The sequence below is a fragment of the Salarias fasciatus genome, chromosome 2 (assembly GCF_902148845.1).
Source record: "Salarias fasciatus chromosome 2, fSalaFa1.1, whole genome shotgun sequence".
Lineage (NCBI taxonomy): Eukaryota > Metazoa > Chordata > Actinopteri > Blenniiformes > Blenniidae > Salarias > Salarias fasciatus.
This window is the reverse complement of record NC_043746.1, coordinates 18536072-18817217: the sequence shown is the minus strand read 5'-3', so window position 1 is coordinate 18817217 and position 281146 is coordinate 18536072. Positions and strand designations below refer to the sequence as shown.

Here is a 281146-nt window from a genome sequence, read left to right as displayed (position 1 = left end):
CCCTGGAAGCCCTCCGGTCCCCGCCGGCGGCGCTCCCCGCACACGACCCGACACGCCACCGGCTAAACAGAACACGTCTCTGTTGGAGGAGAAGTCGGATGTTTTGTTTACACGTCCGTCCACCCGAACTTCCTTCCTTGTGCAAACTTTGTAATAACATGACCTTGACTTCCACCTTCATCACCATGTCTTGGGAAAAGAAAAAAAAAAAGTGGATTTTGAAAGCGTACGCTAAAAAGACCAAGGGTGTAATTCCCTGGTGGCGTGCATGTTACCGAGGTCCGCTGCCTGTGTGCAGGTTCATGCATGTCCCACCGCAGAGGAAGAGGAGCAGGAGCAATAATGCCAAATCCCAGCATGATAAACTTTAAAGGAGGGAAGATTTCAACTGAAATATAAAATAACAATTCTGCTCGCGCGCATGAGTGTGTGTGTGTGTGTTTAAAAACTGTTGTATTTTTATCCCAAGCATTGTCTGCATTTCAAATGACAATAATTACAGGGTCCAAATCACACAATTTGTCAGCAGGACAAGAGTAGCTGTCTGCCTTCGTGATGTTTTATTCAGCTGGTAATTCTTTAAGAGGGAGCTGGTTATTGGATTTATGCAGCTTCGCCATTTCATGCATGAATTCAGAGAAACGCTTTGGAATAACACCCCAGTGTCCTCTCCGGTTCTTCTGATATGAAGTTCTACTATTTGCAATAACAGGTCCAGTGAACACGCACTGTCCGCTGCACACTAACGTCGCCACAGAAAGTCTCAGGATGCTTGTTGCGGCGGTTTTTACCTGCCGTCACCTCTGTGCTCCAAGACGGCTGCACTTTGAAGGCAGATTTATATTCATAATTCGTAATCAGCGCAATACGGTCCATTCAGCTGCTCAATCTTACATCCGTCACCACAGTCACAATGAAGATTTTGCAGGTTTTAATACCAGATACTCTTCCCGATGCAACAGGGATTTGACATACACATTCAGAAATTGAAAAATGCACCACTAGAGGAGACAATTCGTAAACAGTGCAATAAATTAGTCCAACAAAACTGTAGTGTTGAAGACAAGCTGCTGAAAGAGCTTCGAGTCGGTAATTAATTCAGACAATGTGAAGATGTATAAAACCCCAAACCTGCTTTTAACGATTTGCAAATTCACTTTCCTCATAATTTTCCTTGAGTACAATTTTCCCGTACTCTCTTCTGATACTGTCAATAAACCCACGAGAAGTTTCAGCCAGAACAACCATCTTTAAGTCCCTGTTTGAAATAATTGCTGCTTTGCATTGCTTTAAAGTTGCCATTATAAATACGATCAGTGGCACCTGTACTTTTTCCGGCGTTGACAAGTCAGAAAATATCTGGTTTGAAAAAGATGTATGAATTCGATTTACTTTGGAGGGATAGAGAGAGAGAAAAAAAAAGGCAGTGGTCTGATGTTAGTGAGGATATCCACAGATTTATTCATAAACCAAAATGACATGTAAAGTACGAGATGAGCAGATCTTTGACAGTGGAGAAAAGGGAGGAAAAAAAAACCTGGTGAAGCTCATTAAGCGAGCATGTCAGTCAAATCCGGAGGATGAAGAAGCCTTTTTCTTAAGTTCACTGTCAGTATACAGTCAGTGTACTGTCTTTTGTGTCTAAAAACTCTGGCAGTTTGGGCAAAGTTTAACATGCATTTTTCATTCGTACAATAGAAAATAATGAGAAAAATGCATGAAAGGAAGCAGTTCGTGACCTTCATATATCGTTTTAACAAATTCATTGTTGCCGCAGTTGTAACTGCTCTGTATTTGTTAGTAAGAGAAAATAGAAAACTGGGTGTATTTACATGAGGGGGCAGGAAGTCTGTTCTGCTTTCAGAAGAGGCCGTCGCATAGAGTGTGTTGCTTTACCGTTGATGCTAAAGCCTAATTACCGATGGTGGTGTGTTGCAGTGCAGCGTGCACAGTGTTTTCCAGTATTTTCTTATGGATCCATTGTACGATCTGCAAATACAACTTTCAGTTATTTATAAATTCTGTGATCTAGGGAGGCCATCGTACAGGATGTGAAAGGGGAAATCTGCGATCAGAGAATTTAACACAAATCTGTGATTACACAGATTTCAGCTTTGGTTTATCTTGTAATCATGCTTATAACGAGTAATTATTTTTTCAAGTAAATGGTAATTGAAAGAATCACTCAGTTTTCATCCTTTAGTCATACACCGTTTCAGATATATCTCAAAGGGCTTCACAAGTAACACACACACACACACACACACACAAAGGTAAGTGATTAGACCTTTTCCTTCCTTGTGGCAAAGCAGCTACAAACATTCTCAATCAATCTGATGCGAGGATCAAACAGAAGAAGGAAGGAACTTAAAAGATGACAGAGAACTACCAGGTCTGTTGAATTAAACCGTTTGTGTCTGGTAGCAGGGTGTGAATAGAACATGTGGGGCCTGGTGTCTGAACTTCACCAAACTGCAGCTGTTTGACAACATGCAGGCGTTTTATTGCAATAAAAGAAAGATTTGACATATTTTAACTTCCAAGTTACCAGATACGCTGTTTCAATCAGGAAATTTATCAGCTAAATGTGTTCTGGAAATGACTATTTTATAAGATTGTGTTTGATTTGTCATGCTGTTTACGGTATTTTGCTTTGATTCATTTCCTGGACATACAGCCTGTAGTTACTACTGAAGGCTCAACTGCCCAAACAGACACGAACATTTTTTAACCTACATTATATTTAGAAGCTTTTAGGACTCTGAAGAACGTGCTATTTTTTTCCCCCTGCTGGATGTATCCAGCAATCATCACTGCGACGATGACGGATGACAGCTGCTGCTTGGCTGCTGTGTCTCATTTGCCCAGAAAATGTACTTCACTTTGTCAAGTGATGATGATAAAGCTTGTCAAGATCTACTTCCTGGTGGCAGCAGCGCTGACCCACTGACCTGCATGAGCCGCTCCGGCGCGAGCCCATGAAATGGAAGGTGACTAATTCATGTTAAATAGTGGACAGGGATGAGGGCTGCTGGGTGTTTTCCTGACCTGCCTCTGCGGCGCGAGCGCAGACGTGTTATTTCGCGAGCACAGCTTCCTTCTAACTGGTTCCACCGGGGGTCTGAGACTCCTTAAAGTACAGTGTGTCCTCTGGGCTTTTGTCTCTTGCTGAGATAATGTGGGGCTCATTAGCTGTCTGGCAGGAACAAATAATAGCCTGGGTGAAATGTTGCAGGGTTTAATTAACAACAACGCTGTCATACACTAAATATTAATATCAAACTTTAGTCCTGCTGTGAAACAGATTTTATTCTGTCTATCATGACTAGAGCAACACCGAAAGTCACAGAGTGCGACTTTTTGATTCGCCACCTCTAAAGTGACATTGCTCTACGGGCAACTTCTGATAGTTACAGGATGGTTTTCAGTTTGGTAATTAAAAAAAAAATGAAACATTACTCATGTATAACATTGTGCATGTGATCAAAATGTGTGATTTTCAGTAGAGCTCCCCATTGTATTTAGGTTTAAGGGAGAGAATTTTTGTCTTTCTTCAAACGTTTACATGGACCATCCAGTGAATAAGATCTCAAAGTGCTTCATAAGAATGATACAGTGCGAGAAGCAGGCCAAGACCTGCTGAGACTTCAGTCATCCAGAAAGAAGGGAGTTAAATCTGTTAACGAATCAATCAAGAAGGCAAAACTGCAATATTGAAACCATCTATTCAGAACATGCGCAGAGAGAACACGTAAACTCCACATGAAAATGACGCCAGACAAGAACTGTGGACCTTCTTGCTATGAGTTCTGACGGTGTGTTTCCACCGGACGCAACGCTAATTTTTCGCGCAATGAGATTACATACAAAGTCAATGTGATTACGCAATTGTCGCTCAATCTTGAGCGGCGAGCGATGAAGCGGTAAGCGTTTTCAAGCGAAAATTTCGCTGGTTGACGCGCCAGGACAGCCTGTCAGCGTGGAGGTCGTCAGGGACGTGCTGCCGTAGCGCTTGGCCTTCTTTGTCTAAGATTGGGTGATCAAACCATCAACCCTGGGACTGGAGGCCGACCGGCTCCACCACCTGATCCGCAGCTGCCCCTCACATAAACACCTGGACATCTAATATCGCGTCTGTGCTAAAAAAACAAGTCCTCAATCAGGACGAATTTAATCATAAGGGCAGAAAAGTGTCCGTGTAGCCGCAGCTGTTTACACCTGTGCATGGAAGATTAATCTAAAGGTCACTGCTGCTCTTCTCAGTAATCCTCTGCACTCGCTCCCTGTGTACTGACCTGCTTTTATTTAATCTCATTTGAGGCTTATTCTTTCACACAAATTATCCCTGTCTTCCTCTGTCATCTTCAAAAATGTTACAGGCAGATGAGTGAAAGTGTGGCGAACGTCGAACAGGGACTGTGAGGCTGTACGACACACAGCCACACTGTGGCTCATGAATATATTGTTTTCCTGCCATTTCTTCATGCATTTTGTTCAGAAAATAGTATTCAAATGCACTGAAAATGTAAAAAAAACTATACATGACTTTAATGCTCTTCAGTGTTTTTGCAACACATTGCTTTATTTTCTCTTTATCGGTTTGAGGCACGAATAAATGCTTCATACCACAACAGTCAGACTCGGTGATAGATTTATTTCCAGAGTTTATTTTCATATAGAGAGAAAAAAAAAGGATTTTTTTTTTTTTTGGCTCTGAACTCCTCTAAGCTCAGCAATCTGGATGTTTCTCTGTTATTTGCTACTGCGCTCTCACAATCATATAGTTAAATGCCTCTCAGCTTCCTCACACCTAATACCAATGAATGGATCTCCGTAACATCAAACAAGCGCGTGTGTGTGCTTTAAAACAAGAAAAACAAAAAGACATTCAAAAGTGACGATTGTTTGATTTCCACATGAGAAATGATGGGGAAGAAAAAGCCCTTTTTTTTTTACCAGGGAGAAACCACAGACAGAACTCGACTCAGACGTGGGCGGTTTCTTCTTCTTCGTCTTCAGTCAGTGTTCAGTGTGTGAAAAGAGATTGGTGAATTGGATTTTATTCTATTTATGAATTACACTGCGGGAGCCAAACTCAAAAATGTACAAATGTGAATATCTATTAATCTAAATCCCAAGTAATTAAGGGTCCCTGCGACACCCACACTAATACATAATTACCATAAATCTCTTTCAAATTAATTCATTGTCAGCTCTAATCACAGCAATAACTATTAAATCATGCTTTAAGTAGGAAATAGTTCTGGAATGTGTTTTGTTTTGCAGCATTTCGTCTGAGCTGGACACAGATTTGTGTTGAATGGAGGCAACGTGGGCTTGCAGTCAAGGAGAGCCATTTGAGGTTGATGTTACTTAAAAGCAGGGCAGGCTTCTTTTCTTACCCCACACGACCCTGAGAGACGACCTGTTCATTCACTCCAATCAGCAAAGAAAAAAAAAAAAAGAAAGAAAGAAGGAAGCACATCAAAATCTTCCCCCGTAAACAGAACAAGCTCCACTAATTCTCAACTCTCGGCCAGCGGTGAAAAATACTGAAATGCATTAATTTGCTCCCTCAGTCTGCTTCATTTGCATGTGTTTCATCAGTTTATGATCATGACGGACTACACGGGTCTGATAATAAATCACGCTGAAAAACTGAGTCCAATCACAAGAGCTTTTACCCTCTTCCTTTCTTTCTTTCTTTTAATCGTAGGAGACAATGTTAAGTTGTAAAATCACAGTCCCGCACCATTGGGAACATAATGTGTTGTTGTTCCTCCAGTGGGTCATCAAAGTGTTTTTTTCAACGTTATCAAAACGCAGGGCAGAGCAGCAGTGACACGCAACCCACACAGGGGCCATGGCAACCGACCAAGAGCTTCTCATCAGTACCCACAGCCCCAGTGTGAGATCCCAGTGTCTCTGCATAGGACGAGCACTCCCTCTTTTATTGTGTCTTCAAGGCAGAGGCATGGTGTAAACAATGTTTGAGCAATTACGAGCCTGTGTGTCTTTCAGCGGCTCTGTTAGGAATTGTCTTAACGCGTCTACCTTGTTACAGGCTTGTTCTATATGTTGTAAGGTACAGGCAGTGGAGTGGTGACGGGGGGGGGACTGGGAGTAAATCAGCTGTGCTGTGATCATAAAAAAAAGGAGAGGTGGCCGCGCTCATGTAGTGGCAATTTCATCTCTGATCATCCCGACTGAACCATCGACGTCTGCCGAAGCTAATGTTGTTGGCATTCTCAGCAGAAACAGTAACTTGACATTTCTGCAGAGAGCTGGATGTACTCGGGCTTTTATTGCTTTCTATGCACTATTTTTTATGCATTAGTTGGCACACAGATAAATGCACTACATGCACTACTGATAAATAGCGAGGCAACTATCTATTGTCATCAGCTGGTGAACTGCCAGCGAATTTAAATGTGTCGCAACCTCAATACTGAGCGAACCTGTGCAAATGAAAAGCTTCTTTTTTTTCTTTTTTCTTTTTTTTTTTTTTTTTGCCCTTCTGAACAACAGGGAGCTCAGCCTTCACTGACTTTTAATAAAAAGCTATTTGGACTTTTCTTAAATGGCTTAAAAACTTTCCGGTTCCTGTTAATGCCGTTCATCTGGCCAAATTATTGCCTTGCGTCTAAATGGTCCAAATTGCAGCCCCACAGCTCTCACAAGCTGTTTCTTAAATGCCACTTAGCTGCCGGATCCCGGAGTGGGCTCTCGTTGATTTATTAGGAGGCGCAACGGCTGAAAAACCGGCGGAGCGACAAGGGGAACGTATCCACCGCAGAGGTCACTCCCCTGCGACTGTCTGCATCGTGGCTCAGACGCTTCCAGTCGCAGCTCGCAATCTTTTGTCTGTTTCAGATTCTGAGATATGCATCTGAATGCATGGCGGTCTCCAGGGGATACCTTTGATGAATATTTCATAAACCACAACAGCTCTTTTATTGCGGGAGATTGGTCGTATTCAAATAACGTGTTCAACCTCAACAATAAGCAACAGGATTCATTCGGCGCCGCTGACAAGGAGCAGATTGTTCTTCAGCTCGGCACAGTGGTTACTTGGCAGGGAAAGGCATGACGGAAAGACGCAACGTTGAACAATGACTGGGGGGAAAAAAGAAACGGCACGTCAAGGCCCAGGCCTTTGTGTTGTTGTTGTTTTTTTTTTTGCCTTATTTCATTTTGAAAGTTTTCCCTGGTTGTTGACACGGTGGAAGCCGTATCTATCCGACGGTGGCTCGCGGAATTTGGGAAATGTTAAATCGTTGGTTTAAGTCCATTTGGATTTTCTCTGTTCTCTCCTCTGGTTGGCAGGTGCAGATTAAAATAGTACACTCTTGGACATTTTGGAAGCATTTTTTTTTTTTTTTTTTTTTTTCCCTGGTATGTTATTGAGGTGAAGAAAAAAGCCAGTATTTCCTCTTTCTACTTTATCTGAGGTTTTGGCTAAAACTTGAAAAAAAAAAAAAAAAAAGAAAAAACATGTTCAGAGGAGATCAAACACTGGTTAAATGTAAGTTAGCAGCATTTTTCCCCCTGTCTGGGCAGAGTCTTTGTCACATTGGTTTAAACACATAACTTTGTGTTCTGAAAACCCTCACTGGCATATTTACAGAGCATCCAGTGTGTGCTGTGCTTTTTATCATCGCTGTGACTGCAAATAAGACTTTCAAAAAGGAAGGAAAATATGTACATTTTAAGCAAAAGAGGGGGAAAAAAAGGAGAAACAATATGTTCCCTGTGCTTTGGCTCCCAAGGAGAGAGAAAGAAAAACCCTCTTTGTTGTTTTCACCTTGATTTTTTTATTGCGATCATAGAAACAAACAATACATCGAACAACAATATGTCCCCAGTCCCTGAGTTTGTTTCACGATTGTGTGCTGACCAATAGCACTGAATGGCTCCCAGTCCCTCCGCCCCCCTGAACGCAGCTCTATTATGGGCACAGTAACTCGCATCACAGTGATTTATTGCCAGAGAGAGTTCAAGTTGTTTAAAATGACTGGTGTGATTAGTCATATATGCTTCAGAGCTGAAAAGTGGCGCACATTGCTCCTGTAAATTAACAGCAGCTGCAGACGGTGCTCGACCACAGCAAGGTGGTCAAACGTGGAAAAGCGTCAGAGTCGCCGGGGGACGAGGAGAGAAAGTGGGTCATTACGCCCCTCTCGGGTACGAGTAGGTAGACAGAAGAGAGAGAGAGAGAGAGAGAGAGAGAGAGAGGTAGGCTCCGTTCAAGACTCAGATTCTCTGCAATGAGAAAATAAAGGCAGGAGCGGTATGATAGTCCGCAACTTCTGCCAAGATTCCTCAGGAGTCGCAACACAAATATGCTTGATGTGTTTCAGCCGAGCTCAGAAATCTGCATGCTCCATTACTCCTGACATAAAGGTTCTCCTGGAACTGCCTCTTAGACTATAAACTGTTTTAAATTCTTTTTAGAAAAGTATGATTTCCTGTTTTCTTTGTTCGTTTTCTTTTTTTTTGCCGCCTCTCAAGAAATTGCATCTTCATGCCAACCTGAGCAGAAAACTGCTTGTGTTTTTTTTTTTTTCCTCTCTCTCTCTGGGGCTCATTTAAGGAGTCGTTCACCGAGTTAGGAGAAATTTACCACATTAGATTGCGCTAAATGACAACACTGATATGTATATTAAAGACACAGCCATAAGGTGGTATTGGCCTGTCTCAGCTTAAAAGCTAAAGGCTCCAGTAGCCTTTTAGAAACATTAAAGACAATAACCCTGTTGACTAATCTGTCAACTAAAACAACCCTCCGCTTAAAACAAAGAGGGAACTATGATGTACAATACCACAGACCTCTTCAGCTGTGCACGGGTAAAACACAAACACTTTCTGGCACCAGGTAATAAGGGGATAGACTCATTGAGGTTAATAATCTCATGCATTCTCCGCTGCAGAGACCATATGCTGCAATAAAACATTAAAACATCACACGTTTCCACACTGATCCAAAAAAAGATTGCTGCCATTTTCCACCGAACCACAGGTGTTGCATTTACTTTCAACGCTGAGGCGATTGTTTCCCACTTTTAAACATATACTGAAAGTGTCCTGTGGAGTTTCTGAACATTAGCCGTGTCTCTATGAGCAGGCCGTGGGCAGTGCGACTCGCCTGCTACTGGCTTTATATTGTCACACTGATTTACAGGTGGCAGCTTGAAAGCACTGGGGAACATGATAATGCACCGCTAAATGGTTTCTCAAGCATTTTATGAGGAAGGAAATGGATTACACCTGTTATATGCATTGAACTTTGGCGAGTAACATCGAACCTAAATACGAACTTTACAAGAAAGATCATTGTCCGTCTTTTTGGAGACAGGGTGCCGATTTGGACATCCATTGCTAACTGTTGTGTGCACAATACATAAGATATATAGAGAATTTGTATCTAAAATACCTCAGGAAGGGGATTGATTGATAAAATGTCAATAATTTGATTAACACATATTTAGGCTTATTTATATAGAAAAGAATTAAAGTAAAAACAAAAAAACTTTGTGTTTTTGGTGTTCGTTTGCAATACAATGGTGCTCGTAGCCACTAAAGGCACTTTTCGGACACTTTTACATTTGCACGTAAACATCCCAGTCCTATGCGATCTAATTGGTGGCTGTAACCTGAATGCTGCTGTGTGTATCTGTGAATCGGCTCCACTCTGCCTGCGCTGGATGAAGCAGTATAGAAGATGGAAATGTGAAACTACGAGTGTGTTTAGTGATAAGCAAAGGAAAAGAAGATAAAAATAGACCCCATAAACTGCATAGCGTATACTGTAAATGGAAATAACTGCAGCGGCGGCTGAGTAATGTGGACTCAGCGAAGAGGCATACAAACATCAAAAAGCAGCAATAGCGATGCACAGAAAGAGCAGCGAGCAGAATTCAAATGTTCAATTTTCAAAGGCAGGTGACTCGCTGTGAATAACATTGTGTAAACAGGCAGGAAATAACAATCACCTCAACTTACATTAAGGTTAAATATAAACACTGGAATTATATAACATCCACATAAGCAACAGTCAATATGGTCACAATTTCAATGAAATACACACTGATTAGATGTTTTTTTTTTTTTCAATGTTGAGAAAATCCTGTAGTCGTGTGCATCTCTCACTGAATTCATTCCTTGCTGGTTCCCCCTCTGCATTGTGTGAACCGGCTGTTACAACCTCTCAATATACTGCGGTCCGTCTCAACACCGCTGTGAAATAAAACCCAAGAATTGAACATATAATTAAGTTAAAGCCGACCTCATGAATCAGACCGAGCCGGATATCTGCTGGAGCTGCTGTGATAGATTACATTAGATTGTAAAAGTGTACTAATGAAGCGGCTGTTGACTGTTTCTTGTTGCTGATTGGCCAGCGCGGTGTTATGCTTCTTGGCCCGGACCGCTTTATTTTCCCATTTGCAGGAGTAAAGCTGTGCACAAACAAACAGAACTGGCAGTTATCAAACCGTGTAGAGATATTTGTTAAATCTGGCAAAAACTGAACTGGAACCTAATCACACACTCTACCTTTAATACACTTACATGAAACTGATATTGAACCTCGTCCACGTCTTGCCAGGCAAGCAAATACGCACGTTTTCCGAAATGCTGGAGCGCTCCTTCAAACACTGCGCGGATACGGTTTGACGAATGACTACATAACCTGCTGTGTGTCTGTGAGGAACTAAAAAAGAAAGTACTCACCTATTTCACTCTGGAGCTTTACCAGACCGGCTGCCATCTGTGCTATTTCTATCTGATTAAGGACATATTTTGTGACACTTGAGCCTTTCCAGTATCGGTATGACGATAAAAATTACCGTTATGGGGGGGTTCGTCGAAGTCCCGCCGCCGCGGCTCGTGCTCTGCAGAGTGTCATCAGCCGCTGATGTTTAATGCACTTCAGAGGTGCTTTGTGATGAAATGCCATTCTTCACTTCTCGGTAAATGCACTTTCTACTCACCCCCGGCTACGCTGCACTCCGGTCTATTGAGATTTCTATCAGCGAGCTATTTTACACAGTTTTTCCTTCTGCCGGTGGACCTGGTGTGATTATCGAACATCAGTGCAAAGCGGTGCAACTCCAAAGAAGCTTTTGCTCTTTGCTGCCATGAGACCGAATCCAAAATCTGACCTTCATCACTCATGTTTTAGGTGGTTATACATGTTGCTGTGATTAAACTTCAAAGGAGCTCTGCTGGAATTATTGGAGAGCGGCATCGCGCTGCCTGTGTTGGCAAGTTATCTCCTAAAATGAGAAAAATACCCTATCAGACGACAGAATTGGCCCAGACGGGAGGTACGGTGCCAGTAGCTGTTTGTTTTAACAGTGTTATTGTGCTTTAGGAAGAAGGCTCCATTAAGCTTTTGCATCTTGACACGTTGTAGCTTATTCTTTGAAAGGCTAATGACCTTAGCATTTTGCTTAAGTGGCCTTTGGCACCGGCAGCTGTAAAGCATTTTAACATTAAATTGACGCTTAAAGTAATTGCTTGGGTGAATTCCCAAAAGCACTTTAACCTCACGCCGGCCAAGTTTCAGCTTTTCCTTTAATGCTAACATACAGCACAAGCTCCGTTTGGGATTCCTGCACGACTCCCGAACCCATATGGAGATACGGGTTCGACCTCAGCGACACAAAAAACATCAGACAACAAGATCAAAATAGGCTGTAAGCGGCGCTCAGAGTTCAGCAGGTCCTGGTTCAACATGCGTCGGCGTTTGTTGGCGCTATTGATAGAACTTCCTGAAGTTAAAAAGGAACCAAACTCAGGCACCGTTTTCTTAACGACTCACATCCAGCTATTCACCCCGGCAATTAAAGAAACCACAGAAGGGCCCGGGCTAATTACAATGCAGAAATGTTTCAGTGAGTTACAAATGTTTATATTTAGAGCCAGACTCTAATTCTGTGTCCTTTCATTACACACTGACTGGGCTCGTGCGTTACAGCTTCCAGACAAAAGTCCAAACTGCACGCTGCGGTTTCATAATTGGCGGATGACATTCCTCCGAATTCGCTTCCAGCAAACTTAGTGCGGTGCTTGTTTTGAATGTTAAACATATTTTACTGACTTATTATAAAAGAATTTACTCAGAAATACACTTGTTATAGTGGAAAAATGCGGAAAACTCCGGGAGCCTTTGGTGTTTTGTTTTGTTTTTTTTTTTTCCTGGTGTTTTACAGGATTCTTCGCTGGACTCGGCAGCAACACAGACTGCCGCTGACACATTTCCATGGAGTTTAATTGACTTTAGGTCTTCCTCATTACAGAGAACGCCTGGACCAGACTCACATTTTGGCAGTAGAAAAGCTCCAACTGGGGCAGCGGCAGCAGCACCGACACGAGCTGAGAGCCGCTGTGGTGAAATGACCACGCTGTCTGCCTCGACCCCAACTAAATAAATCCCATTCAAAACTCTGAAACATCTCTTTGCATTAGAGAAAAAAAGCCTATTTTCACAGGAACATGCAGGCAAAAAGCATGGGTCTGTTTTCAAGTCACGCCACACTAAATAAATAAATCACTTGTTAACACTGACCTTCCATTTTCATTTGTACATATTGATTATTTCCTGACATGGAACTGGACGAACATGTGAGGAAAGACTCCACGGTGCGGCCGTACAACACCGAATGTCAAATAAAAAGCACGAGCATCGCCTTCGCGCACTCACACACTCTCTGATATGGCAGTAACAAATATTAAATTTCATCTCCGAGATCAAAATTTATCTTCCAAAAGGAATTACATCATAGATCAAATGTTAGGGAGACAGCGAGAGCCGGGGGTAAATTACCAAAAGGCATTTCCAAAATGAGACTCTTCTCCCCCGGATGACGACAGATATTGACATCGAAGGAGGCGGGCTGCCGGCCGCCGAGACCACCAGGAGGCTTCGGCCAGGCCTTGCAGGTCCTTACATCTGAGGAAATGTCAGCGATACATCAACCGCGCATTCAAAGTCTAAGTGGTTCCTTTACAACCTGGGGGAGGGAAAGAAAAAAAAAAAAAATACTTCTGAAAAGTAGAGTAGATGCTACTGATGCTGCCTCACAGCAGCTCGACGCTTCACTGGGGGAATATCTGGAAACATTTCTCCACATTTCTTACAAGCTGTCTGAAACAAGAGGAATAAGAGAACACACGATTAAATGATTGTATCGAACAACGCTCATGCACGACAGTTTGTAGAAAATTAGATTATGCACAACACTGATGTGCATGATCATAGACAATAAATACTCTTATAGTATGAAAGAGTTTTATTTTTGTTCTTTACATCTTTTACTCCCACCCGGACTGATTCAATTAAATGGAAAACATGAAAAAATTTTAAAAAAATTCGCCATATGTGGCGACGTTTACATGTACGAGACCGAGCTTGTAAAAGCAGTGTTTTTCTGTTTTAAAACATATGGTCGATTTATCAAGAAAGTCATTTGACTCACAAACAGCACATTATATGACAGCAGTCCTATAATAGCGTGTATGATGTGACAGAGTTGAGTGAATCCTGTTATATTTGGTCATGTTTGTATTTCCAATAGATTTTACTTTAAATACATGCAATCTTCTACAAATGTTTAGTTTTAATGTCTTCAAATGGGGAGGAAATATGATATGATATGAAATATCATTTCATGATTTTTCAATATTCCAATAATTGCTGCACAATTTATGCACAAACAAGACAAGTGTGAGGAGCACAAACGAGGTTGTCAGAAAGCACACAGAATGCTTCCATGATCGCGACATCCAAATTCTCCTTTTTGTAAAGGAAACACATTGACTCCTGATTGCACAAGTTCCCGAGTCAGCATCTTTGGAAGGTTTAAGGCTCTTCTTCACCAACACGTCGCTGTAAATCACACGCTGCGGTCACGGGTCACCACCACCTGCGGTCCGAGTAAAGCCATACTCTAATTACTCCCCGTCATATTTCCTGCTTTTGGCTTTTATCCCTTTGATTCTTTCTCTGCTGTCTGTTTTCCTCGGTGTCAGCATCTTGGGATGTTTCGCTCCCTCCAATTAGAAAGCACACTGTGTCTCTGCACCCCGGCTGCATGTTGTCAGAGCTCCTTTCAGCGGCGTTCAGACGATTTCTCTAGAAATGGGCAATATGTGATACAGAAGGGTGGATTCAAAAATCCTTTTTTGCAGGGACAAAGTTGACGGGAATGCCAATTGAGTCGGTGCTTGATGTTGCAACAGATACTTTGAAGTAGAAGTTTGCAAAGGCGGCAGCAAATGAAATCTGGAAATCGATGAGAATCCCAAATACTGAGCAAGAGAGATTGAGAAAAAACACTTACATCAACCTACACGTGTGAGGTTCTTCTTTTCACGGCAATTTCAAAATCACCAATTCTCCCAATGTCTGCCACAACACTGAATTCCCAGGTTGGAGGAAAGTGTGAGAGATGTTGAAGGAGCAAAATCCAGCTTTTCATAATGTGAAGGAATAAAACAAATGAAAGAATTAACTATGATATACAAAGCAGCACTAATTAGATCAGTTCATCTGCTCAGCTCGGACATCAGCTCGTCAACTCATTACTCGTGAGTTAGTTCCAAACAATGATAAAGTTGTTTGAAAGACATCAGACACCTGCTTATGTATCACAGGTTGGTTTGAAATTGCCATAAAATTGTTGTCTATTATCTTTAGTCATTGCTTGTGTCTTCACTCCTTCATGTGTTTCCATCAGTCCAGTCAAATCATTGCACAAAAGTTCTGTACAATCATAAAGACCACAAAACAGAGACAGACAAAGAACAAACCACACAGCTTTCTCAATCAGTTTTAGGCCAACAGATAAAAACAAGTCTTCAGCTGAGAATTAAGAACAGGCAGTGTTGAGGAGAGCCAAACACACAGAGGCAACTCGGTCCACAGCTGAGGGGATTCTACCACAAAAAGATGGAAATGCAAAAGCCTGGCTAACACAGCACACTTGGTGAGGCAAAAAAAAATACTTTAATTTCCTTGTAGCTGCAGAAAGGAGCTGAGCAAAATCCAAAAGGTGCTTGGTCACAAACAGAAACGGAGATAATTGGTGAAAAATTGATGTAATTGATTCTCATTGAACAGTGACGGTAAACATTGGAAAAGAACGTATTTGCAAGATAGACATTAAATATAGAGGAGTATGTTCATCTTGCTGAAACAAGTCATTGTGGTTCCTAAATGAAACTAAACAACCACTGGCTAAGATTTGTGAGATGTTTCAGCGTTACCATGGCAACAAACAGAAAACACATATTTGCAAATTAAAAATTAAAAAAGCAAATATGACAAAGAGAAGCAAAAAAAAACTCACATTCACTCATATAGTCCATCCAGATTAGCTCGTTAGCTTCAAATGCCTTCTTTTTTTTTTGTTTTTGTGTTTTTTAAAAGTGTTATTAAACCAGACTAGCCACACCCACCGGGAGAACACGCAAATTCCACTTGTAGAAAATCTACTGATGAGAGAACAGCAGCAATTTAAAAGCACTCATATTTAAAAAGAAAAGAAGCCTTCATGTTGCACATTATTTTGGATGTTGTAAAATGTGATAGTTTAATAATTTGGATTTTGCAGTATTTGGTCTGTGGAAAGCTACTACATTTTTTTTTTTATCTTTTTTGTTGCTTGCTTGCTTCTATTGTGCATAGCTGCACTGTTCTCCTGCAAACATTTTACTTTGTGTTCTGAGTAATCAATTACAGCCTTAAACCATTTCAGTTTTCAAGATCAACGAATGTAAATATATTCAGTGACAAGCTTCCCACAGAAGCACAGACACAGTGTGATCAGGAAATGGCTGCTGCACTGCCTCGCGCCGTATTTCCACTGTTTGCAACATGTTGCACCGTGTTGTATTGTGCTCATTGTCAGGTTGTCTTTAGTGAGATTAATGTCATGCACTGCCAATGGGCTCATTTTACCCTGTACCAACTAAGTTGATGATGCATTAGTGACTGACCAGTATTTTCTAAATTGAATTTTCCGTGCTGGCGCCTGTCCAGAACCAGCTGCCTGCATTCAGCCGGCATCACCAAACAGCAGCCTGTGTGTGTTTGGCAGCTGCAGAGCATTCCTACTTCATTTATCCAAATTCTCCAGACCTTGGGAGTTGACAGGCTTGGTAATCAGTGTCCACAAGCATAATCCCCATGGTCTCAAGACGCCACACAATCAAATCCCTCCCGCTCTCATCCCCTCTCCTCCCTCCATCCCCTCTCCTCCATCCTTCCTCACGTTTATATATAAATTTTGCTAAAATCACCTACCAGGAGAAAACACGTCCATAAATATGCATACCGCACGCTCTCTGAAAGCATGTGTTCACATGTGTGAAGGCCATCTGCACTGCTGTTTCTGGATAGGGAACTCTGTACCAGCCGTAATTACTTCCTTTGCAGATCCTCATTTTCAAGTAATATTTCCCCAGGAACCTGCTCCCGCTTTCCCCCTCAGTGCCAGACTTCTACGAATTATCCCAGGTTTATTTTTAATACCTGTAATTTTCTTCTGTCACTGGTTGAACTGCTGTTTAATTGTCATTATTCTAGGGGAGGATTAATTATTCTGGCAGCGAGTGTGTTTGCTGTTATTTGTAAAAGGTTACACCTCTGCAGTGGCAATTTCCAATGTGCCTAACTGAGATGTTCCATTTTTACTCCTGAGAAAATGAGAAACTCGAGAAGAGAGTGAGGAAAGAAGAAGAAGGAAGAAAAAAAAAATCCCACAACAACATTGCCAACCAGAGTGCAACCAGAGTACTTGGGAGACATTAGTAGTTCTCATGTGACTGCCCATGTGAGCAGACTTGAGCTCTGAAAAATAAGTCTGGTGCAGGCTGCTGGAAGACAAAGAGCCGGCAGCAGAGACGAGGGGAACAGTGAGGGGAGGAAAGCTTCCTCTGCAGCACTGGAAAGAAAGCCGGGGTGATCCGGACTCCGGCTTCCCTTGGCCAGCTGTTTTAACTTTAAGCTCTGTAGTGGAAAGAAAAGAGAAGTCCGATGATTCCTTTCACACCTGAGAGACAAATGTTGTTGCGGTGGAGTTTTTCCACACCTTTGCAGTTCGTGATGCGAAGAAAATGTGTGTTTTGTCGATAGTTTCTTGGTAATTAATCTTAAACTAGTCGTAAAACATGCATGATTCATTTTAAAATGAGAATACAGCTGTGAGACGTGCATTTGTGGGATGAGCGGCAGAGTGTATTCTCAAACAATTGGTGGATTGTTGTGAGTGAAGTCTGAAGAAACAAGAAAACACTGGCAGCTTTACACACAGCTTTACTCCTCAGTAGTGCCTGGCAGCTCCTCGTCAAGGTGGTCTGCTCCACATTCCCCTCACAGCTCAATGTGCGGTTGAGCTAAAACAAAAGAAATTTCTCATATAATTACAAATCTATTCTGAAAGGTGAAGCTTGGTCATGCGAAACTGGTTGATAAACAAATGGCAGTGTGAAAAAATGTCAATAAAAGCAGCTGATATAAGCGGAAATGCAAATACATCAATGATCCTGCAGACGAAAAAGAGTTTTGGCTGTGATAGAGAGCTCTGCCAAAAGTAGTTTTACAGTAATTTTACAGTTAGTAGATCGCACATAGCTACCAACTACCAAAAGGAAAGGAAAAAGCTTTCCAGTGGTTTAAAAATAAACATAAATTCAATATATTTTGTGCTTAGTTTGATGTGTAAGGCAGATGACACAGCAGGATTGTTCTGAAAAAAATGTCTGGTCAGAGGAGGAAAAAAAGACAAATAAAAGCTCTATAAAAAATGACTTTTTAGTACTTCCACAATGTACCAATAATACAACTACTTCAACAGCGAGATGAATGTGTGACGGAGCAGCCATGAGATTATCTGCTGTTTCACTCTGAGCACAATTCAAGACTTTCCTTGAAATACTTTTTTTTTTTTTTTTTTTTTTTAAGTCAGCTCCTGACTGAATGTGATTAAGTGTTGCTTTCACAGCCTGCAAAAAGCGTCTCTTGAAGTGGGCATTATTCAGGAGGCAAAGGCTCCCGTGGTGGTTCAAATGTGAATGGATACTGTAGGACACTCGCCAGGTTTCAACTGCCTTTCATAACCAAATCCGTCATTTACAGGTGACATGGTGACCAGACTGAGTCACAAGTGTCACCAGTGCTCAAGATTTATTTGAGTGACTGTACATGTTTTACTATATAAAACTGTTATCCGTCATCAATTAGCAGTCACATTTTATGCCATCGGATGCAGAGAATAACTTTTTTGAACTGAAGAAAAAAAGAATCTTTTTTTTTACATTTAACAGAGAAATTCAATCGTTTAAGTAAAAAATATCAATTAAATATCCAAAGGTGTACAAACTGTCTTTGAAGCTACAGTGAAGTAACAGAAGAGTTCAGTTTGCACCATATGAGCAGACGTTGGGAGACGCTTTACAACCACATAGAGGCCGGAACAAAATAAATGTTTTAAAATGAAACTCCACACACATACGCACATGGAGAACGACATGCAAAGCCGTCCGTAGTGCACATACACAGTTTCAGCATTTCAGAAAAGATATATTTTCCCCCGTTTCCAATGGGATGGAGTCTGAGCGTTTGGAAAAAGTTGTGTTTTCAGAGGCTCCGAGGACTGTTGTCGTGTAAACACACCCAAAACGGAACAAATGCTTTTCAGTTTTCACATGAAAACACTGTCATGTAAACAGTCCCTCAAAAAAACAGTAAACGTGTTGAAAAATACTGTGGTACATTACCTGTTAATTGATTTTATAAAGAAATATCAACAGAAATCACCACTGATGAGCAGAAACTTATGAGTTTGCAAGTACAAAAATACATAAAGTGTGAATTTCACTGAACTGAAAGGATACTTTCAGTAAAACCACCCCAAAATGCTATTTAATTGCTTTAATGACCATGTGTGTAATGTGTTAATTTTTGCTCGGAGTCATAATTGTGTTGACAGTTTGCTATCATTAACATGCAATTCAGCCTGAGCGAACAGGTCTTGTGATTAATATGTGACTAATGGTTTTGTATCATTTCAAACAGCACAGTTACATCCTCTGAAATCAAGCTTCAGCCCTTTTTTATTATCGTCCTGTCACGGCTGTCAGGATTTGACGTGCACACTTTTCAAAAACACTTCACAAAAAAAGGGAAACAAAGTTATAGAGCTTTGAGGCTCTATATCAGTAATTATATTGCTCATTCAAGACTTTCCCAGTAGGATTGAACAATCACACACAAGATCAAACTTTTTTTTTTATTTTCAATCTTTATTGCCTGGTATATTCAGCATATGAGGAAGTGGTTTCAGGGTATTTGAGCTGTGTTAAAAGTCATTTGGCTTATTGATGAGGCATATTCCACCAGTGTGTCACAAGAGTCTTCAGTCTTCAAACAAAAAAATAACACTGAAGAACTGTCAGATAGCATAAGCTAAGGTTACCTGAGAACAGGGACAGCAGCTCACACGCAGCTCATATTTTGCGAGAATTCCAGATGGAAAAGTGTTAACAACACGGTGGGAATGCAGATCAGGGAATCCGCCTCCTTGATCTGCAAGCTGTGGTCATGTTATATTATTTCCCGCTGTGGATTCAGGTTGCTGGATACCGAAGGACCCTCAGGGTTGGAGGCACTGCCTCATGGTTCTAATATCTGGTGGATGAGCTCTGTGCTCACCCGGTTAATAACTATCAGGGCACCCGGCAGGTGGTGCAGGAAGAGAGCCGCACCGTCTCACTGCTCCCACGCATGACCCTGACCTTAAAGTTACTGGACATACTTTGTAAAGGATTAGTGTGGCAAACAGGGGGAAAAAAAACAACTTTAGACCATAAACAGTGGTACTTATCTACAAAAATATTCACAATTCGATTATGTTGTCGGTTTCTGATACAGGGCGAGAAGAGAAAAAAAACCCTCAAGGAGAAAAAAAAAACAAAATACAGATACAATCAATTTGTTTCTTGCGAACATAAATGCAAAGCAATATGTAAACATTGATTGATTTATCTTTTTTAATGGGGGTGGAGGCATTGGCTGCATGTATCAATGCAAGAAGTTAAGCTCCCAATATTTCAGCACCACGGTCAGCTCAGTAGAGTCTCACATGCACAAACCTCAGTCAGATAAAGGTTCAATAGGAATAGATTGACATATTCAACTAAACAACAGTCCCCCAGAACTCAGCCGCTACGAGAAGCAGAGGAAGTGTGAGACTTTAACAAGAGCAGCGCATTTGATCATTTTGCTAACAAGGGGACTGGCAGCCCCACTCATCCTCCCTCAAATCGCCCGCTGAATGGAAGTCTCAGAACTTCGCTCAGCTCTCTGGCCTTAATGGACTCGTTAGGGATTGCGGGGCAGGTCAAGAATCACGCGAAGACAATCCAGCGCTGATAAGTTCCCCGACTCGTCAAACCTCAACATTTAACAGCCACGGACTCCTCTCGAGCAGGCCGACTGAAAAATGAAGCTTAATTGATGCCTGCAAAGCAGCGACACACTACGAAGCGATATCACAGCTTCCAATTTCCGGGGTATGAAACATCATTAAGGAATGGCATTTAAGAGTAGCTGTGGAAGTCATGACGAGATCTGGAGGAGCGGGGGAGAGTGGCGGATGAAAGGGCGCGTCTGAATGGCAGAGCAACACCCTGGCGTGACTGCGGAGGCGCCCCGTGTCAGGAGGCGTCAGCTGGCGAAGGATCTGCAACGGAGGAGCCGTCAGATGTAAACCTTACCTGTGACCCCGTCACACAAGTGAACATCTGCAGTATGAAAAGCACCATCTGGAAACGCGGCAGTAGATTGAGTTAGAAGATTCATCAACAGACGTACGGAGGTTGAAGCTCGACGGCGATGATCATCAAAGACCATGTTGGGGTTTTTAAAAAAACACCAGCTTTTGTAGAAAAAAAATCAACACGGTGAGTCGAGGAAATGTACAGTCTCTATCGTGAGCACAGTCAAGACTGCGCAGAGAGAAAGAAGGAAGAATGATCGAGTTTGCAGAGCCAGGGCTCAAATATTATGCATTGTATTGTTTTCTTACGGTAATTTGTGACTCGGGTGCATTCATACAAATCAACGTACCAGACAGGATCAATCACTTTGACCCATTCGTCAAACACTCCCTCACTGACACAGAAAAGATGATTTCTTACATGCAAAGTTCTCAGATACCAGTGAATGCAACTCGAAGTTCAGAATTTTGCATCAGGAGAGTTTGAAATGTGGGCAGAGCGAGATGAGGGCTCAGTCCATTTTAAGAATTGGTAGATGAGACTTTTCATTTCAGTTGAAAATGTTGTGTAAGTGGGGCCTGATTCACACCCACTCAGGTTAATATTGAAGATAATCTTTATCCAGTCTGCTCTGAGTAAATTTTAGCTGGTATGTCCCATTGTTTAAGTTAAAGGTCAAATCACTCAGAGTGCCTTTACAAAGATAAATGCTGAATTAATTATGTTCTGGAGGTAAATGTGAATGCTCAGTTATCGAGGCCTCATATCCTCATTTGTAGTTTCAAAGTTGACTTTTTTCCCCTCAATTTAAGCAAAACTGGGATCTTTCACGAGTCTCAACCAAGTGAACAAGCATAGCGTCCTTCCCCATGCTGCCCTGAGCCTGCTCACTTTTTGCAAGTGCAATCCACCGAAACACAAAGTCCAATATGTACATCTGTGTCACAGTGTCTTAATGTGTACTTTTGACTTTTCGTATTGGAACTTACTGGGAGTTAGAAATGCATTTTCAATGGAAGGGGACAAAACCAAGCAAGCAGTGCTGTACGACCAATTCACAAATTCCAGAAAACCAGTACAAGCAGCACATAATGAGATGTTTTGAAACCGCTTACCTGAGATTTTTTTTTCATTAATTTTTTTCGGCGTGTAAAAAGAAAATCTGCATAGAATCCCACATTATTCATCAAACTTAAAAAATGTATTCAAAATTTGATATTAATAACCAATCATAATATTTTACAATTATAATACAAATGATATAAGGAAGAATTTTAGGGGGAAAAACTGAACAAAGAAATGTGTAAGTAACCAAATGTTTGCCAACTGAAGGGTTAAAACCAATAGTCTGTCTCTGTTTCAAAATCCAGCAAGGACTTTATAAGCATTAAAACCAAACAGGACAGGATGTTGCTGGTTTGACCGTCGGAGCCGCTGCCCACCTCGATCTATCACAGGGCTGCCGATGGCTCCCAGGAGGCCCACTGTGCACCGTGCAGCCTCCACACCACCTTTACCCACTCGACGCCTCTCAACCTTTCACCCCCCCCCCCCCCCCCCCCCCCCCCCCCCGCCCCCGCCCCCGCCTCCCCCGCCATCACCGCCCCACCATGAGTGACGGGCATCAGGTTCCAGCCGAATGGAGCCGCTATCTACGGGCCCTCAAGGACAGCTAAGAGGACATATTGTCGTCGGCTCATCTCTCTCATTCCCACAGCTGCCTCCTCAATAGATGCACAGACGCGCACGCACGCGACCAACCGCGACCCGCTCACCTGTAACAACATCTACGTGACCTTTGCTTAACGTCCTCGGGTGCGACACCAGAACCCATTCGCCCAAACGGCGCCGCGGGTCTGGCCGCGCCTGCCGCTTCTCATTCACTCCTTTCACCGCGAGTCTGCGTTTGAAACCGTCTAGGAGGCGGCTGTTGAGAACCACTTCACACGGAAACCTTGAACACAGGAAATAAACAAGCCATTGTCTGTGCAGTCTTCTGCGCAGATCGCCTCTCTCTCCGGAGCTCCGGTGTTTTCCTGGCCGTGGAGACCTGAATCCTTCGGCTCGTGGTGAACGGGCCATCTGAGGCGTCTTGATGTGAGGGAAGACCGGCTGTTCTGGACGACCATCACACATAGTCGGAGGCAGTTTTTCAGATAAATAACAGCGGTTCAGCTCACGGTGATGCTCTTTTTGCAATCAGTGTGCGTTTCAACACAGCGCCATGGGTTGTTGGTTGTGTAAAGTTTAAGTGTTCAGATGCAGCTTTTGAACAGAGACATCCAAAGACGTCATTGTATTGTTGTCTTTGCTTTGCTTCGTATGAACTAAGTCCGCCAGCTGTTTGCGCTTTCAGAAGTCGCAGCGCTGGTGAGACAACAGGGAGCCGACGCTGAACTCCGCATTAGAGGCCACTGCTTATACCCGCAGCAGGAAACCTCACATGTTGGCAGGAAAATCTTTGGAAAATGAAAATGTCAAATCCCAGAAATCATCAGATGCGAGTTCAGAGAGCTCTGCAGATCCATTAACAAAGACAATTCCCTCTTCCAGAGGCAGGCTAGGAGCAGATGTACTATACACTGTATTTATACTTTTTACAGTTGCATTATTAAATTATATATATGTGATATATTGACATGTTTGTCTCGTGCTTCTTTTGAGTGACAGCAACTGGAAATGTTTCTTTGCAAAGCAAAGAAAAGGAATAAATTGATTTCAAATTTTCTGAAAGCATTTAACTTCATTGTCACGTTAGCGTGAATCTAATTCTTACTTCTTAATGCTGACAAGAAAATCTGAGCTAAATTTTTTTTAAAAAAAGGAAGGAAGTGACAAAGTCACAGATGTCGATCATCAAAAGCGTTTGAAGCTAAATGTTTTGATGACCGTCGACTGTTCCAGGTCTGATCTCATTTATCTCTGGTTTAACAAAACAGGTGCGTTCAGTTGGGGGGGAAAAAAATCAAGTTTGATCACTGTATTGTTTATCAAACTGAGGAATTCATAAGATGGAGGCTCTCATTAGCTCTAACTACCTAAAGTTGCCAAACAATTGAAAATTGGACCACACACTTGTGTTGTGACTGACTTGGCATTATTCGTTCTCCTAAGAAAGCGTATCATCTCGTATGGTTTCAGAATGACTACGCCGTGATCTCGCACATTTCTGACTCCTGCTGCACGTTGCGGATTGATGTCGGACTCTTCACGTATAACCCAGCAACAGCCAGTCCGCCGGCAAAACTGAAACAGTCAATATCACTCTAACCAGCAGTACGCAGTCCGGTGTGAAAGGAGGTTTAGATTAATGAATGTATTCATTGAAGAGACGGGTAAAAGACGGTCAGTAAAGGAGGCGAGTGACTGAGTAAGCTGTCTGTAGCTAATTTACACATATTCATAAATACAAGTAAATTTAACACCGACTGGTCTCAGATTTAGTCGATAAATGTTTGAATTTTAAAATGTTGAGTTTTTAATTGTCTACTCATTTCAGGATGATGAAAGTTTGATGATGAATAAGTCTGATATTAATTTATGGGGTGAAAATAAACAGCTCCTTCTGTAATTACTGGCATCAGATCTGCACCAACGTATCAGCAGAGAAACTGCAAAGACTAGCTCCAGTTTAACGTCAGCCTTATGAAGTGCGACGTACGGGTCATATGAAAACACGATGACTAATGCTTTAATTCTCTGAAAAGGCTCTCGAGGAACACAGCAACTAAGTTTGTTTGGGGCCACTTCTAGCTGATTGGAGAGACGTGAGCGCCGTGTGTCACATCTGTGGAGGAGCTGGTGAAAACATGAATGGAGCAGCTGATCTCCATCTCCTGACGCACGAGCGCCCGACTTAATGTCGTCCTCCAGTTCCTCTCGTCCTTCATCTCGCAGTCCTTTTCATCTCCGCCGGCTCCGCCTGACACGCTTTAGAAAACAATGAAAGCAGAGAGTCGTTGGGCCTCGAGCTGAGCTTCCCTCACTTAATATGGTCAACTTTAATGTGTGCGGCTCACATCGGTGTTTCATCTGCTGATAATTCACTCTGCAATTAATTCCACATCTATAGGTTAAATAAGATGCAATCGCTGAGTGTGGCTTTAGCCTCATTTTGTGTAATTTTCTTTGGGGGGCACATGGAGGGCGGATGCTCAAATACAATAAAAAAAATATCTCCATCGTCCATCTTCCAAAGCGCTGTTAGACAAAATGGGATTTTAGAGTGAAACCACCTCAGACTGTCCTTCAAAACGGGTTTGGAGGGGCAAAACCTCCACTTAGTGGGAGATCTTAGCATTTCTGTGGCAATATAATGACACGACTTTCATTTCTTCCCATACCTCTTTGTTGATGCTGCCTAGTTTGACTCCGTCGTTTTTACATTGTCCTGCACGTTTGGAGCTGTAGATTTTATTTCATCCAGCTTCCTGCCTGGTGTGCTCTCAAACAAAGATCTCGCAGAGTGCCACATGAATGTCACAGTGGTGAAGCCGCTGAAAGCCCGACGAACGTCTCTGTGACCGAATTAGCTCTGTATGGAGACTGAACATAAATTGGAGCTTTTCCTTTGCGGTTGGCCTTTTATCTGCCTGTTCGGTGTCATAAGGGAAGCTAATTAACTTTCACAGTCCCTTTTTTTTTTTTAATTCTTGGAATAGTTTAACAGCCAAGTGACAGACTCAGTGAATTCTTATTTATAAATGAAACAAAAAAATAGTAACAAAAAAAACAAGCCCTCTTTAAATCTCCCTCTGCGTGTTTTTAAATATAAATAAATGACGAACATAATGAGAGTCGGCTCGAAAATCTTGTAAAACTGATCACCATTGTTACGCTGAGGTTTAACACTGTGAAGTCTTCGCCTTATTGCAACATAACTCACGCCGCATGTTTCCCAATGTACCGAGAATCAAAAGAAGCCATACAGAGGCGATTCATTTCTATTTTCAGAATGCCAATTATTGTGCACAGCAGCAGCTTTGGCTATTGAACCAGTTGAAGTCAAAGTGTTGTAATACATTATTATCTATTTCAACCTGGTGCGGCGGGGAGATTCTCACTGCTGGATTTTCATCAAAAGAGATAGCCTGCTGAAAATGTAATTCACTGTTTTAGTATAAATCAATAACCCTCCAGAATCTATTCCCCCATTCCACCTTTATGTTAATATAAAAGAAATGCTCAAATAGAAGTTTAATTCACCACACGGACTTGCAGACTGTTTAATAGCCCCAATTTTATCCATAACTGCTCAATTGACACTTAAATTTCAAGCCCATCTTAATTTGGCTTCTCCTGACAATTTTAACTTCTACTTCTCTTTGGCGCCAAGGCTACTGTGACCCACGTTAATGGAGATTTATAGGCCACTGCCATTCTAACAGTGATCCTCTATTAGGAATTATATCCTATTTGATCATTATTACACCGTTCCCCTTACAAATAAAAAAAAAGAGAGAGAGAGAGAGGAAAAGAGAGCAGCCGTCGCTGTATATTCAAATTTCCTGGAAGATGAGCATTAGCAGGCAGATACACAACATGTGTGAGAGTTCAGAAGTGAAAGTTAATTTTGTGTCAGCCCGTTAGAGGACATTCAGATGGCTGTGATGGGGTGGGGGGGGCGGGGGGGTATAAATCCTGATGGACTCCCATGTGAGTGTATTCATTAATCATGCGTCTCATTGGCGAGGCTCTGATTTGCCACAGAGACAGATGAAGATGAACTCAGCAATATATTTCTCATCATAACACAACCCTCACATAAATATTAATAGCATATTTTCAGCTGGTGGGCATGAATCATTTTTCAGACAGGGAATTTTAAGCGCCATCCATGCGTGTCGGCGAACAGTACATAAGCAAGCCGTTGTGATAAACAACACCGCTTTAAGGCAACACTGAGGAGAAAGCTTTAACTGTACAGGAGATTTAAAACGACTTTGTTTAACTTCCTTCAGGCGAACTTCCATCAGCGCATTTTCATATTTGACCTCTGAGCTTTTCAAACATTTTGATATCTAGAATCACAGCTTTTTTAGATCTTACTTCATGGAAGCAGCATTAGCAGCTGTTACTTACTGACAGTTTTTTTTTTCTTTTTTTTTTTTCCCCCAAATATTGAAAATACTGAGGCTGCAGTCACGGACAAACACGAGGAGTTAACTGAAACATCAAAGCTTTGACAGTTCAACACTGATACAATGAGCACGGTCATATTGGAGATACATATTTGTCAAGTAAAACATTGGGACCTGATCCCAGAAGGGTCAACTCTGCAGAGAACCATTACCAGATTGTTACATTTCCCTGCAGCTCCACTGTGTGACTTTTGTTTTTGTTTTTTGTGTTTTTTTTTCCCACTTCTTTCAGTTTATTGTTTCGGTTTTATGATCTGCACAATTTCCTGCTGTTTTGGTTGACTCGCGCTGCTCCAATCAACCTCATTCTGTGATGCAGCAGGAAAATTATTTACTGCAACAAAGCGCATGAGAAAGCCCTCATTCTGCTGTCTGTGCTCGAGGTGCCGATGATCTGTGATCAGTGCACTTTCTGCCGGGGGCTCCGGCACACATGCGAACCGCAGGATAGATGCACACCATTAATTTGTTGGATTTTGTTTTACAGCCTTTTATTAAAATCGTAATTTAGCGAAGCGTCTTCTTTATTTCTTGACACACACAGTTGCAGACAAAACATTCAGCTGCACAAGCTGATAATTCTTCTATCTTATTCTATTTTATTTTAATCCACCCTTGTACGACTCCACTTCATCTTATTTAGATTGGCACAAATGACCTGCATAAGACAAACACCGAGAAACAAACTGTCACACACTTTCACATTCAGATCTATGGACTGCAGAAGGAAATCGGCGAACACTCAGGAGAACATGGCAGCTCCACATGCTTTTAACTGGACAGCTTCCTTTTTTATATTTACTGATTACTAAAAACATTCAATCTGTGTCCAAAAACTGCGATCTGACCATGATCCACTCAATTTTTTTCAACATAAAATGTTAAGATATCATGTGAAAAAATGTTGCCCTGCTCACAAATGGAAAAAAAAAAAAAAAATCAAGTAATTGCAGCTTTGACAGATTACTAATTTGTGAATTTTTTGTGGATTTAGCATATGAATAGATGATTGTCTGCTCCAAGTTGCCCTCATTCCCATCAAGATAAACACAAGACCTTCGCCGTCATGATACTAGGATGAAAAAAGTTGCTGGATTTAGATATCAAAACCACTTCATGGAAAGCAAATCCTTTTTATTTATGCAGTTTAATTATTAAACTTTAATCCACGTTTGTGATACTATCAGCAGGTTTTGAGTATGAACTTGATTCCAAACACTGCTTCACACAAACTACATGAATGAAAACCTTTGTGTGTGACAGTAAAGTTGTCATACAGATTCATGTGTAATGTCTAGCTGTGTTATAATATCCCATAATTTAGAATATAGCCTATAGAATGTATCACTAAACTCAGATTTCTTTAAATATTCTCGTCTCGTCTCATATGGACTGGGATTTAATTGCACTTCATCATCTTCTCTGAGTCTGAGGTCGCATCAGATGTTTTCTTATTACTTAACGCATAAAAAGCAAAGCAGAACAGAAAACATTTACAGTTTATTCGACAGTTGTGACTCCCGACTTTCAACAACCTGTAAAAACATGTTGATCTCATTCACATGTCCTCTGATGCCTTTTTGTGTGTGTCTGCATGAAGTTGTTTTTTACTGGTAATCATTCATTTCCAGACCCTGCGTGCAGCGCCCTCATTGACTTCTTTGTTTTTCCATTCAGGCAAGAAGCTTTCAGTGAGAGCAACACCAGGCCAGTCAGGACTGAAGGAGTGTGAGATGTGCTCTTGAGAAATACTGTTTTAGGTGGTTAGACAGATATGCAGGAATGTTCTTTAATTCTGTGTGTATACCAGCTTATATAAGCAGCACTCAACTTTTCTTCCTCGTACCAGCCCCAGATTGGCTCAAGGAAAAGCTGTGGACTCTTATTAGCGTAGAAAAAGCCAAAAAAAGCATCCATCCTCAGACCTGCAGTGGATTCTTATGATGGTTTTCTTTGACAAGTGCAAATCTAATTTGTGTGTAAATTTGTGTCGCCGCAGGTGTACGATCATCAGTACAAAGCCGTGCTGGACGGCGTGGAGACAGACAGTACAATGGAGATTGACCCGGGCCAGCGTGTGGAGATCTTCAGGATGGGGAACGGAAGCCACGAGGTTCTGGAGGTGCACGACTTCAAGAACGTGAGTCGAGGTTAAACATGGCCGCCTCAGCTGTCCTGTGTGCGGCTGAGAAGTGATGCCATAAACTGTGTCTTTTCCGCAGCAGAAGGAAGGATTGCAGCGTTCCCACTCTGCCCTTTTCACAAAGACGTTTATCTGCTCTAGAAATCATATTTCCCTCTTCCACAGTCTGTTCTCATCCTATTGTCACTCCCAATAAAAGCAGGTGTGACAAACCTTGTAAATGTGAGAAACACAGCAATACAAATCATACACACTGAGATGTTTAAAGAATGAAGAAACGCTGTTTTTTTAATGCTCTATCCACAGATAGCATCAGTAATTGATACTAAAGTGGAGATTTGTTATGTTTAAGCACGCACAGCAGCTCAGACAAGACTGATTCTTTCAAACATTAAAAAAAAAAGGAAACGCTTTCTTCCATTTATCTCTGTACAGCAACTTCTTTACAACACAAACACCATTAAGAAGCCAATCTCAGTTTGTTCCTCGCACCTTTCTCAGCTGCAATTTTGTCTCCGGCAGAACTCATTAACTTACCTTTCATTCCCAAAATCCCGCTCAAGTGTGCAGGAGGTTACGCGCGCCGCACCTCAAAGAGGCGGCTGTGCAGCCCGACTGCGTTCCGAACGCTCCCGCTCGCACCTTGTTATTCACTGGGAACGTGTTGAGATGCCAGGCTGAATGTTACAGGATACAACTTATCCTGAGCGAGCAAACACACACACACACTCCCAATGGTTTCGTGAAACAGCTTTAGGGAGGAAAACATCACAACTAATGCATGTGTGTGTGAAGTGCTCTGCTTGAGATGCACATTACTTACTTAGACTTGTCAAGTGCCCATTAAAAAAAATAAAAAAAAAAATCTGAAAACTATTTGAAGATTTTAAGTTCAGTGCTGTAAATGTAAATCAATGCAAATATAAACCATGTGAGCAAAACAAGTGTGTGTGCCGGTGAAAATAAGAGCACGCACAATCGTCTGTCGTTTGTTCCCATAAGTGAAGCACATCCCCTGAGAGCGAGCTATATTTGTTTCAGTGCTTCGACATGGAGTAATTCAAAGCTCCTTGTGGCAAGTAAGTGGAAGCTTGAGCGCTACGAAAGAATTGTCAATTGTTTTTTCACACAGATGAGAATTATAGCAAATATACTGTAGAGCAGAGGCGCGTTTAACAGCAGAAAAAGAGAAAAGAATTAGAAATAGAGGGCGTTTGCGAAGTGTTAACTTTTTTGTTAAAGGAAATTGAACAAAGCTCATTGAAGAAAATCAAATTTAAAAGTTTCAGAAATTTTGGAATTCATACTTTTTTAAAGGAAATCTGGAAGCAAATCAGAATGGAATTAAAGCAGAATATAACAACTGAACGCTGTGGGAGAGCGTTGACCCCATCTCGCCCTCCCACACGACCTCACAGGGTCACTGATGGCAGAAACCCACCGAGCGCGGATCCCTCCAGCGACCGCGATGCACACGGTCAACCTCACCAGCGCCCTCGAACCCTCTGGGTCTTTTTTTTTTTTTTTTTTTCTGTTCTTCAAGCCGGTTGGACGTCCACACGTGGCTGCAGAACCGGAGCTGTCAGTCACCGAGAGAACCGGAGGTCTTTTCCATTTCCACCTCTCGCAGTCTTTCAACAAGATATAGGAGTGTTTTTGTTTCTTCTCTCTATAAGACCAAGAGTGACTGACACCTCAAAAACATACAAAAGAAACTCATAAGAATCTGAGCTGTATCTTTGGCTTATATCTGTTTAAGTTTCTGTCAATATTAGGAGAACGTCCTTCACGTGATTTTTGTTCCTCATTAGGTTAATGGTTCAAATGAAGCTGCTGCACCATGTTTGTATGAATTCAAGTGACGCTACTGCTTTGGCTGTTGTTTCTGTGGTTGACAGGAATGATCATTTTGATTCACACTGGAGGATTAAAACCAAAGCTGAAGGCCACCACTGTCATGTATACGTTAAAACAAAGGAAGCTGTAACTTGTGTTCTGGCCGCAGCGCTCCCCAGAGTGAGGATCGTGTGTCTGAAGCCATGAAGCCTTTCTGTTTCTTTAAAAACTCAATTAAACTGATTTTATTCTGCTGCTCTCATTAGAATTGCCACAAAGTGGCTATCTACGCTTAAAGCACAAATGGTTCCCACTCCTGATTGTTACACTTTCAGATTCCATATTCAGGACTATTCTTGCAGAATCTTGACATTGGAAAATTTATATTTTTAGGATTAAAAGCAAATATAATTTCTGGCGGTCTTGTTTAATTATCTCTTTTTTAACTTCTCCTGCACAAAAAGTTCCTGTGAACGTCTCACGGGACGACGACTTTAAACAGAACTCCCTCAAAGATCATTTTCATTTAAAGGACTGGACTAAATTTCACCTGAGTCACTCTTTCCAGTTTTTTTTTTTTTTTTTTTTTTTTTTTTAAACTTGGCCTTCTTCCCTTGTTATCTCTTCATTTTAATCATATGTAAAGTGAGAATATTAGGTAATTCCCTCGAGCCGTGCCTGCAGCTCTGCAGACCTTCTGACTGTTTAAGTGGTTCAACAAGCCAGCATGAAAGGAATCCAGCTCCTGGAGTCTGTGGCGTCCTCCAGGAGACGCCGCGGCGGGACGACCCCAAGGCTGAAAGATTTATCCAGACTGTGTGGCCCAAAGCCAGTCTTCACACTGAAGAATACTTTCATCTAATTTCCAGATGTTGGTATTATTATGTCTCTCATGGATTGTCCTGCCAGCGAGCTGCTGGAACCTGCTGCAGCCGGCGTCCGGGAGGAGAGGCGCAGCTCCGGACGGATCCAGTCCAGACACTCAGGAAGACACAGCCGGACAGAGGAGCCGCCGCATGTGAAACAAAGCATGGCCGTGTTTCTTCTCAATCCGCTCCCTGACCTTCTTGATGAGACATAACCATCAGACGTCTCTGCCGCCGGCCTCTCCACTCAGCCAGATTTGGCTCCGCTCAAGTTGAGGCAGCATAAGCTGTCAGTCATCACTTTTAGCTTCTCGCTTTCAAATGGCATCTCGCCTGAAGCCTGAGGTAGCCAGCATCCATAAATCACCGCAGATGCTGGAAGAAACAGCTGGTGAATGCAGCCATTCTGTAATAACTGATATTTGTGTTTATGATGTTGTTTTTCAGAGGATTTAATTCATTCTTCCCTCTCACTTCTCATCTCGTGAGCATTATCTCGCTGAAAAACCGCCCGTCGTTAACATGCATCACTTCCACACGTCTCACTTTAGAGACATTCGGTTCGTTTCCACGGTCATGAGAGGAAATCCGGTCTGATGTGGGGAGGGTTGAGTCCTGATTACTGACAGAATGGATGCTGGTGACAGGAGAAAGACACAGGATATACTTTTGCATTACTCAGTACACAAATTCATCCTCAAAAACAAGAAAAAATAAAAGACATTAATGTGGTTTTTCAGTTCAATCACCTTTAAAACTCTTAATGTGTTGAAGATTGAACGGAAAATCCGGTGAGCACAACAATACGAAATTACCTCAAGCACTTTTTCTTCTTTCAAATTTAAAAAGGGAGAATTTTAAGATATATTACACAAACACCTTTTTTTAATGGTGATAAATTTAGCTGCTACCTTTCCTGTGCTGTGACACATAATTTTCTCAATCACAACATAGGATGTCTGGAAAGATTTTAATTTACATGGAATAAATTTAGAATTAACACATTTGTCACTTTCTCATGTAATTCAAACATTGTTCTTTTTTTTTTTTTCCTGATACTGCTTTAACATGCAGTTGTTCTTGAAGCACAGCTTCCACTGCAAATCACACAGGCCATCGATCCCCAAAAGATCTTTTCCTTTTCCTGTCTGCTCTTATATTTTCACACCTTCTCAGGGTTTTTTTTTTCTTGCAGCAGTTGCCCGATATCAGTCTAACACAATTAAATCAGCAACGAAAGCTCTCTCACTGAAGTTTTCTCCCCGTACGCCTTTCCAGCATCGATATTCTCCCTTTGTTCCATCACTCATATTTTATCTCCAGTATCCAAATGGTAAAATAATGTTTGTGGGTGACGACACCAGAGGAACAGTAATTATGTGGAGGAACTTTTCTCATTAAGACTCAAACGATCTTAGATAACTTAGTTAATATATGAAGGCTTTAGTGAGTTCCATATATCATGTTTTGTGACGACGCAGCTCGTTATTCCTTCATGAACGTCAGTGAGACCAGTCCAGATGAAAACCCCTCCAGATGAGGATTTAACTTCATAATATCTGGACAGAGGACTACTGAATAATGCAGTAAGAGGGCGCATTGACCTTGACTTTGTGCCACTTAAAATCAATGGGATCATTTCTGGTGAGCCAGTTTTTTTTTTCCCCCAAAATCAACCTTGAGAAGTGACAAAAACACCTGAAATCACAGTGACGTTCAAGTTTTCTTTCAAGAACCCCGTCCACTTCATCCTTGAGCCCGCAGAGCAATTTGTGCCAAATTGTAGGTTCCCTTGAAGCTTTTCCTGAGGTTTTACAACCACAAAAGGTCTGGCCACTGTGATCCTCCGCCCCAACGTTAGACCAATAAAACTCAAAGGTTTCATGTCTGAGTGAAGGTGAACATGTGCGTCAGGTTTGAGGGATTTCTCCCCGAAGGCGTTTCTGAGATATGGCAATAACGAGAACGGGGCTGACAACCTGGAAACATCATGCCTCTGGCCCACGGCTGTTGCCGACACAGAAGCATAATAACTAAAAGTTGAACGGTGCGCTAACTAAAGTGAGAAAGTTCCCGCAACCGGCCGGTTTATTTAATCGGTTCAGTAAATAAGACGAGAATGCTTCCCTGACATGGCTGAAACCTTCTCTTTCTTTAAGTTTTTTTTTTTGAGGTTTATGCCTGTTTTGTGGTTGATGCAGTCATTGCTGCCTACCTTTCAGATAGCCTTTAGCCATGAGAATGTGTCGGTCAGACGGGAATTTAAAGAAGAAGAAAAAAAAAAATCTAACCTATCTTCTACTCTACGCTCCGCTGCCTCCTCCTCTCACAGCAAATAAAACGGAAGCATCAAAAATTGCCTCGAGCGTTTCATCTGTCCAAAATTTTCTTTGGAGCCTTTCTGAAATTCATGACTGCAGGAAAGCTACTGATAATGTTGCGGTTCGCCCTCGGTAACATAACGTCCTGCTCGGGGTTCGTCTGATTGACTGTGATGTCCAGCTGCTCTGAGAGCGGCCATCACCGACAACAAAAGATGGACAATCTGAAGGAATGCGAACAAGATCATTACTTATTTAAACTCGCGCACGAGCAGCAGAGGTGCCCGAGAGCGTTTGTTATGTCATATACACCATGTTTAATCCGGAGATAAAAGTTACAGAACACTAAAAGTTTAATGTGCTTCCATATTTCTTTAACGCTGTGTGAAGAAATGGGATTAGGACTGTAGGTTGGTCTGGAAGTTGTTATGAAATCCACAAACAAGTCTTGGAAAATAAATATTTAATACCATAATCATCATTTTTACCTTGATTTTCACAGCATCATTGTAATAAAATACTAAAGAAACAACGGTAAAGAGCTCGGTTGCTTATAATCACCACTTAAACACAAATACATGTTTGATAGTATTGGAAATATTATCAATATTTAATACACTTTCACAATATTAATGATATTGATAATATTAAAGTTGCTATTGTAGAAAATCATGGAGAACTTTGTGCTACAGTACCTCAGGTGAAACAAATTTCCAACAACCACCAAGCTTTTATTTTACTGTTCGATCATTGATTTAGAGGAAACAATTAACAGGTTTCTGTAAACTGTTTCACACCAACTGCTGTAAAGCAGCTTTATAGAGAGTTCCTTGTCAGTTGCTGGTCGTGTGCTTGTGTGAATTTCACAGTGCTAATTTGTATGTATTGCATGTAATGAATGAGCAACCGTTTTTAAATACAATCATTTTCTCCCATAATATCAAGGCAGCAGATAAAGTAATACCTGCTGACACGACTTCAGCTATGAATAAACTGATTGATGCAGGCATTTACATCCCGCCTGCTCTGGTGAAAAGGCTCAGATGAGCATCTTGCGCATGGATATTTCAGCATTGTCTGTTCAAACGACATCGCTTTTCCATTTCTCATCCCCGTGTTAATGTGTCTTTCTTCATTTTCTGGTTGACCAAGCCCAGCAATCACTGTATCTCATCACGGCATCGCCCTCTCCTCTCCTGCCGCAGCTCGCCAAACACAGAGGACCCAAATTAAACAGAGACTCATCTCAATAAAGCCCGGCATAAACATCATGCTTTTGTGCTCGGGACCATTATTGCCCCATCCTTTCTCCACACAGATGAAATTACATGCGGTAGATTATGACAGCCATCACTTTGTATCATGTCTTTCGCGGCCGATATCTGGTTCTCGGAGTGACAGCGCCACAGAAAAATTCGAAACGGCGCCCACATGGTCAAGTTAACCGATTCAAAGGAGATGTCATAGCAATCACCGTGTTACTGTAATTAAATTTAGATTGAATCAAGTCCATCTTCATGGTGCCGCTCATACAATTTTCACTTGATGCAATTTTAAAGCAGCCGTGGCAGATGTAGATCCCGCCGTCTGTTCTAATACGCTGTGCTGAATGAGCAGCTCTACTCGGCAGAAAATAAATTGGATACAATCTGATCTACTGAAAGTCTTTCAGACTTATTCCGGCTGAATATCTTAGATTAACAGAGAATGGCGGCGGGAGAGAATTAACAGATCTCTCTTGGCTATTGAGGCTGTGTGTGTGTGTGTGTGTGTGTGTGTGTGTGTGTGTGTGTGTGTGTCAGAGTGAATAGAGCCACAGTCCACACGCTGGAGGATCATCAGTGGAGCTGAAGAGAGTGACTCCACACTTGACTGCGCAGATTAAGAGAGTGACAGGGACCTATGACTGGCTAATTCAATGAGGGCACTCTCTGTAGAAAACACTTCATTCTCAACAATGTTACTTGGCTCTCCTGAGCGATAGATCCTGCTATGAAGCATTATACCGCCGTGGTGGAACATCCTCACCTTTTCTCTCTCTTTTTTTGTTTTTTTTTTTTTCTTTTCCTGTCTTTCTCTTGCTTCACCCGGCTTGAAAGCTGTGTTGCATGAGGCAGGCAGTCATCAATATTATGCCGCGATAAAGGGAAAAAAGAAAAAAAAAAAAAGATCAAAACACACCTCTTCTCACTCATTAGATTCTAACTTTCTTTAACAGCTTTGATTATCAGCAAAAAGTCGAGCGATTTAAAACGATCGGCCCAGTTCTTCTGGGATATACACATCACAGAAAGCTAATGAATGATACATACATCTGAATTTCTGAGTAACCCCGTCGCTTCTTCTGCCTTTTTCAAAGGGAATCACTGGGATCCGGTTTGCCGAACATCAGAGGTGCTACATCAGGACCCAAACCAAGAAGCTACCCACAGTGGCAGAGGTGGAGGCTGAGGACACAGAGCTACTGGTATGGCTCCTCTCCCTCCGCCGTCTGTAGCCCGGACTCTCTGTAGTCCTGCTGAGGCTGTCATGCATATTGTAGGGAGATAACCAGAGAGGAGCACTGTGAGCTCCACACAAATCCTCAGCCTGTCCATCTTATCCCACCTCCCCCCCCCACCCTTCACGCTGAAGAATAAACCTGGGTTTGCGGCGCCTGTGAAACCTCCAGAAAACTGCCCACAAGCCCGTAGCCTCTTTGTGGCTCACATCAAATGGTGTTTGCTGTCAATCTTGAGCCAATATTAATTTTTAATCATCTCCTCCAAAGGCTCTACCCAAATAGCCTAAAGGAGGAAGGGTGCAGGAGAAGGCTGAGTGAGAGGTAAACCATTAAAATGGTATTTTTTAAAGATGTTTTCTTTGTAAAATTCACGAGGCTCCCTCTCCAACTTTAGAGTGATTCATTTCACTTCTCTGGATTCTTCTAGTTGTGAGCGAACTCCGGCAAAAGGAATGGAAGGAAAAAAAAATTCAGTCAATCAAAATTCCCATTTTTTTCAGTGTCACAGTGCAATTCACTGAGTGGGCCGCATGTTCAAAGAGAAAATCCTCCTCTCAAATGTCTCCGCTGCACGCATGCTCTCATTTACATTTCACATTGTGGCTGAGAAGAAGTAGTTGGCAAATATCTGACGCTCCCGACTCGCTGCTTCATTTTAAAAGCAGAATAAGCCAATTGTCAGCCCAGTCTCAGTTTCAACTTTAAGAACACAAGCTGCTACACCCTAAAAACCAAACACTATTCTGTTTTTTCTGTTTTTTTCCCCCTCATGTTTATAATGTTTGATCCACGTTTACAGATACTAATTGCCTAGGCAGCACCATATGTCTGCGCCATCTCTCTCCTCTTTGTGTGCACTGTGAAGTCTAATTGGCTTGATTCACAGCTCCAAAGGGAATTATCCCGGGCCGGAGTGGGTAGGACTCATACCTATAGCCACATTAGCTCTTATGTTTAATGTGATGATAATCTAAGGTATTTTCAGGAAGTGGTTGACGTTAAGCTGTTCTAACGGAAGTGAATATAAACACTGGCAGAACATTTACCCAATCAAATGACACATTAAAAGACTTTGAGGAGCTGTGATCAACTGCAAAGGTATGAAGTAATAATCAGAAGAGCCACCTATTGCCTTCCAATTATTTTTATGAACTGCTGTGACGACCTTGTTTTACAAAGTGAAGACCCGACTTACTAAGATCCCACATCAAGCACGCCAAATTTCAAGCAAATAGATAGCACTTTTGGGTTGCATGTGATTTGTGAGTGACATTACATGCAGACGGGAGTTTAGAAATGAGAGTTTTGTGTGCATCAATCCCTGTTTACATGAGAATGATCCACCAGAAACTATCGCTGGTGATAGCACCAGCGATAAGTTGGTGTGTTGCTGCCCGACGGGCTAAAAAATAAACTACGAAACCGTGAAGTTATCATGTTGGTGAAGAAAGTGTCACAGGGTGGGACAGGAATGAAGGGAGCCGGGAATGCTGGCTGCAAAGGTGGTCAGACTGGAAGCAGAGAAGACCGGAGTCAAACAACAGCTGAAACAAACAGCCGAACTGTTGTCACATCACAGCTCAGCGTCAGAGTGGCGTCTAAAGTCCTTTTAAGTAGAGTTGCTCCTCATCAGGGGACTGAGCTCCACCTCGGCACCACGGGTGAAACAAATCTGCAATCAGCAGCCAGCTCCCCGCTTCTGCACACAGCCTGGCACCGCCCACCTGAAACTGAAGTAGAAAAACAGGACCACAGACCCCACTGTGGCAGAACATGACAGAAAGTAAACATCTGAATCCAACCAATAAAAATAACGTAAGATGATCAGTCACTGAGTCAAATCTGTGAGAAAAACAAGAGCATTTTAAAATACGGCAAGGCCTGAAAAGCTCTATAACTCATGGAATAAAGTTTACAAGAACAAGTCGTGGGGAAGCAGTTGAGAAAACGGCTCTCAACCTAATGACAGAACCGTCTCCACTCACGTCTGAGACAATCTGCACATAGAAACACAAGACCCAGATTGAAACAGCACAAACAATTTTCAAACAGAAAATCAGATCATGTTTTTAACACTGAAAGAAATTGTTGGTTTTAAACACAGAGGAAACCATCTGCAGCAACAAGCCATTGTGTTTGTGCTGCAACTGGTTGAGATAGATGGTGAACAACGTTCAGCACTTTCTCCAGAGATTTGATCCCACATGATGTCAGAATAATGTAACAAAGGCTCACTGGTATTAATAGTTCTGCTGCCCCAAGCAGAATTGCTCTATACTCAGGACAGCCAATTAAACACATCCATCCATCTCCTACTCCCACCTCACCCAACTGAGGTTCAAGGGGGCTGCAACTGCTCGCAATCCACTGGGCGAAGGGCAGGGTAGATCTTGAACGGGGTGCCAGTCCGTCTTACAGCCAATTAAATAAGAGTGACAATATTTTGTTGTTGTATCCTGGGAAGGTGTAACTCTCACCTGGGGATGGAGAGGCATTCACGTAAAGTGACATAAAAAAATAAAACTGCAGTGCATTATCTCAGAAGGTTTGCAATGTTTAAAAGTAAAATTACTGTGATTACAAGTTAGTTGAGGGCAATGTCACCAAACGCCTTGCTGTAAATCTGATGCCTCATTCAGCTGCAGTGTCTCGACACAAAGAGAGGAAACAGGAAACTCCTCCCATCATCCCTTTGTCTTTTCAGTACAAATGGTGCAAAACTCCAAGTACGCCGTCATTTTCTCAATTTCTGGTGTCCTGTGGTTGGGAAAAGCCCTTCGCTTCTCAGGCTGTGAGATTTCTGCACCTCTCAGTGTGCATGTTATCACAAACCCTCATAGCGTGGCTTTGATGCTAATGTAATTCACTGTGGAAAAACGGTAGCAAGCTTCCACGGCTGCATTATGCAATCGCTGGTACAGCTCTCGGTCTCGCTGTTGTGTTGTGTTATGCTAAGCTAACCAAAGCTTACCGGGCTTGCTGAAACAGAGCGATGCCCAGTTATTATGAATAGCAGTTATTTTTACAGAAGAACTGTACGTATTTCCTCCAATGTACTCTTTAGACTGCAAAGTCAAAATATTGTATCATTTTAAATACAGAATCTTTAATCCATTTCTCTTGAGACATAGCCCTATATCTTACTGGTATTGGTGATACCAGCTAATGTGATGGTATTCTGTCCAGGACACAAACATTTTATCTAAATGTCACCAAACACAAACAGCCACCCAGATCATGGTTGTTTTCCTGAGTAACTTCACCTCATGCCCCCAATAAACAACCCGTGGGACACATTACTACCAAAAAAGTGGCATAATTACTGTAAAATATTAAAAAAAAAAAAAAAAATGGAAATGCAGGAGAAGTACCAGAAACCATCCAACATGTCTCATCCACCACCAGCCTTTCCTTCTCATCCCCTCTTTTTTTAACCACATTTGCACACTCTTCTCATCTAAAATTCTTATTTACTTGGTTCATATATCAGCATATTAATTATTAAATGTTAGACCAATGCCATTCATCACTAATCTATTCCATATTTATGTCATTACTGCCGTCCTCATTGTGGTTAAATGACTAAATACAGAGGCAGAACAGGATTATTCACAACAACAACAAAAATACTGGATTACACAACAGGAACACAGCAAATACCAACGGGGCACATTTGGGTAATAAACAGTGATCTTGTCTTGACCCCAAAGTCTGTCCTCACATTAGACGGTGGCCTGTGATCCATCTTCTGTGCAAATCCACCCACGTGTGACCCTGGAAAAGATCAGCACAAGTTCCTCCTCAGGTGGTGAAACACATGAAGCTCACAGGGGTTAAAGCCAAGCACTAATGGTTCCTAGCCTAACCCCGCCACAGGCTTTTAGGAAAAAGGACTCAGAGCTGCCATGGCAGGCTTTGGAGCAGAGGTGAAAAACAATGCAAAAAAAAAAAAAAAAATTGCAGCAAAACTGCAAGCTGCTGATAAGGAAATGCAGCTCCTGCGAGGAAAAACCAGGTGACAAACATGAATTGTTTGCCAGGATTTTTCTTTCCTTTTCAATTTGCCTTCTTTATAAAATGTCTGAGGGAGTAATCCCTGAGCTTCACTCCAGTTCCCCCAGTCTGACATGGCAACCACCATCCACCTCCCTCACACACACACACACACACACACACCTTAACATTGTCAGTGGATGCTGCTTGCTCCATTAAACAGACACTTAATATGGATGACCGAAGCTCACCCGGCAACCCAAAACCTCCCACTCAGACAACTGCAAACAGAGAAACAGTGTGCAGAAAAACAACACCACTGCAGAGGATGTGAATACACCGAAGCCCCATGAGTACACAGCGCAGATTGTTTTCTATCATTCAGAGTTCAGTGAATGACAGGGTGGCCAGAGAGACTGCAAACAAAAAGTTCACTTCCTGTTCTGATGAATTCAGTTATAGGAGCGATTCACACCAGCAGATGTTCCTATGCATGCTTGATAAAATGATTTGTGACACATTGGGCCTGATTTTCTAAGATCCTGCATAAATCACACATTCACACAAATAGAAAGTGCTTTCATGTTTTGTGCTTTTTGCAGGTGATTCTCAAAGCCATGAAGGACAATATATAAACACCAAAGCTATATATATATATATATATATATATATATATATATATATATATATATATATATATATTTGAATTTATCCACTTTCAATGAAAACAATCTGCTCAAATTTATAGTTTCTTTGCTTTACATTCACCATAAGGTATAGAATGATTAGATGTGACGTATGTGTTGGAAGAGGACGTTTTCAAACGTATTGGAGTGTTACAGGAACTAAATCTGAATTTAGAAAAAAAATCAGATGATCCATGACAAAGTCAAAGTTTGAGGAACAACAGGGACAATTTGAAGAAAACATCAAATATCAAAAAATCTGCCAACAGAAGTTGTGGAGAGCCAACTGATGAAATGACCATCCTCACAGTAACAGCAGCATGTTTGCCAAATAAAATCCTCAGATCAGTTCTTTCATCAGCTTCCATATGTGTTCACGATGTTTCATTTGTGCACATCTTTTAAAAATTATTTTCATGAAGCTCTTTGTTAGGTCAAACTAATGTGGTTAGGGGCACAATTTTTGAAGTTTAGAACAGACTACAGATCAGGACTGAGGACAACAGACACTGTCGTCGGTGGAGCAGGAGCTCATTTTGTGTTGAGGAGCACAAATTTGGAAAAAGAAAGAAAAAAAAAAGATCCAAAAGAACAAAATCAAAGTTGTCAAGATCACAGGACATATCAATGAGACACTGAGAAAGCCCAGAAACACAGACGAAATGAACAGAGCAGAAAGAAGACAACCAACATATATATACACCAGCCACCAGGTGAACACAGTCACACACAGGTGAAACACATCAGGACAGGGAGCAGCAATCAGGCACAACGAGGAGAAAACAATGAGCCTGAAACAAGAGCTCATGTCAGAATCAGAAAATTAAATAAGAAACACAGAATATCTTTTTAAAAAAGTAATAAATCTATATTGTAAGCTATTACCCAAAAGTAACTAATTGCTTAAGAATTAAAAAGTTGAAATTTTTAATTACAATCTCATGTATGTTTGGCCCATATACAGAAGCAAAAATAAAATAAGACCTCACTATAATCTGTTTGTGCCTGCTTGAAATCAAGAAAAACTCAGTCCTTTCATTTAAAGTTGGCATCTTAAAGCAACACTAAGGAACTTTTCAACCTTAATAAAACATTTTAATATCTTTTGTGATGATACATCGACTTACAACTAGTTGAATGACCCCTCTGTCACGGGGCTGAGGGCGTCAGTATTGCTTTCACTTGGACTAAACAACTGTGAGGAGGGTGGTAGGAACCCTGCACACTAAAAAACTCCAAATGTGCGGACTGCTTTACGACATGCGTCACATCATGATATAACATCGTTTAGCCACCATTAGATTCATTACCTCGTCGCTATCCATCCCTCACACAGCCACTGGAAACAAATGAAGGCGAGTTCAGTCCGACAGCATGCCACCGGGAGCAGCAATTTACTACGCCATGCGCTAGTCCTCATGGGAACTGTAGTATTCTTTCAGGCAAAACACTACCCCTTTTGTCCACTGGCGCCTCCAAAATCAACGAAAAACTGAAAGTTCCTTAGTGTTGCTTTAATTGCGCCTCCAATATGGATTTTTTACCTGCTCCAACGCAGCGCTTAAAGGATAAGTTTGGTTTAAACAGTTTTCACGTTGTTAATAGAAAGATGTATAACAATATACTCACTCAGAAGGGTTTTCTGATCCGAAAAGTGGTCCGGGAGAAAGTTAGATCCATAGTCGAGCTGCAGACCTCCATATACTGTTAGCCAATGGGGCATGCGTGGCGCCGGCTCCCAAAACGGCTTTAATTGTCCAAGAACTCATTAATTTCACCAATATTTCCTCATGGTCCGCTCACGCCACTCTTCCACCACAGCCCGCCGTCGCAAAATACATGCTGTTGCGGTTTTACAGATCTCTGAAATGGATAGCGATCTGGAAGTAAACTGAAGTACATTCACCAAGAGACACTGTAAGTGACGCTGTGCACCAAAGTTGTTGGTCGCCACCCGCTCCAAAGAAGAAGAAGCACATCTCTGAACTGCAAACATCTCCTTCTATAAACAACGTGAAAACGGTTTAAACCAAACTTATCCTTTAACCCAGGTCAGCAAGACTGACACAGGTACACAGCAGATCTCCTTTCAGCATCTTCCTGCATCCTGTGGATCTGGAGCCACATGTGACCTTTTTATCCCTCCATATCAACTGACTCAAGGTTTCTCAAGATTATTTATAACTTTTCTATTATTATTATTATTTGCACACCACATTCATGTTCAAAAAGACTCTTATCTCCTAAAAAGTATCAAGAAAGTAAAAGAACTAAAATGGCTTCAACTGCCAGAAATAGGTAGAAAAGTGTTGAAAAGTCAAAGTCGACATCAGGTACACTCCCTACAACTAAAATTAGCTAAAACAATAAGAAAAGGTAAAACGAAAGAATAGCCAAAAAGAGTCCAAATAGTTTTTAAGAGCTGAAATAAAATCTGCTAAAGTTACTTAAAAGGGTTAGAAAAAATATAAACTGTGGAAACAAAATGACTACAGATTGCAAATAAATTTGCTAATACACATAATGCTTCTGGAGGTTTAACAAAATTGTATTTCAAATTCAAGAATCACGTCAAAACGATGTCTGTTCGCACAGAAATATCAGGGATGCTAAAATGTAGTTAGCATGCAGGGTCACTAATGGGCGTTGTTGTTCGTTTCTGCAATAAAACCACACATACATGCACACAGACAATGTGCTATAAACATGAACAGTGGCGAGTTCAAAGCATGTCCTCACAACATCCATGGAGCTCCTTTTCCTGTCCTCCCCTTGTCTGGTAGCGTCCTAACATGAACTGCTCCTTTAATGTACTCATAAAATGCACACGGTTGGTTAACTGAACCGTCAGCTCTTTGTGAGTCGGCCTACTGCTCGATTCACTCATTAAGTTCAGCTGTTCAGTTTGTTGAGAATCAAACGGTGGTGCAGAGAAACTCTGGACATGCAGACGGCAGCAGGCAGTTCATGAGGTGAACTAATGTCTGTTCGGGGGCGACTGGTGCATCTGTGGCTCTGCGGAGAGCCGGGGAATGTCTGCTAACAGGAGCCGGACAGAGAGGCAGTCGGTGAAACTTCACATCAGTTCTCAGCATCTTACTGCTAAAGGTAACACTGGCTCATTATCAGCTTTGATTTTCTCTGAGTATTGACATGTAATCATGATTCACTCAGTCATAGAATGTTTTGAAAAATCTCATTAAATACCTCTTTAGAAAGTCTTAAAACTATTACTTTCAATGTTTCGGAGATGAAAAAGAGCGAGCAGTAAGCATGCCGCAGTAACTGCTGACTAAAATGGATCAAACTGTGTTAAAATGAGTATGGACACCTGGTAAAAAGAGGACACATACAGTCAACAGTGCTGGAGGAGACTCAGTAGAGGATAGCTAGTCCTGAAAATATATTATCCATGAATCCCTGTCCTTTCTGACAAATATTGGTACAACTACCTGGTGTAAAGATCATCTCATCATTTGAGGAGCTTTCTTGCAGGTATAATGTTTTGACAATCAATATTCTGAAATTTGCTTTACTTATTGAAGATGTGAACATGCTGCTCAGCGAGGCAGCTTCTCCCTTTTAAAATCTTTCATGAGTCATTTCCACATTCGACTGCAGTTCTCACAGAAATGAGATATCCTTCTATGAAAGTCAGTATTTATGCAGAAAAAACAGACCGTGAACGCTTTCCTGTGAACATTTTGCAACTTTTCATATCGATGCAAATTCACTGCAAATGCTCAAGAAGGCTGCAGAGCCTAATGATGGACTGCCTCATCAAAAGGGAGATTTTGAGGATTTTGCAGTCTGCAAATTACAAATATGGAAAGAAATTTCTCTGCCGTGTCACAGTAGCAGCAGGCTCGTCGCGGACCCTCGACCGCAGGATGCACCACATGTTTGGGGATGTCAGGGGACAGTTGGAGATCCCTCTGGGGATGCTGCAGCCACACTCCAGAAGGCAGAAGCCACCGTTGTTGAGATATGTCCCATACATAGTGATTTGCCTCCTTCAGTGTGTGTGTATGCTTGGTGTGAGTATACACTGAGTTGTGAAAATTGCACAAGCTAAAAATGCAAATATTTTCAAAAAAAAATTTTTGGAAAAAACGGTTCCAATTTGGAATTTTTGTGTGAGGATTTTAATAGCTTAAAATTCACTTCAATCAAATCCAGTTTCTTCAAATGACACACAACTCCAGTCTCACGCCTCTCCGCTTTTAAAGCGGGACGTTTTCAAGCAAGGCTTATTTCCCGACAGCGGAAGGTCAGATAAAATTGCTCGGTGAAAAAAATTAAGACAGGTTCCTCTATTTCAGATTCTGCAGGCTGTCTGTTCCCTCAAAGCTCCGTGGAGGCTGTTCTCTATTTGTCAACGGCACAAATTTGCATGTCAAAATGTACCTAAGTTGAATAAAGCCCAACATTTTGCACAGATTTACTTCAGCAAATCCAATCAGTCCGTGGAGATGATTTTTATTTTATTTATTTTTTTTGTTCGCTGTGAATTTTCACAGTTTTATAAAACGCCAGTGTCGCGGGCCGCCCGGCGCCCTTAAGCATGTACCAGCACACTCACTGTAAGCCGCTTGAATATGGTTGTCAGCTGAAATTCACCACCTGGTACGCTGCATAAAATAAGCCCGCGTGTGCTCGGCGCCGCGTGTGAAAGCTCCTGGGTATGGTGGGAAAATCTCTGTTGATCTCTGGCAAACATAACACCCCTTTAAACAATGTGTCATGTTGACAGTGTCGTCTCCGCGCCCCGTTCCCCCAGGGGGGGGCTCGGTGGCAGGAGAGACTAAATTCATTAACTACAACACAACTAGTGTATAATTAAGTTTTGCACTGTAAGCAAACAAAAAAAAAAAAAAAAAAAAAAGCATACATGCATCAGGAGCGGGTTGCACAAACAAACAGCCATCAGTCCCAAGGTCCCAAAAAAAAAATCGTCGTGTCTTAATAATATATCATTTGTCAACAGAAAAATGGAAAAGCCTCTGAAAATGTGTGTAAACTGGTGGACTGTAATCATGTTGTCTTTGTACTTGTCAACTGGCATTTAGAAATCCTTGCCCCATGCTAAAACGCTGACCTTTCCTACTCCCCCCTCAGGCGCCCTCCTGCAAGTTATTGGAGTCGTTTCTCAACTGTGAAGTCCAAGTCGTGCTGCGCGCCCCGTGTCGTGACCTCCATTTACTTCCCGGAGAAGACTCACTTGGCTTCAGTGGTTAAGAGGTCCAATTAGAGAGTGCCGTTTGTGTTCCTCGAGTTTGATTTGAATTTCCGCAGCAAGGCGGACGGCGAGAGCTTACGGCGCACCACCGCTACCCCCGACTTTACTCCACCCGTTCCCCCCCCAGTCGTCATTAGTCTGACGCCCTAAAAGTGAGGGGAAGTGTACCCTGAACACTTCCTGTGGCCGAACGTGCAGGAATTGTTTTGTTGTTGTTGTTTTTCTTCCCTACGGGTCATAACAGTGTCGCTCGATGACGAACACGACGCAGCGTGAAACTCCAGATTCTAATTCAAGCCGGAGCGACAGAGGGCGAACGTGAGGGTTCGGGGCGCGACCCGATATAAATGACTCCTGCTCCTCCTATAGCCCCAGGATTCTACATCACGCTTAACTAATGTGCAATTAAGCTTTAGACTGGGAGAAAATCACCTTGTAAAAACATTTGTCAAGTGAACTGTTTTTCTGTTCTGGGTTGCTAATTAACAGGGGGAATAGGACGACGGGGTTTGTTTGTGTGTGTATTTACATATACATGAAGAAAATAAATATCTGCACTGTTAGGGGAGAGCATTACCCAATCCCCTTCATATGTCTCTATTAGACAACACTGACATGTAGTCCCTATCATTAAGCAATAATAGTTTACTTTACAGCTCATGAACTACAGTATCAACAAATTAAGCCCAGTGATAGTGCCGGGTGCCAAGCCGAGCATTGTGGCGGAGGGGCGGGAGGAGGAGGGGGAGGACAGGGAGGGGAGTGGGGGGCGGGCGGAGGAAGGGTAGGAGGGAGGAAAATGCAAGGCTTTATTGTGTCTGTCACATTAAACGATATTGCAGCCACACTCAGAGTAATGAAGACCACTTCTAAAGTCATTTAAAAGTCAAATCATCACTGTCTCTGAATTTCAATGATGTATAATAGAAGGAGCATGCCGGAGGCTGGAGGAGAGGGTGAGGGAGGGAGTGGCGGCGGCGGCGGGGCGGTGGGGGGAGTCGGGGCAGCGGGAGTCAGGAGTCGGGAAGTCGCCGTCCTCTCAGAAGACAGAGAGGTGAGAGATAAAACGAGGAGGCTGCTTCAGGGAGGGGCGCCGATGCAGGACTGCACTTCGTGTGAGGCCCAGACGTTTTTGTAGGCTCGGGCATGACGCTGTGTGTGTGTGTGTGTGTGTGTGTGTGTATGTGTGTGTTTTCTCCAGCAGGTGGACGAGGCCGGGGAGGCCGTGGAAACGAAGGTGGAGGATTCCCAAGTGTGGGTTCCTGCCGAGGAGCCCATCGTTAACCCAGCCTTCCTCCTCGACTCCAAGATCTGGGAGATTTGCCAGCAGCTGCCCATCCACTGGATCCGTCCCTCCCCCCTGAGCGGTGAGAGCAGGGGGCATCTCTGCCTCTAAATGCAGACTATTAACACGCTCGCTGGAGGGCATCCCCACAGGCCAAATGCAGGTCCACTGAGACGCCATGATTTCTCAAGCATATGAACTGCTGCTTCTGGCTTTTCTGTCTGTTTGGCAAGCTGAAACCGCTCTGGTCAGCGGTGGAAGCGCTGCTCTGAAATACCACTGACGCACATTCAAGTTTAAGGAGGAATTTTATCAGACGACTTTAAAGCAGCCAGGGTGATCGCTCTCTCACATTCAGTCCTCAAATTAGAGTCAGTCATATCATGAAGATAGATTTCTGTTTTAAATCAGGTGGAAATGACAGCAGTAGCAACACCGACATGTAGATGCATGATCAATAATCTGCCTGATTTCAAATTCGACTTCCAGCCTTGCGACAATTACTCCGGATCACATTGTGAACCTTCATACTGCTCTGCATGGCCTCTGTGTGGGCGGAGAGCCACAACACCACACTGGACTGTTACTGCCAATAACTTTAAGCGATTGTATTCATAATGTGTTTTCGATATATTAGGACGGATTCGTGCTGTCAGAGAAAAACTCATGAGGTCCTCCAAACAACTTTATCTTAGGGGGGTGTCGGGGTCGTGAAGGCTAACAGACACATGCTCATGGGCAATTTCCTCACCAATTAACCTCAAATGCATGTTGACATGAACAATAGGAGGAAACATACCCTGAGAAATATACAAGTATTTTACTTGAGAAACTTTGCTGATAACTTTTACTTATGAGAATAGTTTTCAGCTAAAAAATTACTTGCTTAATATTAGTGAACCACATATTTGTTTCACTCAAAAAACTATTATGTGGCGATAACGGAAAGAAAACTGATTATAAAGACCAAAACCTGAAGGACCTCACAGACAGTACGAGCCAAGTTGAGTGTGAGAACAATAATGCAGCTTTAATTGATATTGTTGAAAAAAAACAACAATACGCCAAACAGTAACAAATCAGGATCAGTCTGAATCAGCCTCAGCTTTATATCTGAGTTCCCACTGCAACAGGACCTTTCAACAGAAAGCCTACAAACAGCACAGAGACGTACTGGAGTCAGCCAGCAGCTGCAAACGCTGCAGCTTTTAATATCTGAAAGGTCAAATCTGCTTTCATTGTTTGTTAGAGACAAAAGGGAAGGTCATCAGAAACTCGATGACCAGAGCTGTGGCCGATGAATGCAAAAACACAAATAAAAAAGCAACAACAGAGGTGACGGAACATCTGCTTTAGTGAAACTCTTTCATTGTTTCTGAAGAAAGTCTGACAAGAACATGAAGGCTTCTCGTAGGTACGTCACATACAGTTCACACATCATACAAGCATTTTACACATTTTATTAAGCACTGTTTGGAAATTTCTTGCTTCTTATAACCTATAGATGTTTAGGAGATGATTGAATACAGGAAGTAATATATTAAATTTAAACCAGGGTCAAAAGATGCCACGCGGGGAAACAATTCGTCTGTTACTTTGATTAGTTTTTCAAATTAAATGATCACAAGCTGCAGAATCTATTTCTTGGAAATTAAACAAAACAAAAAATAAAAACCCAGCATTGCCTGTAGCTGCAGAGCTAAATGTCCGTTCGCCATGTCTGCCCTGGACGTTTGAATACACCTCGTCGCTTCAGGAAAGCAGCTGAAGTGCCACATGGAGAACAGATTCATGAAAACCAACTGTTTCTTCCAAACTACTTTTGTGAAGCAGTTTCAAAGCAGATATTTCAAACAGGACCAGCACACCAACGCCATATAAAGATGAAGTTTTGTGTGTAAAGCGTGAACAGTTTCCAAAGCAAACCCAGCTCTGTTTCTCTGTGAAACGCAGTATAATAAGAGGCTCAGTCTGAAGTTTGGTCATCTGAAAATTTGTTTCTTGGTTTTGAGCATTTTCCTAGTAAAAGATGTCTTGGCTTTATAAATTAGGATCTGTGTGTTAGTATCACAAAGGCAATAATGCCATTGTTCGACAGAAGCACGAAGAAAGGCTGGAATGAATTTCAGCAAATTTTCTCCGGAATGTTGGTAGCTAACATCAAGCCACTGGGAAAACAGGGAAGCGGGAGCCAAACTCGAGGAATCTGAGAGCCTTCTTATTTTATTTCCAACAAGTTCCAAGAATGAAACGTCTCTCTGGTCTCTTTTTTTTTTTTTTCCCTCCGCACGCGTTCAGATGCCGAGGTTGGAAACGTGGACGCTCCCGACGCGGAGGCCACGGGCCAGCGTTTCACCCGCGACGTCCTGGACCACCTTCCCGTTAACGACTATGTAAGTGGGGGCCGTTCTGCCACATCACCCAGGGGTGGGGGGGGGGGGGGGGGGGGGCTACCATGAGATACGGCACAGCCACTTCAATCAGCCGCGGCTCTGCCTCCACTCTTTCTGCATATAAATCGCTCACTAATTGATGTTAAAACTGACTTTGTGCACCAGAGGGCATGGCAATTGCTCTATATATCTGTTTAAGTAAGGCCAGTTCATTGAAGACTCCCTTAATGTCTCTCCATTAATTGAGAGGAATATCCAGCCTTTCAAAGGCAGCAACTTGTGCCTTACAGCGCCCGTTAGTGTCTCCTTTTTTTTTTTTTTTCCACTTCCTTTTTTCTGAGGCAACGGAAGGCGCCGGCTGCACAAAGGAACACTCTCAAGGTCACTTATTGCTGCGCAGATAAGTTACATTTATTAATAATGCTTTAATTATCAAAGCGTATGAAATGAATGGAAAGGCCAAGTGGCATATTTTGGTGCGCTGAATGTAAACCACTCGTATACTGTAAGATTAATTGTCCCTGACTCAGGGGTGGCGGGAGGGGTTCGGTTGCACAGTATATTATGCAGCGGTTTTGCACTCAAAAACTGCACTTGCACAATAAAGATAGTGGCAACGTATACAGGTGCCGTGATATCTGACACACACATTCAGCACTTACAGGTGAATGGCCGCCGAAGCTAAACTCAAGGATAATGAGCTGGGCTCAGTCTGGGAGAACCGGTGAAAGACGCGCGGAGAAATGAGACGTCCTATAATGTTGACATTTATCAGGCCCGTCCCAGAAACACCACCAGCTCAAGTCTTCAAACCACCCTCTCCCCCTCCCTTCACCCCAGCTCCTCTGTCTCGCGTCTCATTGTCTGCGGCAGGAGATGCAGCGCCGCGCGATTAAAACATACCAGGGGATGAAAAACCGGGCTCTGCTTTTGAAACGCGGCGCCTCTATCAGCTGAGTAATGCATACCATTGCAATCCATTCCAGCAGCACGTCCAGCCGCTGTTTGTGGGCCGGGTGATAATAAAGGCCTTTGTGGCCAAGCAGAGGGCAGGCGGCAGTCTGTAATTGGGAGTCTGAACTCTCTGCTCATGCCAGTGGGGAGGCACATGTGTTAGCCCGGCTTTTATTTTTAATTATTTATTTAATGCGGGACTCAGGCGAGCGTGTACTCGTTCCACTTCCCTTTTCTACCTGCATCCTTTCTTGTGTCACACGTGCAGACACATTAATGATATGCCCTCGCTTCATCTGCATTTCACAGGCCCCGGTATTTCGCCTCTCCACATCCGGCGTCCATAAAACCGGAGCGATCGTTTGAGTCCTGGCGAGCGGGGCCTGACAGATATACGATGTTGAACTTTGCCACAGCTGCCGTGTCAGAGTGCAGCGTTTTATCAAAGGTGGCCCTGGAAATTTCAAACTGAATAACTACCATCTGACAAGCATGAAGGGATTGTACCACTGTCCTTGACCCCTCCTCCCTCCTTGTAGCCCCCCAATATGACTCGACCTGACACACACACACACACACACACACACAGATAAACATGTTTGTTGTGTGTGTCTGCCCGTGTCCAAGTATTTGTATTGGCTGCTGCAGTCAGGGTCAGGCTAGATGGCTGCTCATGCATAAAAGAAGCGCAAAAAAAAGCCCAAAGAATTCAAATCCGTGAACGCAGGAGCTGTCTGTGCCTCCAGAGGAATCTTCAAGATGAAGCTAAAGCTCCTTATCACTCCGGAGAACCAGCAGAGTTTACTAAAATACAAGACTATCTGTGTATTCAATTACTTCCCATTTCATTGTCATTGCACGTCAGTGTGTGCGCAGCGCAGAGAGATAGAAATCTGAGATCAGGACACGCAGCAAAGCTTTTCATATGTGGCACTGTCCTGTGTGTCTTCATAAAAAAAAAAAAAAAAGAAGAAGAGCTGCTGTTCGAATACAAAGCAGAGCATGAGACAGAAATGTTATCTCTGCCGTTTTGATCCCAGAATGAATGTGATGAGCTCTGCTACGAGATTTAATAACACACCCAGGCATGTGCTTCAAGCTCATGAAGAGCGGTGATCAGCGTGTGTGAAATAACACCAACAAGTGTGGAGATTAGAGGAGTCATGCTTTGATTCGTTACATCTTATTGAATGACTGACGCTGTTTTCTCCTCCGCAGACTCATTCACATCCACTGCCTCACATTATGCAGAGATCCCTGCATGACTCTGTGCGTGTGTGTGTGTCTGAGTGTTTGCATGTGTATAAGTGAGTGTGTGATGAAATCAGATGCAGCAAGGGGGTAATGACTTTTACTCTTCATTAATGCTGCTTGTTTGTGAGTGACTGGCTCAGATTTCCCAAGGTGAACCATTCTTATCTCCGCAGCTCCCCGCTAGAGACGGGAACTCAAAGCCGGGGTGATTAATATGTACACTCCGTTTTAAAAGGATAGCTCTGATTAATTGTCTTTAAGGTACAATGCTGCCTATTGGCTGTTTGTTTTGATAATCGCCGGCGTCATTTGAATAAAATATTTCCTTCATTTTCCAAGCCGGAGCTCCGGATTCCGTAACATCCCGGTTCGGGCTGCGAGAAGCCGATAAGATTATCGCTGGTCCATTGACAGATTCCGTGTTGTTTCCATAACAGATTGATGCCTGGGAGCTGATGACCTGAAGCCTGACTGAAACAATAAATCATTAGGAGCCTACCTGTGCCTGTCGCTGCTATAAATCACACCTACCTATCCCCAGCATCATCCTCCACTCTGTTCCACGTGTTTTAAGTATGTCTCACCAGGATGTTATTTCTCTAACATGCTGCACTTTTTTCACTGCTCACACTGACGGATCAAATCAGGCAGTTAGACGCAGAAATAGAATGAAAATGTTGCTTTAAAAATTAGCTGTTTAACAGTCTTTTTGTCTTTAGGAGCGTCTCATTTAAAGTGTACCAAGCTGTATTGTCGTATTTGTTGCTTTGACACATTAGCAGAGCCGTCAGCACCGCCAGGATCAATCCAAGAACTGATTCACGCTTTGAAGTAAGATGAATATGTCTTCAGTTGCTGGACACATGCTGGCGTGGTGATTAGCCTGCAGTGTGAAGTGACGGCATGATGCGCGGTACAGGAAGTGCCGTATGTAGATATGTCGGCTGTCTTTTTTCCGTTTCTGCTGAGCAACACGCTGGAAAGCCCGCCGCCGCGCCCGCTGCTCATACTGCGCTGCTTTTTATGGAAAAGCAATTAGTTCTTGATCCTGGCCGATGTTAATATCACTTACTCACAGTCGGACGTCCTTCCTGTTGAGGTCAGCAGGACTGAGTTGGCTCAGATTTAATGAGACGCTCCTCCTGCAGGCCACGGGAGTTTGGAGAAATAGTAACTGGAACTCCAGTGATTGTAGCTTCGAGAAAGTAATCTGTTACAGTGGCTTCAACATAACATTTAACACTCACAAATACTCAAAAAGACAAATGTGTAACTTGAGGTGAGCCGCTACAAAGCGAAACTCATTGTGATACTGTATTATTCTGCAGCCGCACTTGTGTTGTGAGGCAGGAAATGCAAAATTCATGACACTGTCATAAATCATACGATTATCTCAGGCTGTCTGTCATCATGATTTCTCAGATTTACTCATTTTCTGAGGTAAAATCTCACCAAAATTCTCCGTCAGCCTCATCAGTCGCATCATCTTCTATTTTCTCTCCTTCCTCAACTCGTCTGCCTGCAAACCTGACAGTCAATAAAAACCAGTAGTGGTTGATCACAACAAAGCTCACAGCTGATTGGCTGAATACACTGACTGTGATTCCTACATGTCTGTTTCACGTTTGCATGTCGTGTGTGTGTGTGTGTATGTGAATGAAATTATATTTCAGATGTTTGACATTTGGCTCAGTTTGACTCAGATGTGTTTATTCCACCCATTCACACACCGTGACACTGAAAATAGCATTTATCACTTAGCATTGATCAAATCCGCAGAAATCCATGGTTTTAATCAATAAAAGTGGCTCCTTTGCTCCGTCAGTGGCCCTGGACCCGCTTCACTCTTCACACTTGCTTTGACTTCCATCAGAGAGGAGGCGGGCACTCCACAAAGCATCACCGCTAGCTGCAGAAACAATGTTCTTTAGTGTGTGTGTGTGTAAAAAGAACTCAATTTCAACACTTTCCGGGCATCATTTTGCCTCCTTTCTCCGCTCTGAGTCACATACGGCTGATTTTCATCTGTAATGTTGGTTGTTTAACAATGAACAACTTCCATCATCCCACGCTACTTCGCCATGTCATTAAAGTCTGTCTTTTGTGACTGTTCTGAGTCCTGCAGCGGCAGAGAAACTGCGTGAAGTGTGCTCAACAGTCACAAAGGAAGCTTCACAAATAAAAGTGAACGGCACACAATGCTTCATTACTCTTAATTGAAGGAAGTAATAATTATGACATTTCACACAGATAATAAAAGAGAAAATACCTGGCAGTGCGCTAAACATTTAAATCTCTCAAACATATTCACTCTGCAACCAAAAGCATTGTGTGCTTGAAAATAACTGAACCAAACGGGCCCTAATGTTTATTGATTCATTTTATTAGGAGTCTGAGTCACCAGTTGATCCTGCAATACTAAGGACACGTCAATTTTTTTTTTAAATACGGGCTGCAAGTTTGAAGCATTTCCATGATATGTTGTATGCGACGACAACATTCCCTGATTACTCAAGGAAAACTTTGCCGACATCTGTTTTAACTAATAAAATGAAGTTTTGACAAAAGTTTAGTCTGTTCATGTCATTTTAATCATTTTTATTGCCGCAAAATAGGATTGTTAGTGTGACAGGCTGACTGAAGCTGCCATAAAAAACACTCATAAACGCTTCATGCACATGACAGATTTATTTATTAACTTATAGAGCAAAGTAATGACACATGGGTCCCTGAACTGATATAATGCCGCAATGCAAACTGTCGCAAAAACCAAGTCGAATCAGTGCCTTAATGGACGCATCACTGGCACTGGCTGATACTAGATTCAAATGAAATATTGGCCTCAGATTTAACACTGATGCATCTGTGAGAGTCCAAACAAATTACATTTAATTAGGACTAATTGCTTGATGCTTGACTCAGTAAAATAGGTCAAAATTGCCCCAGTGTACGATGTGGATGCACTGAAAATCACATAAAAGCTACAGCTGTCTACTGTTGGTTCGTCGCATGAGGCGGAGGGTTTCAGGGCGGAGGGCAGGCCTCCTCTGGGGGGCGCCGGAGAGCTTTTGGTGGGGAGGTGATTTGTTGATTTCTTTTTCATTTTGAGGAGAAATAATGATTTTCAATATAAATAAATAAAGGAACAGAGAGAGTAAAGCAAGTATTCGTTTTTATCCCAAATAAATCTTGTGAAAACACAGTTATAAAACTGATTGTAAGCGAAATATTATGAAGCCAAATCAAAATGATTTCAACAGATGCAGGCTATTTATCATGACTTATAGTATATTTCAAATCTGAGCAACTAGCTGGAGCACAGTTTTCCTTTCTAGTGCCTGTGGATTAAGCTATTACCAATAATATCTTTTAACTGGCATTCAACCAAACATTAAGACAAAGCGGATAGCATGAGGGAGCCCGAGGGGGGGTGCAGCGTGGTTCGAGCCCTGAGAGAGAGCTTCATACACCCACATTTTGAACAACCCTGAAAGAAGAACAGGCACAGTAACTGGTGAATTTCACTGCATGCTGGAGTTCTCTCTGCAATTAGGTCTGTTATCAGCTATCATCCCATAACGGCTGGTCTTTAAAGGAAAAAATTAGAAGAAAAAGATAGAAAACAAGAAATTTAAAACATCTGAAAAGTCTTGTGAATTGTCCTTTATATTATGGTTATAGTTTTTGTACGAGCAGCAATATATTTCTTTATTGAGCAAACATATTGACGCGTCTACAATTTACTCGTTTGGAAGCCCAGTAGCGATCGCATAGCGGCGGACTGGAGAAGGAAACATTGATGGACTATTGGGATTTACAGTATTATTATTTATTATAATTTATTTTAGGTTTTTGTAACTAAAACACAATGTTTTGAGCACATTAAACTTTGTGTTTGGTGCAGCCTTCATACTAAAGCTGCAGTCTATCCTGGGTCAAACGTTTGGCAGAAATAGTATTTGCCGTTTTACTTACTCCGTGCCGTCGCTCATCTGTCCATTTTCTGCGACCCTTTGCCCGATTCGGGGCCACTCTTCGCTCGAGCCGATCTAAACCGTAGCCTGGATGGGTCAACAGTCCATCACAGGACAAGCTCAGCTGCACAGAAAATCACTCACTCCCACAAGCCATTTCAGAGCCGGCGGTTAAGCTAAAATACCTGGGTTTGGACTGTGGGAGGAATACTTCAAGTTAGCATTAGCTCAATGACCTGGTGTGAAGCCATCGGAAAGTTATTGTGCATAACTACACAACTCTGAATGCCCCCTGCTCCTCTTCTTCTGGCACTTAATGTCTTTTGCTTTGTCTTGCAAATCCAGACAGCAACAAACAGAAGATGCAATTTAAGTAGGAAAACAGAATGGGTGAATGAGCTGCAGGAAAGATGATTTATCCTGTTTTTGCTTTCTTGTTTTGAGTGAAACAAATCAAAGGCACACAAATGTTTCATGTGGACATGAACTCTTGCCCACACATCCCTCCGGTGCATCAGTGGCTTTTCTGATTCGAGCTTGTTTGAGGACAAAAGAGCTTCTACATCTGCAAAAAACAAACCCCATAAACACAAATGCAAACCTGAGTTTTTATTGCAAAGACGAACTGAGTTACCGATTGCTGCATTAGGCTGAATCCAGTCGAACAAGTTCGCCATTCATGTGACTATAATGTGTATAAAACACATTATACACATTGAGTGGATGCAATAAAAAAATCCCCTCATGCCGCCTCTGTCTGTGAAAGGTGAAGAGAGGAACTCCGCCATGTTTCCAGAGGATAATGTCCTCTCAAACAATTCCCACACATTTTCTCTGCCCGGCAGTGGCTGTGTTTTGTTCTGCGCTGTTGCATGCAGCTGAGTCATTGCAGACGCTCGCAGAGAGTCGCACCGGTTCGCTTTGAAGGTGAAGTCAGCGCGGGCCGCGCACTCCCGGATCTGAGAAGTTTAACGAGACGGCACCGGGTTGTCTCGGCGGATTCATTTACTAAAAGAGATTGAAATGTGGTCAAATGCATACTGAGGGCAGTTGCTGCCTCAACTCGCACCGTGAGTTAAGTGGCACTTCTCCGAACCCCATTTGGAGTTGCTCTTGATCAAAGGCATGGCACTCAGCCCCCACGAGTCCACGAGGGCATGAACCAACCGACACAATGGAAAAATCCAAGGGCCATTAATTCTACCCAATTTACCTTTCGTTTGGGTTTCATTTGGCCCCTCTATAAATTCAGAGGCAGCCAGCGAGAGCAAATGAAAGAATCCTTGTTAGGCGATCATTACTCTGCTAATTGCTTTAGGAATGTGCCGTGCACTTAAAGTCAAGGTCAGGGGGAGGGCGCCAAGACGTGAGGAGCTCTAATTTGAATGCTCTGATGGAGGAGGGACCGCCATTTTAGTGCAGAGTGTGTGCTTCGGTCGAGGGAGTTAAGAGGTCAGAGATGAAAGAAATAGTGTAATTATGCTGGTAACTACCAGCATTACCGTCCCTCTGACTGACGACGGCGGCGCTGGGAGAGATGCCGGATTCAGGTAGGGGGGTATTGTGCCGCCGCCAGCGCCGCTACCTCCGGCGGATGGGGAAAGGTCAAGGGTATTATATCATGTTTTATGCTCCCGGAGCTTAAACCGGGCGCGCTCGCTCTCAGCACCATCTTGATCTCTTTGTCACGGTCGTCAAGCTCGGCGCGGTTTTGCATTTCCACACACATCAGTTGTGATCCGCTCAGTCTTGTTTGGTTTTTACATATATCCTGCTGACCTACAACCAAAAGCAGACTCATCAATTCATGCCTCCTCCTCCCCCCCGTCCTCCTGCCTCCGCCTCCGGAGGACTGGCATTTGTCATGTGTGTGATTGTAACCCTGCCCGGCCGCTCTGTCCTCCGCAGAGAGACGTCGGAATCGAGCTGGATAGCCGTCTGGACGACCGCGGCTACTGCTGCCAGCACTGTCGCCGTGGTTACCGCTACTGCCGCCGCTACCACGAGCCCCTGGGTGGCTTCAACCCCTGGCCCTACTACTACCAAGGAGGCCGGGTCATCTGTCAGATTGTCATGCCCTGCAACTGGTGGATCGCCCGCATGCTGGGGAGGATCTGAGCGCCGTCTGGGGGGGGGGGGGGGGGGGGGGGGTTAAGTGTTGGAAGCTGTCAAAGGTGCAATTTCTCCTATAGATAAATATACCAGACAGCTTCTGAGATCAAAACAGTCCATTGCAAACAATTATTAGTTAGTTCTCCCACTGAGTATGAGTCAGTCTCAACAGTTTAAATGCCATTTGAAACATTTTGATTCTTTCTTAAGCAGCATCGGTTGTTTATAGCCGTCTAATTTTCTCTCATTTGGCCTCCTTGCTTTTTTTTTTTTTTTTTTAAATTCTGTTCGATGGATGCAATTTAGTTTGGAAAGATGTCACCAGAAACTAATCATCTTGGAAAAACAAATGCCTCTGTCCTGACTTTGCCTCCTTTGTCGTGCATTTATTTTTGTTCTGTGGGCACAGAAAGGAGCCGTTCTACCGAAACTGTAATGTGTGAGTAGGTACAGCGCGCACAGCCATTTGAATGAATCACTTTTCGCACAGTAAATGTAACTCGGAGTGCCTTACAGATGATTAAGAAAGGCACTAAAAACAACAGAGAATCATTTCATACTTATAAATCAACACACTCACACACAATTAGTTGTACAGAAATGACACAGGGAGAACGATGCATGTCTAGAACAGTTGAATAAGAGAACAACTGACAACATGCAGCAGAATAAGTGCTGCAGATTTCTTAGATATTTAACCAGTTGCATGGTATAACTATATAAACCATCATCAATGTATTATATATGCAAACATTAATCTCTGGATAATGGTTCTTCAATGGTTAACAAACAAATTAATTATTGTTACTATAAATGCTGTTGTTCACTTCAAATCCAAATCCATGTAGCTATTTTTCCTAAAGTTGCATCACATGCTGATGATAATTCACTAATGATTATGAAGTGGTTCATTAAACAGCTGATAATATTCGGTTCGGCTCAATTAACTCTTTTATTGCCGATCAATAAGAATGATTATTTGCCTGTGATCATTCGATTTTAGATATTTATGAACAGAGCGTCAGTGGTAAGACTGAACACTGCATCGCAGATGTTTCTCAGCGAAGCCACAAGCAGTTATCCATCGGCTGTGATGACAGATCAATCAAGCCAACCAAAGACACATCAGTGGACTGCAGAGGCCAATCAGAAGCAGAGGAGAGCGCAGCAGCATGTTCATGTTCATATCAGCTAATTAACAAAACATGAAAACGATCTGTAAAACAACCATTATCCTTAGGTTACCTTTTTTTTTCTTCTTCTTCTTTCTTGATGGATGTTATTTGCAGACACTTTATTGGGGACAGCAGTGCAATCCAACGCAAACAGCTCTGCCGTATAAATGTTTGTTGACCATGGTGAGCAGCGCACGTAATGCTTTGTCCACATGAAAAAAATGTAAACATCAGGAGCATCTAGCAATATAATGCGGCTCGGTGCAACACCACCTCCCGCTGTGGAGCCAATAAATAAACACAAAGTAGAATGATCACCTTTCTGACAGCGTCGACAGAAACCGAAAATAAATAAGCTTCATAAAACACAATTCATGGCTGAGCTATTGAATTGGATTGCATTAGATTGCACAGGTGTTCCCGATGAAGTGCTTGGTGAGAGTATATATCTCTGCTTTTTTGTCATGCTTTTTTTTTTTCCTTTTTTTTTTATTGCTTACATAACTTGCAGATAAAAGTCCTTCACATACTCCAACGCTACAGTGGCCCCCGAGGAGCGTAGACGAGAGTGAAAGAACAAGCAGGAAGGGAAGCACGCTGCACATCCAGAAAAATGCTACAGATACCACAGCACATGGGGGGGGGGGGAATAGAGGAAAACACATGCAAATGAATCTTGTGCACCAGAAGTGGTCTGAGACGCTCAGGGTGGGGGGAGTGAAAGGATTGATTTGGATAAGCAGCAATTACTTAAGTGACCAGCATGTGCCACCTTATCACACCCAAGCAAGCACTAATGCAGAGATGGAGACAGTGATGCATAAAGAAAATATCATGCAACACTTCATGTATTTGCACATTAAAAACATTGGACACATGTATGGGAGGGGAGAGAATCCTTTCAATATGCCCGTGCCTGCAGAGGCAGCAGAAGCTGCAGAAGCCTTGAAGACCTCCTGAGCGGCTCCATGCATTTTCAGCAATTCCTTCCTCTGTTCTTATGTCTCGTAGCGCTCACATTGTATAATTAAAGATGCACGGGCTTCAGCTGTCTTTTTCTGATGTACTTACTGATCTGCTCTCCGCCATTGTTTTCACTGTTGTCGCAATCTGCGAAACGCTTTAAATAGTGCCACTGTTCAAACAGTTTCTTCTTTGCCGGGGAGATTTTAATCTGCAACGCTGCATCTCGCGCTGTGTCGCGCCGAAATGACTCTCATCTGCAGCTAACAGATAAGCCAGCCAGATAGGCATTTGTAATTGATGTTCTGTCATCACAATAACAAGGTGCATAAATGCCCGAATGTATTCAAAGCCATGTGAGGTATTCAGAAGTTCAACAGAGAGAGACACGCGGCGTGCTTGTGTTGTGACGATTTGCTTTGAAGTCTTTTGTGTGTTTCGAACACTTTCTCTGTTTTGTTTTGGTTTTTTTTTTCCCCAATTAAAATTTCATTGTATGAATAATCTGAGTTGTCCGATCATAACAAAACTGTGTGATTTCCTTGAAGGACACTTAATATCCCAGGGTGCTTGTGTGAAAACCAACAGCATCGCGAGCTTTGAATCCAATTCGTGCAATCCATAAAGCAGACGGATCCCTTTTCTCTCAATTAGAGCCATTCCTCATCAGCAGAGACTCTCAACATCAAATTGTCTTGACTGGGAGAAAAAAAAAGGGGAATATATGTATATATGTATATTGTTTCTATCTCATAACTCTCTGGTGTGCCACGCACTCAATGATGCTTTGTTTACAGTAATATGAAAGTATCTCGCCTGCTAAGTAGTTATGAATGTTGACTCACGCCGCTTCAGTGCAACATTAATGCCAGTGACATCAATAATAATTGGCAGTAAAATGGATTTGGTGAAGAAGAGAACAAAACATATTACTGTATGTAAATGTTTTATGAATATACACACAAACAGAGTTCAGACTGCACCCATATCGTTATTTTTAAATCAATAATGTCAATGGCCCAGAGCAACATGTCAAGCAAAAAATTACTGGCATGAGTTAACAAATGCAATAATTGCAAACATACTTCAAATAAACTGACAAGTGTACCGCAAAGCCCCCGAGGCACTTCTGAAAAGTTCATAAAATCATTGTTTATATAATTCATTTCTCACTATTTCCCGCTTATCACATCAAATAGTCAAGCGTTTATTAAAATGGATGCATTCGGCATGCTGCTGCTGTCGAGCTTCTGCGCTCACAGTGCCGGGGAATCGTATAAAGGGCTTTTTTTTTTTTTTTTTTTTTTTCCTAAGATGCTGTTAGTTGTTAGTTGTCTATCTGCCGAGGTCTCTGAGGACTCTGAGGACTCTTTTGTGTAGTCGTGAGAGTAAATTGCCATGGAAGCCCTGAGAGTCGCTCTGAATGGGATGGTTCACCCTGACTGGAGAGGCTGATACAGATATTACAGCTGGCTCCCTGAGAGCTCCTCCAACCTGCTGGGACAAAAGTCCAATATTAACCATGAAAGTCAAACTTTAAAGTGCAGACGTCTCAGAATTAGGAATCACACTCAGAAAGACGTGAGAGTTATTTAAGACTGCAATCGAGTGGAGGCGCATTTTGACAAGCATCCGTCTTCAATACTCCTTTATCAAACACGCGGAGATTTTAAGGCTTCAACAAACCCATGTTTTTGGACTGTGGGAGGGAACGAGGGAACCTGAAATGCACATGGAGCACATGCAAACAGAAAGAAATGAGTGTGCTAAACACTACACCACCATGTGACTCCAACAGATAAAATAAATCACCACAACCTCTGAATCCTTTAGGAATTAAATTAAAGGACCAAAAGAGCAAGAAGCCAAGACAAAGAGGATGAGACTGAACCCAGTCGTTGTGAGTTTTCCCTTTTGAAAATGTAAAATTTGTGACAGAAATCAGGTTTATGGCTTCTAATGAGGAGGTGATTTCTTCAATGTAGCTTCTTAGCAACATTACAGTAAAATTATCACCTCAGTTTAATGAAATGCGTTTGGAAAGGTGGAGGATTCGCTGCGGAGGAACTAAGCTGGGAGGCATTAATCGTACAGCAGGTGAAAGACCTGAAAGCGCTCTCAACTCTGTTTGCTTGACCTGTGATGGACTTTGGACCTTTTCAAGATGGACCCTGCCTTCATCCATCCATATTCTACACTGTTTTATTTTGTAGATGGATGGATGGATGGATAAGAAAGAACATTTGCGATTTTAAAAAAAGTGTGTAAAAATGATGCTATACATAGCAGTGCATTGAAACATCCACAAAAGAAACATCTGGAGTTCAACTCCACCAAACTGAAATCAGGATATATTTCCAAAGCATTATTATTGATGCTTGTAGACGTAGGCAATGATCAGAATGTCGCATTGACTGAAACTATTTGCCTTCACGCTCTCAATATGTCATTCTAGCGGCTTATAAACCCTCCAAATATAAAGTTAATTTGCATCCCTACAATGTTCAATGTCGGATACATGAAAGTGAAACAGTGAGCGTCTCCTTCACAGACCCGAATTCGAGAATACATCATTTCAAATGAAGGCTTGCACTATTTTTCTCGTGCATTTTATATATGAACCCATCTTCCCCTCCCTCCTCCAGCACTTGTTTATCACTGTTTTGTTGCGGAGAGGAAACAAGATCGACTCCTCTGCAGGATAAACAGACACACCGAGCGTTTACCAGGTTATCACAGTTCAAAGCTTTTTTTTTTCCTCTTCTTCTTCCCCTACCTGGCCTGAGGAACGGCCACTTCCACTGAGGCTCACATGTGAAATAATTCTTCTGGTTACTTATCAAAAATGCAGAAACATTTCACTCCGAGCTGCTTATTTTCATTTCAAATAATCGCTGGTTCTTTTTAGATCCATGAGTTGCTATTCTGGGGTGAAGGAAAGTGAAAACCAATGTACAAGGAGTGTCTGTATTTAGATTAGTGACCTGAAGGAGCAGTTCTCTCTGTTCCAGACTGAGGCTGAGGCGCTGCTCGGCACACGTGTATTACCAGTGCCATCTTGTGTAGAGGACGCTGCACTGCTGTGAAATCAAAACGAAGAGGTGCAGTCTCACCATGTGGAGATTTTTTTTCTTCTTTTTTTCCTTTTTTTTTTAATTTTGGGAACCGTGCTGCACCTGCAGTCTTCACACAGAGCCGCTCACTGCTTCTTTGAGGAACCTCAAAATTTGAAAGTGGTCTATTTAAATCTAACCTCAGCAGCGGGTTGTGGGGTTAACGGACCACGTGGAGCTGCGAGCGGCCATGAGACCGCAGTCACCAACTCCTTTCCTCCGTAATGTTGCAGCCAGTCTGGTGACCTGATGGTTAAATAAGCTCTCCCCGTACTGTTCCTGCTACAGGCTGGAGGCACAATAATGTCAGCCGTCATCCTTCAACTGCTCCCACTGTGAGAGGCAGCATGGCACAGCAGTAAACACTTGCGCTGTGTCAGTGGCTGGAGGCGACACAGAAATAGTCCTCCTCTCCCAGGACCCGGCTCATGCTCCATCTTCAGGGTCTCTGACTCACTAACCAAAGGAGTAGCGCAGACGCAACGGCTGCGAGTACCCTTTCATTATTTTGGTAATCCATAAGAACCTCCGCTTACCATATGGCAGCCGATCGATGCGACGCTCGACAGAAAAGCAGAGCGCCGGTTTGGATGTAATGGAGGGTTTGTTTGTTGGCGATTTGTGGAGCTGGTGGAATGATTTCACTCCCATTTCAAACAGTTTTCTCATCTGCACAAAGCTGGAAAGATGTTGGCTGGAGTGAAGGTGTGGTGGCTGTGCCTGAACTTCTGGCCTTGTTTTCTGAGTGTGTGTGTGTGTGTGTGTGTGTGTTTCCCTATGGCAAGATTGGACTGTGTGCTACACAGCTGTGCATGTGGGTGTAGACAGTGGAAGGCACAGTAGGCAAGCCCTGCTGCCAGACAGCCCCCCCCCCCCCCCCCCACAACCCCAGACCCTGATCACACACACACACACACAAAATCCATGCCAATGCAGCAACACACACACACACATGCTCTAAGAATCAATTCAAGTCTGTGTAACCCTTCATACTCACACAGACACACACCTACCTCACGATGCGAGCTGTGGTGACAGACGGGGCTGTTTTCAGCTCTGGGCATGTCACATGCTAATGTATTCATCCACCCACAGCAACTGGAGGAACGGTGCTCTTAAGTACAGTCCAATCAGTCTCCGGCCTGCTAATGGCTCCCATCCAGCTTCCTACAGGATCTCTCTCCCTCCCTTTCTCTCTCTCTTCAAATGTCATGTGATCAAAAGCCTACCCCTCCCCCCCCCCCTCCCCCCCACCAGCCACACCAGCCCAACAAGACAACTTTGAGTTTTCAAAGCAGAAATAGTTTCATTATCTCGACAGTGGAAATTAATGGACTTAGTAACCCCCTCGCCAGCTATTTGTTTCCCAGTTTAATTTGGTTTTCAGTTTAATTTTTCAGAGATGTCTTGTGTGACATTTTATCTGCCGCCTCACACGATTCCCCAAACCCCTCTGCCTGCGCAAAACAACAAATAAAATAAAGAGGATGCTCAACAAAGAAGATTCTGTTTTTAATTAGCATATTGACTTTTTCTTAGAAATCTATTCTATATTCAGCATAAAGGAGGCCACTGACAACCCAAGACGACAGAAGCAACAAAATACAAGCAGTGGACATACCTCAACATTTCACAGACAACGGTGCTTAAAGAAAAAGCAGAGTAAATACCAGAATATATACAGGGCAAAAAATAAGCAGCAAATCCCCCTAAAAATGACAAAATTCAATGAAAATGCGACCCAGTGTAATTATTGATTGTCAAAAATGTGCACAGGCATGCACTTGAAGCAGAAGTTTACATTCAGAGTGTCTTTGCAGACCTGGAGCCCTGTGGCTGATGTGGGGCTGTAAAGTAGCGTTTAACTCCTGTCCTTATGTGCCAGTGCAGATGGAGGTCAGTATGTCTGAATGTCCTCACTCTGCTGCTACAGTCCGGCTGGAAAATACAACCAATTTAGCCGTGATACCACTCAGGATCAATATGGCTTCATCCCCAGCAGGACCAAGGGGCCAATCGCATGGCTGGCCTGAGAGGTTCTTAACAAAGTGGGACAGCAAATAAAGAAGGCACAGACTCGAGTGACCCGAGAGGAGGAAGAGGAGGAGGAGGAGGAGAGAAGGTGAGGCAAGAGGAAAAAAAAAAAGAGAGGGCGCAGAGTTTTAAAAGACAGCACGACTGCTTGTTTTACCAAAGTGAAGCGAGTTGATTTCCAACATACTGATTGATACATTTGATGCTTTATGTAGAACAAACGACATACTATTTCTGAACGCCTCTACGGCTTGGCTGCTGAAAAAAGAAAAGGTATGTCCGCTGAGAGGAGAAACCAAAACAAAAAAAAAAAAAAAAAAGGAAAAAGCACATTCAGTACATGTTTAAATCAGACACACAACAGAGGATATCCACAACAGGAGCGTATAACAGTGGAGTAATGATGCTGCACGGAGCACTTGAGTCCAAAACTCAAGAGAATACCAAAGCTGATCATATGGAATGCTATACAAATAAAAAAAACATTGGTCTTACATAAAAAAAAAAAAACTACTAAATAAGCTTCCTGGTATTAACGTTGTATGTCCCTCAGGTTTACACATGAAAATAGAAAAACAGATGTGCCAGGTTGTTGTTTTTTTTTTTTTCTTTACAGAATTTAGGAATTCACAAAATAAATAAATTTGCTGTGGCCTTAAATTCATTCTTAATTGTATATTATATGTATTTATATATTTATATAGATAGATAGACAGATTCTTATATATTCCATTTTATATAAATAGGTTTTAAACCTTGGAGCCTCTTAAGCAGAGGCTGATAAAATCTGTTTTATGCTGTGTATTCTTTACTCTCCATTTGTGCCTCTCTATCTTGCTGTGCCTCCAGTCCACAGCTCTATACAAACAGGTTTGATGTTACACTGTCCTTGGTGGACAGAAAATGCCCATTTCCATAGTAACACAATGTTTTAAGGCCAGGGGAAATGGAGAGCGAATGCATACCTATTTTGTTTATATGAAAAAATAAATGAGTAATAAGTTCTTGAAAGTCTGAAAAGCCATTTTAGTCCGTTTTTCATCTTTTAAGCAGATGTCTCCAGCAAAGAGTCTCGAGCTGTTGGAACTTCCTGTAAGGCACTCTTCTGTTAAACTCAGAGATGTGTAGCTTTCAGCAGGTTGGACACGGCAACATGACATCGACGACTCGTCCGTGGGAGCAGGAACTCGACAAGCTGTGCATTCACACCGTGCACGTCCTCCCAGTGTTCATCGCTGCACCGTTTGGCATTTGGTCCCCGGTTTTGGTTTGTTACGTTCTCCTCCATCAACATATCAGTCCAATGAGATGCAAGATTTAAAAAAAACAAAAACAAAAAAGACTAACTGGCACAGTTGGTAGACAGGGATCCCTGGTTCATCCGATGGCTGCTCTCCTAACGTGGAAGGCATTTGTGTGTGTGTGTGTGTGTGTGTGTGTGTGTGTGTGTGTGTGTGTGTGTGTGTGTGTGTGTGTGTGTGTGTGTGTGTGTGTGTGTGTGTGTGTGTGTGTGTGTGTATTTGGGGTTCATGTCTACAGAAGATCATCCCAAATCTGAAAAAGTGACTTCTTATTAAAAAAAAAAAAAAAAAAAAGACTAAACACTCCCTTGATTTTCAAAATTAGGCACATGGTCACAAAATATGTGAGTAAACAATAAATCCTGAGGCTGAACCGATCAACCGACTTGAGCAACACGGTGCCTGATCCCTCACTTCTGATCTCTGATCAGATCCCTGTGGCCGAAAGAAAATATCAGGTGTGTTGACAGAAGAAATGCAGTTGTTTTTGGTTCAGCTTGTGTGGAAGCGTCCTGCCGCCTTAAGCCTCTGCGGGCTCCGTCTTTATCTGGATAAAGTTTGCAGGCAGCTGGACAGACAGCGGTAGCTCCTGCAGGTCTTTGATTCCCTGCTCCGGCTGCAGGGACATCTCCCCGCGCACCTCCAGCTCCTCCACGGGGGTCAGGCCCTCGCTCGGGCTGCTGCTCTGAGAGGAATGTCCATTAATTATAGTTTCGCTCGCAGCCTGCTGGACTTGGTTCTGACTGGTACCAATGATCACAGTCCTGTACTGCAGCTCCGCCTCCCCCGCCTCCATCTCTTCTTTCTCAAATGTGTGAGCTGCCAGTGATGGATCGCCGTTCACCATCGACTGGAAGTAGCTGGTGTCCAGCATCTCTTCTTTGACCTGCAGCCCGGGGAGGTCGCTGGATTTCAGCACGGTGGCAATTACGGTGCCGGGCTGCTGCGCCACCATGGTCTGCCCACAGGTGGTGTTGATGGTGACGAGGCGGGGGAGACCGTTGAGGTTGGAAGCGGTGGAACTAATGACTCCTGGGGGGGATTTACAGGAGGAGGAAACGGAGGAGGTGGGGGAAATGGGACAGGAAGCCAGACTGGTGACGAGGAGCTGCTGTGGGAGGCCATCGTGCAGGCTGTTGGCCCCACCTGCTAGAGAGGCCGTCTGGATGGCGAGCACATCTTTGCCACCTGCTGTTGTGGAGGGGATGGTGTGGAGGATCACCCGAGGAGGGGAGGAGTGGTTGGAGTCCCCGTTGGCCAGGACAGTGGTGAGGGGAACAGACTGCAGAGAGCTGGGAGATGTCAGGACCATCGGAACAGATGCAGGAGTGCTGATGGTCCTGGAAAGAGAAAAAAAGAAAAGTGAATAGATGCACTTGGCTGTATTCCCTGACAGAGCCGCTGAGACTGAAAATCCCCTTGATATCTTTGATACATAAGGTTTGTTTTCTTATTTGAGTCCTGCAATGAAAAGTTACCCCACACAAAGCTGTGATGCTAAACTGTAGGGCTAATGCTCTTATTAATAAAACTAACAGAGCTGACAGCTGTAGGGCAGAAATTATTATTCCCATCGATTCTTAACTGCAGACAACGCTTAACAATTTAGAAAATGTCAGATGAGCGATAATGCAGGCTGTGGACTCCACAATAGCACAATAAAATAAAAAGTGAACCTGTAGAACAACAAAAACTGCATTACATACAAAAACAAAAGGCAATGAAAGGCTTTCCTGCTATCCACAGAAAAGAATTAACATTATAAACTTTACAAAGGCGGCATTCACTGCAAAGCTATTGCTTTTTCAGTTGCTTTGTTCCCTTCAATAACTACATAAAGGTATAATAAAACGCTTCATGTTAAACTGAAGAAGCCACCTGATTGTTAATTACACCCGAAAAGACTTTTTTATCCAGACATAATAATGATTTGAGTACATCCTGCCTTCCCGCTGGATTTTTAGGGTCAATACAGATGACGGCATTTCACGGTTCTGATTTGTTCTAATTGTTTGAGTGGAGATTGCAGGTTGTGGAGGTGCAGTGATTAGCACTCATACCAAGAATGAACCCCGTTCCGAGTGGGCTTTTCTTTACTTTCCTCCCACAGTCCGAAAACATGAATTTGAGTTTAACTGGCGTATCTAAAATAGACTCTCAGTGAAAAAACGATCATGTGTGGCTGTCTGATATTCTTAGGAGTGTCAGCGGTGTCATTTTTCCATTTCTTGTAGGTATAAGTTGCCCCACAAGTATTCATTCCGCCTTGAGGCAAACCAACCTGCCCTGCTACACTTCACCTGAGAACACATTTCCTGGTATCTCGATTCAACACGGAAATCTAAGTGCAAAATCACAGCAGATATATCCGAGTCTAGTAGTCACCAGGCAACCGGCTAATCAGCTCCTGACTGTGGCAATGCATTCAAAATGAGTCAATCTTCACAATAAGCCAAAATAAACACTCCTCGTATTGTATAAAGTAACTTGGATACGTTGTAAGTGAAAAGCAAACTTGTCTGTTGGATAAAATATATATCAGCGGCACAGTTTGTTAAGCCATATCCATCACAGCCTTGATCTTTCTGTACGGCAATTTTGTGTTACTTATCTGCCATTATATGCACAGATCATATCTGGAAAAATGCTAAAACCACTCCAACCAATTTCCCTGACTCGCTCCAGTCTGTGAGATCACGAGACAGAAAATTGTATTTTGCAGCAGCTGCACGCTGAGAAGAAAATAAAGCTATTCTTGTTTTAGCTGATGGTCACACTTAAAACACCAACTGTGGTGTTTGTCAAGCTGTGAAGAACACCACAGTCTGAAAGAGAGCGTGTGTGCCGCTCTTCTACCTCAAAGTTTGTGCTGTATCGTCGAGGCTGGAGCCATGATTCCCCTCCAACATGGAATTAAGGAGCTGCTCGGCTTGTCCACTATTGGCTTCTTGGTACAGGTAGTCGTCGCAGGGCTCCTTCTTCATGTGTCTCGCTGAGAATTGGTGTTGACCATGTGGTCTTCCGTGCCCTTTGGATCCTCCGCGGACCACTGACCGCCCGTGGGAAGACCTTTGGTTTCCGTAGCCGGCGCCGGCATCTGAGCCGGCATCTTCGTCCTCAATCACTACCAGGTCGGCCGGCATCTCTTTGAACTGATAGACGAGTCGCTGCCCCTCCACTTTGGCCAGGATGCCTCTCTGATAGTAATACCTGGGGGACAGAATGGGTAAGAGGCTGTTCAACACACTATAGACACGCTCACCATTCAAATTTTACCAGCCTCATAAAATTTTAAAGTAACACTCCAGTAAGGTATTATGAACATATCTATGAGGTCGTGTCTGCAGGGATCACAGTTAAATTAAAGCTAATGTGCCCGACAATGGCGCTCGGCCCGCCGGTGTGTTGCTCTCACCTGAGAGCTCTTCCCATCGTCTCATAGTTCATGTCAGGTTTGTTTTTGTGTTTGCCCCACAGCTTTGAAACCGCCTTGGAGTCGACCAGTTTAAAGATGCCTTTCTCCCGCTGTGTCCACTTGATGTATTTGGGACAGGTGTTTTTATCCTGCAGTAAAGCCAGGAGGAATTCCCACAGGTAGATGGTGTTGCCTGCAAATTGTGAGGAAATAATTTAAAGTCATGTTTTCAAATTTCAAGCACATCAGACATTCATGGCGAGGCCTTCGAGCTGTGCTGTAGACATCTATAATTCATTTAGCAATTCAGTTTATATATAGAAGCCACAGGGTTTACGGGAGAAGGTGCTCTTTTTCTTGTATCCATTGTCGTGTCAGTTGTGTGTGTGCATGAGTGCCTTGAAAGAAAATTAATTATACCCAGCCTCAGAGTAGATTACTCTAATTTGTGAGATGCTTTGGCTAGAAGTGGTTAAAAACAGCAACGCTCCCAGTAGTCGCTACGATTCCAGACACCGTGACAGGGTGATGTATATGTGTGCAGCTGAACCTGCAGTCCCCAGCCCCCTCCTCCCTGTGTCACACTGTATGGCGCAATGAGGGTCCACATTAGGCAGCGCGAGTCTGCTGCTATCGGTGGAGCATCAATGTGCCCTCCAGCCTGCAATCACTTCTGTTTCCCTGTGAAACACGGCACTCCGAGATCCCCTCATCCATTAACTCGTCCAGATTTAACCTCCCTGGACTGCTGGGGCTGAAGACTGCCGGTTGCACACTCCACATGAGGAGAGGGAGCGTGCACGGGAGGAGGAGAGACCTTGATTTTTATTGGCTCATTACAGCAAAGAGGACTAGTTAGTGAGGCTTACCTTTGCCCTCTTTGCTCTTCTTCCTGAGTGGCAGGTTAGGGGTGGTGATGGGAGAGCAGGAACGCACCACCCGCGGCTTTCGTACTGTGATTCAAATTGAGGGGTAGTGTGTTACAGGGTGTAAGGCCACAATGAAATCATCTAATTACCGACGACACTGAATTTATAAAGCGTGCCGGTTTGCCTGGTCCAGTGAGCAGGAAGAAAGAGAAAAGGAGCGCTACCTTTGGTCTTTTTCTGAGGTTTTAAGGGACACTTTTGAGGAATCTCGTCCATAGATGAAGTGTCCTCGTCTAGCGACACATCAAGGGCAACACTGTCCATCGGGTCTGGCCTCAGGGGGGCGTACGTCAGATCTGACTCTAGCAGAGCGCCGTAGGTGTGAACTATACATAAACCAGAGATACAGAAATGTCACATGGGGCGACAGGAAACACGAGCCAGACACAAGAGGCAGTGGAAAAACATCTGAAAAGAAAACTTATGATCTGGACGAAAGTTGAGGAAGCATTTCAACACTAAAACCAAAAAAAAAAATGTGATCTAGCCAAAGTCACATTAACACAACTGAAATGAACATGAACTGAGACCGTACACGTGAAAATCACAATGTCCAAGTTCCTGTTGCCACTGCAGCTGAGAAAATTACAACAGAAACACTATCCAGAAAAGGTTTTTCTAAATGAAACACAAATCACAATATGTAAACAAAACACACAGAAAATGGACATCTTACATGGATATTTTAAAAAATGGAAAAACTTACTCATTCGCTTTTCATCCAAAATGTTGTTTGGAGACTCCATGCTTAGAAGTGCTGCTGCGGCTTCGTTTGTCTCCATGTTGTCCTCTGTGGCAGACACTGCTGTTTCTGTCCATCACATCACAACACACTCATCAATATGAAGTATTTTCAGGTAAATACGTGAAAATATGAATTAAATTCCTTGTAACCTAAATGCAACAAACTAAAATTTCGTTAGGATATATTGACAATTACGTGTAAGTATCTAAGAGTCAATCCTTATAGTGAATTTGAACTCAAAACAACCTGATTTTTGTCTCTTGCTCCGTGTGTGATTGAAAGCTTCTTGTATTCCCTTGTATACCTGAACATTACAGTAAAGTTTTCACCTGAGAGATCCACTCCGCCCACCAGGATGGAAGGTTCCTCCACCACGTGGAGAGTGGTGTCGACCATGATGCCGTTGGTCACCTCATCGGACTCGAGGCCTGAGTAGACCTGCAGCAGATCGGCCGCAGGGACCTGCTCCACGATCACCGCTGGGAACACTGACGGGTCATCCAGCTGAACAGAGAGAGGACACACACACACACACACACACACACACACACACACACACACACACACACACACACACACACACACACACACACACACACACACACACACACACACACACACACACACACACACACACACACACACACACACAGGGTAAGGTACGCACTATACGAGACAATTGTAGGAGCTAGCCAAATGACGGTCTTGATGCGTACGGGTTTGTATATGCAGCAAAAAGACACCAGTGAGCGCTCCTCTGCACATTATAAATACAGAATAAATTCACCAGATGATACCAGATTAATGCTGTAACCCAATCTGGACTTTTATTTTTTATTGCCTTTTGAAATATAATAAATTCACGCTCAATTTTGGCTAATGTGGAGGCACATAGCATGGAGAGGAGCTCATTTCTGTGGTGTTGAAGCAGTCCACAGGGACCCACTGAAGAAGAGAGGAACCAGCTGTTTGATCTGGCCTACTTCTCCTGAGAAGTTAATCTTATGCTCAGAAAATTATATAAACCCAAATGAATGTTAATGGATCAGTTATGAATTGCAGGCAAGCATCCCCTTCATCATGTCCTAAACGTGCTTTGGGAATTCTAACCTCGCTGTTTCCTTTCAGGCATGGCACAGCCGGATGCGTGAAGAAGCGAGGGGAAGGAGGGAATAACCGGAGCACGGAAGAAACCGTTGCACAACAACTGAGAGGCCCAACGTACTTGAGAGCTCCTCAAACACAGGCCGTGTCAAGAGCGTTCACCGGGGGCCTGGTTTATGTCACATGGGGGGACAGGGGGACTGATTCAGTCCTCTGAGTTACTCAGTCTTATGGTCCTCGACAACTGGCAGCAGGGAAAGCAAGCAATGTGCGACAAAAACAGCTCTGACTGAAAAATATAAAACATTTCTACACCATCGGTGCCTCCTCCCATGTTAAAGTTCACGTCAGTTCAAGTCAGGTATTTGGATTTCCGCCAAGAAGAAAATCAAACTGATGGCCAGCAGATGGCAGCAAACTACACATCAAAAAGAAATCATCTTCTGACTATCAAACATCCACTGCAACTGGCATCCACGACTGGCCTTTGGAGGAATAGTGACTCTGAAAATGTAAACAAATTACTATTTCATGAAAAATTCCCCTTTTCACAAATTCATCTACACAACAAAAAACTGCATAAAACTCCGGCTGGAAATATTTTCTCAATTTAAAATGCTAACACAACTATGTGCCCAGCCAGGACAAAAGCATGACCAGACAAGGAGCATTTAAACACACAGCTGCTTCTCAGCTGACCAGAGGAGTTGCAACACTGGCACATTCAGACTCCCAGAAGGAAAAAAATGAAACAACAAAACAAAAAACTGTTGTCTTTAACCAAATGCATCTTCCGTCCATTTTATCAATCCGGGCAAATCTCCTTCTTCCACTGATGACCTGATTAAAGTGGAAACACCGTAGACAGAAAGGTGTGGCATCAGGAACAAGAATAAAGGCTTATCTGTCCTTTTATACAAGTGTCCATTGTTGGCTTGGACCTCTGGGGCATACCAGGTGCCCAGCCTTGAGCTGGGGTGGGGGTGGGGGGGGGGGGGGGTGTTGGAAAAGGGGACATTTGAGTGCACGACTACAGACCCATTTTCGCTACACTTTAACCAAGAAACTAACAGACCGGCTCATTAGTTGGACACAGTAGTGAGTGTGTGTTTGTGAACCGCACCGGCCGAAAACACACATGAATTGTTTATCAGAAGTTCCGTGCATTATGTACACTATTTGTGGCGGAGGTGCTTAGAAATCTGGACGGCTCCACATGGCGTCAATAATAACTCCCAGAGATCAACAACATACAGTTTTTTGTCATCTCAGTGGCAAACGCGTCGGCCTCCTGAGGCCAACAGAACCCTGAGTTTTGCTTTGACTACAGACGCTATCAGTGTCTCTCTGACATTCGCTGAATGTTTCCCATTAATCAGAGGCTTCGGTAGACATACTATCAGATAGGCAGACAGTGAGGCTACCACGTTTCCTTAGCTGGACCTGATACTTGCTGTCCTTGAGTGACAGTCAAGTGTGTGTGCGTGTCAGTAAACAAAGGCATTTTGACTATTGGTCTGCTGAGCTCCCGAGACGGCAGCACTTCCCACCCCCTCCTGTCACACGCAGAAAGCCTCAGTCCCACACAGTGTGCTGACAGCGCATGAGGCATGTGAGAGCGCCGTCTCCGCCATTGTTTTGATGTTAAATGGGTTCTGTTTTCACAGGGAACGCTTCACACCGGTCTTGTTTTGTCATGTTAAACCAAGTGATAATCTGACACGCATGTTGCAGTGACGAGGCGAAAGACAAATTGTTTGAGAGTATAAAACGGTCACGTGGTAGAAGAGGTATCTGGCACGTAATTTAACTTTTAACATCAGTGCTTGAACTACTTCTTCCTCTTTGTTGGCTTGAAGACTGTTGCTAGCAGGGAAACGGGGTGGTATATGTCAGGCCTATTTGCATTCATAAGTTCCTCATTCTGCCTTTGAAAGCAACAGCATCTGTGCAGGCGGTTCCCCCACACCTCGCGCTGTTCTGCTTTACCTGTCCCGCCACAATGAAGTTCAACTGTCTGTGCACTTCAAGATCCTCATTGTGATATGTGAGAAAGCAAAACAACCAATGCTATACCATGCAAATTCAGTTTCTGTAGATTTTAAACTTTGGGAGTTTGGGGAGGGAAATCCTATTTTTGGTTTTCATACATATAAAATCTAAATGGAAAAACAAAAAACTAAGAATTGGTTTTTTTCTTGCCTTTTAATTTTAGGCCATGTATTGACTTTAAAACCCATTTTGTGATGTTAATCATTACAGAATCAACTTGAAGTAAACACTCAGCTCCAACAGTTTCATCGTGGCATGTATGAATCTTTGAAATCTACCAGCAGAAACCAAACGCCAGTGAAGTGCAGGTAGTGTGGTAGGGTTATTTCCACGTCTTGGTAAATAGGGGCGAAAGGCTTTCATAACAGGCAGAGTGGGTGCAGCAAGGAACGAAACTGTAGCTCTGGAACAATGCAAGACCTTTTAGAGAAATTATCCCATCCCTTCCAAACAGCTTCGCAACTGGTCCGTCAGGTTAGGCCTGAACCGGTGCTATTCAGGGATCCAGTGACAACATGTCACTTTAGATACACACATACAGATACCAGTACACATAAACACACACACACACAGGTACATCCACACTTACAATCAAGCCTGCTCCACAGGATTCAGACGTGGGTTGGGGGATGAGATAACTGCACACCTGACCGTGTAATGAAAAGACACATAGGCACAGGTTCACATCGTACGCTCACACAGTCACCTTTGTGCCACAAACACATGCCCAAGCCCCACCCTTTCCCTCCCACACACTCTAACCTCACTGCAGGTTTTTCAGTCTTTCCATTCCCGTGCTCCCAGCAGCCCACACTTCTTTTTCCCAAACCTCCTCTCCTCTGCTCCGTCGGCCTGCAGACCTTTCTCCCTGACCAGCATGTTGTCGCAGTTAAAGATCACAGGCTAAATCCTCCCCAAGTGACCGCGCTGTTTACGCAAGCTGTGTTTGTTCTGAAAAGTAGTGCTCTCCACAAGACTGCGTAAAGTGTATCAACTGTAGAAGACGGATGGGGGGGGAAAACACCCTGGTGCTTCTCATCAAAACACTACGCTTGGGAGTCCAGTTCGGCACGAAAGCAACAAGCACACATGTGGTATCCTCAGTATGATAATTACCTGATTGATTTCATCCATCCCGTTACTGGCAAATTCAAACACCAGTTCACCCGACTGTACTGCAGTCGTCATGGCAGTGGAGTTCAGAGGGCAGAGAGACGCCTGAAATATCTCCTGCTACGACAAGTCCAGCTCCTTCTCAGCGCAGACGGTCACAAAATGGCCTCCTGGTCCTGCTGCTTTCTGATCCGAGCTTCAGAGGAGTGCTGTGGCCCAGGTGGGAGCAGCCTCGTCCCTCTCTGACACAGAGGCTGGGCCCCGCTGCGCCTGGAGCATCTACACCTGCCAGAGAGACAGAGACAGAGAAGGGGGGGGGTGCAGGTCAGCAGATCTATTAGATCACTTTAATTTCACTGGGAAACAAGAGGCAGGTAAAGGCAGACAGAGTGTTACTGGAAACCCTGAAGGTTTATGAGCTCTAACTAGGTTGCGTAAAACCTGGTCAGAGAAACGATTTCGAGGGGGGACAAAGTTCTGGGTTATGTCTTGACCTTTAATGCCATAAAGCAAAAACCTTCAGGTATAACATAAAACTGTACGACTCCTGCTGGCTTGCATGACAAACGTTCAGAAATGTAAATAGTTTCTAATAGGTATAATTACAATCATCAGAAAGCTGCGTGCACAGTGTACAAGATGTTTGTTTTTTTTTTCACATTGGGGTCAATAATGTTTCAAACTCAGCATGAATCATACAATTAGTAAGTTTCACAGTGATTTGTTCTCATTTTTATTGTTAAAGAAACCACTCAGCTTTAAGGAGGTGACTCAATTTTAAATTACAGATGAGGACAGATTCTGCACAGGAAGTTGCGAAATTATACTAAAACATTTATTAAACAATATATTTTCAGTAGCCATGAATGTCAGTGCCAACTGCTTTTAAATGGACTCTCCTTCGACATCTTTAAAAGTATTTTTATTGCATTACTGCAATATTTCTGGACAACAGAACACTATTGTGATTCAGCGTTGCTATCACTTGATGATGACATGTGCCAAACGGTATGAGGTGACCCAAATTGATAAAGGATGAGCAGCACTCACTTATACCTCAAGATATGGCACATTTAAAAAAGGATTATAGTTTGTTAATTTTCAAGCTTGAAAAATTCATTATGTGTAGACTTATCATTAATTTACCAGAAAATAAGACCATAAAAATGAAACCATCAAAAATTTAGCTTTCATGCTCAAAGAAAGATATTTCATTATTTAAATCACTACCAATTAATTCACAACATTTGCCTTAACCAATCAGTTGGTGAAGCCCACAAAGCAGCATTTAGCCGAGAGGACTGAAGTGCACAGTTCATTAAGATTAGAGCACAGACACCTCTCATTTCACATCCATCTCTGCTCCAGAGTGTGTGACTCCCCTCAGCACACCACCCTGGATCATAAGGCTCAGGGGGCTGACACTGTGATCACATGAGCAGCTGCAGGGGCGGAGATGGTCTGACTGAACTCCCCTTCACACAAACACAGGCAAAAGATCACTGGTGCAATGATGCTGTAGAAGCCCCTCTGTGCCGACCCCGGGGGAGTCGCCGTGATCACAGGCGGTGGGGGAGGGAGGCTGGAGGTCGTGTACTTGTTAGTGTGTGTTGAGATGTGTCCCAACAACCCGATACCCAGAGGCAGGTTTCAGGGATGAAGGACGGGAGGGGCTCATGTTGGGTTGAAGAATAACTCAATAAGAAGACCCAGAGGCCACACACCCCCACCCTTCACTTTCCCAGAGACCAAAGAGCTGGCAGGAGTAAAAAAAAAAAAAAAAAAAACAGTCTGATGGCAAGGTTTGGTAACCCCCCAAACCCAACACTTGCTATATCTGTTTTCCCACTGCTGCAGGGTGGAGCTTATTTGCTTTGAAATGCCTCTGTGACTGACGAAGTTGCATACCAGGAACAATTGTGTTTACAAGGAGGTGAAGCAGAAGAGGAGATGATAAAGACATACTCTGGCCGCTTGTGTGGCACAACACACAAACTGATTTTGCAAATTGCGTTTGCCTTCTTGTTAATCATTCAGACAGAGTAGTAGGCCTACGTGTGGCCACTGCCTGGAAAGCATCACACTGGGAGACAGTAGAGAGACAGAGAAACTGAATCTGAAGGCTAGTGTTTCACTTCAGTCGAAGCCTCTTGCCGTCTCTGCCAGGCGGCCTCCATTGCCAGCTTCTGCCGGAGCTGGACACTGCTGCCATCTGTCTGGAGATCAGTGTCCTGGTACTTTTGACATATTTGTGTTGAGCGCTGTGCATTACCAGCCTCAAGTAGAAAAGAGGTACTGCGCTTCAAATGATCAAAGATGACTAAATTTTATGAAATACAGGACACAAAGCCAATGCATATGATTAGACTTCTGAGTGATTCACTATCAACAATATGCATTTTTAGACAGAGCAAACGCATTCAGATTCTTCATCTGCCTTCTTTAAAGCCAGATGAAACAGTACACTGGTCAGAATGGATGAGATCACTCTGAAACGGTCCTTCCCAGTCCCATTGCTTCATCTGAAATCTAAGAAATCACTGTTTACTAGTCTATCAGAACATCTTCATAGACGCTGAGCAAACATGACCATTTCAGTTCTCAGATGCATTGATGAAAAAACTGAACTGTTCAGCAGCTTAGCCATCATATAGAGATCAAATACCAAGAAACACAGCAAATGTATTCGAAGTACAAGTTTTATGTTTGCCTCTCTAATTTACACCATTTCTCTGTGTTTGTGTGCGATCTGCAGCATTAGCAACACAACGCAGCAGAGCATGTCAGCGGGCCCATGCCTGCATTCTCTCTATCCGTCCTGTCAGTGCTTCATTGATCTGGATGGCCCAGTTGGCACAGTGCGAACAGCAGACAGGGATACAAGAGAAGCAGCCATTAGTCAGACGCAGCCTGCACATTATCGCCGAGCACATGACAACAGCTGCCTTGTCCCAGCACAGGGGCAGGGTTGTAGCTGCGCCGGCTACGTCATGACAAGGAGAAGAGGAGGAGGAGAAGAGCGAAGGGAGGGATTTGACTGGGATGTTAGTCAATACATAATAGTCCACAGAGCAAATAGACAGCCTGTGAGTCGCACTGGGTGGGGCTTTCTTTTCACAGGCTGGAGTATTTTAGTTTGGTTACCAGGTGGGGCGCTCTGGCCAGTTCCACAGCACAAAATGCTTGCTGTAATGTCCTGAAAGAACAAACATGCAGCTATTCATCTATTCTTACTGCTTTCTAATTCCAACAACTACCCGCTGTAAAACAACACCGACTTCCAGAAGGAAGCATGTTGTGGAGTAATTAATAAAAAGCCAAACCATGGAGTATCTAAGTATTATTTAATTCAGTATTAATTTACTCTTTGGCCTTTTAAAGCATAAACAGGATTTTGACATTTCAGTTAATTAAGCTATTTAGGTGTTTTTATTGCCCCATAGTTACATATCTAGGTGGCCAAAAAAAGAAGTTTATTTGATCATTTCTTTTATCTTTATTTCTTTGCATCTGAAAAAAGGCAAGGCATTACATTTACATTGTTTTATATTCAAATATAAGCATATAACATGCCTTACATCTTTTTAGCAGGACATATGGATTTTTTTTTTACTTAATCATCAGAGTAATTGCTGATGTTGTCTTTCACTAATTGTAGAGTTCATGGAAATTAAATGATCAAATAATCCTCAGATGCATGCAGACTTCAAACATCACTACATACATTATGATGGACTTTTGATGGCACCGCTCCATGACTGCACGTCACGTGACCACAGCGATGGGATTGTGTCTATCAATCACCACTCCTCCAGCGATTACAGCAGTGAAGCAGGCTGAAGAGGAGTACGAAGCTAACACCGGCCTACTCCACCCCTACAGCACGGTGACTGCCAGTCGCAATAACAACCAATTAGAGTCAGGATTCATGAACAAATGGAGTATTCCCAGAAGGTCCTACTTCCCCCCGCTTTAGTCTCTTCAGCTGAGCTCATTGTTGACCATGAAAGGAGCTAATTTAAGCCAATTGAATGACTATGCAATGACTCACCCTACATGTGGTGAGTGCAAACAGTGTGAGATGCTTGAAAAAGAGCAGGCAAACTTTACTTATCAGCCGTTTTCAGCTCAGGTTACAGAAGTTCCCTTTTCTTCAGGTGACAGGACTCAGTCTGCTCAGTTTGCTGGTGCGGTCAGACGACACTCAAAGGATTCAAAGATGCTGCTAAGAGAGTCGGTCAGTAAATGTGTGACTGACTGTTATTTCGGGTATTTGAGAACTTTTTTTTTCCCCACACAGGTATATCTGCTGGAGATGTGAAGTGTACAAAGTGGCACAGAAAAATGCAGTTTAACAGCTGTAACTGAGCCGGTGTAATTTCATCATTAGTCAGTGTTCAGACACTTCTTACAAACACTTCACTTTTCTCTACAGTCACAGAGGTTTCTCGGTTCTCTGGACCAAGACAGCAGAAAATGCACAGGATTACCACCAACCATGTTCTGAAATTGTTGTTAGCTTGCTGTTTTTGCAGGATCCTCTGGGTTCCTGTAAAGGAAATGACTCAGTGATACGAGCTTCGGAGTCATTTCTGGAGCACTGTGATAGCCGGTATGGGCACCAGGGGATCCTGATCATTATTTCTGGACGGCAGTTCCCTTTTGTTTCACCCAGCATCAATAAACTCCCCACCAGTATGTAACAAGAACACAATCCTTGCGCCAACTGAGAGTTACCCGAAACCATAGCAGCTTCAAAATGGGAAGAAAAATAAGTTTGTATTGATAGCCATAACTAGACATAAGATCATGTATAATCTACATTTTGAAATGGCACAAATCCCTCAGGCAGAGCACACAAAGCCGGTGTTTTCCAACACACCAGCAATTAAAAAGTTGCAGCAATGCTGGGCTGAAAAAGCCATCGTCCATCACTAACATAACACCACATCAGCTACATGAAAACTGCTTTGTGCACAACATTTTCTGTGCATTCTCCACTTTGCTAACCACCTAACATTACACAATAGAGCACGTCTCACCACATTTCAAACTCCAGACCAACTTCATTGTGCTGTGATGAAGGAGTGTTTTCGCTGCGATCCAGGGGCCGCGTCATGCGCCGTGGCAATAAAATGGCAGAAATGGGCACAGTGGCAGGCAGAGACAGCTGAGAACGGCGTGCAGCTGCAGAGCGCCGGGCCTCAGAGACACAGACGGCAACACGTTCTAGCAGCACTCACTGTGTCTGCATTACGCTAGGCTGTGCTGTACCGGGGCCAAATGAAGACTGAGAGAAAAACGTCACCTCGAGCATGGGCTTTCAGAAAGAGAATGGAATTTAATCTCATCTCCCGTGAACCTTGTATTTTTCCACTCCGGCTCCGGGCTCTGGAATGACGACCCATGCCTCCCTGTGACAATAGTTGTTTGTGCCAACTAACACATTATTGGCTTTAAGAGCTGGCATTTTATGGAACATGAGACATTAGTGTTTGCTGGAAAACACGGTCTGTAGGTCAGGGATGAAAACTCAGTTCAGTCCCCAGAGGCGGACGAGTCCTCGGAGAGAAGATTCCACTTCTCCTCTGGTCACTTTTTCATTCCAGTATATAAAAGTTTCCTCCTGAGAGATTACAGGCTGTTCTCTGTCTAACATGCACTTCATCACAGCACGGCATGCTGGACTTTCGTCTTTATAGCAGACGAGAGAAATGTCAACCAAATGAAGAAGAAGAAAAAAAAAAGTAAAAAAAGGAATAGCCACAAACTGACCTGTGAGTTTTTTGCATTCACAGGAACAGCATCACTGTGCAGTGGGTTTGTGCTGCTTCCTGTCTGTTAAACCACACTCACAAGAAAATTTCTTCCTCTGTGTAACAGCGGAAAGTTCTCTACTCCCCCTCCTTCCTCCTCCAACAACATGCCGTTATTCTCATAGATGTGAGACTTGGCGCGCACAAAGTCTTTTCTACATGAATTATGAAGTTAAAAGATATTCCTGCAGGAGTGACGGGAAAGAATTACGGCCTTACACGTGGACCGCTTTTAAGTGCTGACTCAGTTTTCCTAACACATGACGGCACAGAATTTCAGCACATAAATTAAATCACTCCTGCCACAACAAGTTTATATTTTCAGTGTTTTTGATGCTAAATTTTTTCAGTTGGAAAGCATTGAAATTGAGACACTGTTAGGTTTCCACGTCATCTGACATCTTTGCTCCGTGACACCTGCCACGGAGCTGGTTGTTTCATACCAGAGGTGGTGCGTTCAAAATCATCACAACGCGTTAAAACAACACCTGCCATTTGCAGACATCTCTCCCCCACGATGCGTGCAGAAACAGAGAGTGACTAACCCCCACCCACCACAGGCACACATCCCCAACCTGGCCTCATCAGTGGCTTTTACACTCTGTGACAGAAACCTCAATGTCTCTTCTGAGAATAAGTGTTCACTTATAGCTAAAAATGGTAAAACATCCCACAAAGACACAGTAAAACCATGTCACAATATTCTGAACAATACAGTTTTAATCTTGGGAATCCACACATACAAGTACACATCACAACAAATCATTCAGAAAACACGAGTGTCAATGAATTCCTTTCACTACTATAATAGTAATGTTTAATCAGATGTGTAGTGAATCTACTGAAAAGGTGTTGTACTGGAGGGAAGCATTATTTCAGCAAACAGATCGAGCCCTTTGGTACAAACCTCCACTAACGGCCTATTTTGATGATGTGGCAACAGGCCGCATGTCATAGATAGGAAGAACCACACAAGTTGTGAAAACAGAACAGGAAATTGCAGTGAGGTCTTAGAGCAAAAATTGCACCCTGGAACATCACAGGTTGATGTGTGATACTGATGTTCACAAGGCCAACGCAACTTAATAGGGGGGATCCAGAGACTGTGAGGGAGATATTAGTGAAAATAGCACCCAATGGGAAAAAAAGACATGCTTTTTAAAACATCAAATTAGATGAGGACCCACGCTGAGCAAGTAGGAGATGGCTGCACTCGTGGTTAAAATCTGCCATGACTCTTTAACAGATGGAGCCAACAGTTGTTCTTAAATGTTTTCTACATGAAGTGATTATCGCCAAGTCTTACCGAAGTTCAAGAGTTCATCTCAGAGCTCAGTATATTTTAAACATTTCCAAAATGGGACTGAAAATCAGATACCAATCCAATCTTTTAGCTGAACGTTGGCTGTAGAACCAGCAGCATTAAGAAATTACGCTTTCTGCATAACCACAGGTTAGCATCACTTCACGTGTGGCCTCTTCAGGCCTTCAGACAGAGCTGCTTTGGTATAATAGAGTGTGCATATATGGTGATGATTCATTGTTTTTTGGTGATCCAATTTTTTGATTTGGTCATATTTGAAGCTGACATTCAAGAAACTAGCAGCAATTACGAACATTGGGTATTTATCATTTGGAATTTAAGAGTATAAAGCCAGCTTCTCTACTGATCACACACCCACTGAAATCCAAGGTGCTGAACTTTAGGACTTTAGGAAAACAATCATCAAACGCAGTAATCAAATACACCCAGATCAGGTTTTTTCTGTTCAGTCATGTCTGACAGAGTCATGTTCAGTAAAATCTATAGTGTGAACCTGCAGGCATTTCTAAGTAACACTGCTCTTTTTCAGCCTCTGTGGTGTCTCAGCTTAGTCATAGAATTTCACAAGCACAATCTCTACTGAAAAGGTAAAGGCAGTAAATCTGCGAGGCTGTGTGTGTGTGTGTGTGTGTGTGTGTGTGTTTGTCAGTTGCATTTCACTGCCCGGCTGACTCTTTTCTTGCAGACATTTTTGAAATGTCTCATCATGACTCCCTGACTCTGCTGTTGTTTTGGTTGCTGTGTGGGAGCGATTTGATGCATGACTAGACTGGAAAAGCAAAAAAAATTTTTTTTTCTTTTTTTAAAGAGTAAGCGCCTACCACCGACATGATATACAACAGGAATTGTGCTTATAAGTTCTTCTCTGCAAAAAAAAAAAAAAAAAAAAAAAAAAAAAAAAAATATATATATATATATATATATATATATATATATATATATATATATATACATATACATATACATATAGGCACAAAACTGCACAAACTGCTACAAATAAGATACAAGAACAGCACTTAAAGCCTGCAGTGGTTCTTTTAGGAACAGCACTACTATACCTGCTTATTCACACACCCATCTCTGATGTGTTTACATTCATACCAATACCAACATGTCACAGCACAGTAATACTGGCAGCAGCAAGCTCGGATCTCAGACCCAGAAAAATACCAGCAGCGTAATCTCAATCAAGCCGGAGCAAAAACAAGAGGGAAAAAACAGATTTTGACATTCTTTCCTTAAACAAAACAAAAAAAAAAAAACATTATCCTTTATGACTGCCACGTGATTATGCAATTTCTCTCAACTGCTAATTATGTCAAGAAGGACAACTTATCTTTGGAGCTTGCACACTGAATGACTCTGACGAAGACCGTTTCAAACCGCCTTGCGTCACACGACATGTTAAGATGGAGCACAGAAAATCTTAGGGCTCCAAGGTTGAGTCAGAGCTGAATGGGGGACTGGGCTGCTGCAGAGACGGCTGCATACCAAACAGGTCTGGACACAAGCAGGCTGATGTGTCCACCCACAGTCAGGCATGCAGCGTTACATAGCAAGTAACACACCTAGATATGGAGCGGAGTCGGACTGAGATCAAATAATCTCTGGGGCTTTTTTTTTTTTTTTTTTGTCTTGTTGCACACTTTGGGTTACGCTCTGACATTTTGGGGAAAGGTGTAAATTTACCGAGTTACACAGAAGGAGATAAGAAGGAAGACACAATCGGCTAAAAAGACTAGAAACCAAGGCAACCTGCCTCACAGTAGAGACAATCAGTTAATTGCTTTACAAAGAAACTAAACACAATGCTTTAGATGCTGGGTGGAGTCACTCATTTGTGGTGCTTCAAGGTTTTTATGCAAAGCTAAATTTGATTGTTGCTTAGATTATAGTACATAGGGTAGAGAGTGGTATAACACCACTTTGCGTACTTCTAGCTTTAAAAAAAAGCTCATTACTTTAGTAATTAGTAAGTACTTTGTACTAAAACTGATTCTTGAAATCAACACACAAAGCAAAGCACCCAAAAATACATTAGTTTCTCAGTTTATTGACACTTTTTTTTTTTTTTGCAAGAACACAACTCATGTCTCAGATTTAACAGCATAAAATGCTATAGTAGGTCCAAGTCAACAATAATAGCATATTGTCTTCACAGTTTAAGTGTCAAAGTAAATAAATCAGTATCAAATCTTAAAATCTAAAATAGTTTTTGTATTTCTTTAACCCAATCATCCCACTGAGATGAGGCTGTCATTTCAATAACCACCTGGTTACATGTTTTACAGTAGAAATAGTGTTGATCTATTGCCTATTGAATCGTGATAACCTGTGTGTTCAGCTACATTTGGTGAGTCTCAAAGCAACTTCTCTCAATTCATCTAAGTGAAAAAATTCTCAAAAAATGTTGCAGAATGAGCTCATTGCTGTATGACAGATGCATCATTTTTATCAGTGTTAACCTTATGTACCGTTAAAGCCCTGTAAACCACGCACACGAGCAGCTTTAGCAAAGTACTTCAGATTTCTGCAGATCATACTTCAGTTTAACAGCTAATAACAGCTAAATCAGCTCTTCCCATCTGATCCCCCTTAAAGCCTCACAGATAGGACCACTCACACCGAGACAGCTTAGCACCTTGAAGAGAGCTCATCTGATTTCACACAATTGGATACTGGGTCAGTGTGGTATTAGGTATCACCGGCCGATGTTTCTATCTAATCTTGAAGCCAATAAACACTTGTCCCATTCCTGGATCTGACGACAGAAGTGCACAGTCACTACATTTGAAGTACATACCTCAAATGCAAACGGGGACGCCAAAAAATGTTGACCTACCTACAACTCATGAAGTCATAATGAATGTTTGGACTGTTGAGTATCACAGAATTGCTCGTACTTCAAGTCTTTTGAGCATGTGATCTCTTGACACTTATCTCCGGCTAAATCTGAGCTGCACTTTGTTCTGAGTGATCGTAATGCTGGATTAATAGCAACGCATTTAATCTTGTTAACGCCACACAAACATCAATGGAAAGTACATTTAACAATTTTCAGACGTGTTTCAAACTTGTGAAAGAAGGACAGTCTGGCAGGTCAATATTTGAGAAAGCTTGATGAAATACATGTTTTTATGACAGTCAGGTGATGAGGAAGGTGCAGCATGAGAGCAGGAGATGAGGACAATAAAGTGCCTGCTTAAAGAGACAGAACCGCTCGACAACTTTAGATAGCAAAATATTTACATGCTGTTATTGTTTAACTATATTAAAGATCTTTAGTAGCTGCATGTGGAGAAGAAAGTAAAGACTGGAGGTAAGTATCAGAGTTTAATCAAAAGGCTGCAGTGTTAGAGCCTTTCCATGAAGGTGCATACATACATGCCAGGCTTATGTAAACGATAACCTTTGCTTCAATACTACTTTGAATAAAGAGGCTTTGACAATCAGTCTCTGGAGGGGCAGGGGTTACGTTGTTCTGACGAGAATCACAATGCAAAAACGCAAAGGTAAACAAGGAGTGGCTGTTGCTTAGGAACATGCGGGGAGAGAGGGATTGTAAAGTACAGAAAAAGAGAGAGCAGGTGGGCCTTGTTCAGCACGGCAAAGTGTGTGTCTGTGTGTGTGTGTGTGTGTCTGAGGACGCAGCACACCGATGACCAACGCAACAAGCACAAACAGACGGCTGAATGGACTCTCAAACTGCTTCCACCTGTGCGGTAAACGGTTGTTACTGACGTGACTTACGGGGGAAAAAAGCAAATTGTTAAAATTGTTCAGCATTTTTGTTGAGGGAAGGACACTGTAACGCACTGCAAACAGATGATCCTCACAAAAATGCTCAGAACATGACAATGATACATGAGGACTTTTCACTCTCATGACTACATCCTACAACGCTGGCTGGATTAGCTTAGCATGAGGCCTGGAAACATGGGGAAACTCTTAATTCAGCTAATCCCATTGCAACATTTTTGTTGATTCATAACCAAACCAAACCTGTTTTAACACAATTCCTGAAAATCAAACTACACACAAGATCGGTGAGCTTTACTTTATTCTGTGCTGGCGAGCTGCTCTTTTTCTTACGCTGAGCTACGTCATTTCCATTTCAGATATTTCTATGAGCACTTTTTAAAAAAAGACAAATGTCACTGTAGGATAGTTTCTGCATATACTGACATGAAGAGCGAAGAAGTGCTAGAATTAAGCATAAAAAAGGAAGGTGAATGGTTTTCATATACCGCGTCTAAAATACTGTGTCATCTTGACAAAAAAGATCCCATTATGCTTGTAAGTGTGACTCTCCGAGTTCCACTTGAAGCTAAATGAAATGCCTGAGAGTCTGTCACAGTCCTTTCACGTCTGCTCAAGTGAATCACTTCCAAAAAAGAAAAAGGCGATGAAAAGAGTTTAAAATGTTTAAATAGCACATAAGTATTGACAAAAAAAAAAAAAAAAAGGCAAGATGTCAAGGCTAAGCATAAAGAAATTAAGAAATAAATATACTTTATTCTGGCTTCCCTCACTGACATTTTTCCACACGGAGAGCAAGTTCATCTGAGAGCTGCAGTCATTATGGGCATGGCTGGTTTTCCATCGGGCTGCAGATGCTTCCAGACACAGACGCTACACTGCAGCTGGGTGTCTGGGACCAAAGCCTCTGAAAAAACCATGTGGGAAATCAATTTCTCTCTGCGCCAGGATCAGGATACATCTCTGTACCAACCGATACGGCATTATGAGACCAGTGTGATGTGTGAATGAGCACAAGGGAGTCGACAAGAAACACCAGGTGAAACTGGATTCACCGACGATGCCGCTTTTCTCTTTATCAGTGTGTTTTTGCTTGATGCTACCTCATAAAAAAAACAGAATCTTTATAAAAGGAAATAAAAACATTGTGTCATAGACGTGTTTTTAGTTCGCCACACTGTATATTGCTCCGCTTGCTGTCATCAACCATAAAACACATGCAGTGCAATATATATCCTGCCATCAGAGGTGACTGATAAAAGAAAAGACCAAACCTACCACGAGGCTGTCATGGAAACTTTTACGATGTAGTATAGGCTGCCTTTATCGGGAGCCGAATAAACTTACACCTCAAACCTGCTTCCACCCACGCAGGCTCCGTGAGCAACATCTATGACCGATAAAGTTTTAATCAGCACCATCATGATTCCTATGGCTAAGTGGCTGTCTTCAGAAATGAGTAAATAGTGAAGTAAAAGCATTGCATTACTAAAAGGGCAAGTTGTTTCTCAACAGCAATCTTTAATGTGCCTGTAATGCAATAGTTCAGAGCTTAGTTCCTCACTGCTTTAAATGGCCTGTTAGCAGGATTAACTTTGTTTTTTTTTTTGCAATAAATTAAGTAAAGACCCTTTATCATTCAAAAACTTTCTCAAAAGTTTTGAGGTTTTTTTTTTTTTTTTTTTTTTTTTCCTGTTTCGAATCCAATCAGTGGTGGATGAAATACCTAAAGTCTTTGACTAAGTGTGACAAGTACAAGGTAAAAGTACCTCATTAGCAGTGCTGGGCTAACAGTGAAAAGTTAATGAGCCTTAACAATGCATCAGAAGAGCACACATTAATGATGTGTGATTTTAACCTGAAAACTAATTACTTACAGAAACAATTCAATGTTGCACATTAAAAATGTTACAAATAATAGGGAAGTTTCAGAACCTCAAAATTCTACCTAACAAGAGGTACACCTTCCACCGCTGTGTGGTGGCGAGGCTGCAGTTACGTTCAGAGAGGGACACACAATCTGTGATACACCACATACACACACACTGGAGGGTTATCAAAAGGTGTGACCTGATATTCCACATGTCATCTCTCCTGCGTGCTCTCTCTCTCTCTCTCTCTCTCTCTCTCTCTCTCTCTCTCTCTCTCTCTCTCTCTCTCTCTCTCTGTCCCTCTCTTTGCCCAACAACACGCCGCTCTTGTCTTTCACTTATTTGAGCCAGGTGGGTGTTATCAGTCGCACACACCTGCCCACTCCCTCCGTCATTAAAAACTGGTAACAAGTATAGAAGCGGGCGCTCGGATGGATTTCAGGTTCTGTTAATGTGGAAAATCTGACGTCTTTTCAAGTCATGCAAAAGTAGAACTCCAAACATCAAATGTTTCATACTGAGATAGGTTTCATAAGCTCTAAAAATCCAGGATTACATCACATCCTTTTCACTCCACAGGAAATGAGTCTGTACAAAGAGATACAAGAGAAGAAGCAAGCATTTCTTCTTCTTTGATACAGATCAAGACAAACACTGCTGCTCTGGACTGAAGCAGTCTGTCTGAAGAGAAAGCCTCCAAGCTTTTTTTTTTTTTTGTTATTTTCAGGTTTGCTGATCAAATGTGATGATCATAACTCCAGTTCGATGTAAAATTGAGAACAAGGACTGCCAGTCCCGGCATGCTCCGAGTATGAGACAGTTGCAACACGGGGAGATAGTTGCTCAATCGATTCAACTATATTTATTGAAGGAGGGCGTCCGATGCGTGTGCAGTGCATTAACACAGACACAGAATCATGTAGTGCGCCTTGCTCATTGGCACAGTAGCTATTAGGGTTAGCCAACAGCGTTATATATTAACTTTCCGCACTCAGACTTTCCCAGCTACAAGCAGAGGTTCAAATTTCCCCTAATAGGTCCAACGTTAAGGCTTCCATCTAGTCCAGGTATAAAAATTAAAACAAGAAAGACACTTTTTCAGTTTGACTTTTCCAGACACGTGGTGAAACAAGACCCACGAGACTCGTCATGAGTCCACTGGTTGTAACGCCCACTTCGATAGATCAGAGGAGAGGGCGCAGCCAATGTTGTCAATCAAGAAAAAAAAGACAGAATGAGCAACCAAATGTCTCAAATAATGAACCGATCACAGTATTGTTCTTAAAATACCTGCCAATTATGAGTATTGACCAAATATTTCTTGAATTCTTTGGATATTTATTCATTAAATTTGAATAAAATGATGTTATACTCATTTTCCTTTCTGACTGAAAGCTATTAAAAATTGTTAAATTTGGATTATTCGAGAATATGAACCAGAACTGAAACTGACAACAGTATGTATGTATGTATTGTGTAAAAAAAAAAAAAAACCAAAAAAAAAAAAAAATGGCATCTTACAATATTCTCCTCAAAAAATGTATGAGAACGTGACAGTGAAAGATTATTTTTTTCATATCTCAATAGGCTGTAGCAGTGAACTAAATCCATTCTGCTGCTCTCATCATGGCCTTCTCTCACAATGCCTCCATCTTCTTGCACGAGTCTAAAGATCCAATCAGAATCTGAAACCTGTTGAGCTTGTATTGAAAGAGAAGTCAACCTGACAATATGATGAAGCCCCCCTCGTGTTCATTGTCCGCCTCTGAGCTCAGACTGAGACACAAAGCCTTACAAAGCAGCAATGGCAGCGAGAGCTCATGCTCTCAAGCACCAGCGCCTCATTTACAATCCAAATGAGGGTGGGCACACAACATGACGACAAAGTTGGGTCAAATGCAAACTCGTACCTGCACAACAACTGAGCCATTCACTCACAGCGTTGTGTGCTGATGCAACAAGAGGTGAAAGTACAGATATCAGAAAAACTATTCCATTCCTCTTTCAGTGCAAAGCCGGTTTAGCTACATCTGATTATAATTCATTCACTGAGGCAGGGGTATATAGACGTTTACCTGGTGTCTCAAGTAATGGTGTGTTCCCTGCTCCAACTTTTGAGTGAGTCCAACTGTAAGTCTGACGTTTTATCAGCAAAATCAGTTGGAATGCCAAACTCATTAAACATTCACAAGCTGAGGAATTTTTCATGTGAAAAATGGTCATCATTGCTTCCAGGTCAACTGTAGATACCTGGATTTTAAGATGACTTTTAAAGAAAGTGAGAGTGAATCATCAATGTTGCTCAGAGAGCCGCAAGTTCTTTCTCAGTGATACAGTGTGTGCTCAGTGTCTTATGTGGCCAGCAAAGTGCAGAGTAGATTTCTGGTGAAACAGGAAGCGTGTTTTTTTTATCTCTGCTGCACTGAGCAACTTTTAGAAACAGAAACTCAGCAACATGGAGCTGTATATTTTGGTTGGTGGGTCGCAAAACTAATTCGGGGAGGGTGAGCTTGCAGATGCATGAGGCAAAATATGGCCGGTGCAAACCTTCGTGTGAACAGAAATGACAGCCCTCTGGGCATGTGCATTACAAGGCGAGCAGCATTCTGTTCTGGAAGATTTCGATGCATGAGCCACTGCATGAGTGAGCACTTCATGCACGGAGTTGTGGTTTGGAGCAGCAAACAGCAAAAACCCACAGCTGTTTTGGGGGAAACAAATGTAGATTTTCACATGTCTTAAGACTACTGTGTGGCAGTGTGAAAGCAATGATGGATCAAAAAACAACATGGGTTGTCATTACAGATTACTACACCATGAGAAAATACATGTGGGATTGGTCGAGGGGCTTGCAAAACTCTGTTCCCGCCCTTGTTTCAACACACCATATAAGGCAACAAGACATAAAAGAATCGCAATAAACAGAGATGTCAGCAAAAGATCATTCTTGAGTGTTCTCATAATGCAAGGTACTGAAACCTTACAGTTTGGAATATATACAAGTTAAGTTCTCAATATTTTGAACAAGGTTTAGGGAGAACAGTGTAACGCGTGCAAACTAAGCCCATTTAATCGCAGTTTAATGAGTGCTGGTTTGTTGTTCCCCTTCGTGACATCTGATATATAGAAGTAGGCCCAGACAAAGTCAGATGAAGGGGGGAGGGTTGTTCCCAAATGTCAGTTAAACTAAAACAACTTGTTGAAGCTTTCCCGACTAAACCGTGTCTCAAAGTGTGATGAGGAACACAAAGGTGCACATTATGTCAAGTTAACCACCTGTTTGCATGTCGGCTTACAAACACAACCTCCAAAATGTAGTACAAGCAAATCAAGCCCCGTACGTAGTAATATTTATTTTAACAATGACGGAAAAAAAAATCAGATACCAAATGATGAAAAATAAATAAATAAATTTAAAAAAATTGGATTGGATCAAGTTTGACAAGAAGAATGATTCATCACTGACCTCAAAGACACCGGGTTCGGATGACATGGTCCATAATAGGATTCGCACAAGTGTCGATCTCAACAACCATTGAAAACCAAGAGGAAAAAAACAAAACAAAACACAGACAACAAAAGGTGAAACTGGGAATAATCCAAGTCGTGTTGAGGGGTGTATAATGGTGTCTGAAGATGTGGACCGGCAAAAAATCCCCACACCTCTTTCTCACAGCCGCAAAACAAAACTAAAGAGGAGGTGGGGGGGGGGGGGAAGACAGTGCAATGGCTGCTGTTTGAAACAGAAAAAGGAGAAGTGTAGCGAAGCAACTCGTCCTCTCCCTATGAGTCACGCAACGCTGTCGCCATTGGTGGGGGGAGCCCTGAGGCAGAGGGCCTTCACCTAGCCAATCAGCAGTAAGTATCAGCCCTAAATGCAAAACCTTTCAGGTGAGCTCTGCATGTGGCAGGGATTGGCCAGAGCGGCGGCGGGGGAGGGGAGAGCAGAGCGGGCCAACCAGAGGACCACACCTTAAACTGCATGAAAGACGATAGACGGGTTCCTCCTGCAGAGGCGGTGGAGTGCTGGAGGTGTAAGTAAACAGTTGGACAGGTATGCGCTTACTTTAGACTTTGACCAGGCAATATGGGCCAGGCACAGTGATTAAAATCTGTATGGCAGGTCAGAGGGAAGGTTCACATCTCTTTGTGTCCTATTAATACCTTTACAGTACATTGTGAGTCGATTAGCCCTGTCAAGGGAGACTGCCAAGGCACTGGCTCGTGGAGGAGCTGTTCTCTCTGCTCTAGACAGCGCCGTAAAACTACTTCCAGCAGCAGGGAGGTAAAAAGAAAAAAAAAAGACTGCACAGTCAAATGCACTTAGGTATGAACAAGAGCCTTGTAACAGAAGCCCAAAACTCTGCCTGCCTCTCTCTCGTCTTCATAATCACGGTGGGGGGGGGGCTGGTCTTCTGATAAGCCATCGGAGCCAAATTTTACCTCCAACGACACATGAGGCACACTGTGCAGAAAGGTTAGCAGATCAGATCAGTCGGAAGTACGTCATCGGTGGTGACATGTTGAGTTTTCTCTGTATTTAAAAACATCAGCATTGATAAGGATCTTTCATCAGAAATGACACCCAGGGAAACAGGATGAGGTGGTCTGTGGTGACTGTTTGAGCACTCTCTCTTCTCAGGGGATGTTCACACCAATTTAAACATGGTTGTCGGTGACAAGTCTGCCGTGTGTTCAATCTCAGGGGAAATCAAACTTTCTATATTTCAAAACACTCATTTTTCTTGAGTATTTACAAGTTCTACATTTTCTGACAGCAGTATTTTAGTCAAATTTGAGATGAATGGTTCTTAAAATTATTATAACAAAATTCACCTGAATCACAGACTTTTTTTTTTTTTAACAAAACTAGATGGAACAAAAATTGATATTTTTTTTTATGTCATAATTTGATTTCTCAGACATAAATAGCAAGATGTAATTAAAAAAAATTGTAAACCTGAGTTGAGCACGAAGAGGTCATCAGCAGAGACAAGAGAGTTCTAATTTTGAAAGCCTCATGCTAGAGTTCATTTTAAACCCTCTACGTTCTTCTTTTACTTCAGTTTGCATTGTTAATGAGGGCTGCACAAAAGATCACAGATTTATCATAGTATGCATATGTGCACATCGTAAAAGGTTGACTGGACTGCACTAAATCATGTTTCCATGCACTAAGCTTTCATTCCTGGTCTGTTTGATCAATCTGATAGAGCCCTGATGCACCAGATCATTTTGAGAAGATAGATCTCACTTCATTATTAGTAATAACAATATAATATAATATAATAATAATATATACAATGCAATCCAAATTTTGAAGTATGGTGGTTTAAGTTTTACATTAATGTTTTGCCACATCTAGAATCCAATATTGAAACTCACTTTAAATCTCTTGGGGGGAATAAAATATTAAGTGTCATCGGCTTATTAGATGCTTGAAGAATCTCCACATTAAACTCACTGCAATCGGTCTGTCATGGACCCCCGGATCACGCTCTCAAAATCCACCGAGTACGATCATCGTCACATTAATTCTTGCCGGCCTCTGTTCAGTACAGTTCAGCCCTGAGTGGAAAGCAGCTGTTTGTGTCTGAGCGAATTGATAGCCTTGCTGTGAGGGAAAGTTATACCAAACAAGCTCCATTTATCACCCGCCTTTGGAAATACTGTCCACTACCCCGAAGCCTTGGAGGAAACTGTGCACTTCTTGTAATATAAACTCTAAAAGCTAATGCACTGCGCCACTGCTCAAATCTGGGACAACTGTGTAAACATACAAAAACACACCACAAATCCATGTACACAAGCAGAGCTAAATCCCATGTTATTCACCTCGAGTAGAACTGATGCATAATCCTACATTCTTAACAAACACTAAAGTTTAACACAGTGTTTTGAATCCCTACGTGAGAGCCTGCTATTTTCTCCTCTCATCGGGTAAACTCCTGACCTTGGAGTCAGCTTTGGCTCAGCTGGTGTGCGGGTCTTCTGCTCGTCCGAAGGTTGATGGTTTGATCCCATATCTTGCCCTGCCCATATGTCAAAGTGTCCTTGGGCTCACTGCAGCCCAAATCGTGTGTGTGAGTGTGAGAAAGAGAGAAAAGGAGGGGTTCTGTGAAACTGTGTAAACTGTTTTGGGACTGAAAGATAAAGTCCAAAAATATATTCCAAACTTATCAAATCAAAAACTGAATATTGACTTTTTTTTTTAACTACCTGCTGTAAAACAGAAGAAACCGTCAAATAAGCTGAGCTTTTTACTTTCATTTTCTAATGACCAAGTCCAACATGAATATTTCTCACACAGACCAAACCTGGAAAACAGAAAGTCCCAAAACAGAGCTGATAAAAAAAGGTGACAAATCACTGGATTCAATCCTTCACTAGCAATGAAGGAGCCCATTTATTTCCCCAGCCTCTTGACAGTATCTTAACCTACCTGGAGCACTGTCCTTGTAGTTTCTGGTTCGAGAAACTCCAAGGACAACGCTTGATGAACTCTAAGTCCATACGAGTTCCAGTAAAGAGAGACACTCCTGTTTTCTTCTTGCACTTGACCTTCGACTCAATTGAAAGCTGGATATGCAGAATCATAAAGGTAGGGTTTATCCAGGGACATGCTGTCAGTCACAATAAACTATCACTTTCTTCTAAATGTAATATTTAAAGTGCCCGGACAGAAATGTAGCGTGTGAGACAAACCAGAAGCACAAACGATATGCTTTAAATATCACAGATGATTAAGTGTTTCATGGTAAATGTTATGATATTTAAATAGTTCAAAGAAAATTTGACATATAAAACAGGCCTCAGGCCAAAACACATGGCAAAGCTGAAATGTACTAAATATGAGGAATACAGACATGTCCCTTTGATTACAAGTCAACTGGTAAATTAGTGGCTCATAAGAACATCAGTTATGGTTTAATAACAATCCTTTTCTTCATGAACGTCAGATGTCACTTTTTTCTGAATTAGTTCTGCGTTAGTTACAGTTCTAGATCATTTGAGATGAGCTATAATTACCATTCTAACGCAAACAGCAAATAAATACGTTGTGTAAAATTCACTGTGTTTACTTTGAGATTGTTTTCTCCTTGCTGTTTCAGCTGCATCAAGTTCATATCAGCAGGGAGAGTAAAAATGTCCCTGCAAATGCTAGGTGGTTGAGTCGGGTTATTTTTTTTTTCACAAATAGTTCAAATGAATGACAACAGCTTTGTGAAACCGTGCACTTGATTGTTGATTGATGTCTGAATTGAACAAGGCATTGACAGAAAAGCAACACACTGCCTCACAACATCTGGTCACTGGCATACGGGACACATCAACAGCGTTATATCCACGCTGAAAAGTCTGAATAAAGCAGCATATTTGTAAGATTATAGAGTTTATGTCCGATATATATTTCACCAAGAGCATCATGCGCTTGTTCTTTCCACAAACATGATTCTAATTATCTTTTGTAATACTCAATGTTGAGTCGCCAGGATTTGCACAACAAATTAGATCCACACTCTGAGGGAAAGCAATAAAAGTGAAGATGTTTACATTGCTGTTGCTTCGAGATACGTCAGTGGGATACAATTTAATCCAGCCCGCAGCGTGAAAACTCAAAAAGCCTGTCTCACCCAGGGCATTATGTTCTCTGCTTTATTCCGACGATGGTAGTGCATTAACTAGAGCAGAGGAAGAATGCCTTGATGTGTGATCAGTCCAGGGCCATGTGACCAAACACACCATCTGAAAGGACACACCTTTCCTTTTCAGCATAATAATGAATAAAGGGCTGACAGTTGCTCTCATGTGTTCTTCCTTTAGAACCAGACAAACTTCATTTGTGAGTGTGTTCCATTAGAATGCATTTGAACCCATTAAAAAAAGGAATTGGACAATTAGCTAGCTGCATAATGTCCATCTTCTTAACTGTTTATCAAAAAGATGTTATTTGAGCTGCTGGACTCACATTTCACCATTATATTTAACTCCATGCCAAGTATTCTCATTTCAGTCAATTAATCAAGTTTCTAATAGTTTTTTTTAAAACTTACAGTATCTATATCTAAAGATTATTTCTGTATATAGTCTCTATGCTAGAAATGTAAAAAAAAAAAAAAAAAAAGAAAAAAAATCCGAGTAAACAGAGTGCTCATCTTTGCACTTCACAGTTTCCGTGCATGCTTTACAAATTCGAACCAAACAACAAGGCACACTACAAAGTGCCCCCACGTAACGGAGATTGATGAGTGAAAAGTTATGAGGAAAGACTTTGAGCTTGAAGAAACTATTTCTGAAACAATCCTTGACAGACTGAGATATAGATGCATTTGGAGGACACACAGAAATTATTTGTGTTTGTGATGGAGGCTTTCTGATGGCTGCTACTACCGCACTGGGAAATTTTCCACTGAGAAAATCAGACGTTAGTTAACATGGCAGAAGAGGAGATTCACAGGAGGACGAAAACAAACGGGCAAAAAGGCTTTTCAATTAACCCCAGGGTGACGTAAAATCGACTGTAAATAAAACACTGAAAAACATCTGCAAACTGTGAATTCTAATGACCGACAGACAAGCTAATAGCAAATACTCCATTTATTTTAGCCCCGGAGCACACCCGCTGATTGAGGTGAGAGTGTGTTGCTGCAGTCGTCTCGTCTGTTCAATAAGCCGACAGCTCACAGCAATATGAAAATGTTATCATTCGCCAGCAATGACCATCCCGAGCTGAACCAGGATCTGAGATGATTCACTGTGCTGACAGAGCATGACTGTAGAAATACAGAGCTAACAAAGAGCCGCTATGCCGACAGCAGTACAGAAACCACATTCAGTCTGCAGCCGCTCAGTTCGCTGTATGAGTGATTCATTAGCACCTGGGACTAGCCAGCGATGCAGAAATCACAGGCCTCCTACAGCAGGGCTCAACGATATTTAGTCACACGAACATGCAACATGAACCAGATACACGCTTGCAAATGACCTCTGGAGACGCTGCACACCAAGGCCTTCATTTCCAAAAGAAGATTCAACTCTAGAAATGTTCTTGACCTCTCACTCAGAATGTGTCAGCCAACTTCCTACAAATGAGAAAGAGACCATCAAAACAACTCTTTCATTCTGCATACTAGCACTTTGGGATTTTTCACAAAACAGTGACAAAAACCTGGGTAAAACAAAAATGTGAGCAACCCAATTTATGAGAATAAGTAAACTGAGCCGGTTGGATCACAAAACAAATTTCAGAATAAAAGGTTTCAGTGATCAATGCACTTTAAAACATGCCTGAAGACTTGGGCTGCAGTCCTGAACAAGACACTTTGATTTCACCTGTGGTAACTGTGAACAAGAAGAAGCACCATAAATGATGCAAAGGAGGCCAAAAGTCAGAAGTCAGAAGATATTGTTGCTGGATTAAAGGCTTCAAGCTGGGCTCCTCCAGACTGGCTGAATTGTGATCAACATTCTCCCCTTTTAGTAAGAATGCCCCTGGTTGGAGTCCAGTTGGATTTCTGGCCTTTGTGTTTAGTTTGCATATTCTACCAACACGTGTGTGTTTCCTGAGGGTACTCTCTGTGTTAGTCTCGTGATTGGCTGATGAACAGGTTCAGGGTGTACTCTGTGTACTCTGCCTTTTGCACCAAAGACTGAGCTCAACCTTGTGACTGATCCATTGGATAATGGGGTATCTACTTGAACAGAGGACAAATAATAACTTGAAAATAACAACTCTGCCTCTCCCCAAAAAACAAATCAACACAATCATTCTAATGACGAAAGGTTCTATGAATGCTAACATAAAAAAAAAACTCATTTTTAAACAATTTGTGAAAAAGCGAGTCTTTTATAAGATCCAGCAAAAGTTTTAATTCCCACTTCCAAAATTTTAATCTTTTAATATTCAGGGAATCTCATAAAACTGTCTCATATCCAAGTAAGCTGAAACATTATTTGTCAGTGAAATGTTGTCACCAGGGAGTTATAATTACATTGTGGGTGGGGTTGTCAATAAATTAACGGTGTCACGAATTTTGCATTTATATTCCAACAGAGCAGTCTTTTGAAAGTGGGAGCAGATGGAGTAGTAGCCTTGGACCTGCTGCTGTCCATGCTACATATACACAAACAGACTGCATCTCATCAATTATTAAAAACAGCGAACAGGCCAACAATCCAGATCATCCGCGTCACGCCTCTGAGCTGCTCCAGCTACCTGCAGTCAGCCACCAGCTGCTAACAGCTGCTGCAGAGGATGTTGCTCACACAGACCTCCTATCATGAACAATCACTACACGTTTAAAAATTCACACCAGCTAATTTAGTCCTCAAAGCCAGAGCCAGTCTGTTCCAATAAAAGGCAGCTCTTTTGTTGTTTTTTTTAAACCAAAGAGCTTGAGTTCATCTCGAGCTCATTAGTAATAAAATGCCGTGAGACCCTTAATGCATATTGCGCTGTCACTCAAGGTCTTGATTATAATACCCTGTGGCTGCATGCAGTTGAATAATTCAGCAAGCCTGAGAGCTGCCTGTCACTCTGAGAATTAACCCAAAAATAATGAGACCCGACCCAAAAGGACAAGATTCTCTGATGGAGAAGACAGACAACTGCATCTCGGGAGGTATAATGAGCTGCCACAGCTCGCTGTAAATTCTCTTAGCTGTGTCTTTGTTTGTATTAGCTACATTTTTTTTTTAAGTGGAATAAGGACAGATCATTTGGCTTCTCTGAGCAAAGCTCACTGCTTAAATCCAAGCATCAGCAGCTGAGCTGACTCATGAAAGGCCTCCGTGAACCACTCACGACTACCTCATTAGCTCTCAGAGACATGGAAAATGAGAGGCTGAAATATCATTACGCTCCAAAGTTGCAGACAAAGCCGGTTTCTATTTTTGAGAAGGTACTCTGTGGGATCATGTTGGGAGTAAGCTAAAACATGAAGCCACTTTTTTAATGCAATTACACATCAGTGATACAGCCCATCACAATGTGTGCCATCTTAACCCCTGAGCCAGTGGCAACCATAAAAATATCCAAGTAATGTGGTTAACTGATCTCATGATGGCAATAAGCTCCACCAGCAAAAACAACCTGCAGAGAATGATACACAATAAACAGAATCTGTGGAATACATTCCATTTTTCCTCCATGTGCTGACACGTGTTTGAATTATACATTAAATATTTCATCTACATGTTTGAATTAATTATTATAAATCATGTTTCCCTCTTGGTACTGAGACATTTGAACTGATTTGAACTGCTCTCCTTTAGTCTGTCAGAGGATAAAAAAAAGACCTGAATACTCAGCATATCTTTATGTTGTGGCTCAAGGCAGAATTGATGATCAGCCCTACTAGCACAGTGTCAGAAGTCAGAGAATAACTAGTCCAGAAAAGTTAATGGATTGAGGATATGTCTCATCAAATAAGGCTTTATTACGCCACTATATGATCAGACGCCATTTCTGGTGACAAATGGGGTGGAAATTCTAAAACCTGGGACAAAAAAAACATGATTCTTTTTTTTTTTTTATGAAGATGTGTCCACTCCTTTCAGGTAGGGTCTGTTTGAAAGTAATCCTGGTGCGATTACTGCATTAGTGATGTTTGTGGAAGTGTGAAAGCTGCTACTTGAGCCCTCGTGCACACCATCCCAGACCAACTGAAAAACAGGTTCCAGTGGCAAACAAACTGATATGGTTCGGTTCAATTTCTACTGAATTCTGAACAAAGCGTGAACTCAGGAGCCCCTAACAGCCCGAACACAAGATGTGGCGGGTTTCACAATCAGATCGTTATCGATGATATGCTGTTGGTGAGTCCGTGGCTGGTAAGAACCAACATGCACTGCAGAGCGTTTGGCACACAGCGCAGCATTGTTAAGAAGGGCATGTCACAAAAGACACAGCAGCTGCGCAGAGAAGTTTGATTTCTATCTTTTAGTAAAATATGAGACCCAAACAGTGATGAGCAGCACTCCTGTCTCGCAGCAAGAAAATTTGAGGTTTGAGTCCAGATTGGACTTGTGGGGCTACTGAGTGTAGCGATCGTCAGTATAAAGTGAAAAGTAAGTTACTACTCCCTGAAACTCCACCACAGATTATATCAATTTGAACAGAGTCCCACAAAGGTGTATGACTTTACTATAATGTTTAACTACATTATATTTTAGTGTTTTTTAGACCTTGTGTCAAAGCTGCAGTTAGTTCACAATATATAATGTACAGTCATGAAACTGTTGTCAGCTTCAAACTCTGATGGAAAAGTAAATAATCTCAAGTTGTATCATTTGGAGAGAAACCCAGTGGACTTCCACTGAATGAGCTAATCATATATTTCAATGTTGTATCGTATTTTATTTGTCAGCTGAGCACACAAAATGAACTTAATGACTAAGACGCTTCCAACACTAAGAAAACTTGTCCTCCTTTTCCAGGCTAAAAATAGTTTCAACTGAAACAGATATTACGTCACATCAAGCTACAGGTTAATGGCGAGACCGAGGCAGAATGACTCGTCCGAGTCACATGTTTGTGAGACAGGCGGCAAGAGAGCAGAATGAGGCTACAGGTGGAATTTCCCTCGTCTCTCCTTTCTCCCTGACGTCATGTCCAGCGGCGGTGGCGGTTCGGTGCTGCTCCCTAGCAATCAAACATGTCTGACAAGGTGCTATTCAGGTGTCACAAGCATGCTGGAGTTAAATTCAGGAACTTCACGGTGAGCAGTTCCCCTGAAAGCCCTCAACAGACTACAAACCAGTTCAGGTTTGGGTTGTTTTTTTTTTTACATTTCGAAGAAGGGGAAGTTCAACAGTTTTATTTCTCCTTTCACATGTTGGTTCCTGCATTCTTGCAAGTCATTTAGGGCTTCAGTCACCTCATGAGTGTTTGTTTAGTCAAAGCACATGAACATTGCCATCTTGTGGTTATTTGTACTGCACCACATTAAACTAATTTACACCCAGGAGAAAGCATGACTAACACAGTCGATGGCCTCAGGAAGAGATGGACCTTAAACCCCCTTTTGAGTAAGGATCATTATTGATTGCATGTGTGGACATTAAAGCAGAGCCTAACCTAACGGGAACATTGACCTGTTTTTTTTTTGTTTTTTTTTTTTTAAAGATCATCACACATGCCAAGTTGTGAAAAAATAAAGCCACTGTATTCCCCGTCTCCTGCAAGGCCACTCTGAAAGCTTTAGTGAAACTGGAGTGCTGCTTTCTAAATAGGATAAAAGCCCACTTCTTCTTTTTGTGTAGTCAAATCAATATCCAGAATCCCATTAAGGCGGACGGGTACATCTTGGGCAAGAAGAAGTATCTGATGTCTGACAAGCCCTTCATCACCGAGGGGAGAACAACAGCTCTGCATTGTTGTCCTCGACCGCCATCACACTCCTCCTCCACCCGCTCAGACTGCTGATGCTGACCTCACTGTCACAGGATGAGAGGCCGACCAGGAAACTGCTTTGGCCTCGACCACAACACCTTCTATCTGCAGCGTGGAAAAACACAACATCTGACCTGTTTGGTATGAACTTTCAAAACAGAGAGGGGAGGCTAATGTGTGGGCAGCAGCATGGCAGGATGTTCCAAAAACAGGAGGACTTGCTCGAAACAAACAAGGCGACTCCGCTCTGGACTATTTGTGGAAAGCCTTGTTCTGGATAATTGCTTTCAGAGGTTTTAAGTTTCCAATTATCCAACACAGCCTCAGTCAGTGGTCCCATCCTGGGAAGATTTGAAGGAGAGGAAGGGGGAGAGAGGGTAGATAAAGCCCTGGTGGGCCCAGCTGGTCCCGTCTCTAGTGGGGCTAACAGACAGTAAAAAAAATAGAAAAAAAAAGCTTGTAATGTTTCTCCTCCCTCTGCGTCACAGCCGCCTGCTCAGACGGGACCAGCCACTGTTGGCCAATGAGATCCTCCTTCCCAGTCCCATGATACAAGCATCTCAGCCCAGAAATGTAAACATCTGGCAAACATTTACTCACCACAGAATCAAATTGATCAACAGTTTAAAAACACGAATCTGTCAAGCACTACAGACCTATATTTGTAGAAATCAGGCAAATCACTAGCCCTAGGTTTGTATCTGTCCTCAGAGACTACTTCGTGAGTATTTGAGGCTCCCTCTCACAGCAACTCCCTCCCACTTCAGTCAATATTTTCAGAGTGAGGCTACTTTAATAAAGTGGGTGGGACGCAGTGCGTCACTGGTGGCTCCTATAGTTTTTACTTCTTTATCCCAAATATGGCTGCAACTGGCGAAAGTAAAAATGGAAACTGAACATTTTTTTTCCAGGAAAGTGTTTTCGTGGAATCACAAAGCCCAAAACTAAAGATAGATTAGAAACAAAATAACTAATATATGAGCTTTATGAACAGGCTCACAAAAACAAAACGTGATAAACTGAAAAGGACGACTCAAACAGAAACCAAAACCAAATTACAAGCACAGAAAGTATAATTATTTTGGGACATCTGTTTACAAAATTAATAAATAAAAATAACAAAAGTCAGAAATACTAGCTCTAATGTAACTATCAATGTCAGAGGCATGAGATGTAGATATTCTGAAGTCACTGGCCTCGACTCCATGCAATGATGGGAAACACAACAGAAGAACCAAAAAAGCTGTATTCAGTTTGTCTCTCTCTCTCTCTCTCACACACACACACACACACACACACACACTCTCTCTCTCTCTCTCTCACACACACACACACACACACACAAACACACTTTCTCTCTCTTACACGCACACACACACGCACTGGTCACATGCCAGCTGACTGACACAAAGGAGGGTCACAGTAATCTGTGGAGTAGTATGGAAAGAAGAGCTTGCAGGTCGTGTGTCCCAGCCAGAGGCTTGCACTAACATCATATGAGTTAACTCATGTTTCTTTAGCCTCAAAAACTCTTGACTTTCTCATGCAGACAAAATACAACCCGATGATCAATCTGCAGTGCTTAAACTTGAATATCTCCAAAACAGGCCTGATTGTTGTGCATTACAAGTAGGAACATACAGTATATTTATCCTCACGTGACCCCACAGTAGGAAGACGGGTATAAACTACAGAGAAAGAACTCACCCTGGAAGAAGTTGTCATCCGCACAGATTATAATCCCTGGGAGTGAGATGGTGAAACAACAGGGAGACGTCAGACACACATGGTTCTTCTCCCCCCGGTGTCAGCGCGAAACTAAAGGCTCTGGAGCTGCATCATCATGGCACAGTCCCCGGTCAGCTCGGTCCTCCTCCCGCCGCCGCCGCTGCTGCTTTCGTGTGCCTCCTGACACAAGGTCGCGGTTTTTCTCCGGCAGGGGCTGATGCGTGGGGAATTCCTAGCAGTCACATTTTCCTTGGGAGTAATTGGCCCCGTCCCAAGGTTTGACTGTGGCCTGCTGGTGGTAGTAAAAAGCTTTTAGGAGTGAGGATGAGGATGGTGAACTGAAAGGCGTCCTGGAAAAAAAAAAGTTGCTTTGTGGCATCTTATATACGCAGCAATAAACACGCGACACATTGATCAGTATCGATTGTGTAAAGTATATATTCTGCCACTTTGCGTAGCAAGTTCGCTTAGAGTTAGAATAGTACTAAAGCAATCCATAAACCGCTACCGAGTCACAGGTGTGACTTTAAAGGAAATTAATTACCTACCCGAAACACGATGTATTCAAATTAAAATACCACACGAAAAACAGAAAAAGAAATTGTTCGGTAGCGTAGGGGTTTGTTTTCAGTCAAGTTTGTCCGTTTGCCCATCGTTAAAACTCCGGATAATCGTTGCGAGATGAGATGAAGGTGGAAATGGGCATCTTCCGGGAATGTCCAAGCCCCAGCGAGATGACAGCAATTGACGATAACTCCTCTCCGGGCGGGGTTTATAATGGATTTTATGGAAATTCGGACTTCTACGGTGGCTAAAATTAACACATAATCCGTCTGAAAAGTAAAAAAGGTCAATTTGGGATATACTTATTCACTACAAAGCACTTTTAATCTTGTTGCTCAAAAACTGAAAAGGGAAGTTCCCATACCGGGAGTCGAACCCGGGCCGCCTGGGTGAAAACCAGGAATCCTAACCGCTAGACCATATGGGACTTGCGTCACATGGAGAATTTATTTGGTTTTATACAAGCTATCCTAAGCCTTCTTTTCTGCTTTATGTCGAGATGCAGTTATTGTAATTACATGTTATGCAGATGTATTGTTGGTAACAGTGCAAAAACGTAACAGTGTTACTTTTGAAGCACTCATAATAAGTCGTAAAGGTTATTTTGTGGTATAGTGTCGCTTACTTTTCAACTTTTGGGAGCTTGTCCCCATCTAGTGGTCCTTTAATGGTACTGTATATGTGGGCCACAGACAGTGTATGTATGTATCAGTCGTTGGTTACACCTGAAGTGATTATTGACATGTCAGCCATATTGATAAATTAAAAAATATTGAGCACGTTACAAAAGAGAGGGAAAGGGGTCCAACATAAACAAATCGTCTTTGAGTTCCAACAAACTAAATATGGGCGCAACATATGACGTAATTGTGACTGGAATAATCCAAGTGAAGGAGCGGGGCCCATATAAGTGATTTAAAAAAGTATCTGACTGTATTAGTGTAGTTGCTAAGTCATAAAATAGAAATAAAGTATACATACAAAGTTATTACATTCAAATGTACGTCTATTTTGCGTTGAGGTGGCTGCGCAGCCGCGTAGTTGGAGGCGGTCGCCGTTGATGTCCTCTCTGTGGTGTGATTGGTAGCGTCCGCAGACTCAGAAAGGCAGCCAAATATTTGACAAACTGGCAGCGATCGCTGGCTAGCAGGCTACGAGTTCAAAGATATTTCCTCCAGAAATCGTCCTCCCATATATTTTAGTTGTGTGCCTATATTCAGAGGATTTAGATTTTCGCGTACACAGGATGTCAACTCCAGCGAGACGGCGTTTAATGAGAGATTTTAAACGGTAAGCGAGAAGGAAAACAACAGAAGTGCCTGTAGCTAACATTAGCAACTGGAGGCTAGCGCTATAGCGTTAGCATTAGCAGCAATAAAACCCAAAACACCACGTTAATATAGTATTATTTTCCCTCACAAATATAAACACGTGTGGGCGATGACCGTGGTTTTGTCGTCTATGAGTGTCCCTACTGTTAGTATTGTATTATAAACAAGCGATTGATTGGTATTAAGTAACGATAATTGTTAGAACCAGGACGCTGACATCAGCGCTAGCAGCCGGCAATAGTAACGTTACAATGGTTAATTTATCACAATAATCCACTCAACACCCCCCGTTTTTGCGAATTGTAATTCTACGCAACACAGTCATGTCCCCTCGACCCGTTCCAGAATATATATTTCCCTCGTTTCGTTTTCTTTGGGGACGAAACTCTTAGCTTGTGATTGGGTATGTAGTTCAGGTCTGTGGCCAGATGGCCTGTCACTGCCAGATGAAACATTTGGCTAAGGTATACACAGTCCAAATACACACTGATCAGAGCTGTTCCTATCCCCGGGCCTTCATAGATCACTACCTAAGCCTGAGGATCAACAGCCATCTGCCATGCAGCCACTGAAAACCTGTAGACACTCAGGCCGGCCAGCAACAGCACATGCTTTCTGATCCCGGATCTAGTGTATGTTCCAGATGAAGGGTCACACACCTAATCTAAGATTCCCTTCATCACATTCCCTAGCAACACTGAGTAACCAATGAAGATGGACGTGTTTGAAATGAACCAGTAAAATAAGCAATGTTTACCTGATAGTAACAATATTAACAGCATAACAAGATGGAAACATGGAACAATCAGTTTTATCCACTGATGCAGTGATGGTTACAGTGTGAAACCTTTCATAAACAGTCCGATAGTACTGATATCTATCATATCCACACTATCATTTGTTTGAAAGTTGGATTTTCATGTCAGATTGTGTGGTGCGACTTTAAGTATGGCCTCATCTTCATCGTGTCATGCGATTGTGTAAACTGTTTTTCCAAGTAGCTGGCCTGTCTTTTTAAATGGTCTTTGTTGCCACTGTGCTGATGGCTGATGTGCCATTTTTTTCCCCACAGAGAACAGGAGAGTATTGATCTCTGAGTGCTGATGCTTTGCACACTTGATGTGGTCTTAATGAGCCTGCAGATCAAGCCAGAGTTCATTGTCATTTGATTCCAGTCCGGTTCATAAAATTGCATCACTCAAACCAAAGAAAAAATTCTAATTAGATTGAAGTGAATATTGTTTGTAACATGTTTATGCACTACATTATCCTGCCAAAACTAATACAAGAATGACCTTTTTGTGACAGGCTGCAAGAGGATCCTCCAGCTGGAGTTAGTGGGGCTCCTTCAGAAAATAATATCATGGTGTGGAACGCTGTCATTTTTGGGTAAGTAAAACTTAGATACGATAAAGCTTTAAATGTATAATTTTGTGTGTGTTAGTTTTTGGCACAGACATTAACATACCTGCTTGTTGCTTCTTTTCCAGACCGGAGGGAACACCTTTTGAAGATGGTACGTTAACTTGCAGGACCAATTGTTTTTCTTCCCAACACTGACAGAGATCTAGCAGTCTTTCACAATGGCTCTCGTATTGATTGTTGTTCATTACGAAACTGAGCAGGTCAGACGTTGTGCTGAGTTGTTTAACTCTATCTACCAGGCTACTCCACTCCTTCACTGATGTCTTCAACAGCTTTAAACCAAACGGAGCTGCTGTAATCCGTTTCCTGATTAATGATTAACTGGAACGCTCACTGTTTGGAAATTTGGGGATTTTTGTCTCCCATTTATATTTTCCACATGTCAATGAGTGAATTGTTGTCAACCTCAGGCTATGTTTTTATACTCACTATTTCCCCCCCCCCCCCCCCCCACAGGAACCTTCAAACTTACCATTGAATTCACAGAGGAATATCCTAATAAACCCCCAACAGTGCGATTTGTCTCCAAAATGTTTCATCCAAATGGTTTGTACTCGTAATTTAAAATGTAGATTTTAAGATTGTTTCAAGTTTTTGGGACTATTTAAGAAATATTGTTTATTTTGTGTTTCAGTGTATGCAGATGGCAGCATATGCTTAGATATACTTCAGAATCGTTGGAGTCCTACCTATGATGTCTCTTCAATCTTAACTTCAATACAGGTAAATAATATTCACTGAATCAAATTAAATGAAGAAAAACAAGGTTTTTTTTTTTTACCTCATCAAATCAGTAAACAAGTGTTTGATTGCTGTAATGAACATGTAGTGACTCAGATATGCCGTAAAACTTTATTGGAAATCTAACCCACTGACGTTCTCTGGTGTGTATTTAAAGTCTTTACTGGATGAGCCAAACCCAAACAGTCCAGCCAACAGCCAAGCAGCCCAGCTCTACCAGGAAAACAAACGGGAGTACGAGAAGAGGGTTTCCGCTATTGTTGAACAAAGCTGGCGTGACTGTTGACCCTTGTTGCCGTTGGGAGTATGAACAGTGTCCAGCTCAGAATCATGGCACCGCCGATCAAGAAAACATCTTTATCTCACAGAAATAAAAATGACACATCTGAGTAAAAAAAAAAAAAAGAAAAGAAAAAAAATCCTTCAGTATATTTGTCCCCTAACTGTTGCTAAGTTTGTATGCTGTTGTGTTGTGGCATTCACTCCTGCCGAATGCTATTGTTGGGCAATAGCGTCTGTTTGTTAAAAGTTAATGTACCTTGTTATATCTGGGTTACTTGCTAAATGCCCTCGACTCTTTTCTAAAAGGCAATAGCCAGTCTCTCAGCCGTCGCCTCTCCGCCCGTTTTAGTCACACACGAGGTAAACTGGTTAGGTGATGCGGTGACACTTAATTAGATGTGCTTTGCTGTGTGGTTTGCTGTGTAGGTGCCGGCACTTCATATTTACACACACACACACACACACACACAAAAATCAAAAAGCTGTTTGTGGGTGTTTCTCCTTCTGTTTCAGTGAGTTCACTCCTGGTTGGTTTTGTTTGTTTATGCCTATTGATGAAAGCCTTTCAGACGGATCAAAAAAAATTCTACCCGTGGCATGGACACCCACCCCTCTTTAACTACTCAACAGATGCCTTTCGGGAGGGACGTCAATCCGCTGTTTTTTTAATTCCATGCCTTTCTTTTTAAAGAAAAATAACAGTTGACATGTGAGTCCCTCTGCTACATACAAACAAGACGTTTTTGACCTTTTCCAGGCACTTAACCTGCAGAGTTTCATAATGCTGACATTTAAAGGCCGTGTGAGGACATTTCTATGCTATTTTACAATCTTGGAAATCAGCTGCCATTAAAAAGAAAAAGAAAAAAAGCTGGTTCCACTGATGAAGAGGATGGTGTCTGTTTTCAGATTGTCGAACTTTGCACTGGTAACCCATGTAACAAACTGTACATTTTCTTGTAAATAAAATAAATATACATCACTTTGTCTGTTGCTTTGTGAACGAAACCAACAACTAAAAAAAAAAAAGAAAGCTGAATCGGGTTGAGCCGGGTGATAGTTGCCAGTTTTTAATTTGCTATTACAGCTGTGAAAACAAGCAGACATTTTACTGTACTCACATGAACCAAACACATCTGACATGTAACAAAGATCACAACTTACACTTTTCCTATGTGAAGAGGTTCCTATCACAGATGCAGCTTGTACTTGCAGGATTAGCTCCAGGTGTTTTGAAACAGCAAATAACATTGCAGATATTGCTGAATTACAGGTAAATCACTACAGTGCGGTTGGTTATGAGCTCCTAGCTACAGTTTGATGTTAATGCCTTCCTAATCCCCGTCTTTGATGAGTTGACTTTCTTACAATGTCCACAAAAACAAGCGGTGAAAAAGCTGCATATTCTGCCAGGTTCCTTAAATAGTCACAGGGAATAAAAAGAGGGTTTCAATGGGATAAACCTCAGAAGTTGTGGAAGTTTGATTCTACCGCTCGGAAGAAGAAAAGACATTCAGTATCTTGTAAAGTCAGATTGCCTCTTGAATTATGAGTTGAAAATGCGTGGATTAAACCGTTATGAGAAAGTACGTCCTATATATGAATTACCAAGTTACATTAATATGAAAATAAGTCTTAATAGCTCTAAGTCACTGTTATGAGATAAAGTAATCATGTAGAAAGTTACTGTGGTTGGACAGCAAGGTAAATAAAAAGGTCAGATGCAATGGAAAATTTGTAGAACAAATATTAAGTTTGGAAAAAACAATCAAATATGAAATAGCCATGTTTATAGTATTCAATTAAAAAAAAAAAAAAATCTTCTCCAGCCTCAGTAATCCTGGCTTGTGTAAAGCTGGTATACAAAATAGATTAAATAACTTAAAATGTATATGATGGAATAAGAAAGGATGTGAAGTTATGAAGCATATAAATCCTGTTGTGTAGTTCTTCAGTCAAATTTGTTAAGTCTAAATCCCACCAAAAATCATCCATTTAGAAAACATTCTACCAGCCTGTTATTTCACATTTCCAACCGAGTCCATCTGTCCTTGGGTTTTATGTGTTATGGAGATGAAGTACTTCAAACTGAACATGTGTGAGCTGGCGTTCTCTGACCTTCAACACCACAGAGCTGTTAGTTTGGAAGGAATGTAGAAGTAAAAAAAATCATGAAATAAAGTCATTACTGTGAGCTTTGATATAAACTGTCACACCTGTGAAAAAGTAAGTCATGAATATGAAGTCAAAGTATGAAATAGATTTCTGCAACAGCGGGTCATAACAGCGAGTGACAGTACTGAGACTAAACTCGGAGATGCCACACTATCAAAAATTATAGGATTGACAGTCAAAATAATGAAATACTACTTCATAATGACTCAGTTTTTTTATTATGATACTGAATGGCTTCTTTTCAACCAAGTGGAGGAAACAGCTTCTTTACATCATCTCTTTTGAACTAAAAATGCTGGAGCATCATCGGAACACAAATGCCCGTTAGTATTCAGTCCAAAAGTGAAACAAATAAAAGGACGTGTGGAATGGCAGGAAACCAGAAACAACAGAAGACACACTGAACTGATCTCTCGCAGCTCCTGCTAAAGCTGAAGTCCACCTCGTAGCCGAGGAATGCAGAAACCACAAGTCATACCTGAAAGATTCTCATTTAATAACGTGAGCGGCAAATCACACGACTTGAACATCGTCGTTATGCCGGAGAATGATCTGCTTTGAAGTCCGAGCCAATGACTTTTCCCGGGTTTTTTGTTTTTTTCATAATCTGCATGCAAATTAGTGCGAGGCCTGAGGTTTCACCAGCTCGTATCGTCCCACCTGTCCCTCCTGTAAAAGCTGACCGATGAGCTGGTCTTTGTGGACCTTCCGGCTGACGACGAGGAAGCGCTGGCGGCCCTGCCCGTACGACTTGCTCCTCAGCCCGTACTTCTGGGATATCTGGTGAATCTGCTTGCGCTCGTCGTTCGTGAGGTCGGTGGAGAAGCGGAGGTCGTCCTGGCGATCGGAGGTGGCGTAGTTGCGGATGATCTCCTCGATGTCGCGCTTGCTGAGCTGGTTTCCAGTCTTTTCCGTGTCCATGCCCAGACCCTCCCGGGAGAACTGCTCCTTCACTCTGATTGGCTCCGCGATGCCCTCGCCGTCGCGGCCCAGGCCGCCTCCCTTCCAGCCCATCTTCCGCAGCAGCTGGTTTCCGATATTATCTTCTTTGATCTCCTGCCTCATGGCCTCCTCCCCGGAGCGAGCCAGGATCTGAGAGCGAGATATGGCGTCGGTGTGACCTTCCTTCCTGAGGTTGGATTTGACCACAGCCTGTGTCTGTCTTAAAGTGGCCAAGGCCTCCACTGCTGCGATGTGCTTCACTAATTTCTTTGGACCGATCCCTGCAGCGACGAACTGCCCCTCTAGGTAAACCTCACACCTCCAGCGCCGATCGGGCAGAAAGGTGAACTTGTAATCAGCGGTGACTTTGTTAAACTGAGCCGTGTCATTGATGATGCAGATGGCGTTGTCGGAGTTCTCCAGGATCACCAGCTCACTCAGATGCTTCCTTTTGCCGCCCTGCTGCCCAAAGCGTCCTCCGGAGTCGGACTGATTGTTTCCTCTATACTGGGACTGCTGCTGCTGCTGCTGCCGTTGAGCCTGATTCATGCGGAGTTTGGTCACGGCTTCTTGAGCCGCTGCGTGTTTGGAGCTCTTTTTGGTGCCGGTGGCCTGCGCCACCAGCTCGTCCTGCAGGAACACGCTGCAGAGCCACACGGCGTCGTTGGGGAGCTGGTCGAACTTGTAGTCTATCTTCATGCGATTGAAAGCCGCCGAGTTGTTCAGGATGCAGATGGCGTCGTGGGCGTTGTCCATGACCACGAACTCTGTCCAGTGCTTGCGCTTGTCGGGCTCGTACTGGCCCTTGGAGCTGGGGGTCGGTTTGTCCTCGGGGTTGCGCAGCGCGGGTAGAAACGCCGGCGTCGGGCTGTGCATCTGGCACACCACCATGTCGTTGACTATGGAGTGTCTGTATCTCCGCTGCACCACGCGGACCTCCACTGGCTTCAGGAAGAGTTTCACGGCCTGCTCGGAGGCCCGGTCCCTCGCTCCGTTTTTACTGCCCGAGTATCCAGTGGCGAGATACACTCCCTGACACCTCAGCTCACAGGCGTAACCGTCTGTTGGTACCTTTCTGTTCTTCGGTAGGTCAGCCGCAGGAATATCCTTCAGGTTGACGTAGATGTACTCGGGGTTGGTTTTGCAGGCCTGTATGCTGCGGCTCAACATGAAATTATAGTTCGGCGAGTCGCTCCCAGTCATCATCACAGGGTCCCTGAAGGCACCAGCCAGCGCAGACGCTACATTGGCAATCAGCCTCTGCTTCTCATCTAGCGTTGACTGAGGTATGGGCTGAGGCTGGGACGAGTACGCCAACTGGGACACGTTGGGACTGCTCCTGCCCGGGCTGTTGTAGACTCTGTTGAATGGCCTGCTGGACGACGGTCTGTCCTGATGGCCGTACCCCAGACCCTGACGCCCTGAATCCCAGCCTCCAGATCTGCTACCTGCCCCGTAACCATTATACTTGTGGGGCTGAGAGTAAGAGTCCGAGTTTCTGGAGGTGCTATGGGCTTCGTATTTAGCTGTGTAGTCCTGCTGTGTTTTTGCCATGAAGTTTGAAGATGAACCACGGGCCCCATACCCCAAGCCACTGGTGCTACCTGAAGAGAGCTCCCTGTCCCTGTCTCTGTGGGAACCCCAAGAGTCAGACGCGTACGACGGCACTCTGTCAAACGCAGGCCTCAAGGACGAGGAGCCCTGCATTCTGCTGGTGCTGCCGTAGGAGGAGTGTTCATAGTCCAGCTGTCTCCCACCGTAAGAATCCCCTCTCCTGCGATCCTTGTCGTTCTCCTTCTCGTCGGTTCCCGTCCCTCCGCTGCTTCCGCCACTGACAAAGTGCACAGGCTCAAATCGGGGTCTGGAACCAAATTTTGTCACCGGCATTTTCCTCATGGGCTCGTCTCCTGCAACACCACACAAGAATCAGATAAGTTTACAATAATTAGTTCTGAAATTGCAGAACTGCAGAATTTCAACATTTAATGAGGACTTCTGTTTGGTTATTTTTCAATAGTGATGCTAACTTGTGGTTTGTGCCCAAAAATACATCACTTAGCAAGTGTGGTAGTGAAAGAGAGATGCACTTTGGGTGATCAGGCATTTAAATAGTCAGTTTTTGCCTGCAACCTCAGCATATTTGTCAGTTGTATCCATTTAGTTCACTTCCTACAGGGGAACAATAATTCATAATTTACAATCATGAAACGCTACAGATGGCTGGGCTGGTTTGTATTCAGTTGGGTGGGTTTCATCTTGCGTTTGGGCTGAAAACTTTCAATCAGATCTGGCAACCCAGCAAAATGAGCATCTGTAGTGGGAATGAATAGAACTCAAGGTCGAGGAGGTCAAACAACACTTTTCCATCATTTGTTTTAAAACGACAATAGCATAACTGAATCTCTGTAACTTAGCACAGAGAGGAGCGGACAGACTGCTGCAACCTGAAACCCAGAATCACCTCCGGCTCATGTTGCTGCAGCCACTGTTTGACAGCAAGCGGCTGTAAACAAATACATCTATCAACGCCGATCAGTTTCAGCAAAATCCTACAAATTGTTTCTCCAAATATGATTATGTCACACTGAACCAGGCGGAACAGAATTGTGTGTACGCAGCTTCATGTGTGCTTAACAGCTGAGTCATTTTGCACTTATTTCTTTTTTTCTAAACTACATTAAAAGCAAGACTAATGCTGATGCTATATTACAAGAATGACAACATCTTTCTTAGAAGTTTTTCACGGTGTTACCACAACATTATCTGACACATTTAAATGCCAATATTTACGTGCATTCCATTCAGATTTTATAGAAACCAAAGTGAACATTAATTACTACATCACTATGATATAAAAATACCAACTGAGCTTTGTCAATGTGGACAACACTGAAAACATAAATTCAACTTCGGGGAGCACAAACAAATGAATCGAAACTCACTGCCATCAGAAGAAGTAGGTCTCTTTTTTGCTTCAAAACTAGGACTCGGGTCAAAGGAGGGCATTTCGCCAGTGTCGGTCCCTTCTGCCATCACCAGCGCCGTCCAAATCAAATCCAGGCCATACCTGTTATTGAGGCCAGAGTCAGTCATCAGACAAACAAATGTTATCCAGACAGGTGAGAAATCAGAGGGAAAACAAAGAAAGATGAGTGACTGTGAGGAAAAACTGATCCAAGTTCCTGAACTCTAGAGACTGAAACTTTTGCCCAAAGAAAGTTATTCTTTCCTAATGTTGAATGAAGGTGGGTGTGACACAGCACTGAAGTTTCAGTTAAGTGAATAAATTATTATTATTAATAACCACAAATTATTATTTCTCTTTATCTTGAATAATGGTGTGAAAATATTCCTAAAAAATATGTCCTACACGTACATATGAATACATGAATGTCATCAACCATCTTGCCATCTTGGGGACTTCCTCCACATTCTCTATTGACCATCACACAACTCTGCATGGGTTTGCAGTTATATGAATTAAAAGAAAGAAAAAAAAACTGCCAGTGGCCGTGCCCAAGCTGGAAAGCAACGGTTATCACTTGGCATCACTTCTCTTTAACTTGGCATTGAAATCCGCCCATGCATTTATTCATCACTTGCTCCTGTTTCATTCTAAATATGCAAATAGAAGATAGTCTTTGCCATTATTGACACTGAATTGTGTACATCAGTGATGATTAGACTGTAGTTATATTAAACTGTATCAACATAACTACAAACACTTGATTGCAATCACATTTTGATCACCTCCAGCTAAAAAATTAAAAAACACATCCTTAAACGACTCCAAAAAAATAATTTAGGTGTGACAAAATCTGTGGATGCCAAGGTATTGCATCAACTGCCTCTGCTGAAAATGTTTTCATGTGAAGCACATTATGTAAACCTCTTTATGAAATATGTCTCACAATAAGACTTTCACTTCATTTCAATAGGGCTACAAATGTTAACTCATTTATTATTATTAACATTGTCTTAATGGTTTTACCAACCAAAAACACTGAGAAGTGTTTTTCAAAGCCTCAGTGAAACACCCAAACATTACAACTGTTGATTAACCTTTCTGGTTTGCTGGGTACCTGCAGCACCTCAAGTTTATCTTACATCTGATGAGAAGGATGATTTATGGAATTTTCTTTTAGCCCACAACAATCAACCAGTCATTATAATGGGGGTATATTATTAAAAATGAATTATATTGTATTTACTTGTAGAAGCTACTTCTTGGTTTTGACATTCTGTATTTCATCTCCTGTTATGTGTTTTCATCAACTGAAAATGGAGCTCTGGCAGTGATTCATTCAATCTGAATCAACAGGAAAACGCACACAACATACAAAATAGTGGCCTGTTGAGATCAGGGGTGAAAGATGCTGATGTATGTGGCTAAAAGCAACCCTACACACTTGAATCTCACAGTATATCAGAGACAGTGGAGCTCTCTGAGGTGTTAGCCTTTCAGAACTGCGTGGAAGCACCAACGTGTGAAGTGGATGAGTGACAGCTCCGAGCTGTCTGCAGTATCCCCGCCTCCCAGCATCCTGCAGCGGCCCATACATCCAGCGTGAGCCTTGACGTGGACTGAATGAAACCCGCAGGTTTGATCCTGTGCGTGTGTGTGATGTTGTGAAGCAGCTGGACGTGGGAGCAGCAGTTCGCTCTGACACAGTGACGCAGTAGGCCGTCAGGATTCACCTCGCACCTGGTAAACATCACATTTTTCCGACATTTCACAGTGTTTGTGGTTAACTCTCCCGGGTGTTTTACCTTCAGGCGTAGCCCGTGGTCGGTGCCGTGTCTGTGCCCTTCAGCTGATCGGCTTCTTTTCACCAACACACGGCAGTTCTTATCGTGTTAGCCTCTCCGCGGCTAGCAATGCTAACGCAGCTCCACTCCAGCGGCGGCGACACTCCGCACGCAAACTTTATAAAGTTCACAGAGGCGCCGCGACACGGACCAGTCGGAGTCGCTCGGAGGGGACGGGTGTGGATGGGTGGTCTGAGCAAGCTGCGTGGACCCGTCTAGGAGCTACAGGCGCTCACTGGGGGAGCAGGATGCGTCCATTTTCTGCTCCGGACAGAAGAATCATGGCGTCTGTCGCCGCACGGACCCACAATGCATTGCGTGGCTCCTGCTGCTGTCAGCGGCTTGAGATGTAAACACGTGCGCTTAAAGTCCAATGTAGTCGTCTAGTTGTTAAGATTATTGTAGGGTTTTTTCTTGTTTTTGTAGCAGTAGTAGTATTTTTGTAGTAATTTAAGCTGTTTAACTTTTTTTTTGTCCTTTAGCCATTTTACTTCAATTCTGTTCTTGCCTTTCTAACACTTCTATTTTGTCACAATTTTAGCAGTTTTCGCTGTTGGTGTTCACAGGTGAAGGAAATTACTGTCATTGTTTAAAAAATATATAGCTGCTATAGCTACTTTGGTTTCCAAAAACATGCATTTCAGGTAATTGTTGGCCCCACTTGTTGTCATTCAATCATTCCTTTAATTAAAACAGCAGCTTTTGACACACAGTGGTGTAATGGACTAATTTCCCACTACCAAGGGAGATGCAGTAGGGTTTAATGCTCAAATAATAAAAAGGAGAGTTCTGAGTGGAAGGGATATTGTACAGGGCCTGTGTCCCAGCAGAGCTTTTTACCAAGAAACACCCCGAGAGCAATTCCCAAACTTTTTCAACCTAAGACCTAGGACAGAAATTTGAATGGACAGCTAATTTTCATGTTAAAAAAATGGTTTGAATTTGATCAACATATTCTTATATTTAGGAGTTCCACTCTGCTGCAACCCACTTTAAGTCTCGACCTATAGTTTGGCAGATGTTGATGTAGTGGTGAGCACTTTCTCCTCACCATGACAGACTTTCACAGGAATGGATTGTCAATATATTTCCAATTAAAAATCTTCTAGAGATTTAGACTTGTTGGATTTTCTTTACTCACATTTGAGCCCCATTTGTCAAAAATTTACATGAGTCTCAGTTCATCTTCTTTCTCTCCATGAACAAATTCCAGTATTACTCTCAGCATTCTGACTGTATTGTGACCATTTAGGCTTCATTCAAAACATTTTCAATTCAACTTTCTTAAAAAAAAAAACCCTGACTTGAGTCTCAATATTTTAACTTTAGTTTTACCGTTTGTCTTTCATACTATTTGTGTGCATTTTTATATATATTGAGCAACAATATTCAGAAAATATATACTTGGAATCCAATATAAAAGGCTTGTGTTTTATTCACACATTTATGTTCATCTGAGTCACAGCAGTTTTAAATTAAATGTCTTGAGAGAACAGTGTTGCTGGAACAGACTAGCAGGAAATATTAAGGGATTGATTTATGTATTTTCCATTCAACATGAAGCAGTTAACTTCAAGATCCCCCCCACCCACCCTCCACTTCTCAAATGACGCAAAGATCGAAGAAAAGAATCATTCAGGCAGTAAAATGTTTTCATGAAGGAAAAACAGAACTCAAGATGTTTGGACTATTTTTTTTCTTTTTATTCAAAATGTACATCAATGGAATCAAACTAAAGTAAGATATTGAAGAAGTTGTAGTGTGGGAGAGGCTCTGACAACAAGAGGTAATGACTGATACTAGAAAAATGTATGGCAATTCCTGACAGCAAAATGTTACTTTACACTCACGTCCAAAGATCAGGTAATAAACAACAAGTCTTCACTTCAATACACAAAATATATCCTTATAAATTATATAAATGCAGGAGGATCCTTTTTTTAATACTCCTATCTGGGATTCAATTCAACTCCACCTTATACTAATATTTGGCAAAATGGGAGCTGAAACCAAACGACTGAGCAAATATACAATAATAATATGCACCATTTTGAAGAAAACAGTTATTTTAGGGATAAAAACAAGCAGGTAAAAGATCACAGTAGTAATGAGTTTAAAAAAAAAGATGCATGCAAAATATAGAACAGGCTGGTGAAAATTAAAGCACAGTTTGTATTAAAAGGGCATGACATGACCTCCATGGTATTCAGCAGTGACATGTAAACATGGGCACCATAAACATGGCTTTGGCTTTTGCATGATTATGACTCTTAACTTTTTTTTTTTCCTAATTATTAGACAGAATGAAATAAAACCCATCTACTTATTGTAATGTACTTTATGATACTTAAACGCTTCTAAGTGTTTGTATCCAATCAGCAAGCCTCGATGTTTCAGATTTTTACGCTAATGTGACTTTTGCATTTAGAAGAAATGAGTGCATAGTGCCGGCCGTAGTAAATTTAAAGAAAAGATCAAAGTCCTGTATAGCCAAGTAAACTCCACCAGACCACTCCGAGTAACAACAACAGTCTCTATGTACATTAAGACATGACAGCAGGTTTAAGCTGTGCCCGGTTCCTGACCTGCCTGGCTTTAGAGCTTCATCTGGTGCTCAGAAATACCATGCGAGTCCACATAAGGCCATGTTCAACCAAAAGGAGACGCGATGCAGAGAATAAAAGGTGGGTAACAGTGAGAGAAAAAAAAAAACAAACAACTAAAGAGAGGTAAAGGGTGCTTAGTTCTTGCTGAAGCTGCAATCCCCTCTTCAGGTGGTCAAGATAGATTAAAAGAAGCTGAAGAGACAAAGAGAGAAGAGAAGCAGAGGTTAGCGGAGACGGCAAAGCAGAGGCGCCCACAGAAAAGCTTCAGAGGTGAATCCCTCATCGGGAAGAGAGCAGCTTGAGGTTTGATTATCAAGAATGCAAAGTTATTGTGCCAAAAAAAAATCCCTGTGATCATTCAGACAAATACATGATTTAAAGAAAACTGTTTTTTTTTTTTTTGTGCCCACTCCACGATTTCTAAACAGTGAATTAACTTTGTGCTAAAACTCCACACGATTATCTGGTCTGTGGTCCACGTGTGTACAAAAAATGGAAACGCTATCCAACCACAGCAATAAAGGAACAAGTGCGCATGTCATCTTCACCATGACTGAAGTGGGGGAAAAAAAAAAGAAAAAGTGAGTCACAACAAAAAAACAAACAATAACAGTACACATCGAAGCATGAGCAGAGAAGGCAAATCCAGAATTAGTTCGCTGGAGGTGAGTTTAAAGCAGCAGTGAAGCGCGCGCACACACACACACACACAAACTCATACTAAAGCAAAAGGGACATTGATTAAGAAACCCTGAAAGACGGGCGTCCGCAAGGCCCCAGGTCACATTTGAGGTACTCAGTACCCACAAAGGCTGGTTCCTCAGCAAAGCTTGAGGGTTGAGGAGCTACTCAGTGCAGAGCCAGGGATTACTGCAAAGGAAAGTGAAACCACACAGACCAGTGAGCTGAGGTTAAGGAGGAGGGACCGCCTCTTCTACACCCAATATCAGAGTGCGTTCACCTACCCAATTAAATATAACTCAGATCAATGACACACCCACAGGAAATAAAAAGTCAAAAAGGATTACCAAAGATGCTGGAGATCACCTGAGAGTCATTTTATTACTGACGTTACTGTTACTGAGCTGCACTTTGTCACGGAGATCAGGTACAGAATATTTCAGTCATACACAATGATTATGGCCACAGTTGTAACATTTGGTGAAAAAAATTGGCCTTTATTTTCTCTTTCTTTCTCTCCTTCTTTTAACGCGTCAACACTGATACAAACAACATTGGTCCCTGCAGGACAGTGGACATCATGATGATCGACGTTTAAATGTGCCTTCATAGTAAGTACAATAAAAAGAAAGTTACAATTGCACTGACAGCATTAAAATATAGATATGTAGAAAAACAACATCACATTTGGGCATAAAAAAAAATAACAAAAGTGCAAATGTGAAAGCTAATACAAGGTTGCAGATAACACATGACAATGAATGAGGTATGGGAGAAGTGGCAAAGAGATTAGGCACACATCTACTCATGCATCGGGCTAAAGTGAAACACACATCAGCAGAGGAGCTGTGGTCTTCAGGTCGCTGGAAAATACTGTGAGATTTCAGTCTGAAAGTGACTTACAGTATTTTTGGAGGGCGTCACACTACAATCTAAAATTCTTCAGTTTTCACTGTGCTGCTTCTATTTGAGATGGTTTCTTCACATTAAAAAGATCCGACTAGCATGAAATGTGGAGAATTATTTAAACAACAACAGATATGAGACAGCTCATCCAACACACATTTACAAAAAAGTGGTCTAATTACTGACACAATGAATAACATTAAATAACTGGTTTCTCACGGTGACTTGTTGTTGAATGGGTACTTTTCTTTGGCAGTACAATAAACAGATGTGCTTCTTGCTGGGGGTTTTCCAACTATATTTCTAACAAACTCATTGTTCAGTGTTTGATGTTATTGCTGTAACTATGAGCTGGGCAGACCTGCAACCTCAATCTGCATTGGATTTTGTTTTTGTCTTTTTTGTTTTGTTTTTACCCGTATGAATAATAACTGCAAAAAACCCCAGTACTGATATGTTTACATTGCAGCCTCTTCTGTAGCTTCCATTGTAAAATGTAAAAAACCTAAAAGCATCACTACAAATCATTCTAAAATTGAGGCTTTTTCTTTTCTTTTTTTTTTTGCACTCTTATGAAAATAAGGGAAAGCAACTCAAAGAATTAATTTCTAATTTTCATTGAGGTAGCACAAGCTGAAAGCAGAAGTCTCTGATTTGGTTCTTTTGCCTCACTCGGTTGGTTGAAGCTCTTTAGCCCAAAGGTTAAATCCATTTTAAATCCTGTCAATTCATCCTCTTATCGAAGACGGCTCAATCTTAATTCTCTCCTCTCTGTCATCTGCTGCAGACCCCATACCCGGCTCACAGTCAGGTCCCACTGTTGGACGTATGTTTCTCTTTAGCTTTATTACATTTCTGCCCATCACACAGTAGTCATGTCAAGTTAATATAAAAAAATAGTAATAATAAGCTCACATCATGCAAAGAATCACTGAGTATAAAACAAGTAAGGAATGCATTTCTGTAAATTTGCATAAAAGGACGAGCTGACTAATCGCTTGTGCGACCCACGTAATCCACAAGCATCATTCAGCCAAAACAAAGTGATGTCAAACTCATAGCAATGCCCAGCGTCTTCCACAGAGCGGGGTGGTATTATGAGGGGACTGGGTGAGGGTGGGGGGGGTGAGGGAGGAGGGGACTGTAAGGATGGTGGGAGCAGAAACTCATTCACAGCAGGATGGCCACAAGGGGAGCACTTTTTCTACAGGAATCCTTAGCTGGAAATAAGAAAGAAGGGGTGTTATTGCTTTCTTTGAGTTAAGACATCATCAGGACACACATCAGGTTTCACAGTCAGAGACATCGAGGCTTCAACATTAGTGACAACACGGCATTGAGAGGAAAACATGCATTCACGACACCACAAGGGGGTTTCAATGTAATAAAGAAGCTTTTAAATTTAAAAGTTTTTCCTCCTCATTTTTAAGCTTTTGGTCCCAGTCTGAGTTTTAAACATCGTCTCTGTTTTGTTCACCAAACAGCATCTTCTTTTCACTGGCGTTGAAAGGCTACAGACGCTTGAGGAGCCTACAGATTGCGAGACAGATGTCTTCATTCACTACGTCTCTCCCCAGCGGTTCAATCTCAACAACATGGCTCTCTAAGGATTTAGCTCTGTGCCCACTCGAGGAGGGGTGGATGGAGGAGGGTGGGGTCATCATATGGTTGCGAGATCAACAAAACATGTCATCTCTATAAACATAGATGGGCCCGGAGGCATTTTGCTGCTCTGATGTGGCCCGTTAGTCTCAGTTACTCTTCTGTTCGGCCCTGAATAAGCTCTTTGTGTGGAGGACTTGGGAGGGCCACCCAAAAAAAAAAAAAAAAAAAAAAAAAAAAAAAAGGAAAGAAAAGAGGCTGTTGTGGATTTAGGAAGGCAGATGGAGCAGTACATCAAATGGGGGTGCGGGGATCTAATAAAGTGGCTGATTTAGAAGCTGGCACAGGGACGATAAACACAGCCAGCTCCAGGATATGATCGGCACAGATGTTGCTGTGAAATACTGCAGCACTCAAACACCTGAATTAGCCGTTCCTCAAACTGTTGCTTATAAATAATAGTAATGGACAGATTTAAAAGCGTGCGACTTAGATTGTACTTAACAGCTTTTAAAGGCTCGTTTATTTGTGGTTAAATTAAACTGAAAGAGTCACAATTGTGAAATACAAACAATTAGGCTCGTTATGGAGTAATCAGTGAGTAACTGTCACTCTATTATGAAGGCTAGAAATTTTAAAAATGACTGAATCTTTCGAGACTCAAACAATAGTGTAACAGTTGGGAACTGTACACAGATAGTGAAAACAAAACAATGGCATTATTTTGGGAGCATTTTTAGCCTTAACATGAAGAATAAAGTGGGCACCAGCAGGAACCGAGGGCGAGGAGACGAGGAGTGAAATGAAGTTATTAACTGTTTGATTTCACAGTTGAATTCAGAATATTTTGCTCAGGGCATACATGCTAACTTTGGTCACCCTATGGAAATGGCCTCACTTCATTTTATATCACTGTCTAAGATCTTGTTTATTCTTTTTTTTTTTTTTTTTAATGGCGGCTCAGTGAACAATGTATCATCTGTTTGGTGGTGAAACTCTAGAAGGGAATCTTATCCAAAAAGGTGCCTCATGCAGCATGCAGGAGTTAACCGGAAAATATTATGAATGCAACATAGGTGACACATGCACTCACGGGACACATTCACATCGACACATCAGGCAGTGATTAAATAACCGGGAGTCTCCTGGGGACGAGCGGGAAACACTGACATTCATCTGATGGATATGGACAGATGAGCATCGTTATTAGTCTGTGAAAGCTTCCAGTGCAGGAGCACGCTCAGTCAGATTAAATCAGTGAGCCACTGACAAACGCCGAAGCTGCACAGCTGCTTCTTTAGGTGGGTAAAATAATCCAAGCAGAGCTCATACAGAGAAGAGGTGACTGTGAAGAAAACGAGTTAAGAGGAGTGAAAGAAAGCAATAGAACCCTTCTCAGTGCAAGTGTTTTCTTCCTTTTTGTAACAGGCACAGAGTGACACTGGCATCAACGCAGAACCACACGTCCATTACCAACATGATGGGACCAACGGTGTGAGACACACTTCAACAAACCAGGAGACTTGAGAGAAGAAACAATCACGACAATTAAGTCTGATGCAAGAAATAGTCTTCGGAAAGGTGACAGTGCTAGCTTTGGTGGTGCACAATATTTCCAACAATGCAGCCTAAACAGTAATCGAGTCCTGCTTTATGAGCAAAAGCGACTGTAATTATTTCCGGCGAGGAGAAACGTCAAATCGGTTCAACGTGTTTGACTTTGTGGCGAGCCAGGAGCAGCGTTTAATTGTAGAGCGATGATTTCTTTCTAGAATTCACTCGTCAGACTCTGCCGGCACTTGGCTTCCTTTCAACTATTTAGAAGAGGGCAGCTTGTCATTTGTACTGGACTCTCCACCTCCCTGTTCTTCTTATTTTTCCACATTTGCGATGAGTTATGTATTCATGTCAGCTCTCTTCTTAGATAGTTCAGCAATAAACACCCTGTCTGGTTATTTACGGCGGGTAAACAGGAGCATTCATCTGCCTCTTGGAAATAAAGTGTCGTGCCTAACAGACTACTTAGAGAGGTTTATCAAGGTATTTGTCGACAGTGGGTATCTAATTACACAAATCTGAGGTGGGTTATGAATGAGTGATGACAGAGAGACCCCTCAGACCTGGGATGCGTTAGTAGTAGGAGCAAAACAGTTCTAGGCTGTCTTTGTGTGAACCCAATCAGTTGAGTCAATCCTTTCATCGGTGCTTAGAAAGTAATTTGGCAAAGTGCAGCCCACGGCCGACAGGTTGAGACTATTTGGCTTCTCCAGTGGTCATTCATACAGCCAAAGAAGGTCTCCTGCACCTGTGCTGTTGGGGAGAAAGACACAGGAAAGAGAAAAATACTCACTTTTTCCTCTCTTTGTCCCTCTTGAGTGTGGTGGAGCCCCCTGCCTGCTGGGCTTGGTTCTGCAAGAGCTCTGCGGCAGTCTTTTTCTGTTTGAACGTGTTGAGCTCGTCGTCCAGGGACTTCTTCTTCTCCTCCAGTTTCTTTTTCTCGTCCTGGTGGAGCTTCTTCAAACGGTCGAATTTCTCATGCAGCTACAGAGCAGCGACCAAACAAACAAACAGGAGGTTTAAGTTAATCTGGAACAATAATAAGACTCAAAGAGACAAAAACAGGAATGATCTGCGATATTCACCTCTTTCTCCGCTTCTTTGAGCTCAGCCTCCTTTTCTTTCACTCTTTGGACAAACATTTGCCTCATTTCCTCTTCTTTCTTCTGCAGTTCACCCATGAACTCATTCCTCTTTGCTTCATATGTCTCCTGCAGACTGGCAGCGGAGAAGGAGAAAGAGAACACACACTGAAAACAATACCTTTCATTGAACTGTAGAGTTTAACATACAGCAGATGAACACAAACGTAAAGAGCGGCAATGTTGCAAGAAATAAATCATGCAAAATAACAGGCCCGGCTGCAACAGAGTGTTGCATCTTCTACCTGAAGGGCTTGCTGTCGGGGTCTGTGTCCTTAAAGCCCATCTCCTCCAGCTTGCAGCGGCGGTAGAGCTCGTAGTGACGCGTGTGCGTCTGCTCTCGCAGGTCCTCCATGTTAACTCTGATGAGCATCTCTCGCAGCTTGACAAAGTCACAGTGATTCTCATTTTCCACTGTGACAGAGACAGACCACAGCGACACGTATGCATTACCGAACACGTCCAATGGCGTCCTATTGACATTTATGGAATGAATAGAAATGATTACAAATGAACACCAAAACCCCTGAATGTTGACAACAGAGCTCGGCTAATGAATGAATGTGTTGGTCTGAGGCTCATTTACACAAACACTGCCAATACAAAGCAGACAGGAGTTCATGTCCTGTGGCGTTTCCATTGATTTTGGGACTGCACTGAGATAGGCATGGGACGTCATGTGAGTACACATGCACGCCTGGAGGCAGACTGAGCTGCACACAGCCAAAGTCAGACGCAGCCTTCGGTCAGCGCTGTCCGTGTGCGTAAGGACAAGAGATCGTTTTCATTTCTTTGGCTGCAGTCCAGCACATTGAATTTCAGATTAAACAATGTAGCGAGGTGAAAGCGCTGACTTTGAACTTTGGGACTGTTTGAAGGGATTCATATCCGTACTGGATAAATGCTACGGAAACTTTAGCTCTGCAAACCCTGTGGGTGATGAGTATGAAGAGAGGTACGGTTTCAGCGTAGATTGTTAAAAGTGAGTGGAAATAAACTCAGCTGACAGAAAATATATTTACATTTGAATACGCAGATAGACAAACGCATACAACACAAAAGAAAAACATGTACGCTCACACAAATCTTGACTGTCACAATCGTGCAAGTTTTCTAGAATGTTTTGCATTTCAGTAGTTAGAACAATCACACTATGAGGACTATGAGGCGATAACGCTATTCTATTTGTTGCGCAGGATAGGCTCAGCCACTCTACACGCTCCCAGACATACACACACACACACACACTTGATGTTAACAGCATTTGTGAGGCAGTAACAAATAGTTCAAGAGCAAATCATTGTAAAGGATGTACTGCTATGTGATTTTGGTGCCCCAATGAGCTGAGAGCATTGATAGTGTGGGCTGTCTGAAATACATTAAACACTCTCCATCACGCATTGATCAAGTAACTCAATAAAAAGTCAATTGAAACGTCATTAGTGTCATTACATTTGAGTCAGAGCGCAGAGCGGCTGCTGCTGCCCTCATGCAATATGACGGCAGAGACGGCGCTGCGGCTAAATGAGGTTATATAACTGGTTATCAGCTACTTTGCAGCAGCTGTGACTGCCGAGGAGAACTCAAAAGGAGAGGGGGATAGCTGCGGCAGATCAAGTGAGAGGGAGCGTGCTCTCATTTCCTGTGCAGGATGTAACCCGGGCTTACCCTGCACCGTCCCCCAGGGGTACTGCCGGGCCTTCACCATCTTGTTCCCGATCTTCACTTCCTCTGTGCTCCCCACCACCGCAAACGGCAAATGGCTCTGTGAAGCAGAGGGACAAGAATGGTCAGTGTACTGCCAACAGCACGTTATAGCTCTGCCAATGCTCCTGGAAACAAAAACAAAACTGCAAACACCTTTTTTCAAAATGTGCTTTGATTGGATTCATCAGATGAGGGGAAAGACGTGTTCTTTAGGTCATGCCAAAAAAAGCGTTTTCTAAATGATGTAACCTTTACATTAATAGCTCGTTTTCACATGCACAAACAGCTCTGACATAGGCATATGACCTTTTCACAAGAGCGTTGGGCAACAAGACGTTTCAAAAGGAGCCGAGAGGAGACAGTAATGGAGTCACTTAGGGGGAGTTAAGGCATTTGCACAGATCAAAGCTCATAAACAGCCAAGTGGGCTGAACACAAGGCTTGCTTCTCTGCGTGGAGTCACTTTCCTACGGCAGACATAGATTGAATACGTGTGTGCGTGCTGCGTGTGTTTTTCACTGATTGATTCGCTTCTTCTCAGCTGTAACCACATGAAGTTGAAATGAGCACGACACAGACAGGAAGCGAATAGCGAGGCTTACATTCATGGTGGAGTTGATTTCTGCCACAGACTCGTCATCGGTGGGGAACTGGTAGATCTGGACGCCGTTGCTGACCAGCTCACTGGTGATTTTGATTTTGAACTTGGCCAGCTCACTTTTGGAGATGGCGTCTGACTTGGCAATGATTGGAATTATGTTGACCTGCAGTTGAGAATTGAGAGGAGGCTTAAGGAAGGAAGACACAATGACGTGGTGCAGAACAGAATACTAGATAAGCAGCTAAATATAGAGAGATTTCTGGCTGTCTCTGAAAGGCCTCATGTCTGTTTCTTCAGTCTAAAATTAGAGGCAAAAAAATGACGTACCTTTAAAAAAGACAAGACAAAACCAAAAAACAGCAGTCAGATAAATGTGGGGCAGTAGCCATGGCAGAATAATATTTGTGTTCTACCAAAATATTATGAATACCCTCCAAATAATGTTTCACCAATTATTCCATAAGTCTAAAAAGAAAGTACACATCAATAAGAGTCTCAGCCCTCCAGTTACACTTCATTATTTTAACAGACCCTTATACAGATAATTACAGAATTCTTAAGTTAAATATATCAAAAACAGCAGGCTTCCATCTCCTCAGGATTCCTGAAAAACTCTCTAAACATGAAGTCAAATGACTTCAGCAACACTACTGTTATCAGAATAGTGACAATCATACAAAACTGGGAGGAAAAAAGGTCACTCTCATATGTGAACTCACAACAAGCTGGTGGAAAATGACCACTTCACTCCCACACAACTATTTCCATGGTTCCACGTCGCCCACACAATCCCAAATAGTTTGTTCTGCAAACGAGGGCTTCTTTGAAGGACAGCAAGCCATGCTCCAGGTCATGTCAGCAAAAGCATTTCATCGCCAAATCTAATGATGTCTAGCTAAAGGACACTTCAGCACGGTGCTATCTGAAGGAGTACACAGTGAAAGCTCAGCGCTGGGTCACGCTGCTGCGTGCGCTTGCTGGAGGGCACAGCTGCGCTGGCAAACACTGGCCGACTCTTTGTTAAAAGAAAGAAAAAAAAAAAAGCCAGGAGGCCCATGCAAATCGGCAACTGAGGAAAGGCCCTCTCAAAACCGAGGATGCAGTCTCTGAGCAGACCACATTTCACAGCTGACCTACACCGACGCACAAACACCACAGCCAATTCACAATCAGACAGATGGCCTGGAAAAGGTTTACAACCCGTGACTGGAGGAGAGAGAGATCAAATACTGTAAACAGCCAGGCAACGGCAACCTGGAGTATGTCTCTGACGAGCTCCAGTGCCTCTGAATGAACACGTCGTTATTATTAGAACCACTTTTCATTTCATGAGTGTAAATGCAAAAAAAAATAAATAAATTTTGAGAGCAACGGAAATCCTGTGAAACTGGAGATCAACCGTGTGCTGCTTCAAAAGTAAAATATTACAGTACCTACTAAAGACAGCTCACAAGACTAGCACAGAAAATGCTGTTTTTCTTTTAGCTAAAATATTAAGTGAAACAAAGCTTACCTTGCTATCAAGTTTTTTCATGGTCACCAAATCCAAGGATTTGAGCGAGTGTCCCGTTGGAGCGATGAAGTACAGGCAGGCGTGGATGCGGGTGTCGTGGTAACTGTGTAGCGTGCGCTTGATTTTCAGCTCCTCCTGCAGATATGCTTCGAACTGGGCATCAATAAACTCCACAATGGACTTGTAGCTGTCAGAACACGAGGGACGGGAAAGTGAGAAGGTGAGCAGGCTACATATTTCCTTGATTAAAACATTTCTCTTAACACTTGGGCTACAACTAATAATCCAAAAATGTTGCAGCATCAACTAGAAAAGATCCCAAAACAATGAAATCCGCTACATTTCCAGCTTCACAGAACTTGTACATCCAATAATTGAAAGACAAAATATTCCGTTCACAATGAAATATTCACTCTGTACATTCAAGCAGTTGAAAGCACAGAGAGCTTGGTATGTTTACTACAAATGTTAAATCAATATTTCTATGTAAAAAACGTTGACACGTCACTACAGGCCGGATGTGACAACACTGATAACCACCTCCCCTGTGTCCTTAAATTTAGATGAATCAGCTTCAATATTTTCATTTAAGTAGGTCAAACAATCAAATGTTTGGAGTTTTAATCTTTGTAAAGACCCTGAGGACCACGGGAAGCATTCAAATGGAAGTCTCTGGTTCCACAAACACATGAACACACTGAAAACACAGCTTGTGTTCACACTGTAAGACATTCGGGCCTGCAGCAGTTCACATGACCCTGAGCGTGTGCTTGTGTGAATTGCAGTAAGGTCATGTTACTTCGTCTGAGTCGGAACACTGTAAAACCTGAAAACAACTTAAGCATTCCCATGACAGAGCTGGAGAGTTCACATGATATCATCTTCCACTCAACTTTACTCCAGAGGAGTGGAGTTAGCAATTACATCTTGGAGGGCAACTTATGTAACGTAATCCTTTACGTGTATACAGCCTTAAACATGTCTTGGTAAAGCTCTGACGTTTGTTTGTAAAGTTCGACCCGTAAGCCCAATGAAGAGACTATTTCAAATAGATATCAGGCTTAAATTAAACTACATCTTAGAAAAATCTTTTCTTGCCCTCACAGAGGGATTTCATCTCACCATTCCTCAGTAAAGCAGTCAATCAAGAGTGAATTTATCATTACACACTACAGCACTATGTCAAAGATGGAGTCATGTTAAAGCAATTTCTCCATAAGGCTTGAACCACCAGGCAGATGTCCGGACTGGTTTACCTGTCTTCTTTATTGATCTGGTCTCCGAAGCCCACGGTGTTCACGACGGTGAGCTTCAGGCGCACGTTGCTCTCCTGGAGCTCGTAGGTGTTGGACTTGAGGGTGACGCCCGGCTGGTTGTGCTGAGTGGGCTCACCCTCAAACTTGGTGTTGAACAGCGTGTCCATCAGAGTGGATTTACCCAAACCCGTCTCACCTGCACCACAGAGAGGAAGACTGAATCATGAGTGAATGGGCCATCATCACACAGAACCCACAGAGGAATGGAAAGTCATATGTTCATTAGGTTGTACTACATACAAATTAACCAATAGTGCAGGAAATGATTAACTCCTTCAAACTGTTTTTCAGGATCATTTGTTAATTAGAAGAAAATTGCATCCAGACTAGATAAACAGACACATAACGAAGATGCATGGAACAAAACAAATGATTTTTAATTGCTTAAAGCCACAAAAAAACAGCCGGGGTTTCATTCGGTGAAGTATTCGGCCATCCATTTGCTGTGAGATGACTCAGATACGGAGCGCCCTCTGTGAGCACGGCTATTTTTATGCATCATAGCCTGGTGAACAAGTTAACCATGTTGTCCCATTTTTATAGGATTTTTTTTTTCCAAAGCTTCAAATGTACTATTTTTTAGCCTCTGGGTAAATAATAAGATATAAGTCACAAACGACAACTCATGCTGGTTTGAAACACTAATGGATACTCAAACCTTCAAGATAATGAATATAACAATAGCAGTATTGTGAGTGTCTTCACGTTACAGCTCTCAGTCCTTGTGATTTCAGATTATGAGCAATTTTTTTCTTTCTTAATTCAAAAATCACATGCTGTGCCTCCAGTAATGCTCAGACAACCGTGAAATGTTGCACATGTGAGTCACCACAGTTTACAAAAACAGCAGCTTTCTTTTTACATACTCTGACCAGAGTATACTGTCATTACTCCAGAGTATTTAGATGTACAAACAGTAAAAGCACCACTATCACAGACATAAATCAGCATAATGATGAGAAGTGAGAAACGTATTGCAATTTGCCTTTTGTACTATTCACTCCTAACTAGACATGGAATCCAGTATAAACAAAACCCTTTGTGGAGCAAAAACAATTTCTGGTGGACGTCACTCTCAATAATCAAAAGAGATGTTAAACATAAGACACAATAGAAAAAACATTGGCACACACTGGAGTTTCTCAGATGAATATAAAATGTACTTGACATTTTTTTAAAACTGAAATACTCTCAAATTAATCCATGCAGCTCAGGCAGCTGGACTGCTATATTTCCACTGAAGTATTAAGGCTGCGGGATTAGTTATACTGAAAAGATAGAAGGTTTAAACTGGGGTTACTTGGGTTAAAAAAAATAAAATCAAGGAGGCTCATGTGATTTCCTTTTTGCGATGATAAAATCTAGTTAAAGGGACACATGACTTATAACATTAATTCTTGTTTTCTGAAATATTTGTTACATAACTTTTTGATGAGTAATGCTCAACTAAAATCAAATGACCTGCAGACACGTTGAAGCTTTTAATCAGAAGCGGCAGCACTTCGCTCATCCTGGTAACCGGTCTGATCGAGTCAAATCCTGAAATGCTTTTCTTGTTGTACAGAAGCTTCAGTGAAGCAAAAACATTGTCGTTCAGCCCGAGGACAGAGAGACGGAACGCATGCTCGTGAATGATACACTCACCAACACAGAGGATGTTGAAGCAGAATCCGTGGTTGACAGACTTGTTGACCAGCTGGTCGGGCATGCTGTCAAAGCCAACATGGCCCGCCAGAGGGACAGCCCGAGCTCCTTCACCCTGATGAGGAAACAGATCCACACAAATCAACAGGTGAACTACTACTGAAGACCTCATTTATCATTCTTATTGCTTTATATAAATCAAAACGCTGTTACACCAGTAAAACTTTACAGTTTCTACAGTCAAGGATAAATCAAAAAATCTAAATTATCATTACAAGGGAAACTCAGGTTACATTTATATCCAGAGCGTTCGAGCACATTATTCTGCAAGACTGAGTTCAGGTGCAGTGTAACTCACTTCCTGTTTCCTGAACTATGTTTCCCACAGTCGCGCCAGTTTAAACCACAATGTACATATATGGAAAATATTTCTGTTGATACAAGACACTTGTAAAAAGAACAAAAAGCTATGAAACATTTTTTTATAAAAAATGAAAATGACAATACGAAATTAGGCACAAAGTTTTCTGGATGACTTGAACTTGTTTTCTGAATCCAGTTTCGCTGAAATTCCACTCACACCGTTTGTATACAGACTATCCTGCACCAGAGTGACAGTAAACACCAAAGTGTTAAAGCACAGTTGTTACATGTGTGCGTGGGTGTGTGGCTGGCAGTGAGCATCTTGATTACTGTGAATCTCATTTTTTCCAGCCTGCTTCTACATTAAGAGGTGCAGGAAAGCAAAAATATGTAGATTATACGGCAAAACCTAGAGCTCTGGCCCAACTAAAACCTCAGACAACTACCCATTATGTGGGTGAACATAACACAGTGTTGCTGCCCAAAGTGGGAGAGCTTTGAGGGAAAAATACTCTATTTGAGGGTCATTTTAAAATAACCAGACAAACAGTTGTGGATAACTTGCTTTGAAACAGCTGAGGGAGTATTGGGGACAAAGTGGGGGTGGTAAACTGACAGGACAGACCGCCTACAATCTTCAGCTGCAAGTGCAACATTCCTGAAATCATTCCCGCTTTTCATGGCACTCACAGCCAAGTTCCACACATCGGGTTTTCATTCATTGGGCCGCAGAGGAATATCAAACTGCACAACCCTGCTATTCTAAGCACTCCCTCAGGGTTTAGTGGCTTCCTCTTTCTCCCTCTCCTCCCTCTCCAAAACAAAAAAACTGTTCAACTTAGCACACGCTCTTACAAAATTGCATGTCTTAATGCCTATAAGCATCCACACTCTGTTTTGATCCAGATTTTGTTTGCAGTTCAGACAACGCCCGAATCAAAGTTAACGGGACTTGAAACAACATAACGGAAATGAGCACCGTAGCTTAGCTGAAATGGGGGCGTACAGAATGAATGGCCTACCAAGAGATCTAACACAGGTTATCGGTTAGATTGGAGCAAATATAACGACTACTACGATTAATTTAATGATTTGTCCCGCAAATATACGTGTTTTATTCGCATTGTGCTTGAAATATCTGAACACCAAGCACTGGAATATAGCAGATCAAACTGATAATGCTACAACGAGGATATTTTTTTCTGTCGTGTGGGTGTTGGTCCTCAATACAAATCAAGCTTATGTATAGCATTTAGGAGTGTATATTAATATTTAGAATCGTTATAACAGGTCTAATTCAACGGTGAAATTCGGATGGAAAGACAGTAAAATGCTCGGAGAGCGGGTGGCGACGAGCTGAATCCGCTTCACATTGCGCCCACGTAACGTGCAGCTGAAATGTAATTAATACATAACTAAACACACGCTCAATTAATGTAACGACTGCGACGAAGACATTCTGGAACAAAGCAGGATACTCACCGCCTGCCTCGCTATCTCAGTTGACGCCATGGTAGTAGCTGTTAGCCGGAGGACGACCCCTCTGCTGCCGCTTTGCAAAGGAAGCTGCGCCGTTAGCGTTACCACGGAGCGGTGGCCTAGTGGAATGTACCATTCGTGAACGCGTTTTCAGAACTGGCAGTGTAACCGGAATGCGTACCATGGTTGCGAATCAGCCATTACAATTAATAAAGTCAGGTACATTTCATGTCGTGTTTTGGAAAGGTATTGTTTGAAAAAAAAATTGATTTATTTAGTTTCACCCACTGAGCTCCCCGGCCGTCTGCCTTCATGGTTCCGTCCAGTAGGAGTAGTAGTGAACCGCAGTGAATGAATGTTACAAACGGAGGAGATTAATTAGATGAGAGGGAACAAATCAAGACCAAAATTAAAAGACATGAAATATTTGGATAAGGTGCAAAAAATTAGGTGTCAATAAATATACATCCATGAATTTCTATCTTTTAAACTAGATCATAATTGTAAACTTTGTAAACGTGAGAGAGATTAAACTCACAAATGAATGACCGAGATTACATGGCAAAATCTTGAGGTTTTTTTCCTTTACGTAGAAAATTGAACATACCGAACATTTGTTTTTCCACTGAGAGAGCAGAAACCCTCATCACGTGGCACCTGCTTGAAACAGTAATGTCTTAATCTACATGTGCGTGGGAGAGAATCCTTCGATGTATTTAAACAGCTTTATATATATCCAACTTACCTGTGTTCGTATTTTAAGGAGGGCAAGATAATTTTGATTACTGAATGTAATATTGGCTAGTAGATATATTTAGAAAGCACAAAAAAATTATAAGGCTTTAGTTGACCTCAGGGATACATTACCAAATTACCAAATCAGACAATGCTATTCATCTATCCCTGTCTTGCTCGTGTATTTACCAAACTCACTTTTCAGGGTTAAAAATACACCCATCTTAACCCTGTTACAGAAAAGATTAAAGCAGAATATGGTTATTATAGCTCTTTATTTTTTATTGCACACATCACTAACCAAGTTTAACAAAAATTGCATTGGCAATGCAGAAAATGTATAAGGAATTAGAATGTGTGTGTGTGTGTGTGTGTGTGTGTGTGTGTGTGTGTGTGTGTGTGTGTGTGTGTGTGTGTGTGTGTGTGTGTGTGTATTTCGATGAGGCCCCGCCCACTCCAGTCACGTGTTCTTCCGCGTCCAATCGGAAGTGAATATTGTATTTAAAAACAAGCCGCGCCACTGCTGCTGTTGGCATTCATATGAAAACAACTCTGGAGGGTACGAGGACACGCAGCGCTGACCAAAGACTCTACTTTTGTCACAACTGACGGAGGTAACGTTATCAGTATCTATGTTTCAATGTAGCTCTTGGTGTTTCTTTACTTTCTGTCCTTATATATGCCAATGCGTTCGCCCGCAGATCAAGACGCTATGACAGGAATACGAGCTAGCCTAGCAAAACTGCTTTACATTCAAGCTAACAACGTTAATTTACCTGGTTATGCTCGTATAGCTTCTTGTATTAATTCAACTTTTATCTGTCGGTGGCGTCTATTAAACATGCCATGATGACACTAGCGTTTAAATTTAGAATGGCGGAGAAACAGATTTACCAGCTGGTTTCTCCAAACCGCTACGTCTCTTCTCTTCCTGAAATCCGTTTAAACTCACTGGGCTGCCTTGTTTTTATCTGAAAACGCTTACAACTTGTAGAAACGAGTCAAGGTTTGCTTATCCAAGGGTTTGTTTTGTGCAGTGTCAAATAGCAACAGGATAGATGGAGATGCAACCTGTTTGAGTTGTAACAACTGCAATTATTCTAAATGTTTAATGCACAAATGTCCTTTTCATGTTGACTTATTCTAATATGTTGACATCTTTCCTTATAGATAAGATGGCACACGTCACCTTTGCAGAGCGTGAAAATGTCTGTCATGGTCCTTCACTGAAGGGAAGACAGAGGCTTCAGTCTGCTCCTGGTATGTCTACCGTATGCAAACTTATTTCTGAGATGTTTTTTGTTATGACAACACAACACACCTTTGTTTTTGTTTGATTTTCCAGAGAAACCTCTCAAGTCTCCAATGCCTGGCAAAAACTTGCATACCCCTCTTCCATTTGGCAGAAAAGCTTTCGGTGCTGTTAACAAGAAAATCTCAACACCCGCTGCCATCAAGACGGATGATAAGAAGCTCTTAAAGCCACAGGTTTTGCAAATTTAATATGATTGCAATTTGAATGTCTGGATGAAATTTTGCTTGTTCGCCCTATATTTCAAATGCACAGGAACTAAAACGGTGTTTTGTTGTCTACAGGAAACCAAAGTGAAATGCCTTTCTCATGCCAAAGTGGAGGAGTATCCAGAAATTGAGACGTTCATCCCATATGATCCACTCGGTAGCTGAATATTTGAGTTCAGCGCTTTCCTGTTGATGTTGCAGTGTTTGTCTCAAAATGACAAAACCCTGACAACTGTTGTGACTGTTTCAGAGTATCTGAAGTACAGCGTGCCTGAAGATTTAATTCATCTCAGTGGCTTTGCTCTCCCGGGGCTTGCCTGTTTCCCACATGCACCACGTTTGAGTGAGGACATCCCTGAATGCCTGGATCCACTTCCAAACGTGTCTCCAATGAAGATGACAAACACTTCAGGTATCAGATTGAAAGCTGTGTTCAGTGCAAAACAGGGGTGCATGGAAGTGTCACATTTAGGGGAAATAACTCGCGTTACTTGTTGATTAATTACATTTTTTGAATTTGGTGGGTGGGGGGGATGAACTCAAGTGTTCTGACAGTGTTGATTGTAATCATAAAGATGAGATTTGCTGTTAGATTCTATTGGAGCCTCACCTTTTCTAATTGTCTACTTGCATGCTGTGACAACAACCTTCCAGAGGAACAATGTCTCATTGCAAATATTGGCCTTTAGAAATGAATACTTATTTATACTTTGTGCTCTCCTGTTGGAAATAACAGTTGTCTGCCAGGTTTGATTATAAGTTGCACAAGTTGAAGTTGCCTGTATGATTAAGGTGAGGTTCTTTGTTCCAGGTGGCTGTTCAGAGGTGGATGCCTTCCTGCAAACACTCGATGAGCTGACTGTTGAGCTTCCTCCAGAACCTGTTACTGATTTTTAATGCGTCCCTGCTTTAAGTTTCCTTTGTTTTTCAATAAAGTTTTACCGGTTTCATTTACTTGTATGTCTCAGGCTGTAAATTAAGCTACAACTGATACGCAAGTGTTCTTGCAGCGCTTACAAAAGGTTAAGAATATTTAGATTTTGAAGTCAAATAACCCCATTGTGTGGATCCTCCTGTTGTCCACCTGGTGGCAGTGAAACCACAACTTTCCAGTCTTTCCCCTGAATTCCGAGGCCGTGCAGTGTGTTTTACTGCGGTCAACTACCGGGGAAGTGCAGAACTTCCTCCTCCTTCAGTCCAGCAGTGGTCGCATGTGAGATTCTCGTCACCAAGTTCTGTTGAGATTAGAGTTGAACTTTGTCTCAGTTCCTCTTATAAAAGGAAACGGACTCCTGTTATGCTCTGGAGCTGGCTACTCCAAGTAATCTGTCAAGAACACGCTTGCTCGTGTTTGATTTGGACTTTGGTGTGTATGAAGTGCGTGTTCATTCGTGCGTCAACGTGCGCCGTGAACAGGTGAGTTTCGCTTACCAGACTGAAATGAGCACTGAAGTCGATGTCGAGGATGGTAAATGGACTTAAAGCGGTATTCAGGTCTCCAAATATGTGAATCGACTGAATAGTTTCATACTTTCCCTCTTTTACGCACAGGGAGCTGGCTCCAGCACGGTGGAGGAATCGCCCAGGAGTTTATATAATTTGACAGCTATATCTTCAGGGTGGTGTCTAAATAAAAAGGAAGTAGCCCGCAGAGCGAGCCTGGAAGTATGTCCGGCAGCACGCAGGATGATGCTGCTGGATCCGAACCAGCTGTCAGCGACACCGGCGGCGCCCACGCCGGGAGGCCGTCCAGAAAGGACATCGTTGTGCAGCGCCTGTCCAGCTATGGCATTCAGGTCATGCCCGGGGCTTTCCAGCGTAGGTCGAGGCTGCAGAGGCAGCAAGAAGCGAGCAGCGACAGCTGCGTGCCCGGGGGGGTCCAGAGGGACGCTCCGGAGAGGGGCTCCGTCACTCCCGCCGTGCGTAAAAAGTACCCGAAGGAGCTGCTGGGTAACCCCTCCGCGAACAGCGGCGGCCAACCCCCGGAGCAGGACACCGACTGGGCTCTGTACCGGATGGAGCACGCCTGGATGCTGTCCGCCGTGGAGGGAAACTACGAGACCATCCTGGAGTTCCTCTCCGAGGACCCCCAGCTGCTCACCCGGAGGGACTTCATCAGCGGGTACTCGGCGCTGCACTGGCTGGCCAAGAGGGGACAGCACGAGACGCTCATCAAACTCCTGCGGCACGCGGAGAAAGCGGGCATCCCGGTGAACGTGAACTTGCGGGGCAGCGGGGGGCTGACGCCGCTGCACGTCGCCAGCATACACGGACAGTACATGGTGGTCAAGCTGCTGGTCGGGGCGTTCGGGGCCAACGTGGACGCCATGGACTACAGCGGGAGGAGAGCCTGGCAGTATCTGAGGGGGGACGCCCCGCCGGAGATGAGGGAGCTGCTGGGGACCTGGGACGACGAGCACAGCCCCGGCTGCGCGCGCGGCGGCAACAAGAACGGCAACAACAACTGCGCGCCGGAGCCGGGCGCGTGCGAGGAGGTCGAGAGCGCAGAGACAGAGGAGAGAGACCGCTTCGACAGGACGCACAGGGAGGACAGCTGGAGGTTTGGCTCCATCAGGAAGCTGCTCCCCTCCTTCTCATTTCTTGGAAGCAAATCCTGAGAGCTGAGGACGCGAGCAGCTTCCAAATACGTGCAATATGATTTCTGCTTATCGCTCATTTATACTAGAATTAACTCTTCAAGTTTAAGTGGAGGCGTGCCTTACTCACAGTAAACTGCGGTACACTTTTGTCATTTTTTGTCGAATACTTAAATTCACCAACTACACTACTTGTATCAGAGTTTCAAGTGTGTAAAGTAACCCATGCCTTTTTACAGTAGAAATGTTTTTCATCGGTGACTCAGGTTGTTACTTTAAGATCAAAACTCATCAATTACTGTAATTCACTAAGGCCTCAAAGTACTTGAAAAGCAGCCAGACCAAAAATAGCATGTTTACAGTGAGGCGCTGCAGAGTAAATACAGATGTTACTTTATGACAGCTTTCAATGGAGAAATGGGAAGGTACTCGAGTGAATGGTTTTATTATACCCTTGACTGAGGCTAATAAAAGCACTGTTGGATGATTGACTCCTTTCTTCTTAGATATTACTGGCTGCACACAGCACCTCCCATTTCAAGCACTTAGAGGAAGCATTTCACAGTTGGGTCTGTTGGATCCGGTTGCTCAGCATCTTGAGGAACTTGTGTCATCTTTGGCTTGACTTACAAAGCCAGACCTCAAAATCATGCCATGCTGGAAATAAACTATCTTGCATGAAAACAGCTATTGAGAAGCGTTTGCTGTGCGGTCACAGAAACTGCTTCAGAGTAGGGAGGACCACTCTCTCTGAAAAGCAGCGTCAGCACATTTCCCCCTCAGCTCATGTTTAGATAGAAAAGAGCTAAAACAAACCGACTATTCACATAAAGCTTGAAAACTGCGGGGGGAAAAACATACTTCCAAGCTTCAGTTCAAGTTTGATCACAGATCTTTTATTGTCAAACATGAGAATAACCAGAGTATCTGTACAAAACGACGGCTGCTCCAGATAACATGGCCCCCTCCGGCCGGCACGCTCCAGCAGCTGGAGGTCCTGGTGATGTCGGGAAGGCGGAGGGAGGCCGGGATCCACAGATCCTCCTGTTTACAGGCCAAGCTTGGTCCTCCTCCAGTGTCTCCTCTTGGAGTTGTACCTGAAATTAATCAGAAAATAAAAATATGACAAACAAGCATTGAGACTCAAACAATTCCAGACGTCACATAAAATCAATTCCGAAAATATCTCCAGATGACTGTCAGCTCTAAACAAGTATTGTTATGACAGCTATTCATCTGCCTGACAACATCAATTTATTTGGCTCCTTCCCTCCAGAGGACTATCTTTATGAAACATCACCCAGCCTAACAAGGAAAAGGGAGTCACACTCATATTCCCACAAAGCCCCAATGTAGAAGCAATTCAAAACAGTAGTTAAGAGAACCTGATCCTTGTGCAGGGGTGGGAATAACTATCTAGAGGGGATCTCTAAAAAAAACCTAGAACTACTGTGGTGGGTTGTGTGACTTTATCTGATCCAGATTTTAATCATTCAACACAGTGAAGGTGGTTGAAAACACACCCAGAAGTGTCAATGCTAGTAGAAAACTAAGAACAGTTATTCTTGATGTTTCAGTCAAATTCTAACTTAATTAATAGTCTTTCAGGATGAACAGGAAGAGTGAAAAAGCTGCATGTGATGAGCAGTGTCTCATCAGAGCACTACAGAAGCAGCCACCCAACGCCATCAAACACCATTAAAATAAACGGCTGGTTCAAGGGTTCAGCTGAAAGCATGCAGATCCGGTTGACTCCTACTGCTGCTTTCAGGAGCTTCAAATGACCAACAATGCACACTGGGCGTATAAATTCATTCCAGTACTGAATAAAACACCCAGATGACACATTTCATTAACGCTGAGAAAAAAATTACGACATCATTTGACCTGTAGCAAAGAAAAACAGCTAAACTGTAATTTCCAGCATCAGTGTTCAGCCGCAGAGCGTCGTCATCGGCGCGGTGAGCAGAGTCTGAGCTCTGCAGCAGAAACTTGCTCTCAGCAGGGTTAATGACAGCACTCTACTGTCAAGGAGAGCTGCAATTGCAGACCTGCTTTGCATGACACACACACACACACACACACACACACACACACACACACACACACACACACACACACACACACACACACACACACACACACACACACACACACACACACACACACACACACACACACACGGCCCTGTTTGTTTCCTGCATTTAGTCTGCACTTACTGACAACGTAAACAGCACAGCAGGGCCATTCAAATCCATTAGGCAGACAGCAGCCATGCCCGACACACCTTCAGTGCTTCACAACAAAAACTTGTGTATTAAAACTGAGGTTTGTAGTTATCTCCCAGAAGACAGATTATATAAAGTTCTCCAGCATATATTTTTTCGTTCTGTACTTAAGGCAAAGGAAGATTAAAAGTAAGACAATGGCTAACCTGTGATTTTTTTTCCAATTCACTCACTTGAACTGTATACTTACTGAGGCAACTGCAAGGATTTAATTTGTGGGATCACAAAAGTGGTGTTTATGTCAGCAACTTCACATTTAGCTGCTTAATGCAATCCAGTCCATTGACTATTAGAAACACACTTTGTTCATCTATATACCTCAAGAAATTAAAACAGCAAATTTGTCAAGTCAACTATTACCTTAATGGTGTTCAAATTTAGGAATTACATAGTAAAACTCAAAAGTCAATACAAAACCAGAAAACATCATGAAACGTCCATGACGTACAGAAAACGCAACACTGAAGCTACTTAAAGCTGAAGCGTGCAGCACTGAATTGTGCACTGTAAGGCACTGAACGGACAGTACTGAAACCTGAATAACAGCTTCGTGTACATCAGTTACTTAATTTAAAAACAGACAAATAATAAGGGAAAATAAACAGTTTATTCCACTGCAGTGCTATTGAACAGTCTGAGTAGATACACCACTAATCCAGGTTGTAAAATGTAAGTGTTTTTCTTAAGGCACGAACACAAAACTCAAAGTAGCGTCCTGATCTGTAACTGCAAGGTGAATGGTGGACTACAGGTAAATCAGGGCTCCTGGACCCTGGTCATTATGGACCACAGTCCTGCATGTTTTAGGTCTCTCCCAGTTTTAACACATCTGATGCCAATGAAGGGTCATCACTGATTTTCTTTTTTTCCAGTCATGATGAAGACATCAGATTGAGATGTGCTGAAGCAGGGAGAGCACCAACACATGCAGGACTGAAGCCCACAAGGACCAGGGTTGACTGACCTTAAGTTAAGCAAGCGGCTCAGAAGTTGGAAGGTTTGAATCCCACAGTGAACTCGTCTAAACTGGACAAGCTTCTTGACCCCATCAGCTCCCTGGACCTCCCTAATGTGGCTACCCATCACACCCTACGTATGGAATGGATAACTGCAGGAGAATGGATTTCGAGGAATGGTTCACTTGAATTTAGTTGTTGAATTTTAAACAACATGCAATCACACTTTCAGCCTGATGACTGCTGCTGAGATAACTCTACAAATAGAATGACTTAAAGATCCATGAACATTAAATCCTCACCTGTCTTAGATTATGATATATTAATTCAATAGTGATTACGTGGGCTTCATTTAACTGTCTGAAATGTAGAAAGGGCAGCAGACTGTAAACAGACCTGATCTTGTTTCCGGTCTTCATTCTGATCCACTGAGGAATCGGCCTGTTCTGTTTCTGCTTCTTGGCGAGGAAACGCTTGATCCTGAAGGTCTTGTGGGACGACTGCAAACCAAAAATCTCCACGTTAATTTACACACATGCTCAAGTCTGAATACAGATACGCTGAAATGCGTCATTTAGCCTAAACTCCAACATGCGTATCTCCACTGAGGAGCCGGTTAACATAACTGGGGTCCTGTCAGCAGTAACTGCACTCATCTGAACGACATACATATCTGAGATAAACTCTAACAATGTTTATTAACCAATGAGCGCTTTAAAGTAGGTTTATATGCTCTGTAGATGAGGATGTTTGAAGATTTTGACTTTACCATTTTGTCCACAGTCCTTTTCCCACTATGGCGGTGGTCGAAGAGGAAGAAGGACGTGACGTAGGAGGTTAATGGCCAATCGGTGCCCAGTAAAAGGGAGCACGTTCTCTAAACAGCGACTCCCCGTGGAAAAATGTAGAACTGCAGGTACTGCCACAGACCTGTGCTTTTAACCCGGAAAAAGTGGGAGAATAACTTTCGTCCCTCATTATTATTCGCTTGCAGAATTTTATTCCAAGTGCACAAAAAGCAGGACTCTAAGTATGAATTAACTGAAGAATGATACTAAGTGTGTGAGCTGCAATGTCCATCCACAGCTTGAAGAGCAAGGAGGGGATTTGCTGTAAATATTGGACTTAATTTTTTTATAACACCAAAAATAAAAAGTATCCAGCTTGAGTGCTCAGCAACACTGTAGAATTCAGTGTGTGGACTTGCAGATGCGGACCACTTCCATGTTTTCTGGACAAATGTGACTTAAATTTTGGAAAAAAAATGTAACCAGTATCATAAAAACTATTTTAAGATATGAAATTCCAGACATCCCTGTAATGTACCTGGGGACATTTAAAGACACAGTCAAACATACTTTCTCAAAAATGTTCTTGCAGCAAGTAAGAAAACCATAACCAGGAAGTGGTTTATTGCAAATGACCAAAAGTAGAATAGTGGCAGGATATCGTACAAGATTTGATGCAGAAATTGATCTTTATTATAAGGTTTAAAGAGAATACATTCTATAAAAGCTTTAGAAACCTGGACAACTATATATGGCAGCGATACCAATTAGATAAAGCATAAAAACTCAAGTTTCTACACCACATATGTACTTTTTGTCTGAAAATGGTTTTGTGGTTCAGTGAAGATCATTTCATGTTGTTTTGTTTATGAAAACAATAACAAAGCCAATAGTGTAGTGAAGCTAGAGGCCTCTGAGAGATAAATGACAATTATATAAACTTGACATATAAGACTCTAACAACAGCCATATGTAACAAAAATCTTAATGTTTCAACAAAAGAACCAACACTCAGACTTTAGAGAAGATGTCTTTTATTTCCAGTGTTTCCTGCCTGTTAGCATCGCCAGCAGTGATATGCTTCCATTGCCGACTTCAGTTTTAGTGCATCACAGATGAATAATTCAGAGGAGTCTCTGTGTAGAAAACGGGGGGGAAGAAGGCCACAGGTTGATCACTCTGCATGCAGGCATGGCTGCACACAAATGGCTGTTTCTCCTGCGTCACTGGAGGACGAGCGAACGCAACATATGATCCCAGAGCAGACAATGCAGATTCTAACCTTCACTAGATGTTTTAGATTTAAAAAAAAAAGAAAAAAAAAAAAGTTTTAACATGTACACTTCAAACTGAAAATGGCAACACTACAGAAAACATCTTGGTAAAGACAGAGCGCAGACTGAGGTGTGGAGCTTGGCAATGTGGAGAAGCTCAGGAGTGTGACTTAGCGAAGCTGTGAGCGAAACGACATGGAAGTAAGGTCACTTTGAGTTCACGTGGTCCGAGGAAGCTCTGCGCTCACCTAGCGTGTCACAGCCAGACTCTCTCCAGAGGTCACTGTCGGCTCTCCTAACAACGGGAAACTAAAGAGCTTCGCATCCAGGCACTGAAAGGCTCCGCCGTCACACCTCCGCTTCTGAGAACAGAGACCGGGGTGCGGTCCTTGCTCCAGCCGCAGCGCACGGGGCCCCGGGGGGCCACGCCGCCGCTCCGAGCCTCACAGGCCTGTCTACCCTCAACTCACCAAACTTAAAACGCCCCTCCGGAGAAACCGGCTCAGTCGTCTCCTTTCTCGGGTGTTTTCTTCGCCTCGGTGTCGGGCTTCCTGTCGCTGGATTCCCCTCCTCCGGCTCCGGTGGCTCGGTTGCGGCTCCTGGCCCCCGGCTGGTAGAGCTGGATGGCAGGTCGGTCCTGAAGAAAAACAAACTCTGCATGAGTCTTCCTTTTGTTTACGTTGGATGGAAAGTCCCCGGCTGGCATTTTAAGCCTCACCTTGTTCCGTAGCCGCTCTCTCTTCCCGCTGTCCTCCTTCTTGTTGTCCCTCAGAGGCTTCTCGGGCCTCTCTGACTGGGAGAACTCCGTCACGTTGTCGCTCTTCTTTATCTCTGAGGGCTTTTCCTTCCTGATCTCCTCTCGCTTCTTGTAGGTGTTTTCTCTGTCCAGCCGCTCTCTCTTCCTCCTCCGGTTCTCCTCCAGCCGCCGTTCCGCCTTCTCGTTCTGGCGACGTTCCCTCTCCCGCTCTCTGTCCCGATCGATGTCGCCCTCTCTGAACTCCTTACGCCCGTCATCGTCGGCTCTGCTACAGGAAACAAACTGCGTAAAGATATTTCGCTCAAACTGAAACAGAGCTGCAGAAAAACGAGTGAGGAGACTCACTTTCTCACTCGATCCTCCTTGATGTCGATGTTATGACGTCTCCTGTGATCAGCACTAGGGCGATCATCTTTGTGTGGCTTCTCTAGTTTCTTGAGCTTCTCTTTTGGCTTCTCAGATTCAGGCTCCTCTCCTCGGTCCGGCTTCTTCAAGAGCTACACGATTGTAAATGAAGACAGATTTAAAATGAGACGTTGGATATTACCCTCAGCTCTAATCTCCACTGCAACACTCACTTTAATTTTTGGTTCCTCTTTCACTTGGTCCTTGTCTTTCTCCAGCGGTTTGTCTGATCTTTTCATCTTCTCTACTTCTTTCCGCTTCCTCCTCTCCTCCTCCCGCCACTTACGCCGCTCCTCTTCTCGAAGACGCTTGCGCTCAAGCTCCCGCCGTCGTCTCTCCTCCTTCTTTTCCTCTCTGATTCTCTGAAAAGCATCAAAACTATAAATGTGGCACAAGCTTCCATAACTGAACAAATATTTCTAAAAAAAAAAAATATTTATTTACCTGTTTGTTCTTCAGGAAGTCCAGCAATGGAGTGGTTTTTTTAGCTTGAAGGAAGAAGAAGAAATGAGGTAAGCCTCTTATAGAGAGTCTGTTTTAAAACAGCAAAAGTCAAATTCGGAAGTAGAGACTGTTAACACACCAACGAGCTCCTTTGATTTTGCTTCAAGCTCCTCCAATAGGGTCTCTGGCGTGGAGGTCAACTTCTCATCATCTCCATTATAATGTTCAAGGAACTTTTTGTAATCGAGATCTGGATGAATTTCACAAAATACGAAGAGAGATGCTTTTAAAAACTCTTTGCTTTAAGTAAATCAACAAAAAGTACCCCAGTTTTCATGTTCAATTAAGCAACATTTCTAAAACAATTCAACATCTTTACCTTCATTAATGGTTCCACATTTTGCATCCCTTTTCTTATTCCTCCTCTTTGCAGTCTTTTGAAAAGGGGCAAACTCCACGATGGCAGGATATTCCTGACCTGTTACATTTGGAAATGCAATAAGACACACCTTCTTCTGTGTATATCCAAGATCTTGAATCTGTTATATCCCACAGTGTGTTTACCTCTGCTGTCAATGAAAACATATCCGTCGAATCGGTCCCTGAAGAGCACTATGTCCTCCTGGTTCTTGAAGTTGATGTAGGCCCTTGCGAAGAGGTGTGGGTAAAGGCTGAAAGGACAACCCGCTGTTGTTAGATGAAATAAATATGTGGATCACTGTTTACAACTGATGTACAGTTTCTACAGTATTTCACCTGGTGTCATTGGAGAAAAACTCCATGTAATCCACCTCTGGGAGAGGCTGAAGCTGCTCCTCCAACTCCTCCTTAGAGAGACTTGGTGGCAGTCGTCTGATCACAATCTGTGAAAACATTATTTACGTTTGAAAATCACAAGAACGGATGAATCTGCGAACATAAAATTAACTTTAAATGAGACTTTCTTTGTTGGAGTCTAGATGGATGGGAGATCCTTCAAGATAAACTATTTAGACAGATATGACCATGTTGAACTTAAGCAAGGTGTTCATTTAAGGATTATAAACCTTAGCTGACGGTCTGTAGCTACATTAGCAGCTAGCCCCGCTTACCTTTGTCATGGCCTCTCTCTTTTCCTTGGACCTCTCCGTCTTTTCTGCATCTTCACACTTTATTTCCACTTTTCTCTCTTTCGGCCGAGTGTTTTCTTTATCTTCCTTCATGGTGTGAACCCTACTTTGAGCGGCGACTGTATCTCATCGCATCCAACACACTTGTTTACTTTTTTTAGCAACTTAGCCGGCTAGCTAGGCGCCGACTAACTTCCTCTGTCGGAGCGTTTGCTGCAGTTTATCACCCTCACCGGACGGCGGCGCTGTCGCTTAAAACAAGCGTACCTCGGCCGTCTGGTCTGGCCTGTCATTATCATGCGTTTTTCAAAAATAAAGTATATTTTGCTCTCTTTGTGTGTGTTGTATGAATTAAACGGGTCTAATTCTTCTGGAAAACAAACTTTTTAAAAATACTTTTGCAAATGAATTTAAAGTGCTTCCGCTTTTTATTACAATTCAGAATAAAAGCGGAGCTTTAAAATCAGCATCGCTTTCAGCATTATACAAAATTTATATTTTTGGGTGTGATTATAGTGCAGTCAGATTTTATTCTTCAGGGACGTTAAATTAATATAGCCTACACTGGACAATGATCCCAGCTATTTATATTTTTGTTCCTGTCGTCGGGTTTTTTATTTTGAAGGTGCCCATATTTCTTTTCCGGTGTGGGCTGTAGGTCGACGGGTCGTTCTCCATCTTGTTAGCTTCCTTTAGCCAAACAAACGGGTTGCGGTGCCTGTCTGTCAGTGTCTGGCGGCTCGCTCCGGTTTGTCTGCTGGCCGGTGGAAGTCGGCGTCATGTGGTATGAAATCCTGCCCGGTTTGGGCCTCATGTCGGTGTGTTTGATGATGCCGGGATTCGCCACCACGGTGATCCAGAAATACATGAACGGAGGGAAGGTGAGGACTCCCACATAGATAACTTTCTTTTTGTTCTTTTTTTTTTTTTTAACATCGACCTAACGGTTTCAAGTTCGATTACATTTTCTTGATATTGTGTGTTTGCCTGCAGGAGAAGAGAGTGGCCAGAGCCCCGTGGCAGTGGTACCTGATAGAGAGGGACAGGAGGGTCGCAGGAACAGGAAACAGCTTTGACATCAAGGTGAGGCTGCTTGTGTTACCATAACAAACCCTGAGAGTACACAGGTAAAGGTGTGCAGATGTGCGTTTATGTCAAATCTACGGCAAAGCGCCACATGCCGTACTGCTACAGCATGTTTCCCTGCTTTCGTTCACAGCTGGTAAAAGAATAATAAAATGGGGACAACACAATAAATAAAGTGGAGTTCAGTTTTGATTCGCTATAATGGACCAGATCAGTCACCTGCTGCTGACTTTGGTAAAAACTGCATCGCATGTTTAATGTAATTTTTTTCTTCATCAGGGACTTGAGAACATCAACTGATGAGAACGACGACACCCAGGAGAAGAAGATTCCTCTGTACATTGAAAGATTATATGTAACATTCACTTTGTTTTGTTTTTTTCAATCTTTTAATCAAGCTGTTGATTAAAACCTTTAAGGTGGAAAACTTGTCAGGCCTCTCGTGTTACATTTCACAGCGACCTCTCTGTGTCTCTGACTCAACCAGCTGATGACACTGACACACTTCAACATACATTTCATTTATAAACAGAGTACATAGACTACAAGAGAAATAATGGCCAATGACACATAGTTATGAAACATTACATGAAAGAAAGAAGAGAAGTGAAGCAGAACTGGGAGCCGGTTCCACATGGTAGGAGCCCGGGGTTAAGTAAACTGCTTGCACCCACTGGGTCCCGGTTGTCTCATTCAATCAATGGATCAGCTGTTTTGAGTGATGCCCAATTAGAAACTGTTGTGAGTTTGGTCTCATGATGCTAAAATGTGAACAGCATGCTGAGGAGGAGACCCGTGAATTCCATAAAGATCGCCATCTGTATATTGGATTCATTGATCTGAAGGCTGCCTTTGACACAGTCTGTCACTCCTCACTGTGAAACATCCTCCAAACCCTCGAAGCACCACCCAAGATTATCGCTCTGTTCAAGCTGCTCTACAGCAACGCAGAGAGCTGTGTCTGTATTAACGTCATTGAATCCAACTGGTTTACCATCTCCAGTGGCGTTCGCCAGGGCTGTGTGGCTGCTCCTGAAATTTTTAACTGCGTCATCGACCATCTGATGTCCAAGGTCTGCGAGCTCGTCCCCGGAGTGTCCTTCAAGTACCACCTGACGGACCTGGAATACGCTGACGATACCATCCTGCTCAGCACAACCTACAGTCAGCTGAGAGATGCTCTGGGCATTTACAGTGAGGAGGCGGCACAGATCGGCCTCCAAGTGAGCTGGACTAAAACCAAGTTCATGTATGATGGACCAGATCCACCTCCCATGCAAATTGGGAGCGACATTGTAGAGCCTGTCAAGATCTTTGTGTATCTGGGGTCCATGGCGACAGACAGCGAGGACCTAAAACCAGAGATTGATGATCGCAGACGAGCATCTGGCAGCATCTGCTCTGCAGTCCCTCTGGAAACCACTCTGGCGGCACCAGACCATCTCGCGCAAGACGAAGCTCCCCTGAACGACACCCTGGCCACAAGAATCGATGGCTTTGATAGCAGGGCTCTTAGAACCATCGAGAACATCAGGTGGCCCCAGCGAGTTTCCAATGAAGTGCTCAGAGCCTGCACAGGGCCAGCCCCGAGCATCTTCCTTGGTCACACAACGCTGCACCCGCTGGCTCGCCATGTCCTTCGTCTACCCCCAGAACATCCGACACGAGCCATTCTCCAGTTTGACACAAAGGCCGCAGACTGGAGACGACCACGAGGGAAGCCCCGGACCCGATGGCTCGACGGCGTTGAGGGCGACCTCCAACAACACGGAGTTGCTGTGGAGGATGCAGAACAGCTGGCGCAAGATCGTCAGCACTGGGAAAACCTGGTTCAGCGCACTGGGACGGGATACCCTGACCCTCGCTGGAGCACTAAGAACAAGAAGATGCTGAGGAGGACTGTTTAAATGGCAATTCTAAATGAACCAGGAACTTTTCTGTTAAGTTCCTTGTGAGAGAACAGCAAGTTGTCAAAAAGTACTGAAACACTGAACAGTAAGACACATGCTCTTAATTTTTTCGAAAGCCTCAGACACACTGTAAAGGTTATAAGTAATTTTACTCTTTTATAGAACTAGTGATACTTCTGGAAAAAGTACATATTGAAATGGAGTTGGGAGGAAGGGGGGGGGGGTCTTATGAGCACACCTTATAACTATTCTAAAAATATGTGTGGACATAGGAGCTAAATCAGGAAGAGTCCGTTTTGAAAATGTAACAGGTTAACAGATATTATTTGTTATCTTCTAGTTTCACCGTCACCTACAGACACAGATCAAAACGGAGACGGAGACGTGACATTAAGTTGCTCCCTGTTCAAATTAGAAGGAGAGTGTGAACCCAGGAGTCTCCGCTGGGTGGATGAGACGGTTGGTGAAGGTGATGGTTTCAGGTATGGAGGACAGACAAACTGTGTTTCTTATCTGACTGTGAAGAACCAGACTGAACACAGCAGAAGATACACCTGCCAGTATGTTGATGGAACAGGTGTGAAGATCCAGGATCACTACTCCGCTGTGTCCTCAGGTACAGTAACACACACTCCATGTTCAATCATAAATGGTAACTTAAGATGAGTTTAAAGAATCAACTTTACTTCATGAAACACTTATTTTACTTTGATTAATCATTCTTCACCTGATGATGGGTCCAGTCCGTGATCAACCCTTCATCTTCATCGTTGGGGGCGTGGTCGGGCTGTTGGTGTTGATCCTGGTCATTACAGTTATTCTACTGAAATGCAGAAAACAAGCCAAAGCTACAAAGGTCAGTAGAACTGAACAAATGCAGCTGTTAAGTCAATGATAGTTGATTTCTACTCAGCAACACTCTGTTCATTAATGTCACTCACTGTTATTAGAAATGTACCTATAATAATCATACACTGATTCAGTGAACGCCTCCCTCGTTTCATTTCTGCTTCTACTAGTTTTCTGGATTGGCAGACTTCATTTTCTTTCAGAATTATGATTATATTGTCACTGCTCAGCATTTTTAGTGAACGTTACAGTTTATTTCTTCCTCTGTTGTTCTGTTTGTTCATTACAATTAATTAATTACATTACAATACAACCATGAGAATCAAACATTATTTAAATTCAAGTCCCTGAATGAGATGATGATGGTATGTCTGTAAAAACCAGCAGGCACTTTGTTTAATTTTCTCCATGATTTGACAATATGCGACGGTGACTTAACTTTTAATGTTGTATTGTTCTCCATGACAGAAACGCCCTGACATAGACAAGGACCCGGAGGAACTGAAGGAGTGAATTGCTCTGATGAAGGCCATGCTCCACTGGGACGCCGAGGAGAGGATCACTCCTGAAGGGATCCTCAACCATCCTTTTATAACTAGGAGCTTTGCTGAAAACAGTCTAAGGTAAGATATTTGCAGATTGTATTTATCCTAAGCTCCAAAAAGTCAGTGGAACAAACCTCATTCCATTTTTGATAAGAGAGGGTGAGGCTGAGTTCTGTGCTGGTCTTCAAAACTACATCTTCTGTATGGCAGAACTATTTAGAACAGAACAATGGTCTGGAATTGGTTGTAATGTATGTGATGAACTGTGTTTTGGTTCAACAGTGTCCAGCCAGTTGTGCATCTACAAAGTCCAGCAGTACCTTCAGGAGAGTTGACAGCTCAAGACATTGGTCCAAGGTATGATAATCATCTAGAACATTGTGGAGACATTTCTAGATCAACGTCAGACAGAAGATCAGCTCTGTGCAGTATCAGCCTCCCATTAACTCTCTACGTTTCTGTCTTCAGGCCAGACAGTCCGACACCTCCCACACAAAATGACTGTTCTGAGTCTTCAGAAAGTTGTGACCCTCTGGAGTGTGTCCATCAGTCCAAGGCTCCTACGGTTACCGCCTGTTCCGTGGAGTCCTCTGACTGTATTCAGCCCACCAGCAACATTGATTCCCTGAAGGACGAGGAGATGGCAACTGAAAAGGTGAAGAAGAAGAAGAAAAAGAAAAAGAAGAAGAAGAAGAAGAACTGCTTCCGCCGCATCATTTCCTGGATCAAGAAAAAGTGCATATGTAATGCGGCTGTGTAAGACGGAGTGAGGTTTGCATGTTTGTGTGAGCTTTCAGCTCATGTCTTTGGGGTTGGGGGGACAGAGTTGTGTTCCCCTTGAGACTGATGTCTGGCAATGGGTCTGATCTGAAAGAAGGCAGAAAGCTTCAAAAGTTAAACAAAAGGATAAGAAGTTCAAAACAGCTAAAAAGTTACCCTTAAAAGTTTGGGAGGGGGACCTCAAAAAAGTTGCAAAAGTAGAATAACTACAAAAATTACCATTTCCTGAAGAAAATGCAAGTGAGAATGCTGAGCTGAAAATGCTCACCAGTAATGCAGAAAAAGTTAAAGAACAAAAGTTGAAAAAAAGCTACAAAAAAAAAAGTGGACAAAGGTTGAAGAAAAGCCCCATTAGGCTGAACGAGTTGAAGGAAGTGTATACAGTGAAAAAAAAGAGTGAAATTACAGAAGATAGGCAGATTGAAACAGATGAGTTTTGAGGCTGGTTTTAAACTGAGAAAGAGAATCAATGTCAAGGATGCAGGGTGGAAGGGGCGGGGTAGCAAGATTGTGGATGGCTTTAAATGTAAACAGAAGTATCTTAAAAATGATCTGCAATTTGATAGGGAAAAAAGTGCAAAAAAGCTGAAAAATACAGAAAAAGTTGAAAATACCTCAAGAAATTTCAATAAAACCTGAAAAAGAGAAAAAGTTGGCGATTGTCAAGTTTTTAATAAGAACGTTAATAAGAAGAATGTTGAACTTCATAATGAAATCAAAATATCAGCTACATGTTAACAGGATTTACAGCTCAGCAGTGGCGTATTTACCTAGCACTGGGCCCTCATGCAGAATTCTTATATGTGCCCCCAATGCCAGAAATTATACATTTTTCAGACAAAAAAAAAAACCACTCTCAGATGAAGGTAAAAAAAAAAACGCCCATAAAAGTCAAATATCTGTCAGTCATTAGAAATGGTCTTGTGTGGAAAAAAAAGAGAAGAAAAAAGAAAAGAGGATGAGCATTACAGCTCAGCTTCCTAACACAATGTGGTGACGGCGCACCAGAACAACAGATTAAAAGCTCTTGATCATTTAAATACACAACAGCTCTGCCTGCCTCTGCTTACCTTACAGTTGCACCTTCCTGGCTTTTCTCTCTGCAAATTCCTCTATCAGGGTCCGGGCGGCATGAGGCTGAGCCAGGGTCTGCCAGTGAGAATCTTGATCTCTTGAGTACAGGAACTACTTGTGATACAGCTTAACTGCTACTAAGTAAATAAAATGTGCGGAAACGATCGTTCAGTTCTTCTTTTTACTGAAAAAACGCTGCATCGCATCATTGAACATATCACCACGTCCTGCCAGCTTTTTCTCACAACATGCAGAGAGCCTGCACTTCAGGGGCCCTTCTTCTTCTGTGGTGTCTGTGTAAAATAAGGTTGAACATGCAAACAGCACACCTAGTGGCATGAAGTGCAAATGCAGTTGTGGGCACATTAGGTAGGTTCCCGACGTGTCAGTGTAAATTATACGGGGGATTTCAAGTTGTGTCGCTGATATCCGCCGTCTGTCGGGGCCCTCCTACCAGCAATTAACCGGTGAGTATTCGGAAAGGGCCCCATGCGGGAGATTTTCGACATGTTGTCGTTGCAGCGTCTAGTGTAGCGCCTTTAATTTGTCATTGAAACTGACTGATATCAGCCGTTCCTCGTGGCCCCCTTCAGCTCGGGGCCCTACCTGGGAGTGCCCCTCGACGTCAATGTGGCCCCATGCAACTGCATACCTTGCGATACGCTAGTGACACGTCTGCAGCTCAGGGACAGCATATAAACTAACCACTGAACTTTATTCATCACAACTAAGAATAAGGTTCATGATCTCCTACCAGTGTTGAAGTGTCTGCCCACTATTCATTTCAGTTCGGTGTTGTGCATGACATCTGCAGCGCACAGGGTGAAGAGGTTCTCGGCCAGCGTTGTCCTCTTTGGCACCGAGTGCTGCTCGTACCTGTACTGTATCTGATGTCAAAGACCCCAATCAGAGGTGATCCGTGATCCAGGGCATGAGGGGTGGGTCAACCTGCTTGCTTGATAAGTTAATCTTTCAGGCAGGGCACGGAGGGATGAATGGTGTTAAAAGCAAATGAAAACAATTCTCATGTTGCTCAAGGAAGGTGTGGGTGTGAGGTGTGTTATTTTTTCCATAATTGCATTATAGTGAATGGAGAATATTTAATATTTCTGTTGTTTTTTGGTCAACTATTGGTACAGTAAAATCTCTTGGGAATATTGATGAAGGTAGAGGGCTTTATGCAGAACATTTCTATTGAGTTGGTTTGTGAAAACAATGTGACTTTTAAAAAAAAAAAAAGATTTTTTTTATATCAACATTATAGTGAATGGAGATGATGTAATATTTCCATGAATTTTTATTAAATATTGGTACATTAAAATCTCTTGGAAATATTCATGAAGGTAGAGGAGCATATGCAGAATATTTCAATTTAGGCGGTTTGTGAAAACAATTGGACTTTTTTTAAAAAATTTATTTTTCCATATTAACATTATAGTGAATGGAGATGACGTACTATTTCCACGAATTTTTATTAAATATTGGTACATTAAAATCTCTTGGAAATATTCATGAAGGTAGAGGAGCATATGCAGAATATTTCTATTTAGGCGGTTTGTGAAAACAGTTTGACATTTTTTAAAAATATGTAAGCTTCTGTGCTCTTGTAGTTCCTCATGGCTGAACCATCCACATCCAGCGATAGCACAAAGTCATTAAAGATATCACCATACATGACTGAAGACGACTTCCGCATGTCATCCTCCCACTCTGTTAAAAGCCTCGGATGAGGCAGACTTGTTTCATTGGAGATTTTAAGAGAGATTTTAGTTTCTCCCCACTCTTATTTTCTCGTCTGTTTACACTGCAGTTGTCGCTAACCGGAAGTGCAAACACAAAGCGGAAGTCCCGCCCCTAGAGAAATGGGCGGGCCTGAATAAGGTGAATACGACCATGAGAATTTAAACTTTCAAACGGTACATAGTGTCCGTGGAATTTGCAAAATGCGTCTGCCCATTTGATAAATGCATCTGGAGATGTTTACCGGCCCGCCTTAAAGGGTTAAAGTAGTAATATATGATTTTTGTAAAAACTTCATAAAAATATTTATTATGAAAATACGTTACATTTCAGTACGCCCATCATGACAACAGTCTTAGACCAATGGTCTTTCAGATATCAGGCAGGATACAACCATCTTTCAAAAATGACATGAATTCTCACAGAAATCTTCAGCACTGACCTTTTTTTCCTGCCTTTTTACTGACAAACTGGCTTCCATCCCAAGGCTGTTCTCAAAAGAAGAGGTGACTTGAATGAGCATACAGTCATAAAAATCAAACTTCACAGTGCATTTGTTTTGTTTTTTTTAGCATTCTGCTCCAGAGTATTTATTTACAATTACAAGAGTACATATCTTTTAAAACTGAGTATACGGTACAGTTCAATGTTTCTTTACAGATACCACACACACACTGTACACCCCTCTGACACCAGATTCAATCAGACTTTAAGTCGATGAAATGTGAGAAAAAACTGAAGGAGTGTTCACTTCTCCTCCTTCCCTTTGGTTTTTCTGTACACCATCTCCCTGAAGCTGGACAGGATCTTGCTCTCTCTCTTCCGCCTCTCCTCCTGGTTGAAGGAAGCCAGAGCTCTTTTCTCGTCTGCGCTGTAGATCTGGTTTTCCTTTCTCAGACGCACGGCTTCCATACGACGATGCCTGCAGGGACACAATTCTCAATATTACACATTTGAAAGATAATAAAAAAAACAAAAAAACATCAAACTCCATCCAGAACCAACAAATCTGCTGCAGCATTTTCAAAGAAATCAAAACGTTTGCGTACCTGCTTCCACTCATGACGTAACCAGATTTCTCAAAGTTTGCGATCTCATCGCTGGTGAGACCGATCTCTCCTCTTCTCGGGATACGTTTACCAGCTTTTACATATTCTGCCATCGCAGCACCTTCACCCGGCAGCAGCGCGTGGCCAAAACTAGGCAAAAACACAAAACAGGGCTGTTAAACAGAGAAAGCCTGGAAAAAAAACATGAAATCCAAATATGGCCTTCATGTGTGACATTTGGCCAATAGTTTTTATAACGTAGGTGGCAATTAATAATACATCATCATCAACAGCATCAGCATCTGGGTTTATATGTTGAGACGCGTCTCCAAATTACTGGGCTTTTTTCAGCATAGGAAATATAAAATGTATGCAAATGAATTCAGATTAGACACGCAATTAGTCGTTTCCATTAAATTATCTTCCATAACTTTCAGAAAGTCTCAGGGTAGCTGTGCATGGTTGCAATTTGGCTCCATGATAGAGAAAATGAAATTTTTTGTGGCTCTCAACATAATTAAAGTTACAACAACCAAGCTTTTGAGCAAAAGCTAAAGTGAGAAAAGAAATGATAATTCATTAAATCATTCTGACTCTGATATTTACTCTTACTCCAAACGGTCTGATTTTGCTTTGATAAAATCTGAACTGGATGTGCTCACATATTTTTACAGTGTTATCACTGAATTTTTAATCTAAGCTCTTTTTTGGTTGATATGTACACAGAAATAATATTACATATAAAAAATCTGGCCAGTCGACTTCTGTAAACCTGTTATATTTATGACCTTTGTTTTTGCTGTTGTTGTGTGACATTCCTGAAAACTGAGCTTGTCAGTGTTGAGACTCACTCCAGAGGTCGGTCGTCCTGCGACAGGTGTGTGAGTGGAGCATCGGGGCCGACCATGTGCTCGTCCATGCTGGTTTTCTCCACCCACATCACTCCGCTGGGATCTTCCTCCTCCTCCTCCTCCGATTCCTCGCTGCTGGAGTCACTGGACTCCTTGCGGCTCTTCTTTGCCTTCTTCTTCTTGGACTTCTTGGACCTGGAAGAAAATGTGATGTTTAGTTTCTTTAAAGTCCCTGTTCTGTGTGATCCAAGCTAACACTGCTGCTTTTTAGCACCTACTTTTTGCTCTTCTTTTTCTTCTTCTTCTTTTTTATTTCTTCCTCTGAAAGAAAACAAACACTGAAGTTGTGAAGTTGTTGATCATTCCAGACTGAATCAGAGGAATTGCAGTTGTCTCACCATCTGAATCTGACTCCAGGTCGCTGTCCTCAGAGTGCTTCTTATTCTTCCTTTTCTTTGACTTCTTTTTCTTCTTCTTCTTTTTCTTCTTTTCCTCTGTTGATCAAAATGGGATTCACCATGAATTCAAACTGAATGTGTTGCCTGGAGTCATTTAATTGAGCTCGAAACACAACCAACCTTCTGAGCTGGACTCTGAGCTGCTGTTTTTCTCATCTTCTTCAACTGGAGTGAATTCATCAGAGCTGGTTTGAGAAATATTTCAGGTTAATAAACCTTGTAAATACTGAACAAAGGCAGAAAAATGTCTGTGTCTTGACTTACTCTGGCTCTTTCACTCTGGGAGAATAGCCCCAAACTTCAGGACAGCCCAGTTCTCCAATCCTCTCCCTCTCCTGCAAACGCCTGCAACACAACAACACATGGCTCAGTTTGCTGGTCTGAAAGCTGGAGCTGACCCTGATTCAGATGAAGCTGTGCTCTCTTTGAGTCTTTTCTTTTCTCATTTTTGTGCGATTGTGGCAGATTTGTGTCCTGCCATGTCTTTTATGCGGTGGACAGAGGTTTTTTATGTAGTATAATCAACAGCTGAACTGCTGACAAATACACAGCAGGTTCTGTTTTTGATCTTGAGGCCCACTGATTACAGAAGGCATGAAAGTGAAGTTTTACATAATAATAGGCTCACTACAGTCATGCAGATTTGTTGTAATTATGTTGTCATGGCAAGGGAGAAACTAAGTAGAAAATACTTACAGAATTTTACCTGGTTCTGTGACATTTACAATTATATTTTATATGTTAAATAGTCACCAAGAATGTCATTCTTAGGCATTGTGTACAATAACCTCAACTGCTGAAATAATATTAAAATGATTTCTCAGCCTCCGCCTTCAGTAACTAACACCTCGGGGCTGGCCAGCTGCCTTTCACTGTCAGAGGACGCAGTGCCTTCACTTTACACTGTAGGAGATGTTCAGTCTGCCGCAGTAGGTCTGCAATCCTTACCTGGCGATGAACGCCTCCTGTCTCTGTCTCTGAGCGTCGTCTCTCTGCTGCTCGTAGTAATAATCGTCTCTGAAGCCACCATGTTTACCGGGACCGTCCCAGTGGTTGTGTCTGTCTCTGGACCGGGACCGGGACCGGGACCTGGAGCGGCTCCGGCGGGGGCTCCCGATGCGGATCCGCCGGATGTTTCTGGCCTCCTTGAATCGCCGCTCCCGCTCCTCGTGCTCCCTCTCCCGGTTCCTCGGTTTGGGCAGTTTGGGCCCGAAGCTGTACGGGGACAGGCTCCGGTCGCGACTGTCGCTCCGGTTGCGGCTCCTGGAGCGGGTCCGGGGCCTCCGGGCCCGGGGGCTCCGGGACTCAGCACCGCCGTCAGAGCTCGACCTGTCCGAATAGGGCATTTTCAGGATTTAACTCGGAAAAAAGAGTCGTTTTCCAGAACGCAAACAAACCATTAAACAACAGGAAGCTTCCGCCTGAAATGAGCTCCGGTCTCACCCAATACCAGGTCACACATTCGTTCCGCCTATTTTTGCACGTGGGAAGAGAGCAAGCCCAAATTTTTTAAATTCAGGAAATTATTATTCCCGTGATTATTCAAGAAATACATTGCTCAGTTTTTCACGTTTACTAATAATTTTGGACGATCTGGGTGATCCACTGAAATTAAAAACTAAATCCCACTGGGAGTAATGAAGTATATAAAAAAGGAATAAGAAACGAAAAAAACTTATACTGTTTTCAGTGTGACTTGGGCAAAAAAGAGGTGCACACAAAAACACCAAAACAATCAAACTAAATATGCCATTACACAGCATACCTTAAGGAAAACTAATGCAAGGGAAGAATTGATTTATGCGCAACTATTAAGGATGGGAAGACTTTTGATGAGAAGGATGTGCTGTGAGAAGTCTTAAAGCACACAGCAAAGTTTCTTCCCTCCTGATCTACATTGATGAAAATGAAATTTGGCCAGTAATAATCAATCAAAAGTTTTAAGAACGTGTCGTTTTTATTTTTCATATCAATTTCTTGATTCTTTGATAATAAAATGAAACTTTGACTCCAGAATGCAAAATGGCAGGGCCAAAATAAATCCTCCACAGTTTCAGGGCAATTATTAAAAAAGTATACTTCATGTTCATGTTTGCAATGTACATTTTCTAACTGAACTTTCCATTTGTGGTGTTCATTTGTTAATAGTCAAACCTTTTTCCATGGTATCCATGGTATCATCAATAATGTTGTTACATTGATCTTCTTCCAAGGTTCTGGAAACTTCTGTAAGAAATGGAGATGGCGCTGTAGCCAGTGCACTTTCTAAAGTTTCAGGGGAAAGAAGTAATTTCTTCACTGGTTCTGCAACCACTGTCTGTGCATCATCGTGGGTCACAGAGGAATATGGGATCACTCCATCATTCTTCACCAGGTAGTATAAATGTTCTCTTAAATTTAGTGTCAGTTGGGGCAAGTTTATGCAAACTGAGATGTCATCTCTTACATATGACGGAGAAACATTTAGATGAACTGTCAGTATAACTGAATAACCTTATGCAGCCGTCAAAACCAACAATCCAATTTTATTTATATAGCCATTTTCATAAATAACTGAAGGCCTTTGGAAGAAGATTGATATAATGAAGGATAAATAAACATGAAATATGACAACAAGGGATAAAAATGTCTTCTGTATATCTCATAATACAAGCTGACATGATCATGATAGCAGACATAGTTTCACCCCACTTTGATCTAATGCACTGAAGAAAAAAGTTCATTAGAGAGCAATTGCATGCTAGAAAACCCACCCACCACGAATAACTATAGAAAGCAGTTGTGAATAGGTAAATTATTATTATTATTATTTTTTTTTTTTTTGCATTTGACTTTGTTCAGAGCTACTGTATTTTATTTTATTTTTGTTCTAAACGTATTCAGAGGCAAAACAAACTTTGGAGTCCTTATTTATTGGTTGTAATTATCTCTTTTTTTTCGCAATTACCTCGGAAAAAGTAATTACCTCTATTACATCACTTCCGGTTTTGTATGCTCAATACGGAAGTGTAATTCTCTCACAAAATACGGCATAACTGTGACATATATAAAGTGTGGATGTGCAGTGATGCATTAATATTGTTTTCTTCCTGTAAACACTGGCACACTCGGGTTTTTACCTGTCTTGCTTTTGTGATGTGATTTGTAACTGCTTGTCTGACACTGCTCACAGTTATGAGCTTTGAGTTTATCGCTCGAGCGCGGCCCCTCGTGGCGGCTTTACGTAGAGTCCGGGCGGAAGCGGTGAGGCTGTCCGCTCTTAGCTTTTGTTAGAAGCCACATAAGTTCAATAAAACAGCGGGGGGCTGAGGTTCTGTGCAGTCTGGGCAAACAGCATCACGGCTGCAGGTAAAATACGCTTGCTTATATATTTTTGGTCGAAATCGGAGGGCTTTTTTAAATGCTGTTCTGTGTGCATCGCGAAGCTAACGAGATGCTAATAAATAGGCCGCGATGCTGCATTCATTAAAGAGGCTCAGCTACCTTTGTTAGCATGCTAACAGCAGTATTTGCACTTCAATAACAACAGTAACACGTTCATTACATCACTTTAAAATCAAGTTAAACCTCAATAATGTACTTATCATCCCGTTTAATGTCACAGTTGTCTTAAAGTTAATCTGATTGATAAGCCTGTAAAACAATCGATAAGCTAACGTGTTTCCTGAGATAACGTTTTTGTTTGTGTTGACCAGCATTTGCTTGCATTTCTTTGCATGCTGTCTCTCCCCCGAGCATCATAGGTCTCAAAAACCCAATCACCTTCCCAGTTTTGGATCCAAAATATACTATGAGGCTGTGGAAATGTCTCACTTGTGTCATTTTAATTCATTGCATCATAATATTTGCAACCAGTGCTGGAAAGTGAATTGCTAATGATAGATGTCTGTCTGAACAGCCTTTCAATGATTCTTCAATGATTATTTCTTCCAGCCATTCCTTAATTAAGTTGTCATGTTGTCTCCCATATCTCCGTGACTGACATTTGTGACAAAACCTTAACGATCACTCCACATTTTTATGCTTGTCGTACATTTTCCACCTCTGTTTATGGAAATCAAGGTAAAAAAAAAAATCCTGTATCTCAAGCTTAGTAATGACTGATGTAATGGTGTAGTAACGGCTGCTTTCCAGGCCTTCCATACTGTCCTTACTTGATTTTAGCAACATTGAGCCTCTGTTTTTGCTTGGATTCCAGATTAACTTTTTTTTTATCCAGCCATTTTTCTTTTAAATCTAAAAAAAAAAAAAAAAGATTTGGTCAAAATGATTTAAAAAAATGATTTAAAAAAATGCAACATTTACTCACAGCAGTTGCATAGTACATTAAAAGAGATTCCCCTGTTGTTGACAGTACTAAAATTCCACACATTTTTCAGATTTTTTTTTTTTAAGATGAAGTGCACTGTGTTCAGGTTCTCTGCTACTGCTGCCTTTCTTTATTAGTGACAAGATAAGTCTGTCTGTTTTATTTTTTCAGTCAAAAAGCAGACTGTGAAATGTTAACCTGTCCTTCTTCAAGCCTTACCTGTGGTATGCTTTCTTTGAGTATGTTTGAAACACTTAGGTATGTAACACTAGTAAGTAAAAAAAAATGACTCAGAAGGTAACAAAAAGGACAAGTTAAACGCTTCAGGTTTTTGTTTCCTGTCGAGTGTTTATATTTCGAGTTATTTCCTGTGTATTCAGATGGATGATTTTTTGTTTCCCCTCTTTTGTTTCCCTCAGACATGCCAAATCTAAAGCTCATATCTGCGACCGACACACAGTATGCGGGCACTGTGCTGAAGTCCATGAACGAGCAGCGGAATAATGGATTGTTTTGCGACGTCACCATCATCATCCAGGACAGGAAATTCAGAGCTCACAAAACCATCCTCTCTGCCTCGAGCACGTACTTCCACCAGCTGTTCAGCGTGGCCGGACAAGTGATCGAGATGAACTTCATCAAGCCAGAAATCTTCGAGCAGATTCTCAACTACATATACAGCTCGAAGCTGTACCGGGTCCGCTCAGACATGCTGGAGGAGCTCATCCAGGCCGGACAGATTCTGGGAGTGAAGTTCATAGCAAACCTGGGCACGCCGTTAATGCAAGTGAAGGGTCTGCCCGGTTTGTCTAAAGAGACGGAAAACAAGGGCGACGATTCCGTCGAGGTCATGCCGATCATCACGGAGTCCTTCTCCATATCCGCAGAGGAGTTCAACCAGACCAACAAGACAGCTGATAATGAGGAGGACTCAGACAGTGACGTGATGTTCGTCTCGCACACGAGCGCTCAGACCAGAGCTGCCAATCAGAAGCCCATCGAGATCATCAACTTGGATAAAGATTCAGACGACGTCCCGCCGAAGCAGAGCGCCGACTCCAACAGCGAAGCTGTAAAACGAGAGGAAGAAAATACTCAGATCTCTTTGAGTTTGAGTTCGAGCTCTGCGAAGACTCCGAGTGTCAGCAGCACCAACATGAACTTGGTGGGCGGCAGCCCCCTGCGCAGCCCCGACAGCAGCTCCAATAATATATCGTCCCCAGCCCCAGTGTCCTCGGGGAGCGCTCCCACGACACCGGCCAGGCCCAGCGCCTTCACCCCGGAGCCATCCAGCGCCTCGCAGTCCTCTGAGAACAGCGACATACTGGGAGTCCATAAGAAGCAGGTGTCCACCACGTCTCAAGAGGGGGATTTTAAAATAAGACTCACTGACGTGGGAGGAAGTCCGTCAGCTCTGAGTAACATTCCCAAACCCGCTGTAACAGCGAAAAAGACGGTGACACTCAACACAGCCACAGAGATCGATTCCATTTCGTCGGGGTGTAAAGTGTACGCCAACATCGGAGAAGATACTTACGACATCGTCCCAGTGAAGGAGGATCCAGGCGAGGGAGGTTCTAAGGTCAGTAAAGGGAAGAGAGCCATGATGGCGACGCCTCTGAAGGCCTTTGATAAAAACCTTGTATCCATGAAGGGGGGACCAAGCAAAAAGAAGACCAAGGCAGAACTGGAGGATCACTACGAGCTCATCATGGATGGGAAGACGTTCTACGTGTGCATCGTCTGCAAGCGGCCCTACGTGTGTCTGACCAGCCTCCGTCGCCACTTCAACACCCACTCGTGGGAAAAGAAGTACCCGTGCCGCTACTGCAATAAGGTGTTCGCCCTCGCCGAGTACAGAACTAAGCACGAGATCAGCCACACGGGGGAGCGGCGGTACCAGTGCCTACTGTGCAATGAAATGTTCCTGAACTACCAGCTGCTCTCCACCCACTGTAAGCAGGCCCACAATCAGGACCCCAGCGGCAGGAAGTCCAAGGACGACAAAGACAACAACCTGTACCGCCTGCTGCCCTGCAAAACGCTGCAGATGAAGTCGTACTCGTGGACTACGGACGGGATGGGCGTCCCCGTCATATCGGAGGACGGCAGCCTGCACCACATCCCGTCGATGGGCGACGCCGTCAACTCGTCCGGCCAGAGCAGGATGCTGAGCTGGGAGGACGCCTTCATCGAGCCCGGCACCCACATGCCGCCCAACGCGCACGCCCAGCTGGGGTCCGGCGTGCACCACCCGTCACAAAGGGCGGAGTTTGACTTCGATATACCAGAGACGTACTGAGCGCCAGCCGCCGCTCCGCGTTGTGCCTTTTATGTGCCCCTCCCCCCGTTTCTGTTCAATCATACTCCGGTACGGTCGCATCGGTCTCTCCACATTAGTGAATAATACTCTAGTCAAAGTAGCATCTGTCAGACTAAATGCTCCACTGCAATTTTTTTTTTTTTTTTTTTTCATTTTGATCAATTGATGTACTGATTGTGATTCTTTGGAAATTCAGCTCGTAGCCATATAACGTTCTATTTTCTGGAGTTTTTCCAGCCATTTACTGGGTTCAAACGGTCCACGTGGGATTGTTTAATATATCCCGCAACAGTAAACCCCTGCAGTGTTGCACTCTAATGTTAGAGAGAGTCAGAGCTGAAGGTTGCACCAAAACAGGAAACCAGCACTCGCCCCTGGCTTTGATTGAAGTGTCAGGAAGACAGAGCGAGCGGATGGAAGTGTAATGTGACCGTACCTTTTTACTCATGTTCCTCCGCTTTGGTAATAGCCTTGATCTTTTTATATCAATGGATTAAATGATAATGAAATCAAAGAGACACACAAACGGTTCACACCTGCTAAAATCATGAGTTCACAACAGTTCGTGTGGATCAATAAATGTCCTGCAGATACGAGGAAACAGCTGAGGCCTAAATTTGTTGGTGCATCATCTGTTTCCAGTGTTTTTAATAGTACTTTAGCGTCAAGACTGCCACAGCAGAACTAAAAAAAAATGTATTGTAATTGTCCCACTGTGATTTCCTGCAAAATAAAATGAATTGAAGCAGCCTGATGTGACCTGTGTCACATTAAAGGTTTTTTAAAGCTGCTTTAAGTCGGATTAAATGTAAATTCCCTTGAACTTCAATTCTGTATGAAAGAATGTTTAAATATGATCTGAAGTCTATTTTTTCAGTGTGTTGGCTCTTAGGGACTATATGGTTATTTATTTAATTTTACAGATTCTTCTTACACCCCTGTTCTGTTTGAATCCCCCTGTAAATGTTACTTCTTGTCATTTCTCAGACACTTTAGTGTCTGTTATTCTGCCCAGCGACATGACTAGAGTCAAAGCTTTGTCATGCAGAATTGATGATCGAATCGACTCCAGGTTGAGGATCAATGCAGCCCCACAAATAGCACTTAGCTTGTCTGTTTTGTTTTTTTTTTGCTGTAATGTTTTTTTTTTTTGTTTTTTTTTGTACTTTGTCTTTTCATTTGTGTCAGAAGTTAGCGGTCGGTTAGTACAAGTGAACGTAGTGCTAACATGGGACTCTATTCTGTGTCATCAAATAAAACCGTTCAGGTTTTGGTCGATCAATAAACTGATTAACAGCAGTGTGTTCTGTATTTATTTCTGCTGTAGTGCTACGCAAAGAGAAATATAGGACAGTGATGATTGTGATCTGATGCAAAATAATGCTCCTTCCTAGGTTATTGTTATATTAACTGGTGTACTTCTTGTTCAAGGAGTCTGAACACTGTCTCCAAGTTAAAAGTTTTGTCATGTTTGAAGTTAAGTTGCGATTGGTACAGGCCAGAACCAGCTCAGTGTGACTGCATTCGGCACTGTGAATCATCTGCAGACATTAAGGAGGCATAAAAAGTCAACATGAACCCAATATAGAGCAGAAGTTGAAGTTTTAACAAGGATCATCAAAACACCTTGAGGAAACACACTGTGTGAATTACACAAAACAAGTTTTAATGGCAAGACAAAAAAAAATAAAAAGGATCCGACTCTCCGTCGGCTCCGGAGAACGTGTTTAAAATTATAAAAAGCAGAGAATAAAACCAGCAGATTGTTTTCATGAACATTGAGGTTTATGATTCTCCCACAGTTTTTCTTTTTTGACTCTTTTTTTTTTTCACGATCTGCCACCTCTGATCAGTGAATCCAGCACTGACGGTTCACACTACTGTTACCTCGTGACGACACATTCAGCTCCTAGATGTGATATTATTACCGCTACTTACAAGAGAGAGAGAGAGAGAGAGAGAGCGAGAGACCTATGTGTATATTCTTACCTGTTTTAAAGCTGGAGGTACGACAGACGGGCTTCTGGGTGTAACCGTTAATCGTTTGGTCTCAACGACTACTGCATGGTAGGATAGCTTATTTCTTGACAGGACGGCTCTGGAAGGCTGATAAATAGATAAACCACGTTCCCTTTGAATACCTCGGGTCTAACTGCTAACTGGATATCATACTGCTGTACATACATGGTGAGCATGTCATACCTGCTAACGCTGCCTTTAATAATGTACACTGACACTATCGACTGCTACAGAGAGGAGTGCTCGCTCCTACGACTCCATACTTCTTAATCTAGCCGTTTCAGATTGGGGAGAAGACGCCGAAGCTTTTTATTTAGCGTTAATCTGACGTGGAGGTGAGCGAGTCCGTCCAGATCCTCGCGGTGGAGGACGGCGGTTTCTGCCGAGGCGAGAAGCGTTTTGCAGTCTGACGAAAAGGTGGAGTCGCAGGAGAGTTTTTTGTTGCAGAGGTGCTGCTGCAGCGCTGCTGGAGGTCCGTTTGCATTAAGGCAGATAGATGTGTAAACAGTCGTCTCTCTCTCAGTGTGTGTGTGTGTGTGTGTGTGTGTGTGTGTGCGTGTCTGCACTCACACACAGAGTGTGAGGCAAACCCTCCATCCATCCGGTGTGAGCATGCTCTGTGGCCGTCGCCGTCCTCCTCACCTTCTTCTCTTCATCGGAGTTACGACGACAGTGAGGGGAAAAAAAACTACCGAAGCGCCGGCTCAGCATCCGACGGCGCCTTGACTTCAGGAGCTCCCGTCGGTTATGGGCTGTACGGCGGCGGCTTCTCGTCGGGGTGGTTGTGGGGAGGGGAGTACCGTGGGGGGATCATGGTGGGCCACAGGTGGCTGGCTCCGGACTGGGAGTCGTCTGACAGGCCCGAGGAGTCGGGGAACAAATAGGAGCCCGGCTGGGAACAGAAGAGCATCACGTTATTGTCCAGGGTGCACAGAAAGGCCCACACATTGAAAAAAACATTTACCGGTTGTACTACCTGCAGGTCGTAGGCAGTGTACGGTGGCAGGCAGGGGGCAGCGTTGTAGTAGGAGTTGACAGAAGTGGCTGGCTGTCGAGGTACCGCTGGGGCCGGAGCCGCTATGGCCTCTGGTTCAGAACTGCTCTCTGAGGCAGGAGACGGCATCTGTCCGAAGAGGGAAAGCACAGATTTTATCCGTTTATTTCAGATCGGGCCGTGTGGGTCGCTGTCTACCCTCCGCCTGACGTACCATGTCCTTGAAGCCCCCCAGCACTGCGGCGGTGATGATGCCCAGGAAGAGAGCCACGATGTTGAGGATGGTGGCGCACCACAGCAGGTGGTAGAGGTGCACCACGTCCTGGCAGCTCTTCACATCTGTGTACTCGTGGTAACCTCCAATCACCTCCACACGGCTGGGCCAGTTGGCGTTACATAGGGAGGGGGTGGGTGGGTGGGGAAGGGGGGGGGGGGCACAATCGACGGTCAAGCCTCAAAAGTCACTGACAGAGTTTATTTTTAACAATGTGTCGACGGGCCAGAGTGACAGACGGTAAACGAGCTGGTGACTTTTCAGTGAACAGATGCTGCTAAAGAGCCGAGAAGACTGAATGTGGATGAAGGTCTGAGTGGATAAACAGGGCATGCAGAGGAAACGGTGCCTCACAACACATTTCGACAATGGTTTGTCATAAGAAAAGGAAAACTACATGAAAAATTTATGAGTTGATCAATAACGGCCATTATGGGTCTATAAAAGAGGGACCTACTTCCAAATCATGGATGCTTTCCTAAACTTTTTCAAAACATCTTTATTCTGAAGTCCCATAAGAGGATGTTCTCTGAAACAAAGGTTAAAAAGAACACAAAGATTCTTGTTCTAATACAATCAAGGCTGAAATGCAAAAGAAGTCTCCCACTGCAGCACACATCAAAGATCCAAACAATCACAGCTTCGCCGCAAAGCGGGCGGCTGCTGAGCCGCAGGTCCGTGCGGTGCTCGGCCGTGTGCATACTCACTTCCCGCAGTTGTAGAGGTCGCAGCAGTAACAGGTGTTGCTCTTCACGCGCAGGTTGCACGACGTGCGCGACGACGTCTTACAGGGCACCTGGAGGTCACAAATCATTACAACATCCCTTCGCTTTCGGCCCGCTCCAGCCTTCCTCACACAACGCTTGGCTGCGCGAGCGAGCAGGCGCACCGGCGGGGCTCGAGAGGAAACAGCTTTTAATGTCACACTGCGTTTAGGTGGGAACGGAGTGAAATGTGTCTCTTACGTCACGGTCGGATGAGGTCTCACTGGAGTGATACTCACAGCGGCCGGCGTACAGAGGCCGGAGGTCCTGCAGGAGAGCGAGCACATTTACCAGGGACAGGAGCAAGAAAAGCCATGAGCTGAGCGCATGTGAAAATTGGACTTGGATGGCTCTGAGCACAGAGGAGAAACTGTTTAGTTCAAAGCAGTTATAAACACTGGACAGCATGTTGCACTCCTGCAGAATTTCACACACTGCTGCAGCAGCTTTGATTGACATTTCATTTAAGCTCACTATTAACACCCACATTTACTTCTACTGAGCAAGAATGGATCGTTAACAGTAAGATGTTGATATCCTCCTCCACAGCACTGCAGTGTTAAACAGATGGTGATGATTTCATTAAACACACATCTGATCATAAACGGCCGGCCAGCTGGTTCATTTCAAGCTCCTGCGTTCAAAAGAAGAGCATGTGGTCCATTTTACCAGCTCTGTAAATGATTAACAGACGTCTTGTCAGAACAGAGTGCGATCACAGCAGAGAAAAACCTGAATTTAGAAATGTTGTCCACGTATATACCGAAAAGCTTTTTTTAAACATTTTTCAGACATCATAATAACATTATTGATTGCTATTGAACTCCATAGGAAATAAAAGGTTTAACAGTTGAATGAGATGAAATATAAGTTTTATTCTGGAGCTGTCATCATTGCTCCAATAGTAGTCTTGCACTAAGATATATTTCATAAATATGATTAACACCTTGAATAAATTCACTTCTAAAAATGACTTTAACAAAATCAATAGCAGTTTTATTGTTAAAGCGTGAGTGTTACACGAGCTTCCTCCCTTGGTACGAGGCGGGAAGTCATGTGTTTTGATGATTGAATCAGTCTTGAAATGTTATAAAGCTTAAAATATATCAATATAAAGCATGAAACTAACATTAATTAGTATCAGTTGCTTCATTTGATGAAAAATCACAGGTTACCCTCAGATAAAGAGGTGCTGTACCTTAGTAAGAAATTAAGTCCCTGCCATGGGTGCCAAAAATGAAAACAAATAATCATATCACTGATGGACATCTCTCCTTCTTGAGCTCATACTTCACATTCAGGTTGGTCATATAATGGTGCTACTTGGACAGCTCCTCATTTTCTCAGCTGGCACACCGGTCTGCTCTGTGTCTTCAAACAGGAGTTCCTCGCCACGCCCTTTAAAAACCACTGATCACTCTGGTAGATTGCTTCAAAGCATGAGAACCTATTGGCGTCAATAAGGCTTGAGAGCTATTCTTCTATTTTTATCTTTATTGTGAAAAACAATCAGGGCAGCAATCAGGCCATCTGGGTTCATGTTTCATTTGTATGTTATATTTCAAAACCATTGTTGGCAAATCACTCTGTCAGATGACGACGTTTGAGACGAGCCGACCCGTCCTGATATCCTGCTGGATGCTATACGTCCCACAGTGTCATCTTACTTAGTAATCGAGCTTAATCCTATTTCTGTGCTCTTCCAGAAACAGCTGTCTAATCCGAGCAGCCACACATGAAAGCACTGCAGATGCAAATCATCCAATCAGCTGTATCAACTATGAAGATGGTCAATATGCATTTCATTCTGTTATCTAGATTTGATGTCTCCTGAGGGAAAAGCGCGCGTGAGCCTCGACAAATGCAACAAATGTTGCTGCGTTGTGTTCACGCTCTGCGTCTCGCTCCGTTCAACAGTTTTATCACTCAGTGTTTTTCCATTTTCCATTTCACTCACACCACCGGGTGTGTAATGGCGATCTCCTTTTTTACTTGGCCCATACATTATTTCAGCATAATTGTTTCAGGAGTGCATTAGCGGTTATTTATTGTTTTATGTGCTTTGCATCATCGAAGACTGTTTCTCTCCACCACAAAATATTTTGTTTTTACAGAGAAGGGTGCGCCAGCTGCCTGGGCCTTCCAGTAAGAACTGTCCTTGCAGAAAGACGTACGTGTTATTGACGACGTTTAATGGGACTGACACTGATTAATAAGTTTGCCGTAAGCTATCGCAAAGAACTATTCTCCGTATTCATAATTTATTGCTTTGGTTAAATAAACAGGGGCTTTGGGGATACTCACGATGTGCCTCGCTGCAAAAACTCCATCGACAATCGCGCAGCAGAACGCGGCCACCACCCCGAAGCTGATGAAGACAATGGACGCAACGAGCTGCGGGGAGAAAGCATCGTCTTCATCACTGACATGTTTCACTTTCTACTGTGACGTAAGAGCGACTGCATGAAGTTATGAATGACAGGAGGGCGGGGCAGTTCGTGACAGAGCGCTGTGGCTGCTTCCCACATCTCACTGCAGGCACTTCACTAAAGCCACCCCCCGCTGCACTGGCCTCCTCCTCTCAGTCGTCAATGAAACACAGCTAGTGTTCAGTTACATGCTGCCCCGCCCTGTCTGCTGCCCCCAAACCCGCCCCCGCCCCCCCTCCCCGATCTGGCAGGAGGGAGACGGCGCTCGTCACTTAACAGGCCCAGACAGGATTTATCACACTCCCATCCAGACACGGTTCAAGGAAAACACACTTTGAAACAACACTTTGGAGATGAGATGAAGATATTTCTCTGTTCTCTGAAAGGCTCAGAGGGCTGAAGATCCACACCTCTTCCAATCCACACAGCCTGATTTAATGTTACACAGCCAGGATATTTGAATTTGATGAAACACAGCAAACAGAACCAGTGAACGTGTTAAAGTTATTCACATAAATCAGAATCAAAGCAATAACAATACTGGTCTATTGATTTCTGATTGAGTCACCAATTAACTTCAAATGCATACAGAACAGAATATCATGTTCTCGGGCTCTTGAAATATTTTTAGAGCCAAAAGTCAGAAATCTAATTTTCTCTTCATCAATTATTTTCAGCTGTAGTTAACATCATACGTTGGGGATCTGGGCTTTTGAAAATGTGAATGATGTGTTTAATGTCTGTGTGTAATAATTTTCTGTCATGATGGTTTTAAGGACAGCTGAACTGTCACCAGTCAGGCTGTACACCTAAAGTCAGCACATTCTCTCTGTAATGAGACTTTCCGTGGAGAAACAGGAGTGTGGTGTCACGCCCCCCGCCCCCCCCAGCTGGAACTCCGGGCATCTAATCTCATATGGGAGAATCGGTCATGCCACCAGCTCATTCTTCACGTGGGCTCTGACAGAGCCGGCCCCAGCACCTCCCACCTGCTCCACTCCGCTGCACTTTCCTTCCTCGCATTCCCGTGCAGACATCTGTCCTCCTCCGCTTACACCCTATTTCTATTTCTGGCTGCATCCCCACTTCAAGTCCAGGGTAGTTGCTCAACACAGCCAGCATGAGCCTCCTGAAGCTGAGAGGGACTCGAGTCTACTGCCGCACATCGTCCCTGCCGAGCCACAACTGAACTGTAAAGACGAGGAGACGACCGGCGCTGAAATTTATCTCAATGCACAGAGGTGATAGGAATCCTCTTACCATCTGCCTCTTGCTCTCTAACAGATGAGAACCGATAATTCCCAGAAAAGAGCCGAAGCCCAGCTGAAAAGAGAGAAAATGACGGTTGTTACATTCATATAACACAGGGTTGTATCATGACACTCTGGGATAGCTCCATTAAGCAACCGTTGAACTATACAGGCAATGTCAACAACTGTGTCATTTCAGCAATCACCTTCAGTCATTACAACAAACAAAGTCCTTTAACACCTCCAAAAGTCACTTTTTGCTTCAAAATCATTTGTTTTATTTTCTTTGATGTGTCTGTTTCAATATAGAATTAACTAAATTTCATGGTCACTGTGAAACAGTTCTGGTATCCAACTGTATGTCAGTCCAACATCAGACGTCTTCATTTTGAAGTCTCCGCTCTTTAACTTATGTTAAACGATGAACCACTCTGAGAAATGTAACTGCCGTTCAGTGGTTCCTTACGTAAGGCAGAGTGCTGAGAGCCCAGTGCCGTGAAGAAAACAGATTTATGGACTCAGACACTTTGCCTCACTCAGCGTCTAATGACAGCAGTGCTGAATAATGAATGTGGGGGAAATGTGGCCCTCGGAGACCTTCGGTAATGAAGATCATCAGAAACCAAGAGCGGGAAGAGCTGGCTGAAAACGCTCTCACTTCACTGATTACCAACCCTGACAGCCAACAGGCGTCCTGTGTGAGTGTGTGTCTGTGTGTGGACATGCGGGTGTGAGCGTGCACCCACTATGAGTCCTGAGTAGTAGCCGCCCACTGTGATGTTCTGCGTCCTGGTCGTCGCCGCCAGACCGAAGATGAGGATGAGCACAGACACGATGAGCAGCATCACCGTCACGATTATGGATTTCCTCTTCCTCCTCTCAAAGGACCCTGCGGACGCAACAAACGGGCCAACGTTAGGACTCCGAGCGTTCTCAGAAGGGGCTGCGGGAGATGGCCGGTGTGCGGCTGTAAACCGGTCCAGGCACTGACATCGTGGGAAGTCGTTACAGAGATGAGTGACTGCAGCGACTCTCGCTCTCTAAACAGAGGCCAGTTCTGTCGAGGAATCTCGGACGACGGTATCAAAGCACGGGCTGATCTGAAGTCTTATCCTCCTGGTATCTGAAGGGAAATGTGTTATTCTCCGTTTAGTTTGAGTGTTCAAGGGCAACATGTGGCGTGATTGTATACTTCTTTGTTGAAAAACAATCCATTGTACATGTAACAAGAAGCTCTACATGTGAACAAACACATCAGAAACATCTGAAGGTTTATTTCAGACTCAAATTTATGACCATCTCCATTTATGTCTGTTATTATTAAACCTCAAAGCACATATACGAACCACATCCACCACTGCCACAGTTACATTGAAAATACTTTTTATTGATCCATGTCAAAACGTTTGAACGCAGGGAAGCCACCGCTCTTCAAAAACACCCGATTAAAATAAATCAGTTCTTATTATTATAAGGATCGATTCAAGTTGTTCTACAGGACAATGTCTAAAATATGAGGATAGAAACATAAAAAGACTCGGCCCTATATACATTAATATAAAGAAGGAGTCAACGTTGCTGTATAATATTGCGTTTCAGTATCAAGCTTTAACAAAAATGCAGATTAACACCAATTCAGAGGTTTCATCTTACAGCACATTCAATGAAAAGTCGGCCTGCAGCTGTTACTTATGACTAAAAGCATCCTAATTGCGCTCCACTTATGTGTAATGAAAGCTCACAGACGTGTTACCTTCATAGAGACTGATGGTTCTTTGAAGTCCCCAAATGTCCCCATCCACAGACGCAGGTGTTTTTTTATTTATTCCTGAGGGGGTTTCGTGCATTGGCGCATGGTTTTGAGTTCCACGGCTTTACCTCTACAGCTCGAAGGTGAAAATGTTGTCAGAAAGGGAGTTTGGTGAGATCCGTACAGGTGGCATAAGACAAATCTGTGCCGAGGAGAATGTCTAGTATTTCATACTATGATAGCGCCGCCAACAATATGGGCCCAAAGTAAGTACTCACAGCAGAGGAAAGCGATTAAATTAAGAGGTTGGAGTTTATGACAAGGACAATTTCTACTGTCCAACTGCAGCAGAAAGACATCCTGGACTTGGTGGAGGGGGGAGTGAAGGTCCTACAGACCCAGAATGCCAAGAAGGACTGTCGTCAGGCATACCTGGAGAGCAGAGAGTCTGACTTGGAGCGGTTGATGAACGTGACAGGGGCTCGGCAACGAAGCCCGGAAATTCCCTGGATTCAGGTCAGAATACAGTATCCTTCACTGGCTTTAATAGAATCAATTGAAAAAATTCCAAACCTTTCATTCACTTTTGAAGTTTTCCAGTTCAGTTCAAGATTCTAAAAAGTTTCAAAGTAAAACCTTTCTTTGAAATGTGCAAACTGAAACCTGAACCTAAGCATAGTTTCACCCCTCCACTTCAAAACACCTGATTTACCCCCCTACAAGAACGGCCCAACAAAACTGCTCTCCAGAACATTCCCTGTCTGCTGTCCCTCCATAAGCTGGATCCTCGCACATGGCCTGTCCATTAGTCAGTCAATCTTCAATTGCTGCACGAGGCTCTTAAAACACTTTTCTCATGCATTTTTCACAAGGTGCAAAACATCAAAACATTTTCTTCAAAATGGTAAAAGAAGTAAACTAAAGTTTGAGATCCAGCATCAAAGCATCCATTTAACACTGCGTAACTATTATCATAAAGGTTAAATGGATTCAGAAACACTTATGAAGATGTTAAAACTCTTCATTTTTCCTCAGTATGGTTGAGTATTTTTCTTTATCAGCCAATCAGTCAATGACTCTCAAACAATCTGACTTCCTCTGACATGCCCCACGAGGTTCAACATTTCATAATCGGCTAAAGTACTAACTATAGACCGTTATGTTGTCCAAACCAACATGAACATATTTTATGTCATCATGGACGAGTAAAGAAACCTGAAAGTATTCCCTTCTAAGTGTAAAAACCGAAGTAATACAGCATTACGTTATTACATTATTCCACTGAGTGACAGTGATTTAAACAAAGAGGTAGGATCACTATTTTTGACTGTACTGATGACAACTATTACTCATTGTGTCATATTTGGCAACGCCCTAAAAATATTTCTTGATTCCAACAGGCCTCACTTGATATTACAGGTCTAAGCCAGGGGTGTAAAACATAAGGCCTGTGGGCCATAAACAGCCTGAAAGAGGCGTCAACGCGGTCCGTCAAACCACCAAGGAAATTGTAAAAAATTTTAAGACATAAATGATTTTGAAACAAATTTCTTAAGAGACAACACAACACTGAGACCTGAAATCAGATAATCGTGATGCTGTCATACTGCCAAGCTAGCATTAGCCTCAAATAAAAGTCATGACTTTATAAAAACATGAATAATCTAAAAAATTACAGGAGACATTTCTTGGACAGTTCGCAGCATTTTGCACCACAAAGTGTCATTAGAATCAGCTGTTCGATGGTAGTCATTTTGGGTGGAAATTGTTTTTTTATAATATAAACACATTTTTTTCATGCACCTTCTGTGCCAGGAATATCTTTGAAGTTAATTTTACCAGTCCAGCCCATTCAAGATGAACTTGGGGTGTATAAAGGAGGTGACAAAACACACACACACACAGCACACACACCTATGGGCAATTCAGGATCATAACAGCTGATCAACTGGTAAGCCAATATTCACTGCAGCCATTGTGATATCTGCACATATTGATACTGTAATTAGCAAATAACTAATACTTCATTTTTTGAAGAACAGGGAATAATATTAGCTGTTTATGCGAGCTTAAATCCATATCTCCACTTGTTAATCACCCCACACCACAGAGCCTCAAAAAGTAAAGCAGTACAAAGCCAAACTCAACAAAGTGTACAAAATTAAAGCTTTGCCTGTTTTAGTCTGTGTTTAAAAAAAATGTGCAAAATCCATTGACAGCTGTCCCCTTCCAGGAACGGATCGTTCGTATCGATCGTGTTTTGGTGGAGGGAGAACATCCAGGCTGCCGTGGTTATCCAACTCCGCCGCACCTGCAGTGACGCGCTGCGGCCTGGACCAGAAAAACACTCCGTGCATCGATCCGCTATGATCACACAATCACCCGGTTAATGATCCGACCCGTCACGCGCGCCTCCTGCGGACTGTCGCGTGCGTTTTGAAAAGACTCGTGGCGCCTCCGAAAGGTGATTAAAAAAAAAAAAACCTCGCTTTTATCGTGCATTCAGAATTCGCCGCAGTGTAAGTTAGTGAACCGAGTGTGTGGTTTAATTGATGAAACCTGCTGCAGACACGCCGTTGACCTTGCGCACACGCGCAAACGCTCACACACGCACGCACACACACCCACCCATGCTTGTTTCGGAGAGCGTCAGTCCGCTGGATTGGAGGCTCTGAGGAGGAGGCGGAGGAGGCATGTCCCTGACGCGGTCCGGTCCCCGTTACGAGTGATAACAACAACAATCACGACTCCCTGCGGTGCGGTGCGGATCTGACGGCGGACGGTCGCGAGACAACACGGGCGGTGTGTTCACGGCCCGCTGGCATTCTCCGACTCCTCGGTCCGTCTCGGAACCCGAACCCGCCTCGCTCGCATCCCCAGCGGGGCACCACTGCCACGGCCCTCGGCGTCGGTCCTCTCCCGGTCCTCCGGTTGCTGCTGCTGCTGCTGGTTGTGTGTGCGCATGTCACACCGGTCCGCTGCAAGCAGAGTAATCCCGTTACTCTCACACAGCTGGGCGACGAACCTGGATTTTCCGTGTGCGCGTGAACGTTACACCGTTACTTAACTCCGTGAACTTTACTGCTCACTTTTATATTTAAAAAACACTAAATGTATTATTTTAATAGTCACACTGTTTACTACCAATGTTATTCATGCTGATAACATTAAAATATAGTCACACTCACAAATTGAATAGAATAGAAATTAACTGAACTGAGGCGCTTCATTAACCCAAAGAGAAAATTCCTAATTAAAGGTGTAATACAACATTTTGATTTCCGGGTGGATCACCTAAATAATTGGTGGGTCTGTTTGTCAATCATTCTGACGAGCTGCTTTCGTAAGGCGGTTCTCCGTGCTTGCGCCCAATCAGCTTCTCCCTTTTGCGCATGCGCATTCAGAGTGTTTATGTAGCCGGTGAGCTTCTGAGCTCGTACTTACCGATGGCGAGTCTGACATAATGAAATTGTAGCTGTTTCGGAAAAAAAAAGCTTTATTTATGAGCGAGGCGGATCGCAGAAACTGTACAGAGCCGTGCACGCCGGAGAAGAGGAGATCGCGCTCGTACACTTCCGCGTTTTCTGGGAGAAGCAGGAGAGCCGGGCGGATGTTCTGGCGCATGCGCGTTGTTGAAAAAGTGAGTAACAGACGTGGGGCTTCGTCTTTTCGAGAAAATGTTGTATTCCACCTTTAAGTTGATTGAATATCATGATTTTTGCGTGTAATTGAATCCAGCCTCAACACAGAAGCATAAAGCAACCGATCACTGCATCTCCAAGTCACAATATAAAGAGTCAAACAGCAAACAAAGAACACAAACTAAAATTAAAATTAAAAAAGAGGACCATGGTTAAAATTTGTGAAAGCTTAGAAAAGATTAAATTAAAGCATAGAAAAAAAACAGGCTCAAAAAGAGCATAAATACATAATAATTAAAGTCAGACAGATAGAGAAACTCGAAAAGAAATTTCAAATGAAGTCAAGTAGATCCTCATCCTTCTGTGATTCAATCCATTGGGTTGCAGGCTGGGTATTCTGAACCTGTCCCCAGTCCATCACAGGGCAGACAGAAACGCAGACGATCACATGAGCAATCAACACACACACGCACACACACACACACACACACACACACACACACACACACACACACACACACACACACACACACACACACACACACACACACACACACACACACACACACACACATCAAGTTGGAAACAGAAAGAAATTCCACAGAGTTCTAATTATGTCGGAATAACAAAGAATACGCTTCAATAAAATACAAAAAAATAAACCAAATAAACCGTCAAGAGCACACAAATTCAGTACATCCGGAAGTGTTTAATAGACGTCTTTTTGAGAGCTGAACCTTTCCTTCACCCAGCAGGGATCAGCTCCAGTGCCCCACCACCCTGAACTGAACTTTGGATGTTCACCAAGAACCTAACTGTTTGCACGAAGTCAGGAATTTAGGAGTTGAAAAAAGGGAAATCCAGCAAGCTTTTTGTGCTGTGTGGATTTATTCATCTGTTAATTTTTGCTTTTTATTATAGTTTGATATATTGCCTTTCAAAGCAATGTTTCAATATTTACACTTTGGGTTGTTCACTTTTTGTTTTTTAGTTCGAAAAAAGTAAATTCATTGATGTGTCATTATTTTTGAGATTTTGTCATGGAATTTTGTATCTTTACAGTCACTGGAGGACATTTTCAGGTGTCAGCGGGCAGACTGAGCGACGAGCGCCCTCTTCTGGAACAAACACAATGCTGCATTCAGGATCCAGAGGACCTCGGCATGTGGAACTGATTTAACAGCACATGATGCATTCAAGTACGCGTCCATAGTACATAATATAGCTCTGTAGGTGAGGCCTTCTCCTTTGCTTTGTCTGAGGACGTGGAGATGATGCTTGATGTAACAGTAGAGGTGTAGATGGACACTAACTGTGACAAGTATAGATTAAGAAATGTGTAGTGGTTTGCACTCTCGCCTCACAGTAAGAGAAGCCCTGCTTTGAGTCCAGGCTTGTGGTTTGTGTGTGTATTTGTGGATAAATCAATGTGTGACTGTGAGTGTGTGACTGTGAGTGTGCAATTTTCTGTCTGTGATGGACTGGTGGCCAGCATGTTATCCTGCCGTCACCCATCCTCAGCTGGAATTGATCACAGTGCCCTACAAATGTAAGATGGAGTAAAGATTAGATGGATGGCTAGAACTAAAGCTTGTGTAATTTCGATTTGTCAAAGATCATTTTTATGGGTATGCAAACTTAAAGTTTATTAAGAGGCCTTAGTGTTGGGTATGTCAATCAACTCTTGAACAAGATGCCGGTACTGTGTTAGAAACCGTTACAGTACTCGAAGGACTTTGAAAATGTCATCTGGTCAACGAAACTGGTTTTAGGAATCTGCCCCTGAACGAGACCATAACCCCTGCTGCATGTTACAGAGTCCCACTTGTTTGTTTAAATCATCATACATATACTTTCATGTGAACAAGCTTTTTCAGCTTGAAATGGTTTTCATCCCCTTTTTTAAAAATATTTTTTTTAAAGAAATGTTACACACAAATAGGTTTTGGATCTCAGGCTTGTGGAAATAGGTGAGTTGGGAAAAAATGTTCCATAATTCTGATCATCAAGTTTTGTCATCAGTTTACAAATTTCAAAATAAATCAATCCAAAAAAAAATTATATCAACCAAATTGGAGACACTTCACTCTTAATTGTTCAGGTGACTGGAAACTTCTGCACTTTTCAGTTTTCTTTAAATTGGTGAATTGTACATGAATCATATAATAAAATGATTAAACTGTCATCTGGGCATTGAGATTGGTGCTGTAGGTATGTAGCCTTATAGCAAGACAGTTCTTTCTTGCCAGTCAGCCCACTTGGTTAATGCATGTGAAAATATGATCATGAAAATATTTTACAGTCTGAATAGTGCAAGTTTTTCAACATATGCCCAAAATGTATGCTCTTCTGAACTCATACTTATGCCTTTCTTGGTTTTACAGTCTACAGTACAATAGGACACAGGCCATTATTGGCTTAAAGTCAGTTTTTTCTAAAGAAATGTATCCAAGTTGTACACACTTGAAGGTAGAAGCAGGTGTGATTTCAGTCAATCCAATGTTTTTCAAAGTGCAAATGGAAAATTTTTAATAAATCAAAGTTTTGAAATATACTGTCTATTTTAATTAATGCACTATAATGAGTTAAAGTTGGTATTTCAAATATACATTGGAAAAATGTGAAGAGGCAACCGAATTTCTTTGAAATTGCCTCAGAAACGTGGCTGATGAGAACAAAAACAGGGAGGGAAGTGGAATAAGCTGCAGATTTGTGCACAACACCAGCAGAGCTGGAGCTGGTCAACCCCCATAGTCTTTCTTTTCTGTTTAAAACTACATGTTAAGTTGTGCTTGGACGTTCTTCTTTTGAGACTTACAATACTTTGCATTCAGTTCATGTTGTCCATGGTTATTTACAAGCCGGATACTTTAGTTTTTGCTTTCTTGCAAATATATGCTTGAGTGGTAATGATTAAAAAAAAAATGGAACTGTAATTACGCGCGCAATAACGCACGGACGCACGTTTTTACCGCGAAAATGTCAAAGGGAAGATTTTTTTCCATGACGCAATTTCTCTTTTCTCTGAAAGAAGGGAAGAGAGGGAGAGAGAGAGAGAAAACAGCCCCAGAAGTCCCCCCTCTCCCACTTTACAAGGGGGTAACAGGGTGTTACGTGACCGGAGTGCAGATAGGAAGAGAGATGAGGACTACTTGAACCTCACCGGAGGAGAGCCTCTGGAAAGCAGTTGCCGCGATTCTGTGCCGATCCCCGCATCGACCGCAACTGGATTAGCGTGCACGCATGTGCAAAGACAAGCACCTTAATTGGTTTTGATCATTTCTGATTCAACTTCTAATTCGTGGCCGATATAAGCCACAGCGTGAAGTGAACAAAACAAGAGTGCGCGGGCTGTTTTCGAAGCGTGTACAGTACGCAGCCGCTCGCAGTGCCGTGTTGAAATGAGCCATAAATATTGTATTCAGGCTTTGCTTCAGCCTTGGCTTCAGTTTGGGAGACAATGGCCGGTGGTGTGCGTGTGCAGAATACAGCGCCGTGGCCCAGGCCGCTGCCAAAACGTCTCCGGGACCCAAAAAAAAGCACTTTGTATCCCACCCCCAGCCCCTCTCCGTCCACTTCATTCACTATGATGCGCGCCTAGTTGGAGGAGACTCTCCGCAGCCAGTCCCCTCCGCTTGCCTAAAACTTTCTAATGAAATCCCCAAACTCTTTTTGACACACATTCTTCTCCAGGGGGTCAAGAGGAATTTTCTGACTTATTAAACTTCTTGAAATTTTGATTGAGAAGCAAACTTCAGGTAGGTTCAACTCCTTTATATGTATTTATATCTAAATAAAATGACCATCATTACACGAGTTATCTTTTGGATTGTGGCTGAAGTTGTTTGGTTTAGCTTTCCTTGCAGAAAGTGCATGCAGCAGTGCATGTGCGGCTGGAGGACGGTGGGCAGAGTAGATGAGGTTGATCTAACAGGTACCTTTTCTCTGTGTGAAGAATATGGAGCCCAGTCCCACAGAGGGAGGCGCTGAGGAGAAGCCTGTTAAACCTCTAAGTCCTGTAAGTGTTGAGATTACATTAATTTATTATCCTTTCACCTAATGCAGAGAAAACACAGAGGAGAAAAAGTGTGTTATCCACCCGGACAGGTAAACATCACAACTGTATAGTCAGGTCGATATCAGCCTGATAAAACGACAGAGTTTGAGAAATAAGCTCATAAAACCCGACCTCTCACAGATGAAGTGACTGTGATGGCGCTCTCTGTCTCTCACGGCTCCTCTGGTGGGATCCGTGTGTCCTGGCCGGCGGATGCTGAGAGTCAGTGAGTAACATCTGGCTGTCAGAGTGACCCCTCAGCTCTGCTGTCTGCAGCTGCTGCTCCAAGCAGGAGGGTCCGCTCAGAGGAGGTCAGCTCTCCCAACGAGTGCCACAAGGTCACCAGCGGGTTTATAATTTGCAGAAACAGCGGACAGCACCGTCAGTGTGATGTTCATTAACATGCAGAGCGCTGTCTGGCAGCTTATATTATCGGTCATACTCGGATCAGGAGGCATGCCATTTTTTTCCTGCAGCAATTTGAAAAGAAAATAGGCGGACTGAAGAGCGCTCGCTGTTGAGAATATGTGTGGTGAGGGATTTTTCTCCTCTTCTTCTTTCCACCAGCCTCACAAAGTGATTCTCAAACATGGCCAAGAGCTGGAGGAAGAGCAGGAGGAGCTGGCCGAGCATCAGCCTCTAGAGCAGGAAGACCTGAACTTTGAGCGATGGAAGCGCAGGCCGATTCCCCAGAGGACGCTTCACCAGAAAATAATCGACCTGAAGAAATACCTGTGGAATGCAGAGACCAACGAATTCATGGGTCGCTCCGGAAAGAGCTGGAGTGAGTTGATGGACCAAGTGCTGCCGGGTTTGGTTTGATGCAATTGTACTGTTTTCATCCTGTGCATGTGTCCAGTAACTAAAGTTAACGTTAAAGTGTCTTCACGAAGTGTAAGAGAAAACTTGTTGTTTTTAAAAAGAATAGTTCTTTTGTCAGGGGAGTGAGAAATGTCTCTCCAGCCCAGTGATTCTGCTCACTGTGCTGCAAGTGTGTGTGTGTCCTCATCTTCAATGTTTACATAGGTGCAGGGACGATTCAGAGTGTCCCGACAAAAACAGACTGCCTGGGGACGTGTCCCCAGCGGGAGCGCGCTGTTCCGGGCCTCGCATTGGCCAGGAATCACATTCCTCCACATCTTACCATGCTTTCCACAGCCTCTTTCCCAAAGCCTGCGCGACCTCGGCGCTGACCTTATCATGCTCACGGCCCCTCGGTTGCAGTAAAACACGTAGAGATGCTCACATCTTTTTTTTTTTTTAGTGCCCACAGCCAAACCGAGTTTCGGCTCTGGCAAACTTTTTGGCAGAAGCAACCGTTGAGTCAATGGTGATGGAGCAGCCTGTCAGTATGCCAGGGTAGTTGCTGTGTGACGCCGTTGAGCCCCCTCCCTCAGATCCACTGCACACAATGGCAAACATGATCCAACCAAGTGGAGAGAGAGAGGAGGGAGAGAGAGAGAGAGATCAACTGAAGAAATGTGTGTGTTACTTGCACAAGCTGTACCGGCGGACCTGCCGGCAGGCCTCAGAGCTGATTTCAGCTGCATAACCAGTGAGTGCACTCTTGAGGAAGAGTGGGGGCCCATGTGTCTGCCGAAGAAAGGCCCTGAGTTGAAGCCTGTGCTGTGTGTCCTGTGAGACGAGTGTGTAAGAGGGGACACAATACCAGAGAGGGGTGTTTGGGGCTCCTTGGAGCTGGCTGGGCCTCTATGGCTGCAAAAGACCTTCACTACGATGGCAACCGGAGGTTCACTGTGTTCCTGAGTGAAAGGACAGCTGGGAGAATTCTCACTGAGCTCAAACAGAAAGGCCTTTGTGGCTCCGGGGACGCAAGGCTGGCTGCAGCTAGTCCCCTGTGAAATTGCCCGCACAGCAAAAGCCATTTAATTTAGGGCACGTTTAGCTTGATTAGTTGCTAATGGACTGTTAATTGAAGATTGCAGGACAATGCCAGTTCTCAGGATTTCCTTCTCACATTCAGTCAGTACAGTTGGTTTTATAACTAAACTATTGGACTTGCCTGCAGCTCCAGATACGAAGCAGGACGGTGCTTTTGTATGAGTAAACAAATTAGTGACCACTTCGATCAAGGACAGTAGCTGGAGTCCAGACAGACCACACAGTCTGAGCAAAGCCGGGGTTTTAATGTTGGCTCATTAGTTCCCTTCACTCAGATCAGACGCCATTCAGCCGGAGACGCGTCGTCCTGTTATGTAAGACACTTTCGTGTCAGAAAATATTCACCACTCATTTTTCTTCCTCTCCCTTCCAGGCCTCATCCTCCTCTTCTATGCTGCACTTTATATATTTCTGGCAGCCATGTTTGGCGGCTGCTTGTTTTGCCTCATGTGGTCTATTAGTCCCTACCATCCCACCTTCAACGATAGAGTCATGCCACCAGGTAAATATAACCCAGGACCACTGCACCTCGCCCTCAGCCATCGCCCTCCGGTCCTTCCGCCTGTCGCTTCTCCCTGAGTGTCGGCACAGTTGACTGTCTCTGCGTCTCCACTGGCAGGTATGACGATGGCTCCGCACCTAGAAGGCCACGACATCCACTTCAACGCGTCCGATCGCAAGTCCTGGAAGAAGTACGCCCGGTCTATGGACGAGCACCTACGACGTGAGTGGCTGCCGACGTGACCGTCGGGGGAGATCATGTCGGAAACGGGAGGGCAGACGAGTTTGTTTGAAACGAAACAGACGAGCAACGAGTTAATCCTCATCTTTTGCTACCTTTGTCCCCCTTTTTCCATTCGGTTCCTGCAGGGCATGCTGGGAAGGGAAGCCTCTTTGTGGGCAGAGGGCAGCCATTCACTGCATTTTTTTTTCTTTTTTTTTTTTTTTTTCACGCCCAGCTTTTGTGCAGCTTCCTTAATCAAAGGCCTGAGTCTGGCAGGGCACTGCTGTTGCAAAGGTTTATTTATGCTCCCCTTTTCTTTCTCCCTCCCTCTCGCTTTCTCTCTGCTCTGCATTTTCAGCGTACAACGACGTCGTTCAGGACAGGAAGAATATTCGCTGCACAGAGGACTCCTACTTCATGCAGGATGACCTGGAGGAGAACGCAGAGCGCAAGGCGTGTCAGTTCAAGCGGTCCTGGTTGGGCGACTGCTCGGGGCTCAAGGACTCCACTTATGGCTATTCTCAGGGAAGGCCATGCATCCTCCTCCGAATGAACCGGGTAAGATTAGCTCTGGTTCTCCTGAAACATGACGGCAACCAACCAGCATAGCGCAATGCCCTGTCAAATGGAAAAATAAATTTACAATTAACATTTGCAACTTTGCGTGTAATTCACAATATATTCAATATAAAGGGAAATTTATTAAAGACATCATCCAGCAGTCACCCTAAAAGGCATTTTTCTAGATTGTGAGATGAAGCTGCAGTCGTCAGCAGTAAGAAAACATCCACAGACAGGCTGAGACGGCCACTAAGAATAAATATGATTTCAAAGCAGACTGGGAGGCCTCAAAAGAGATTGATGGTCTGATCTCGAGGGAAAAAGCTCGAGAAAAGAAAACAGTGCAACCAGGAAGGTTAAAATAGTGATTATATTCAAAGATTTGCATCCAGCTATCTTCTAGATCACTTTATGCAGTTCAGGGTGGCAGTTATACATAAAAAATAACATCTTTGTCAGTGATATCTTAAAAAATTATTTGCAAGCAGTAAAAACTCTGCATCTTCCATTCCTCTGTGAAGTCAAGCGTACTCATATTCACGCCTACATTTCACCAAATCATTTCAGGTGCATGTCTTTAACCTGCAGGAGGAGAAAAAAACCTGCATATACAGTGGGAACTTACAAACACCACACAGAAAATACAAAAAAAAATGTCAAAACAGATAAATATTTCCTTTGGATGAGTCTTGATGTATTTCACTGTCGATGGCCTGACTTTTCCCTGATTCTTCTTGCTTTTGAATAGATTCTTGGTTACTTACCCGGCCAGGGAAAACCAATAAATGTGACTTGCGAAGTGAAGGTACTGCAAGCAACATCTTCACTTTTGCCCTTAGTTTTAGCTACATGTCTGAAAACGTGGCGGTTGAATGCCTGTCACCTCTTGCAGAAAGGGCCGCCGGAAGCGATGGGATCGATCCAGTTTTTCCCCAAAAGCATTTTCGACATGAAGTACTACCCGTACTACGGGAAGCTGAGACACGTGAGTGAGACGCCCTCCTCCGCTGCGAAACTGCAGCGCCCGTCAGGTGTTGACTGGGTTTTCGTCTATTTCTTTGGGCTCTCAGGTGAACTACTCTTCGCCGGTGGTGGCCGTGCGCTTTGCGTCGGTGCAGTACGACACTCACATTCAGATCCAGTGCAAGCTGAACGGAAAGGGCATCATCAACGATTCGCCCACTGACCGCTACCTGGGCAGCGTGACCTTTTCCCTGGAGGTCGGAGCGTAAAGGCCGGCAGCGCTCCCGTCCCAAATGCGTTGAACCATTATTTTCCGTGACATACATATATATATATATATATAATCCCCCCCTCCACCCCCCACACCTCTCCTCATCTGTGAAACAAAATTCTCAGAAAGTAGATATTTACTCTTGTGTGTGTGTTGTGTCTTTGTATTTTCGGGCGTGCTACTGGCACCTGCACCCACAACGAACAGTGCTGAGCACGGGACGAGTGCGTAGAGCGGGCTACGATTCAATTCCTGATATTTTGTAATGATTAGCAAGATTAATCAAACTAAATTACTCTCCGCCCAATAGTTAGCACCTCTGGCTATGCAAATCCAATTAAAACGTTAATAGGATGTTAGAAATCTTTTTGTTTTTTTGGGTTAGATTATGGTTTTGTGTGCACATTTTTGTGGGGGGGAAAAAGTGTACTAATTTTTTTTTTTTTTTGCATTATATTTTTCGAACATGTATATTGTAAGACTTCAAAGAACTATCATGCAAACACTGAAAGCAGGACTTGTACTGTACTTACACAGTAAAAAAAAAAGACAATAATAAATGCAAATACACAATTACTATATTTTTGTTGAGTAGAGCAGAATTATTCACTTATGGTCAAGTATCACAAGCCACTTCTTTCTTTTGTAAAAAAAAATATTTGCTTTTGAAAAATGAAATACTACATAAGACTGATCAATAAAGAGACATACTGTACTGTGAAATAGTTTGTGAAAGGTCTGTACTGTTTTAAAAATATAACTGTTATTATTATTTTTTGGTAGTATTAATCCTGCCTGAACTGTGCTACTAAACTTGGTTTCGATGTTGTATTTATTCCTATTATAGCACTTATAATAAATACAATGTTCTGGTACGTACTGTAAGTTTTCTTGGACTAATTCACCCTTTTGGACAATCAAAGACAACAAAAAAAAAAAAGAAAGAAAAGATTTTAACACAAGTGATTTCTACAATTTTCAATGGAAAAATGTATTTAATGTAGTTGAGATTTTTAATTCATGATAATTTTAACTCATTATGGCTGAAATCATTACATTACCATAGCCTATGAAACCAATTTTGCACACTTCTCTAAGTTTTCCATGAAGTGGGTGACAGGTTAGTGACTCACTGCACCATCATGTGGTGCAAGGTGTTTTTACAAGATTGGACGAGCAACTCATAAACCTCAGGATGCATCTCTGCTAATTTCGAACATTTTAAACTTTAAGATCTATCCATCCATTCTGGCTTTTTGGTGTTTTTATCCAATTAACATTCGGTGAAAGGCTGCTACATCCTTTTAATGCAACACAGAGACAGTAAACCACACACTCCCGCACCAGTAGACAACTTCTAATCCATAATCTGACCTCAAGATACCTAAAAAAAAACCCCGCCTTGGAATACAATGAAAACTATGTTTTCATTACTTTATAAACCTAAATAAACATGTCTCAGGCTACAGATAACCAAGGCTTAGTAATAATCCAAAACTACATGAATAAGTGTGATATTTTATGTGCAGCATGGTGAGGATATCCCATTTTTATATTTTTTTACTGATTTTTGCATAGAGCTCATTCAGCATGAAGATGAGTCAATGAGCTAGTTTGTTTCTAAACAGAGTTGCAAACAGCAAATCAAACTTTCTCAGGTATGTTAAAAGGAGTGTTAGGACTGGATGTTGTTGTTGGATCAAAACTTAAATTTCCACAGTTTAAGATGTGTTTCAGAGCAGAAGGTCAGGCCGATATAAACGTTCTTTCATAACATAACAGATAAAGAACCTGTGGGGAAGTCGGTCAGTGGCGTAGCGTTCAACATGTTCACTTCTAACCACTAAAGAGAAGTCGATCCTGAGTTTAAGTCTGAGCGTCGCGCTGCAGGTTAATGATTGCAGGGATAACAGTTTCTTCAGAACAGCCTTGCTCAGCACTGCTTGACCTGGAGGTCAGGTCACGTTACTTTTTTTTTTCCCTCCCATTTGCCAGGAAAACATATACCAGGTTATAAAAAGCTTGAGGACGTCTCGTTCGCAGCCACTTGTTGATCGTCTGAGTTGATCCCAACACAAGAAGAATGACAGTGATACAAAACAAGAACAGAGTTTTATTTAATTTGTTCCCCACTTGTGTTTGAACAAGTTCATCGCATCACATTCTTCATCAGATGGAGTCAAACTTCAAGCAAGCAACTCAAGAGGTGCACAACAGAAAAATAAAAAAAGGCACGAGACTGTTGGGGAGTGATCGACGGTACCGGGATCACACGGATGAAATGAATCCAGCTCACAAATACAACTCACGGGTTTTAAACTGCGCCTGCAGACGACTATTATGAACAATCACACAGGGGGAGGTGGTGTGTTCTTGGATCGGTGCAGGCCATACATTCAAGAAAGTAAGAATCCGGGCTCTTCTTAAACGTGAGTGAAACAAACATCATGCACTTGGGAGTAAAGAAAACAAACCTGGTCCCGATGCTGGTAAAAGTTTCATTATCGTCCCTTTCATTGAAGCTACGAGTAAGTGAGTAAATGTGCAACGAGTAGGAGGTTCATTCCATTTGTGTTACATGGAGGTTAAATAATTACTGAGGAAGTGTCTCTGTAAGCTTGCTCGTACATTCACGTCATCAAAAATCAACGTCATTCATTCTATACAAGAGAGTCATTTACACATATACTATTGTACAGCACGGAGGCCGAGAGCGAAAAGCCTCTCGGGGGGGAGGAGGAGGAGGAGGATGGGGGAGTTAGGTCTCAGAGGGGCAGAGGTGGACTGCTCGCCACAGCCAGGAAATTTTAGTTTTTAAAAACATGCAATCTATAATCAAACGATGCGATATCGATCATACATGTTTGGGATTTCTTGATTCCGTCATTAGCATTAAAGCAGAACAAAGGGCGACTTGTCGGGGATGAGTCAGAATTAAGCTGGAGGGTAAATTTTTGGAGTTGCTGCCTCTCATAAACGAAACAAAACAAAAAGAAAAAGAAAACTGAAAGGTAAATCAGGGAAAGCTTTGGATGATCTGATCGGAAAGAGGCGGGGGTGTTTTTTTTAAGAAGAGGAGGATGAGAGGCGGAAGCAGCAGGGTGGGATTATACGGACTGGTAGCCAGTGCGACTCTTCCTCCGACCGATCAGGTAAGAGATAAGCACAAGGATGATTAGGAAGCTGAGCGCCACGCCCACTGCTATGGGCACCAAAAAGCTCAAATCAGAGTCCAGGAAGCATTCCTCAGCTGACAGACAAGACAGAGAGAGACACAGAGAGACACGGAGGGTTAGTGGTGCAGCAGAGAGGTTAGAGACACGAGCCAGAGCAGCACGAACACAGCAGAAACCTACAGGAGGAATCAGCCGTGTGACTGTAGTGTGGATAAGAGGAGAGGCTTGTTAAATACAGCTAGCAGAAAAACAAACAAATCACCATTATTGGACATTAACATTAAATTCAGGCAGAATGTTTGAAGAGATTTTGGAAAAATTCCCTAAAATACATGCCGAGTCAGATGAGAGAACGGGAACCTCCAACGCCTCTTTTGAGTTTGAGGCCGAGTGTAGCTTTAAGAGAAACTCATCATTTTAAAAGGAAATCGCCAAACACCTCTGAAGATTAAACAATTTTTGGCACTTTTGTCAAAATTAGATACGCTCATGTCAAGAAAAACAAACCAGTCTAGATCAGACAACTGATATTGAGAAGTATGAGTTCAGCTTTAAGGTCATGTTGAGGCCAATCTGAGGTTTTAGAGAGGAGCGCCGCAACAAATTCTTCCTTCCAGAAACAATCGTTTGACGACCAAGGGAGAAATACATGTTGGGGTCCAACACCAACAGTTTTAAAATTTAGCATAAGCATGATGAAATGTTGAGGATAAAAATGAAATGTGAAGAACAGAATTTTTTTTTTTTTTTTTTACTTCAGTCTGAAATTGTAAAATATGTTTTTCCTGTTACATCCAAAAATACACTCCTGAGTTAAGAAATTTAAAAATCTCAGAGCAGCTTTGTTTGTGGACAACAGTGTCAGTGACAACCACTCCCATTAAGAGCAAATCGTATCAGGTTTAGTGTCAGAAGCTAAATCAGAGGCGGAGGCCGACCTGCACCAGGGTCAGGTGAACCGTTTCAGGCATGAGGACGTTCGAACTCATCTGATGCCACTCTTCCACTGCACAGCAGAACCTCGGCTCGATCCGCCTTTGCACTGCTAGATGGACCAGAGTACCCGTTAACCTCCCGACGGGGCATACGGGGGATTCTGTAGATAAAGTCTGGATCCTCTGCTTTCACAGGTATTTATTTAACCCTTTTTGAGCCGAGATGCTTGCAGCTATGTGTCACAAAGTGTTGACTGAATTGCGAACTGACAGAAATATAATTGAGCCGAGGCGGCGCCATGTAGTAGAGGAGTGGCGTAACTCAGCATTTAAAACAAAAAAGAAAAAAAAAAAAAAAAAAACACAGGCACCAAAATACAGTCAGTCACCAGCACTAAACACTACATGGAAACAAAGATACAACACACAGTAGTCATTTTTCCACTATTAGTCAAAGGCAGCGAGTCAGACAAGGCAGCGACTATCCTCCGTATAGCAGAGCGCTCTGCGTGAGGCGGCGTTTAAGAGAAAGACTCGTAGCCGGTGGCCATGTTTCTCTTTCGCCCGATGAAATACGCCAGCAGAACAATAAGAATGAGAACAAGCAGGGCAACTCCGACAGCTATGGGGACAAGGAAGCTCTCCCCATCAGCCTGGCAATCCTCAGCTAGACGGGAGTGAAGAGAGCAGAGAGGTGAATGTCCCACAGGCCAACCAGAGGAAAGCAAAACTCAAAACTTTTAATGTCAGCTGAAAGAAAGGAGCGGTGACTGGAAAAAAGGATTTCAAGATGCATGAACATTTACTCGAGTGTCAGAGAGCAGCAACTTTATTTCCACAGATCTTACAAATCTAAAAAAAGCTCCATCCACACAATGTGAAATCCATGTTTTTTTTGTTTTTTTTTTTTACAGCTAACAGCATGAGATAATGATGAGACCAGCAGTCGTTTGTTTTTCATATGACACATGAACTGAGATGATTTTGCAGCACAGATTCCCTTTAGCTGAAAAAAAGGGGGGGGGGGGGGGAAGAGGACGTGCAATTTTCTCCACCAGCGGAGGAGGATTTAAACAAGCCAAAGCGAGCGGTCATCAGCGAGTTGCTGAACCTGGAGAACTCCTTCGTCGTGGAGACGAAGCCTGTCAGACGGTTTGTTAAAGAACTGGTGCTGCAAAAGCATCCTCAGGAGGAAGGCAACGGAATTTTATACAAAGCTGAGATACACAGGGCAGCGACAATCACCAGCAAATCAACACGAAGCTGTGGAGTGATGAGAGCTCCTACACAAGCTCCACGTTTAACAGCAACTTCACAACATCTGCAGGCTGCATGGAGCGAGAGCCAAGCGACAATATACAGCTTCCACCAACTTCCTGTTCTGACTTAACCACTTCAAATATGATAAAACCACAGATCAGCTGAGCTTTAAAGGGAACAGAAACGGTTTTGATTTACTTTCGCTGAAAGGGGCACAGGTTCACCGATTTATGTCCGTCAAAAGACTCCAGGAACTTGATTTTAAAGCCTCTCCTCAAAATGTATTTTCTTTTTTTTCTTGTGGCTCCGATAAGCAGCTGTACCTTTTCTCTTAAGCTCCCTCCGTTTGTGGTTCAAACCAGAAACAAATGAAGGCAAAGGAACCTTGTTTTCCTGAACTTCTCCATCTTAATGCAGCTCAGACCTTCACACAGGTGAGATTAACTTGACAGCGCCCTCTACAGGTAAAGAGTGTCTTAGTGCATTTTGCTGTAAATATCCTTGAGTTTTCTCCACTCAGTAAATATCTACAGTTATACTATCCCTTTTCTACATTTAATGCCAAATGTCTTCTGTGGAAAATTAGAAAACAAAACAAAAACTTAACACTCTGGCAGGAACGTGTGTGTTAAACAACACGGTCTCGTTTCACGTCAGACTGGAGCCACATAAACGGGACAAAAATCCAATGTTTCTCCTGCTCTACAGGGGCAAACATAGGCTGTTATAAAGCTGATTTATTTCCTCAGACAACTTCACAAATAGAAAACATTCAACTTTTTTTTATCACTAAAAATATAGAAAGCTTTTCGACCCCGTCGCTTTGAATTATGAAGAAATATTGCTGTGAAGATTATCTGAATAATTGTGGGGATGAAACGTCAAACCAGAAATGTGCACAAAAATTAATGGCAAAAGGAACAAAAAAAAAAAAAAAAAAAAAATCAAGGGAATGTCTGCTGAGCAAGTGCAGGATCCAGCAGAAACAAACAAATCATCTCACACAGTGTGCTGTGTGTGTGTGTCAGACGTTTCCAACGTCTTATTGGTGTTACACTCACATCGACCTGGAGGCTGCTGTGGATCCTGCACTTGCCCATGAACAACAAAGCACAAAACAAGACGAGACATCCAGATAAAACAAGAAAAAAATGAACACAAACACACAGGGGGGGGAGGGTGGAAACAAGTCTGGTCCTTTCTCTCAAAAGTATTTGCTGATCCGAGACCATCGACGTCGCCTAGTGATCAATTAATTTAGCATCAACAGACGGAAAAATCTAATTATCCAACAGCTTTGTTTTATTTATTCCTTTAACTAAGAAAAGCCAATAAAGATACTGTCCACGAAGGCCAAGGACCAGACTTGAGAGCCCCACAACATTTCCACGTCGACTGCAAAAACGGGATTTAAAGGGTCTGATATCCAACATAAGTCTTTCTTCGACCAATCACGTAAGCGATCACTACAATGAGAATCAAGCCAGCCAGAGCAGCGCCAACAATGATTGGGACTAAGATGCTGGTGTCATCCAATGAACATTCATGGGCTGCAGATAAAAAGAGAGTCAGTCAACAGGTGGGAAGAAAAAGTCAGCTTTCTCCATCTTCAAACACATCTTCAGCTGTCTGCTATAAACCAACGCCTCAGGCAGGACGATCAACTCAACATCAAGTTCAGCTGCTCTCACCTGCTCACTTTAAGATAACTTCCTATCATGTTGTAGAAACACATTCAATAACATACTTTGTAGAAATTAAGTAACATCAGTAAACATCACTCAAATATCTTCATTCTGTCTGTGAAATGCTGAGATTCCTTCACATTCTTCCTCTATATTTACTGTAACAAACTTGAGCTGCCTTATCATTGAAAGACCTTTGGCAACAGAGCTTTTATTGGTCGTCAAATAACCAAAAAAGCTCCAGAGCCTGGTATTAACTCAAAGGTGAACGAGAGAGAAACCCACCTGTGCTGAACAGTCCCTTCTTGACGCCGAACGGCTGCACCTGCACCTCGAAGGTGGAGAGATGGAACTCCTCGGAAATGGTGAAGTTCTGCTCCTTGTTGCACATGTAGGAGCTTCCCAGAGCCGCCTCCCACAGGCTCAGGCTGGCGTTGCCCTCGGACAACACGCTACCTGTAAACACACACACACACGTGTCTTGGTGTTGGGTTTATTTCTCTGTGTGGCGAGTGCAAGTAAATGCAAATGCTTCAAGTTACCAGAGCTTGTCTTTACGGTGACATTCAAAGTGTGGAGGCGGAATTTCTTTGTATCCTGTTAAAAAAAAAAAAGAAGGAGAAGAAAGTGTTGAACTCCAATAATGTATTTGGATCCATTTCAATCTGCACGATGACTAAACTGACTCACTCCCCTCATTCATAAAACAAGCACTTCCCTTCTCTGCTTGAGACAAATCTAGCCACTTCCTGTCTGCAGAGTTATATAATGTTCCTGATTCAGCCTTCCCCCAAAACACAAATCCACAGACTGACTGTCGATAGTAAAGCTATCTTTCCACACACTGTTTTTATGCTTTCAATCTGGGTGTTAAACCATTAACCACAATCAACACTGGTGTGAAGAGGCGACGCAGCAGTTCCATCATTTAGAAGAAGGTAACCGTGCAACAAAACACAGGTGGGGATCATTTCAGCTCCGCTTCACAATTGTAAACAGACACTAAATCCACCTTTAACTGCATCTGGTTTACAATATTTTTTTGTGAGTGTGGACAAAATCTGCATTTCAGGTTAATATTTGATTTTTAATTACCCAGAGGCTGAATGCAGTGGTAAACAGATGGACAAAGTTGAAACATTCACCAGAAGTATAGAGGAGTGGATTGGCTTGGAGAGATCATTACCAATTCTCACTTCCAACTTTAAAACATGATAAAACCACAAGTTCAAAAGATCAGGTAGGAAAAATGTGGCCTAGGCGAGCCTGGTTTGAGCAATAGAATGTCTCTGTTCAAAGCCTCTGTGCTGACCTTCAGTCAGGTTATCTTTAAAGACAATAAAACAGGAATTCAGTGTGTGTTAAGACAGATTCAGTCTGTTCTGGAAAATTGAACAAGAAGCGAACTTTAAAATGTTGGGGCTTATCGGGAAGTCTTTATTAAATTGACCTAACACAGGGAACGTTCCTGTTGAGTTAATTTGGTTTCGATTTAATTTTCCCAAATATAAGAAAAGGCTATTGTAAAAAAGGTTCAGGAGAACATCATGTTTCCTCAACGGAGAGACCGAACAGAATGGCGCTTACATTGATGAAGGTGAACACCAAGGTCACTGGGCCGGACTCCAACATGAGCTCGCTGCTGTTGACTCCGCACGATCCAGACATTTGGGCCCCGGTGGGTTCAAAGTTCATCTCCTCGAATTTCTGAGTCAAAGAGAAGAAAATCAGGTGATCTGCGCATCGAGAAGCCGCTCGGCGCTGCAGCGGTTTGTGTTCACGGACGTACGTCTCCTTGCTTGTAACCGATCCGCAGACCGAACTTGGCCAGCAGGCAGGCTTCGGTCTGGTTGGGGGCTTTGACGGAGTAATTCCCGGTCTTGGGGGTGGGCAGGGGGGGCGTTGGGGTGGTGGGAGGGGCGACGGACGTGGTGTTTGTGGGTGGCGCTGCAGTGGTTCCGTTGCCGGCAGGAGTAGGGGCGACGGTCGTGGCGTTTGTGGGTGGCGCTGCAGTGGTTCCGTTGCCGGCAGGAGTCGGGGTGGGAGGAGCGGCTGTGGGTTCATCGGCGGGACAGGAGGTTACTGCCAGGGGAAGACAGAGAAAAGACCGTCAAATGGGGAAAAGAAAACAAAAAACAAAACAAAAAAGAAAACTTGAGAGAAAGCCTGGATGAGAGGCGTCGACCCATCTGCACTCACCGTCTTCACTCTTGCTGCCATTGGTGATGAACGCCTGGATGAGCACGTTCCAGAATGTCATGTTGACAGATTCTCCCTGGATCGTTTCTCGGCTGTTGCAGGAGTAGCAGGTATCCAAGGCGACCTGAGTGACTGGCAGCGCAAACGTCACCGTCGCTGTTTCTACAAATTAATAAAAGAAACATGTGAGTAACAGTCCTTCATCGGCGTGTATCTTCTTCCTGATGGACTGTGAAGCGGGACGTGGAAGTTACCCTCTGAGACCGAGTTATTGAAGACGGTGGAGTCGTTGAGATTGTAGGAGAACGAGATCAGGTCTGCCTGGTAGCTGCCGCTGCTCGCCGAGAAGTTCACGCTGAACGAGTGTCCGTCTCCGAAGTTAATCTTCAGGGTCGACTTCTCGCTGTCGCATGTGCTTCCTTCTGATGTGACTTTTTCAGGAAGTTCAAACGCAACAGTTTGACTCTGGAAGAGAGCACGGAATAAAACATGAATAACCAAGTTTTACAACCCATTATCTAAAGTGAAAATCCTAAAATTAAACATCACTTAATGATATTGAAGCAAATAATTCCTTCCTAAAAACAAAGCTGCATAACAGCAGATAAAATAGATGAAAACAAAAAAAAAAAAAAAAAGAGAAGAGAAATCTATTGACAGATTTAGAAATCAGCAGCAATGTGAACATTTGTGTAAAAACTGAAATAAATACTCAGAAAACATGAACACCTAAAGAAAAACAAAAATCAACATTTAAAAAGCCACTTCGACAAAAACTAAGAAGGCTTTTTGAGAAAGTTAAGTTTTAAAAATGAGGTTGGAGTTCCTCAGGCTGCAGTGCTCTGGCACTTAAAGGGCCTTTACTTTTAGCTGGTTCTGTCGGGACTGTTGGCCGAGGATCTCAGGTTACCAACAGTTCTGTGAGGGTGTCACGGCTCTGATAAATATTCTGGAGCTCAGCCATGCAGGCCTTTTAAAAATGAAACACTCAAATAAATCATAGCATTGAATAAAGGCCACATGCTCTCTGCAGCTTTTAGCACATTTTCAGGCTGATGCTTGTTCTCTTCTGCTGCTGCGTTACTAACACACAGCTTCCATCTGCTGCTCATTTCTGGCTCTTAGTGCGAGTTCATGTACCTGCTCCTAACATAACAGCAATAATTTCATTAATTTGTGATTTTAACTCGAGTGTCTCCCCATTTTTGCTGATTGAAGCTGCTATAATTCCAAATATCACGACTTGAATTTGACACGAAATCCCCACAAAGGCTCCAAACAATTGCAGGATATATGCCAGGAAAGCACACGGTGTGAAATGCTGAGCAGCTGGAATACGCTTGTCATGTAGCGACTCCTCTTATTTCCCCTTTTCCAGAAGGACGAGCGTATCAAGAAGCCATGTGATGGTCGGGCTGCTTTTGCCGCCTGATAACAGTGCAGCACTTTCATTTCAGAAGAACTCCACTCCTTCAGGCAAGAACACTAAATATATAGTTTGTTGCACTGGTGTGACTAAGACCAGACACCCACCTTGTTGCCGGTTACTTCATAGGAGACGGAGAAGCGGAGCGTCAGATTGGCGAAGAGGCACAACTTGTCATCTTTAACGACGCTCACCTGAGTGCCACATGACAGCTGGAACACTAAAAGTGAAAAGAAATACAAGTTCTCGGTTAATTATTAACAGGAAGTAGCAGTCAGCATTCTAGAAGTATCATCATGACAAGTGCAAACATGCAGGCTTCTTATTCATCCGTCTCGCATGCACACAAACGTGTCACTATGAGGCGTCTTGTAGAGCTTCATACCAACAAAATTCGTCGTGTTGGTGCTGGACAGGGAAGTGCCGCTTTAGGCTCCCACCTGACATTAGATGGGTCACCAGACAATCACAGACCAGATACTGAAATACCCCACAAACACTGACACGCTTATCCTCCGCCGCTTCTCTGTGAGCTCACACAGCCAAACACTGCCGCTACTAAGAGATACACCCACCACCACACTGCAGCTGTGCTCAGGCCCAACAGTCAACGGAGACCCAACAACACACAGAGCCTTGACGACGCACAGGCCGTGTGATTACGAGCAAAATACAAAAGACCACGTAGTTTACCAGCGCACAACAAGAGGGTTATGAGGTCCATTTAGATGAATTACAGCCAACAAACAGACCTTATCCTGAGCAGTGCTGTGATCAGCGATGAATTATTGTCATCACATGCACTGTACAATACAGTCAACCTTGAGAACTATCCAGGCAAATGCATAAAGACGTCATTAAATTACCACAATAAAGACTAAATAAAAATATATGGCATGTAGGAATAAATCACATGCACTCCTCAAGCTCCCATTTATTATGTTGTAAATGTTCATTTACACAAGTCACAAAAGCCTTACCACATGGCACAAACTGGCACGAAATAGACTATCAGCATGTTTAATGTGGCAACATAGGTGGAATTCCGGATAAGATTATACACTCTGGTATCTTTTCAAACTAAAGATGAACTTTCCAGACCAACTATGAAAAAAATATATAAGTAAAAGACGATGTCAGCAGAGAAACTATCAACTACAGTCAACAATTCACACAATTTAGGTAGTTCTTCAGGAAAGAAGAAGAAAAAAAAAACAACCAATCTTTCCAGGCTGGGCTGAGATGAAAACAGTGCAGATCCTCCAAACTGGTCAAATCTAATCTAGCATGTTCCAGAAATGGGGCTAAAGATCACACCCAGCACAGTTTATGATTGTGAACCTTGTATTAAGAAAAGAACATATTTTCTACATCAAAAAAGGTGAATTTGCGAAAAACGATTGTAGATGACCTTGAAGAAAGTTCAACGTTTGAAAGAAAAATGTCAGCAAAAAAGCGGGACAGGCGGAGGATGAAAGGTAGTGAATATATTAACATTTCTATTGGTTTTTCATCACTGGGATTATGAATAACGAAGAATTCTTTAACTAGCTGGGCATTAAAAACAGAATAAACCGAAGAGTATGTGCAAATGATTTAAATTGACAGCGAAAAAGTGAAACTACGAAAAGAGAAGTTTCGATTCTAAATTAGGTCAAAGCAGCAACAAGGGAGTCTCATTATTTAACAAAGGGTAGAGCCTAAATATTCGTGCCATGATTACGAAATTAAAACACTAAACTATTCCACGTTTCCGCACTTTAAGCTGTTTCTGTGTGAGGCTAACGTTCGTGTCCGAGCTGCGCTGTCACGTGCAACTTACTGTAAACTACCCGATGGATGCTAATGCTAACAGCTAACAAGAAGCTACCGTATTTTTTACTCTATCGGCTCAGTTTCAAATGCACAATTTGTCTCTCTCTATCCTCAAACATGTTTGTTCACTCGCATCTAGCAGCCAGTCCGACTTGGCTGATGTTTGGCTTCATTATCAACTTGAACTTTCCAAACAAACATTGCCCAATGAGCTAGCTAACAGCTAAGCTAGCTAGCGGGCGACATTTGCCCACAACAGTGAGTGAACATGGAGCGAGGTTAGTTTCATAACTATTGCTGGGGTTGTCAGCCAAATCCGAGAGATCGTTTGGTTTCTTGCCGTTTCCGTGAATACATAAGCCGCGGCGTTTGTGCGAGAGCTGCATGCAATCGTCTCAATTTTATGTTGACGTAGGTAACAATTAGCAGAGAAGCTACAAGAGCAGAACATCACGACCGGAGAGCGCCATTAATCATACCGAGATTTAGTGACAGCTCAAGATCTGAGGAGCAAAAAAACCCCGAAATCACACACAGTTATGTCTCTAAAATAAAACTCCACCGACTACTAAAAAAAATATCCTTGAATAAATACAGCTTTCGACAGCTGCAGGCCTCGACGAGGAGAGAAGTTTAATCACTTCCCAGAAACGATTTATTTTCTCATTTTGCATTTACTCCGGTGGATCTACATACCGGCTCCAACCGCGATGAGTACAACCAGTGCAGCGTTCCGGGACATGGTTGCTGGTTTAGCCTCGGAGCGGAGAGAGGATGAGGACAGCCGTCTGGGAGGCTCGGTGTGCGGTGTTTGGGAAGAGGACGCTCCGCCGGCTCGACCAGGAAATGGAAGTCATATGACTGGCAGCACGAGCGTGTCAGAGCAGAGCCCCGCAGGTCCGCCCGTTTTAATCTCTCTCGGTCTCAATTAGGATTCAGATTTCAAATAAATATAGGATTTTCACAGGATATGCTTGAAACTTTGTATTTAATATGAAAATATGGAGATTTTAAGTAATGTATCCAAACCTATCTTCAAAATACAATTATTTAAATTGCAACAAGAAACAGGATTCCTCCTAAAAAAAAAAAAAAAAAAAAAAAAACTTAATTAAGTGTAAAAGGATTTAGATAATCTTTTTCTAAAAAAAAAAAAAAACCCTGAAGATGCTGTTCAACTGTTCGACTTTTCAAGAGTATCTGGTTCAGATATCTGTGGTATGAGGTCAGTTTCAAGCTTATGGTTCAGTTTGAGTCATTGTTGTGTAACCCAAACATTCAAGTTCAAACAGTGTGGTTTAAAAGGTCCAGGTTTGTTTTAATGAGTCCAGCTGTAGTTTAAAGATGAGTCAAATGCAGTATAGCTCCATGGTTCGATGAATCCAGATGTTTCAGGCAACCCAAAGTGTAATTTCAGTAGTCTTGGGATCATTTGATAGGTTTTATGTTAACCATCAGATTTATCAGATTAAAGATGTTGAGTCTTATTCTGGGTCTACTCGTAAATAGCAAGGTATATTTTGAAGATTCACAGTCCAGCTCAGACATTAGGTGTTGGAGAGTCTATCCAGTTCGTACTTCTGGTTAAACCCTTTCACAGGGAAATTGTTTTTCGAAATAGAGGAAATTCCAACTCTCTAGTTAATGAATACTTCAAAGAATTGTTTTCCTTCCGGTACTTCTCATTAAAAAGCACAGCTATGCATTACTTCATTAAACATCTGTCTCCAAATAGGAACACTTTTTCACTGGACGGGAACAGACACTGATCAGATGTTTGGTTGGTCTTGAAGGCAAAACATTCCTCTGGTTCAGTCGACCCATCTCCCTTTATCTTGAACACAATACAGTTTGTCCCACTGAGGGTCCTGGAGCAGATCCCAGCTGTGCGTTACATCCTGACAGATCACCAGAGCAAACACAGAAGAGACAGACAACCGTGCACTCACATCTACGGGCAATTTACCTCAAATGTGATTTTGCACCGTGGGAAGAAACCGTTCCAACAGATTTCAGTACATATGTTCTCTAACTTAATTAAAACGTGTTTTTCATGCAAAGATTCATTCAAACCCACTTTCAAATGTGTGAAACCTTTATTCTATTAGTGAGAATGCAAAAAAAAAAAAAAAAAACAACAAAAAAACAAAAAAGGGGGACGGGACATGTCACCATTTCGTGTAAACTAGCCTTTTGGATAACTACCAAGTTATTTATTCCTCTGTTTAATTTTCTTTTCATACAAATACAATGAGGTGTTGGAGGACAGTGATGTGAAACGAAAGGCCCGACTGAAGCAGTGAGCCTGACAGACTTGTGCAGACGGAGCAAATAGAGCCACAATGAACTCAGTAGGAAAAAACCGACTGTGTTGAACGATAGTGGAAATTACGGCGCTGAAAGTTACATTTCAGAGAGAGACAAAAAAAAAAAAAAAAAAAAAACACAAAATGCCGGGGAAGATAAGAAAAAAATATTTTTTTAACATTTTGAAAATAAAATACAACCAAGAATAAAGTTCAAAAGTTGAGAATAGACTTCTCAAAATAGTTCAACTTCATTCTGAGTGTTTGCTTAAAATGGCAACAAAATTTTTGATTTTTCTTTCACTTCAATTAAAAAAAACAAACAAAAAAAACTTTTTTTTTTTTCCAAATTGTGAGTTATTATTAAAAATATTCTCTTGAATTCTCATTTCCTAATGTGGCCCTAACACTCCATCAGAAATGGACTCGGTGTGTTGTGCTTTTAACAAACAAGGATCAACAAAAAGCGAAGAGGCGAGCTGGCTGTGGGATGGGCTCCATGACGCACGTTCAGAAATGTACAAAGAAAACAAAGAATTGGTAAACTTAGACGTGTACACTTGTACAAGGGAACTGTCCTAGCAGCTTGAATACACCTCAGAGAGAATGAAGTGCTCCGTTTTTGGCACAAACTGCTGTTTACATTTTGCGTGTTCTGACAAAGATGATCTTCAACCTGAAGAAACGAGCATCACTTTCATTTTCTTTTTTTTTTTTTTTTTTTTCGTTCGGTTTTCTGTCCAACATGTGGTACATTTAGATCAGCGTTAGTGGGATGAACAGAAGAAGAAAAGGGTAAAGGAAAAGTGACCAGGTAGCAAAGAGCATGTTGGTTCAAACTATGGACAAAGAAGAATCGAAGTTTGAAAATAAATATTTTTCCCCCGCCATTAATGAAAAAAAAAAAAAAAAAAAAAAAAAAAGGAGCGAACTGAAGGAGATCTGTGTGTCTGCTTTGTCCGAGCTCTCTCAGAAGCACTGAGAAATGAGGACAATATTCTCTTTTCAATGGGCATGCAGTCCACAGGATCACAAGACTCCCCCCTCCCCCCCCTCTGACAAAAACCCTGTGGAGCAGTCGCCATTCGCTTGTCGGTCGCTGGGTTGAAGATGATAATGGTGAACATCCACTGGAGCAAATATATTTAGAGACCGATCGCTCAGAACAGCTTTCATCCTGACGGGACCGTCTGCGGCGCCATTCCTTCCTCTAGGCCACGTAGTTGTACTGGTTGGAGTTCTCCTTGTCGCGCTCCATGTAGTCCCTGTCGATCAGAGACTCTATCCTCTTCTTCAAGTCAGCAGGCTGAAAGGGAGGAGCGCACGGGGAAAGGCAAACGTTAACCCAGGAGCAATATTTCAGCTTTTTTTTTTATTTTATTCTATATAGTTTACAGCTTTATCTGGCACTCCCCTGCCACAACTGATTTTGTGTTTCTCAGTCCCAGCAAGCTTTAAAAGTGTTGCCGCTCTGCTGAGCTTGACGGGGCTCCGTTCATTTAAAGCACACAGGACAGACCGTCTCTCAGGACCTGGACTGAGAGCACGGTTACTCCGTCAGCTAGAGAGAGGATTCTGGATGCACAGCACAATCTTTTTGAAAATCTAAGTGCATGTTTGTTTGTTTTTTCCTCGAGATAAATAGTCTTGATATTTGCATTAACCTCAGCCATTTACACACAAACTCAATCTCACACCCGTGTTTTCTCAGAGAGAAGCACTGTCTTACAGCTGACTTGTGATTGTTTCAGTGTCGATCTTTTAAGCGTTTGTTGATAGTTTCTGAATCTTTGGTGCTGTGAATTATCTCAGTGCTGCTGTTTAGCCTTTTCCAGACAAGTGACCACATTAGGTAACTCCCACATTTCTTCTCGTTTCCTCCAAAGTCACACAGATCAATGAAAGACAATTACAGACTTCAGGAGGAAATGTGTGCATTATAAAATGTCAGAGTTGCAGATTTGATTGCAATTTGATCCAATATAATTTGAGACAATTCTAAAAAATTGATAGAGAACATTTCAGAGTTGTAAAATTTGCGATAGTTCTAGAATGTTTCAGAGTTCTACAACATTCAAAAAATGTTTCACAGAGTTTGTGAGGATTTTAGAATGTCTTGAAATATTCTAGGCAAAATCTTAAAGTGGAAATATTAAATTTCAAGGAGTTAAGCAATAGTATTTTGGAAAAATAACTGACGTGGACGATCAGACAGTTGTGGATCAGTAAAAATTTTGAAAACTGAAATGAACAATGGCACACAACCAGGGAGAATGACACACTGGTTGAAAAGAAAGAGTTTTGTAATTCATCGCAGCCATTTATAATTTCTTCAGCAGTTCTAAGTTCAACTCTATAAATCAACCCATCTTTATCCCTTAAATTATTTTATATAATAGAATTTAATACTATAAAACAGGACTTAACTTCATACTCCTGTCAATGTCTGTACTACTGTTGAACATGTAAATGATTCTCTCACATTTTGCTAAATGTAAGAGAAAAGGATAAACACCCTTGATTATATACCGTAGTCTCATTAGAGCTCAACGATTGATTATGATCTAATAAATCAGATTAAATATTGTTAGAGGCGGTAAAGACAGATCAGGTGATCTAAAAGGGTTTGTTTGCGTTCATGCGGAGCCTCATCTTCCCTTTCATTTCCTGCCACCTCTCTCCTGCCGCAGAGTAATAAAAAGGCGAAAGCTGCAGAAAAAGAGCGTGGCGCTTATCACCTTGACGGGGAACTTGAGCTGGTTGTACACCTCGGACATGAGCAGATTATGGCTCAGCGTCTTCCTCATCTTCATGATCCGCACAATGGCAGCGTCGATCTGGTACTGGCGATCCTGAAAGACTCGTTCTGTGGTGCTGGCCTGCTCCTCCACCTGAAATACACAGCGCCGGTTAAAATAACAACTCCGGTACAACGAAGTTATCGTAATTCCAGAAGCAACAGTCGCACCGTCTCTTTCATCTGGATCTGGTTGATTTTGATCCTGAACAGCTTGTGTTTGAAGTCATCGTTGCAGGAGAACTTGTCCCCGTCCTCCACGTCTTTGCTTTTGGGGATCTTGGTGAGGACCCGTGCTTTTCCGCAGGCGAGCGACTGCAGCGTCCGCCGCAGCTCGCTGTCCTCTGCGGGGCCGAACAGCGTCTCAGATCAGCGGTGCCGCGCAAAAACAAACGTGCCGTCACGCAGAAACAGAGGCGATCATACCAACCTATTCCCGTCGCCAGCTTGATTTCCTCCAGGGTGAACTCCTCTCCTTCGTTGAACATCAGCAGCACAAGCGTTTGGAAGAGCGACACCTGCAGCTCCTTCTTGCCCTTTTAACCAGTGGAAAGCTGGTTAACATCAAGCACAACTTTGAGAAATACACAGCAGGTCAACTTCAGAAAAGACCAACGAACCTCTTTAAACTCAGCTTTTAATACACAGTGTCCTAGTGTTGATTGCCACTGCAGTTTCCTGCCGCTGTGTTTGCCCAGGTAAAACGTCTTGAAGATCTCTTGCAGCCGCACCATCTGGACAAAGAGAACAGAGGTTTACAGAGAAGCACACGAGAGCGATGAAAGCAACGTGATATTTTATCAGCACTAACCTCGGGGGGCAAGTGCACCTCCATGGGCACATAGGTTGGCCAGTAGCCCATCGTCAGGATGTTCACCGTCAGCTCGATGTTTCCAGGGATGTTTTGGCACTGCATATACTGCAGGGACACAGAGACGTGCAGCATCTCTCAGCAGGTATAGCAGTACTGTTAATCCAAAATCATTTCAGTTCTGAGGAAGCATAATTCCTCATTTGATATCCAGTAAAGCGACATTATCATAATCTATAGATACTGACAAGTCCGAATTGGAAAAGGAAATTATTTCTGAAAATATTAACATTTAACTAACTGATAATCTGATATCTCTTTTTCCACACCATTTCAAGTTTCAAAGTCTTTTCCTTTCCAAATTTCAGTATTTCTATAGCTTTCCAAATGCATGATAACCCTCGTATTATGGATTTGTGGTTTAGATAAGAACTGTGAGGATAACTGTTAATTATGCATTCATCCAGCAGGCTCAACTGAACCCTCTGGCAGGCCAGATTGAGCCCACGAGCAACGTTTGACCTCCCTGGACCAATGTGACCTGCCTTCACAGTGTTGTCCTCACCTGTTTAAATTGCACCATGATGTCTTTAGAAAGCTCCATGTCCTTAAACATCCCCTCCAGCTTGCTGGTGAACGCCGCACCACATTCTGAAAACAACCCAACACCGCAAAAGGTCAAAAGCACTCAGTGAAAATGTCCCTCGCTCCGTCGTTTCTTCCATACTGTTCCTGCAAAGGAGTGGCAGACCGCTGAACTGAACTGACCGTGTTTCAGCTTTGACAACATTGATTTTTCGGCGTCCACAGAGGCGCTCTTTCCCACCAGCAACCTTTTAGCCAGATCCTTTTTATAAAAGGCCTCGAAGACGTCTTTACCTGCAACGACAGCGCATTTCCACAATGACGACGGCGGCAAAGACGACAAGCACCAAAGTGAAAGCGACAAATATTACCATAGATGAATCTAAAGATAATCATGATCTTATCCAGCATCTTCTCCAGTTCTTCATCTGTTGCTTCTTTATTTCCTGCCCTCAGTTTTGAATCCACATGTTTTGCTGTCAACAAAAAAATGTCCACATGGATTACGATTGGAAGCCTTCGTATTGACACCGAGGGCGTTTGTGACGGTAGGAAAGGTTGTGTTCACTGACCGATGAGCTCTGCGGGTTTATTTGGCCGTTTGTTGATGAATGTTTCGAAGGCTTCTTTCATGGCATTCACAAATTTCTCGTTTTTCATGAAGCACACGTCAATTATGTGATCCACCTTATCTTTGAAGTCCAGCAACTCCTGCACCATCGTTTTGTCTTTTTCTGGATTGATTACGATCGTGCTCCCAAACGCCTGGATGTTCATTATCGAGAGGACAAAGCAGAAATCTTAGTGCAACACTAGAATCCGTGAAACATCTCAGAGCTCAGCACCGTCCTGCTGGACTGAATTTCCCTCTTGAATATTACTGTGAGGCAAAACGATTCCAAGAATAAATCGACATCAACACCGTACCTTAATGTACTCTATCCAGTGCTGCAGGAGGACCTGAACGCCGCCGCGCACTCGACTGAAGAGCTGGTAGAGAAGAGACAGGTCCTGTATTCGGTTCTCGTCCAGCAGGTGAGTCAGCCCTGCGGGGTTTCCAACAGGCACACGGTCAGAGGTCGCTCTGAAGACGTTCAGCTAAACTGCCGCAGCGCTCTGCGTGTGTGTCTTCTGTCTCTGTGTACCTTTCTGCAGCGTGGCGGTGAGATGTTCACCCAGCAGCTGCTTCTCCACTGTAGCAATGAGAGGTTTTCTGAGAGGAGGGAGAGGAAAGGGTTAGACGGGCGTCTCTGATCAGGGAGATCTGCAAAGTGAACGCTGCGGGCCGACACTCACTGTGTGCTCTGGTCTAAGTATGTGATTACTCTGTCTGCCTCCTCCTCCAGACGCTTGTTGACGTGATGGAGGTATTCTGGTACCTGAAATACAATCCGCGTGACACATTTATTTTCAAGTTTGACAAGACTGCTTTCAGGAAAAACGACTTTTTAAATCATTTGTTACTTTAATTTCTAGTTGTTTAAATAGCGTACAATTCAAGTTGTGGAAAGTTTGGACAATTATTTATATTTTACTGAAGTATTTAGACCTGCCAACCGCAAATGGATTAAATGTAGTTATGTAATATGCTTTGGATTTCATAAATCTAACAAAAACAACTCTGGTCGAACAGGCTTTTACAGTCACAGGCTATAATATGTCTATTTTAGGGGTAAATCTTAATTATGTGGTTTGTTTCCATTAGGTTTGGCTTTATGTACTTTTTTCCTGTTCATAAACTCAGTGAATCTCAGGAAAAAGAAAAAAACAAAATCCCATATTTGGCTTTAAGATCTGCAACATGAAGAGCAAACAGAAGTGTCTACAGCCTTGAGTGAACTCAAACAGAACCAGAGAAAATAAAGAAAACTCTGCTTTGGCATGCAAATCGCGCAGCTGACGGCAACAACATCCATGTTTTATGTACACGTACTTTCATCAAAGATCTCAAAGCTGGTAAGCAAGAAAACTTTCACTAAAACAAGCATCTCTACGGACGTTTCGAATCATTTTGGCTAATTCTCTCTACTTTAAAAATGATTAAATATTGGTTTAGCAGGTTTCTGCAGATGTGTTTGAACACCAAAGTGACATGCCAAGTTATTTTTTTTGTTTCATCCTGCAGAATTAATATTAAAATGTGCAGTGATATTAGATGAGAAATATTCCATCTGCAGCTCCAAAGAAAACGGGTCGAGCTGAAACCTGCACCAGGTTTCTTCTGGCTGCAGACAAAGTTTTTTTTTCTCTCTCTCTCTGCTGTCACTAAGATATGCTCATGTAACTGATGTTATACAATTGTGTGCTTTTCTACATTTTGCTGTCGTTTAGTCATCCAGTCCTTGAACGAAGAAGACGCGACACAAAGAGCAGGACGTGTCCACAGGATCGGGTCAGATAAATCACCTCTCTCTCCTGCATCAGCCTCTGTCCCTCTGCGGCATACAGCCGATTAGTTTCCTCCAGAAAGCGCTGCTCAAAGGAGTCCTGATAAATCTGTCAGTGACAAAAAAAAAAAAGAACACAGGTTTCATTAAAAGCATTCATCAATGAGGGACTGACAGCTCATCACGGTCCCGGAATCGTGATAAACAGAGCGCACTACAGCGACGAGCGCCTTCGGCGTCATCATCAGAAGTCTGGATCGATATTAAGAAGATCATAAAGGGGAAGCGGGGTGGAGAAGAGGGTCACCTGTAGGTCGGAGAGCATACTCAGCAGGCTCCTCAGCAGACTGCGATCTATCGCTTCCCCGTTTCGCTCCCTCTCGATCAGCAGCAGGATCCCGTCGATGGTTTTACTTTGGACTTTCAAATCACTAATGATGTAGAACCTGAACAGCTCCAGACCCATATCCCTGCAGAGCAGAGCAGAGCAGAGCGGCTCATTTAGCACACGTTCCTACGGAAATCAGCCTCGCAGGAGCGTAGAACAGCAGCAGCGATAACTCACCAGATTGATGGCAGCATTGAATTTTGTAAAACATAGGTGCGATCCAAAAATAAAAATATACTCCTAATCATTATCTGTGAAGTAAGAACGAACAGACGAGTTTAGAAACAATCAGAAATTGTCATTTTATACACATTCAGAGTTGTGTTACAGGATAATCTTTTGACTTCAGATTCACCAAAACTGTCTAGAAATGCAACAGTAAATCAATAAAACAGTCAATCTTACGTGAAACTATTTTGTTTGTCAGCGTGTAACAAGTACAGGTGTACTGGTGTCCGGTATAAAACCTACCATTTGTCTGCAGTGATCTTGCCAGCACTTGTCAATTTTCTTCAGGAAAAGCACACTGTCCAGGGCATCCGTGAGAACAAGGCTAAGGAAACAGCTGACTTCAGTTTGAGCATTTCTCTGCATTATGAGGAAGCCCGATCCACGATCAACAAGTGTCTTGGTTTTCTGACTGAAGCCATAAAGGATATTCTCTGAACTGATCGATCTGTGCCTTGATGTGGTCTTCACAAACGGCCCTCAGCTGTTTGTAAAGCTTGGCAGATATCTTATGGGAACAGAGGTTTTCCACAGCCTGACGGGACAGAAGAGAAAAAAAAAAGGCATAAACAACAACTGCTGCATGCACACACACATCATATAAACAGCAACACTTACAGAGAGCACTCATTGACAGAACACACACACACACACACACACTTGGGACAACATTCCTCTGATGACTGAGGGCCTGTTGTGATACCTGATAGAGCTCTTCTAGATTGTACTTGATTGAAGTGCTGTTCTGTATGGCCTCCACCGCCTCCTTCAGCTTCTGCCACGTCTCCTGTGTGTAGTTTTCGGGCAACTTTGGCTTTTCTGCAAAAAAGAAAGAAACCACAACACTCTGTGACAAACAACCACAGGACGGTGGACCTGTCAGGACTCACTGACAGCAGCGCTGAATTAAAGCAAATGTGTAAGGTAATATTTAAAGTAAAGCTGAGTAAATTATAATTATTAAAAAAATAGTCTCCCTTTTCTGATGTCAGTCTGCTTTTAGGTGTCATAGAAGCTCTTGTATCACAGCTGTCAGGGTCAACCACAGACAGTTCAGTAAAAGTTGATTAAGTCTTTCTGATGCAGTTTAAAGACTTTTTGCATTTTGACTTCACACAGTGGATAATTTTAGTTCATTCGTGCATGTTTTATCCAGCTTGCAGTGATGGTTGCTGTTATCGACCACAGCTGACTGAGTGAAGGCAGTTGACAGCTTGGACAAGTTGTCAGTGAATCACAGACTGACATTTACACTAACGGCAATTCACATGTCACCGATTAATATCAAAAGCATGATTTTCGCCTGTGAAAGAGGACATTAAACTCCTGAAAGCTCCGGCAATTTGAGGGTCACAGAAGTCCACCAGTTTATAATCGTGTCAATTTAGTTTATGTAATTTGATGTGACGAATACCCCATGTGTTAAATTGACTTTTCTAGCACAGTTTGACAGGTTTGATGTATTTCTAAGTTCAGTCAAAAGTTTGATTGGAACACCAGGTGATAGATTATCAGATGTAAAGTAGCAGATACTCTTTCCAGCAGTGATCAGGTGGTTTTAAGCTCAGCACTGCTGTCAGTGTGTGTGTTTTGGGGGCTCTGGTGACACGGTTCTGCAGGGTCTCTGGTACCTCTGAAGTTCTTGATGACTAGTTTCTTGGCGGCTCCGGGTTTGCTGTTGGAGAAGGTGCCGGAGGCTGCGGTCTTCGTCAGTCCGTTCGCATGGTGCCCCACGCCACCGGGCAGGAACATGGCTTTGCTTTTGTTATTGGAGCACGAAGCGGCGGCGGCGGCGGCGGCAGCAGCCTCCTCAGCCATCTTCACATCCAGTCCAATGAAATCCACCGAATCCTCGAACCGCAACTTCTTCTGGATGTGCAGCGGCGCGGCGGAGCAGGAGGAGGACGGCGAGGAAGAGGAATTCAGCGTCTTGGGAGGCGAGGAGGAGATCGTGTCACTGGTGTCTTCCCTCTCGGAGCCGTTTATTTTCCTCTTCTTCGGAGATGTGATATTGCCGCTGTCGTTCTTGACATCAGTAGCCGCGGGTCTAGCCTCCTGGGTTGGCGGTGGTGGGGGATTAGGGGAAGATAAACCTGTTGGAAACATGAAAAAACGGGAATACTAATTCTTAGCAGCCAGTCTTCTGATCGGAAACTTCCAGGCTCGCCGGGGAAGATCTCGGTGTCCGGGAGCGTTTTTCTGTTTGAACACGGACAGGTCCGAGTCGAGGGCTTTATCCAGGGGCAAACACACAAGAAATGTGCAAACTACACAGCAGCACTTGGGAGCGAGCCTGCTCTCTTTCTTGTTATTGCTGGCAGAGGAAGAAAGATGGTCGGCTATTGCTTCCTCTTTTCGCCTCTCTTGTCCAGGCTCGTCGTGTGGTCGTCCGGAGGGAGCGGGTGTTTGTAAAATGCGTTACTGGGATTTATTTCACCTTAGAAATGTGGCGACGGGACAGAAGGGCTAGCATCGTAGTGAAACATCAGTCGGTAAACGCGGGCGAAAAAACCCCAAAACAAAATCCGCTCGCAAAAGCTAGTCAGTGACCCCACCGGAAGTACTTTGTACAAAAGTACTTTTTGCCCAAGCGTGTTTTTTCCAGCACGTTGAGCACCGATGTGGCCACAAGATGTCGCTATGGTAACTCTAACGTCATGGCATTCGCCCTGACGTCACTTCCGTACACACACCCACACACACATACAGGATGAAACATGCGTGCAGATTTGATAAATGTCACCCCGTGCTGTATTATCTTGGATTAGTAAATATGTCAGTGAATCAGTGAATATCATACCTTCCTAATAAATCTGTGATTAGGTACTGCCTGGCTGTAAAATTGTTTTGGCAGAGTTTATGTGAGGCCATATTGAAAAGAATATAACCTTTTCTATAGTCTGGAATGCATTGTTTGGTCTATTTGATAACCGTATGCCAAAAAGCAATTAGTAACTTCCCTGATAAATGTTTTATTTCTAGTGTGAGACATCTGCAAAAAAAAGCTATGTTTATGGGTTTTTTTTAACAAGTTCAAGTTCACGTTTTCTTTCCTCCTGTTCACCTTTTATCCTTGTATTGTTATTATTCATTTAATGCAATTTGTACTGTTGTCCTGTTGACAACGTCTTGTTATGAATTATGATTTTTATTATCAAATGTTGAAATCTATGCTCATACTGTCTTGCATATAACGACTGCCTTTCACCACATATATTCTTGTCTGTACAAAAAAGAAGATAAATCCATTTTTAGGACAAAAACTAAACATTTTTGAGTGAGCTTGGACCGTCTCGACAGAGCAGGATGAGTCACTGTGGTTACCTAGGTGACAGAGGAAAGGAAGTTCGGACCTGCCGTACAGCGTCAGAAACTGTCGTAGAATGACGCTCAGACTGCTGGCCCTGCACTGCCGAACAGGCGTGGATCTGCTGTAGCATTTCTTTCATAAATGAACTGTAATATCTTTGATATCTTTTTGTTTCTGGCATCTGATCCGACGCTGTGAATTTGGACAAGATTTGACACACTTGACGGCGGCAACGGTCTCCAGCGAGGATGTTTAAAAAGTGAGATGTTGGTTATTATGAAGTGTTGTAGCATTAGCTAGCAGCTCGGTGAGGAAGCGACTGTTTAGCCCTCCCAAGAATCCTAAATCATCATTTAATGAGACAGGCAGACAAAATGTTCACTACTTTTCTGTTCTTGATATAGCTACTGTTTTTGTGTAGTTAGCACTATTACAGAAAAAAAAGACTTTGCGTTGATTACTGCGTGATGAGATGAAATCTCAAGTCATAGCACTAGTTTTAATGTTATTTCTATGAATAATTGCGAAGTGTCAAACTTGATATCATTAACATTTTACATTTCAATGATACTATAGTAAAATTATACAACTGTAATAAAAAAAAAAACCCCAACGTGATTTGGAATTGAAAGCTATCTAGATTAGGCTTATTTTTGTTTAAGGAATATGTACATTTATTTAAAAGAGCAAATGAGTTTCTCTTCAACATTGTTGTAAATAGTTTTAATTGAGAATTTAGAGTTAGTATGTCACATAAAATCACAGAATAAATCAAATCTGATTTTTTTTGTCCCCATTTTGGGCTTGTAAATGACTGTCAGGCAACTTTGAAACAATATTTCAACTGTTGTCATATGCTTATTTTTTTCAATTATGAAAAAAATATCTCTCTCCTAAAATGTGACCAGGTTTTTTTTTGAGTTGGTGTCAACTCACGTTTCCTTTCTGCAGTTTTTAATTCAAAACCGTTTAAATGTGAGGGTGAAAAAATCTTTTGCCATTTACAGCACTCTGACGTGAGATTTGCATTTCAGATTTGACGAAAAGGAAAATGTGTCCAACTGCATCCAACTGAAAACATCAGTGATCAAAGGCATCAAAAATCAGCTCCTGGAACAGTTTCCTGACATCGAGTCATGGCTCAATCACATAATGCCCAAAAAGGACCCGGTGAAGATCGTCAGATGGTATGGTTGAAATTTCCTCTGCAGTCCTTATATTGTGCTTGTTGTAGATTCCCCTGATTGATTTTATTTCTCTTCCTCCAGCCATGAACACATTGAAATCCTGACAGTCAATGGAGAGCTGCTTTTTTTCAGACAGAGAGAAGGACCATTCTACCCAACCCTCAGACTGCTGCATAAATGTGGGTACAAGTCTCCAAAATGATGGCTGCGTTTGAACTTCCTCTTGCTGATAAGGTTATATTACCTGTTTCTTTACAGATCCTTTCATTCTTCCACACCAGCAAGTAGACAAAGGGGCCATTAAATTTGTCTTGAGTGGAGCGAACATCATGTGCCCGGGGCTGACGTCACCGGGCGCCAAACTCTACCCGGCCGAGGCTGACACAGTAGTTGTATCCTTCTGTACATGCTTACATGATGCTGAACAAACAGTTTTGGAAAAATATGATGTAAAAAGTGACACTTCCTCTTTATTTTGTCCTTAATATATTGCTAAAGGCCATAATGGCTGAGGGAAAACAACATGCACTTTGTGTTGGAGTGATGAAGATGTCTGCAGAGAGCATGTAAGACTGAATCTTATTCCACCAATGCCAGTCCACCACTGTTCTTCCTGGTGCGCCGTCTGAATCTGTCTTTGTGTTTCGCAAACAGAGAAAAAGTCAACAAGGGAATTGGAATTGAGAACGTTCACTATCTGAATGACGGACTGTGGCACATGAAGACGTATAAATGATGAAACACCAGCTGCACCAAAACCACCTCTCGGAGAACATGGGGAGCTCTTGACAGCACGGAGGTCTGAGCTGCCAGTCAACTGTTTACACGTCCAAACGCCGCTGTGTAACCTGCTGGGGGCTTCGAATTGACCATTGTTAGGCACAAATAAATGAAAAATCTTGCTTTAAACCATCAAGTAACTTGTTATTTTTGTATTTGGCTGCGATTAAACCTATATTGCTTAAAAAGTATGTACTTCATGGTGAGCATACCAGATTTTTTTTAAAGCATATGTCCGTAATTGACTCACTGGATGTGCACGTGTGTCTGCACAGCAATTAGTGTCAGGATGGCACACAATAAGCCGTAGGACCTGTTCGTCTGCTCATGCGACATGAAATCTTTTCATCTTAAATTGAATCTTCTTATCTTCTGTTTACAGATACATTTCATTACTACTGTCTAACAGTCCGACAATAAATCCCATGTGCACAAATGCGACAATGTTTTTTTTTTTACCCCCCCCCCAGTTTACCTCAATCATATTGGTCAAAACAATGTACCTGAGTTACCTGTGAGAATAACTAATCTGACAGTAACAATTTAGGGGACAATTTTGAAGTCCTTAGTATTAATATACTAAATAACACATTTTCTCTAAAATTCAAAATATTCAGAGCTTAGTGTAAAGTTCCAATATAGCATGGGTACCTAGACATAATTTGGAAGAAATGTTTGTCAAACGGCAACACCTCTAATCACTCAACACTGTGCCACTACAGGAAAAATAACAGCAGTGTTATTAAAGATTTACTGTAATGTATTAGAAACTTGTAAGTTGTCAGACTCGGCAAATAATTCTTGCTGACCCTAAGAATATCCTTTTTGCTGTTATGTATATCAAAGTGTTTCATGTCTATTTTAGGTCATTGATTCATCATTTTATGACTGATTATCTCAAATTGTTATAGAGGGACTTCATATCCACAGAATTCATCTTACTGTGTTTACTGCAACCTTGAAAAAACTAAACATGTAGCTTTTTCTAACTAGTCCTCACATCACCTGCACAATTCATATTGGATCATTCAACACTCCAGACAGGTTTCACAAATGTATTTTTATTGTCTATCCAAAAGCCACTCTTCCCAGTTTTGAAATTATCCCAAAATGCCATTTTGTAAACCTTTAACCACGAGGTACTGAGGGTTGATTCTTCATACAGGGAAATACTGAAGCATCATGATCACAGATGCAGCTCAGTCAGAGCTTAATGGGGCCTTAATTTGGTCAACTCGATACAGATTGATGACGCTTCAGTACAATCTTTAAATCAGAGGGTGGAGAGAGTGTTTAGGCATTCAACAGGAAAATAATTCCAGTAACTGTTATCACTTAATGACTCAAACGCAGCTTTTAAAGAGCACAAAAATACATTTCATACACTTAATATTACAATGACCAAAACTTGCAAATAATCACGGCTTGTGTCACAAGTTTGATGTATTGCCCCTCTTTGTCTGCAGTCACAGTTTGATACACCATTTAGCTCGGTCCACCTACGCCACAAAGGAATGGGGTCGGATTGTGTTAAGTGCAAAAAAGTAGAAATATACATAAAATTGTTTTCCCACCCAGGATCCATTTCTTACAAATATCTTAAGAAAACCATCTCCCCAGAGTTAAGTTTGCCATCATAGAAGCAAAAACATTCAAAAAACAAAACATCTAGATTGAGGGAATGAGTCTCTTAATCATTTTCTGAGTTCTCTGGAGGGTAAAATGTTAGCATGTCATGAAAGACGTGGCCGTAAGGACGGAGTCTGTAAACGCCGTACATCATGACCTGCATCTGATTCGGGGACAGACCGTTGAAGGTAACCGCCAAGTCGGAGCAGCAGCCCTCCACGACATTGGTGGGATTCTCATTCATGCTGTTTGTTATCAAGGTGGTCAGAGACTGGCTGTTGAACACACGCTTTCCCTCGGCGTCTTCTCCGTTCTCGGCGAACACGCCGGTGTATTTGAGGCACACGGCCAGCTGCTTGTCCTCACTCAGCTTCCACAGCGCGCGGCCTCTCTCTGGACACTTGTCTTCATCGTTGAACACGTCCACCAGCCTCCTCAGAGCTTCGTAGCTCAGGACGATGCCGCTGTCATACGCCACGTACTCCAGCTCGCCTGACTTCATGGCGTTGCCCAGATAGAACGGTTCACTGGGATCCTTCGTGAGGACCAGATACTTGAGGTTCTCGATGATGGCAAATGTGGTGGGCTTTGCCACAAAGAACCAGCGCAGGTCGCCGGCGTTCTCGTAAGCGTGCTTTAGAGCTTTTCGCAACCTCGCCCAGTCATCTTTTTCCTCTAAATCTAATGCCTCGAGTGCCTTGGAGGCCTCTGACGTGTAAAACATAGACTTGTCGCAGTGTTTGCTCCACGTGTCAATGGCAGCAGCCCAGTGAACCAGGTTCTTTGGCTGCACCATGATGACACAGTAGACTCGCACTTGGTTGGTCAATGCCTGCAATTGACTGTCAGACAAGAGCTTGAGCTCATCTTTACTTGGGGCTTGAACATGGTGGTGGTGGTGGTGGTGATGATCGGCTGTCTCGGATTCATTGCTGGGACTAAAACTACTCAGGAGCGACGCCACCAGGCAGAAGAGGGCACCCAGGACCATCCCCTTCATGAACGATCCGCCGTCAGACAACATGTTGGCAAACAGAACTGGAAAACAAAAAATACACAATATTGTAGGCGACAAAGCAATGTTGATCACAGTTCTGTTCACCCTCTGAATCTATTCATTCAAAGCAATGGAAAACATGTTACATTTATATATTTCTAATTTCAATGTCTCAATATTTCTGCTTTATGATCACAATAATGTATACAATTATTTTTACGACCAACAGCGTAAACCCAACAATATGACAAGACCAGAAAAAAATAGGAATGAATGTTTTAGTAAGCAGCAAATAAGTTCCACTTATGCTTGATGGTTATTACATTGAAATGCATGTTAAAGCTGTTTGTTGAACTTGTTCTCGTTGTAGTTTTAGTCCAAGGTAAAATGACCTGTTAGTCCAGTCTACAAAGGCAAGGTTGGTTTGTTTGTACAGCCACGGTGCAGCGGCGCCACTGAAATAATTTTATGTTATATCAACAGGTAAGCCAGGGAGTTTTTGCTTTGTTTTCTTTCTGACAGTCATGACAAAATCACAAAAAGAGACCTGTATAACTAAGAGTGGCATATGTGAGCATTAATTCCCCGAAATACTTCACAAATGGGTTATAATAACTCCATTGGTGAAGCTCCAGCTCGTTCTGGGTTATATTTCAACAATTAAAAATAAAGAATGACAAAAAGTGGAGAAGACAACATTAATCATGTACATAGATGTATAAAGTCTAGAAGCGACTGTATATTTTATGCTCCGCACATTGAATAAGATTTCATTAGAACTTTCCTTCCTACAATATGAAAACTAAAAAAACTGAGTGCTGACGGCCAAAGATTGAGCTTCAGAATAACCTTGATTAAAAAAACAAAACAGTGCTTAACTGGTTTGGGGCGATATGACAGATAAAAGATAAGCTACAGAATGTTGGCCAATAAGGAAGGAGTTTACTCGTTAAATGGTGTCCAAACGATAAACACACCAGCTTCAGTCTGTGGAGGGTTTTAATGTACTATGTAAACAAAGAAAAAAATACATTCGTTATTGACAGATAGTAGTAGAGTATGAGAGATATCCCTCATAGTATTTTCAGTGTATTTTCCTAAAGCTGTAAATAACCAGATCTGGCCAGTTTAACACACTCGATCTGAGGTTTTAATCCCTGTACTCCGCAGACAGAGTGCGAGGATTCAAACCTGTTAGCTGTATTAGCCTCGCTTCTCAGTTACAGTACGAGGCTCTCTGGGTTCTTTTACATGTTCGCTCAAAACAAACAAAACACAGAAAGAGTAAAAAATCTGTACCTGGCTGCGTTACTGCCACTGTTTCAGCTGGTGCTCCGCTGCGCCTGTCTTTCAGCTCCCACTTTTCCTGTTTGGTGACATTCAGCTAAAGTTAATTATCAACCATTTCCTCCATTATTCTACTTCTTCTTCTGCCGCGGCTCTACCTCCTCCCTGCTGCCGATCCTCACGGCGCTACAAGCAGCTGTCAGCTCAGTGCTGCCACCACACGGGCGGAGACCAGCATTACAAAGCCAGTCGGCCACTCGATTACATGGGCGCGTGATTCAACTTCAAATAAAAAAGTTTTTAAAATAGTTTTACTGGAAAAAAGTTAAGTTTATCCCCAAGGTAATTGTCAGTGACGGTTCAACTTTACTCTTCGATTTTTAGCTTAACAAGCATGATTTTTTTGTTTTGTTTTTTTAATAGAATTGGAATATTTTATTAATTTCAGAGGAAAATTCTTTACAGTGTTGACCCGCATGGAATAGAGTATTAGAAATAGAAGAGAAAGTTAAAATATCAAATAAGACAGAATAAAAATGACATAAGTAAACATTAATATGTGCAGAGCTTAATAGTCATTAATATACGCTTGGAAAAGGGGAATGGACAGAAAAACACAATAAAAACTTGCAAGAAGAACAAATTTACAAGATTAATTATAGAGTGTGCTGGACACAGGTTTGTATTTTAGAGGTACAAGTCTTGCTGGAGATACTCCTTTTGACCAGGACATCATGATTGGACCTCAGATTGGAACAGATCCTCCTCTCTGAGACCACCTGTAAAGAATCCATCTCCACTCTGTCACTGGCACCTCTAAAATAAATTGTTGAGCCTGTTTGTGTCAGCCATCCTCAGCCTGCTGCTGCCTCAGCAGGAAAAAGCAAAGACTTACCACAATTGAACAGAAAAACTTTCATCTCAACACCACCATTCAACAGAATAGACAATACATTGCCATTCCTAGCAATGAAATATCCACAAAACAATAACAGTGTCAACCAAAAGTGACATAATCAACATAAACATTCGGGTTTTAAAACCAGACCCATGGTGCAGGCTGTGCAAAGATGCCCCAGAGACAGTCCAACACATAGAAACAGGTACAGGGACATTCCTCCCAAAGGTTGTTGAGAAAAACAGGCCTGTCCAGACTGACAAACAACTGCTGGGTAACTGGCTGGATGGTGGTGGCTGAAAAACAACAGAAGAGGGCAGTAGTAATGGATGTAGCAGCACTGACTGCAACATCGGAGAGAAACATGAAAAGACTGAGAAGTAAGGCTTGAAGGAGCTGGAACAGATGTGGAGGGTTAAAGCTGAATGGAATCCTGAAGCAAGATCTGAAGCCTCAGTCGAGAAGAGTGCAGTCCTTGGAACAGCCAAAACACAGAGCAGAACACTTAAACTCTATATGGCCTCTGGTCCAGAGCCCTGATTTGTGCACAATACTGACAAGCTGTGTTTTTGACAGTTTAATTCAATTTTTAACTATGGCTCTTTCACTCAATTCAAAATGTTAATAAAGCTCAAACCTGAATATTTAAGAAAGTAAATATCAGATATGAACATCTTGGGTACACTAGGTACAGTGAACATACCATGACGATGACCTATGATCATGGATTATAGTGGTTTGATGCTTGATTTCTTTCAAAAACTCAATGTGTTTGTTCTTTTAACAAAATGTCTGTTTGTCGTTTGATCACGGCCCAATATTTTTTCAGTGTCAACTGTGCTGCATGTGGCATGCCTCTGAAAGTTTTTTTTTTTTTTTTTTTTTTGGACAAACACAGTGGCAACAAAACTCTGGAATTCCCTTCCACTGCACAGCACAGACTCTATTGTGCTTATTATAAAACAGGCAACTTTTTCCTGTGAAAGGTACTAAATAAATAAAAAGTACTTGCTTATTATTATTGGAAAAATTCTGTTCTTCAGGTTTACACCTGACAGACCCTCCTGGATTAGAACTCACAAACTTCTGATGAAAGTAAATACCAAGAAAGGCCTGATTAAGACATGGGGCAGCCTTCAGGTAGGTGTTTGATCTTTCCTGTTGGAGAGTTGAACAAGGGGAAAGAAAAATTAAGTTCAGTGTAAGCTATAGAAGCATCCACATTTAAAAGGTGGGACATCAGTTAAGGAAACAATAAAGAGTATTCACTTCTTCCTACCCCCTTTCTCTGTGTAAAATGAGACTGGAACAGATTGTGTGTCTTCTACACCATTTATGTATTTGGATGTTCTTTCTTTTTCTTTGATTGTATATTTAAATATTTTACATGTTTGAAATATAGCTTCTGCTGCTAAAACGGTGGGACATCTTTACATGAAAATCTTACATACCTCAATCGTATTTCAAAATACAAATGAGGGTGAAGCTGTTTCGAAACAGAATGACTTCCTTAACCTGAAAATTTTTAATAAAGCAACACAAACTCTATGATTGGTTTGATTAACTATCCTATTTTATTACCAGTTTTGTGAAAAATCCACTGGCCTTTGTTTTCTGTTGGTGTCTGTTATGAAGTCCCAGATTGATCTTACAGCCACACTCAGCCTCTTGCTGCAGCCAGACCAATCAAAAGTTGTTTGCTTTCAGCCGACGTGGAGACAATAAATCACCGGATGGCATGTCCACTGATGTATAGAGCAAAAGGAACCTTTCAGTTTGACAAAAAGCCTTTCAGGGCAGCTGAAAAGTCAAAACAATTGCTTTTTTTTCCTTTGGATCTTTTGAGAAAACTATACTTTCATTTGTTTTTGCTTTTTTCATTTCTTCTAAAATAAAACAAATGTGACTTTTTCTTTGCAAAGAACAGGGAATATTAAACTTGAGATCTCCCTTTAAAATTTGAAACATTATACCTTCAGTAGATATTTGTTAATCCAGATAATCTCATTGAGTTTTCAGGTGAGACTTGTCATAAACACATAAATATATACACTTTTTCACACTGAGAAAATTAAAGAATGTTAGTTATGGAATAGACATTTTTATTGACTCCTATTGTATTCAGTATTCTACATATGGTCAACACTTGATTTTTTTTACTGTATAACTTGTAAGCTTTTATGCTACAGCTTGAATGACCCTTTACTTTGTATCAATTAAAACAGGGTGCCATGTATTTCATTGCGGTGTGGGTCTTGGGCATTATATATGTTTAATTCTGATTCATTCTTCATGTTGCTACATCTCTGGATTTCCTTTGCTTGCGCTTCGTCATGTGGATGATATTCAGGAGAAGCAACAAAATGACTGTAATAAACTACAAACACGCAGACACCATTGTGAGAAAATTCAGGAGTACTGTGAGTTAATGGACTTTCAGTCCTGTAGAAAACAGCTCCTATGATTCTGATGCAATACCGAATAATAACGCAGGGGACGCTTTCTCTGTTTCAGGACAAGCTTTGATGGCGCCCTGCTCCAAATTACTGTAAGTAGTTGATGCAGTTTATGTTGTCTGTATTTTTACTGCACATTTTAAGTTAAAGACAACGGGCTCTGTGCAAAGCTGTACTAAACTAATGGGTGATTTTTCACGGTTGAGTTTTAGTTCTGTAGGATGGAGCTTCTCTGTGTGAATGCTAGCCTATCCTGAAGCTAAATGCTAAATCAGCTTTTTCTGGTTGAATCTTAGCAGTGATGACATCTGCACAGATTTATTCAGCTGAATAAATAAATTATTAGCTATTAATTTTATGCAAAAGAAAAAAAAACATTTGAACCACTTAAATATATTTGCTAACAGCTTTATCAATAGATGATTTTTTTAACTACTCAAAACCCACAATGCTTCATGGATCACGATATTTTGTGTCTTTTGAGAGAACAGTCTGAGTAGTTATTTGAGTGGCAACAGCAAAAAAAAAAAAAAAAAAAAAAAAATGGGGTCATGCAGATGTTTTTTAGTTTATTTGTTTTTAGGAAATGGTGATTGAAAAGAAATAGAAACAGGATATCTTTATTTTCTTCAACCACTCATTTTCAAAACTCAAGCACTCAGTCCAAGCACAGTTGCAGGCTGTACCTAAAAACCTGCCACATTTAAAAATAAGTCTGTCACCAGTCTGCAAAGAGTTCTGCTTTTTATAACCCGTGGATCTCAACAATTTAATTTTAAAATGGTTAGAAATTCCAGAGTTGAACCATAAATTACAACCTGCTTTGAGACAAATCATGCATGAGGGTGTGTGGCAAACAATTATGCAACATCAGCAAATATAATACCTATGATGTGATAAAATAGTTAAAATATAACCATAGTTAAAAATGCTGTATGCCATTTCTCCTTCTTCCTTTCTACACTAAAGGTATATACTGGCACTCAGCTAATATGGAGCTAACCATTTGTTTTACATGTTTCAGTGTTTTTTAACTCATTACTTGTGTGTATGATGAGAAAACCGTTTCTGAGGAGCACTTCTTCTTTCACTACCTGTATCATGGCTAAGCTAAATTTCACACGAGAGTTCACAGTAAACCACACAAAAAATGCAAAGTGAAGAAAAAAACATGCTGCTGACCTAAAGCACAAAGCCACAGGGAGAAAAAAAATTATATTTCGGCCTTATTAGGAGTAAATATGACCTGCAGTGATAATTGATGGCCTCAGAAGTCTTAGTCATTCAGCCTAGAGTGACGTAGAAGCCTGCAGTGACACACTTCCATCAGACATGAGCAATGAGACGTCCGAACAGCTCATCACGCGGAGAAACAGTGTCAAACAGCGACCGTCAGGGCTGCTGATTACTGCCGCCGAGCAAACATTTGTTTGCCCGCTCTGTACAAGCACAGATAGGCCTCGTCTGAATTGACAGGCTCCCCTAAATTGTGTGTATGACGCCTGATCCATCGCGTCCAGGCCATTAAGGAGGACACTGGGTGTGATGATAATGTATTGATCAGGGGGTGATGGATGGCCGTGGAGGATATATAAGTGAAGTTCTCGGTCGAGTTGAGGAATCGGACAGGCTCGGCCGGCTAAGAGAGGAGACGCCATGCTTTCTGTAGCCCTGTTTCACCTGATGGCTGTGATCTGTTCTGCGACATGGACACAAGCTCTGCCCCTTTACCCCGAGCCCAACCTGGAGCCCCAGGCAGGTAGGACGCCTTCGCTTTAGTCCAGCGCCTTTCAGACTGCTACATGGATTTATTCTGCAAACGTGGAATGAACATTTACAGTTTTTTTTTTTGGTTTGCTTTTCACAGATTTCTTTCAGACGTTAGTATCCGAAGTGGAGGATGGAGCAAACGCTGGTGAGGCTGAACGGAGAGAGGTGAATAATCTTTATCCTCTGCTCATGCATCAGACCGGAGGGCGGGACTCATGGATCAAAGGTAAAAAGGAAAACCAAACCCGAACATGAATCTGCATGGAAAATATGCACAGAAAAAGTTTAGTAGAAGTGACAATGTTTTTTTTTTTTTTTTGTTTGTTTTTTTTTTTAATTCCATTTGTTTTGTTTTGTTTCAGGGCCTAAAGATTCAGCACCACAGGAAAAATTTGCAAACACGGTGAGAATGATAAAAAAAAATGTTCATTTTTCAGTGTTGAAGTTTTTCAATCAATTAAATACGACATGCAACATTTGCTTTTGCTACTAATGTAAGTTAAGTGTTTATAAACAGCTTACAAAATGGAAAAAAAAATTGAAAAGAAATGAAATATTAATATGAAAATAAATCAATACAGGCAATTAAAAATCTGAAAGGTTATGTGAGGGATTCACATAAAGATGTGCATTCACCTCTGGATTGATGTGACAACACTTTTTCAAATTATTATTTTTTTTTTAAATGTTAAAATGACTTACTTTTGTGACTTTTTAAAACTGGTGCAGTAAACACCAAGATCACAAAAATTTCATGATTTATAGCTGAAAAGAGTCACTAATTTGCAAAGCCTGTGCAGTCCTGTTGGTACGCCTGTTCAATTTTGATTACTGCTCTTATTGTGTTTCTTTGAAAATCTGATCATTAACATACTCTTGGTTGCACTTGTGCCGTGAAAGAATTTTTAGGGTTTAATGTTTAAGGTTCAGGTCTGTAGAGTCGCTGTTACCATTTTACAAATTCTCTGTTCAAGCAATGTTTCATGTGTCAATGTTGAAACTATTTACTCCTTTGTACTGTGTGACAGTCATCTATTAACTGTCAGGGATAAATTTATAGGTAACCAAATAATCTCATGTTCAATTAATGATTAAGTTGCACTATTGATCAACAGTTCAAACAGAAAAATGAGAAAACAGATTCTGCACTGTGTAGTAAGTAAATCAGACTGAAAGGGAAAATTCAGTGAGAATGTTTTTTAAATACTACATCAACCTGAAGGAGAATCCCATGGTCTTTATTTCAATCGGATGGTTGTTGCCGCACTCCTCTCATCACACTTCCCGTCTCTCAGGTGGATGAACTGAAAGAGGTGGTTTTGAAGCTGGCAGCGGCCGACAAGCTTCGCTCTCAGGGTTTTCTCAGATCAGAGCAGAGCCTGCCCAAAACAAACAAAAGAGGTGAGCGAGCGACGGTTTCCTTTTCAGAGAGAGAAAGCCACACCCTGTGTGTGCAGTCAGTGCAGAGGTGAAGGATGTTTAACTAAGGCTTTGCCATTTCAACAGCTCCGATGACAAAGAGCATATTGACAAGAATGTTTGTTGATATTGTGCAATTAAAAGTAGGAGTAAAATAAAATAAAAGATTACTTTATTTGATGTTTGGAACAGAATAGCAAAACCGCACCATGGCATATCAATAAACTGTGAATAAAAAAAACATCTGTAGAGAGGTGCAAACATGTATTAGAGATGCTGTTTGTACAATAAACACACAAGCAGAGCCTGTTCACATATTAAAATGTAATGTAATAAAGTTGTCAGAGACAACAGGCATATTGATGTTTATATCATGTTTTCTTCTTTTTACATTTTACATCATTATTTGACTGTTGTTTTTGTAGATCTACGGATTGAATTGTTCATATTTCTGGTTGTGTTTACAGCTTGTTTCTGGAAATATTGTGTGACCAACTGAAACCCGGCGGCCGGACGTCTGGTGTGATTTCACTTCCCCTCTTCAGTATCATCCCTCATTTTCCGTCCAGCAGTCTATTTATTGTCTACGCCGGATCAATAGAAGATATATTTTTGAAGCTGTTGAGTTGTCTTTTTTTGGTGACTGAAAATAAACTTGAATATCAGAAATGCCATATATGTGGGCCAGTCTTTCATTGTAAGTTTTGTAAAGATTTGATTCTCCCCACAGGTGCGCACAAAAACAAAAAGTGAAGATTAATTTAGGTTTTTATTAGTGTGACAGCAAGATCATTTCATCACATCAGGCTTGATTTATACAGAGTCGGATGCAGGAGTGCTTTTCTGACACTTAAAATAAACAGTTTTCTGCAGCTGCTGCTTTCTGACGTGGTCATATACATTTCAGCATGGGTGTTTTAATTCTAGAAAGAATGAATCATTATCAGTATTTACACTATTAACAATGACTTGAAATATTGAAATAATAATAAGGATGGGAAATGATTAACTGTCAATTGCACATTTGGCCTTTTGTTTCTAGTCTGAGAGGGACTCAAACCATCAGTACATACAAGATTTCACTTCAGGGTGTCAGGGAGGTTTTTAAGGTTTCCAGGGTGGAAAAGTGTCTGCTTCAGGGTAGTTTGGTAAGCTTAACGCCCTCTACAGATCACATCTATTCTTGCATTTGTACAGGCATGCATTATCCATGTCACTCCCAAAATTAAAAAAAAAAAAAAAGGAGAAGTTTATTTCCTCTGGTTTGCCACGCTGAGGTACGCCTTCTCAATCTCGATGTCTGCCGGACACGTCTGCTTGAACTCCTCCCTGTCGTAGGCGTGCTGGAGGTATCGCCACACGCCTGTGAAGTGGGCTGGAATGTCAAAGTTGCAGTATTTCTTGGCTGCAACCTGAAAAAAAAAAACAGAAAAGAAGAACGCATGAGGTGCAGTTTGAACGGAAAACAAGGATTCACAATTTAACTGAGTGGTGTTAAAGTCTTACAGACTTAACAGGTAATTGTTTGGTGAAGTTTTGCTTGATACGTTTTGAACATTTGTTGTTTGGCCTGCTCACATTGTTCAGACTGGCTGGTTTTAACCTCTTCAGATGATTTTAGATTTGCTTCTTTTTCAAAATGATCAATCAAGTTGGATCCTTGATGTGTGATATTACTGAAGATTAAGCAAAACTTTCATCTCTGACAAACACAGTATTACGATTACATAGATATATGTCTGTCCAGACGTGCATATTATGTACAGATGTATTATGCAACTACATCCTGACGTATTGTTTATCCAGTGTCTCAATGTCTGCAGGAAACATTTTACAGATTAACCCAAAGTGGAAATTAATTTAGTGACGAAATGTTTCCTTCTCTAAACAGTCACAATGCATTTCAGGTCAGTCGCACATTTATCATCACTTACAAGCTGAAATGATGAAGAAGTGTATGTATAATAAATTCAATTTCTTTGTTTTGCAGTTTGAAATAATAATGTGTGTATATTTTAGATGAACCAGTAAATAATAATTATTGTTTCGCACATATCTCACCCTGATTACGTGCAGTTTGGGCAGCAGGTTGCAGTCGGCCAGGGTGAGGCGGTCGCCATCCAGAAACTTCCTCTTGGAGACGGTGATGGCTTCTGTCGAGTTGTGGTCGATCTCCTCGGGGAGGGGGGAGTTCAGATAGTCATCCAGACGCTTAAACTCCCGCAGCAGGTTTTTCTCCTGGACTGCAGAGAGAACGACACAGAGACGAGTTATATTTTTGTCACATCAATATGATATATCTCACCATGTAAAACATAAAATAAGACTTACAGGCGTTATTAGGGCTGTTCCTGATGAAAGCAGAGAACTTAGAAAAAATATCGGCACCCACGTCAAAGGACTCTTTGTTTCGTGGGCTGAGGTGAGGATACCTGCAGAGAGAAGGGAGAAGCCTGGGAGTCAACGTGATCATAGGGAAACAAAAGTTGTGCTTCGCTGATATTTTCGTAACCGTTCGGTGCAGATGTACCGGGGTGGGGCCAGCGCTTGTTCAAGGAACTCCTCGATTTTGATGAAGTCTGTTTTGAGGGTGCCATTGTAGAGGAGGAACGGGGGGTTCGTCCCGGGGGCCAAATCCTTCAGCTCATCTGGCTTCCTGAAGAGGAGGATGGGAGAAGATGGGAGATGGGCATTAAAGCAGAGGCTCTAAAAGCTGCAGTCGGGTCGTTTCAAGCACGTCTGAGGGGAGAGTGCTGTTTATCAAGCTTGTCAGAATCGAATGTCGACCTGTGGATTGATGATTTCAGAGGCTAGTTATTGTTTTAGCTGTAGAAATGTACAGAACTGGGAGCGGTCGCCCAATCAAAGAGCCTGTTTGTCCTCAGTCACCTGATCAACCGCGTCTTTTCAGAGTTTTATGACCTGATTTCCTTGTCTACAAGAAATCCTGAGAAATTCACACAATAAAGGCCAAATTAAAGAAGGTGTTTGTCTTAAGGTGACACAGAGCTCTTTGTAGGGTCCGGCTTCTCAACACACCTTCTGACAAGTGAGGAATGGTTTAAATTACTGCAAACAGGGTTCCACTTTCTCTTTTGTTTGTTTCTTAACAAGAGTTCTGTGGTGAAGTCCCGAAGACCAGATGCTCAGGAAGTGTGTTTTCTGGCGGAGGGGTGCTTACTTCCTCATATCAACAGTGGTCACTGTGAACTTCACTCCTTTCAGCCACAGCACCATGAACAGCCGCTGGCAGAAAGGGCAGTTCCCCACGTTCTCTCCATCATGTCCGGCCTGAAAAACACATAAAAATACAATGTTTTTTTGACTCCAGAAAGCACAAATGTTTTGTTTTTGGGCACAAGAAAGAATCGGGCCTATTAGAAGTCGATCACGGAAGTTATTGGAAGAGTGGTTTAGAAAATTCAGAGGCTGAAGGGAACTGCTGGCATTGTCTAGTGGCGGAAAAACAACAAATATGAACATGCGCACCCCTCTTCAACCACTTCAAAACACAACTCACAGCCTACTTAAAGCCCCTTGAAGTAACAGCAGATGCTCTGTTGACTTTTTTCATTTATATTTCTGAAACTGTGGCTGTTACCATGCATATCGTGTTTACTGTAACAAGTAACCCAAGACCTTTGGAATCGATGCGTCATCTTTTGAATAACCTTTTTGTTTTTTCACTTCTTTATGTATAGTTTTAACCATTTTGAGCTTTAAACTGGTAACAAAACCACTATTGTCATCCCACATTTAACCTTGCAACTTTCTATTGTGGAACAAATTTTATAATTAAATGCCCCCCCCCACCCCCCCACCCCCCCCCCCCCCCCCCCCCCCCACCCCCACACCCCCCCACCCCCACCCCAAAAAAGAAAATAAAAAAAATTAAAACAACAACATCTTCTTATCTGTAGCCAAGCAGTCAAAATGCAGCTGTGTTTTTCACGCCTTGGTACAGACCTGCACCAGAGGAAAAGAACTGATACCACTCCCACATTTGGACAATCAAAGCTCGGAGGTAGTTGGTGTACGTTGGCATAAAGACTGGAAATAAGAGAAAACAAAGCAACTGACCTCCTTCTACCCCAAAAAAATTAAATAAAGGAAATATACAAATAACCCCCTGCCAGTGTCTCTACACTCAAAGTTGAAGCTTGTGTATTTATTTCCAGCTGAACTATAATTTTTTGTTTTGCTCTGCTGTTCCTCCTCTGGGAGCAGTGATTTTTAGGATTTTCTGTAGACTAATGTAACACTTCAACATGTGTTTTTACATCTTTTTAGGTTTTTGGTGCAAATAATCTAACACTGAACTGATGAGTGAGCCTTATATCTAGGATGACTCTGCATAGCAATGTTACAGATGTGGAGAAAACAAGTGAAAGTATTCGTGGAATCAAAAAAATGAGTTTCTGTTTGGCAGAATTTTGTTTTACTCGTGCCTTTGCCTTATATACCACAAAACATCACTTCTCTGTTAAAACATTTCTTGCATAATATTTGAGAAAAACAAGGCTTCTTGAAAGCGATGTTGCCAAGTCGGGTGGGTGTGCCTGGTTCATGCAGGCCAGCCGCTCTCCACGCTCCCCTCGCTCTCTCTGGGTGTGCGATGATAAGGTGGGCTGTCAGTCTGGGGCCAGAGGTCACTGATAACGACCAGCCGTGACCCTCCGCGGGGATAAAAACACCTCGCGCATCTGGAGACGGCACCAATCAAAAGGCGAGTCGTCCCCTGATTGATGCTGCTTGTTCTGCTACCCTTCAACACCAGCTGATAACCAGAGCTGCGAATCATTTTGTGACTCAGTTTTTTTGCCTTCAAATGGGAGTGAAGAAGAGTCACTTTCGGATAAGCAGATAAACAGAAAATTAAAGACAGACCTTGATGAACAGCTCGATGCTTGGCTCCTTTTCTTGCCGAAGTGCCATGATGCCCTGGAAAATCTTAATAACTTTTTTTTTTGATAAAGAACCTTCTCCAGTCAGCTTCTCCTCAAATTAGTGGTTTGTTCTTCTCAAAAAATCCTCAAAGCAGCAGACAAGACGCAGTGTATTGTGCCCTTGAACAAGTGCTCCTCTGGTTTGAAGTGGCTCTTTGTGGCGCTGGATGTCAGGAGACAGGATCCCACCTCTCAGGGCTGTTTGTGTTATTCTGAGGGCTCCTTGGAGGCTATCGCCCGGAGCATACTTTACAAGTCAGAGGGAGAGGGAGGACCCAGAGAGATGGGCGGGGTACGCACTCTTAAATACCCAGAGCTGAAAATAGGTGCCTGCGGATAATGTAACGCGCAGGAACTGATAACACAGAGTGACTCAAAACACACACATTTCGCACAATAAATATGAGCCACTCGCATTCCTGTGCTGTCAGATATGAAAGGAAAAAGCTGCACTTAATACAAAGGACAGGCTGTGTGGGAGGGACACTGAAGTCCCACATGAGTGCCACAGAATAATATCCTGTAATGTGAGTAAGGGACAACCGAACAAGATGTTTTAAAGATGATATAAATTCATTTGGAGGGGGAATATCTTATAACGCTCACTGAAGTAAAAAGTACTGTCATTGAGATATGCATCTATTACTTTGCTTTTATGTGATTATTTCTTTATATTGTACTGGATGATCAGCAGGACTGTTTTGTCAAATCTTCCATCTTTTAGAATGTTCATCTAGTTTAGGAGAAGAGTGAAGACAGGGCAGAGACAGACCACCACTCACTCCACACAAACATTAAGCAGTAAGCACCTGTTTGTGGATTAGGGAGGAAGCTCAAAAGAGGAGCAAAGAAAGAAAACCCGTAGAAGCTCAGGAAAAACATGCAAACACTGAAGAAAAAGAAAGAAAGCCCAGACTCAAACTGTGAACATTCCTCCTGTGAGGACAGGGTGCTAACCACTGACATTTTGAGGATTGCTGTACAGTCACATGAGGTTTACTCAGGAGTAAAAAACAGGAAAGTGTGTGTGTGCGAGGCAATAAGTGCACATTTGTCAGTGTGTTTTCAGAGTTACTGCCATATTCTCACATAGTGTCTTACAGTTTTATCTGAACATTTCTAATGGGGACCCACGGATCCTGCCAGCATTACGTTTTTCCGAAGTATAGCTGTGAGCTCAGCTGTTTGGTGTCGTGCAGGGAGACGGCGGGGAAAACCCTCATTGTTTTGGGCCATTAAGAGGAAGGAGGAGCAGATTTAACTCAGTGACATCCAGACTCCTTTCGGCAACTTGCACTATATGGACTTGTAATTCCTGCCACCCTCAAGGTCAAGACAAGGTCAGGAGTTAACCTGATATGACACTGACAGTAGGAGTTACTAATGTAACTCATGAAATACTAATGTTTTACAGTTTAAGCCATTTGATTGCCTTTTTATTTCCGCTGTAAAAAAAATTCACTTGAAAGTTTCCTCAGTAATGATTTTCTAAGCTGTCTTGGCAGATAAAGATCTCAGAGTGACAGAGTGGTGAAGAGTGGTGCACTGAGAGCTCAGTTCAGTGTCACTGTTTTTGCTAATTTGGTATCATTTACAGTAAATCGTGTTGGGGAAATTTATGATGTCAAAATCCCCAAGCTGTGCTGCAGACTTCCCTAAAAAAAAAAACACTCAGACCACAGACGGGATTATGAAACCGATATTTAGAAAGAAAACACACAATTTGATAAAGAATAAAAGGCAGTGTTCACCTTTATCTGCCAGGAAAATTCCGGGAATTTATGACTCTGGAGGGGGAAAACTGACAACTCAACCCATCATAGTCAAGTTCCTGACAAATCCTGTAAATTAGATTGGAAAAAAAAAAAAACATTACAGGAAATATCAATTATCTGGAAGGAAATAAATGATTATCCTGTCTATTTTTACACACGGTCTTATTTCTTCAATCTGATATTTCAGATTGAATACATGTATGTATGTATGTATGTATGTATGTATGTACTGCAGTATTTCTATCTGCGACCAGAGATCATTGATCTAAAACCTTAATTTCTTCTTTTCTAATATGTGTTGCAGAGACTCCTCCAGCCTGCCAAAGCAGGTACATGTGAAAAACAATTCCAAACTTTGTTTATGCTGCCAACAGGAGTTGAGGATTTTCGCCGCAGGAGCCGGTGGGAGTTCGAGCCTCGCTCACCCACATGATTAAAGTGTGTGTTCCTCCCTGCGACATCCACTCTGCCGCAGAGGGAGTGTGTGGGATTAATGACTGGACTCTCACTGAGAAATTCCTTCTCCATTCCCCATCGCACGCAGCTCTTGATAACGTCCCGAGCTGGCTGGTAACCGCCGCGTGTGCTTTATGCCTCGGTGTTTGGTTGGCATGACGACGGCCGTCACACCGCGTTGAGTAAGACAGGATGTTTGAAGGGGAAACTGAGCTGCTCTAGTAAACCGAATGCTGATATGCAAGAGCAGAGATTTCCTGAGAACTGGTGGGAGGAAAAAAAAAAAAAATGGAAGTTGTGGAAATGCGCAGCACACTAATGATCTTTCACTTCCTCCTCTACGGCCCAGCGATAGGAAAGCACCGTCTCCCGGAGTGAGGCGCTCACTATCTATTGTGGACACACGCTGCAACTGGAAGTGACCTCCTGGAAAAAAAAGGGTCTTATCTTATTCAGCAGGACTCCCACTGCTGACAACAAGTGAAGTCCACAGAATAAGACTTGATTTTTGCCATTACAAACACAGAGAGGGACAGAAAAGGTCAAGATGTTTTCCTGCAAACGCTGTCCTTCGTACACTTGGACTCTTTATGGAAAAAGTAATGTTTTGATCTGGACACACTGGACACAACTACAGAAAGCTCTGTTGTTTACTTCCTATTGTGACATAAATGGAAAATACCAGGTGAAAGGGTCCACCTCCACCTCCTACGAATAAAAGCAGCCATGTATTGAAAAGGTCCACCGTACAGTGATTTATTCAGTCCATTCAGTGAGCATGTAATGAGGGTTCGCTGTTCCACTGAATGACTCAGAACGTCTTTTGTTGCAGCAGTGGCATAAGGTTATTTTTTTTTCATTAAAAGGATTTTAATGACATTTTTGGTCTCCTCGGTGCTCGATAACGATTATTTAGAGTGTGCATGTGTATTTTGCTGTTGATCACAGATTTCTGTGCTGTTTTAAGAGCAGATCTTCTCTTCGCAGCATCGGTCGTCATGCAGTATATGAATAGGAGTTAAGGTTTATAGCCTCAGGTGCTATGCTGCTGTCAAGAGCACCCAAATGAGGAATCCACCCAAAATTGTACAGCATGGTCTTATAGTGATACAAAGAAACCTCTGATCACATTCACTGAGCTCATCAGTGCACAAAACAAGAAGTAGGCTCAATATTTAACAGAGCGTTTGAAGAAACCCGATGAAGAACCCCTTCACTCCCACCTGTCTGACTTCTAGAACAGGTCGGACAGGTGGATGCTGCAGGTCCATTACACAAGGACAAACTGGTTCAGGAACATTTTGTTCCCCTGCAGTACTGCCTCACTGAACTGAAACATTCACTGGCATTTTGTTCTATTTTGCTGTAATTTCCAAGTATATATGTACGATGCAGGTCATCGCCATGGCTCACCTTTGGCTCGGCGCCATCTGTTGGCCGGTGGTGTCACTTGCTCATCTCCTTTCCTCTTTCTCATCTGTCTCAGCACCAGTAGCACAGCAACGTCATTGTGATTCACTACTGCAATTCACATTTACAAAATGATAAAACTATTCCTACAAATGCACATTTGGTTCTGTGAATTTTAAAGTTACAAATGACTTTAAATGTACATGCAAAAGTCATTGGTCTGCAAATGAGCTGCAGCTCAAGTTAAAACTGCACTGGGGTTCAACCATCAGCTGTTTGAAGCAGCCAGCTGTGATTTCTTTAATGGGGGGTGGCTGATTCTTTTCAATACAATGGCAGCATTGACCCACTGCTGGGTCTATGACACAACAGCCCATCAGGGCTAAAGCGCAGTTTGCTGCAGGATCTGTACAATGACAGAGCCATGGAGCGTCTGCAGGTCATTCTGTCTTCTCTCTCTCCTTCTGGTTCTGAAGACCCGCGCCGCACATTCGGCTCCAGATTTCACTCGTAAGTGTCTTGTTTTTGACATCAAAAAGTCTGTTGTAGTGCTGAGGTGTTATTATTTTCTTTTTTTTTTGTAACAGTGCAGGCCTCCCAAAAGGAAGCTTCAGAAAGACATTTCCTAACATATCTGTACTTCCTGCTGTCTGAGCAGCTGGAGATGATCGAGCTGAGAGATCAGAATAAAGAGGGAGGAGGACAGGTCTTTAACTTAGACAGAACAGATCCAGACACTCCCAAAGCAATAAATAAATCGCAACTGTCCTCTGTTTATAATTTGAGTTGTTTTCTTGTTTGGACTGTGTGACGGCATGGCGACAATAGTGCGTCCAGCCCAAACCAAAGGTAGTGTTTGTCCCAGACTCCTCTATTGTGTGCAAGCTTTGTGTGTCTCTCTATCTGACCGCAGCAGAGCTCTCAATATTTTGTGTAGCTGCAGGCTCCAATAATAGTTCATTGTGAGTGAGTGCCTGGTACTGTCTTGTTTGCTGCCACACTCACACACAAGCACACACAAGCACACACACACACACACACACTTCTTCAAAGACCTAATCTACTGACAACAATCCTCATCTGATCTCCAAACCATTTCTTATGAAGTCTTTCAACATTTGTGTCATGATGAGTAACACATGAGCACAAGGGGCTTAGGACAGGAAACTCATGGGAGGGCAGACTTCGGTTCGGTGTCTGTGTGACTTTGCAGAGCATGTTTGTCTGCGTGTACGGTCATAGTCCAAACATTGTCTTGGAGAGTTACACCCAGCGCCTGCAGGACACCACCCTGCTGACAGCCGGGACTGAGCTGTACAGACTATAAAAAGGATCAAATAAGTGACACTGTTGACGTTACAGCAGTGGATGTTCTGTATTTTTTTAAGCAGTCGGAACTAAATTAACCAGTGTTTTCAACTTTGTGACAGTAGTTTTTATAATTTCAAGAGAGATCTTGGAGATACTTTTATTTCCCTTGATTATTTTCCAAATTTGGTGAAACAACAGTAACACGGTCTTTTGCTATTAACATATTTCATCATTATATAAACATAACAGTCTCCACTGAAATATATTAATTTGAACATTCCTGCTAATACTGACTTCTTTTTTTTTGCATTACTGGTACTTCAAAATTTTCATTTTTCTCTTTCTTTTTTTGGTTTCATAATTGCCTGTCTGCTGTCACCATTACCCTCAATTTAAAAGAAAAGGTATAAAAAGTATTGTTCACTGTTTATCTGGGGTTACATTGTGATGAATGTCTTGAGTTACTTTTGTCTCTCTAACAATACAAAGATCTTTCAGTGTATCTCCACACCATTCTGAAGAACCACACTGCTCACGCCTGTGAGGGAGAGACGCTCGCCATCGAGTGTCCGTCCAGGACGTCTGTGGCCGTGCTGTCGGCTTTTTATGGCCGACGTGTTCCCAGTCAACATTTATGTCCCTCTGCCGGCACCAACAGCACGGTGGAGGAGGAGGAGGACACGGAGTGCACCTCCCCTGTTGCTATTGAGGTACGCTCCACCTCAGAGAGATGAAGGGAAGTGATGGCGAAGCGGAAACGGTGGTCAGCCTGTGTTTTCCCTGCAGAAAGTGCTGTCAGAGTGTCAGGACAAGAGGTCATGTCACATCCCAGTGCTCAGCCCAGTGTTCGGACAGGACCCCTGTCCTCTCACCAGCAAGTACCTGCTGGTCTCCTACAAGTGCCGACCAGGTACGGCTCACAACGCTCAGTCTCAAAGACGACAACGAAACGATCTGCTGCTTTATCAAGAGTCCGAAGCAAAGTGTGTTTTTCACTTGTTGAATTTCTTGGGCGTCTCTCGTCATCAGTTTCAGATTATTGTGCTTACTCAGTAATGTAGAGAGTCAACAGTCAGTATCCAGCATGAGATCATGTGAAGTCATTTAAGTGCGTCTAGCATGAGTCAAGCTTTCAACAAAACTAAGCAAACACCGTCTGCTGATGAAGGTCACGATTGGAAGCAATGCAAAAAAAAAAAAAAAAAAATTAAAATGACGTTGTAAATAGAATAAAATGATTAAAACTAAAATAATAAAATTTTCATACATTGTCTAACTTTAAGCAACACCTCAATTTAAAGACCACTTACAAAAAAAACCACTTGATTGATCATTAAAGCCTCAAAAGCCCAAAAATTTAGCTCTACCACTGAAGAAAGCATGTAAGAAAGCAGATTTCCTGTGAGAAGCAAACCTCACTCCAAAATTACTTTGCTTTACACATTATTTACTTGAAAAAAATTATTTATGTGGTATCCTGAAGTTGCAGGTAAAACTTGATTAACTGCAAAATTAAGCAGGAAAATTAAATCATAATCCACTGTTGCAGGCCCTGATGCACACCTCTGACTCTTTCTCTACTCAGCGATAATAAGTTGGTCTTACTGCCATCAGTTGTCCAAAAATATAAACTACAGCCTCATCTATGCAGTGCATATTACAACAGGCACCAGTAACTTGGGCCTTATGGAAATATTCGGTGACAAATGATGATAGTGTATAGGTGACATGTGAGTGTTGCTTGAAAAAAAGTGAAGCGGTTCTTCAACATCATCTTTATAATGATCACATACTGGAGCACACACACGTCACACAGTGTCATCTGTGGCTGTAGTGAGATTCATGTTGGCCACTGTGCTGAATTACCTGTCAAGCATTAATTGATTTAAAGAAACCAGGGCGTCATGTTAAAGCATAACATGCTGCTGACGCTCAGCCAAATCATGACTGCGAAACTGTAGACATTCATCAAAATGCTTCTTTGTGTGTGTTATCTTTTCTTTCTTTTTTTTTAAGAGCATCACCGCACAAGACTGGTGTGTGAAAATGAGCGCCTGAGGCTGATGTGTAAAAATGAGACTGTCCTCGCTATCTACTCTGCTACATTTGGACACCTGCTGCATGGCAGTCCTCACTGTCCTCAGGACCTGGGACCACAGACTGACATGGGTATGAACCCATGCATTGCAGCAGAATAGCGAATCATAAAGACGTTGATTGGGTTCTGTGGTTCTTTATCCTGACTCCTTCATTGATCATTGAGCTTTTCTTGTGGTGTATTGCAGAGTGTTTGTCTCCTCTGGCTCTGAGGAAAGTGTCTCGCAGATGTCACGGCAGATCAAACTGTTCTGTCCTGGCCGATACTCAAACCTTTGGGGACCCCTGCTTCCCCGGTACCAGGAAGCACCTGCGGGTGTCCTTCACTTGTGGTGGGTCACACCCAGATGTCAACTGCTACGATTCACTGCTTCATCTCACAGTTTCTCCTCTCCCCTCGTAGTGCCTCGATATCTCCTGGAAGACGTGGGCCGTGGGTCGACGGATCCTTTCCTGATCTCGGACTACACTCACGGTGAGAGTCTCGGCAGGCCTTCACAGGGGTTTTGTTGCACACAGCAGACTTTGACCCCTCTCACCTGCAGGTGGATGGTACACTGGCCCCACCTACAGGCCTCAAAACGTGCTCTTTACCAACTCTCTGGAGATCATTGAAAAAATGTTAGGTATGTGTTCTGGTGCCATTTTAGACTTTAGGGTACATGCATGTTTTCTTGTAATGCTATTTTTAGAGGGTCGTGTGAATGTTTTACCTTTCACAAAACTGAGTGAAAGGTAAATGGAGTGATGGACAAATAAAGTACCAGACACTATAGAAAGAAATACATGTTAGACTGACAAAAAAATGTTTCGTCAATGTGAACACAGCTCACTAAATAACTCAGTATTAAAGACCCCAAATAAAAACCTTGTAAAATAATTAAAGAACATCACGGGACAGTATTACCACTGAAACTTCAGGTTTATGAACAAAATGTAACACTATTCATCAAGAATACTGCTGAACAAGTCTGAATCACAAACTCCTCCATTCATTATGATGCTAAGAAACCATCTGAAACATTAATGTGTTGCACTTGTTTTAGCCTTTTATGCCCCCTGTTGGCCGGTGGGCCTAGAAGCAGATGCTTTCCATGAAACATACTGTATAATCCATCCATTTGCTTTTTTAACCTCAGTCTGAATAAACTGAGCATCTAATGACTGAGAATTCCCATAAATAACTTTCCAAAAACCAATATTAAGATACGAAAAGGTCAAAGTTATTATCATTATGTACAGTATAATCACATTTTACACCTGACTTGTTAGAAAGCATTGATAGCTGCCTAGAAATTTTCCAGAATAGTGTTCATGGAAAATGTGAACAACTTATTAAGAAAAATAGTTCTTGAATTTACTGAATATTCTGATGATGAGCTGGAAAAATCTTTGTGGTTGATTTCTCGACAGAAGTAAACCTTTCACATGATCTCTGCATTCACCCCACAAAGCACTTCCGATTCCTCAATTAGAAGCATGAACCTTACAGAGTACAGTGTATTTCATTGTAAATGCAACTACACAGGCTTCCCAGCAACATGTAACACAACATCAACTGGCAATATTAAAGGAGGGGGAAAAATAATTAAAACAGGTTTCCAAACATTTGAGTAAGGTATGATGTATTTTACAAGACAAAACACATTTAAAACACAAGAATTTGTGTTATTTTCATCTTTTTTTAAGGCAATGTGATTTGAAATATTTGATTAAAACCCAGAATTTGGTAAGTTGTCAGAAGCATCCAAAATAGTGAGAAGCTGCGTGAAACTGGCTGATACAGGCAAAAACCACAGTCAAACCATGGAGATCTGGAGATGACTGGGTGCTTTTTACTCTGTGAAGCACATCACGATGACAAGGATGCATATAAGCCTAGCAAAGGTCAACAGTTGACTGTAGAGGAGCAAACCCAGCCCTATTGGCTTGCCACATCCAGCCATCACCGCCACACCAGCAGCAGTGTTCAGCCAGTTCCCTGTGAGAGATTATGAAGGTACCTTTTAAAGTCACCCCAACATTTTTCAAAAATATGAGGTTTTTTTCTTCTTATTGAACAAAGTTTTTTCAGAGGTCATGTATGATGCAATTTCCTTCAGCCACATTGAAGCAGTGGGTGGGTTTTCACTTTTCCATAATATTGCAGTGCATTTATTTCCAGCAATTAAGGATAGCCTAATAAAACGTTTTTTTCCTCATCCCACCTCGAACAGATAGATCCCCGAGCAAAATCAGCCTTGGTGAATGAGGGATCTCTATCCCTGTGATATCTTTAAGTGCATTAAGAACATGGTCTCAGAATTGTTTCAGCTTTACGCAATCCCCAAAAAAATGGATTAAACTCCCTACTGCAACTTTACACCGAGGACAAAGCTCATAAATTGTACCATACATTTTGTGTAGTCTCTCAGGTGTAAGATAAACTCTATGAATGAGATTGAACTGAAGAAGCTTGTGACGGCTATTAAAGGAAACGTTTTGAGCTGTAGGATGCATATATGTGATCAGTTGTGATCAGTTAAATGCATCAAAATGAGAGGAATAAGTGAAATGCCACCCTCAAATGCTCTCAAATGATGCAAATGGTCCTGAAGAGAGATCTAGATGTTGCTTCAGGTTAGGTCAGGGTTGTCTGCACTGCTCCTGGCTGGGCCTCTCTTGGTCCACTACTGTTGAGGGAATGATGAAATCCAGATTGTGAACCTTTGAATTTGTTGGCTCATGATGGCACATTGTGAATTCGAGTCATTTCTCTCTTTTAGGTCTTCCAGAGCGAGTGGCTCTGTACTTTGTGTCTGGTATCTGTGCTGGCCTTGTCTTCCTGCTCTGTCTGTTTGGGGTTCGTTCCACAGTGGTACGAGATGTCAAAGATCTTGTTTCTGACCTGAGCGAGGAGCTGAAAGCAGCTCGGAGAAACCGCAATGAGCTCATGGAGGACCTGTACGACGACGAGGTCTCCGACACGTCCTCCTTCCGGCGCCTCACACAGTCCTACCGCACCACAGACATCCTCAGTCCGTCCACGCTGGCGGTTGAGATGGTCGATTGTCAGGGGGAGCAGACAAGGAGGGATCTGCCCAATGGAGACATGTGGCCACATCGGGACTCCAGCCCATACGCCATCCACAAGATTCAAACCTACAGCAACTGAAAGAAGCCATGTTGGCTTACCTACGTCATCATTCTTTATGTCTAATATAAAAGTTGCTGACAAGTGTGTTCCTTTGAAGTTAAGTGGACCGCAATATTTGTGCAGCTCGTAGCTTAATGGTCTTTTTTTCACCCAGTTTTTATTAATATCAGAGATGTTGTTTGAATTCATTTTAAATGGTGATAATGCAGGTACTGTTTTCTTTTTTCTTTTTTGGCTCAAACGTGTTAAGAAGTGTATATATTTAGACCAATGCTGTGTAACTTGCTTTCACTAATAAAATTCAGTGAACCAGAAAGACTCTCCAGGGTTTTTTTATCTTTTTTTTTTTTTTTTTTTTTTTAAGAGAAAACAGTCAGAGGCCTCAAAGTTGAGAACACAAATGGAAATTAAAACAACATAAAGAGATACTGAATGACAAACTGCACTCTGATGAAGAAATAAAACAGAAAGTGCTTTTTTTAACCCCTTTTTTTGCCACAATTTGACTTAAGTTTCCTGCATGTGCATGGTGTTGAAGGTTTTGTTGCATCGGGCTGCTGAGGCTCACACTCCGGGGCGGGAGATGGCGTTATGCGGCTCATATCTGATGCCGCCAGAGTGAAGAAATGAGGATGATGAAGTGAGCAGGGCATGTCCGGACCGCGCTTTAGCGCCCCCTGTCGAGCCATAGCTGAATAACCGAAGACCGCGCCGTCAGGACCGCTCCGTGAGCAGGGAATCGGAGCCGGAGGAGGAGGAGGAGGAGGAGGAAGAGGAGGAGGGACTGGGAGCAGCAGACGGAGCAGCTCGTCCACAGAGGAAGCTCAGCTCACACTGCCAGCTAGCGTAATGCTGCGGGACGCGGGAGCCACCGGCTGTCTTCATGCCTCCGACACACACTGCTGTGAACGTTAACCGAGACAGTCGGACTTTCCGGTGTTGCCTCAGTCTCCGTGACACCGTCCAGCTGCAATAACAACAACAACCGCCGCCGCTGGCGGACGGACTGTTAGCATTAGCAGCGCCCCGGAAGGAGGCCGCCGCGGCGCCGGGTGGGGGTTTAACTTTCTCCGGCCGGAGCGCCCGGACGGAGCACCGGCCCATGTTTCACTGGTCTTTACCTCAGGTCGGTAAGAATGGAGTCTTCTTTGGGCATACACAGAGAGGAATGCCTGGCAATATCCTTTTTTTGAGTTGTATTTAAAGATTATTTTGGTATTTTTATTAGTTTGTTTTAGCTCTTTTGCTAGCGTTAGCTTGAATCTCTGTTCTATTCATGTTTTTGTAAAACTGCTTTAAAAGGCTGTTGTTATTCTAACTTATCCACAGCTGATATTTACCACCGTTTGCCATAAACTGTGGTCAGATTTGAGCAGTGTCACCTTCAGCTGAGCTCTTAATGTGTTACATAAATTTATGAATTAGGTTTGTATGTTATGCTGCATTGACTCGTCTACAAGCTACTGTCTGCCTGATTTCTCCGCCTCACAGCTTCTCATCAGATCATTTGCTTCCTAATTTTAACAAGCATGGCTTTTTCTCACACTTTAAGCATCTTCACCCTTAAACATGGACAGATTAATAGACATGTGTGAATCTATCCCAGAAACAAACTCCACCAAGGGACACAGTTACTGTAAAAAACTGTCAAAACAAGACACACAGGATTGATGCCAGAGTTATGCAAAGCTGCTTATATACAGTGCAGGTGCATGAAAATTCAGGTAAAATATCCAAAAGGAGACACAAACTGTGTAAATTTCTATTAAGAAATACCCAACAACTATCAAATTGTTAAAGAAGATTCCCCCAGAAATTGTATTCTGACATAAAATCTGTAAGAAAAACATAGAAATGGAGAAATTATCATCAAGAGATTTACAGTGACCATAGTGAGATGCAAATGTCCCAAATGTGACATGGATGAAATGCAAACGTACCAAATATCTACCCAAAGTCATGTAAAAAATGGGACAGAGCAAATCTCAAATAAAAACTACTGGAATATAAAAGACGACAAATACGAGAAGTAGTGAGGCAAATAATGTGTCACTTACTATTAAAAGAAGTAACTTATTAACAGTGAAAGTGAAAAACTAAAGGAAACATAACATTTCTGCAGTTGTTCTCAATTGAGGGACGAACTACTGAATTAACACAAAGATGCAAAATTATATTGTAAATTTGGCAAGATGACACATAAGAGGATAACTTGAGAGTGTAAAAATTAGAAACATATCGGCCAAAATTGAATGTCAGTAGACTTAAAACTGCAATGTAAAGAGCTAGCCAACGCGAGACCAACCAAACTCAGGCTGCTGAACAAATGCAACGAGTGTCAACCAACCACCATAACCACAAAGCATTCTAATATAAGCTCACCAAAAAAAGACAACATATCCCGTATGTGACACTAAAAAACCTGTTATATAAGCACCGAACTGAGACAGAAAATGACTGAAGGTTGGCAAAAGAATCAGCTTTAAACAGATGCAAGTCAAATGCAGAGTAGCACTAAATTTAGCAGCTTATCCGTAAGATGGAAACGAGACCTTTACAAATCATCTTCAGTGTCTTGTCAGTTTGTGTCTCTTGGTCTTGGTGTTTTATGCAGGTTTGTGCAGGTTGTTTAATAGTCTGTCCATGATGTAAGCTCACACCTAACAAATTGAAACCCCAAATTGAGATCTCTGTTTCAGTTTGAAAGAGTCGCAGCTCAGTAGTCGTAATGTCGGAGCACCTCTCTCATCCTCATTCACATTAAATCCTTGATTGTGCTGCTTCACACTGTAAGAGGTCAGGAGCTGAGGTCTGGCCAGAAGGAGCCCAGACTACTGTCACTAATTGAGCGCGGTGGAGAATTTATGTAAGTATCAGAGACTTTTGTGTTTTGGTGCAGAGCAGATACATTTCAGAGAGCTGCCAGATGTTGTGTGTATTGTTGAGATAGCTTAGACACTTCTTTTCGTAGTCTTTCTTTTGATCACAGGTGTGTTTTTTGGTCGACGCTGGTTATGATGTGTCCCACCTGTTATGCTGAGCAGGTTTTCCATCATATTTGGGAGCCTTTTCACAATTCCTTTGCCATGTGATTGCATATCTTTGCTGCTTGGTCGATCAAACATAGCTTCTAACATACACATGAACTAATTTTTGTTGTTTTTGACTTGGTTATCATAGCCTATAAAAGGAATACACATTCTGCTTAGTTACAGCGATGAACGATAAGAGTGTTTTGTTCTGTGCTTTCGAAAGTGTCACACGTTGTCATAGAAATGTCAGATAATTGAGATGAAAGAAGTTGGTTGCGGAGTTGGAGGAGACACAGCATGCAGGTGTAGCTGTGAAGATTCAGTTTAGTGTTACTCCAGCAGGGATTGTAACCTTGATGCTCCATTCTCTCCAATCAGATTTGCTGATACTAAACTTGAAACCTGATCCACGCCTGCTTGACTGTGTCCAGTGTTCACTTAGTGAATGGAAGAATGTGATGTTTGGTCTGTTAAAAGATCACTGTAAGTTGTGGTTTTACAACACTTGCTGCGTAACTCGCCGCGAGCGCACTACAGATTACCTCAAATTCCTTCGCTTGGTCCTGAATCCTAATGAGGCTCACATGGCCACACGAGCAGCTACATGCTCGGCTAACTGCGTTAAAACCGCTCATAGTAAACGGAGCAGGAGTGGAAACCAGAAACCGAGGTGTTTTCAGGATAATATTCAGCATTTTATTAGAAACTTGGTTAAATTGTTGTTAAACAAACATACATTCAAGTATTTTCAGTCTGCTCCATTTACTGAATTTCTGACTACCTTTTTGATTCAGTTTGTTTAATGTTTTTTTTTTTTTTTTCAGTTTTAGCATGATTTCAAAGACTGTTGTACTGTCTGCTCTTCATCACTGCTACATTAATTTGCAGTTGAAGTTGAGTTGTGAAAGCTAATTTACAGTTCTTTTTTTTTTTTAGATACAAAGGGTCAGATAAGGGCAGATAATAGATGCTGTAAACCCTCAATAAAAGAGCCTACATGATATAAAAATGCTCATATGTGTAAATTAGTTTTTACACAGGATTGCAGTTACGTAATGTCCCTGTGTTTTACTGAGCCTGGAGGAGATGTCTTGTTTTTAGGCGTCACGTAGCTTTCGACACCAGAGATCGACGTGCTGATTTGGTGGAAGTGACACATGTGGTCCTGGAGGCTTGAATCATTTTCTTCTCGTCAGCAGCAGGCCGAGTTATTGTGAAGTGGAGGGGAAGCGTGGGCAGTGCCCAGCGTGCAGCTTTGACCTCGACTCTTAGTCAGCTATTGTCGGAGAGTGAAATCAGACCCCGCCTACATCAACCCGCTGCTCATTCTGACTCCTTAGTGACCCGAAGCTCGGCTCCACTGAATGTGCGCCACGCTGCTGCAGTGAACCTTTGCCAACAAAAGTTGAATGAACCACGGCACTCATTTATTAATTTTTTGCCAGCGTTTGTTTCACCTAAAGCGACTTACAATAGAGTTTTGCATGTGTGCATGTTCGTATGTGTTGCTTTACATCGTTGCACAATAACATTATCCCAATCTTCATAATCCATCTGCTTTATTTGTATCGTAAAGTTTCAGTTATAACTATGTTATCGCAATGAATGCAGTGAGAATACATGGTATTTAGTGGGATGACTATATGCTGTGTTACTTATTTATTCATTCAAGGAGCATATATGATACTGAACCAGCTGTGCTGTTCCCATCCAGATTGGGTGTTTTGGCCACCCCCGACGCTGTCGTGTCACGACCGGTGGCTCAGTTGTCGATACCCATCAATGCTAATTTTGAAGTTGTGCGAGGTATGTGGCATTTTTCGTTCATCATGGAAAAACAGTCAGCGTCGTGAATGTTGCTCTCCATATTTAAATATTGAGGATTAACATCACAAGTGCTGCAAAGTTTAATGAAATATTCACTGAAACGTTTGGGATTGTTGTTGGATAGAAGCAGCCTCATGTTTTAACCCTGTTCGTTAACTTAGTGCCACAGCGCTTTGTACAAGTGAAAGTAATTTTACGTATCAGCCTGGACAGGATCCTGCTGAAATCATCTACCAAACGGTTGCTTTGGTCTCACTGATGACCTTTGAACTGCTTCTTTCAAGCGACTTTCTCTTTTCATTGCAGAAGCGGAAGAAGCTCTTCTAATTAATTTCTCAGTCAGTTGTAAGTATTCATAAAGCTCGTTTTTTTAAATTGGAATTTCTATTTTTAAAAATTTACTTTGTTTTTTTTTCCCAGTTGAAAATATTCAACCTGAAGAGCCTTATCATGTCATCCATTGCAGCACGGCTCTCGTCTAGTCGTACTACATTTTTAGAGCATGCTTGAAGCTGAACGTCTTTATTTAGTAGCAGGCCGCGGTCATGGGTTGCCAGGATTTCTGGAAGAATGCTGAATTGGTTCACTGTTAAATCACTTTGCTTTGTGTCCTCGACAGTCTGCATTTCTCATGTGTTTGCAGACTCTAACGGTGTCCAACATGCGTGTGTTTCTCGTCTGTTTTTCTCTCCAGCTTGTGTTCGGATACGAATCAAAGGAGAAAAAGCCCCCGAGCTGCTGTTGGAACTCCAGGACGATGATCGGACCCAGACTTTCATCACGCAGTTGAAGAGTGCTCAGGAGCAAGGTAAAACTCCGCTGTCTGTCTACAGCCTGAAGCCGCGCAATGATTAATTATTTAATCACTCATGTAACATTTATTTACCAAGGGTGGATTACATCGCTTGCTGATTTTCTGTGTGTTGTTGCCACCCATGAGCGAGTGGTGGTTGTCGTCATCGTCGTCGGCTGCCATTTTTGAAATCGTGTCCTTTGGCAAAGGTGCTGGAACAAGTCTGAGTGCAGCTGCAGGGCACTGAAAGCTTCAGGCGTTTGGCTTTAAGTTTTATGTTTAGGATTTGGTGATGTGAACAAAACTTAAGGAGTTGGAATTACATATAAGCAACTTAATAATAGCTAATAAAACAATTGCATCCTGCATGCTGTGACAGGAAAGAGCCTATGGAAAAAGCATTATACGCTATGTGCATGATATTTTTTTTCCCCCTCCACAAGACACAACTTGTAGAGATGTTCATATGCGTGTTGGATACATGTATGTAGTTTGGTAGAGGCAGAATGAAGAATAAAATATTCCCACAGCCAGAAGTCCACACGGAAACTCAACTGTGGTATGCGCCCAAACCACACAGCTCCTGCTGATCATCCTCTGCTCGCTCTTCGAGTTGCCAACATCCTGGAGAGATAGTGCATTTTAAAGACAGGATGGAGCTGTAACGTGAACTTGTTTATCCAGTCTGACAGTGCACCATCACTTCCTAGTAGAGCAACCTCTGACGTCGTTGAGAGCGGCACCGCTCGAGCTAAACTCTTGGCCCTGTTGTCACACACCACATGTTCACTGGTATCCTTTAACTCCTGTAATGACGTCTGTGCTCTTCAGGATGTTGGCTCTTTTTTTATTTTTTGTACATATTTACTTTTGCCATGTGTCATAATAAAATGTGAATCTGCAGGAATTAGCTTGAGTGCTTATATAACAGCAGAATGGCTTTAGGCATTTTCAGGTTTAACATAATGAAGTTCTACAGCAGGAGGAAATAAAACATGTATTTAGCAGAGTTCTGATTTTTATTGTGTACATTTTCTCAGTTGAATCCAACCTCAGTAAATCCAAAGCGATGGAGCCCCTTACTCCAGTTTCCCAGAGAGGCCCTGTCCCCATCCCTCCTCAAAGAGCCACTAAGACCGCCAACTCTGTGGGCTCGGCAGTCAACCTGCCGAAATCTACCAGCGCACAGCCTCCAAAACTCAACAACAGCACCTCTGCTAATCAAAACACCACAGGTAATTCACAAATACTCTGTGTTATTTTAACATGTGGTGACTGATGTCGAAACAGAGCTTCAGAGATTTTCTCTTCTATATCAACTTATGTTGCTCTTTGATCAATTCAGCTTTTTTTCTGTTTTTGAAGATCCGGTTCAATCGCTCGCCTCTGACTTTGGCTTTGAGAACACTTTCAACCACGCGCTCAAAGTGGAGGAAAAGAAGAACCACCAGAATCGCATCGTTGCTGCAAGGGATCCTCCACCGGTTCCTCCTCTACCTCCTCGAAAAGCCTCCTTCACCCCGACCGCCCCCCTGCCTCCTGCGCCCATCCCTAAAGAACGCGCTGTGTCCTTACAGTCCAAGGACAACTCTGTGAACGCTAACAGCAGACCCGAGTAGGTTACCCTGCACGCCGACTTCACTTGAAATCATTATCGGTGTGTTTGATCTGTCTGCAGTGACATTATTTCTGCTATTCCAGTAGTTTCAGGGCAGGCTTGGACCGCACAGACAGACCGACGTCCTGGTGCGACAGTCCCACCAGCAACAGCATGAGGCAGGTCATGTTCTCCAGTCAGGCAGGGCAGAGGGAATACCTTATCAAGCATCGCCTGGCGAAGAAGGAGAGCGAATACGTGGACATCCGTCCCTTCAAGTAAGATGAATGTTTTCTGTCTGTGATTTTAGATTTCTGAAAGAAAAAGAAGCCTATCTTGAGCTAAAGATCCCTGTTGTGCCGCTGCTCATCACGCTGTGATTATCTGCAGGTTTTTCACGGGTACGTGGAACGTGAACGGCCAGTCTCCTGACAGCAGCCTTGAGTCATGGCTGTGCTGTGACGCTGAGCCTCCTGATATTTACGCTCTGGGGTCAGTAAGAATTAATCACACAGTCCTCCTTTGACCTCGAGGCCGCTCAGGGCTCGTTGTCATGGTGCTTTAAGACCAGCCATTGTGATGCCTCGTTTTATTGCTGCAGCTTTCAAGAGCTGGACCTGAGCACCGAGGCTTTCTTCTACATGGACTCGTCTAAGGAGCAGCTGTGGCTGGAAGCGGTGGAGAAAAGCTTACACCCTAAAGCCAAGTACAAGAAGGTGACATTGTCTGAACATTGCTCAGGAACACAATGAAGGAAAATGTCTGCATTTCCGACTGAACACTTTGCACTTTGTGCTGATGGATTTGTCACCGTCACAGGTTCGGACGATACGACTGGTTGGGATGATGCTCGTGGTCTTTGTCAAAAAAATTCACAAGAATCATATAAAAGAAGTGGCTGCAGAGCACGTCGGGACAGGAATCATGGGAAAGATGGTTTGTTCTCACTGTACTAAATCTCCCTACTGACTATGTGATCTTAGCAGTCTTAGAAGAGTTTAATACCTGCTACGTTTAATACCATTGAACTGGAGGTGACGGCTACTGGGATGTATTCAGTCCACAAATAGAACACTGTCCTGTTCTTAACTCAGGACTTTGGTAAATAGATGAAGGAAATGAAGATTTTTGGTTTGGGTTGTTTACGTAGAGTCACTGTGGTTTTTATTTCCTATCCATTTGTACTGAAAAATGTATCTCTTGTGTAACAGTCCATAATGATCCTTAGCCTGAATGAGTTGAACAAATTATCTGACATAACCCTGTGTGAACTCAACAGCCTGTGCCATTGTTTCTTGTTTTGTTTTTTTTTGTTTTTTTTCCAGGGTAATAAAGGAGGCGTGGCAGTGAGATTTGTTTTCCACAACACTAGTTTCTGCATCGTCAACTCTCATCTCGCCGCACACGTGGAAGACTTTGAGCGTCGCAATCAGGACTACAAAGACATATGTGCCCGCATGACTTTCCACTTACTGGACCACCCCCCGCTCAGTATCGTTAAACACGAGTGAGTCTTCAACCGCCGTGTTGGTTTCAGCAGCTTTAATTGAAAATCTTCATTGTAACTGAAAAATATCAAATTTCCAATGTCGTTTTTTTCCTCCACAACAAATCATCAAATGAGCTGTTACTGTGTGTTCTGTTGAAAACCTTTTTCTGCCTCCCTGGTGTTTTTCAGTGTTGTCGTTTGGCTTGGGGACTTAAACTATCGTCTCTTCATGTATGAAGCTGCTGAAGTCAAACAGCTGATTGCTCAGAACGAGCTGAAGAAGCTCCAGGAAGCTGATCAGGTAATTTGCAGTTTTTGAAAGGGAAGTAAAAGTAATTGATGGAAAAAGATTGTTTTTTTTTTTTTGTTTTTTTTTAATCATACCTATAATATGTATGCATTTTCTATATAAAGTAAATCTGAGATCAACTTGGTTTGGCCTCCATAATCAAAATACTAAAATGGATTTTTTTAAATTTTTTTCTTATGTGTAGCTGAACATTCAGAGGCAGACAAAGAGAGCTTTCACAGACTTCATGGAGGGAGAGATCACCTTCATCCCCACATACAAGTATGACCCCAAAACGGATCGATGGGACTCCAGGTAAAACCAGATCTTTGTGTTGAAAGTTATTTTGGTAAATACGAGATTATAGCAGATTTTAAATTATTTTTTGCCAATTTGACTGCAGTTTCAGTTTTCTTTCTCGCAGTCTTGACTTTATCTTGTAGGGAAGCATTTTCCGACCTTATCGTTGCACTCACACACAGTCAGCAGTACTTTTGCATGTGCGTGTCTGTGTGTCCGATCCCTGACGTTTCCTCTGGAACTGCTGCCGTTTCCTGCAGTGGAAAGTGCCGCGTCCCGGCTTGGTGTGACAGAATCCTGTGGAGAGGCAACAATGTGAAGCAGCTAAAATACCGGAGTCACATGGAGCTGAAAACTAGCGACCACAAGCCTGTCAGCTCCCTCTTCAGCGTCGGGGTAAGGATCCATGTTGTGAAGTAAAAATATTTCACTGATGAGGTTTAATACAGTTCTGAATATAAAACAAAACCCCACACTTTGAGTCTCGACTCTCCTCTGTCCTGATCCTATTCACATGATCTCCTGTCCCTCTGCATTTGCTAAAGCTGTCCTTATGCTGCGGTTCACCTGCTCCTCCCATATCTCATCATCCTCACTGCCGTCCAAAGACTTTAAGATTTGCTTTTTCAAAGCTTTTAAGCTCAAGTATCACAAACTTCTAGAGCCTGTAGCTGTCTTGTCTTTCCTCCTATGATCAACAAGGTACCGTAATTGGGCTCATCGTAGCTGTTCTTAGGCAGAGCAAAAAGCTTGTTATTTTACTGTTTTGGTGCAAGTATGAACTCCTGAACACTCATGAACTGGTGTGACTGTCGAACAGGTAAAGGTGGTGGATGAGCAGCGCCACAAGAAAGTGTTTGAGGAAATAGTTCGAGCGATGGACCGAATGGAGAACGACTTCCTTCCATCTGTATCTCTGAGCAGACGAGAGGTAATATTTATGACTTTTATGATCGTCCTCCTTCCTCAGTCACCTCCGATCTGCTTTGAAAAGAAGGAAATCTTATTTGGAACACATGTCTCTTTCTCTCTACTGATTTTAATTACATGGAATCTGTTTTAATGCAGCTCTTCTTTGCACCTGTCCCACAGTTTACGTTTGAGAATGTTAAATTCAGGCAGCTTCAGCGGGAGCGCTTCCTCATAAAAAACGACGGGCAGGTACCTTGTCACTTTGCATTCATCCCCAAACTCAACGACTCGGTGTACTCCAAATCCTGGCTGCGCGCCGAGCCCAGCGATGGATTCCTAGAGCCAAGTGAGTCCTTTTAAACACCAGCTCGATTTAAATTGTCCTACATCTGGTTACCTTCAGTCTTAGGCTTGTGATCAACTTGTTGTTTAACTACTCTTGATGAAGAGCAAAATGAGGATATCTTCAGGAGGGACACAGTTCCAGGTTTCCTAGTTTCCTCTTTAATGTTGTCAAAGATTCTGTGTTTTATGCAGGAGCCACTGAAGCGTACTGGTTCACGCTTGAAAAGAGGATATCTTATGTTGTTGCACTGATGAGACCAGACAGCTGGAATTTGCTGTTTTTCATTATTCACAGTAAAATTGACTCAGTTTTTCAATTATGATTATTTTAGCACATATTCTGATCATGGCATCTTGCTGACACAGTTACATTTTACTCAATTATCTCATATAAAACATGAATGCTACTGGTTATATTTCAAGCTCATAGCCTGAGAATGGTTGGAACACTCCAAGTATTTATTTTTAATACTAGCATATCTACAAAAATACAGTATTACTCTTCATATTCATGCTGTGAGTGTAACTATAATGATCGGCTCCTCTTGATGAACAAACTACTTTTCATTTTCCCAAGTAAAGCAATAAAAAAGGTGCTAAATTTTGTGGAGGGGGGCCTGAAAGCACTAAAAATACACAAATATTGTGGTGCCTCAATATTCTGTGTATGTGCTTGCGTCAGTTGATAAAGTTTGACAGGGTTATATCAGCTCTGTGTCTTGGTTGTTTTTGTCGGTCACTCTGCATCTGTTCTCTACCTGATTAAACATTTTAGTGCTCGATGCTCCGTTTAATTACTTTTGGCATATGGCCCTGAGTGCCTCCTGATCATGAGCATTGTCTACAACCATTTATGAATATAAAACGATGTTCCATGCAGAAAAAAGTGGCGTAAACACCAGATGGAAGTCCATGAATGAAGACACATTTGAAAGGTGTTCTCTCGGTTGATACTGCTGAAAGAATGTGAGATTCCTCCGTGCCTCCTTCAACAGATGAGACCCTGGAGATCTATCTGGAGGTGTATGTCAGTAAAGACTCCGTCACACTGCTGAACTCTGGAGAAGACAAGATAGAGGACATCCTGGTGCTCCATCTGGACCGCGGCAAGGACTACTTCATCACCATCTCCGGGAACTACCAGCCCAGCTGCTTCGGGACGTCGCTGGAGACGCTGTGCCGCATGAAGAAGCCCATCAGAGAGATCCCCATCACCAAGCTCATCGACCTGGTGAGAGGAAGTAGTTCATTCAGACCACAGCCGAGGCTTTTTTTGTTGTATTTATTTTGTTTTCTTCCAATGAGTTGAAACGGATTAATAGGGAACGGAAAGCTTAGGTTGTAGCCTGTTAGCTGTTTCTTACTCTTTCAGCCGTTCACCATCTGAAATCAGAGCGAAGACACGTGAGGGCTTGTTCCCCCCCTGAGGCTAAACTGGGATAGAAAAGCCTATATTAGGAGAGTTTAAAATGTCTCAACCTGTGTATTTCTGGCTAAGAGGGGCTGACGGAACAAGGAAGTGCCTAAAAAGATATAAAGGGAGCTCCTGAAGAGCAGGGAGGAATGACTCAGGTTTGGCCCACTTCAGAGTGGGATATAAATAGTCTTCTCGTTTTAAGTCGCCTCTGTCTTCTTATATTTGACCTACTTGGTCCGGCTTTGTACTTTGGTGTTACTGCCATTCATTAACTTCTGTTTCTGTGGGAACTGTCTCATTTTCCTGCTCGCCTGGTGATTTGATCAAATCATTTATTCAAGAACAATCAATAATCTGATCAACCTTTCTGATTCTGTGTTTCTACATACTCCTTCCATCTACCTGGTTCTCCTTCTTTTGTTTTTCTCTTCATCGCCTCTGCTTGCCTTGATCACTGCTTTCCAACTCTTCACTGTGGTTGTGGGCTGACTCCTTGCTCAGGGAGAGGACAGCTACATGGAAAAGGTAAACTATTAACACCGATTGTGCTCAGCTCTGTTCCTCATCAATACAGATACCAGACCTTCACTGATACCGCTTATGAGGCCTTATTGATCTCAGTTTGGTGTTAGTTTTCCTTTAACCAATTAGAATAAACTTTACCGTTGCTGTAATTATGTTTGATTGTTCTTGTGAGTTGAAAAACTGCCTCTTGGACAATATCTGAAATCTGAAAAATGAAGATTTGCTGTCACCGTGTTTGCTGAATTCAGACTCAATCATTTGTTTAATGCATTTTATCCGTCTGTCTTCACCATCACTTCATCCAGTGATGACTTTATCACTTTATCTGACTTTCATGCCTGCAGTTGATTTTAGACCCACTTAAACAGAAAGAAACGAAGCCAGAGTACACAGCGAAACCTCATGTAGCCTGAAAATCAGACCCTTCTGACTGATTTAATCTTCTCTGAATGAATTAGGGTCATTTTCAGTGTTGCTGTGTGTCTCTTCACTGTAGTCATGATGTAAATGTTTACTTAAAGACCGTTGACCAGGCCGTTTGGATTTGTTCCAGCTAACCTGCTGCTCGGTTCAGTTTCCATCTTGTGTGCTGACACTGGCAACTTACAGAGGACAACATGCCTGTACAGGCAGATCTGCGAGTGAACGAGGGCACGCTCGCTTTCCATTTAAGACATTTGATGCAAGCGGTGGTTCATTCACACACACACCACTTCCAGACCGGTCTCGGTTAGCTTGCTTATATGACGTGTGTGTGTGTGGATTAGTCACCTATTAAATCTCCCATGGACCACTGTGTGTCCAGTCGAGTGAAACTGTCTCAACCTCATTTCGCAGCAGCTCACCCACACCGAGCAGCTTCCCTCTACACACACGATTAAAGCTGTTAGAAAAAGAAACAATAATTCGTCTTCCCTTCCCAGTAGCTTTTGAGTAACCGTAAACAGCTACTACATGGTTTCCCGGCTTGTTTACAAAGCAACTCTAATGCATTTTATATTTGGGCTCCTACAGCCGTCCTCTTTAAAACCCGCCGCTCTGTAATAACCTGAATAATTGAGGCTGACAGCAGCAGCTTCAGGTGTTCAGCCATTTCAGCGGAGTATCACATTAGTTCTGCATGTTAACAGTGTTTTCCCCTGAAAAGCTCTCTCCAGTTTCCACCTGCCTTCTTGTGCAGCCTCAGTAGCTGCGGTTATTTTTGGACTCCTCTCATGAGTCTCAGGATCCATTTGCAGAGACAAAAAGAAAGTGATATCCAGCCCTGTGTAAAATGGCTCTTCTCCAGATCTCCACACCACAGATCAGCCCGACCTCACTGCTGCTGCGACGCCATCACTTATTGATCAGAGCTGTTGAGAAGCCGTTCTCATATTCACTGTTAAAAAGAAGAAAATCCTAAAGTCTGAGAGTAATGATGTAAAAATAATATAAACTTAACTCTATTCTTGTTGGTCCAGAATATAAGGTATAATCTGTGCCACAGTTTATTGAAACATTGTGATTTTTTTTCAGGAAAAGTCGAAGGTGAACTTTTTGATGGTTGATGGGGCAGCACAGAGGACAAACCTTTGAAGATCCCCAAAGAGGTCTGGATTCTGGTGAACCACCTCTTCACCAAGTCCTGTGATCAGGTGAGAGAGAGCTACATGGAAGGAAGCGTCTGAAATGTTTCAAAGTCTGAACGGAAATCAGAGAAGTTTTACTGGACGGGATGTGAGCGGTTTAAATGCTTCTGCATGTGTCCGGCAGGAGGACTTGTTTCAGACGCCAGGACTACAGGAGGAGCTGCAGAGCATCATCGACTGTCTGGACACCAGCATCCCGGACTCCATCCGTATCCTTTAAGTCCCAACAAGTCCCACAGTACATGAAACATTTCATATAAAAAGCAGCTCTGCCTTGTTTTGTTGGTTTTTAGTTGTTCGTAGTTGTAGTGTCGTTTCCTGAAGATTGTTCTTTATCCTGTTGCTGGATGCACCTCTCTCTGATATAGTTTGTATAGATTTAGATTCCAGTCCTGCTGAAGCTCAGATCCTTCCTTGACTCTTCCTCCCAGCTGGATGTAACCACTCCGTAGCCGAAGCTCTGCTCATCTTCCTGGAGGCCTTGCCGGAGCCAGTAGTGTGTTATGAACTCTACCATCGGTGCCTAGACTGCGCTCACGACAGCCGCCTCTGCAAACAGGTGCAGCCATCACTGCCTCTGTGGCGTCTTGCTGGACGGCGACTCGCTGTGTTGTGACTGTGCAGCGTTAACCTCTGCCTCCTCTCTGGTGTGTGACAGCTGATCTCCCAGTTGCCCCGGGCTCACCGCAATGTGTTCCGCTACTTGATGGCCTTTTTGAAAGAACTTCTCAAACACTCGCACAACAATAACCTAACAGCCAGCCTCATAGGTAAGAGACCTCTGTGTTAACCACATGGTGCGCTAATAGAAAGTGTCTTTTATAGATTTAGAATTTTTCCTGATGTCAGTATTGGATATTTTATGTACTATGAACACAGATTCATTCATATGAATGTTTTCTTTTTAATTTTTGCCTGACAATCGCTCCAAGATCTTGTTTAATTAGATCTCTTTTCCACCTCATGATTTTCCAGCTACCCTGTTCGCCAGTCTCCTGATCCGACCTCCTCCCAACCTGGTGGGACGGCAGACGTCACACGAGCGACAGAAAGCCATCGACTTCATCCTGGGGTTCCTCATGGCAGGAGACGAGGAGTAACTCCAGTCGACGGTTCCTCGTAACACGACCCGCTTGGTATTCTGTCATCTGTTGGAAACCGCTGCAGCTGCTCTGCACCGTTTGAGAAACACTCACGCTGGAGGAACCCAAGACTTCCAGCAGGACTCTGATGGTTTTAGCCAGTGTCATACCTTCAGACTACAGTATGAGCAAACGCTGGATGTCGAAGCACTTTGGAGAGGCTTGAACTGATGCCTACGCACTTTGTGATGAGCTAAAGGACCTGTGCCTCCAGCAGAAAGTCGTCTTTATTCTCCTTTGAGACTCTTTTATTGTCGGTGCTCATGCCAAAATAACCCAGAACAGTGAGTGGCGTGAATGTGAAAACACTATGTATCCGTAAACGTAAGACTCTTGTACACTAAAGACAGGAAACACTTTCCTGAAGTTTAAAATTGGTCGACTGAAAATGTAAATGTGTATCGTTCAATTGTTTGAAATGGGATAAATATGGAAATCTGTCACTAAGAATGTTGGAGCTTCAGATAAAATCATGACAATCATTTGTTTTGCAGCATTTTATCTGAAAAGACAATATCAAGATCAGTTAGCGTTTGTCAGCAAATCCATGATATTTTATGTTATTTATATACTTTTTTTTTTCTGAACAGTTTATTTTCGGGCCTGCTTTAGTTTTTAGTTTTGTTGGAGGTTTGTTTTTTTTTGTTTTTTTTTTTTTCTTTTCTCACCCCGTCGTTGGAAACTCTCCTCTGTGAAGGTTTGCATTATTTCTGTGTAACTTAAACCGAGCGCCTTCCCTCCGGTTCTGTCAGTTCCTCCTGAGTTAAAAAAAAAAAAAAAAAAAAAAACCAAGCCTGCTGAAGCACTAACTTCCTGGTTTGCCACGGTCGAGCGGAGACTCGTCTTCCGTGGTTCTCGATGTCTTAAACTGTGTATATAGTGGCCGTTTATCCGTCTCCGGGAGCCTGTTTGTTCGGTGTCTGCAGTCTGTGATGGAGCTGGTGCTGTCCGTCTGTCTGTCGGCTGGCGTCCTTTTCCTCTCTTTCCTCTCTCTCTTCAACACGCGGCCATTGGATTCATGGGTAGGAATGAATTGGGACTTAGATCATTGCAGGATGCATGATTATTGGCAGGGAGAAGCGTGTATCGTTCAACCATTTCGTCGTGATGATCGTCATTTCTCCTCTTGATGCCTGAAATTTTTTTTTTTTTTTTTTTTTTTTTTTTTTTTTTTCCTTCTCACACGATTTTGTCTTTAGAGGCATTGAAATTTCTGACAATCGTGGCTCGCCTACAAACACCCGCTGATGTCTTCTGCCTTATTGCCATCTGTATGTTCTTCTGTTGGCCGCGGTCCAGCCGAGCTTTGCCAAAAGGTGGTTAGAGCCTGAAGGAAACGGCTCCTGGTGACTCAGGTTTGGGAGAGTTGCCCTTCACTGGGTGTTCACCACCTCAGTCACATCAAACAAAAAAAAAAAAAAAAAAAATCAGTATAATCAATATCGTCTGATTTTCAGTGTTGTCTGTAACAGCTGACCTAAAGGTGTGGACTCATTGTGAGTTTTGTCTTCAGTTTTGTCATAAAGTTAAGGTACATTTAAAGGTACGCAAGGACACAGTTGTTTTCAACTTTTCAGATTTTTGGTACTTTTAATTTATTTAAAACAAATAAAACTACGTACAAAGCTGTTTTTGCTCCGCGCGTTTCTCTTTGTGGACGTCATTGGCAAGAAAACAACAGGGAGGAAGTGAGTTACGGGCCTCACTCCTCAGGCGTGTGTGAAATCCCTCATGGTTGATGTTCACTCTATAGTTAGTCGGCTGCACCTCGGTGCCACATTCCCTCACCGTATAAAACCCACCTGGAACCTGCTGCCGCCATTTGCCCGTCGTGTCGCAGCTCAGTCCAGACGCATCCACGCCGCCATGGCCATGCTCAGAGTGTCTTCTTACCGCAAACTGTTCGAGGAGGACGGCTGCAGTGAAAACGGAGGCCTGGGCGCGCCGTGTGCGGGGCAGTACCGGGCCTCTGCCAGGTAGGAGCGTTTGAAATGTCAACCTGGAGATAGTGGATTTAAGTCTGATGTTTTGAGATTATAATATATTTTCAGATGGATATAAATCAGATTATTTTTAACTCTTATTAATTATAGGTTATGTTGACTTTGAGGAAAAAACTCAAGTCCAAGAGATGCGCATGAAGACTTTAAATCGCTGAAGTTCTGACAGTTCATGTATTTTCCGTAGCAGCTCTCTAAATGTGTCTTCATTCTGTGAACACACTCCTGCAGTCTGTTCTTTGGTGCTGTGTGTCGTCCTCTCAGGCGTGCGGCTCCTGACCAGTGTGACTGCGATAAGCTGGACTTTGCGGCCGCCAAGACGCTGAGCAGAGAGGGTCTGAGCCGCTTTGTGAAGGATCGCGGCCTCATCGCCGCCCTCAACGACCGCCTGGTTCGTCTGATCAAGCTGGTGAGGCCTGAACCCCGGCCGGCACCGCCGTGCCCTCTGCCTCGCTCTGAATGTTCCCACCCTGACCTGGACGTGTTCCCCTCAGGCTCACTGTTTTGAGGAGGAGAACAAATCGCTCGAATTTCAGATCCTTGACCTCCAGGAGAAGCTCGACAGTCAGATGACCCCCTCCAGGACGTCCTCTGCTGTGGTGGTGCCCGACCGCAGCCTGGATGCGGCGGTGGAGAGGCTGAGGAGGCAGAGGGTAGGCCGCTGCCACCACTGCTGGCGATGATGATGATGAAGATGATGCTGGGTGTGACTGCCACATATTTGTCTGCATGGTATCAGACCTAAATCAGGCTTCCTCATGTCACGCCTCGTTCTCTGGCATCAGACAAACCTCACAGTGTGCAGCGACAGACAGGAATGTGAAACTTCACCTTCTCCGCTGTGTCTCTCTCTGCAGGACGAGATACTGTGTGACACCGAGGAGCTGCGGAAGGAGCTGGAATGTCTGCAGGAGGAGTACGAGAAGGCTGCACAGCTGAGGGTGCTCATCCAGCAGGAGCGGCAGGATGTTTCCCAGGTACTGAAGTGTGATTTAACAGCACTGTCTCAAAATCAAAGCTCATGAAAATGAGAAATTGATGTCAGCTCATAGAAACAAATAAGTTGAAACTTGCAGATTGAACTAATTCAAAATTTTCTCTTAAGTAGATGTACTTGTTAAAGAAAAGTGAAAAATAAGGTTTAAACTTTGTTTATTCACAGAACTTCTGGTTATGCTGATTTTTGTTATTGAAATACTATTTCTGTTTGAGTGAACACACATCAGTTTAATCATTACCAATGTTGAAGATCATGACAGAGATCACATTTTAACTTCAGAATCAGAATGTATTGAATAAACTATACTATTTCCTCTATTGAAAATAAGCAAGAACCTGCCTGGACTTTATGTGAAACATGACCAGTTTTAGGTTTTTTTTTCTAGATATTTTTTGTTCAAATGTGGCTGAGATGGCTTTAAATTTAGACCAGCAGTGTTTCTCAACTCTGATCATTCGACTGCTGAATCGACGTCACTAGAAAGAATAAGGAAAAAGCTTCAGAAGCAGAAATGAACTCCAGTGTTGCGGGCCTGACACCACCGGTGTGATACTGCTCTCCCACCACTAGATGGCAGTGTTGTCAAATGTCTCCCGGTCGCCGTGCAGACTTCCTGCATGTCTGCCTCTCTGTAGCGCCTCCTGCCGGCCGCTGCTGAGCAGCAGCCATCCAGCCCTGGCTTGGTGGCCCTTCAGCAACCTGAACTCTACAAATCCTCCCCTCTTCTGCCTCTCTCCATGCCACAGCCAAGCTCCTGCTCCCTGTCGGGGTCAGATGCGAGGGGAGGCTTTAATTCCTCCCTTGTAGATGTAGCCGTGTGATACGGTGGCGTAATGCTCCTGCTGGCCCTGTTTTGGGTTTTGTATTGGAAGCAGCTGCAGTTTGGAAGAGACTCGGTGGGAAATCAGCATGGAGGCAGAGGACGAGCAGGGCTGCAGAATAGTCCACCACACGTTGTGTTTCACTCCTGCCACATCCTCACTCTTCAAGTAATTCCCCTTTCTCCTAAATCATGACATTTTCAGTGAACTTATTTAAAAAAAAAAAAAAAGGGCGAGTGAGTGGATCAAAAAGAGAAGTGCAGGCACTTTTGAAAATAAAAAAGCTCTGAGATTATGTTCAAAGACTTGACTGAAGCATATGGATTAAAAAGCAACCACACAGGGTCTTAATTAAGGCACTAAAACATTAAAAAAAAAAAAAAAAGAAAAGCTGCAGCTGCATTTGTGCAAAGTGCCATAAATCAATATTGTCATGTTAAAAATGTGCCAGGAGACAGGGTGTGATGTGAACAGAGTCTCTCATGTAATAAACCCAAAGAGATTTAGCACTAAAATTGGCAGCTCCATTCAGCTCAAGAGGCTTTCAAGTGTCTTTCACTTCATTGTTTTGGTTTTACGACCCACAGCTTTCACAGTTTTTCACTTTTCTCGCTGTCTTGCCGTCATTATCATTCACAACGGACTAAATTCAGCCTCAGAACACTGTGATCCCCGAAGCAAATAAAGAACAGCAGACTTTCTCCACGAACCGCTGGATCGCCTCTTCTACAGCACACTGGAGTGTCAGAAAGCTTCATATGGTTTTTCAACATTCATCAAACACCAGAGAAGAATGTCAGCAAATAAAATTTCCCAGAAAGTCAGCACAGTGAAGGGAGTGCCAAAAAGAGCTGGACATACACAGGAGGAACAACCTGATGGAGCTCAGAGAACTGATTTGTGCATAAAACCACCATCGAGTTCTCCACTGTGCCATTTCACATAACCCATCACACTTACCTGTTGACCAAGTTAGGAGTAACTCAGGGTTGAGTGTCTTGCCCAAGGACACTTCAACACACGGACTGGATGAGACAGGGGATCGAACCGTCGACGTTGGGATTTGGAGACCACCCACTCTGACAACTGTTTTCTGTTCATCGTTGGCAGATGCGATCCCCAGATTCCGAGATGCGTAGATAGTTCGATATGTTCTTGAGCCTGAAGGAAATTCCGCTGCGGCGCTGCAGCCAGGCAGGAGTTTCGTAACCTCCACTCGCCATGTGAACACGACGGACTCAAACTCGTCCGTGGGTTTTATGAACCCCGAGCTTGAATAATGACTCCAGAATGACAGCTTGGTGTTGTGTTCACAGCTTGATCTACCAGTTGAGGGAATCAGTGCTTCGTTAAAGTTGTGCAGATTCAAACTTTTCCCCCCCAGCTGCTTTTTGGATATTTGAACACTGTGCAGGACCAGCAACCACCAGTGACCCCCCCCCCCCCCCCCCCCCCCCCCCCCCCCCCCCCTCCACCCTCCCAGCGAGGATCCACAGCTTCACCACCAAACACTCCCCTCGTGTGCCAGAACGTAGACGCAGACGCCTGCAGTAATTGCATTCAGCACCAATTAATCTACTTCTTTCAGAAGACTGGATGAGCTGAGAACCCCTGCTGGCAAATGGATTGGGTAGTGGGGCTTTTGTGTCTAGTTAGCCTCCTTCTCATCTTCCTCCCGCTCCTCCTCCTCCCTCCTTTTCCTCTGCATTGCGGCGTCTACGCGCCGTTCAGTGAGACAGGGTGGACGTGCCGGTGCCGAGGGTTCTTAAGATGGGCGTCCGGGGTGGAGGGAGCAGCGTGTGCCTCTCCGGCCCATGGCTTCGTCCGGCCCGCTCCTCTCCGAGATGAAGCCCGGCTTTGTTACTTTCCAGCATCTGTTAACTTCATTTACTTTTGCAGGAAGTGGATGCAGTGACAGCCGAGTGTTTGGCGCTGAGGGAGCAAGTGGCTATCTACGAGCAGCAGCTGGCCAACATGGAGGCCCAGCACTCCACGGTGAGGGAGGGGGGAGGAGGGGGGGCTGCAGTGTGATGAAACACCAACAGTTTATAGCTGTGGAAGTGGCTCAAAATGTAGCACCGAGGTCAGACAGCAGTGTTGGAGTCGAGCCCGGATCTGTGGCGACAAACACAGCTGTGATGACCCCGGTCACCCCGGCGAGCGGCAGAGTCCGCGGAAAGATACCTGGAGGAATTGAAATGCAGAGTCAGAATGAGGTGCTGAGGAGTAATCATTTCAGCACATTAACAGAACAAAGAGACTCTCGTGTTTATGTGAACAAGAAGGGACAGTCGGAGAGTTATTATACAGTGATTTTCCCAAAAGAAATCAGCCACAGGAGGATTCAGCTGCTCTGACTCTGTCCCGAGGGAACAATCCACCTACATTAATCCCAGATCAGCTATAAAATCCCACGGCCCCGTTTATGAAGAGACATTGTTTTCAGTTTTCTAAATGTTGTCGTTTCAATGCAAAACTCTTATGAAATCAAAATGCAGAAACTTTGAATGTTGTGAAGTGGAAACTAAAACACAGAATGAAAGCTCAATTTACTATTTTATAATGTGTTATATTCACATAACAGACAATCTGAATGTTTTTGTAAAAGTCACACTTTAAAAAAGTGTAATGGAAATGTTGCTAAGCTATCCTGCTGTGGACTGTGTGACACAGAGCACCAAAGGTTAGTGTGTCTCCTGATCAGTCTGTCTACTGGATGAAAAACAGGATTTCTGTGAACCTCTGCAGCTGATAGTGGCATACTGAATGTTACTTTAATTGCAAACATCTCAAAATGTAACATTACCATTACCCTCCATGATTGTAAAAATTTTCAAAAACATCCAAAATACATTAAAGAATGTGTAAATATTAGATACATCTCCAGTGTTTATACAGAAAACCAGATTCACTGACACTTATTCATCACCAGCCAAACTGAAGACACGGTAGAAAACTGTGTCCAGAGAGGACTTCTTGTTCAACAGCTGTTTGACTGAGGAAATAAAAAGTCTCTGTGAGGAAACCAGAATACATCGAGAAAAAAAAAAACAACCTCACTCACTCACAGGGAGAACATGCAGACCCCACCACAGAGAAAGGCCTGGGAGCCGCACTGGAGTTGAGACAATGCTGCGAGGCAGGCGTGCTAAGATTTGGCCTCATCGCCCGAACAAAAATCAGCTGGCTTTAAGTCGCTGAGTTGAATCGAGTTTCGTCAACATGTTTGTCTCCATATGCTTTGTGGAAATGACATGTTGAATAGTTTATCCTGCAGTTATTTTCTCGTGAGATGTAAAACTCCACAACAGCTGGAGCCCCCCCCCCCCCCGCCTGCTCCACCCCCATGGTGAGCGATGGCAGAGACATGTGCCAACATCTCACGTTAAACTTTATGTCAGATCTGTGTTCTCAGCGTTTGTTGCACAATGTTTCAGCGTAAATGTGATTAAGTGCATAGAAATACTGGAAATTTACGACATGAATCTGAGAATACGTCTTGATTCAGAGTGCAGTCGGTGAAAAAAATAACAACGTTAACATGTTGCAGGTGCGGCCCATGAAATGTTTCTTTAACATACAATCACGAGCAGTCAAATTCACAAATCCAGCCAAGAGATTAAAGGTGAGACGAAATTTGAATGTCTTTATTCTGTCAAAAAATTTGAGCTACGCCTTTATGAAGACGGCAGTTTTGCAGCCGTCTCCTACACATTTCATTCCTGATACCACATTCACACACACACACACGCCCTGCTCTCTGCATCTTCTACAATTTTCTGCACCTCACCAGGGGATGACAGACGTGGGCCTGTATCAGATCTGGTGGCTGTAGGCAGAGAGAGAGAGAGAGAGAGAGGGAGAGAGAGAGGGAGAGAGAGGGAGAGGCTGCTGAAGCAGGAGCAACTCCATCACTCTGTGTTTTTCCTCTGCAAAGCCGGGGCCGCCCGGCGTTTAACACACTCCCTCTGGGACACGCTCGATAACTCACAGTCCGGGAAATGCGGCTGAATACCAAATGAAAACAGAAGTTCCCTTTGTTTTATTAACTGTTGTTATTATCAGCACTCCCAGGTTCGCCATATTCCCCTGACAGATCGGCAGCCATGTCGCCGCTTAGGTGCAGTGAAAAGGAGAAAATGTTGTGCTGCCACCGCGCCTCCATCGCAGTTCATTTTCTCTGTGATGGATGTGGGGTTTTTTACTGAAAGGGATCCGTAATGGAGGCTGAAGACGTCCATGTGGAGCTCTTTGTTGGGCGTGTAACCATGCACTTTTGGTGGGATATTTGCCTTTTAATGCCTCATCTTGTGCTGTTAGAAAACCTGTTTACCTCTTTTTTTAAATGGTCGCACTTGTGTTAGAACTGTGTATTTGTGGAATAAACACCGAGCTGTGGATTACTCCAATGAAAAATGTAACCGGCTCTGTTGATGCCAAATGACTTTTTCCGCTGTTGACTCTTGTTTTGAGCCGGATGGTCGCCTAGGCACGCAGAGAGGTACCGGTATGAGGTCTGCAACTGGAGACCAGACTCCATCCTGGAGGAATCTGGGAGTGGAGGGGATGTAACGGCCTTCCAGGAGTCCCGACCTCCACCCCACTAAACACTTGCAGGTTCAGGTTGGGCGTACTGTTAACATCAGACTGACCGGCGCAACCACGTTGGCTGACTTGTGGTTTAAGACGGTGAACGCTATGAACAGCTCTTGATAATGTCCTTTCTTCATTAGATTTCGATCATCAAATCCACTAAATGTCACCAGACAAGAGTCAATAGAGGAATCATTTCTATGCAGTGGGCAGAAAATATTTGGCAGGTTTTCATGGGCATAACTAAGATATTCCTCTTTTCTTCTCTTCCCACAGTCTTTGCAAATGTGACACAGATTAAAAGAGAAATTACTTATTGCCAATATGATTTGCTAAAACCAGGATTCCCCCCCCCCCCCAAAAAAAATGCAAATTACATTAATTTCTGCCTTATGTTCATCTTAAAAAAAATATATGAATCGGCCATCTTTTTTTGTGCAATAATATTTTTCTATTGATGTATCTCTGATGTTACAATATTTCGCACGACGCTCTTATTTTTCTCCATTGAGGAGTTTTCATTCAGCATTTTTATCACCTTGTATTGATTAAAAAGTATTATTTTGTCTGGATCTGGATGTATTCACAGCAGAGGGCCTTCGCTCACCGTTGATATTGTCCCATTGATTCATCATTGGCAGCATTTCACAGCCGCTTTCATGTTTATTGCAGCTTATATGTCGTTTGATCAATGAAAATGCATCTCTATTCATAAATGGAACAAACGTTCTGTGCGAGGCAGTTAAATGAACATCCTTGAGATGTGAGCAGATTTATCTACCTAGGTTAAATGGAAACGCATTAAACGTGATTTAAGGAGTGCATATTGAACGTAAGACGTTCGGAGGCTTCGGCTGAGCTTTATATCTGTACGTTATGTGTTCCATGATCAGGAGGTGGGGACCCTCCTGCAGCCCGACCACGGGATGGTGTCAGCAGCAGCTCTTAAATTTGGCAGCCCCGACATCTCCCCCATCCTGGACGTGAAGGAGTACTACTGCCAGCTGGCCCAGAGCCTCCAGGTACGACTCACTGTGGCACGAGACACAGAATCACACCTCCAGAAGCTGCTCTGGCTTTTAAAACGCTCTCATGCAGATGAACAGGCACGAAACACACAAACAGAGAAGTCACTTCACAGTATTCGTATTTATTCACAGCTGTAAGAATGATTTAGTTCTGAAAATGCGATATCGACAATATTCTTAGAAAATAAAGATTTTAAGAGCGGCTCTACACTGACTCTTTATTCATTGGGGGCAAAAGACAGTCAGCTGTGCTGTTTTCTCGCGTCTGTGGTCTCATGTTGCAGAGTGAAAGGAGTTCACTGACAGCTGCCGCAAAACCACAAACAATCTGACAGAGTCAGAGTCCCTCTAAAGTCAGATTTTAAATTCTGCCATAGTAAAAGGCATGATGGAGGCTATTAGTTTGGATCATGGTGGATCACAACATCTCTGGGAAAAACAATGCTCAGCTGGTTTTAGCAGCTGATGCTGGAGAGCAGCTGATGCTCCCTGCAGCTTAATCTCGAAATGTTTTAGTTGTGTCTGTTTTCCTTGTTTTCATGTAAACTCAAGTAGTCTGCTAGTTTCAAACTGCCACAGAGAACGGGACTTCTGTCTGCTGACTCTGTAGCTCCGACTAATGGTGGGCAGGCTGCATGACAGCTAAGCAGCATCTCAAATAAAAAAAAAAACAAAAATAAAACACCAAGTGATGACTATTTCATCTGCTGAGCAGTGAGGACGCAGATCTTCGTTTGCTTTTCTTGTTTACTTCTTGAAAGCGTGAATGGTGGATGTAAATTACATACAGGACACTCCCAGTTCAATTGAATGTAATTTATACAGTGCAAATAACAACAGAGCCATCTCATGCACGCTGGAAAGGAAAAACTGAATTTTAACTGGAAGAAACCAAATATACTGTGCAGTCAAAGCTGCTGTTAGTTTAAGAAATTCCTGCTGCACCGTAGAGCAGCTCCGAGTCTGATTAGACTGTTGAAATCCTCTGCCAGATGCTTTGTTTGGTTTCACATATCCATAGTCAGGTTGCTCTCTGACAGTTCTTCAACCTTCAATCAGATTTGAGGATAATATCTTTTAATTTCACGCCCTGGCCACAACATCATGAGCTGCAACTTCAAACAGCTGGAGGATAATTTCCCTCCAGCTGTAATAAAACTAAATACAAGTGATGATCAAAGAGCTCAGAGCAAACATTACCCCCCCCCCCAACACACACAGACACACACAACCAAACAAACAGAGATACAGCATTTGAAAATGCTGAGTCACAGATAATGTCCTAAAACTTTTAACTTCACTCAGACTGATTGAGTCCTTTGTAAGGCTCATTTTAGGTTCCTTATGTTTTCTACTGTTATTTCACCTCCAATAAAATAGATTTTCTAAAGGTATGAATGCATTTTTTTATCATTACTATTTTCCTAATGTCATGTTCTTCTTGTTCTACCACAAATATCAATGTTTATTAGCGGCTAGTATTTTTACCACGTGTGTAAATCCACAGGGTAACGGTCATTACACTATCATCCCTGTCTATGATGATGAACAACCTTCTGAGTCCTGTGGTTTGGAGGGATTTGCCTCTTTAAACTGCATAAATCTGAAAAAAAAAAGTAAGACCAAACTCCACCTCAACAAATTACACTCATGTAATTTTCAGTAATACACGATTGATTGAAACAACACATGACAACAGAGTAACAAAGTGTTTTTACTTAATTTTTACTGTCTCTACCTGCATTTATACTGCAAATTTACAGTCACAGTGGAATGATCAAAGCAGCTGATGGGACAGCTCAAAGGTGCACAGCGTCTTAAATCTAACAGTCAACAAGTCATTTCATAAATAGTTTGATACAAAGACTTCAAATTTCAGTTTTAAAAGTTTGACTGACTGACAAAAGTTGAATCATTTGACCAGTAGTATTAAACTAACGTGTGTTTAAAACATCTACTTATACCCGAGTCTGTTTTTACACGTGTATCCAAGTATTTTGAGAGTGACAGCTTTCACATTCCATTTGTACATTACCGTTTGTTCGGTTACTTTTCATTTAGCGTGACAATTTAAATTTAAATCTTATGTTTCTTCCTTTATATTTAAGTTTTTCTGGGATCAAATCCAAGAGTGTAAAAACATCTAATGACCATCGTTTTACTCAGTGAACATACATCACAAAAGTGTTTATTTGGTTTATTTATCTGATTTCCCTCAGTGGTGCTTGTTTTAAAAACGCTGTGCTCTCCACTTTTATTGGCTTCTTCCTCAGTTCATTTTTCATCTTTTCTTAAATGAAGTATTGTTTTGTTGTTTTTTTTTTCACCTCTGATACCCAGAGACTAACACTTCATCTGGCTGACGGTCGAACGAGCCCTCCCCCTTTTATTCTCACCCTCTCTCTCTGCGTCTCGCTGTCCCTCTGAAGCGGTCCCCTTCAGTCAAGACGTAAATCTCAGCTTTCACAAATCACACAGCTTTACTCCGCCGTGTTTTCTTTACCTCTTAACACAACACTAGGGAAGAAGCCGAGAATCAGAGGTGCAGCTCGGCACCCCAACAGATTGCCTTTGTCCACCTGTGTGTGTGTGTGTGTGTGTGTGTGTGTGTATGTGTGTGTGTGTGTCAGAGGTACTGCTTGGAGGTCAGGCTGTAGCTCCGGTGGGTCTGACCCCCTCTGGGGTGAGGATGTCTGCCCAGTTCAAAGGTCAGGGCTGTAATCAGACTGCAGGCCGCCTTCCCAGGCTCTTTAGCAGCACCGGAGTGGACGCTGCTGGGTGTGTGTGTGTGTGTGTGTGTGTCCTTCATTTGGAGGGATGGCTAAGGAGCTCACTGGTGTATTTATATAGAAACGTCTGCGTTCGAATGTCTGTTTCATTGCGTCTGTGTGTTTCTCCCCTGATGCCCCGTCTATTCACTCGCTCTCTCCCACTCAGCCTCCTCCCTCGCCAGCTGGACACCGTCCCGTCTGCGCCTGGCCTCCATTACCAGACGCAATTGTCTCGATGCTAAAATGATTGCTATTGGATTTGAACAGTAATGGTGATTGCTGGCTGACTTCCACACACCTGTGCACCCTCATGTTGCTTGTTTCTGCTGCGTTTGTTCCGTCTAATCACGAGTGTGGCGTTGGCGATCAGAGCGCCGACCGTCTGCCAGCACGAGACCGTGATTGCTCTTTGCTCCCTCTGTCAGAGTGCATTTTAACTAAAAAAAAAAAACAAAAAACAGAGCACTATCCTCCATAGTCTGGCTCATTCAGAGGCACGAATCTAAAAGCCCGATGATTTTATCATATGCGGAAAACGTTGATAACTTTCTTGTCTGTGTGTGCAGTTTGAGTGCGGAGCGTCCTCCTCTGCTGTGGCTCTTCACGCTGATGGAAAGGAACTGGAAGTGGGAGGAACCGCGAGGTCAACAGTCAAAGACCTGTCAAAGATAAAGGATGTCGGCGAGATGAAGGACCTGGTGAGTGGCCTCACTTTCTTCTTTGTTTTCTTGTTGTTGTATTTTTTTTTTTCATGGTCACTGCATCCGAATGACAAAACGCGGTGCTGAGCCACAGAAAGACTATAGATGTTTGTGACGCATTTATATATCTTTAAATGGTGCATTGCTTTATCACAGAAACATCATCCCCTGTTTTTCCAGTGTCCGATTTATGGTCAAGCCAGTTTGACAGTGGAGAGGAAATAAACCTCTGTGGCCACTTTTTGATGCTAGAGGACAGTAAAAAAAAAATTAATAGGACAGAAAGCAACAAGGTGAAATTTGGATCTCAAGCTAATCCACCTGCTGCAGACTTCATATCAGCAGGAGGCAAAGACTGACCAGAGAGAGGCATGATGGGACTGATATGAAGTGGTGACAGATGAACCGGGAGGGAGAAATGGTGAAAAGCTCAGTGATGGAAAGGTCTCCATGTGAGCAAAACCTATAGGAGCTTAACTAGAAACTGGTTCAAGGTAACCTGAGCTCATCCTGACTGTAAACTCTATCAAAGAGGAAAGTTTTAAGGATGGAGGTAGTTATACAAGAGAAGATCTGGTTATTCTACTTTTATAAACTCAAGGACTTTTCAATAAGCAGCATTGTCAGAATGAATGGTTCTAATTGGGTAATTTGGGACTAACAGCTTTATTTACTTTTTCTAAAAATATGACCGATGGATGAAGAAGAAATTGAAATTCTGTCGTAGATTTTAAGGGAAGAATAAAAAGAAATGTGGTTTGGATGCATCTGTTTCAGTTCGTACTATCTGAACTTCTCAGTTCTCAGCTCAAAGATCCAGAATCCAAAATAGAGCCTGGAGCTGATCCCGGTTGACTCTAGATCGATAATCTCGTGTGATCAGTTAATCTCAAAGCATGCAAACTCCACACAGGAAGATCCCAGAATCCATCACCAAGTGGGGAAGTCCTCGCAGTGTTATTGTTCAACTTTTTTTTTACTGTGTGGCTGCTTGGAGATTTCAGTTTGAAGTATTTAGGGAATTCCACTGAGATGAAACATTTTGTTCAAGAGGACAGTAAATCAAAGTTTAAAGGGCAGCGATGGAAATTCAGACCATGAAATCCAGCCAGACATTACTTTTTTTATCTCATGCAAATATTTTTAAATTCCAACTCCATACAACAAGTATTAATAGTCATTTTTAAGCATGTGTGGAAAACAGCCGACCAAGCAACTCTCATCCCCCAAAACAGATCTTTTTTGTTTTTTTGTTTTTTTTTTAAAGGACCTTCTTCCTCTAGCTCTCATTCAAAAAAAAAATCCTCTGTGGCTCCAAAATCATCTATTAAACAATCCATTGTTTTAAAACAGATGTCTGTCTAAATGTTGACCAACACGTCGAACGGAAAGTAACCTCCAGCTTCCTGTTCCTATAATGTGTTTTTAATCTACAGAGGTTTCCGGTTTGTAAAACGTAAGTGAAGTGAACAGGGAGACATTAATAAGCATGCGGTCACACGGCGAAGAAACTGGGAAAGTTTCAGGCTGAAGTGACCTTTGTCATTCAAGTCAGCAGGCGCTTTGTTTGAGTTCAGTATCCAGATGTCGATCACAAAATCACGGTGTAATTATATTCCCGAGGAGCAGAGTCTGAGTGTTTTTGAGATACAGGAGAACTTTTGTTGCGAGTCAGTGGGGACGGTTCATACTGCTGTCATGTCTTCAAACACTTCATATAGATCCAGGCTGCAGCTGCTTAGCCGCTGCGCACAATCATCTAAAGAAAACTACTTTACTGTCTAATTTACAGCCTTTGTTTTACGTCACATCAGCTGAGGTTTTGTAGTTTTACAGCTTCTTTGCAGAAATATGGTGATGTTTTCATATAGCTGGCGAGAAAATTGTTAGACAGGGCAAGTCAACTTGTTTAGGACATGTCAGCACTTTTAAAGTGCTTTACATCAATAAACATGGACAGCAACAAATGCTCAATGTAACAAGGAGGATAAAAAAAGATAGGAAAAAATGATAACAATCCATTCATGTTCTACACTGCTGAAGAGCTGAAGGCACTTCCAGCTCTGGATCTACAAAGGCAACAAAATCCATGAACAGGCCACCAGTCTGCAGTTTTCATATGAGTTTATTTCAAATAATTGGTGCCTAAAACCTAAAATAGGATTTTACATGCTTGTTTCAGACTCTGGGAACAGAAAGCTGGTGTGATCCAGATGACCTGAGAGGTCTGGATGGTTCATAACACAGCAGGAGATCACAAATCAGTATCAAATATTGAGATCTTAGTAGATAGACAGGAAGTAATTAAATCTGGAGAAAGTTTTCATGAGCTAAAGACCTTTGCTTTTTATGCTGAAGATCGTGTTGACATAAAACGTATGAGTATAAAATGCATTGGTTTGGAAAAACTTTCCTTTTTAATTACTTTTTCAACTGTTGTGGCTGAATTTTTAAATCCTGACTCGCCTCCTGCCTCTGCACCTGTTAGGGGTCTAAACTCTGCAATGTGAGTAACCACTGCAGACCAAGTAAGAAAATATACATCCCTACTGGGGGAACTTACCCTTTAGGGCTCATATTTACACATCGTTGCGGCCTTTTGGTTGCTACTGACTGATTGCGATCTTCCCATAACACGTTTCTGACCTTTTCCTTTGGCAAAAAAAATATGATGTGTCTGACAACCCACAACTGGCTCTGTGTCGCACATCAGCTCCTAAATCAGACATAATGGTGGAAATGAATGGTTTCCCACAGCAGGCGCGGGGAGTCGAGAGCGGCTGAGTGACAGCGGAGCAACAGTGTGGGAGATCCTGCTGACCAGAGTGTTTACTCTCTGGACACTTCCAGCGGGAGATGTGAAGGGCTCGCCTGCGGCTCAGACAGGATTTATTGCCCTCTGCGTCCTCGGTATATTAAGTACAGTCTTTGAAAGCGCCGGCAACATCATAAATGCCTTATAGCTTCACACACTAACACGGCTTCCTTTACACAAATTCAGAAAGATGCCAGGGCGGCGCAGCACAAGGCGAACCATGAAAACTTCACAAGCCGTCTTCCTGCAGGAGCAAACTACCTCCTGCTTTGTTTTACCGTCTTCTCTGTTACGTCCCAGCGGTCTGACCACACACAGCTGGCACAAAACCACATCTGTAGCAAACATGGTGGTTTGGTTCTCATTACTTGAGGCTGCGGCTCTACCTCCAGCTCTTTAAATAAACAGGCAGCCTCTGTAACCACAGCACAACTCTCTCCACATCATCCACAGCGCTCACGTTGTGCCCGATCCAGCCTGACGGATGGACAGCTCGGTCTGATCTGCTCCGTTTCCCCCTCTCCTCCCCTCCCCTCCCCTCCCCGCGCCCGTGATGGACGCCTCGGGTCTGGTTTCTCGCTGAGACACAACATGGCCAAACAAACAGATTGCAGTGAAATCAGCCCGGACGCACAAATGCATGTAATGGAGCCAGGAGCTGCTGGGACCCGGCTCCATGTAGCATGGCAGCGAGGCGACTGAAGGAGACCGCGATCGGGCCGCTCGGGCATTTTGGAAAGTGTGAGGAGTAACCGGGTTCGTGTTCCGCTCACATGATCTGGTTGAAAGACGAGCAGGACCGCCTGGATCCCCATCTGGCTCAGACAGCTAATTGTTGAACTTGTGTGATTGCTGTAATTACTCACGGCGGGACGCCGCAGCCTCAGACGTCTGGAAGAGCGATGCTCCTTACTCAGTAAACGGGCCTGTTTTATCTGCCTCTGTTTGGTTAGTCTGCACGGCTAGTTCTTCTAAATACATCAAGAGACACGATAGAAATTAACTGAGAACGGTACTGATTTAACACGCGCCTCATTGTGAACCGTGATTATACAGTGAAACATGCGATCGCAGAAGTGAATCCCAGTTTTGAAGTGGCCGATGTAGAGCATTCAGTGGAGTTGTGAGCATGTTTTGTTCTCATAGTATGTAGTTCTTTTTCCTCACACGTGTTCATTATCTGGAACCACAGCTTTTTAAAACATGAACATTCAACACTGCAACAAGATCGTACAGAACAGAAAATGTTTATCGTGGATCAGAGGATCTGTGAGAAAACAGTCAGCCGGAGTCATCGTCAACAGAAAGTTATTGTTTGTATGAAGGTTTTGTGAGTTTTTCTCAGTATGTAAGGGAACATTTAGTTCGGACCACATTTATGTTCCAACATCACCGCTGACATGGATGAATTGCACAACAGGCCCGATACAAGTGTAAATATTGGATTTGCTGTCATCAGGGGTCCAAAAATGTGAGTCAGATGAATGCAAATGTTACTCTCTCGGCTGGGGATGTAAAACAGACACCGGCTTGCACCATAACATTCCAGATATTGCACTTCAGATGCAGAGATGTCGCTTAAGGACAAGGCACTAATTTGATCAGATCAGAGCACTGAGCCTCAAGGTCTTTAATGTCAATCATCTGCTGTTCTGAATCACTCTTCAGCTGCTGTTTATAATCTGAAAATCACTGTGAATAGAACATTATGTTGTCGTCTGTCATCGTTACATCAGAATTACAGAAGAGGGTCAGTCGAGATGTTTGTTTTGCAGACATTCCTTTTAATATCTGCAGGTTTTTCTTTGGATTTCTGCAGATTTCGCGGCTGCAGAAGGAGCTGGCTGAGCTGGAGAGGTGCGGCGAGGAGCTGGAGGACGAGGTGGAGATGAAGAGAGCTGCGTACGTGGAGCAGATTGCAGAGTTGAAGGTATGAGAGCAGACTGATTAATGTAATCAGGACCTGTAATGGACCAGTGGTTTGAGCTAATTCTGTCATTTAATCTCATAGTCTCAACCGCACCCTGGATGTGTGTGTGTGTGTGCACGCGCGTGAATGTGTCTGTGTGTGCGTGCATGTGTTTACATATATATGTCTGCCTGCTTCTGTGTGAGTGTGTGTCTCTGTCTGGCTGTCTGGGTGTGAGTGCATTTGTGCGTGTGTGTGTGTACGTGCATCTCTCTGTCTGTGTGTCATTTAGTGCACTATCGACGAAATGAGGCACAAGGAGGCTGACCTGAAGGCTCAGATGAGCGATCAGTGCGACGACTATCAGGAGCTGCTCAGTGAGAAGATGGCCAGAGACATGGAGATCGCTGCCTACAGGTCAGGAACCAATTTAACACACGTGGTTCAAGTTTTAACTGTAAGCTGAGCTGAATTCATCCACGACGGAGCGGAGGAGGGAAAACCTTCCAACAGTGACTATTGAGGATAAGCAATAAAGGTACAGAATAGCAACAGGCACAAAGGTGATGCAGGATAACTTACCAGAAAATGAACTACATGTCAAGAGAATTCATCAATAAGCTGAGCATGAAACTGACCCCAGGTCAGAGGGCTGAAGTAAAGCATGGTCTTATTCATGAGTGAAGAGGAAGGATTGCCAGACAAGCAGTGCTGTCTCTGTTCCGGAGTGAACTTTAATCCTTTTAGCTCATTTCTTTCAGTCTACATCCCAGCCTCATCTGATCACGACCTTTGAAAAGTATCGAGCAAATGTTTTAGTCCTTCGTCTGTCTGTGTGACAGAGTGAGCGGTTCAGACGTCTGGGAACTCAAGTGAACCTGCTTCTCTCCCAGCCTGCTCTGTGTTTGGTCTGACCAACTAGGATGAGGCTCCGAAGTGGGCTCAGGACCCGCTGGAAGGTTTTTACCTCTTCTTTGGGAGCGACCCAGGATAACTGGAGGAAGCAGTGAGCAACAGGGACGAACAGACTTATGTTTTTTTCTCCATGCTGCTGTTCCAACCCCATCTGGACCAAACAGGAAAACAAGATGTCCAGACTTCATCCTTCAAATTTATTGCACATATTTTTCTGGCTTCAGGTTACTGAAGATGCTCTGTTTCAAGCAATGTCTTAAATAATTTATTTTATGAGGGGGTTAAAAAAAAAAAGCCCTCTCCCCCTGGGATGGATTTTACAGCAGCAGTTACATTTTAAGTTTAAGACCTGATGTGCTGCAATGGACCATAATGCACTTGTGCTGATCCACGACTCTTTTGCACATTTCAAAATGAAGAGCTGCCGTAAATACGAAGCGGTCCCCTGCAACTCACAGCTCTCATAATCGAGCTACGGGTCGTTATTCTTAAGTGAGACCAATAAAATTTTAGGGTTTATACTGCAGGCATGAGAGGACTTTGAGGTTTTAATTGTTGGTGCGACTGTCAGTCAGTGGGTTTAGGTTTACCTGCCAGGAAAAACACTGTGGCGCGTGATTTCTCTGATAGGTCTGAAGGTGTTTGATGTGGCCTCTGATTGCAATTAAAGTCTTTAAGCTTGGAGCCTTCCCTGACAAGTAGTGTATATTTTCTCGTGTGCGACGGGGGTCAAATGAAAGCAGACGTCCCCGACGGTGCTCTATAGAGCCCCACGTATTATATAAACATGTCAAGACTGGTGAACGCTTTGAGGGTAAAAACACATCATGATCCCAAAGATGATTTCATTAGATTGAGATTTTTGCTGATGCTCTGTTTACTTTGGACATTCCTCACGTATGAGCTTATCGTCGCAAACAGGAAAGCGGCGAATTCCTTCGACAAGAGTCCAGCGTTGGCCGAGAAGCCCGTACAGTCAGTGTCACCTGCACGCCGGCGTTGTTTGTTAAAAGAGACAAAGGGCTGGCATCACGTGCTGGGCCGTGCGGGGCCGAGAGGAAGCGGCTCCCGGGCGCGATGCGGTTTCCTGTCTGTGACCTTGAAGACGTCTCCGTCGCTCTCGCCGCCCGTCGGGGTTTGTTTAACCATCTGCTATCCTGGTATGCAGGACTGACGCACTTCAGCCATCAGACTTCCTCCCGGCCCCCTTCGCTGCCCATCTGACCCCCGGGGGGCCCCGCTGCAGGCCTGAGCTCAGACCCTCATTAGAATGGGCAAAGAGGACCTCACACTGTCAGCGCCGCGAGCTGGGCCGCCGCCAGCGCTCCTCCATGCCAGCCTGTTACTGTCAGCACCCCCCCCCCCCCCTTCTTACACACATTTACAAATTCGCCACAGTTTTAATTCCCTCTCATTACCCAGCAGACTGTCCCAAAGACTTTTAAGTTGCAGGAAAGGCAACACAGGCGGCGCCAACTTTTCTCCCCTTCTCCTTCTTTATTTACTGGATGTTTTGTCATCCGTGATTAAAGCCATGAATAAGAAATGAAAACGGCGGTTGTTTATTCTCTCCGTGCCGGGGAAAACTGTCTGCACAACAGACCCTAATGACCCCGGGCTGCCACTGCTGGGTGGCTTATCGTCTGTGGAGGCGTCTCGGCGCAGTTTGGGCAGATGCTCGCCGCTTTCTGCCCGCTCATATCACTCTGTAATTCATTCGTGCTCTCTGCGGTCCGCTCACACCGCAACAAGTGGATCGGCTGAGAAGAACATCCTTTTTAGATTCTGGACTAATTTTGGTCTGCCGGCAGGCAGGATTAGCGCCGCGGTCGTTTTGCAGTCACATGATGTCCATGAGGAGTTTGTCGGTCATGATGTGTGTTTATTTTCTGAAGACTGTAACCGCTTCTCTTTCATGTTGGCTTAAAACTCGACTCTTCGAGTTCATTCCTGACCCTGGAAACCTCTCGCCCAGCTCCACGTTTTGTGATCAAAGGTTCAGAACAGTTACGTAAAGATTAAGAGGTGAAGTGATTAGAGCTTTACAGTTCCAATTTATGAGTAGTTTTAAAAAAAAACACTCATAAATTGGCTAAATGCCGTTTTTGTTTCAACATCAGGTTTTATTTGGAGCAACATAAAGTGAGTGTGTGTGATAATCATGTAATCTTTGCAGTTTTATGTCAAAACAGCTACATTTTCAGGTTGAACACTTCGATATAAATGTAAAATGTTGAAAACTTTCTGCAGTTTCTGCAGTGTTTATGAGTCACTCAAACTACTCCTGCATGTGTTACATTCAGTTGTAGAACTTTGATGTCCTTCTAATGCATAGAAAAAGGGTGATTTAACGTTTGAAATGATTTTCTTTAACGGTTCCTGCCTATGTTTGGTCGTATATGTAGGAGAGATGATAGATATTGAGAGAAGAAATTCCTGAGGATGGAGAAGAGGAAGGTCAGTGAAGGATGGAAACCCCTAACAGGAAAAATCTCAGTGAAAAGAAACATGACTTGTTTGATAATTATGCACCTTATGGCCTATTAACAGTTTTTATATTTTCCAGCTGCGAGCATAGATAGATTCCTTAAGATTTCAAGAATCACTTCTACACAGTTCAAAAGTTATAATGAATTGCATCTTTATAAATTACCTCTTTTAGGGAGATTACTGTTCAATTTTAAAGCTCTTCATATCTTTTAAAATGAGTTGTAGACACCGTGAGATTATTATTATAAAAGAATGATGCATATGGACGATTATCAGATGGGAAGCTGGCAGCGACTTCACATGAAATGACCTCTCTCTGGTAGCCTTGGATGCACCGTTGAGGATGTTTGTCATGACAGTCTGTGCGAGTTATAACCCTCTCGTTGTGTATTTGTGTATCTCTGTGGTCCAGGAGTCTGATGGAGGAGGAGGAGGCGCGGCTGTGCTGCCTGTGAGTCAGACCGGCTGGACGCTCGTCGACGGCCGGGTTGAAAAACAGACAAAAGAACGAAAAAAAAAAAAAAAAGTGAAAAAACAGGCCGTGAACGGGCATCGTGCTGAAGCTTGAGGTACCAGTGCAGATTGGTGCAGATGTAAACTTATCATGACAGATTAATGCAGTCTGGAGACCGAAGCTGGGCCATTGATAACAGGTCGCTGGCAGGTGACCCCGAGACTTTTAAGAAAGATGGAGCTGTCTAAACCTGGAGGGAGGACGGGGGCTGCGCCGCAAACCTGCATCCATTCAGGGTCTGCCAGACAGGGATATTCCCTTAATGTGGGTTTTAACGCCAGCTGCTCAGATACTATTCATGGATGTTTTTGTGCTCTCTTTGTTGAACGCAGATCACACACAAACATATAGACAAACACACAAACTGAGCGAGCAGCTCCGAGGAGCCGTCCCCGCCTCACTCTGATCCCACCTCGTCCATCACTCAAAGTCTGTCTGATTGCCGGCTCTTAACCTGCGACCTTGTCACTGTTAGCAAAAATAACTGCGGCCCCGTCTCCGGTAAATAAAAGCGCCTCGCCTTCCCTCTGCTTTTACAGTGCTGTTGGATTTGGCAGCCGAGTGTGTGCAGTGTGTGTGTTTGCTTCTCGAACGGTTCATGGAGTTGTTCCCGTGCGGCACCTGAATCCTTCCACAAGAAACCTGAAAGAGTGATATATCCCGCCATTAGTGAGCTTCCCTCTGTAATCTTTTCCTCATTTTGTGTTAAATCTCTGTGTGATGAATCACTTCTGGTCCCGGCTTCAGACCCGCACTTTAGACTTAAATAAAACTTGCCGCTTCAAGGATTACCTCAAACTGTGTGTGATGTCTTCTGTAAAAACCCGTTTCATGAGAACTGCTTCTGAATCCCTGGGCTTAACACCCCCCCCCCACCCGACTCCCGCCCGCACTGTAAAACTATGCCGAGTGATTTATGCGCAGTGATCTTTCTTTCATTCATCTTCATGCTTAACGTGAGATTTGAACATTCCCAGCTATTAAGGATCTCGGAGGCTTGTTAGTCCTGCCATAAAGATGAAAAATGCTGCTAATAACGGATCAGATAAGATTAGCCACACTGGCTGAGCCTGTGCCGATGAGGAGTTAGTCTCTGTGATAATTGAGTTCAGTGTCTGGAGGAGTAGTTTGGGGGTGACGGCTGCGATGTGTTGGATTGTGGAGACAGTGAGACGTCACTGAGACGTCGGATTCCTCAGAGCTCACGGGATCCAGCTTCAATGGTTTTTAGAATATAAAAGATGTCTTTACTGATCACATGTGAAAATGAAAATGTCTCAGTGTTATCAGGTGATGTGGATGGTCCTATTGTAGCAGGGAGTTTGCATGTTTCTCCTGTGTGTGCACAACTTTTTAAAGTCCAAAAATGAATTGGTAGATTTAATCATATTTTTCTTTTTTTTTTTGGAAAAGACAAAAAAGAAGTTAAATGTGGTGTTTGGATTCAGAAAGCCTGCACTTTCAGCTCCTTTCATAATGCAATCAGATGTCTGAAAGGCTCTTGATGTTCGGGGTTGGGTGACCTCTGAGCTGCTCTGTATTCTCGTGCCCTCGTCACACGTCCCTGACAACTGAGAAAAATGTGCGTTCACCTCTCAGAGCCGGCCGGTGACACCGAGCGGCCCCGGGGCGACTCTGCCGCACCTCTCCTCCTTGAAGCCTGGAAAATTTGATTTGAAGGGAGAGAGACTTTCAAAGCTGAGTCATGGATCAGCGGTCAGCCGGTGGCTCGGCCTTTTCGTCAGCCTTTTCTTTCCCCCCTCTTTCTTTCTTTTTTTTTTTTTTTTTTTGCGGGGAGTGATGAAAAAAGCGGCAAAACCTGACGAACACCAACAAACAAAGCGACGACTGCTGGGAATAGGCCAGGGTCTGGGGTCACTTTGCTTCAGCGAGGCGGCATTTCACACAACATATGCTGTGTACATAACATGTCATTAAGTTCACATGGAGCAGGAATGTCTTTACATTAAGAGTGGCAGCGCCGGGCTGATGAATTATGACATCCGAGCTGGAAATATCTTCAGTTTGCAGCAGAAGAATCTGATTAAAGTCTGAGGTAACGGCATCCAAGGTCAGCTTGTGTGACTCAGCTCAGCTGTCACCTATACATAGGTATTCCCAAAGCACCCCTGCAGGTTCCCTCAGACAAATAAACACTGTCCTGACTCAGGACAAAAGCAATTTTTTAAAGTTTCTTCATGGCAGCTAGAATGTAACGAACCAAGCCGGTGTTTAGAAAGCAAATAAATAAGAGAGCACCGGGATGGATCAAGGAAGAAAATAAGAACAGTAAAAATATACAAACCAGAACGAGCTATTGAGAAAGTATTTCCTTAACAAGAGGGGAACAAATAATAAATTATGGGGCCCCTCTCCCTCGAGGCAGCGCTGGCATGCCTGAGGGGTGAAGGAAGTGGGCATCTTTCTCTTTTTATAGGGGTCGTGGACAGGCTTCCTCTGTGGGAGCATCACTGACACTGGAAAACATAAGCTCCTTCAAAAGATTAAAAAAAATAAAGAAGGTCAATAAAATTACTTATGAAGTGTTTTTCCACTTCATATTAATAACTGTTTAAAGAAATCTGTTAATTGAATAAGCTATTCAAATTATTTCTAGCAGTGAAATATGTTGAAATGGGTCTGTCGTGATAAAAAGATTTTTCTTTCCTTCAAATCAGGAACTCAATGCTCAGGACACACAGACGAACGTGTTTACGTTTCACTTACCACATTTCTATTATTGATGGTGCTGAAGTGAGATAAGAATATCATATTACTTATAAGATGAATGTTAAACTAAGCTGGAAAGACTCCTTAAACATTCAGTCCCTCAAACACTTCCCAATAAATTACATTTTGTTTTCTTTAGTTTTTCACCTATAGGTTTTTTCTTTTTTTTTTTCAAACATGTAACCTGTGCCAACAAAGGTTGAAACTACTTTTTTCTCACATTTGGATCATGGTTACTGCTGTTGTAGAACCATAACAGTGAGGATTGGATTCACTGGAGCTTAAAAGGAAACCAATAAAACAAAAACATGCAAACAGTTGGATGTTTTTTATTAATGTAGAAGCCACCAAATGAATCTTATTTTAACTGTGTTAAAAATTTGACAGATAAAGTGAATACATTTTACAGTCTCGGACCAGATCTGCGTCCTGGGAGAAAAACCCACCAAAGCACACAAACGCACACGGAGTTTATGAGCCTGTGATTGCTGAGTGAAGATGATGGTGGTGGATGTGAAGCCCTCGTGTCTCTCATCATGTCGGCGCTGCGGCCTCTCCCCTGCTCGTATCTGCGGTCCCTGTTGGCGTGTTTAACTGAGAGTCTGCTGACAGCCGTGACCCCGCGGCTACCCCTCGCTCCCATCTCGTCTGTCCTGAAGCAGGTGGCAAACGCCGCCGCCGACACGAGACCCCCACCAACATCTTGATCCCCCCCGTCCGCGTTCATTTTTTAAAACCTTTTATTTCTTGGCAAGCACTTGCGTGTTGCGCCTTGTGATGGGGAGATAAAAGGAAGCGGCTATTTGAAAGTTCTTCCTCACGCCGCGCAGCAGGTTCGTCACAGCCAGAGTTGATAAAAGTGTCCTTTTAGTTCCCAAAGTCTTCAATTAATCGGCCTCACAGGGTACGCTGGATGGACGTCCAAGCTACGGGGAACACAAGAGAAAACAGCCGGGATTTGTATTCTCCTGCAGCGCCTTTCATACCCATTAAAGGATGTTAGCATCTTTTTAAGCGGAGTGACTTTATTTGCAGCTCGGGGCTGACACAGGTCCAGCTATTTGCTGTATTGGATTCTTGGCAGAAGGCCTGCGGGGATCTTGGCCACCCTTGAATTCAGTTCTCATGTTAAGTTTCAGCGTGTCAGTGAATGTGCTGCTCCCTGCACTTACCCTACATACAGCAACTCATGTCTCGGTAATGTAATGGCTTCTTATCGGTTAGAAAAGAATAAGCGTTATCGCGGAGCTGCTGCAAGGAGTCCTCCCACCTGCTGCTGCACTTAAATGGATTATTTTTCTGGAATTTCTCTGTTGATGGATAACATCCTGTTATCTACGATGAGTGCAGATACAAACACTGGGGGAATGCACCAGATCGAATTATATTGTGTGCAGGGATATGTCTTATAATGTACAGGAGGAACAGGTCAGATTGTCAGTGTTCAGACCACCAGCAGGGTCGCGCTACCAAACCTTTCTTTTTCTATTAGTCCATGAGTGAGTTTTTGGCTACTGCAGGAAACAGTTTGGAAAGTTTGATATGTTTAGAGGACTTTTATTACAGGGGTAGTGGGAAAATATCAACACGCCTTGTTCTGATTTTCATAAACAGTATCAAGTGGGTTCTCTTTGTTGAAATTCCTCCCACAGCTAAGATGTTGGGTGTTGCAATATCAGTGTAAATCAAGCTGCTCTGACTTGAGATGTTGTCCGTATGTTTGCCTGTTCTTCACACAGTAACGGTCTTTGTGAAGTCGCATATGCCAGATTGCAACATGTTTTTAATTTTATAACATCATTATAAAACAACATAATGCTTCTGGTATGTAATGGCGCACTGATACTACATGATTTTTAATCATGGCATGGCAATGCCACACAGCCCCTGATGTCATGATGTGAAAATTCAACACTGCAACTGAGTTTTGTTTCACACTATCCTGATACATCATGACAACTTAACATCACCGAAAAATGATACAAAATCATATCACGACAGGACTCTTTTATAATCATATACGATGCAACACAATCTATCTCCACAAACATGATACAACACTGCAATTTGGCAAGTTTTAAAAGCATCGATAGTCAGTAGAAAAACACAAAACCAACATTTATTCTGTAATTTGGTTTCTCCTGTTAGACCCTGCAAAGGGACATTTGTGAAAATGTCCTAAACTGCAAACAGTATGTAGTCTTGTGCATGAAGCATAGAATGAATTTATCACAATTTTTATTTTTTTTTAAACAAAACCACGCATTAAAAGCAAACACTGTTTTGGACTTTGAAACCAGAAAGAAAGAAAGAAAAGCAGCCTAACAGACTAAAATTCTCCAATGAGTGGAACTGAAGAGTTCTATGCTACTTTAAAGATTCAGAAGGATGTATGTTAGGGTTTGAATTTATTTGTTCTGCATGTGAGAGTGTTTCAGTCTAAGAAAACATTTATTTTCATCATGGTCTCTTGGTTGATTTCGGTCCCAGGATCAATTCCTCTTGCTGAGCCTGTGAGACTCGGAGCCAGAGCACCAGTAGTCCAAACCATCATAATTTGTGTTGGGAGTAAGAAATCACATGTGTCACAGTTTACGTCGGCAGTTGTGGCCCGGAGCGACGGCTGGGTTAGAATTTGGAACAAACTACGAAATCATTTTCTTTGCACAGCGCTCATTCATCTTTTTTTCCCAGACACCCAGACATCTCAGGCCTGCTTCCTCTCAAACTGACGTGTGGGGCAGGTAAGCAGCTTTTTCCACTCCCGGATCCCATGTTAGGTTATTAAAACTCTATTGTGACTCACATTAAAATGTAATTGTGCTGCGCGTTGACACGATTACCACATATTGACCCGAAGTCTTCGTCTGATTGGATGAAAACCTCCCGGTGTCACACGGAGGACAACAACACCCAACTGACATGATGCTGTGGTGTCAAGAAGGTCATCAACCAATTTAATCTTGGAGTTGTTGATAAAATCATTTACGGAGGGAGGACAGCTCAAGTCCTCCCCTGCTTTGATGTCTTCGGCCTCTTTGTCCAGCTTATCTCCTCAAAAGCTTCTTCATAGGCGGCCATTAAACGGATGGCTGGGTGGAGTCCCCGAAGGTCTGCATCACCCTCCACCAGGTCTCACCTCGGAGGCTGACCAGAGGACCTGTCAGGGCTGCGATGTTTTACAGCCTCGGTCTGCAGACAAAACACCTCACAAGCAAATCCCCTCAACAACATCTGCTGCCAATTTAGCCGGGGCATTCCTGCAGTCTCTCCTGTTTAATATTCACAGGGGTTAGGATCTGCTGGGACAAGGCTGGACGGCACCGGCGAGGAGCGGGAGGAGGGGCGGAACCGGCTCCTACAGTCCTTTGGTCGGCGGTCCAGACACGGTGAAAAATGAGGGGTTAACAAAGAGTGAGCTGGAGCAGGGGCAGGTTAACTGGGCTAATTTGCGGGGATAATAATGGCGTTTGCGCCAGGCCATTGGGGAGCAGCGGCGTGGAACGCAGACCTGACGGTGCAACCACACAGGAAGTTTACAACATGGCCC

The 281146-nt window shown here is 42.8% G+C and overlaps 22 protein-coding genes and 1 non-coding gene across 37 annotated transcripts in view; 11 read left to right on the top strand and 12 right to left on the bottom strand.

Moving 5' to 3' along the window:
* tnmd (tenomodulin) overlaps window positions 1–58489 on the top strand; it is a 72543-nt gene extending 14054 nt beyond the window's left edge. Inside the window, exons 3-7 of one of the 2 annotated variants that reach the window (XM_030110834.1) lie at window positions 28924–29064; window positions 36450–36557; window positions 47716–47878; window positions 50095–50189; window positions 58280–58489. In XM_030110834.1, the coding sequence (XP_029966694.1) occupies window positions 28924–29064; window positions 36450–36557; window positions 47716–47878; window positions 50095–50189; window positions 58280–58489 (717 nt within the window). Of the gene's footprint in view, window positions 1–28923; window positions 29065–36449; window positions 36558–47712; window positions 47879–50094; window positions 50190–58279 lie in introns of both variants that reach the window. The other variant, XM_030110826.1, reaches the window with a different exon arrangement.
* Window positions 58490–66290: 7801 nt separating this feature from the next.
* elf1 (E74-like ETS transcription factor 1) lies at window positions 66291–105139 on the bottom strand. 5 transcript variants are annotated; one of them, XM_030105747.1, is made up of 11 exons: window positions 104867–105139; window positions 104298–104668; window positions 76431–76712; window positions 75904–75960; window positions 72488–72662; window positions 72120–72224; window positions 71578–71739; window positions 71354–71437; window positions 70485–70677; window positions 69926–70279; window positions 66291–68409 (listed from the first exon to the last, which is right to left on the bottom strand). In XM_030105747.1, the coding sequence occupies exons 3-11, from the start codon at window positions 76500–76502 to the stop codon at window positions 67590–67592; spliced, it is 2022 nt and encodes a 673-aa protein (XP_029961607.1). In that variant the 5' UTR covers window positions 76503–76712; window positions 104298–104668; window positions 104867–105139; the 3' UTR covers window positions 66291–67589. The 5 variants fall into 5 exon arrangements, with proteins under 5 accessions (XP_029961607.1, XP_029961616.1, XP_029961624.1 ...); XM_030105756.1 differs by having other exon boundaries at window positions 104298–104610; XM_030105764.1 differs by having other exon boundaries at window positions 104298–104607.
* Window positions 105140–105237: 98 nt separating this feature from the next.
* trnae-uuc (transfer RNA glutamic acid (anticodon UUC)) lies at window positions 105238–105309 on the bottom strand. The gene has a single exon. It is a non-coding gene; the product is annotated as a tRNA-Glu (tRNA).
* Window positions 105310–105946: 637 nt separating this feature from the next.
* On the top strand, window positions 105947–109517 carry ube2a (ubiquitin-conjugating enzyme E2A (RAD6 homolog)). Its single transcript, XM_030105245.1, has 6 exons — window positions 105947–106172; window positions 107522–107602; window positions 107704–107729; window positions 108095–108184; window positions 108273–108361; window positions 108537–109517. Exons 1-6 carry the CDS (start codon window positions 106129–106131, stop codon window positions 108663–108665), a joined length of 459 nt encoding a protein of 152 aa, XP_029961105.1. The 5' UTR covers window positions 105947–106128; the 3' UTR covers window positions 108666–109517.
* A 1520-nt stretch (window positions 109518–111037) lies between these two features.
* Window positions 111038–116914, bottom strand: nkrf (NFKB repressing factor). Its single transcript, XM_030105232.1, has 3 exons — window positions 116549–116914; window positions 114721–114845; window positions 111038–113685 (listed from the first exon to the last, which is right to left on the bottom strand). The coding sequence occupies exons 2-3, from the start codon at window positions 114809–114811 to the stop codon at window positions 111455–111457; spliced, it is 2322 nt and encodes a 773-aa protein (XP_029961092.1). The 5' UTR covers window positions 114812–114845; window positions 116549–116914; the 3' UTR covers window positions 111038–111454.
* A 1568-nt stretch (window positions 116915–118482) lies between these two features.
* septin6 (septin 6) lies at window positions 118483–133832 on the bottom strand. Of its 2 annotated transcripts, none has more exons than XM_030105686.1 (10): window positions 133708–133832; window positions 131863–131977; window positions 130159–130354; window positions 128903–129089; window positions 127391–127552; window positions 126750–126846; window positions 125327–125495; window positions 125025–125157; window positions 124733–124923; window positions 118483–119385 (listed from the first exon to the last, which is right to left on the bottom strand). In XM_030105686.1, the coding sequence occupies exons 1-10, from the start codon at window positions 133735–133737 to the stop codon at window positions 119376–119378; spliced, it is 1290 nt and encodes a 429-aa protein (XP_029961546.1). In that variant the 5' UTR covers window positions 133738–133832; the 3' UTR covers window positions 118483–119375. The 2 variants fall into 2 exon arrangements, with proteins under 2 accessions (XP_029961546.1, XP_029961555.1); XM_030105695.1 differs by lacking the exon at window positions 118483–119385 and adding an exon at window positions 121243–122000 and having other exon boundaries at window positions 133708–133737.
* A 1138-nt stretch (window positions 133833–134970) lies between these two features.
* Window positions 134971–136908, top strand: pttg1 (PTTG1 regulator of sister chromatid separation, securin). Its single transcript, XM_030110035.1, has 6 exons — window positions 134971–135053; window positions 135610–135699; window positions 135785–135927; window positions 136036–136117; window positions 136211–136372; window positions 136772–136908. The coding sequence occupies exons 2-6, from the start codon at window positions 135615–135617 to the stop codon at window positions 136855–136857; spliced, it is 558 nt and encodes a 185-aa protein (XP_029965895.1). The 5' UTR covers window positions 134971–135053; window positions 135610–135614; the 3' UTR covers window positions 136858–136908.
* Window positions 136909–137164: 256 nt separating this feature from the next.
* On the top strand, window positions 137165–138977 carry sowahd (sosondowah ankyrin repeat domain family d). Its single transcript, XM_030109797.1, has 2 exons — window positions 137165–137376; window positions 137512–138977. Exon 2 carries the CDS (start codon window positions 137628–137630, stop codon window positions 138576–138578), a length of 951 nt encoding a protein of 316 aa, XP_029965657.1. The 5' UTR covers window positions 137165–137376; window positions 137512–137627; the 3' UTR covers window positions 138579–138977.
* Window positions 138978–139431: 454 nt separating this feature from the next.
* Window positions 139432–142659, bottom strand: rpl39 (ribosomal protein L39). Its single transcript, XM_030117053.1, has 3 exons — window positions 142571–142659; window positions 142198–142301; window positions 139432–139654 (listed from the first exon to the last, which is right to left on the bottom strand). The coding sequence occupies exons 1-3, from the start codon at window positions 142571–142573 to the stop codon at window positions 139606–139608; spliced, it is 156 nt and encodes a 51-aa protein (XP_029972913.1). The 5' UTR covers window positions 142574–142659; the 3' UTR covers window positions 139432–139605.
* Window positions 142660–143898: 1239 nt separating this feature from the next.
* Window positions 143899–146814, bottom strand: upf3b (UPF3B regulator of nonsense mediated mRNA decay). 2 transcript variants are annotated; one of them, XM_030105362.1, is made up of 10 exons: window positions 146561–146814; window positions 146226–146332; window positions 146034–146140; window positions 145849–145947; window positions 145609–145719; window positions 145470–145513; window positions 145199–145387; window positions 144966–145117; window positions 144582–144888; window positions 143899–144500 (listed from the first exon to the last, which is right to left on the bottom strand). In XM_030105362.1, the coding sequence occupies exons 1-10, from the start codon at window positions 146669–146671 to the stop codon at window positions 144366–144368; spliced, it is 1362 nt and encodes a 453-aa protein (XP_029961222.1). In that variant the 5' UTR covers window positions 146672–146814; the 3' UTR covers window positions 143899–144365. The 2 variants fall into 2 exon arrangements, with proteins under 2 accessions (XP_029961222.1, XP_029961231.1); XM_030105371.1 differs by having other exon boundaries at window positions 144582–144885.
* A 405-nt stretch (window positions 146815–147219) lies between these two features.
* Window positions 147220–148095, top strand: ndufa1 (NADH:ubiquinone oxidoreductase subunit A1). Its single transcript, XM_030105415.1, has 3 exons — window positions 147220–147459; window positions 147572–147661; window positions 147944–148095. The coding sequence occupies exons 1-3, from the start codon at window positions 147358–147360 to the stop codon at window positions 147962–147964; spliced, it is 213 nt and encodes a 70-aa protein (XP_029961275.1). The 5' UTR covers window positions 147220–147357; the 3' UTR covers window positions 147965–148095.
* Window positions 148096–155124: 7029 nt separating this feature from the next.
* Window positions 155125–158351, bottom strand: nkap (NFKB activating protein). The gene is made up of 8 exons (XM_030105383.1): window positions 157869–158351; window positions 157185–157265; window positions 157041–157105; window positions 156861–156956; window positions 156741–156783; window positions 156463–156657; window positions 155612–155761; window positions 155125–155484 (listed from the first exon to the last, which is right to left on the bottom strand). Exons 1-8 carry the CDS (start codon window positions 158264–158266, stop codon window positions 155310–155312), a joined length of 1203 nt encoding a protein of 400 aa, XP_029961243.1. The 5' UTR covers window positions 158267–158351; the 3' UTR covers window positions 155125–155309.
* A 1799-nt stretch (window positions 158352–160150) lies between these two features.
* Window positions 160151–164851, top strand: zbtb33 (zinc finger and BTB domain containing 33). 2 transcript variants are annotated; one of them, XM_030105350.1, is made up of 3 exons: window positions 160151–160268; window positions 161649–162811; window positions 162884–164851. In XM_030105350.1, exons 2-3 carry the CDS (start codon window positions 161651–161653, stop codon window positions 163529–163531), a joined length of 1809 nt encoding a protein of 602 aa, XP_029961210.1. In that variant the 5' UTR covers window positions 160151–160268; window positions 161649–161650; the 3' UTR covers window positions 163532–164851. The 2 variants fall into 2 exon arrangements, with proteins under 2 accessions (XP_029961210.1, XP_029961203.1); XM_030105343.1 differs by having other exon boundaries at window positions 161649–164851.
* A 524-nt stretch (window positions 164852–165375) lies between these two features.
* tmem255a (transmembrane protein 255A) lies at window positions 165376–175908 on the bottom strand. 2 transcript variants are annotated; one of them, XM_030105397.1, is made up of 10 exons: window positions 175661–175908; window positions 172029–172171; window positions 171293–171355; window positions 169908–169997; window positions 167805–167870; window positions 167547–167635; window positions 167297–167368; window positions 166780–166948; window positions 166548–166694; window positions 165376–166463 (listed from the first exon to the last, which is right to left on the bottom strand). In XM_030105397.1, exons 1-10 carry the CDS (start codon window positions 175725–175727, stop codon window positions 166317–166319), a joined length of 1053 nt encoding a protein of 350 aa, XP_029961257.1. In that variant the 5' UTR covers window positions 175728–175908; the 3' UTR covers window positions 165376–166316. The 2 variants fall into 2 exon arrangements, with proteins under 2 accessions (XP_029961257.1, XP_029961264.1); XM_030105404.1 differs by having other exon boundaries at window positions 166780–166942.
* Window positions 175909–180235: 4327 nt separating this feature from the next.
* Window positions 180236–185699, top strand: atp1b4 (ATPase Na+/K+ transporting subunit beta 4). 2 transcript variants are annotated; one of them, XM_030109195.1, is made up of 9 exons: window positions 180236–180427; window positions 180627–180691; window positions 181298–181514; window positions 183006–183134; window positions 183252–183356; window positions 183715–183914; window positions 184666–184722; window positions 184810–184902; window positions 184988–185699. In XM_030109195.1, exons 2-9 carry the CDS (start codon window positions 180632–180634, stop codon window positions 185147–185149), a joined length of 1023 nt encoding a protein of 340 aa, XP_029965055.1. In that variant the 5' UTR covers window positions 180236–180427; window positions 180627–180631; the 3' UTR covers window positions 185150–185699. The 2 variants fall into 2 exon arrangements, with proteins under 2 accessions (XP_029965055.1, XP_029965046.1); XM_030109186.1 differs by having other exon boundaries at window positions 180237–180431; window positions 180629–180691.
* A 1552-nt stretch (window positions 185700–187251) lies between these two features.
* Window positions 187252–198532, bottom strand: lamp2 (lysosomal-associated membrane protein 2). Of its 3 annotated transcripts, none has more exons than XM_030108366.1 (9): window positions 198344–198532; window positions 195940–196052; window positions 194661–194871; window positions 194407–194568; window positions 193997–194289; window positions 193795–193914; window positions 192750–192804; window positions 192493–192663; window positions 187252–188401 (listed from the first exon to the last, which is right to left on the bottom strand). In XM_030108366.1, exons 1-9 carry the CDS (start codon window positions 198387–198389, stop codon window positions 188259–188261), a joined length of 1314 nt encoding a protein of 437 aa, XP_029964226.1. In that variant the 5' UTR covers window positions 198390–198532; the 3' UTR covers window positions 187252–188258. The 3 variants fall into 3 exon arrangements, with proteins under 3 accessions (XP_029964226.1, XP_029964217.1, XP_029964229.1); XM_030108357.1 differs by lacking the exon at window positions 187252–188401 and adding an exon at window positions 189020–189929; XM_030108369.1 differs by lacking the exon at window positions 187252–188401 and adding an exon at window positions 190076–192072.
* Window positions 198533–199862: 1330 nt separating this feature from the next.
* Window positions 199863–209713, bottom strand: cul4b (cullin 4B). The gene is made up of 20 exons (XM_030110113.1): window positions 208781–209713; window positions 207853–207968; window positions 207581–207684; window positions 207393–207462; window positions 207099–207172; window positions 206841–207003; window positions 206553–206642; window positions 205443–205525; window positions 205292–205359; window positions 205074–205192; window positions 204719–204911; window positions 204518–204622; window positions 204330–204440; window positions 204127–204212; window positions 203562–203669; window positions 203371–203484; window positions 203181–203286; window positions 202922–203094; window positions 202692–202844; window positions 199863–201259 (listed from the first exon to the last, which is right to left on the bottom strand). Exons 1-20 carry the CDS (start codon window positions 209253–209255, stop codon window positions 201164–201166), a joined length of 2607 nt encoding a protein of 868 aa, XP_029965973.1. The 5' UTR covers window positions 209256–209713; the 3' UTR covers window positions 199863–201163.
* A 776-nt stretch (window positions 209714–210489) lies between these two features.
* mcts1 (MCTS1 re-initiation and release factor) lies at window positions 210490–212558 on the top strand. Its single transcript, XM_030107028.1, has 6 exons — window positions 210490–210718; window positions 211494–211646; window positions 211728–211825; window positions 211905–212038; window positions 212145–212212; window positions 212301–212558. Exons 1-6 carry the CDS (start codon window positions 210708–210710, stop codon window positions 212380–212382), a joined length of 546 nt encoding a protein of 181 aa, XP_029962888.1. The 5' UTR covers window positions 210490–210707; the 3' UTR covers window positions 212383–212558.
* A 921-nt stretch (window positions 212559–213479) lies between these two features.
* On the bottom strand, window positions 213480–216504 carry c1galt1c1 (C1GALT1-specific chaperone 1). Its single transcript, XM_030115120.1, has 2 exons — window positions 216352–216504; window positions 213480–215093 (listed from the first exon to the last, which is right to left on the bottom strand). Exon 2 carries the CDS (start codon window positions 215077–215079, stop codon window positions 214117–214119), a length of 963 nt encoding a protein of 320 aa, XP_029970980.1. The 5' UTR covers window positions 215080–215093; window positions 216352–216504; the 3' UTR covers window positions 213480–214116.
* Window positions 216505–223632: 7128 nt separating this feature from the next.
* Window positions 223633–228080, bottom strand: clic2 (chloride intracellular channel 2). The gene is made up of 6 exons (XM_030112640.1): window positions 227770–228080; window positions 226064–226173; window positions 225413–225538; window positions 225214–225314; window positions 224944–225125; window positions 223633–224294 (listed from the first exon to the last, which is right to left on the bottom strand). Exons 1-6 carry the CDS (start codon window positions 227815–227817, stop codon window positions 224133–224135), a joined length of 729 nt encoding a protein of 242 aa, XP_029968500.1. The 5' UTR covers window positions 227818–228080; the 3' UTR covers window positions 223633–224132.
* Window positions 228081–231832: 3752 nt separating this feature from the next.
* On the top strand, window positions 231833–238065 carry LOC115406709 (protein eva-1 homolog C). 3 transcript variants are annotated; one of them, XM_030116911.1, is made up of 8 exons: window positions 231833–231979; window positions 233270–233490; window positions 233567–233690; window positions 234797–234949; window positions 235066–235209; window positions 235281–235352; window positions 235423–235503; window positions 237643–238065. In XM_030116911.1, the coding sequence occupies exons 1-8, from the start codon at window positions 231883–231885 to the stop codon at window positions 238029–238031; spliced, it is 1281 nt and encodes a 426-aa protein (XP_029972771.1). In that variant the 5' UTR covers window positions 231833–231882; the 3' UTR covers window positions 238032–238065. The 3 variants fall into 3 exon arrangements, with proteins under 3 accessions (XP_029972771.1, XP_029972778.1, XP_029972786.1); XM_030116918.1 differs by having other exon boundaries at window positions 233279–233490; window positions 237643–238064; XM_030116926.1 differs by lacking the exon at window positions 235423–235503 and having other exon boundaries at window positions 237643–238063.
* A 744-nt stretch (window positions 238066–238809) lies between these two features.
* On the top strand, window positions 238810–254766 carry ocrl (OCRL inositol polyphosphate-5-phosphatase). The gene is given in 25 exon segments (XM_030116886.1): window positions 238810–239191; window positions 240800–240879; window positions 242760–242851; window positions 243179–243217; window positions 243567–243680; window positions 244706–244900; window positions 245031–245280; window positions 245367–245540; window positions 245653–245754; window positions 245864–245978; window positions 246082–246198; window positions 246588–246769; window positions 246941–247052; window positions 247246–247355; window positions 247601–247736; window positions 248161–248271; window positions 248433–248598; window positions 249593–249828; window positions 250516–250539; window positions 252055–252085; window positions 252088–252173; window positions 252292–252376; window positions 252599–252726; window positions 252826–252937; window positions 253143–254766. Coding segments are annotated over 25 exon segments (2964 nt in total). The 5' UTR covers window positions 238810–239149; the 3' UTR covers window positions 253268–254766.
* Window positions 254767–254945: 179 nt separating this feature from the next.
* Window positions 254946–274889, top strand: vimr2 (vimentin-related 2). Its single transcript, XM_030116898.1, has 10 exons — window positions 254946–255285; window positions 255574–255718; window positions 255804–255962; window positions 256167–256286; window positions 259030–259125; window positions 262617–262745; window positions 266089–266220; window positions 270858–270968; window positions 271240–271364; window positions 274765–274889. The coding sequence occupies exons 1-10, from the start codon at window positions 255041–255043 to the stop codon at window positions 274805–274807; spliced, it is 1305 nt and encodes a 434-aa protein (XP_029972758.1). The 5' UTR covers window positions 254946–255040; the 3' UTR covers window positions 274808–274889.
* Window positions 274890–281146: the final 6257 nt, after the last annotated feature.

What these genes read in the sequence shown, in the direction of transcription:
- rpl39 (XM_030117053.1), bottom strand. An exon ending in AAGACCGGAAACAAGATCAG is followed by an intron (nt 139,655 to 142,197) that starts GTCTGTTTACAG and finishes GATTAATTTCAG; the next exon opens with GTACAACTCCAAGAGGAGAC.
- c1galt1c1 (XM_030115120.1), bottom strand. Translation starts at nt 215,079, where the DNA reads ATGTTGTCTGACGGCGGATCGTTCATGAAGGGGATGGTCCTGGGTGCC.
- septin6 (XM_030105686.1), bottom strand. Translation starts at nt 133,737, where the DNA reads ATGGCGTCAACTGAGATAGCGAGGCAGGCG. An exon ending in CAGATCAATAAAGAAGACAG is followed by an intron (nt 129,090 to 130,158) that starts GTAAACCAGTCC and finishes GTGTTCTGACAG; the next exon opens with CTACAAGTCCATTGTGGAGT. An exon ending in TGAAAAAACTTGATAGCAAG is followed by an intron (nt 127,553 to 128,902) that starts GTAAGCTTTGTT and finishes TCTCAACTGCAG; the next exon opens with GTCAACATAATTCCAATCAT.
- atp1b4 (XM_030109195.1), top strand. Translation starts at nt 180,632, where the DNA reads ATGGAGCCCAGTCCCACAGAGGGAGGCGCTGAGGAGAAGCCTGTTAAA. An exon ending in TATGGACGAGCACCTACGAC is followed by an intron (nt 183,357 to 183,714) that starts GTGAGTGGCTGC and finishes CTGCATTTTCAG; the next exon opens with CGTACAACGACGTCGTTCAG. An exon ending in ACTACGGGAAGCTGAGACAC is followed by an intron (nt 184,903 to 184,987) that starts GTGAGTGAGACG and finishes TTGGGCTCTCAG; the next exon opens with GTGAACTACTCTTCGCCGGT.
- zbtb33 (XM_030105343.1), top strand. Translation starts at nt 161,651, where the DNA reads ATGCCAAATCTAAAGCTCATATCTGCGACCGACACACAGTATGCGGGC.
- ndufa1 (XM_030105415.1), top strand. Translation starts at nt 147,358, where the DNA reads ATGTGGTATGAAATCCTGCCCGGTTTGGGCCTCATGTCGGTGTGTTTG. An exon ending in AATACATGAACGGAGGGAAG is followed by an intron (nt 147,460 to 147,571) that starts GTGAGGACTCCC and finishes GTTTGCCTGCAG; the next exon opens with GAGAAGAGAGTGGCCAGAGC. An exon ending in GAAACAGCTTTGACATCAAG is followed by an intron (nt 147,662 to 147,943) that starts GTGAGGCTGCTT and finishes TTTCTTCATCAG; the next exon opens with GGACTTGAGAACATCAACTG.
- ube2a (XM_030105245.1), top strand. Translation starts at nt 106,129, where the DNA reads ATGTCAACTCCAGCGAGACGGCGTTTAATGAGAGATTTTAAACG. An exon ending in TGGAACGCTGTCATTTTTGG is followed by an intron (nt 107,603 to 107,703) that starts GTAAGTAAAACT and finishes CTTCTTTTCCAG; the next exon opens with ACCGGAGGGAACACCTTTTG. An exon ending in CAATCTTAACTTCAATACAG is followed by an intron (nt 108,362 to 108,536) that starts GTAAATAATATT and finishes GTGTATTTAAAG; the next exon opens with TCTTTACTGGATGAGCCAAA.
- vimr2 (XM_030116898.1), top strand. Translation starts at nt 255,041, where the DNA reads ATGGTTGATGTTCACTCTATAGTTAGTCGGCTGCACCTCGGTGCCACA. An exon ending in CAGTACCGGGCCTCTGCCAG is followed by an intron (nt 255,286 to 255,573) that starts GTAGGAGCGTTT and finishes TCGTCCTCTCAG; the next exon opens with GCGTGCGGCTCCTGACCAGT. An exon ending in TGGAGGCCCAGCACTCCACG is followed by an intron (nt 259,126 to 262,616) that starts GTGAGGGAGGGG and finishes TTCCATGATCAG; the next exon opens with GAGGTGGGGACCCTCCTGCA.
- mcts1 (XM_030107028.1), top strand. An exon ending in CCGGTGAAGATCGTCAGATG is followed by an intron (nt 211,647 to 211,727) that starts GTATGGTTGAAA and finishes CTCTTCCTCCAG; the next exon opens with CCATGAACACATTGAAATCC. An exon ending in CCGAGGCTGACACAGTAGTT is followed by an intron (nt 212,039 to 212,144) that starts GTATCCTTCTGT and finishes ATATTGCTAAAG; the next exon opens with GCCATAATGGCTGAGGGAAA.
- nkap (XM_030105383.1), bottom strand. Translation starts at nt 158,266, where the DNA reads ATGCCCTATTCGGACAGGTCGAGCTCTGACGGCGGTGCTGAGTCCCGG. An exon ending in AAGAAAAAGAAGAGCAAAAA is followed by an intron (nt 156,658 to 156,740) that starts GTAGGTGCTAAA and finishes ATTTTCTTCCAG; the next exon opens with GTCCAAGAAGTCCAAGAAGA. An exon ending in CAGGACGACCGACCTCTGGA is followed by an intron (nt 155,762 to 156,462) that starts GTGAGTCTCAAC and finishes GTTTTTGCCTAG; the next exon opens with TTTTGGCCACGCGCTGCTGC.
- tmem255a (XM_030105397.1), bottom strand. Translation starts at nt 175,727, where the DNA reads ATGCCTCCTCCGCCTCCTCCTCAGAGCCTCCAATCCAGCGGACTGACG. An exon ending in GCTACTACTCAGGACTCATA is followed by an intron (nt 171,356 to 172,028) that starts GTGGGTGCACGC and finishes CTCTCTTTTCAG; the next exon opens with CTGGGCTTCGGCTCTTTTCT. An exon ending in ACACTGCCTACGACCTGCAG is followed by an intron (nt 166,464 to 166,547) that starts GTAGTACAACCG and finishes TTCTGTTCCCAG; the next exon opens with CCGGGCTCCTATTTGTTCCC.
- nkrf (XM_030105232.1), bottom strand. Translation starts at nt 114,811, where the DNA reads ATGGCAGAAGGGACCGACACTGGCGAAATGCCCTCCTTTGACCCGAGT. An exon ending in ACCTACTTCTTCTGATGGCA is followed by an intron (nt 113,686 to 114,720) that starts GTGAGTTTCGAT and finishes GTGGTGTTGCAG; the next exon opens with GAGACGAGCCCATGAGGAAA.
- upf3b (XM_030105362.1), bottom strand. Translation starts at nt 146,671, where the DNA reads ATGAAGGAAGATAAAGAAAACACTCGGCCGAAAGAGAGAAAAGTGGAA. An exon ending in TTTTTCTCCAATGACACCAG is followed by an intron (nt 146,141 to 146,225) that starts GTGAAATACTGT and finishes TTGTCCTTTCAG; the next exon opens with CCTTTACCCACACCTCTTCG. An exon ending in GAGAGCGGCTACGGAACAAG is followed by an intron (nt 144,501 to 144,581) that starts GTGAGGCTTAAA and finishes GTTTTTCTTCAG; the next exon opens with GACCGACCTGCCATCCAGCT.
- elf1 (XM_030105747.1), bottom strand. Translation starts at nt 76,502, where the DNA reads ATGACGACTGCAGTACAGTCGGGTGAACTGGTGTTTGAATTTGCCAGT. An exon ending in GGATGGATGAAATCAATCAG is followed by an intron (nt 75,961 to 76,430) that starts GTAATTATCATA and finishes TTACACGGTCAG; the next exon opens with GTGTGCAGTTATCTCATCCC. An exon ending in GAAGAGCAAAGAGGGCAAAG is followed by an intron (nt 70,678 to 71,353) that starts GTAAGCCTCACT and finishes CACAATTTGCAG; the next exon opens with GCAACACCATCTACCTGTGG.
- sowahd (XM_030109797.1), top strand. Translation starts at nt 137,628, where the DNA reads ATGTCCGGCAGCACGCAGGATGATGCTGCTGGATCCGAACCAGCTGTC.
- pttg1 (XM_030110035.1), top strand. Translation starts at nt 135,615, where the DNA reads ATGGCACACGTCACCTTTGCAGAGCGTGAAAATGTCTGTCATGGTCCT. An exon ending in CATCCCATATGATCCACTCG is followed by an intron (nt 136,118 to 136,210) that starts GTAGCTGAATAT and finishes TGACTGTTTCAG; the next exon opens with AGTATCTGAAGTACAGCGTG. An exon ending in GAAGATGACAAACACTTCAG is followed by an intron (nt 136,373 to 136,771) that starts GTATCAGATTGA and finishes TCTTTGTTCCAG; the next exon opens with GTGGCTGTTCAGAGGTGGAT.
- lamp2 (XM_030108357.1), bottom strand. Translation starts at nt 198,389, where the DNA reads ATGTCCCGGAACGCTGCACTGGTTGTACTCATCGCGGTTGGAGCCG. An exon ending in TGGCAGCAAGAGTGAAGACG is followed by an intron (nt 194,290 to 194,406) that starts GTGAGTGCAGAT and finishes TTCCCCTGGCAG; the next exon opens with TAACCTCCTGTCCCGCCGAT. An exon ending in CACCGTAAAGACAAGCTCTG is followed by an intron (nt 192,664 to 192,749) that starts GTAACTTGAAGC and finishes GTGTGTTTACAG; the next exon opens with GTAGCGTGTTGTCCGAGGGC.
- cul4b (XM_030110113.1), bottom strand. Translation starts at nt 209,255, where the DNA reads ATGTTTCCAACAGGTTTATCTTCCCCTAATCCCCCACCACCGCCAACC. An exon ending in ATCTAGAAGAGCTCTATCAG is followed by an intron (nt 207,685 to 207,852) that starts GTATCACAACAG and finishes CTGTCCCGTCAG; the next exon opens with GCTGTGGAAAACCTCTGTTC. An exon ending in AGATCCAGATGAAAGAGACG is followed by an intron (nt 202,845 to 202,921) that starts GTGCGACTGTTG and finishes TGTGTATTTCAG; the next exon opens with GTGGAGGAGCAGGCCAGCAC.
- LOC115406709 (XM_030116911.1), top strand. Translation starts at nt 231,883, where the DNA reads ATGACAGAGCCATGGAGCGTCTGCAGGTCATTCTGTCTTCTCTCTCTC. An exon ending in GGGACCACAGACTGACATGG is followed by an intron (nt 234,950 to 235,065) that starts GTATGAACCCAT and finishes GGTGTATTGCAG; the next exon opens with AGTGTTTGTCTCCTCTGGCT. An exon ending in GATCTCGGACTACACTCACG is followed by an intron (nt 235,353 to 235,422) that starts GTGAGAGTCTCG and finishes TCTCACCTGCAG; the next exon opens with GTGGATGGTACACTGGCCCC.
- clic2 (XM_030112640.1), bottom strand. Translation starts at nt 227,817, where the DNA reads ATGGCACTTCGGCAAGAAAAGGAGCCAAGCATCGAGCTGTTCATCAAG. An exon ending in ACCACTGTTGATATGAGGAA is followed by an intron (nt 225,539 to 226,063) that starts GTAAGCACCCCT and finishes CCTCCTCTTCAG; the next exon opens with GAAGCCAGATGAGCTGAAGG. An exon ending in GAACAGCCCTAATAACGCCT is followed by an intron (nt 225,126 to 225,213) that starts GTAAGTCTTATT and finishes TTCTCTCTGCAG; the next exon opens with TCCAGGAGAAAAACCTGCTG.